Source organism: Oncorhynchus mykiss, chromosome 3 (genome assembly GCF_057628025.1).
Source record: "Oncorhynchus mykiss isolate SJ-2025 chromosome 3, ASM5762802v1, whole genome shotgun sequence".
Classification (NCBI taxonomy): domain Eukaryota; kingdom Metazoa; phylum Chordata; class Actinopteri; order Salmoniformes; family Salmonidae; genus Oncorhynchus; species Oncorhynchus mykiss.
In genome coordinates, this window is record NC_143024.1 from 29943870 (window position 1) to 30232227 (window position 288358).

At 42.8% G+C, this 288358-nt stretch overlaps 13 protein-coding genes, 1 long non-coding RNA gene and 2 pseudogenes across 87 annotated transcripts in view; 8 read left to right on the forward strand and 8 right to left on the reverse strand.

The window, feature by feature from the left end:
• The first annotated feature begins 24133 nt into the window (after window positions 1–24133).
• Window positions 24134–42626, forward strand: LOC110511593 (R-spondin-3). Its single transcript, XM_021592448.3, has 6 exons — window positions 24134–24998; window positions 31756–31947; window positions 32330–32473; window positions 32758–32904; window positions 33202–33387; window positions 41000–42626. Exons 1-6 carry the CDS (start codon window positions 24905–24907, stop codon window positions 41236–41238), a joined length of 1002 nt encoding a protein of 333 aa, XP_021448123.1. The 5' UTR covers window positions 24134–24904; the 3' UTR covers window positions 41239–42626.
• Window positions 42627–43092: 466 nt separating this feature from the next.
• Window positions 43093–56245, forward strand: LOC110511568 (E3 ubiquitin-protein ligase rnf146). 2 transcript variants are annotated; one of them, XM_021592445.3, is made up of 3 exons: window positions 43093–43171; window positions 53867–53929; window positions 54080–56245. In XM_021592445.3, the coding sequence occupies exon 3, from the start codon at window positions 54092–54094 to the stop codon at window positions 55148–55150; it is 1059 nt and encodes a 352-aa protein (XP_021448120.2). In that variant the 5' UTR covers window positions 43093–43171; window positions 53867–53929; window positions 54080–54091; the 3' UTR covers window positions 55151–56245. The 2 variants fall into 2 exon arrangements, with proteins under 2 accessions (XP_021448120.2, XP_021448119.2); XM_021592444.3 differs by lacking the exon at window positions 43093–43171 and adding an exon at window positions 50549–50706.
• Window positions 56246–59079: 2834 nt separating this feature from the next.
• On the reverse strand, window positions 59080–63679 carry LOC110503735 (matrilin-1-like; annotated as a pseudogene).
• A 1916-nt stretch (window positions 63680–65595) lies between these two features.
• On the reverse strand, window positions 65596–79524 carry laptm4b (lysosomal protein transmembrane 4 beta). The gene is made up of 7 exons (XM_021592437.3): window positions 79149–79524; window positions 78254–78365; window positions 77191–77264; window positions 76694–76816; window positions 76409–76507; window positions 71087–71182; window positions 65596–67922 (listed from the first exon to the last, which is right to left on the reverse strand). Exons 1-7 carry the CDS (start codon window positions 79239–79241, stop codon window positions 67836–67838), a joined length of 684 nt encoding a protein of 227 aa, XP_021448112.1. The 5' UTR covers window positions 79242–79524; the 3' UTR covers window positions 65596–67835.
• A 52-nt stretch (window positions 79525–79576) lies between these two features.
• On the reverse strand, window positions 79577–88318 carry LOC110511506 (protein LYRIC). Of its 5 annotated transcripts, none has more exons than XM_021592410.3 (12): window positions 87662–88318; window positions 87358–87477; window positions 86391–86472; window positions 85279–85479; window positions 84749–84817; window positions 84378–84536; window positions 83609–83671; window positions 83228–83370; window positions 82545–82661; window positions 82230–82331; window positions 81926–82043; window positions 79577–80995 (listed from the first exon to the last, which is right to left on the reverse strand). In XM_021592410.3, exons 1-12 carry the CDS (start codon window positions 87992–87994, stop codon window positions 80928–80930), a joined length of 1575 nt encoding a protein of 524 aa, XP_021448085.2. In that variant the 5' UTR covers window positions 87995–88318; the 3' UTR covers window positions 79577–80927. The 5 variants fall into 5 exon arrangements, with proteins under 5 accessions (XP_021448085.2, XP_021448099.2, XP_021448093.2 ...); XM_021592424.3 differs by having other exon boundaries at window positions 83609–83668; window positions 87662–88312; XM_021592418.3 differs by having other exon boundaries at window positions 83609–83668; window positions 84375–84536; window positions 87662–88312.
• Window positions 88319–88668: 350 nt separating this feature from the next.
• Window positions 88669–136275, reverse strand: LOC110511375 (E3 ubiquitin-protein ligase UBR5). 50 transcript variants are annotated; one of them, XM_090227409.1, is made up of 56 exons: window positions 136009–136275; window positions 132030–132074; window positions 131798–131879; window positions 131479–131555; window positions 129213–129335; window positions 128291–128582; window positions 127036–127195; window positions 126565–126714; window positions 125730–125923; window positions 125329–125445; window positions 124813–125078; window positions 124436–124553; window positions 124074–124258; window positions 123731–123840; window positions 123233–123345; window positions 122760–122921; window positions 122436–122547; window positions 122144–122298; window positions 121809–122006; window positions 119892–120102; window positions 119452–119578; window positions 118942–119189; window positions 118538–118658; window positions 118180–118277; window positions 117775–117932; window positions 117563–117654; window positions 117286–117432; window positions 117014–117132; window positions 116764–116890; window positions 116366–116495; window positions 115887–116047; window positions 115375–115614; window positions 115049–115172; window positions 114725–114845; window positions 114461–114592; window positions 112998–113255; window positions 112485–112753; window positions 112040–112251; window positions 111667–111900; window positions 105908–105981; window positions 97960–98132; window positions 96350–96484; window positions 95769–95983; window positions 95357–95477; window positions 94537–94882; window positions 94252–94339; window positions 92541–92685; window positions 92212–92342; window positions 91902–91962; window positions 91313–91491; window positions 91063–91147; window positions 90796–90951; window positions 90357–90470; window positions 89840–90023; window positions 89483–89568; window positions 88669–89376 (listed from the first exon to the last, which is right to left on the reverse strand). In XM_090227409.1, the coding sequence occupies exons 1-56, from the start codon at window positions 136068–136070 to the stop codon at window positions 89164–89166; spliced, it is 8556 nt and encodes a 2851-aa protein (XP_090083535.1). In that variant the 5' UTR covers window positions 136071–136275; the 3' UTR covers window positions 88669–89163. The 50 variants fall into 50 exon arrangements, with proteins under 50 accessions (XP_090083535.1, XP_090083578.1, XP_090083532.1 ...); XM_090227452.1 differs by having other exon boundaries at window positions 89879–90023; window positions 91313–91494; XM_090227406.1 differs by having other exon boundaries at window positions 91313–91494.
• Window positions 136276–147240: 10965 nt separating this feature from the next.
• Window positions 147241–152296, forward strand: LOC110511366 (Krueppel-like factor 10). Its single transcript, XM_021592320.3, has 4 exons — window positions 147241–147561; window positions 149741–149989; window positions 150155–150995; window positions 151305–152296. Exons 1-4 carry the CDS (start codon window positions 147520–147522, stop codon window positions 151607–151609), a joined length of 1437 nt encoding a protein of 478 aa, XP_021447995.1. The 5' UTR covers window positions 147241–147519; the 3' UTR covers window positions 151610–152296.
• Window positions 152297–154139: 1843 nt separating this feature from the next.
• Window positions 154140–154725, reverse strand: LOC149984497 (uncharacterized). The gene is made up of 2 exons (XR_016493492.1): window positions 154636–154725; window positions 154140–154305 (listed from the first exon to the last, which is right to left on the reverse strand). It is a non-coding gene; the product is annotated as an uncharacterized LOC149984497 (long non-coding RNA).
• Window positions 154726–156944: 2219 nt separating this feature from the next.
• LOC110511352 (antizyme inhibitor 1) lies at window positions 156945–166260 on the reverse strand. Of its 2 annotated transcripts, none has more exons than XM_021592313.3 (12): window positions 165932–166260; window positions 163801–163923; window positions 162049–162492; window positions 161435–161608; window positions 160895–161067; window positions 160637–160765; window positions 159702–159783; window positions 159490–159564; window positions 159077–159239; window positions 158776–158891; window positions 158316–158530; window positions 156945–158016 (listed from the first exon to the last, which is right to left on the reverse strand). In XM_021592313.3, the coding sequence occupies exons 3-12, from the start codon at window positions 162148–162150 to the stop codon at window positions 157902–157904; spliced, it is 1344 nt and encodes a 447-aa protein (XP_021447988.3). In that variant the 5' UTR covers window positions 162151–162492; window positions 163801–163923; window positions 165932–166260; the 3' UTR covers window positions 156945–157901. The 2 variants fall into 2 exon arrangements, with proteins under 2 accessions (XP_021447988.3, XP_021447980.3); XM_021592305.3 differs by lacking the exon at window positions 165932–166260 and adding an exon at window positions 164633–165186.
• A 5004-nt stretch (window positions 166261–171264) lies between these two features.
• LOC110511341 (V-type proton ATPase subunit C 1-A) lies at window positions 171265–180086 on the forward strand. The gene is made up of 13 exons (XM_021592297.3): window positions 171265–171453; window positions 171849–172037; window positions 174339–174406; window positions 175808–175893; window positions 176337–176431; window positions 176681–176772; window positions 176964–177062; window positions 177157–177225; window positions 177855–177947; window positions 178028–178121; window positions 178323–178420; window positions 178586–178712; window positions 178954–180086. The coding sequence occupies exons 2-13, from the start codon at window positions 171906–171908 to the stop codon at window positions 179047–179049; spliced, it is 1149 nt and encodes a 382-aa protein (XP_021447972.1). The 5' UTR covers window positions 171265–171453; window positions 171849–171905; the 3' UTR covers window positions 179050–180086.
• Window positions 180087–180561: 475 nt separating this feature from the next.
• On the forward strand, window positions 180562–251492 carry LOC110511301 (protein spire homolog 1). Of its 8 annotated transcripts, XM_036970942.2 has the most exons (18): window positions 180605–181184; window positions 189293–189321; window positions 209760–209996; window positions 213199–213324; window positions 217900–217974; window positions 218212–218376; window positions 218524–218610; window positions 229393–229522; window positions 230271–230312; window positions 232130–232177; window positions 233199–233362; window positions 236287–236386; window positions 237096–237238; window positions 238164–238328; window positions 247922–248059; window positions 248274–248372; window positions 248497–248807; window positions 249005–251492. In XM_036970942.2, exons 1-18 carry the CDS (start codon window positions 180830–180832, stop codon window positions 249264–249266), a joined length of 2676 nt encoding a protein of 891 aa, XP_036826837.2. In that variant the 5' UTR covers window positions 180605–180829; the 3' UTR covers window positions 249267–251492. The 8 variants fall into 8 exon arrangements, with proteins under 8 accessions (XP_090083665.1, XP_036826843.2, XP_036826854.2 ...); XM_036970948.2 differs by lacking the exon at window positions 230271–230312 and having other exon boundaries at window positions 180564–181184; XM_036970965.2 differs by lacking the exon at window positions 238164–238328.
• Window positions 251493–252266: 774 nt separating this feature from the next.
• LOC110511312 (uncharacterized) lies at window positions 252267–255622 on the reverse strand. 2 transcript variants are annotated; one of them, XM_021592284.3, is made up of 4 exons: window positions 255032–255622; window positions 254301–254570; window positions 253590–253739; window positions 252267–253325 (listed from the first exon to the last, which is right to left on the reverse strand). In XM_021592284.3, exons 1-4 carry the CDS (start codon window positions 255066–255068, stop codon window positions 253126–253128), a joined length of 657 nt encoding a protein of 218 aa, XP_021447959.3. In that variant the 5' UTR covers window positions 255069–255622; the 3' UTR covers window positions 252267–253125. The 2 variants fall into 2 exon arrangements, with proteins under 2 accessions (XP_021447959.3, XP_021447965.3); XM_021592290.3 differs by having other exon boundaries at window positions 254301–254513; window positions 255032–255249.
• A 3145-nt stretch (window positions 255623–258767) lies between these two features.
• LOC110511268 (E3 ubiquitin-protein ligase RNF144B) lies at window positions 258768–269854 on the forward strand. 5 transcript variants are annotated; one of them, XM_036971013.2, is made up of 9 exons: window positions 259177–259558; window positions 260561–260657; window positions 261945–262233; window positions 263181–263285; window positions 264502–264562; window positions 266997–267207; window positions 268188–268344; window positions 268525–268614; window positions 268824–269854. In XM_036971013.2, the coding sequence occupies exons 3-9, from the start codon at window positions 262033–262035 to the stop codon at window positions 269085–269087; spliced, it is 1089 nt and encodes a 362-aa protein (XP_036826908.2). In that variant the 5' UTR covers window positions 259177–259558; window positions 260561–260657; window positions 261945–262032; the 3' UTR covers window positions 269088–269854. The 5 variants fall into 5 exon arrangements, with proteins under 5 accessions (XP_090083713.1, XP_036826907.2, XP_036826915.2 ...); XM_090227602.1 differs by having other exon boundaries at window positions 259196–259393; XM_090227587.1 differs by lacking the exons at window positions 259177–259558; window positions 260561–260657 and adding an exon at window positions 258768–259103.
• Window positions 269855–272242: 2388 nt separating this feature from the next.
• On the forward strand, window positions 272243–274984 carry LOC149984498 (uncharacterized; annotated as a pseudogene). Its single transcript, XR_016494930.1, has 8 exons — window positions 272243–272376; window positions 272628–272810; window positions 273021–273147; window positions 273461–273506; window positions 273988–274049; window positions 274179–274359; window positions 274599–274673; window positions 274802–274984. The product of XR_016494930.1 is annotated as an uncharacterized LOC149984498 (transcript).
• Window positions 274985–275608: 624 nt separating this feature from the next.
• On the forward strand, window positions 275609–283593 carry LOC110511248 (squalene monooxygenase). The gene is made up of 11 exons (XM_021592246.3): window positions 275609–276988; window positions 277390–277645; window positions 277977–278154; window positions 278381–278477; window positions 278683–278796; window positions 279405–279576; window positions 279836–279931; window positions 280306–280448; window positions 280918–281014; window positions 281450–281537; window positions 282336–283593. Exons 1-11 carry the CDS (start codon window positions 276713–276715, stop codon window positions 282526–282528), a joined length of 1710 nt encoding a protein of 569 aa, XP_021447921.1. The 5' UTR covers window positions 275609–276712; the 3' UTR covers window positions 282529–283593.
• A 516-nt stretch (window positions 283594–284109) lies between these two features.
• The window catches only part of LOC110511207 (oxidation resistance protein 1A), a 190207-nt gene continuing 185958 nt past the window's right edge, over window positions 284110–288358 (reverse strand). For all 6 annotated transcript variants that reach the window (XM_021592227.3, XM_021592216.3, XM_021592221.3 and 3 more), the window contains 5 exons: window positions 287431–287556; window positions 286707–286859; window positions 286382–286477; window positions 286182–286255; window positions 284110–285952 (listed from right to left, as the gene is read on the reverse strand). In XM_021592227.3, the coding sequence (XP_021447902.2) occupies window positions 285817–285952; window positions 286182–286255; window positions 286382–286477; window positions 286707–286859; window positions 287431–287556 (585 nt within the window). In that variant the 3' untranslated portion in view covers window positions 284110–285816. The remainder of the gene's footprint in view (window positions 285953–286181; window positions 286256–286381; window positions 286478–286706; window positions 286860–287430; window positions 287557–288358) is intronic.

A 288358-nucleotide genomic window follows, 5' to 3' on the forward strand; every position in this document is an offset into this window, starting at 1 on the left:
AACTTTGCACATACACTGCTGTCTTGTAGTGGCCAAAATCTTAATTGCGCCTGGGCTGGAATAATACATGATGGCCTTTCTCTTGCATTTCAAAGATGACGGTACAAAAAAATACAAAATAACCGTTTTTTTAAAAGTTTTTTTAATTTTTTTTTACCAGATCTAATGTGTTATATTCTTCTACATTCATTTCACATTTCCACAAACTTCAAAGTATTTCCTTTGAAATTGTATCAGTAATATGAATATCCTTGCTTCAGGGCCTGAGCTACAGGCAGTTAGATTTGGGTATGTCATTTTAGGCGAAAATTGAAAAAAGGGGGCAGATCCTTTAAATGCAAGACACATATTTTATTACCAATGGGATAATTGCGGTGGAACATGAATTATAATAGAGTAGGTTTGATGATTCAGCTTATAGCCTTTTCCTTTGTAATGATATTTTGGGGGTATAATCAGCAGTGGTCAAAGTAAAAAGATACAGCCAGGGCCTAGATCAGTAGTGGGAGAGTTGAACCTTCCAGATCTGGTGGATCACTCAGTAATTCAGTGTTGCGTGGAGAGTTTGTGTGTGTTTGTGAATGAATAGAGGAGTTCCATTGAGGATCAAAGACCAAGTCTGAGTCCCAAATAGCACCGTAGCACCTTATATAGTGCACTACTTTCAACCAGATCCTTATGGTTCCTGGTCAAAAGTAGTGCATTCTATAGTGAATAGGGAGCCATTTAGGACAAACAGCACAAGTATGCGCAACAAGTCTCCTCGTTTCCTCTGCTCATACCAGAGATGCCTGTGTTTGATCTTTGAAGTGAAGCTCATTATGAATGGGCAGTGTGCAATTCTAAGCAAAGAGACCCTTCTGGAGTGACTCTGTCACTTTCATCTCATCCCTTGTACCTCCCCATCCCATGTTATAACCAACACACAGCAGACACCTTGCCTGCACTCTGCACAGAATGAGTCACAGAGCACAGAATGAATCTGATGCGGGAAAACAGAGCAGGAATGTCTGAGAGGAATGCAACACAGAAACAATACAAGACAGACCGACCTGAGATCAAACCTATCAATAGTACAAGCTTTAACACTCAAAAAGACAGGTTACCCCAAAAAACATATAGAGTGCCTTCAGAAAGTGTTCATACCCCTTGACTTTTTGTGGCCTACACACAATAACCCCAACACCTCAAAGTGGAATTATGTTAAAAACAAACCAAAAAAAAATAATAGTTCATTAAAAATGAAAAGCTGACAAACAAAGTCAATAAGTATTCAACCCCTTCGTTAGCTTAAATACTGTAAGTTCAGGAGTAAAAATGTGCTTAACAAGTAAAATAATGGACACTGTGTGCAATAGTGTTTAACATGATTTTTGACTGACTACCTCAACTTTGACTGTACCCCACATATACAATTATCTGTAAGGTTGTTCAGTTGAGCAGTGAATTTCAAACACAGATTCAACCACAAAGACCAGTTCATTGAATATCCCGTTGAGCATGGTGAAGTTATTAATTACACTTTGTATGGTGTATCAATACACCCAGTCACTACAAAGATACAGGTGTCCTTCCTAACTCAGTTGCCAGAGAGGAGTTTAATGAGGCCAGTTACAGAGTTTAATGGCTGTGATGGGAAAACACTGAGGGTGGATCACCACTGTAGCTACTCCACAATACTAACCTGATTGACAGAGTGAAAAGAAGAATGTCACGATCGTTGTAATATGAATCGGACCAAAATGCAGCGTGGTATGGTTCCATCCTATTTATTTGGAAATGAAACACATTGGGAAAAAAGCGCAAAACAAAGCGTGACGCAAATGTAGTGCTCGCAGGCAACTATACATAGACAAGATCCCACAAAGCATAATGGGGAAATGGCTGCCTAAATATGATCCCCAATCAGAGACAACGATAAACAGCTGCCTCTGATTGGGAACCATACCAGGCCAACATAGATATATAATAACCTAGATAACCCACCCTAGTCACACGCATCAGATTTAACCAACATAGAGAGTAAAAAGCTCTATGGTCAGGGCGTGACAAAGAAAGCCTGTATAAAATTAAAATATTCCAAAACATGCATCCTGTTTGCAACAAGGCAGTAAAGTAAGACTGTTCTGAATACAAAGTGTTAAGCTTGGGGCAAACCAATAAAACACATTACTGACTACCATTCTTCATATTTTTAAGCATAGTGGTGGCTGCATCATGTTATGGGTATGCTTGTAATTGTTAAGGACTGGGGAGTTTTTCAAGATAAAAAATAAATGGAATGAAGCTAAACACAAGCAAAATTCTAGAGTAAAACCTGGCTCAGACACTGGGAGACTAATTCACCTTTCAGAAGGACAATAACCTAAAACACAAGGCAGGCCAAATCTACACTGGAGTTGCTTACCAAGGAGACAGTGAATGTTCCTGAGTGGCCGAGTTACAGTTTTGACTTAAATCTACTTGGAAATCTATGGCAAGACCTGCAAATGGTTGTCTAGCAAAGATCAACAACAACTGTGAGAACTTGAATACGTCTTTTTAAAGAATAATGGGCAAATGTTGCACGATCCAGGTGTGGAATTTCTGTATTCATTTTCAATAAATTTGCTAAAATTTCTAAAAACATGTTTCCACTTTGTCATTTTGGGATATTGTGTGTAGATGGATGAGAAAACAAAATATTGAATCCGTTTTGAATTCACGCTGTAACACAACAAAATGTTGAATAACTCAAGCAGTATGAATACTTTCTGATGGCACTGTACATCAACATGACCTTCAACAACTTCTGCATTTTTGCATCGCAACACCCTTCCACAGGTGCACTATGTGAGGCATGGTACAGCAGTGTTGTTAAGCCATGGAAATCCCCTGGCTGTTCCACTGCTGTGAATATGGTGAGAGTCCAGACAGAGCATGCATTCCAAATAGCACCCTAATCCCTATATAGTGCACTACTTTTGACCAAGGCCCTGGTAAAACGTAGTGCACTATAAAGGGAATAGGGTCCCATTACTGACACATCCAGTCTGACCCCAGTGAAGCGTCCCAGTCTAGGGGTATGTGGCTCACACAGCTGTGGACTGTTTGGCGGGAGGGGGTGGACAGGGGGGTGGTTCAGGGGCCACTCACGCACCCCTATAGGAATGAAGCGGATTATGACACCCCCATCAAACCTCTGTCTTTATCCGAAAACGCTCTTTGCCCTCCTCCCCTAAACAGCTTAGGAGAGTAGTGACTGATCTGATCCATGTTTGGTGCCGTCCATCCAATTTTTCTCCACTGCCTCTGGTTGCACAGCACAGGTAACAGTTATAAACACAGGTAACAGTTATAAACACAGGTAACAGTTATACACACAGGTAACAGTTATACACACAGGTAACAGTTATAAACACAGGTAACAGTTATACACACAGGTAACAGTTATAAACACAGGTAACCGTTATAAACACAGGTAACAGTTATAAACACAGGTAACAGTTATAAGCACAGGTAACAGTTATAAACACAGGTAACAGTTATAAGCACAGGTAACAGTTATAAACACAGGTAACAGTTATAAACACAGGTAACAGTTATAAACACAAGTAACAGTTATAAACACAGGTAACAGACCTGTTCTACAGATGCATTTTGATGAATGAGGACAATGAGTAAGAGGCTGATATAATTGAAAGCATACTTCTGCCCTCCCGCTCCCTTGACTTACAGTAACTTTCCTAGAGCTGTCTGGAGGGGCGGCGGGCGGCAGCCATCAGGTTCAGATGATTACATTCAACATTTTAGTCATTTAGCACAATGATGATTTGAACATGAAAATATTGGTGGGGCAAACTTAATCAACAAAGCTCATATGCATCGAAATCAGTAGACTACACTGGCTACACATTAAATGCACTAATAACCAATCCCAGAAATGAGTTTTGAGCCATACACACAAATGTTATAACATTTGGGTTATGATCAGTTCATGGTTACTTCCCATAACTTTAGCTGTTATTGCACAGAAGACCAGGGGTAGTCCAGCATACTTTTATAGAGTAAACTAGCTAGGAATCGGTCTGCAATATTGTGACATTGCATGTGTCGGCTAGCCTGTTACCAATGGGCCCAGTTAACAATATGCAACATTTATAATGTTATTCCTTTGCTTCGTTTATTGCACAGTTACAGTTCCATCAAAGGTTTTTATAACTAACCCTTCTTCTGCATGTGGTTCCATGGGCATTACAGTCTGCCATCAAAAATAAGACACATAGCCTATAGGATATTGTAGCTAGCCTACCTCAAAATAGATGCTAGCCTACCTCAAAATAGATGCTAGCCTACCTCAAAATAGATGCTAGCCTACCTCAAAATAGATGCTAGCTTACCTCAAAATAGATGCTAGCCACTGCTCCATGATCCACCACTCGACTTAAATCTTCGTTTACAGCTTGCTTTATTTTAAGGGTTGGCCATATTTTAAAGTTTAGGTGGCTAATGAGCACCAATACGTTTTATCGCTACATTTCCTTCATAATTCTAAGTTTGACAATTATTTGCTCTGAGATAGCTAAGCTAGTCACCTAGTTTGAAGATGTGGTAACAGCGTGTGGTAAACAACTAGCTAGCTATGAAGTTGACACATCAGTTCAATCATAGCATAAGACGTTGGTTTATCTGTGGCCAAAGACAATGTGCCTTCTTGGGCAGGCTCTTCTACTGTAAATCAATGGAGCACAGAATAGGGGCTTTTGCAGGCTAGCTCTCCAAGCAGGTGCTGCTGTGACGTAGTGTCCCCATGAGTGACAGCACCCTGAGCCAATCACATGCAACCAGAGAAGATCAACAACACCTATGCTCTGTACTTTTTCTGTCTGCCCCTCCATCACAGAAAGCAGTGAGGCTAAAACAGCTGCATTTTGGAGCTGCCATACTCAAGGAAAATTGAACAAAACAACAATACAATGGGAAAGCAACCACATCTGCTTTATTTGATCAAGCAGTTAACATTTTGTTTAACAATTTCGCTAACTGATGTGCTATATTGTTGTGACATGAAATAACATAATTGCATGCAAATCTCCTGGATATTGGAGGGCTCGGCCCCACCTGCCCCACATGACGCATCACCACTGATTTAGCAGATGCTATTTTGATGCCCAGGTACCTGCCCATCTCTGGTCTGAACTGAAGCATGGTTCAATCAATGAATCAAATTCAAAATCATTGTCCTTTTTTTCATCAGCAGTTATCACATAATGCTTTACACTTACCCCACCCCTAAACCCCAAAGAGCAAGTCAATCAATGGTTGACTCAAAGTTTAGAGGAGTCCCTCATGGCGAAACCCAGAGAGCACGTAGCAGGATTGTGGAACTGGAAGCCATCTGTCTGTTTGTTTCCGTTTTGTGTTGAAAGGGAATCTTTCATCTCAATCTCCCTCATGGTGAGGTGTCTCGTCTTCAAACAAAGGGAAGCTGTTGAGGTTTATCTCTTGAAGATTTACACAGAGACAGACTGTTCTCCCATCCCCTAGGTTAAGTGGTTGGACCGATAAGGTCCTCAGAGATTGCTGTCTCTCTGTGGAATGTGTACATGGGGAGTGTACAGTACAATAGTCAAATAGACGTCTTCTTAACACAACTACAGGGGTCCATCTCCCTCTGCAGGTAGATGAAAACGTGTTTTAATTGTTTTAACTCGACTGAGGCAACAATCACTGTCAATTACAATTGACAGTTATAAAATACATCAAATAATATACAACATTCTTCTCTAGACTGAAATGTATTTCTCTGTGTTGTTTGGTCTGAGATGTTAGTATGGACTTAGTGTGGTGAGCAGTAAAAGCAGAGAGAGGAGGCTATCCAGAACAGAACTGTGGGCATCTTGATGTCTTTAGAGAAGCTCTCAGGTTGTCAAGTCAAAGAGCTCCATGAGAGAGAGCAAAACCAAACCACATCCAAAAGTTGTTTGTTTTCATAGTTTTGACGGCTGTGTGCATACCTGCACGACTCCTCACTCAGCCCACATGCCTTAAGTACACAATCGATGTCATTGTTCCGTCTCTCGCTCCGCTCTTATCGGCCGCAGAGTTAAATCACAGAGCAACAGCCCAGCCTCAAACCTGAGTTCAAATGCTATTTGAAATCATTTTTAAATGCTGTGTTAAATCTGTGCTTGATTGAGCTTGCCTATTGCAAGGAACCAATAGAGAAGTCTCAAAAGGGCAAACCCCTCCTACCTAGCACTCCAGGCAGGCTAGAGTAAAACCTCAGAGTATTTGAAAGATTTCGAATAGTATTTGAAGCCAGGTGTGCCCGACCTCACCTCCCTCTCCAGCAAGGAGAAATGTACACTATGTTTAGTCACCATGGAGAACCTAACCTGCCTGTTAGCTGCAGCGTGCAGCCCCTGTCCCGTCTGAAGGGAAAGAAGAGAAGGGGCTTTTCACTGTCGAGATCTGTCTGGTGTCTCAGTCAGTCGTCATCGACTTATAACAGAGCCATCGTCACCGTCAACATTGACGTCAACATGGATGTCTATGACATTATGGTCAAATATTGTTGTCATGATGATAATCAGCCTAATTATCATCATCATCATCATCACATAATAAATAGAATAATTAGAATGATATCATCTCTACGATCATCATCATCAACAACAAGTCTCTCTCCCTCTTTCTCTCTCTTTATCACACCTCTCTTTAAATGTCTCACTTTCTTTTACTCTCATTCATTTTTTATCTTTTTTTTCTGCATTTTACAACCCCACTCATTTGTCACTCAGACACTGTAATTGTCCTTGTGGCACTGCAACATGTGTGTGCGCGTGTGGGTGTATGTCTGTGTACACACGCTCATGAGTGTGTTGAATGAATGCTCTGCGGGATTGTGGTGTTTGTTTATTTATTTTCAGAGAAAGCTCTTAAAGTGTGTGAGTAAAATCCCTGCAACAGCCGTGAGGCAGACAGACACAGACAGACACACAGGAGGAGGGGAGGGAGTCCCTGGCCTGTGCTGCTGGTGTGTAAACAGAGTCTGCTGGGCTTGGCTGCTCACAACACTCCTCACATGCTGAGGTGTTTATGGGTCCCTGTGTGGGGAGCTTCCCATTGCACCCCAGGGGCATTCCACCACACACACACACACACACACACACACAAGTGGACCCACACGCAAACACACAAACGAGCGTGCCCAAAAGTACACAGACCACCACCTCCTCCACCCCCCAAGCCAAGCATGCCTATGAAGCACAAACCTCACTCCAACCACACAGAGACATGATGTCTCACTTTCCACTTCACATAGACAGTTGGCCCAAGTTGCCCCTAGACACTGACGGAAGGCCCGTTTGACATGTTTCACGTAAATATTTAAGGTTAGGATTTAGGGGACGGTATTTAGGGGGAAATCGACCTGGAGCGACTCTTGGTTTCAATCTGAAAACACATTAAATACTACAGAACACACACACAATCCCTACAGAACACACACAATCCTTACAGAACACACACAATCCTTACAGAACACACACACAATCCCTACAGAACACACACACAATCCCTACAGAACACACACAATCCTTACCGAACACACACAATCCTTACAGAACACACACACAATCCCTACAGAACACACACACAATCCCTACAGAACACACACACAATCCCTGCAGAACACGTACAATCCTTACAGAACACACACCATCACTACAGAACACACACCATCATTACAGAACACACACCATCATTACAGAACACACACCATCATTACAGAACACACACCATCACTACAGAACACACACCATCACTACAGAACACACACCATCACTACAGAGGTATCCATGTATAACAACTGTCATCACCAGGCTCGGCAGTGGTAGTGACAACAGCACCGTCAAATATTTGGCTTTGTTTATAGCCTATACATACTGTTTACCGGGTTGGGTTTCAAAGACAACATGTGTCAGTGTGTGTGTGTGTGTGTGTGTGTGCAGATGTAGTTTGTGTGTGTTTGTGAATGCCCTGTGGTGTTTTGTTAGGGGAGCACCCGTTCCCAGTGAAATAGATTGCGTATTTGTTTACTCTGTTGCTGATATAAACAGTGAGCGGTCATGTCATTATAGAACGCCCTCAGACATATTTATGGCCCTGGTTTTTCCAAAGCAGAGCTGTGTCAGTCAGCTAGGGTGAAGCTGCTTATGAGGGCCATCTAAAGGGGCTGACGGGTTTCCTTGGGATAGGTGGATGGATGGGCTAATATTCATCCTTAGAGTAGTTTGGTGCTGCAGTAAAAAGAGTGGAGAGAGAGAGGGGGCGAGTGGTGGGGGGGAGAGGGGGGAGAGAGAGAGTGAGCGTGAGAGAGATAGAAAGAGAGAGGGGGGAGTGAGGGCGAGAGAGAGAGAGGGAGAGAGAGAGAGAGAGAGAGAGAGAGAGCGAGAGAGAGAGAGAGAGAGAGAGAGAGGCTAAGTAGAGAATTAAAGAAGGAAGTGACAGAAGAGAGAGCGAGGGGAGACCATTGGTCAGTTTGAGGAGGACAGGGAGACAGTGAGGGGTTCAGTGAGTCTGTGTTTTTCCGTCCTCATGCAACACTTCACTATACAACTGTAAATCTACCCTATAACTACCTACATTAAAATGTCCCAGTTTAAATAGTCGGAAGATGACTACATGATTGATGTTAGAATGTGGCCGGTCCAGATTTTATCTGGGGTGTTAGTGAGATCTGTGAAGGCTTTCTGGGGTGTTAGTGAGATCTGTGAAGGCTTTCTGGGGTGTTAGTGAGATCTGTGAAGGCTTTCTGGGGCTTCACATTCGAAAAAGGTGACCTAACACCAAATGAAGAACATTTCCTTCTCATCGCCTTGCTGGGATGTTTTTAAGAAATGAACATTTGATTCCGTGCTTTTAATTGTCCAACCTATTGGAAATGTATGACTTAATTTATAGTATATTGGTATAAAGACACAGTATTTCCCTTTTGTCTGTTGTCACCTACTTACGTTGATCTTACGTTAAGGATATTGTGGGTATTTTGTTGCTGGTTTTATTCTATAGCCTGTGGGATGGAAGGCAGGCCACTCAGTCATGGGTCCTCTCTTCTCCACTACAGAGAGCTTGGTGAGAATGCCCCACAGAAGGAAGGTTATTCAGCTGCTACAAGTTGTCTAGTGTACATCCAGTTGTTTGACAGTGTAAAGTGAATTCAATGATGATACATTGGCTGGATCGCACTTATGAACAGAACAGTTGGTGTGTTTTAAAATACCAGTCTGTAAACCCTTCCTGTGTGTAGGAGTAACGATATAAAAACTCAAACAATATGAATAACCTGCGATGCAGAGGCCATAAATTCCCTCAGTTAGAAATCAGACTTGAGTCAGTAGAGTGAAACAGCTATTCTGCCCTGACTTGTAAAATGATTATAGTGTAATAACTTTGACTTAACTCTAATAACAAACACATGAGTCAACCAATACACTTTCCGCAAGAATCCTTTGGTAGGCCTAGTAGCCTACTTCAGCAATTTGTTTTTGTAAAGTGATAAATAGTTACACAGCAAAGTATCACTCTGTCAGGATTGGAAGGCTTGTACAGGCTGGGCTTAGCACTTATTGTTCCAGTGTTAGGCTGATAGGTGGAGAGGGGAAAACGACCTATCATTTGTTGACAGAACACTGCAGTAGTTAAACTACAGTGACCAGAGACCCTGGGAGTGAGGGAGCTGTTATTGGCTATGGAGAAACTACTAGTACAAGGTTGCAAAACTGCACTGTGAAGCATCTCATATGTGAAGTGTAAGCTGGTTTGATGTGCTCAATTGTCGAGATAGATCTACTTTTGGGGTTTGTTTGTTTCCCCACTGGTTTGATGTTGGTAGTTACCCGCTGGGTTATGTTAGGTCTATGTTATGTTGTCATCTTATGATATGTTATCACAAACTGTTTTGTCTGTCTGTTATGTTATAGTGGCGTGTGAGCGTTAGCCGTGTGGTTTCCAGCCGCCACAGCGTGTGTGGGGAGAGTGATCTGTGTTTTGGGGGTCGCAGTGTTTCCAATCATAGCAGGGTTCAGAGGGCTCGCCCAAGCCACAAAGGAAATGCCCTGGAGACAGAATCCCTAAACACACACCACAAACACACACACACCACAAACACACGCGCAATCATGGAGAATGTTTACCATGAGGGTAGAGTGTTACCACATTTGTGTTTTCTGCCATTTTGCTGCTGAGTCTTTTGGTTCATCTTTCTCTCTCTGTTTGCCACTTGCCGGTGATTAGAAAATTCCAGTAAAGTTCCAGGAATAAGAGAAATACTACTCATCTATTATGGAGGTGGCTGATTTCCCGGCTTATTCTCTCTCTCTCTCTCTCTCTCTCTCTCTCTCTCTCTCTCTCTCTCTCTCTCTCTCTCTCTCTCTCTCTCTCTCTCTCTCTCTCTCTCTCTCTCTCTCTCTCTCTCTCTCTCTCCCTCTCTCCCTCTCTCCCTCTCTCCCTCTCTCCCTCCCTCTCTCCCTCTCTCCCTCCCTCTCTCCCTCCCTCCCTCCCTCCCTCCCTCCCTCCTAATCATCTGAAGTGCTTCCTCCCTGGTGGCCATTCTGTTCAGTCCGATACACCAGTTCAATTTTTTCCACTGTCAAATAATACTGTATTATATTCAGTTTATTCTGTGTGCCTACTACATTTTGTGTTTGGAAGTCCCGGAAGTGTACAAGAGATTTGTGGTTAAGTGTAATATTGCAGCTGTGCTAAGAGTATCAGTAGGATTGTATACCAGGTGAGTAACAAGGCCAAGGGAGTAGTCCTTGTTGATGTGAAATGGTTGTCTATAACTTCAGCAATCCAACTGCAGCTATTCTAGCCAAGGCAAGGATGTGAAGAATGTCTATGCCAGAAACAAACGATCCAAACCCAACAAATCTGCTTACAAAATATCAGAATGGGATCCCTCAGCACTTTGCATATGTACTGCATTAGCCTTCCCTTCACAACCCACTCCAACTACCACCCTGCATTAGCCTTCCCTTTTTTTTATTATTTTTTTTATTTCACCTTTATTTAACCAGGTAGGCTAGTTGAGAACAAGTTCTCATTTGCAACTGCGACCTGGCCAAGATAAGGCATAGCAGTGTGAACAGACAACACAGAGTTACACATGGAGTAAACAATTAACAAGTCAATAACACAGTAGAAAAAAGGGGAGTCTATATATACATTGTGTGCAAAAGGCATGAGAAGGTAGGCAGATAATTACAATTATGCAGATTAACACTGGAGTGATAAATGATCAGATGGTTATGTAAAGGTAGAGATAGAGATATTGGTGTGCAAAAGAGCAGAAAAATAAATAAATAAAAACAGTATGGGGATGAGGTAGGTGAAAATGGGTGGGCTATTTACCAATAGACTATGTACAGCTGCAGCGATCGGTTAGCTGCTCAGATAGCAGATGTTTGAAGTTGGTGAGGGAGATAAAAGTCTCCAACTTCAGCGATTTTTGCAATTCGTTCCAATCACAGGCAGCAGAGAACTGGAACGAAAGGCGGCCAAATGAGGTGTTGGCTTTAGGGATGATCAGTGAGATACACCTGCTGGAGCGCGTGCTACGGATGAGTGTTGCCATCGTAACCAGTGAACTGAGATAAGGCGGAGCTTTACCTAGCATGGACTTGTAGATGACCTGGAGCCAGTGGGTCTGGCGACGAATATGTAGCGAGGGCCAGCCGACTAGAGCATACAAGTCGCAGAGGTGGGTGGTATAAGGTGCTTTAGTGACAAAACGGATGGCACTGTGATAAACTGCATCCAGTTTGCTGAGTAGAGTGTTGGAAGCAATTTTGTAGATGACATCGCCGAAGTCGAGGATCGGTAGGATAGTCAGTTTTACTAGGGTAAGTTTGGCGGCGTGAGTGAAGGAGGCTTTGTTGCGGAATAGAAAGCCGACTCTTGATTTGATTTTCGATTGGAGATGTTTGATATGGGTCTGGAAGGAGAGTTTAGAGTCTAGCCAGACACCTAGGTACTTATAGATGTCCACATATTCAAGGTCGGAACCATCCAGGGTGGTGATGCTGGTCAGGCGTGCGGGTGCAGGCAGCGAACGGTTGAAAAGCATGCATTTGGTTTTACTAGCGTTTAAGAGCAGTTGGAGGCCACGGAAGGAGTGCTGTATGGCATTGAAGCTCGTTTGGAGGTTAGATAGCACAGTGTCCAAGGACGGGCCGGAAGTATATAGAATGGTGTCGTCTGCGTAGAGGTGGATCAGGGAATCGCCCGCAGCATGAGAAACATCATTGATATATACAGAGAAAAGAGTCGGCCCGAGAATTGAACCCTGTGGCACCCCCATAGAGACTGCCAGAGGACCGGACAGCATGCCCTCCGAGTCTGCCGATAAGAATACGGTGATTGACAGAGTCGAAAGCCTTGGCAAGGTCTATGAAGACGGCTGCACAGTACTGTCTTTTATCGATGGCGGTTATGATATCGTTTAGTACCTTGAGCGTGGCTGAGGTACACCCGTGACCGGCTCGGAAACCAGATTGCACAGCGGAGAAGGTACGGTGGGATTCAAGATGGTCAGTGATCTGTTTGTTGACTTGGCTTTCGAAGACCTTAGATAGGCAGGGCAGGATGGATATTGGTCTGTAACAGTTTGGGTCCAGGGTGTCGCCCCCTTTGAAGAGGGGGATGACTGCGGCAGCTTTCCAATCCTTGGGGATCTCAGACGATATGAAAGAGAGGTTGAACAGGCTGGTAATAGGGGTTGCGACAATGGCGGCGGATAGTTTCAGGAATAGAGGGTCCAGATTGTCAAGCCCAGCTGATTTGTACGGGTCCAGGTTTTGCAGCTCTTTCAGAACATCTGCTATCTGGATTTGGGTAAAGGAGAACCTGGAGAGGCTTGGGCGAGTAGCTGCGGGGGGGGGGGGGGGCTGTTGGACGAGGTTGGAATAACCAGGCGGAAGGCATGGCCAGCCGTTGAGAAATGCTTGTTGAAGTTTTCGATAATCATGGATTTATCGGTGGTGACCGTGTTACCTAGCCTCAGTGCAGTGGGCAGCTGGGAGGAGGTGCTCTTGTTCTCCATGGACTTCACAGTGTCCCAGAACTTTTTGGAGTTGGAGCTACAGGATGCAAACTTCTGCCTGAAGAAGTTGGCTTTAGCTTTCCTGACTGACTGTGTGTATTGGTTCCTGACTTCCCTGAACAGTTGCATATCGCGGGGACTGTTCGATGTTAGTGCAGTCCGCCACAGGATGTTTTTGTGCTGGTCGAGGGCAGTCAGGTCTGGAGTGAACCAGGGGCTATATCTGTTCTTAGTTCTGCATTTTTTGAACGGAGCATGCTTATCTAAAATGGTGAGGAAGTTACTTTTAAAGAAAGACCAGGCATCCTCAACTGACGGGATGAGGTCAATGTCCTTCCAGGATACCCGGGCCAGGTCGATTAGAAAGGCCTGCTCACAGAAGTGTTTTAGGGAGCGTTTGACAGTGATGAGGGGTGGTCGTTTGACTGCGGCTCCATAGCGGATACAGGCAATGAGGCAGTGATCGCTGAGATCCTGGTTGAAGACAGCGGAGGTGTATTTGGAGGGCCAGTTGGTCAGGATGACGTCAATGAGGGTGCCCTTGTTTACAGAGTTAGGGTTGTACCTGGTGGGTTCCTTGATGATTTGAGTGAGATTGAGGGCATCTAGCTTAGATTGTAGGACTGCCGGGGTGTTAAGCATATCCCAGTTTAGGTCACCTAACAGAACAAACTCTGAAGCTAGATGGGGGGCGATCAATTCACAAATGGTGTCCAGGGCACAGCTGGGAGCTGAGGGGGGTCGGTAGCAGGCGGCAACAGTGAGAGACTTATTTCTGGAGAGAGTAATTTTCTAAATTAGTAGTTCGAACTGTTTGGGTATGGACCTGGAAAGTATGACATTACTTTGCAGGCTATCTCTGCAGTAGACTGCAACTCCTCCTCCTTTGGCAGTTCTATCTTGACGGAAGATGTTATAGTTGGGTATGGAAATCTCAGAATTTTTGGTGGCCTTCCTGAGCCAGGATTCAGACACGGCAAGGACATCAGGGTTAGCAGAGTGTGCTAGAGCAGTGAGTAAGACAAACTTAGGGAGGAGGCTTCTGATGTTGACATGCATGAAACCAAGGCTTTTTCGATCACAGAAGTCAACAAATGAGGGTGCCTGGGGACATGCAGGGCCTGGGTTTACCTCCACATCACCCGCGGAACAGAGAAGGAGTAGTATGAGGGTGCGGCTGAAGGCTATCAAAACTGGTCGCCTAGGGCGTTGGGGACAGAGAATAAGAGGAGCAGGTTTCTGGGCATGGTAGAATATATTCAGGGCATAATGCGCAAACAGGGGTATGGTGGGGTGCGGGTACAGCGGAGGTAAGCCCAGGCACTGGGTGATGATGAGAGAGGTATCTCTGGACATGCTGGTTGTAATGGGTGAGGTCACCGCATGTGTGGGGGGTGGGACAAAGGAGGTAACAGGGGTATAAAGAGTGGAACTAGGGGCTCCATTGTAAACTAAAACAATGATAACTAACCTGCACAACAGTATACAAGGCATATTGACATTTGAGAAAGACATACAGCGAGGCATACAGTAATCACAGGTGTTGAATTGGGAGAGCTAGCTAAAACAGTAGGTGAGACAACAGCTAATCAGCTAGCACAACAACAGCAGGTAGAATGGCGATTGATTAGGCAGAGAGGGTCGGATTAACTACACACAGAGCCTAAGTGCGGCTGGGGCCGACAGATAAAACATAAACAAGCAGAATGGATTACCGTGATTAATGGACAGTCCAGCATGCATCAGCTATGTAGCCAAGTGATCAGTGTCCAAGGGGCAGCGGTGGATGGGGCAGGGAAGCTGGACTGGCGAGTGTTATCCAGGTTAGAAAACTAACAATGACCAAATAGCTTGTAGCCAGTTAGCTGGTTAGCTTCTGGAGGTTCTTGAGTGTGTTCTAAAAATGTAAAGATAATAGCGGTTCCGTATCACATTGGGTGAGGCAGGTTACCGGAAGGTATAAACAAATTAAAAATCGAAAAGGGATAGAAAGTAAATATAGGTTCAGTGAGTGTTTGGGACGCGGCGATTCAGACGGTTAACAGGCCTGTGCTAACAAGCTAACAGTTAGTAGACGGTGCTAAACACGGTAGCAGTTAGCGGACCGGGCTAAACAAGCTAGCAGTTAGCAGGCCGAATTTGCAAGCAAGGAGATAGCAAGGGCTAGAGAGTTAGCCTTTGGGGACGTCGCGATGGGGGTATCTGTTTATTCCTCTTCATGCAGTGACATCGATGGACCGGTCGTGGGTCTGGATATTGTAGCCCAGGAGCTCAAAATGTTCCGTTTGCGATGGGAATCCGGGGATGAAAAATAAAATAAAATAATAAATAGGTCCGTTATGCTCTGGTTAGAGTCGCGTTGTTCGAACTGGCGAGAGCTTTCCGAGCTAAAGGTTAGCTGATGACCGGTTAGCTGAAGACCGCTAGCAATGTTTTGCTGAAGCTGGTAGTTCGATGGCTAGCTTCAGTTGAGGGGTTCCAAGGTCCGAAGTAAATATAAATACTTTAGGAAAAATAGCTACGTTGGGTGAGGCGGGTTGCAGGAGAGTATTTAGAAGAAGTTGAGGTTCAGCAAAAAGTTTTAAAGATATGTGAAGAAAAAAAAAACGAAAACAAACGATATATACAAGGGACACAACACGACAATACGTCCTACTGCTACGCCACCTTGGATTAGCCTTCCCTTCACAACCCACTCCAACTCCAACCCTGCATTAGCCTTCCCTTCACAACCCACTCCAACTACAACCCTGCATTAGCCTTCCCTAAACAACCCACTCCAACTACAACCCTGCATTAGCCTTCCCTTCACAACCCACTCCAACTACAACCCTGCATTAGCCTTCCCTAAACAACCCACTCCAACTACAACCCTGCATTAGCCTTCCCTTCACAACCCACTCCAACTCCAACCCTGCATTAGCCTTCCCTAAACAACCCACTCCAACTACAACCCTGCATTAGCCTTCCCTAAACAACCCACTCCAACTACAACCCTGCATTAGCCTTCCCTTCACAACTCCAACTACCACCCTGCATTAGCCTTCCCTTCACAACCCACTCCAACTACAACCCTGCATTAGCCTTCCCTAAACAACCCACTACAACCCTGCATTAGCCTTCCCTTCACAACCCACTCCAACTCCAACCCTGCATTAGCCTTCCCTAAACAACCCACTCCAACTACAACCCTGCATTAGCCTTCCCTAAACAACCCACTCCAACTACAACCCTGCATTAGCCTTCCCTAAACAACCCACTCCAACTACAACCCTGCATTAGCCTTCCCTAAACAACCCACTCCAACTACAACCCTGCATTAGCCTTCCCTAAACAACCCACTCCAACTCCAACCCTGCATTAGCCTTCCCTAAACAACCCACTCCAACTACAACCCTGCATTAGCCTTCCCTAAACAACCCACTCCAACTACAACCCTGCATTAGCCTTTCCTTCACAACCCACTCCAACTACAACCCTGCATTAGCCTTCCCTAAACAACCCACTCCAACTACAACCCTGCATTAGCCTTCCCTAAACAACCCACTCCAACTACCACCCTGCATTAGCCTTCCCTTCACAACCCACTCCAACTACAACCCTGCATTAGCCTTCCCTAAACAACCCACTACAACCCTGCATTAGCCTTCCCTTCACAACCCACTCCAACCCTGCATTAGCCTTTCCTTCACAACCCACTCCAACTACAACCCTGCATTAGCCTTTCCTTCACAACCCACTCCAACTACAACCCTGCATTAGCCTTTCCTTCACAACCCACTCCAACTACAACCCTGCATTAGCCTTTCCTTCACAACCCACTCCAACTACAACCCTGCATTAGCCTTTCCTTCACAACCCACTCCTACTACAACACTGCATTAGCCTTTCCTTCACAACCCACTCCAACTACAACCCTGCATTAACCTTCCCTTCACAACCCACTCCAACTACAACCCTGCATTAGCCTTCCCTTCACAACCCACTCCAACTACAACCCTGCATTAGCCTTTCCTTCACAACCCACTCCAACTACAACACTGCATTAGCCTTTCCTTCACAACCCACTCCAACTACAACCCTGCATTAGCCTTCCCTAAACAACCCACTCCAACTACAACCCTTCATTAGCCTTTTCTTCACAACCCACTCCAACTACAACCATGGATGTATGTTTCCGGGGTCTGACTGGGTTCATGGCTGTTTGCGACCAGGGCCAGTTAAGGGCCTGCAGCCTGGTGCCAGATCTACTTCTGCTGCCTTGCTGACTCCTATGGTCATTATGACCATACAGATGTAGGATCTTAATTTGAGTCAGTTTGCTACAACAGGAAAATAATCCTAGAGCAGCAGGAAATGTGAATTATTATGTGGATTATAATGAATGAAATGATGAGAGGCTGTATGTGCTCTTTAAAGGTCCTTTTTAACAAATAGTGTCAGCTCCAGGTGCATAGGTATCAACAATACGAACACTTAGAAAGAAGGGAACCAGCACATGTGAAAAATAGGAAAGATCCAAAACTGAGGCACCTTTTTGCACTATGTACTCTTTTGCATAAGTTATAATAATTATTATAATTCATGAATATTTGTGTAGGGGTTGATACATTTTTCATAAGGGAAAATCAAGTCTGAAATTTCAAAGTGGAAATTACAAACTTCAGACGCCCTTTTTTAACCTCAAATACACTACAAGTTTTACATTTCCTGGAAAGTTATCCTGCAACAAGATGATCAAATTAAGATCCTAACTCTGTAGGAGCATAGGAGTTGGCGAGACAGCACAAACAGATTGGGGACCTGGCTAGGGTTTAGAAAACCAGAGAGAGAGCCTGTATTGCTGGGATGGATGAATGTAGGATCCACAGGATAGCGTGCTTCTGCTCCGTCTTGTCCTACCTCTAATTAGAACAATGAAAACAAAGGAAACCCAATAAGCTCTAATGGCGGAGCGTGTCTAAAATGTGGACAGGACAGACATGCTCAGGGCCAACTGGCTAGGGTGCAAAAGGAAGGGGGATTTTTGATGGCGACTGAGATGGAAACCGTTCTTTATCAGTTCCCCTCAGTCTCAATCAATGTTAGTATGAATCCGGTGAGGACTATAGAGGCTTTTTTTTCTTGCCATTAATCTGACGTAGGTCACACTCTTGAGTGGCAAAGTGTTAGCCATCGCTATATCATTTTTCTGGGGCTACTCAGCTACAGCCTTCTAGTCCAGTAGAACTGCAGGCTGCTAAAACAGTGTCACAAAACCATAGGCACAATTAGACCAAGGTTGGTTTTATAGAGGGGCCATTATCACTCGCTATAAACAGCCAAGAGTCGCCCCACGCTCTCAGTCAGCTCCGACGCAGAATCATGTATGTTTTACAGGCTTCATGTGCTAAACACACGCTAAACACATGTGCTATTTATTTTGTGACGATCAGCTCTGCTCTGGCCCAGACTGGCTTGCTGTTATAGATGGGTCCACACCAACCAACGAGACCACTTCAGTGGTCATTAGCAGGGAAAAGCTTTGGCTTTAAACTAAACGCACACCTGAATCATACTGTTTTATGGGTCCTGAGTATTTTTTATGTGACTGGGTTTTTTTAAACAACGTTAAATGGATGTTTGTAGTCTAATCAACACCAGTTAGTTTTAGTGGTGCCTCTCAGTGGCGATGGCAGAATTCCATTTCTTTGTTAGATATGACAACTTGGCTAAAATGAAACCCATTCAAGTTTTCATCTCACTGCTGTGAGTTAGATGTGTTTTTTTAATAAGTAGCTATAGTGGACTAACGTTAAAGCAATGGAATCTAATTGAACATGCCAAGCATTCACCAAAGCTCAGTGTTTGGACGACATAGGCTAATGTTTCCATTGGAATTTGTTTATAATCACTGGTTGGCTTCCTGAAGAGATGTTCCACACTCAGGATTTAAATGTAGACTTTTGAATAAAAAAAATGAAGTGTTGAGGATAATCAGGTTTGATCAGAGTGGTTATGTCTGTCTGAATCTGTTAGAGTTCAACAGTCTTCATTCAGAGGGGTGCGTTATCCACCACTAACTTCAGAAGAACAGATGTGCCTTACACCAGCCATGTTTGGAGGGGGCAAGGGGCTAGTTTTATAGAATGGAAAAAGTCTGAATTAATTTGGGTTATAATGGTTATTTTTCACTTCATCGCGGTGCACCCAAAGTAGTACTGCCTCAACAGAAGCCAAAAGGTAAATTGTGCTTTCACAAGTGTTTCAATTCAAGAACTTTCCATTAGAAGCCCCTAGATTGAAAGGAAATTGTTCAGTAGAAAAATAAAGCTCCCTACATCTGCCTTGTGTTGAATTTACTTCAAGCACTCCCATCTTGGTTTGATAGTGAGTAGAAGAACCATCTCAGACTCTCCTGTAATACTGTGCAAAGAGTATAGGCTTTTTATTTAGCTGTATGCATCATTTAAATTAGTGTGCAAACAAAGAAAGAGTTGTTTGGGGAATAAGTAGTGTATGAGACAACATGAGCAAGAGGGTCATAGATTCTTGTGCACTGTTAAAATCTGCATGACATCTCATCCTGAGAGATGATATTGTGACTTCATCGGAAAAATGCTGACTGGCCATCCAGCATTATCTAATCCCACCAGCCAGGTGCTCTCTGTTCTAGCACGTCCATCCCTTGATAGTTTCTCACCAAACTGACGCTGTAATTTTCAGTTGTAAAAGAATGATATCTTTACTGCACCAACGGGACCCTCAGCTTGACCTACAGTTTGACTTTCAAGCACAGAGTATCTATCGCCTAACTTAGGGAGGATTTAAAACGTCTATGCGGGTCAGAAACGGCGCCCAAGTGTTCTACTGAAACATTCTACCGGTCCGTCAGTCTAAATTAAACTATTTATCTTGTCATTGAAGTTGAACTGCCAGAATTTAAGTGTCTCCATGTGTCCCTTGTCACCCTCACTCCAACCTTCCAAGAGTGGGAATAAAATTGTGTGACTTCATAAAATACCTGCTGTAATTAGTGAACAGGTGCAAATAAACAATCACAAGACACAATGTTTACCTTTTAACAACAGTAGTAGAGAAACTGCCATCCAACTCACAAGAATACACATACAGTACAGTACACATACAAACACGCAGACACACAGACTCTCACTTTCTCTCTCTCTCTCACACACATGCACACAAACTGAAGAGCTATTCCCTCCCTGCTCCCTGACTCCTGTCTCTGTAGAGCAGAGTGGTTACTGTGGGACAAAGGTTGGGGCAGACAGCACAGGCCACCTGTTAAGAAAGAAAAAAAAAGCTTAATCAAAGTGAAGGAATCTCCATGACCCCCATGCAGATGAATATAAACCCATGGTTCTTTACAGACTCAGATCCCTCCGCTCCCTCCAGAACGCCTGCATGGGGCTGCACACGTAGCCTGGCAACAACTGATGAGAATAAGGTGTTGGAACTCTTATGATTAAATCTCCTGGGGTCAGGGGGTTTGACCCCTCGGTGCCGGAGTGTTGTCGTTGTTATCCCTCCAGAAAAACCATGATGAGATTGAAGAATTTATTAGGTGGAAACTCGTCTCAGTTGTAGCTGGCTTTGTTTCCCAGATTTCTCAGAATACTTTTTTTGTAGGGGGGGGGGGGGGGGGGGGGGGGGGGGGCGGGGTTGATTTCATGATGTGTCTAAACTGACAGACAGTCACACAGGCAGCAGTCATGCACTGAGAGGAAACGGAGGAAATACATAAATTGAGGTCCTGCCAGCCACAGATCCTGGTTTCTTTTCATCTTAGGTTCAATTTATTTAAACATTTTGGTCCAACCGACAAGAGGCGCGCCTTGGAAGGAATGCGTACTTAATGTCACAATCACGCTCAAATTAGTTAGGCCTGCCGAGGGATTGCTCCGGGGTTGATTTCATCATGAAAACGACCGGAGCTCAGTGCCTGTAAAAACGTCTGACCAACGCCTGGGGAACGCTTGTGAAACGATCCCAATGCCGCAACAGGTTTTTTTCGGAGGAGCAGCAGGTGCAGGGAGGCTCAACCCAGGGCCGGACGCCTCTCTCTGTGTGTGTGTGTGTGTGTGTGTGTGTGTGTGTGTGTGTGTGTGTGTGTGTGTGTGTGTGTGTGTGTGTGTGTGTGTGTGTGTGTGTGTGTGTGTGTGTACATGCATGCGTGTCTCTATCTATGACACATGACGTGGCTCTCTCTGTCCTCTCCTCACCTAGCCGTGTTTTCACTCTGCATGGTAGGCAGCTGAACTGATCCTTGATTATCTGTCCTTAGCCAACTCCTGAATCCCCCTTACTCAGACATGATCCCACCACCAACCTCGATACAAGCATCTGTCTCATGCATGCCGCAGTGGTTTGATCTAAGCCCTCTGCCTCCAGATAGGACAATCTCATGAAGTAACGTCCATTTATTAGGAGGCTCTGACTGTGAGGGTGACATCATAGAAATAGAATTACAAGAACAGACAAAGCCCTTCAGACCAAGGTAATCTGACTGTACCAAGATAAGAATGTGGGCACAGCGCTTCACAGTGCCCTCGTGGGCACATTCAATATGGCTGACACCATACCCACTCCTCTCCCTCTCCTCATCCCATCCATGCACACTCTGGTTGCTTCATGTTCGGAGAATGTCCTGGATCATTGTGGACCTGGGATTATCATCAGGACAGAGGCTGCTAAAATGGAAAGCTGCTGCCACCTTAAAAAACATGCTTATAAGGACAGGGTGAGTGCTGTGTGTTTTCACAGGCTCTCCACGGCTCACCAACACGGCCCACTTTGAATCTCCATCTCCATTGCCATCCAGGGTAACTGAATCATAATGGTAAGACAATGAAGATGAACTACTGCACATGGGCATCATCATTGGGGAGAATGTCAGTGTCTGCCTCCTAAAAGGCACCCTATTCCCTATGTAGTGCACTACTTTTGACCAGTGCCCATAGGCTGCCATTTGGGACACAAACCTCAGTTATTGTCCAAATAATAATTCAAGCAAAGATCACAATGGATGGGATTTCAACAGACATGGGCAGACTGTGGCAGACAAATAGAAGTATCCAATAAAACATGATAATTCCTCCCAGTTCCCTGGCTCTGAGTTTGATTTGCCCTACTGCCCCATTGTCAGCTGGAGCTCACTGTTCTGTGGTTGATTCGCGCACCTGGCAGACTTCATTTAAGGGTGTTGATGGATCCCCTCGCAGACGGTCACAGGGAGTGACCAAGCGACCTTCCCCCTCACACCCCCTCTCCTGCCCTCCCAGGCAGTACCCCTCTGTATGGGACAACACTATGAGGGGGGATGGGGGGGTACAAAGAGGGGCTTGTTTCTAACCCTCCCTTATGTTCAACATCTTGGGGACCTAGCTATCATCTTCATTCCATGGATTTTGAGCACAATGTCCGCACACTATCAGTGACAAATACAATTGGAGATGTGAACATATCATGGTTGAGGTCGGTCCTTTGCATCTTAGCTGTGGTTAAAGTATTTGACATTATATCACTATAAAACAAATCCATCTGCAATACTACTGCTTGGCCTGGTTCTGTGTAGGTGCAGTTGACAATAGAGACTTTAATTCACATTCCTACAGTAAAAACAACCAACACAACGCTTACATTATATTCCACGTCAGTGTGGAAGTGAAATACTGTAGATATTAAACAAAAGTGGAATAAATGATCAGACATTAACAGTAAACATTACACTCATAAAAGTTTAAAGGGAATAGAGACATTTCAAATTTCATATTATAGCTATATACAGTGTTATAATGATGTGAAAATAGTTCCATTACAAAAGGGTAAATAATGACATATAACTCTCTCTCCCTATATCATCCCTCCCATCGCTGGTGTTGTTGTTGGGATAGAACATACAAGTACATTATTTTTGTGTTAGTGTGACCATCCTCACACAGAATGGAAGTGGATCTCTCAAGGTTTTCCTAAACAACGCTGCCCTCAAAACCTGTGTCGTTTATATGAATCACTACAGACAGACGCTTTTATGGCACTGACTCCCTCTAGAGGTGATGGGACAAACTGCGTCTCTCCTCTCATGGTATGTCTATTGTCTACCTACAGATGTTCAGTTAAGCTCCCCTTGCTAGATGCCTTCTTTAACAAGAACACCATACAATAACAAATAGGTTAAAGAAAAATGATGCCATTGTCCAAAGTGCTTTGTTACATAAACATGCGCGCTCCGTACGGCATACCCAACTGGTTACGGCGTGTAATGACAGCATATATATGCAATACAGAGACTCCTTTAGAGAGGGTCCCATGTTGAGTCCCTCGAGCAGCTCACTGATCGTCTTCTCGTATTTTATCTCTAAAGTGCACAAATTCATAAACAAACTCAAGAGCCATAATTGCCGTGGAGAATTACGTCAGTCTAAAATGGAATAGATTCAGTAGCTTCAAAAGACGCGAGTTAAGGAGGAGCCTGGCTTTTGGTTAATTGTATACCACACTTTACTCGACAGGCCCCCTCAAACCAGATTAGGCTATACTAGGAAATGTCTCCCTCTCCCTCTCACTCTCTCCCTCTCACTCTCTCTCTCTCTCTCTGTGAGAGTTACGCGACCGCAGGTCCCATCAGAGGTTCCGCTCGCTGCACACTAGACCAAGCTCGCGTGTTATATACAAGCAGAGAATGGGAGACTTGTCTCTTGAAGTTTCAAGTGATTGTACATCAAAAACGACACAAAATAAACAGCACGTCATGCAATAAGGCTTTCTAGCACAAGTGCACTTCTTTTTTGTGTTCTTGATGATTGCAATTAGTGCCATCTACAAACAATTAAAACTTTTAAAGTGTGTTTCTCTGTAGCCAAAAATAACAGTAATCAAACATAATAAAAGTGCATCATAAAATCGAAATTAAAAGGACTATTTGGCCATAAACAGTGAATATCTGAAATTCCATAGAAATACTACGTGCGTAAAACAGCGCAATTTCCCAAAGACACATTATCAACACCATGCCAAGTAAAAGTCTTCTCAACGGAGGGGTCAAACGCGAAGGAAATCTAACGTGGGGGTGCTTGCCCTCTAAATAAACTTTCGAGCGTGTAGAGGGAGACCGCAGAGGGCTGAAGTCATAAGAGAGCGAGTTGGAGTGGGGAAATGAGTATTGCACGCAAAACTGAAAAGAGCTGAAACTGCGCAGATTATTTTTGCTTTAACTGTCGAACAACGAGAAGTGCGCGACAATCAAGTTGGTTCTCACCTCGTCGAATCTTGGTACTTTATTACAGTTAGGTGCTGCTGCAGCCAGTGACGCGCGCGGCTCCCAGTTTTTGTCTACTCTGTTAGATGATGGGGATGACGCGATGACCTCCTACACGCAGGGCACAATAAAGTAGCCCTCACACCTGGACGTGCGGGGAAATTCGAGAGAGTATCAGTGGAGGATACAGGAAGACAACTGAAACTGTATCAATATGCCAGCCTCGATTATATGATCTACGCTTTCTTTCTTTGAGTATCTTATTTTTCCCGCGGTGGATGATAATCTAACGGTTTGGTTGTGGGAATATGCTCACTACGGATACCTGATTTGGTCTCGCTTTGTGGCACACATGAGGATTCTATCAAGGATGTTACTGTCTAAACGGCCCAGGTGTCATTGGGCCATCGTAAATCAGACATCACTCTCTGCGCAGAGCAGGGGATTCTGCTCTTTCCAGGAATAAGACAACACATTCCCTCTCAAAAAAGTGGAATCAAAGCTGCACTTTTCTGGAGGACATTGACATTGGCTATTCAAGTCATCATCTCCGGGTTACTATGCAATTACAACTGATCTCCTTTGTTTTGATCTTGCACTGCATGGAATACACTGATTGTCAGCAGCAACCCTCTAGGTATCGGCAACATAAACGTGAGTAAAGAGCGCCCGCGCATGCAGTGAGTTGCTCGCGCGCACACACATGCTCCTGGTCTCTGTTCCATTGAACCCTACTGTAGTGTTGTAGTGCCTATCATACCATATGACATACATCTTTTCATGTAGATGTATAAATAACATAACAATATGAGTACTGTATCAAGGTTAACCGATATGATTTGAACATCTCATACTTGACAATGACATTTACAATGAAAGATCATAGCATGGCTTTAGGAAATATGCCTAATTGGGTTGGAATGTTTTTTGGTTGAGGTGGAGATGTAATAACATAGTCCTGTGGTTCAATCTCTATTACAACATATGAAACTTCCCATAAATGAATGTGTCCAAACAATGTTGATAGGGTGGGTAGCTTATAATTTATAATATGATACCGTTTTTTAAGTACAGCCCGCATTTAGTTATAATCAAAGGCAACTCGACCAATCTAAAAAATGTGTTTTCAGATCAATAAACTTTCATTTTAATCACTAGGCAACATGCCTCTGTGGAACTCACTATATGGTGTCTACAAAAGCAATATGCGTACTTTACTCTCTGCAGCGGCCAATTTTACGCACATTTCGTCCTCAACCACATCGCAGTCAATCATTGGACTGCATGGCGTTCAACATTACATGACCCTCGGGTTTGTCATTTTTTACTGATAAAATTCAACCAGTCACTGTTCCCTGACAGTTTTCTTAGAAGTTTATTCCACAAAGCTCCGTCCGCAGTGCGCGCTGCATCCCCTAGTTCCCATCGCTCTCTAGCGGCCAGTGGCAGAGCACTTTTTACGCGGCATGTCTGCCGACAAGTATGTTATAACTTTCTGATCTAAATGATTCATTACATAGAAAGTTCATCTGAAGTGTATTATATTTGCATTTCACTGATGTTATGGAATGTCTTCAGTGCTTGTGCTTCCTCTGCAACACTGAGTAGAAGCTTTGAGCATGTGGCAGCGCGTGCCATCTAACCGCTGTTAGAGGATGCTGATACAGTTATCTTCTTGATTGTAATACATGTAGAATATAAGATTGTGCATCTAATGTGAAAATACATGAAAGCCTGGCCATGTTCATCTTTAAAGGGCGTTCTGTGTAGAATTGCCAAAGCTGTAACACATTTTTTTTGTTTACCATAACTGTGACTTTCTGTGGTGATCATTTTTTGTGGTGTTGAAAAAATGGAAGAGGGAACTCATATGTTCATATTTATTTGGCAATTCAGAATACAACAATTTTTCAGTTAGAAATTCAGAGGGGTTAGTATCTTGTATGAAATTATTTACAGTATTTCAAAGCTCTGAAGCAAAACTATCATCATATCCAAAACACAACAAAGAAGCTCAGGTAAATCAGTAGACACTTTACTCATTTTTTGTTTTGCTTCCTAGATGTTCAGAGTATCAGCAACATTGACCATGGCAGGGTTCTCCAACCCCAGTTCTGTGTGTTAGTGCTGGGCTGGAACAAAAGCCAGCACTTCCAGTAGTTCTCCAGGACCAGAGTTGGAGAACTCTGCATGAAGGTATCCGTTCAGCATCTTTCTTTAAGCCTAATAGATATCATGTTCTGTGTCAAGTAACTCCACAGGTCTCACCCTGTATCTTGTCAGTAGTACCATGGAGCTTGCTTTATTATTCTCTCTCTGCACTATATTGAAGTTCCAGATGAGCTTCCAGATGTGCTCTTCTGCCTTAGTAGAATGGTTGAGTATTGCATGCATCACCTGATGCCAGGTGGATTGTTATCTGGAAAGGTAGGCTGGTAACAAACAATAGCGGTTTTGGGGTGCGTCCCATACGCATTGCCTGAAGAAGTGTTTAACGTCTTAAGAACCACTTCTTCAACTTGATATATCATCTTCTTATCTAAACCCTACATGCCTGCGTAGAAATTGTGGGTCCACATTGGTTTGTGGGTGCATTCCAGATAGACAAACTGTGGGCCTCCCCTAGCGCATCGCAGCCTACTTAGCTGGCGCTAATTGAAGGAGGCCGACCTGACATATGACTATCTGTGATAGTCAGACAGAGAGAGCAGGGTGAATGAGCTCTCAGTCAGGGACCTGACCATGCAGTCAACTGGCCAAAAACAGTCCACTTCCTTCTGCCCTTGATGTATCCACAAATGAGAGATATGAATGCCTGCGAGAAAACACAAGATAGCATAATGATTTCTAGAATAGAGGCCAGAATGATTTCTATGTGGTCTAGAATATAGATGCCAGATGATTTCTGTGTGTTCTAGAATAGAGGCCAGAATGATTTCTGTGTGTTCTAGAATAGAGGCCAGAATGATTTCTAGTGGGTCTAAAATAGACACTAGGTGTGAATAACAGATTGGATTCCTAATAAAGGGAAAGAAGGACAGATAATGAAATTGAAGGAGGGGGAGATATGCAGAGGTTCAACACTACAGAGTTTGATTAAGAAAACATCTTGGAAAGGCAAACTTATTTTTTTTTAGGTCTGTGCCCTATGACTTGCGTGTTTGCCTTCATCATTCTGCTGTTAGCCGTTTTGTTTATATCTACACATGATGCTCAAAATAATCATGGTTGTTTTCATCTTGTGGTCAATGATTTTCATTTTACAAGTGGTTCAAGCAGTTCAGGCAATTGAACCGTCACAGTACAGACTTCACAGTACAGACCTCACAGTACAGACCTCACAGGACAAACCTCACAGGACAGACCTCACAAGACAGACCCAACAAGACAGACCTCACAGGACAGACCTCATGCAAGAACAATTTTGTTGTTTGTATGCAAGCCGCCTAATTGATGTTGGGCAATTCCATGGTAACAGAATTATGCTGAGACTCAGATTTCTTACTTTAAAATGTATACCAAACAAAAAAACATTGATTTCAAAGTTGAACAAACTATATACACAAGGACTACTTTTAACAATTTCCACTGACAATGTTACAAAAACCCATTTCCAGGAAGAACTTTGCATCTGCACCGATTTTCCAGAAAATGTAGATTTAAAAAAATGTCCTATGTAAATTGTTCAAAGAAGTCATTATGCATAGAGTTCTATCGTTTGTTAAACTTTGAAATCAATGGTTTTTTGTTTGGCATTCATTTTAAAGTGAAAAATCAGAGTCTTAGCATAATTCTGTTACCATGGGATTGCCCTGTTGTGTCAGTGCGAGCTAGGCAAGGGCAGGCAAAATTCCTCTGTGTTAAGGGTTCTGTGAATTAGGGGGCCTTGGCAGGAACACATGAGGGCAAATGGACAGCAGTTGTAAAGATTGCTAAAATATTTCAAACACAATCTCTGTGATCTATGGCAATCTGGCAGCTAACCCTGAAGTGAAGGAGGGAGAAAAGGCCAACAACTCACCCACGGCACGATATGCCAGAGAACTAGGAGGATAAAAACACCTACTGCACACACTGATATGCTCCTTGCGTAGCTCTGCAGTGGTGAATACTGAGACTAGCTCTTACCATGTGTCGCAATCCCAGAAGTTGCCCCTGAGATGTTCCCCCTAAGAACTGATATAGGATCTGCGTACATTCCCCAAACCCTTACCTTAACCATCAAGGGACATCTACTAAATGAGCTCAAAATATCTGACTCAGTGAGGTGCTCCCTGTCATTGCATCAGGTACCATGCATGCCATTCTCTGGCCAATAACCCAGCTCTTGAGTGGACAGATGTATTGCATTTTTTACCATTGTAGCATAGAAAAAAATGCAACATTTCCTCTCTGCCCCATGGAAACGTTTGTAGAATTGCTGAAAATCTGATTTAAACTGCAACACCCCCCCCCCCCCCCCCATTAACTTTAAAGCTGCAAATATTTCTCTCCGCGGCCAAGAGGGGTAACACTAAAATGTTTTGCGTGCGAAGTGGGGGGCTTAGGCCCCCCCCAAAACCTGCACACATTAAAGTCATTAGCCTTATGAACAGAAACTTGATTGCAGTTTCTATGCTACAATGGTAAAAAATGTAATACATCTGCCCACTGGGCACAGAAGTCATTTCAACGTCTAGTTTTGATTTACATTGGCTTGAGTTGCCAGCTAACATGAATTCAACGTGAAATCAACCACAACAACAAAAATCACCACATAGTTGGATTTCGGTAAACATGTGTGTAAAATAAAGTCAAAATTCACTTGCGTTGGTAACTTTTTTGCAATCGATTTTCCACGTTAATTCAAAGTCATCACATTCAATTTGACGTGGTAACAATGTTGATTCAAGTAGTTTTTGCCCAGTGGGTGGTAATCAGAATGTGTGTCAAGTTATATGGCTATGATTTGATTCATGTTTGAAGTGACATTTTATGATTACCTTCAAAAAAGCTATTATTTCACGACCCTAAAAGGGTATTGTTTACCTTGTTTTTAAATAAATCATGTACATTTGTTTGGCCCGCGGCCCACCACTCAGATTATATTTTGTCCCACCAATCCCAAAAGTTTGAGCACTCCTGGTTTAAAGTAACCCAGAGCCACCTGCTAGTACCCTTTTCACATTGTGCCAACCCAAACTATAATGTGCAGGCTCAGATATGATCTTTTCACATGTCCTTTCCTGCATGGTTCCAGCAACTAAGGAACAGTAGATGCATAACCAGGACCAATACAGCTCAGTTCAGCTTGGATCAGTAGTGTGAAATAGCAATATATATCCTCAGTCAGGTACTCACTTGCAGTTCCTGCTGGTAGTCCTAGTACATACCCAACCTCTTCTCCTCTCAACCAGTCTGTCCTCATCTCCACCATCCTCTGAGGTCAAGCTCTGTAATTCAACAAGAGTTGAGAGTTAAGCCCTTTGACATCCTGCCCTACAAATCAGTCACACATAGCTTAAATCAGCAGTGGCAGTCTGGACGCATGAGTTTTCACTTATGCCCAGTCCAAGATGACAGTTTGTGGTAATGGAGCCTCTGCTCAGTTCCCCATTTGACTGTAGACTTCTCACATACTGTGATGACACTATCCCTCTTTCAAAGACACTGTCCTACCCTGGGCATTTTATAGCCTCCTTATTATAGTAGAGACTGGACACATTTATGCAGGACTTTAACCTGGAGACCAACTCCAAAGTCTGAGTAATAACACTTTCCTGTGAACATTTTGCATACATAAAATGTTAATAATTTCAACCTGAGCAGGTGCCAACCTCCACACCAACCAACAGAGAAATATGATGTTATTCACATTCTGGCAGGGCTTTTTTCTGAGCCTATGGAAATATCTCTGACACAAGACTTGCTATCTGAGTAGAATGTATAGGCCTACAGACAGGCAGTTTTGCAATCCCTTTCTAATCCTACCATCAGTCATAATGAAAGCTCAGCCTTTCCCTGTTTATAACACAGTCGACCCTGTGAACGATGTGGGTCGACAGATAGGCTTATCTTCAACACAAAGCATAATGAAGATGAATTTGAGACATGTTGCAAAGTTATCAGTGCCAGTGCCGATTACTCATCTTACTCATTTGGCTGTGTTCGCAGTGTCATGGCCAGACAGTCAGCTGGAGGTCTGTCTGAATATTGATAATGTTGCCAAATTGTTTCGTCCTTTTAGTCATAGTACAACGAATAAACTGTACTCCTTCTGTGGAGAGAGCGAGAATAAGAAGTGCGCGGCTTCTGGCATTGCGTGCGAACCTTGGTATGCTTGACGTCTCATTTGATTATTTTTCCCTCCAAGAGAGTCCACAGGCCTGCTTGTTGCCTGTCATGTTTAGTATTGAGTTGTTCTATGGTCATTGTTCCCAGAAAAATCTGTAAATCTGTAGCATTTTGTCACCATCCAAACGCTTTGTTGGCTATTTGGTATCCTCGTTGCGGTAGTTGGATAGAAGTCATAGACTACAAACAGTTCATATAGTCTGAAGAGCTATATTTGTTTAAATGTAAGCAGTAGTCCCTCTTTATTTAATTGGCATAGAGAGAGAGAGAGAGAGAGAGAGAGAGGCGTAGTTGATTTGTGATATGTTGACGTGTGATGTGTTGAGTTGCAGTGTTGGTTAACACCATCTGTCTCACAGCCGCAGTAATATATTAAAACTATAACTTGGATTGGCATTGTCGATTCTTTTAAAAACGTAGGATATCTCCATTTCCACATTAGTTCTATTGAATGTAAATGATAGTGTAACAACATGTTGAGGGATGTTCCTCTGTTCCACCGTTGTTGGTTGGTTTAGTGTGGCTGGGTGATGATGCATCTTTTGCATATTGTTAAAGTCAGATATGCTACCATGTCAGTTTAGGGACAAGCATCACGTAGGAGTGACGCCACCTGACATAAGACAATGCCTTTTTGCAATGATCATGTCGTTGTCTCAATTACTTTAGTTGAATACACTTATGTTATTATAAAGCACTCTGGATTAAGAGTCTCTGCTTAATCAGTGCTTCTCATCTTTGGGTAGCAGTACCCTGTGAGGGTACCTGCCAACCTGGCCTGTACACAGGGTACTTGGAAAGGACCCATATGCCAAACGATCAGTTGTACAGGAGGAGTGGGGTACTTCAGGCAGATCAAAATGTGATTGGGGGGGTACAGTATCCCAAAAAGTTTGAGAAACCCTGTGCCTACTGATTGTATGGTTGCTTCCCAAATGGCAACCTATTCCTATAGTGCACTACTTCTGCAGTACACTATAAAGTCAATGTTGTGCCATTTGAGACACATACAAAGTAAAATGTCTAAACTGACTTTTGTCCTTCTGTGCCACATCATCTCCCTCCGTCTTACCTGCAGAGAACCCAGGGGTAAGCTCAGGGTGCCAGGGAGGCTGTCTGACCTGCTCTGATTATAATGGCTGTCTGTCCTGTAAGCCCCGCCTCTTTATCTTCCTGGAGAGAAATGGGATGAGGCAGATGGGGGTGTGTCTGCCCTCCTGCCCCAGTGGTTTCTACGGCACCCGCTCACCAGACAGAAACACATGCACAAGTAAGTTGCATGGCTATTACCAAAGACGTAACCTACCTCTACTTTTACACTAAGGGACGGTTTACATAGACAGATTAAGCCTAGTCCTAGACTAAAAAGCTATTTCAACTGAGAATCTGCATGCTTTTTAGTCCAGGACTAGGCTTAATCTGTGTTTTAGTGTATGTATTAAGTCTATTTGGTATCACTGCATGCCAGTCACTCCAAATGCATGATCTTCTATTATTTTGTACACTAAAATCTCATAACGAGATGTGCATCGATGTGCAGCCAATTGTCCTGTTTTAGAGTGCTGCTCATTCTAACATACTGCATGTTCAACAAATCACTTCAAGAGCAACATAATCTTGCAGGCTGTTGACTGACTGACTGGGTGTTTCAGAGTGCAGGCCGGAGTGTGATTCTTGCTTCAATAAGAACCTTTGCATGCGGTGCCGAGCGGGGTACTATCTCCACCTGGGCAAGTGCCAGGAGAGCTGCCCAGAGAGCCTGGTCTGCAGCGACACACAAAGGGAATGTGTTCCCAGTGAGTAGAATATTAGACTGTTACGTTATTGTCAAGTCCTGACGGTGTTGGTGTTAGACACGTTACAAAGAGAGGGCTAGTGTAGTGTATTAACGTTACATATTTGTTTCTATGTCTCAATCACATGATGTAAAATGTGGAGTTAAAATAGCATATCGTATTGCATTTGGTTTTCTTAGAATGGAAGAATGCAGTTAAATGTAATTGGAAAGGTCTTTGTTGTGTGTATTGATGTGATTTGATTCCAATGCAGGTGTAATATTATGTATGTGTTGGTGTTTCAGAGTGTCCTGCGGACTGTGATGCCTGTCTGATCAATGACACATGTACGAGGTGCAGACCAGGCCTGTACCTGCTGCTGGGGAAGTGTCACCACGTCTGTCCAGATGAGTTTGAACCAAACGACAAACTCATGGAGTGTTCCCTTCAAGGTGAGCTCCAGAACAAGTAGGAGAGAGTGTTTACCAGTGGAGGCTGGTGAGGAAATCTGAGGATGGGCTCATTGGGCCGGAAAGGAAAGGTATGAAACACATCAAACACATGGTGTGTTCAGTATCCAGCCAAAACAATAAGCCCAACCTCCGATTTAAAGTGGCACTAGACTCCACTGGTGTTTACTTCAAATGCTTTGCCCTTCTATATGTGAATTTTGGTTGTTAATATCTTTGGTCTATGCCTCTTGTAACATACAGTATGTGTCTCCTCCTCTTTCTTAATTATTTGTGCAGTGCACTGCGCAGTGGGTGAGTGGGGAGAGTGGAGCCCCTGCTCCCGGTCAGGGAAAACCTGTGGATTTAAATGGGGTGAGGAGACGAGGACCCGGGAAGTTGTCCAGTTCCCTACCGCCTACGGAAAACCCTGTCCCCCCATCTGGGAAAAGAAAGAGTGTGTCCTCAAGAGGAGGCGATGTCCAGGTAAATACTATAATAACTATACCGGGGATCATCAGTAGTAGGACAGGTCACTATCTCCATTGTTAGTACAGTTGCAGGCTAGAGTTCCGGAACCAACTTTGTCTCTAGACTATAATCTGAAATGACTGGTCAGTCATCTGCCACTCCTCTCCTCTCCTTAAGGGACCTGAATTGTTGACTTTAAGGATATGCATTGTGGTTAGTGGATAATGGTGAAATGCCTGTGTGTTGTTGCTCTAACTCTTCAAATCCAGACTTTACGGATTATAAAAATATGTCAAAACACTTGATTTTTCCTCGTAAACATTGATCTGATGATTTCTAATGAATTACCAAAAATATGTTTTCAACCGAAGCCAAACAGAAAGAGTGTTTGTAAGAAGGAGTTTGGGGTCATAAAAATAGATTTGCTTGTTGCTTATTATATTTGTATGTGGTTTGTTTGTCATTGGTGGCTGAGGGGAGACTGATCCTTCAGCCGGCCCTGACTGTAGTGTTAAGGGTCAGACAACAGGCCCTCAGCCCTCGAGCCCCCCAGGCCCCCAGCCCACCAGGGCTTCTAGGCAGCCTTACTTACAGCACAAACACAACCCCTCAGTAGCGATTCAGCAGAAAAGTTTACTGTGAAGCAGAAACACACAGACTCCTCAAACATCCTCCCTTGGGGAGCCATGAGGCGACGAGGGGAATCAGCATTAGTTTAGACTAATAACAGCAGCTGCCAACACACATACAGATCTGAATACACACCCACATCAACTGGTCCCTTTAAAAACCATAGGCGGTAATTTGTAAAGAGTCCTGGTTGGGTTGAATCTGTCATTTAGGCTGTGAAATGTGGCCTCTGCTCCTCCCCCAGTCTGTCGTCTTTCTCTCTTTCTCCCCTTTTTCTCCACCCTGCTGATACTCTCTTTTGCACACCCCAAAAAAACACACCACCCCTCCTTCCTCCTGAATGGGGCTCCTGTTCCCCTGTCCCGTGGTGGAGTGGGGGTCTTAGTGTGGAGTCGGTGCTGTGCTGATCGGCCTGAGCGGGGTGGAGGCAGGCCAGAGCTGTGGGTGGGTAGGTGTGTGGGTGGGTGCCGGTTACACACTGTAGGCCGAGGCCTGGTTATCACACACACACACACACACACACACACACACACACACACACACACACACACACACACACACACACACACACACACACACACACACACACACACACACACACACACACGGTTATCGACCTTGCCCCTGCGTGTGATTACCCAGCTGCTTCCCCCGGGTCGGCCGGCCGGCTCCTGGAACATCCAGTGAGCAGAGCTAATTATCTGCTCTGGCGCGTCCCCTCCGCTCCGTGTTTACGTTCCGCATACGCCACGGGGTCACTGGTCCGACCTCCGCCAGCTCGCTCTAATCCCCACCAGCCCCTCAGACACTGATACATCCTCCTCCCTCTATCCCTTCACCCCTCCATCTTCCCTCCATTGCTCCCCAAGGGCCTCCGTCCATCCCCAGACCAGGTTTATTTGTTATTTCTCCAGCCAAGTTTTGTCTTTCTCTAGAAAGAGCTCTCTCTTTTTCTCTCTCTTCTTTTCTCCCTGTCTCTTTTCTCCCCCTTTTCTCTCCCTGTCTCTTTTCTCCCCCTTTTCTCTCCCTGTCTCTTTTCTCTCCCCGTCTCTTTTCTCTCCCTGTCTCTTTTCTCTCCTTTTTCTCTCCCTGTCTCTTTTCTCTTCCCGTCTCTTTTCTCTCCCTGTCTCTTTTCTCCCCCTTTTCTCTCCCTGTCTCTTTTCTCTCCCTGTCTCTTTTCTCTCTCCGTGTCTTTTCTCCCCCTTTTCTCTCCCTGTCTCTTTTCTCCCCGTCTCTCTTGCTGTCTCCCTCCAGCTCTCCCTAATGGCTGTTGTTTTCTAACTTCTTCTCTTTTGGCTCTCTCCATCGGTCTTTTCTGTTTTTAAACAGAACGTTGTAACCTCCATGTCACCCCCAGTCCTCCCCCTCCTTATGAATCAGAGAGCAGGAACTCTCAATATGAATCAAGGAGGTTTTACGCTCCTTATCCACAAAAATGACAACAGGAGCTGGACTTTAAACAGGTCCAGTACTTAGAGAAATATGGAATGTCACAGAATGAATCACAGGGCAAGAACCCTCACTTTCACTCTTCCTCTTTAACACAACTCTGATTTGGTCGTTTCATCTCTAGTAAGCTCTGTTGAGCTACAGTAGCCAGAGGTGTCATATCTTTTCAGTGTACAGTGTCCTCCTCCCCCTCCTTCAACATGCTTGGTTGTCGTAAATGTTAACATACATGTCCTCGCCTGTCTGCCTGCTGTCTCCTTTGTGTTAACAACTGCAGCTAATTTGTCCTCCAAACCACCGTTCCCCTATCTATCTAACCCAGCTAGAAGGTAGCCCCCTCCCGTCCCCCAGCGAGGGGGAGCGGGACAGGCGTCCCGTAGCCTTCAAAGCTCCGGGCATTTCTCCTGTGGGACAGCCCAGAGCCTTTAATCCCAGCCTGGCTCCCACCAAAAGCCCCCTGGACGACAGTGTGCCTGCCATGGAGGATGTTGCCCCCTATGCGTCATTAGACTAATTATGCTCCTGCACATCCCCTCTCTGACTGCGGGCCAGACTGTTTCCCCGCATGCACACACAGGCACCCTAACACACAAACGGTCTGCACACACAGGCACCCTAACACACAAACGGTCTGCACACCAGTGAGCACTGAGCAGCATGATGTCTAGTACTTTGTGCAACCAATGCACTGTAGGGATATCAGTGTAATTGCACTGCATAGGAGTGTGTGTTGGAGGGTGATCCCGAGAAACAATTTCAGCAGTTTTCTTACACTCACTGCTCTCTCTTTCACTTTCTCTCTCTATATCTCCCCTTTTCACCCCAACTCTATGATAAAAATGGTAAATAATCAATGCCAGATGACAGTTCAATGAAAGTATCAATTCAGCTGAGATATCTAGCTAGGGCTAAGCAATGTGAAAGCCAAGCACTTGCATAAACTCTTGTGAAGTTGCAACACTTTTGAAAGCTGTCCTTAGTTACAGTAATCTTATAATCCAGCTCTGTTGATATTACTTTTATAGTCATTTTTCACAGTTCTATTTTACAGTTTATATAAACCACATGCCTGATCATACTTTACGTGGACACACGTCACATCAAAATGTTTGTTTTATAATAGCTGCCCCCCCCCCCCCCCCCCACACACACACACACACACACACAAACCATCCCAAAAAACACTGCCAGTCATCCACTGCAGTGTAGCGGTGATGACCATGCTGGTAAGAATGTGCTAAATCTCTGTTGAAAGTGTTTTAATTCAAGTGTCTCCTTCGGGTCCACTGCATCGCTGGACAGTTTATAGAATCCATAGACACAGTTCAGACAGACAAAAGCCTTCTCTGATAAACATACCCAGTAATCACCTCAACACGAGCCCAGATGAAGTTGTGCCTTGGGTTTTAGGAAACCCAGAGATTATGACTAAGCCGCTTATCTTTAAATGGTTATGACAAACAAAACAATGTGTGTAGAGGGGACTTCCTGTGTTGAAAGAGCCAGAGGTGGGGTGGGATGGGGGGGCGGAGTCAGATTCAGAATGCTGCTCATCTCTTTCTCTCTCTATCATTCTCTCTCTATCGCTCTCATTCTCTCTCTCTATCATTCTCTCTCTCCCTCATTCTCTCTCTATCACTCTCTCTATCATTCTTTCTCATTCTCTTTTTCTCTCTATCATTCTCTCTCATTCTCTTTTTCTCTCTATCATTCTCTCTCATTCTCTTTATCATTCTCTCTTTGTGTGTCTCTCTCTATCTTCCTGTCTCTCACGCTATCTCCCTGTCGCTCTCTCTATGTGTCTCTCTCTCTTTCTCTCTCTATATAAATATATATATATACATATATCCCTGTCTCTCTCTCTCTCTCTCCCTCTATAAATATATATATACATATATCCCTGTCTCTCTCTCTTTATAAATATATACAGTGCCTTGCGAAAGTATTCGGCCCCCTTGAACTTTGCGACCTTTTTCCACATTTCAGGCTTCAAACATAAAGATATAAAACTGTATTTTTTTGTGAAGAATCAACAACAAGTGGGACACAATCATGAAGTGGAACGACATTTATTGGATATTTCAAACTTTTTTAACAAATCAAAAACTGAAAACTTGGGCGTGCAAAATTATTCAGCCCCCTTAAGTTAATACTTTGTAGGGCCACCTTTTGCTGTGATTACAGCTGTAAGTCGCTTGGGGTATGTCTCTATCAGTTTTGCACATCGAGAGACTGACATTTTTCCCATTCCTCCTTGCAAAACAGCTCGAGCTCAGTGAGGTTGGATGGAGAGCATTTGTGAACAGCAGTTTTCAGTTCTTTCCACAGATTCTCGATTGGATTCAGGTCTGGACTTTGACTTGGCCATTCTAACACCTGGATATGTTTATTTTTGAACCATTCCATTGTAGATTTTGCTTTATGTTTTGGATCATTGTCTTGTTGGAAGACAAATCTCCGTCCCAGTCTCAGGTCTTTTGCAGACTCCATCAGGTTTTCTTCCAGAATGGTCCTGTATTTGGCTCCATCCATCTTCCCATCAATTTTAACCATCTTCCCTGTCCCTGCTGAAGAAAAGCAGGCCCAAACCATGATGCTGCCACCACCATGTTTGACAGTGGGGATGGTGTGTTCAGCTGTGTTGCTTTTACGCCAAACATAACGTTTTGCATTGTTGCCAAAAAGTTCAATTTTGGTTTCATCTGACCAGAGCACCTCCTTCCACATGTTTGGTGTGTCTCCCAGGTGGCTTGTGGAAAACTTTAAACGACACTTTTTATGGATATCTTTAAGAAATGGCTTTCTTCTTGCCACTCTTCCATAAAGGCCAGATTTGTGCAATATACGACTGATTGTTGTCCTATGGACAGAGTCTCCCACCTCAGCTGTAGATCTCTGCAGTTCATCCAGAGTGATCATGGGCCTCTTGGCTGCATCTCTGATCAGTCTTCTCCTTGTATGAGCTGAAAGTTTAGAGGGACGGCCAGGTCTTGGTAGATTTGCAGTGGTCTGATACTCCTTCCATTTCAATATTATCGCTTGCACAGTGCTCCTTGGGATGTTTAAAGCTTGGGAAATCGTTTTGTATCCAAATCCGGCTTTAAACTTCTTCACAACAGTATCTCGGACCTGCCTGGTGTGTTCCTTGTTCTTCATGATGCTCTCTGCGCTTTTAACGGACCTAACAGTGCAGGTGCATTTATACGGAGACTTGATTACACACAGGTGGATTGTATTTATCATCATTAGTCATTTAGGTCAACATTGGATCATTCAGAGATCCTCACTGAACTTCTGGAGAGAGTTTGCTGCACTGAAAGTAAAGGGGCTGAATAATTTTGCACGCCCAATTTTTCAGTTTTTGATTTGTTAAAAAAGTTTGAAATATCCAATAAATGTTGTTCCACTTCATGATTGTGTCCCACTTGTTGTTGATTCTTCACAAAAAAATACAGTTTTATATCTTTATGTTTGAAGCCTGAAATGTGGCAAAAGGTCGCAAAGTTCAAGGGGGCCGAATACTTTCGCAAGGCACTGTATATATTCATATATCCCTGTCTCTCTATTTCACTCTCTCTCTCTATCCCATTGTCTCTCTCTATCTCCCCGTCTTTCTCTGTGTGATTCTCTCTATCTTCCTGTCTCTCTGAGTGTCTCTCTCTGTCTCCATGTCTATCTCATTGTCTCCCTCTGTGTGTCTCTCTCTATCTCCCTGTCTCTCTGAGACTCTCTGTCTCCCTCTCTCTCTGTCTCCCAGTCTCTCTGTGCGACTCTCTCTCTATCCATGTCTCTCTCTCTCTATCTTCCTGTCTCTCAGAGTGTCTCTCTCTGTCTCCCTGTCTCTCTGTCTCTCTCTATCACCATGTCTCTCTGAGTGTCTCTCTCTCTGTCTCCCTGTCTCCGTGTGTGTCTCTCTCACTATCTCCCTGTCTCTTTCTGTCTCTCTCCATCTCCCTCTCTGTTTATCTACCTGTGTGTCTCTATCTCCCTGTCTCTCTGAGTGTCTCTGTCTGTCTCCCTGTCTATATCTCCCTGTCGCTCTGTGTGTCTCTCTCTCTATCTCCATCTCTCTGAGTGTCTCTCTCTGTCTCCCTGTCTCTCTCTTTCTCCTTGTCTCTCTCTCTATCTCCCTGTCTCTCTGTGTGTATCTCTCTGTCTCCCCCTCTCTCTCTCTGTCTCCATCATTCTTTTTCTCTCTATCATTCTCTTGCTCTCTCTCGCTGTGTCTCTGTTCCAGTCTCTCTCTCTCTCTCTCTCTCTCTCTCATTATCTAGTTATCTCACTCTCTCTTGCTCTCACTTTCTCTCTATCCCTCTCTACACCCCCAAACATTGTTTGGACCCTACACTCCTGCTGCAAGAGCAACCCACCAAAGCCCTTTCAATAATGCCTCTTTCACACTGCACTATACACACACACACACACACACACACACACACACACACACACACATATGCCATAAACACACACTGGACACACACACACACCCTACAATCTTCCTGGCCTTGTGGGATGTATGGGGGCCTCTCCTCCTCTCCTGCCCTGAGCTCAGATACAGATTACAGCTGGGGAGAGCTAGCACCAGTGCCAGCACCAGTTTTGTCTCACCTTTGAGGCTGGTGTGCTTTCATTATTCCTGCCGACCAGAGCCAGGGAAGACTAAACAGAGTTGTATGGCAGGGCCCTATATCGCACTGGCTGGACCCCAGGAATGTGTGGGTCAGCGTTGGGCTGGCGTGCGCTGCGAGCCCTTCTCTGCCTGGTCAGGATGGAGCGGAGCTCAGAGCACGGCTGGGCTGATTAATGGACACAGGCTGAAGGGGGGCCAGGGGGAGAGAGGGGCTCCATGCCTACCTCAGCAGTTTCGCAATCCTGCTGCTTTTCATTTTGTCGATCTCTCTCTCTCTCTCTCTCTCTCTCTCTCTCTCTCTCTCTCTCTCTCTCTCTCTCTCTCGGGGTGTTTTATATTAATGATGTGGGGCTTTTCAGCTTTCAGTGGTAACCTCTACAACATTCCATGAAATTGATTTGTTCATGAGATGGCGAAAGAGCAGATCAACTGAGCAGATAAACTATTTAAAGGCATTCTATTTTTGACAAAGCCTTTCAGTGGAGAATTGCAACAGCTGAAATAAACCTTGCTCACAGGGTGTGGCCACTGTCTGTGATGCAAGGCTGACCTCTAGTGGTGAATAGGGGGAACATGTTTGTGCTGTGCCATACTACAGAGTTACTCCCTGGACAGCCATCATCACACCCATTCTCTCTTCATATTCATCTTATTCTGTATATCCTCATCTGAAAGTGCAGCTCCTGCCATGACCCTCAACCAGCTCTCTGTGTAAAGTCATGTAGATCACTTGAAAATATCAGAGTGTAATCTACAACAGAAATCATTATAAAGAGACGTTAAAATTGATACATTGGACAGGCTGTGTATAGAAACAGAATTGTTTTCTTTCCTTGGTAAACTCAAAAGGCACCTTTTAACCAGATGCCAGCAGTTGACTAACAAGTGTTTTCTGTTCAATGTTTTTTCCATCTCTAGGGCAAGGCAAGGGGAGGAAGGGTGAGCGGCGGGGCGAAAGGAGAAATCGGGACAACCGCCGGGACAAGGACAGCCAGGGGGAAGGCCGGCGGGAGAGGAAGAAGGACAGAGAGAGGGAGAGGGGGGAGGCAGGTGACCGGGAGGACTCTGAGAACAGGAACAAGACAGAGCAAAGACGCCGGAGAGGCCAAAACAGAGACCCTGTTGTCTCACCTGAGGGAGGAGGTCCTACACAGTAACAGAGCCTGGAGGAGCCCTCTCACTCCACCCCCTCTTTGTCCCCCTCGCCCCCTCAACTCCTTGCTGAAGGGGTGCTGCTGCTACCTGTATTATTTAAATATATACTGTATATGCACAAGAGAGATGGGGTCACTCGATCGGGCCACTACAGACTCTAAGGACTTCTCCCCTACATACCTACCTATCTGCCCCCCTCCACCACACACCACTGAGAGGCCGCCTCCCCCTTCCCGTCCTGTCCTCTAGTTTCACCAGACCAGAGAGACCCAAGAATGCTGTTGATTGGACGGGAATGAACAAAACTGCTCTTGTGATTGGATGGGACTGTACAGAGAGGAGAGGAGTGAGACATTGAAATGTGACAGTATGGGGATGATGTGTTTGTCATTGGGAGTCGGGACAATGTAAATGCTTGTTGAATCGGTTATTTAAAAGGCTCCCGCCCAGTTAAAAACAAACTTTGCGTCTTGGTTTCGATGTAGGTTTAATTTGTGACATTATGTAGAATTGTTGTTGTTGTTGTCTTTATGTTTTTGTTTGTTGTTTTTTGCTGAGTAAATTATCATGGGATATCACTAACAGAAAGACAGACAGTCAGATGTGGTTACTGCATCCAGATGTATAGTAAACATATGAGACAAACCGACTGAATTGATTTTGTGAAAGAATGAGGACGGACCCCAGTGTTTTCCACCCAACTTATTATTGGTCATGTTTGTTCAGAAGCGTCCTGGACAAAGTGCTAGTTTGCCTGTCTGTGTAAGCAGGATCTGTGCTTTCACTAAAGCCACCTGAGCAGAAATCAAAAGCATCTGTATGTCAAATAAACTATAATGGGTTTGTACTTGTCTTTGTTTTTCATTTGTTATCTTTGGGTAATTCTATGCCTGAAAATATTTTTGGTATCTCAGATTGTTCTGGCAACTGTCACATGAAACCTTAATTCATGGGAAGGATGTTTGGCATGCTTTTTCAATTTGAATCACAAACCATTTGGGGAAAAATCATGATAAAAGTGGACAATTTCTAAAATATATATATATATTTCAGAAACAAGACACTCCATATTTTAGAGCACTCGATAAGGAGTATAATGACACCACGATGTTGTCTTTATCATGTACAGTTCATGGGTCATCTTACAGGGGACATCTATAGGTCTAAAAGGGACGAATTGGCCACTCTCCTCCCACAAAAATAGTTTGTGGTACAAATCTAAAAAACATATCAAACATCCTTACTCCCATATGAAGTTTCTATGTGAAAATAGCTAGAACATTCTGAGATAACCTAAATATTTTTGGGACACGCTAGTATGGAATCGGCCCTTTATTATTTGTCAACTACATCAATAAACACTCTCTGGAGACCTGCCTTTCTAATTTCAGATTGACTGCGTTTGCTTCGTTTTTGCAAGTATTTTGAAAATATATCCATCCTCAACACAGTTGTTTGTACGTTTATATAGGCCTTCACATAAATTGCATTAAATAGATGGTCATAGATAGTCAAAGAACTGTCAGTGACATGCTGAATCAAACCCACCACAACCTTACTTGCCCTTATTCATGACTCCAATTCCATTACATAATATTGAGCCATTAGTATGTCCCGTTTAGCCTTGTGAGGGGAATGGCCCAACGCTGGCCAAATGCTGTCTAAATGCAAATACACTTTCGGTAACATTTGGAATTTAACTTTCATATAATCGAGAAATATTCTATTATATCCAAAAGGTACACTTACTGTACGCAGTTTAGGACAGTTGCACCCAGTTGTATTTTGAGAAATACATGCGATCCAGTCGGAAATGTGGAATGAAATAGACCAATAGAATGGACCAATAGAAATGAGAGCGCAAGATGAGAGGAAGTGTGCTATCCGAGGTGGTGTGTGAAAACATCCAGGTGCAACTTTGCAAAACTGCTCACTGTAAGTGTATCTTTTTTTATTTAATAATAATACAATTGAAATAATCTTTCTCGCTTACATGAAAGTTAAGTTCCAAAGGTTTATAAAACCGTATTGCTAGAAGGATTAATAACGTTTCTTAACATTAAAACCGAGTGTTGGGATTGTAGTCGTTGATCCAGCTGTTGTCCATACATTCAATTGAGAACTCAAGGGCTGGGTACACTGTAACTAAATATGAATAATTAAGTAACTGGTTCCACAGACTTTTTTTTGGTTTACTCAACTTTTCATTTTTAGTTTTTCAACATGAGGAAAGGTAGGCAAAAATTCAGTGGGTCTTAAAATGTGTTTTCTCAATTTTGTCTCATATGTTAATTAAACTAGAAAAGTATTATTTTACCAACAGAAAAAGGCTGTAGAAACAGTTACACACACAGTGCTTTTAACATCCAATGTTTTCAACTTACATATTTGACACCTGATTACATTGTGCAAAATCACAACCTCTTGGTTCACAGCATACCAATCTTCCTGCTCTGCCACCACGTCTGTGTCAATAACATATTGGACACATGTTGACATACATGATTGCATTGTGCATGTTAATGTCTAATGTAGGGGAGAGTGAGGTATGTTGTCACACTTGTCACGCTGTCTAACATTTACTGGGAACAATACATCACAATGGTATAAATGTCATACCAAATGAAAGAAGTAAGTCTTGGGCACTTATGTTGTATTCATTACATCTTCTTATCTTATTTCAGTATGAAGTTGTAGACCGTTAAATAGAGAGTGTGCACTTGTGACAATTTACCCCATAAGCAGGTAAATTGTCACATTACGTCGGGTAAGTTGTCACATTGGATTATCAACAAATAAGAACACAAATAATTAATTGTTTGACAAATTGGGACTGATTGCTCACCTGCTGTGCAAGTCCCATAAAGCTGCCAGATGGGCAGCACACAGGGAGAGAGTGGGGGAAGAAAGGACTCTCGTATAGTTGGGGACGGTTGCGGAGGTAACAGGAGTGAGTTCAGTTTTTGATCCCCACAGGATACAGCAAGACCAGGAGCCTAGAAGACGGTATCCCCGAGAGGGTCTCTTGGGGGAGACCTATTCTTTTCTTTTGAACTATTATTAGAATAAACACCTTTGAAACTGAGCTAATCCTACTCTGTCCGTGTCTGATCTGTGTAAAGGTCTGCCACAAGTCTTAACAAATCAGACGAGGTGTTTGAACACACTAATGCACAGTTTTGTGACAGTCTATACGAGTACATCCGTATCTGACTAATCAGACTCATCTTCAGAGTCACAGTTCTGGCAAAACATAAATTGCCTGGCCTGAGGTGCAAACATCATGGGCCCATTTGTTGCATCTCACACACTTCACCCAAGTCTCCTTTGGAAGGCTGTTTGGAAATGGCTCCACACAAACGAGGCAGAATCTTCATCTGATGATGACTCTTCTACCATTTTTCTTTTTTTAGCTGCCTTGTTCAGGTCCTGCTTCCCTTTCTTCAGAAACAGCCTTTTTCTAGATTGTGCCTATTCTTTTGCATTTCTAGTACCTGCTTCCTTTGCAAGCTGGTTTTCAGGGGCCAGCTTTTTGATATAGCTGGATCTGCTCAGGAGTTGTTAGTCCGCTATCAGCAATAGTGGAATGGTGTGGCATAAGAACTGGGCTCTGAGCTCGCAATAGGCAGGGTGCTGGGGCCTGGCAGGGCTGGAATGGTGCTGGGGCCTGGCTGGAATGTTGGGTTGTGAATGGGGCGATCTGAAAGGTTGTACCCCGGCCAGCCTGAATGTTCAAGGGGCTTGCAGCCAGAGAGTAGGCAATTACAACAATTGTTAGTAGCTACTATCTTGTCTCATCGCTACAACTCTCCGATACACAACCCAACCAAGCCGCACACAGCGCGCATCCAACCCGGAAGCCAGCCGCACCAATGTGTCGGAGGAAACACCGTGCACCTGGTAATCTTGGTTAGCGAGCACTGTGCCCGGCCCGCCACAGGAGTCACTGGTGTGCGATGAGACAATATCCCTACTGGCAAAACCCTCCCTAACGCCGCTATGCCAATTGTGCGTCGCGATGGTTACGACAGAGCCTGGGCGCGAACCCAGAGTCTCTGGTGGCACAGCAGGCGCAGCGCCCTTAACCACTGCACCACCCGGGAGGCCTGGAAAAATTGACATTGTCTTCCCAGGATTGTTCCTCATCCAGGCATCACACGCGGTGTTGATGTGCATCTTTAGTGGCCCGTAGACAGACCATTGTTTTCACTGGAAATACAGATCTGATCACATAACTTTAACAAAAAATGTCAAATTGGGGTGTGGATCAGAAAAACAGCCCGTATTTATTTATTTTTATTTTATTTCACCTTTATTTAACCAGGTAGGCAAGTTGAGAACAAGTTCTCATTTACAATTGCGACCTGGCCAAGATAAAGCAAAGCAGTTCGACACATACAACGACACAGAGTTACACATGGAGTAAAACAAACATACAGTCAATAATACAGTATAAACAAGTCTATATACGATGTGAGCAAATGAGGTGAGATAAGGGAGGTAAAGGCAAAAAGGCCATGGTGGCAAAGTAGATATAATATAGCAAGTAAAACACTGGAATGGTAGATTTGCAATGGGAGAATGTGCAAAGTAGAAATAAAAATAATGGGGGTGCAAAAGAGCAAAATAAATAAATAAATAAAATACAGTAGGGAAAGAGGTAGTTGTTTGGGCTAAATTAGAGGTGGGCTATGTACAGGTGCAGTAATCTGTGAGCTGCTCTGACAGTTGGTGCTTAAAGCTAGTGAGGGAGATAAGTGTTTCCAGTTTCAGAGATTTTTGTAGTTCGTTCCAGTCATTGGCAGCAGAGAACTGGAAGGAGAGGCGGCCAAAGAAATAATTGGTTTTGGGGGTGACTAGAGAGATATACCTGCTGGAGCGTGTGCTACAGGTGGGAGATGCAATGGTGACCAGCGAGCTGAGATAAGGGGGGACTTTACCTAGCAGGGTCTTGTAGATGACATGGAGCCAGTGGGTTTGGCGACGAGTATGAAGCGAGGGCCAGCCAACGAGAGCGTACAGGTCGCAATGGTGGGTAGTATATGGGGCTTTGGTGACAAAACGGATTGCACTGTGATAGACTGCATCCAATTTGTTGAGTAGGGTATTGGAGGCTATTTTGTAAATGACATCGCCAAAGTCGAGGATTGGTAGGATGGTCAGTTTTACAAAGGTATGTTTGGCAGCATGAGTGAAGGATGCTTTGTTGCGAAATAGGAAGCCAATTCTAGATTTAACTTTGGATTGGAGATGTTTGATATGGGTCTGGAAGGAGAGTTTACAGTCTAACCAGACACCTAAGTATTTGTAGTTGTCCACGTATTCTAAGTCGGAGCCGTCCAGAGTAGTAATGTTGGACAGGCGGGTAGGTACAGGTAGCGATCGGTTGAAGAGCATGAATTTAGTTTTACTTGTATTTAAGATCAATTGGAGGCCACGGAAGGAGAGTTGTATGGCATTGAAGCTTGCCTGGAGGGTTGTTAACACAGTATCCAAAGAAGGGCCAGAAGTATACAGAATGGTGTCGTCTGCATAGAGGTGGATCAGAGACTCACCAGCAGCAAGAGCGACCTCATTGATGTATACAGAGAAGAGAGTCGGTCCAAGAATTGAACCCTGTGGCACCCCCATAGAGACTGCCAGAGGTCCTGACAGCAGACCCTCCGATTTGACACACTGAACTCTATCAGAGAAGTAGTTGGTGAACCAGGCGAGGCAATCATTTGAGAAACCAAGGCTGTCGAGTCTGCCAATGAGGATGTGGTGATTGACAGAGTCGAAAGCCTTGGCCAGATCAATGAATACGGCTGCACAGTAATGTTTCTTATCGATGGCGGTTAAGATATCATTTAGGACCTTGAGCGTGGCTGAGGTGCACCCATGACCAGCTCTGAAACCAGATTGCATAGCAGAGAAGGTATGGTGAGATTCGAAATGGTCGGTAATCTGTTTGTTGACTTGGCTTTCGAAGACCTTAGAAAGGCATGGTAGGATAGATATAGGTCTGTAGCAGTTTGGGTCAAGAGTGTCACCCTCTTTGAAGAGGGGGATGACCGCAGCTGCTTTCCAATCTTTGGGAATCTCAGACGACACGAAAGAGAGGTTGAACAGGCTAGTAATAGGGGTGGCAACACTTTTGGCAGATAATTTTAGAAAGAAAGGGTCCAGATTGTCTAGCCCGGCTGATTTGTAGGGGTCCAGATTTTGCAGCTCATTCACAACATCAGCTGAATGGATTTGGGAGAAGGAGAAATGGGGAAGGCTTGGGCGAGTTGTTGTGGGGGGTTGCAGTGCTGTTGACCGGGGTAGGAGTAGCCAGGTGGAAAGCATGGCCAGCCGTAGAAAAATGCTTATTGAAATTCTCAATTATGGTGGATTTATCAGTGGTGACAGTGTTTCCTATCTTCAGTGCAGTGGGCAGCTGGGAGGAGGGGTTCTTATTCTCCATGGACTTTACAGTGTCCCAGAACTTTTTTGAGTTAGTGTTGCAGGAAGCAAATTTCTGCTTGAAAAAGCTAGCCTTGGCTTTTCTAACTGCCTGTGTATAATGGTTTCTAGCTTCCCTGAACAGCTGCATATCACGGGGGCTGTTCGATGCTAATGCAGAACGCCATAGGATGTTTTTTTGTTGGTTAAGGGCAGTCAGGTCTGGGGAGAACCAACCGGCTATATCTATTCCTGGTTCTAAATTTCTTGAATGGGGCATGTTTATTTAAGATGGTTAGGAAGGCATTTAAAAAAAATATCCAGGCATCCTCTACTGACGGGATGAGATCAATATCCTTCCAGGATACCCCGGCCAGGTCGATTAGAAAGGCCTGCTCGCTGAAGTGTTTCAGGGAGCGTTTTACAGTGATGAGTGGAGGTCGTTTGACCGCTGACCCATTACGGATGCAGGCAATGAGGCAGTGATCGCTGAGATCTTGGTTGAAAACAGCAGAGGTGTATTTAGAGGGCAAGTTGGTTAGGATGATATCTATGAGGGTGCCCGTGTTTAAGGCTTTGGGGAGGTACCTGGTAGGTTCATTGATAATTTGTGTGAGGTTGAGGGCATCAAGTTTAGATTGTAGGATGGCTGGGGTGTTAAGCATGTTCCAATTTAGGTCGCCTAGCAGCACAAGCTCTGAAGATAGATGGGGGGCAATCAGTTCACATATGGTGTCCAGAGCACAGCTGGGGGCAGAGGGTGGTCTATAGCAGGCGGCAACGGTGAGAGACTTGTTTTTAGAGAGGTGGATTTTTAAAAGTAGAAGTTCAAATAGTTTGGGTACAGACCTGGATAGTAGGACAGAACTCTGCAGGCTATCTTTGCAGTAGATTGCAACACCGCCCCCTTTGGCAGTTCTATCTTGTCTGAAAATGTTGTAGTTTGGAATTAAAATGTCTGAATTTTTGGTGGTCTTCCTAAGCCAGGATTCAGACACAGCTAGAACATCCGGGTTGGCAGAGTGTGCTAAAGCAGTGAATAGAACAAACTTAGGGAGGAGGCTTCTAATGTTAACATGCATGAAACCAAGGCTATTACGGTTACAGAAGTCGTCAAAAGAGAGCGCCTGGGGAATAGGAGTGGAGCTAGGCACTGCAGGGCCTGGATTCACCTCTACATCGCCAGATGAACAGAGTAGTAGTAGAATAAGGGTGCGGCTAAAAGCAATAAGAATTGGTCGTTTAGAACGTCTGGAACAGAGAGTAAAAGGAGGTTTCTGGGGGCAATACAATAGCATCAAGGTATAATGTACAGACAAAGGTAAGGTAGGATGTGAATACAGTGGAGGTAAACCTAGGTATTGAGTGATGAAGAGAGAGATATTGTCTCTAGAAACATCATTGAAACCAGGAGATGTCATTGCATGTGTGGGTGGTGGAACTAATAGGTTGGATAAGGTATAATGAGCAGGACTAGAGGCTCTACAGTGAAATAAGCCAATAAACACTAACCAGAACAGCAATGGACAAGGCATATTGACATGAAGGAGAGGCATGCTCAGTCGAGTGATCAAAAGGGTCCAGTGAGTGGAAAGGTTGGTTGGGGGTCACGGCGATTTAGACAGCTAAATCGGTAGCAAGCTAGCATAGGAGCAAGCTAGCATAAGATGGAGGTCTGTTATTAGCCAACTCTTGCGTTCCGTCAGTAGATTAGTGGGTTTCCGTGTGGTAGAGGGGATGAATCCAAATCACACAACAACAACAAAAATAAAAACAATAGATATAGTTATAGAGGCCCAAGAAGAAAAATAAATCAATAAATAAAAAAAATAAAAATTGTCCGATTGTCTATTCAGATAGCAGCCGATAAGATAGCCAACGGCTAGCAGGCCGCAGATGAGCGCCCAGGCAACGTTGCGCCGGAGGAGCCAGCCGGACAGTTCCCTCGGGTAGACAACGTCGGCAGTCTAGCCGTGAAGGCCCGGTGGGGCTCCGCGTAGGCAGCAAAACGGGTCCGGATAGGTGACTGCAGCCCAGGAGTGATTGATGGAACTCTTCAGCTGGCTAGCTCCGGAACAATTGATGTTAGCTCCGGAATCGACGAAAGCCGATAGTCACACGGATAGCAGCTAGCTAGCTGCGAGATCCAGGCATGGACGTCCAGAGCCAGCGGCCGAAATCCAGGGACATGGAGAGAAAAATTGGTCCGATATGTTCCGCTCCGAGCCGCGCTGCGCTGCACCGCGCCGTACAAAACTGGCGATAGATTCTCGAGCCAAAGGACAGCCGATGACCACAAACCGTGGTCAGCTGAGTACCAACGATTAGCCAGTAAATAAGCTAACTAGCTTCTGAACTAGCCCCTGAAGCAGCTTCAGAGTAGCTTCTGGACCAGCTTCTGGCTAGCTCCCGGCTAGCTTCTGGCTAATTTCTGGCTAGCCTCTCGGAGGATCACAGATCTGAGGTAAATAATACTTTTTTATATAAATATAAATTGGTGAAACGGATTGCAGGAGAGTGTTCTGAAGATGAGTTTTTGGAAAATTAAAAATGTATGTGAAAAAAAAGTTGTAAATATATATATATATATATATATATATATATATATATATATATATATATATATATATATATATATATATACGGGACACGACAGGACGAGGACAAAAATACGTCTGAACTGCTATGCCATCTTGGGAGAGAAAGTATCTGGTGTGACCACCATTTTGGCTGGTGTAGGGTGTCATTGTAAATAAGAATGTGTTCTTAACTGGCTTGCCTAGTTAAATAAAGGTTAAAAAAAACTAAACATCTATGGACTGACCCATGGTATACACAAATGGGCGTTTTCTAATATCAAGGAATGCCCACCCTAAGAAACGCCCCGAATTGCGGTCTGCAATTACTTCATATTGCACTTCTCCGCTGATTCGAGAAAATTGTAATGTGCGTGTGCTGTGCGTGATTACGTACAATTAAGGTAGTCATCACGTTAACAGGCTAGACTTACTACGCTGCTTTTTGTGAAGGAGGAAAACAGACGGGTGAGTTTAACTTAACATTTCTCGCTATGCAGCTAATTTAGATAAATGTGTATGATTTAAGGTCAATGTAATATTTAACAATACAAGAGGCGCACAATGACCGATAAATCTAACATGCGAATTTACAGTCTCGGCTAAGAGAGAGACGTGACGAGCTCTGGCTTTCTTTGTCGACCGAGACGGCAAGCTAACGTCAGCTAGCTACGTTGTCAGTCCTAGATACTTGGATACATGTCTCGTTGTTTTTATCCTCCTGGGGGTGGGTAAAGTTAGTTCAAATCAAAGTTAGCAGACTAACTAACGTCAGTTTGTCGCCTTTTCAATGCGAATAACACCGTCACCGAAAATATCAAAATATTGTGGCCGTAGTTCGCTACGATAATGTTATGTAAAATGAGAATGCTGTCGAGTTTGCTAGCTCGGAGATTAGCCAACGTTAGTTAACGTTAAATGGCTAAATGTGGTTTATCCTCGAAGGAAGAAGGGGAAAAAAAACTGCTGTTCTCGCTTACGTTTGCTGTCTTCCGTTTTTGGTAGGACTGTATCACGATATTTTTTTCCATGACGCAAATTTTAACGAAGCAGACTCGACTCTTTGGTCCTTTTAATGACCTGCTGTATGTAAAATAGTTAGCTATAACTTGGGGAAAAAAATATGACAATGGGTAATAAGTGACACTGGATGACATGTTTTGTTTGTAACATTAGGGCTGTTTTCCAAAATAAGTTAAATCTGCATAATGTTTTGTTTCCTTGCCACGATACTTACGAGTATCGCGATACAGGTCCTGTCAGTTAGCTAGCTCACATACTGACCATACTGCTCACATCGCTTGCAAAATAAATTCAGACATGCATGTTAAGGGCCTCTTGAGTGGTGCAGTGGTCTAAAGCAGTGTTAGCTGTGCCACGAGATTCTGGGTTTAAGTCCAGGCTCTGTCGCAGCAGGCTGCGACCGGAGACCCATGGGGCGGTGAACAATGTGCCCAGCGTCGTTAGAGGCAGCGATGTACTTGTCCCATTGCACACTAGTGACTCTTGTGGTGAGCTGGGAGCAGTGCACGGTGACATGGTCGCCAGGTGTACAGTTTCAAGGAATCAGTGTGGCTTGGTTGGGTTGTGTTTCGGAGGATGCACGGCTCTCGACTTTCACGAGTTCGTACGGGAGTTTCAGCGGCGAGAAGAGATTATAACTACCAATTACTTACCACGAAATTGGGGAGGAAAAATGGTAACAAAAGCATCTGTTAATAAATCATTGCATCCACACTGCTTGCACAGGTCAATGAGTTTCTGCGTAGCCAGGCGATAAAATAGAACTTACATGCTGATCAAACCAGTTGTGTACGCGAGCTTTGCAAAATACATGTACACGTTATTCAATCATTGCACCCACACTGCTTGGGTGCACCTGCGTGACCAGACGCTAAAATAGTATAATTGGTCCTATTTGGGTGAATTGAAGATGAACTTAGGTCCAAACTTCAGTCGGTTGCAGTAATGCACCTCAAGTTGGTTGCCAACTGCCATATAAGTGCCAAAATGTAATTGTTAACCTGTCTAGGAACAGGGTTCCGCTAGCTCGCCAACAGCCAATGAAATTGCAGGGCGCAAATTCAATCAACAGAAATGTCATAATTAAAATTTCTCAAACATACAAATATTAGACACCATTTTAAAGATAAAATTCTCGGTAGTCCGATTTCAAAAAGGCTTTTCGGCGAAAGCAGAACATATCATTGTTAGGTCGGCAACTAGTCACAGAAACAGCTATTACCCAACCAAAGAGAGGAGTCACAAAAAGCAGAAATAGAGAGAAAATTAATCACTAACCTTTGATATTCTTTATCAGATGACACTCCTGGGACAACATGTTACACAATACATGTATGTTTTGTTCAATCAAGTTCATATTTATATCCGAAAACCTCAGTTTACATTTGGCTTTGCCTCCAAAACATCCCATGAATTTGCACAGAGCCACATCAATTTACAGAAATACTCATAATAAACATTGATAAAAGATACAAGTTATTCACAGAAGTAAAGATATACTTCTACTTAATGCAACCGCTGTGTCAGATTAAAAAAAAACTTTATGGAAAAAGCAAACCATGCAATAATCTGAGTACGGCGCTCAGAGACCAACACAACCCAAAAAGACATCCGCCGTGTTGAAGTCAACAAGAACAACAAGAAGTCAGAAATAGCATTATAAATATTCACTTACCTTTGATCTTCATCAGAATGCACTCCCAGGAATCCCAGTTCCACAAATGTTTGATTTGTTCGATAGTTAATATATGTCCAAATATCTCCTTTTTGTTAGCACGTTTAGCCCGGTATTCCAAATGCATGACACGCAATTACTAGGAGCAGACAAAGTCAAAAAGTTCCGTTACAGTCTGTAGAAACATGTAAAACGAAGTATAGAATCCATCTTTAGGATGTTTTTAACAAATCTTCAATAGTGTTCCAACCGGAGAATTCCTTTGTCTTCAGAAATGCAATGGAACGCAAGCTACCTTTCACATGAACACGTGTCACCAGCTCGTGGGTCTCTGGCAGACCTCTGACTCAATCCCCTCTCATTCACCCCCACTTCACAGTAGAAGCATCAAACAAAGTTCTAAAGACTAATGACATCTAGTGGAAGCCTTAGGAAGTGCAATATGACCCATAGACACTGTGTATTCAATAGGCCAAGAGTTGAAAAACTACAAACCTTAGATTTCCCACTTCCTGGTTGGATTTTCCTCAGGTTTTTTCCTACCATGTCTGAGTATAACAGCACTCACATCATTCAAACAGTTTTAGAAACTTCTGAGTTTTTTTTATCCAAATCTACTAATAATATGCATATATTAGCAACTGGGACTGGGTAGCAGGCAGTTTACTCTGGACACACTTTTCATCCAAACTTGAAAATGCTGCCTCCTAGCCCAAACAGGTTAACTAGCTAGTGTATCGGTCATTTCATGGTGACCGACATGGTGACCGATTTTTCATTTAGTTTAAAATAATCAAATATAAATAGTTTTTCAATTATCTGAAAACAATTGACTTATTGTCATTCCCATATTGTTTATTTTCCCAGAATCGTAACTTCATCTATTGATTAAAAAAAGTCTGTGCTATAACCTTGGTTTCCTTTTGGCAGTGAGACATTTGAACAACCACCAATAAGCCTAATGCTACAGCGGCAACATTAGCAGATATTACAGTAAGTAGCTACTACAGAATCTCTGCCTGTCCTGTGTGTAGCTAAATAAACTGCTTTAACTTGTTCAGTGTATTGGTTGATTTAATTTGACAACTATGATGCTCGTAGTTCACATTAACATCATTTTCTGTCTCTTTGCCCCCACCAAAGTACTTCCTAAGGATGGCTAGCTGTGGTGAGGTTGACCACACTTTGAGCTCGCTCCCATCCAGTAAGAAGGGGAGTGGTGACTCTGCCTGCTCTGTTTCCAGTGGCTCATCACCTGCCCTGCCTGTCCCAGAATGTGCCATTTGCCTGCAGAGCTGTGTTCACCCTGTCCAGCTACCCTGCCGCCATGTCTTCTGCTTCCTGTGTGTGAAAGGGGCGTCCTGGCAGAGCAAGCGCTGTGCTCTCTGTAGACAGGAGGTTCCCGAGGACTTCCTAGAGCACCCCACTCTGCTGTCCCCCGAAGAGCTTAAGACCGGAGGGTGGGGTGCCACAGGGGACAATGCCTGGTACTATGAGGGGAGGAATGGCTGGTGGCAGTATGACGAAAGGACCAGTCGTGAGCTGGAGGACGCTTTCTCCAAGGGCAAGAAGACGGCTGAGATGCTGATAGCCGGGTTCCTGTACGTGGCCGACCTGGAGAACATGGTGCAGTACCGGCGCAATGAGCACGGCCGCCGCCGCAAGATAAAACGGGACGTTGTGGACATCCCCAAGAAAGGGGTGGCAGGCCTCCGTCTGGACACCGAGGTTGGTGCGCAGGGTTCCGCTGCGCCAGGGAGAGGGAACTCTGCAGACGGGGCTGATACTTCAGCAGCCGCAGTGCAGCAGGCTGCAGCATCTCCAGCTACCTCCACAGTCCTGTCTGCTCCTGCCAGGCCTCCCACCTCTCTGGGGGGCCAGCCTGGCAGCCCGACCAGCCCCTCCCTGGAGGACACCCTGGCCCTGCTCCACATCAGTCCCACAGATGCGCCGGAGAGGGCTGAGGTTGGGGAGGGAGAGGAGGGGGAAGAAGAGGCCACTGCTACACCCTCCATGTCATCTGGTCCTAACACCTCTGTGGATGGTTCTGGGGACTGGAGCGACGACGAGGGGGATGGGGAGGCAGTGGATCCCCGGGAGCAGAGACTGCGTTTGGGGGAGAGCCCAGAGGACAGGTCCCCCCCTGGGGCTGAGGCCTCCAGCAGCAGTAGTGTGAGGTCGCGAAGGCCTGACGGCCAGTGTACTGAAGTGTGAGCTCAACTCATCTTGAACCTCTGCACTGTAGCTAACATTCTCAGTTAATATAGGACTCTGAAACCGACTCAAACCAACCCTGCATATAACTGTCTCAAGGCAAGGAGATGCTCATTATATTAGACTTTAAAGATGAAAATTACCCCCCTGAAAATTAGTGATAATCTACATTTACTGGTGGGCCTTGGGAGCAAAGTCTTTCCCCATACAACTTGTTAATTGAGCGTTGAGTTGTTTCATGTAAGTTGTTTGAACGGTCCCTTGTCTCCAGACAGTATGTTTGTGATGCAGCCGTGTTGAAAGTAGGAGACTTCTTATTTTAAGAGACATGGGGTGGCAGGTAGCCTAGTGGTTAGAGCATTGGAACAGTAACCGGAAGGTTGCAAGATCGAATCCCAGAGCTGACAAGGTACAAATCTGTCGTTCTGCCCCTGAACAAGGCAGGTTCACTGCCCACTGTTCCTGGGCAGTCATTGACAATAAGAACAAATTCTTAACTGACTTGCCTAGTTAAATAAAGGTTAAATTAAAAATGCATTTAGCTGAATTTACCAGCTAGTCAACAGTTGTTTTGATCGGATCAGTGGTTGTTTTTCTCTCTGCGGCAGCTTGGTGTGTTGCGCTCTAGGCTGCTCCAAAATGATTAACACCATGCTCCATGACCTCTCTGATCAAAGTCAGACAACATTTTAATTTAAGTTGCTGATTATTCATCTGAAATGCTAGTCTGTTTCATAATGTGTGCATGTGTTTTAAGAGAGGGGTTGGTTTCTTAAACACTACTGGTGAGGAGGAGGACTGGTGTTTTAGATTTTAGTTTGATTAACTGTTTTTCCCTCTGGTTGTAAATTCTATTGTGTGATTACTATGATGGTAAGAAAAGAGCAACGGTTGCTAAGTGGTTTGCTGGCTGTCTCCAGCAAAACCATTTGAAGTTTTAAATGTGTTTATTTCTTACCAGCTTACTGTCAATTGTCATCTGGTCAGCTCAATTTTACTGTCATTAAGAACCTTTATGTAACTATTTTTGCTTTGTAATCTTTTGTTACATGGTTTGTAATTTTAAATAAAATGTGTGTATTCATCAACCCAAAAGGTTGATATGGGAAGTATTGTTTTTGTTGAATGGAAGCAAAAGACAAGCTGGTCACATACCAACACGACTAGCGACATGCAAGAAATAAGCTCTCTTGTATCAAATCTGGTCACATTGCATTTTTTCCTGATATTTCTCATGTGACAACTCTACACTATATATACAAGTATCTGGACACCTGCTGACAGGTGTCTAAAATCGAGCACACAGCCATCTGTTCTCCATAGACAAACATTGTCATTAGAATTGCCTTACTGAAGAGCTTAGTGACTTTCAATGTGGGACTGTCATAGGGTGCCAACTGTCCAACTGTCAGTTGGTCAAATGTCTACCCTGCTAGAGCTGCCTCGGTAAACAGTAAGTGCTGTCATTGTGAAGTGGAAACATATAGGAGCAACAACGGCTCAGCCACAAAGTGGTAGGCCACACAAGCTCACGAAACCGGACACCTGAAGTGTGTAAAAATTCTGTCCTAGGTTGCAGCACTCACTAACGAGTTCTAAACTACCGCTGGACGCAATGTCAGCACTAACTGTTGGGAGCTTCATTAAATGGGTTTCTATGGCTGAGCAGCGACACAAAGGCCTACTTCCTGTTTCAGTATGACAAACTAAAGTCCATACAGAAATGGTTTGTCGAGATCGGTGTGAAAGAACTTGACTGGCCTGCACAGAGCCCTGACCTCAACTCCATCAAACACCTGTGGGAGGAATTGGAATGCTGGCTGTGAGCCAAGGCAATTCGCCCAACCTCACTAATGCTCTTGTGGCTGAACGGAAGTAAGTCCTGCAGCAATGTTCCAACATCTAGTGAAAGCCTTCCCAGAGGAGTGGAGGCTGTTACAGCAGCAAAGGGGGGACCAACACCATATTAATGCCCATGATTTTGGACGAGCAGGTGGAACATGTTGTGTACCTCACCACTTGCTAATATCATGCTCCTGCCCTGCACAGGTCCACTGTAGCGTACCTACTTCAACAGGTTCCAACCCTCTGAATTCATCTCACACCCTGGTTTGATATTCTGATCACGTATCTGTAAGCAACACCAAAGCCTGGTGTTTGGCCAGGAAACACATGGCCTTTGTAAAGGGACGGAGAGGAAGACAAAAGGCCTGGTGGTGTGCATCCAAAATAGCACTCTATTCCCTATTTAGTGCACTACCCTTGACCAGGGCCCACTATCTAGGGAATATGGTGCCATTTGGGACATGCCCCTAGCGGTGTGTTATCCAGAGACCTGACAGCCGGGTTCACAACATAGTGAAGCTTGATCTATCAGGGAGGGAAAAGGAGCGGCTGACTCTAACCTAGATCTATGCAGCAAGGCAAACAATGTTTCATTGTTAGATTATTCAGGATTCACATGCATTGAAAATTGTAGCAGTAAGACCACTATGTGTGTTTCTGTTTTATACAAAAACCTTGTCAGGTTCAATCCAAATCTAACAGATGATCTGATCTTCCAATCTTTGAAAACATTGTGACATATTGTGGTGTTCCACAAAGTACAATACAAGCAAGATCAACAGGGATTTTATTCACATCAACAGCAATAGAAAGCATTTTGCTTGAAATACAAAGTTTACATTTTACTTTGATTTGTCATAAAATGTTGTACTGTATCTTATATGAGTTATATTTGGATCTATAAATTGCAGTTATCTGCCAAATAACATTTTACTTTTAAAAATAAGTACATTTTGATACCTGAATGTAGCAAAGATATACAGTATTTTTGGCTTCACTCCAGTCCACAGCCACATGCATAAATGCGTAGTTTTGTTCAGAATATAAATAGCAGGTACAGTAGAAAATATACCATATAATGTTTCAGTGTAGCATGTTGAAATAGCTTAAAGTTATCCCTTGAAGTTTAGTGAAGCCCTTGCACCGCAGGCCAGTTGAGAAGAATCCGTTGAGGACGAACAGATGAAAGCAATGTCTTTGTCCTTCCTTCATTTGTGTCCAAGCTGATTCTCAAGGGTCTCCATCCTTTTTGACACAACATCAAGTAAGACATTAAGGAAGTTATTGATTTTTAACTAAACACATTTTTAAACATAATGATTGCATCCTAAATGGCAGACTATTTCCTTTATAGTGCACTACTTTTGACCAGGGCTGATAGGACTCTGGTCAAAAGTAGCACACCATACAGTAAATAGGGTACCATTTGTAAAGCATTCAATGTCATGGCAATATTAAAGCTCTTATCTAAAGTATGCACACCACCACAGAGCTGTAAAGGATATTATTCTGGGTCAGTCTCCTAAACTGTTCGCTGACCTGCCTCTGGAAGAGCATCATGTTCTCACACTTACACATATCTTGAGGGGAGGGTTTCTCTGTTCACAGACAGACACCGTATGGATTGTATTTTAGGAACAGACTGACACAGATCAAGTGCAATACAATTATTAATTCCCAGAGCCGCACAATATACTGTACAATGATAGGCCTCCAATTGTATGGTTGCTGTTGTACTTCATAAAATCACCTGCAGGTGGCAGAGATGTACAGCATTTTTCCCCTGAACATAAAGTACTTACCGGCTCCTCAATAAATATTTACTGAAATGCAGTGCATGAGAGAAAATCGATCTAACACACATTTTAAACTGGGTGGTTCGAGCCCTGAATGCCGATTGGCTGACAGCCGTGGTATATCAGAGGTATACCACGGGTACAACAAAACATTTGTATGTAATCCTCTAATTACATTGGTAACCAGTTTATAATAGCAATAAGTCACCTCGGGGGTTTGTGGTATATGGTCGTTATATCACGGCTAAGGGCTGTTCTTATGCACGACGCAATGCGGAGTGCATAGGAACCGCCCTTAGCCGTGGTATATTGGCCATATACCACACCCCTTCAGGGATTATTGCTTAAGTATAAAAAATTATATGGAAGTCTATAAGCACCACCATAAACAATCGGATTAGTTTTAAGACTTTAGATGGGGTTAGGGGCATTTTTTGATTTAGTATTTGTATTTATAGATTTGATAATTTATTCAAGATGAGACGATTTGTGCACTGCAGGAAAAGTGTGAGAAATAATGAATAATGTGTAGCTGTGATGGATCTTTAATAAGAAAGTTATTTTAGAGTGTGTTTTATTCATTGGGTACCTTTACATATCCGTGACTTCAATTTGTCTGTAATTTCTCCCATGTTGCTAAAATCTTCAGCATAGTACAAATGCTTATCATCTGGCTCGGAAGCAATTTCCCTGAGCTCCTCTTCGATGGCTTTACCAACACCAAGTGCATATATCGTGATACCTGGGGGCGGGGAAGCAGTTCAGAAGGAAGTGGATGAATGACTCCTTTAAGAGAAGATGGTACTCTATTAAAGGCTCTTTAAATGGCTCTGCAATCAGAACAAGTTCAGCAAACACGATGTAAGAAACCGTACCGGCATCCTTTGCCTTAGTGGCCCATTTCGACACATCATCCTGGGATCGTCCGTCGGTGAACACGATGCTGATCCGTGGCATGTCGGGCCTGGCCCCCTCCTTGGCAGAGAAGCTGTACTCAAACATGTGACGCAGGGCAGCGCCCGTCATGGATCCTCTGCCCATGTACTGCATCCGCGACACGGGCCCTGTTGATGTCCCGGCCTGAGGTATACTGACCCAGGATGAACTCTGTGCGGACCTTACTGGAGTACTGCAGCAGCCCCACGTGGGTGCCCGTGCCGGACACGTCCAGAGAGTACACAATGCTGTTCACAAACTGCTTGGCAAGGTCAAAGTTGGCCGGCCCCAGGCTCTTAGAACCATCAATTACAAATACCAGATCCATCACTCCATCTGAACACTGCCGTATTAGAGACAAATAGTGTTGAGTCGCCACGACACCCCAAATCAACTATACCATGGCAAGACAGCAGAAGAATGTACTAGCCTACATTACTTAAACAATGTCGCTGATAGGCTAATAACTGGCTCATTTTACAATAATGGCCCAACATTATGAAGACCTACCTGTGTGCAGGTCAGGGGCGCAACTTTGGTTTTAGAGTGGGGGGACATATTGTTATTTTTATCCAGTCAGATAAACACTCCAAACAGCCTACTGGCCGCTTAGAGGCGTCCACATGGTCCTAAAGCACACCGTTGCATCGTTTTGTATCACATTCCAATGATAAAACTGGGGGGGACAAAAATGCAATTTCAGAATGTGCGGGGGGACAAGTCCCCCGTCCCCAGTGAAAGTTGCACCCCTGGTGCAGGTCAAATTCAAATAGTAATAAGGATCATTCTCATTAATAATGGAAATGTGTGTTCTCTACTCTACTCCAGGCTTCATGGTACCAAATACATAGTCATTTTAATGCAACATTGGGTAATAATGTGCATGAATATCCATCTATCTACCTATCGAGGACTACTCTTACTTCCTTCATGACATGTGCCTGTCACTGTCAAACGGTATGGAATATTCCTCTTAATCCAGGAAAAGAACACCCTGGACTAGAGGGAGCATCAGGATTAACCATGACCTCATAATCACAACTCACAATTTATGTAACATATAAATACCAGGATGGAAAAACACTCAGTCACAGTCAGACCCATTACAAAAGAGGAAGTTAGGTGTATATTTGAAGGCAGTCCAACTTCACCTCAGTCACATAAGCATTAATACGTAACACATTCATTCTAACATTTCAATTCAAAGGGATGTGAATCCATTGGGCCAAAACAGCATGATGCATAGAGAAGATCCTCTTATTACTGTGCAATGTCCAAAAGATCTGTTACCACACAGCTGATAGTAAGACATGGAAGCATGTCTGAGTTTGTAGCCTTCTCGACATCTACACACAAATGAATCAATAAGCAAGACTTGCTAGTATGTTGAAATCTAAGTAAAATGTTGAATACAAATGATATTTCTACGTATTAGGTGAGACTGAGATACAGAAAAACAGAAAAATGATTTTTCAGTGTTCACACACTCATGTTCACACCTGTGGTCGCCAAGAGCACAGTGGTCAATCTCTGAGAGGTGTTAGTCACATCGGGTACAGAGATAGAAACAAGGCAGGAGAGAGAAAGGGACAACGCATGCTAATATTCTTTCAGGGAAGTAACACTTCTACACTGTTATATAGAAATATAACAGTGACTCACATATTCACTACATTCAACAGATAAATACATTACAAATGTTTTCCTCAACACTGCCCACGCAGTGAGCACAGCACTCTGTTGCTGAGTCCTCCAGTGACTGATATTTTGAATTAACAGTTTCTGATTGCTTTATTTGTTAGATTAAATATATTTTAAACCATTTTCAGAGGTGTACTGGCACTTCCATCTCAGGAGGGGGGGGGAAGTTAAGTACAGTGTTGTTAATAGCACAGTAACACAGTTCATACAACCAGAGGAGTGATGAACTTACTGCTGCAGGTCTTGCCATCGCGGTTGAGAACATAGCCCCTCGTGCATCTACAGACGTAGGACTCAGGAGAGCTGACACAGTCATGCTGACAGCCATGGTTCCCCAGGTCACTGGGGGGGGGGGAGGTAGAGACACACATAGATGGGCTTGAATTCATACATTATTCTCAGGATGTCAAAAAGAGAATAGGTGCCTTTAATTTGAAATGTTCTTTATTTCCTGTGATACCAGTTGTTTCTACCTATTTTTTTAAGCACTTACAGATTATGATTAACACATTGGGCTCTGAAATCAATATTCCAAATGTGTTAGGATTGTAATACACTCGAGAGGTGTGCTTTCTGAATTGAATTGAAATGTTTATTGTGCAATTTGCATCGGAACATACACTCTTAGAAAAAAGGTGCTATCTAGAGCCAAAAAGGTTTGTTCGGCTGTCCCCATAGGAGAACCCTTTTGGTTCCATGTAGAACCCTTTCTACAGATCAAACCAGATGGAACCCTGGCTGTCTGTTATGATTTCTTAGTATTCTGATACCATGGACACACTCCCCCATATTTCAGCAGCCAGTGAGATGATTCAAAAAGCACACTTCCTCTTGGAGATCTCCCCTATGCTACTCTGAAGTCTGAAGTTCCACTAGAGAACTAGGGGCACGTCCAAATGTGGGTGGACTTGGACTTCCACCTCCACCCTTCAACTGCTTAAAGAACTGATTGTGAACACTACAATAGTCAAGCATAGTTGCATCACTGAGCCAGTCCATGGATTGAAATGTAACCAAAAACGAAGTATTGTTTTCAGTATAATAGACCATCAGATTTGAGCAATGAAAGGACATATGAAAATCTGGAATTCAGGTTAACCTTCACAAGCAGATAAATTACTTGTTTTCAGGGTAAATTCATTATTTTTGTTCTATGTTAACTTTAGTCATAACCACAAAAAAGAAAGAAAGAAAGAACGAAAGAAGAAAAACTTAGAATCTCACTTCGGCACGTGCTCTCGTCCTCGTTGAGTTCATACCCAAGCCGGCAGCGACACTCGTAGCCGAGTACCCCTGGCATGTTGGCACAGATGTGGCACAGCCATGGTCCACCACATCACACGGGTCTTCCACTACAGAACCAGGATGACCACAAAATAGGCAAAGACAGGATTGAATACTACTGCTGTAGCTGACCCTAACCCTAACCCTGACCCTAACCCTAACCAGAACCCTAACCAGAACCCTAACCCTAACCCTAACCCTAACCAGAACCCTAACCCTAACTAGAACCCTAAACCTTCCCCTATGCTTCTGCTGCTGTTCACTCACTGCGGCAGGTCTTGCCATCAGAGTTAAGGGTGTAACCCCTTCTGCACCGGCACATGTAGGAGGCTGGGGTGCTCACACAGAGGTGATCACACTGATGGTCCATCACAGAGCATACATACACACACATACATACAAATAATACATCCTTAGAATCTCCATCAATATAATGATTAAAGCACATGAGAGTATTGAGAGATGAACAGAGAGAAAACACCTCCACACAGATTGGACTGGAAGACGGAGATGATAGAGAGAGAGAGAGAGAGAGAGAGAGAGAGAGAGAGAGACACAGAGAGACACAGAGAGAGACAGAGAGAGACACAGAGAAAGAGAGACACAGAGAAAGAGAGACACAGAGAAAGAGAGACACAGAGAAAGAGAGAGACAGAGAGAGAGACAAAGAACTTGTTCCTCAGGCTACCTTGCTGGGATAGTTGTTATGGGTTAACTTGTTCCCTTGGGCCTAGACTACCTTGCTGCTGTAGGTGTTGAGGGAGAACTCGTTCTGCACCACGCTGCCGTACTGCAGCAGCCCGACGCGCGTCGCCTCCGGCCCCACGTCCAGGAAGGCCTCGATGTTGGTGATGAAGATCTTGACCTTTTCGTAGTCGCTGGGACGCACGCTGCGGGAGCTGTCGATGATGAACACAAAATCCAGGGGCTTGCCTTTACACAGGCTCTCTGGGGAAAGACACAGGCATTACTGGAGTACAGTAGGCCAGGCATACTATATGTGATAATTACACAGGCATTACTGGAGGTACAGTAGGCCAGGCATACTATATGTGATAATTACACAGGCATTACTGGAGGTACAGTAGGCCAGGCATACTATATGTGATAATTACACATGCATTACTGGATGTACAGTAGGCCAGGCATACTATATGTGATAATTACACAGGCTCTCAGGGGGAGAACACAAAGAAAGCCTTAATGGAAGTATTGTACTGCATATAGGCTTACTGTAACTCTAATATAGTATTTACAAGGGTAGAACACAAAGAAAGCCTTAATGGAAGTATTGTACTGTATATAGGCTTACTGTAACTCTAATATAGTATTTACAAGGGGAGAACCCAAAGAAAGCCTTAATGGAAGTATTGTACTGTATATAGGCTTACTGTAACTCTAATATAGTATTTACAAGGGGAGAACCCAAAGAAAGCCTTAATGGAAGTATTGTACTGTATATAGGCTTACTGTAACTCTAATATAGTATTTACAGGGGAAGAACCCAAAGAAAGCCTTAATGGAAGTATTGTACTGTATATAGGCTTACTGTAACTCTAATATAGTATTTACAAGGGGAGAACCCAAAGACAGCCTTAATGGAAGTATTGTACTGTATATAGGCTTACTGTAACTCTAATATAGTATTTACAAGGGGAGAACCCAAAGAAAGCCTTAATGGAAGTATTGTACTGTATATAGGCTTACTGTAACTCTAGTATAGTATTTACAAGGGGAGAACACAAAGAAAGCCTTAATGGAAGTATTGTACTGTATATAGGCTTACTGTAACTCTAGTATAGTATTTACAGGGGGAGAACACAAAGAAAGCCTTAATGGAAGTATTGTACTGTATATAGGCTTACTGTAACTCTAGTATAGTATTTACAGGGGGAGAACACAAAGAAAGCCTTAATGGAAGTATTGTACTGTATATAGGCTTACTGTAACTCTAATATAGTATTTACAAGGGGAGAACACAAAGAAAGCCTTAATGGAAGTATTGTACTGTATATAGGCTTACTGTAACTCTAATATAGTATTTACAAGGGGAGAACCCAAAGAAAGCCTTAATGGAAGTATTGTACTGTATATAGGCTTACTGTAACTCTAGTATAGTATTTACAGGGGGAGAACACAAAGAAAGCCTTAATGGAAGTATTGTACTGTATATAGGCTTACTGTAACTCTAATATAGTATTTACAAGGGGAGAACCCAAAGAAAGCCTTAATGGAAGTATTGTACTGTATATAGGCTTACTGTAACTCTAGTATAGTATTTACAGGGGGAGAACACAAAGAAAGCCTTAATGGAAGTATTGTACTGTATATAGGCTTACTGTAACTCTAATATAGTATTTACAAGGGGAGAACCCAAAGAAAGCCTTAATGGAAGTATTGTACTGTATATAGGCTTACTGTAACTCTAGTATAGTATTTACAGGGGGAGAACACAAAGAAAGCCTTAATGGAAGTATTGTACTGTATATAGGCTTACTGTATGTCAATCATCCTGGAAATAGACTACCTGTCTTACAATGTTACAACGTTATGGCCCTAACCGCTTTTAAAGTCGATGGCCAAATAGTTTCCACGTTTCATAGAGAATTTCCATTATTCAGGTTTATGAGGTAAGGAAGACAGAATTAGTGCCAGTCGAAGAAAAAACGAGGCCTTTTAGTCCTTGACTTTTCATCTCATAGGCCTAACCAGCAGTGATGTAACGTAACACAATTATACTATAGTGGATTTGTCTCAAAGCCCTTTTGAAAAACAGAACCGTAGCCCCTGACCTAGAACTGATCAAGTGTATAACATTAAAATGAGATGCACAGTAAATACAACACACAGCATACTTATGGATCCAAAATAAAACAAGATCTGTCCATCAATTAAATGTGTTTTTAATAGACAAATAAATATAACTTATGTCTTTTTATGCTGCAGCAGCAGACGGTTAAATGTGACGGAGTCCTCAGAGGACATCTCCCGTCTGGGGAACAGCTTGCCAATAACTGCACCCAGTCTGCTTACATTGACTTAATTCAAAAAACAAGACCACCACTTTTTCCTTTATTCGAAACAACACAGATATAAGATCAAATGTACAAGTCATATAACTCAACCTTAAAAATAAAGAAATGTCAACTCAACACAGTCCTGTTGTAATAATTCAGGATAATGACAGTTTTCTATACACACTAAACTATAACGTACGAGTAACTTGGTGATATGACTTCTGCTCTTCGGTCATCTGTTAGATTACAGGCAAGTGCTTTAAATCTTTGGGATCCTTCCGCGCATAGCAACACTTCATACATCTCTCAGTGCACCCTAATCAGAAAGGATGTTGTTTGTAAAGGCAATCCAACAACGAACAGTGATCATGGGCAGAACAAATAAATATTTTGAGTCGAGGATACAATCCTCATTCGCCTGTTTTCAGATCTGTGTGTGCTTTAGCCAACTCCTCTGACTGTAATCGTCATGAAAACACACATACAGCTCTGGGACCAGCCTAAATCATGGGCAATAATAATAATTTTAAAAAAAAGGGGGGGGGGGGGTTGCAGTGCCTGATTTGATTTGTGTAGGTCTAGACTTTACCGTGAAATTCTTACTCACTAAGCAACAGTGCAGTTCATGAAGAAGTAAATATTTACCAAGTAGGCTACAATCAAAAGTTATAATAAAAAGTGACACAATAAGAATAACAATAACAAGGCTATATACAGGGGGCACCGGTACAGAGTCAGTGTGCAGGGGTACAGGCTAGTTGAGGTAATCTATACATGTAGGTGGGGGCAAAATGACTATGCTTAGGTAACAAACAAACAGTGAGTAGCAGCAGTGTACAAGGGGGGGGGGGGGGGGGTCAATGTAAATTGTTCAGCAGTCTAATGGTTTGGGGGTAGAAGCTGTTGAGGAGCCTTTTGGTCCTAGACTTGGAGCTCCGGTATCGCTTGTCATGCGGTAGCAGAGAAGACAGCCTATAACTTGGGGGACTGGAGTCTCTGACAATTTTATGGGCTTTCCTCTGACACCGCCTATTATATAGGTCCTGGATGGCAGGAAGTTTGGCCCTGGGCCGTTCGCACTACCCTCTGTAGTGCCTTACGGTCAGATGCTGAGCAGTTGCCATACCAGGCGGTGATGCAACGGGTCAGGATGCTCTCGATGGTGCAGCTGTAGAATCTTTTGAGGATCTGGGGGCCTATGCCAAATCTTTTCAGTCTCCTGAGGGGGAAAGGTTTTGTCGTGCCCTCTTCACAACTGTCTTGGTGTGTTTGGACAATGATAGTTCGTTGGTGATGTGGACACCAAGGAACTTGAAACTCTCGACCCGCTCCACTACAGCCCCGCCAATGTTAATGGGGGCCTCTTAGGCCCGCCTTTTGCTGTAGTCCACGATCAGCTCCTTTGTCTTGCTCACATTGAGGGAGAGGTTGTTGTCCTGGCACCACACTGCCAGTCATCTGACCTCCTCCCTATAGGCCGTCTCATCGTTGTCGGTGATCAAGTCCACCACTGTTGTGTCGTCAGCAAACTTAATGATGGTGTTGGAGTCGTGTTTGGCCACGCAGTCATGGGTGAAAAGGGAATACAGGAGGGGACACCCCTGAGGGTGTGTACTTAGACCATGAAAACACGTTTCTGGTGGGTGGCCTTTGGACTAGGACTGACAGTAGAGAACATGTAGAAGTACAGTTTAGTACAAGCAAGAAAAATATATCTGCTATTACACTCACTACTAGCGCTCATATTTTAACTCTTTCCTGCTCAATGTTTCAACTGTAGATCAGTGAAAATAAATAACTCCAAATAAACAGTATAATGTTAAACATTATCACAGTAACAGGTAAGTAAGTAAATGTGTGTAGGTTAAATGTTTTGGAAATAATCCGTAGTATTGGGGTCTGGGTCAAATTATTACAAAACATTTTTTTTTAAATTAAAATACTGCTAACACTACACACCCAGTGTGACAGTTATCAAACCAACTATAAAATGCATAATGTATTGGAAAGAAAACATCGTATTTGTTGCCCAGGTCTGTTTGGAATGTCTGGCTGCTGTAGTAACAAGGGGGTCCAGTCCGTCAGCAGAACAGCGGCCCAGGTTCTTCATGCTATGTAGGGTGCCCCATAGGGGGGAGGAGCGTTCTTGGATGATGGAATAGCCATGGTGTCATCGTATGGGGGTAACAGTACCTGGGAATACAGAATAAAGGGTGATCAAGACCAGAGTCTTCTAATGTGTGACTGACAACCGACATCAAAATGCTATTTAACTGTTTGACATGGTTTCGAATATATTGTTTTTTGTCACTGGCAAAGACTACAAGCAGTAATATAATAAATAGGCTGTGTATTGGTCTAATTCCAAACAGCAGTTGGTCAAATATACTCTTGAGGATAAAGTGAAAATAGTGTGAGCTCCCGGAAGTGACACGATGGTCATATATAGAGAGGATGACAGAGGATTTCAAAACAGATCTGTATTGATCTTCAAATAGTCTGGATGGGAGAATAGAGAAGATTAAAGAGGGACAAAGGCAGGCCATGAATGAATGTGGTACAAGTCTATTGAGAGGCCAAATCTATAGAGAAGGCCATACAGTAAATGAATGCGATCCAAGTCTATTGGAGCAGGTCCAGACTGAAATCTGTGAAGTGAAACAGTTTGGATTCCAGGCAGTGACTGTGGTTCTCAGTCAGCAAGGCAAGTCCACATTCTCATCCTATCTGACTGACATGAGTCAGGTTCAGTCAGCCAGTTCCTCTATGTATTTGATGAGGTAAAGTAGAACTCCGTCTCAGATGTGTGTGTGTGTCTCATGTCCTCTCTTCAGACTACTACACATGCTATCATGGGATGTGTGTGTGTGTGTGTGTGTGTGTGTGTGTGTGTGTGTGTGTGTCGCTCTCAGATGCATGTAACCCATCCTGGTTTTCCTACTAACACAGAGACATACTATAGGCAACATCTCTGATTCAATGCATTTTCGATGGACAACACCGGTTGGTTAGAGTATGCCAATGCCATCCTCACACACATCAGTAAGGCACTAGTTAGGGGCATAATGGCATTACAGCCCAGGCTGGAGTCCATGTCATGGTGGACCTTTCTGATCTCAGACCAGTGATTTAACACTACACATTGTGTTTGATGTCCTGAAGCTATACTTCACGGGGTGGTTTCCCGGACACAGATTAGGTCGAGTCCTGGACTAAAAAGCAACGTGTGTCTGGAAAACCGCCCCCTCGGTGGCTCTGCTCAGTCCAGACATACTGACTTATAATAATGTGGAAGACATCACATTTACAGGAGGCTATCCCCATTATTAGCACAACTCCATCTGCACTGTTTGAGGGCTTAGCGTCGTGTAGGAGTGACGCCACCTGTCGGAAGGCAACGCAGTGTCCCTGATTATAATAACCTGTCAATAATACACAGACGGCTGCAGTCTACCTTTTTCCATGAAGTGTACACAGTCAATCCCCACTATAGATTTAAAAGGAATGGACTGGTGTAGGAAACTCCCTCTAAATCACTTAATCAACATCATTTAAGTTTAGGAGGGGAGTGAGTGAGTGTACACTTCAGGAGAGAAGTAGGGAATCAGAACACTCCATTAGACTGGTGGTCTACCAGAATATGTTCTGCCCACTTGCCCACTCGAAGCCTAAATTGAAAAGCCTAGACCTACAGAAAGCATGGCAGGCAGAATGTTGTTTTTCTCGCACTTTTGACTAATGATTTGAATGGTTAAAAAGAGCAGTCTCGTCCAATCCCTTTTAAAGCTAAGGTGTTTTACACATAAGGAGCACCAGAAGGGCCTCAGCTTCTCTAGACCAAAACATCAAGTCATTCCTCTACATCAGGGTAGGCAACTATATATTTTTTATTTAAATAGGCAAGACAATTAAGTACAAATTCTTATTTACAATGACGTCCCCAGCAGTAGGCAAAATGCCAACTGCGGGACAGGTAAAAAAAATAAATGAAAGTAGGGGGGGTGGAAATACTTGAACAGATTTTAAGCTGAATTCCTGGTGCTAAAAACTTTTGGGGGTCAGAACAAAAAAAGCCACATTGTAGCTGACCTGTGCTCTACATGTTCAAAACAAATCATGAGCATCATGAGCCATTCGTAGTGGCTTTGAATTTAAGGTTTATATTCGGGGTGACAAATAAATATCCAATTTACATAAGCCTACTTCATCACTTTTGGATATCAAACTCTTGTCAATTACAACATTATGCAGTGACACATTTTACTGGTGGAACAAAAAGTCCTGATAATGGTATTGTTCTGACTCTCATCGTTGAGGTACAAACACTGTTGACAACCCCTGACTCTCCTCTCCTACACCTGCATTGTGACATCACACAGTAATCCTCTTCCCCCAGGCTAGCTGGATGAGCAGTGCTGCAATGATCTGATAGATAAACCAGATCCTCCCCTCGCTAACGCCATGTTTTCAGGCTGCATTTCTCCCCTCCCCTGGTTCAACAGTGGATAACGTGTTGTAATATCTGCGGATAAGCAGCCAGGTGGCCAAGCTTGAGCTATATGATACCAGTAGAGAGAGAGACAGACCAAGAGATTTTCATTGAGTAGGTGGCCAATGTACTATAGCCATATTAATGAGTTTGCCAGTGTGGAATTTTTTCCGGCCTCATCCACGCAAAGCCTCTTACTACAGCCCAACTTACTACAACTTTATACTTCCTTCCTACTCTGACATGATGGCTTTACTGATGGAATGTGCTCTCCCTCACCGTCTTGAGGGGAACCTAACCTACGCATAATATGAACCTGATCAGTGACCTATCACACCGAGATATGATGAATGCTTTATGATAGATGTATTATTTTTACTTTCTCCAGAATGCAAAGCACAAAGCAGAGGGAGTTAATGAGGAAGGGAGGGATGGGTAATTATAGAGTAGATGAGATGTATTCATATGATACAAAGAAATATATTATATGATAGTACAGCACTGGTAAATATCTAGATTGTTTCAACTTTGCAAGCAAAGGGTTAGAGTGAATAACAGAAACAGTGCATTTCTCAGCTGCTGGTCGAGTTGGAAATTAAAACATTATTGTAGGAGTAAAAGCAATGTCAATATTTGTGGAAAAACATAACTGTCATAAAGGTAGTTAGGATTCACAGAGGTGGTTTGTCTGGAGTATATGTCAGTTTCTTCAAACCCAACTAACTGAACAGAGGAAATTGCATAACACTGTAGTAACTACAGCAGACTAGTATAAAATACAAAAACGAACCCACCATGTCATAATGTAGGACTTGTCATTCATGTACAGTACAGCAATTTAAATAGATGCTTGTATCCTGGGACTTACCGTGGTGTCATTAGTAGTGACGTATATCAGGACTTCTGTGGTGCTTCTTGCACGCACATACCGGTAGCAGTTCCACACACACGCTATCAGGTATGCCTGCAAAGGGAAAACCATTATCAAAGACATGAAAGAAAATAACTTTATCAACAGCTGACATAATTTAAAAGGTACAGTATCTCTTCTTTTTAAGTGGGAGAACTTGCACAATTGGTGGCTGACCAAATACTTTTTTGCCCCACTGTATGTGTGTGTGTGTGTGTGTGTGTGTGTATATATATATATATATATATAGTTTAAGTCAGAAGTTTACATACACCTTAGCCAAAAACATTTAAACTCAGTTTTTCACAATTCCTGACATTTAATCTTAGTAAAAATTCCATCTTAGGTCAGTTAGGATCACCACACTATTTTAAGAATGTGAAATGTCAGAATAACAGTAGAGAGAATGATTTATTTCAGCTTTTATTTCTTTCATCACATTCCCAGTGGGTCAGAAGCTTACATACACTCAATTAGTATTTGGTAGCATTGCCTTTAAATTGTGTCAAACATTTCGGGTAGCCTTCCCAAGCTTCCTGACAGAGCTGGTGTAACTGAGTCAGGTTAATGGGCTTCCTTGCTCGCACACACTTTTTCTATTCTGCCCACAAATCTTCTATATGACTGAGGTCAGGGCTTTTTGATGGCCCCTCCAATACCTTAACTGTGTAGTCCTTAAGCCGTTTGGCAACAACTTTGGAAGTATGCTTGGGGTCAATGTCCATTTGAAAGACACATTTGCGACCAAGCTTTAACTTCCTGACTGATATCTTGAGATGTTGCTTCAATATATGCACATCATTTTCCTGGCTCATGAAGCCATCTATTTTGTGAAGTGCACAGTCCCTCCTGCAGCAAAGCACCCCCCCCCCCCCCATGATGCTGCCACCCCCGTGCTTCATGGTTGGGATGGAGTTCTTCGGCTTGCAAGCCTCCCCCTTTTTCCTCCAAACATAACGATGGTCATTATGGCCAAACAGTTCCATTTTTGTTTCATCAGACCAGAGGACATTCCTCCAAAAGTACGATCATTGTCCCCATGTGCAGTTGCAAACCATAGTCTGCCTTTTTTAATGGTGGTTTTGGAGCAGTGGCTTCTTCCTTGCTGAGCGGCTTTTCAGCTTATTTCGATATAGGACTTGTTTAACTGTGGATATAGATTTTTTACCTGTTTCCAACAGCATCTTCACAAGGTCCTTTGCTGTTGTTCTGGGATTGATTTCCACTTTTCGCACTAAAGTATGTTAATCTCTAGGAAACAGAACGCGTCTCCTTCCTGAGCAGTATGACGGCTGAGTGGTCCCATGGTGTTTATACTTGCATACTATTTTTTCTACAGATGAACGTAGCACCTTCAGGCATTTGGAAATTGCTCCCGAGGATGAACCAGACTTGTGGAGGTCTACAATTTTTTTTTCCTGAGGGCTGATTTCTTTTGATATATATATATATATATATATATATATATATATATATATATATATATATATATATATATATATATATATATATATATATATATACACACTGCTCAAAAAATAAAGGGAACACTTACACAACACAATGTAACTCCAAGTCAATCACACTTCTGTGAAATCAAACTGTCCACTTAGGAAGCAATACTGATTGACAATAAATTTCACATGCTGTTGTGCAAATGGAGTAGACAACAGGTGGAAATTCTAGGCAATTAGCGAGAGACCCCCAATAAAGGAGTGGTTCTGCAGGTGATAACCACAGACCACTTCTCAGTTCCTATGCTTCCTGGCTGATGTTTTGGTCACTTTTGAATGCTGGTTGTGCTTTCACTCTAGTGGTAGCATGAGACGGAGTCTACAACCCACACAAGTGGCTCAGGTAGTGCAGCTCATCCAGGAGGGCACATCAATGCGAGCTGTGGCAAGAAGGTTTGCTGCGTCTGTCAGCGTAGTGTCCAGAGCATGGAGGCGCTACCAGAAGACAGGCCAGTACATCAGGAGACGTGGAGGAGGCCGTAGGAGGCAAACAACCCAGCAGCAGGACCGCTACTTCTACCTTTGTGCAAGGAGGAGCAGGAGGAGCACTGCCAGAGCCCTGCAAAATGACCTCCAGCAGGCCACAAATGGGCATGTGTCTGCTCAAACGGTCAGAAACAGACTCCATGAGGGTGGTATGAGGGCCCGACGTCCACAGGTGGGGGTTGTGCTTACAGCCCAACATCGTGCAGGACGTTTGGCATTTGCCAGAGAACACCAAGATTGGCAAATTCGCCACTGACGCCCTGTGTTCTTCACAGATGAAAGCAGGTTCACACTGAGCACGTGACAGACGTGACAGTCTGGAGACGCCGTGGAGAACGTTCTGCTGCCTGCAACATCCTCCAGCATGACCGGTTTAGCGGTGGGTCAGTCATGGTGTGGGGTGGCATTTCTTTGGGGGGCCGCACAGCCCTCCATGTGCTCGCCAGAGGTAGCCTGACTGCCATTAGGTACCGAGATGAGATCCTCAGACCCCTTGTGAGACCATATGCTGGTGCGGTTGGCCCTGGGTTCCTCCTAATGCAAGACAATGCTAGACCTCATGTGGCTGGAGTGTGTCAGCAGTTCCTGCAAGAGGAAGGCATTGATGCTATAGACTGGCCCGCCCGTTTCCCAGACCTGAATCCAATTGAGCACATCTGGGACATCATGTCTCGCTCCATCCACAGACTGTCCAGGAGTTGGCGGATGCTTTAGTCCAGGTCTGGGAGGAGATCCCTCAGGAGACCATCCGCCACCTCATCAGGAACATGCCCAAGCGTTGTAGGGAGGTCATACAGGCACGTGGAGGCCACACACACTACTGAGCCTCATTTTTACTTGTTTTAAGGACATTACATCAAAGTTGGATCAGCCTGTAGTGTGGTTTTCCACTTTAATTTTGAGTGTGACTCCTAATCCAGACCTCCATGGGTTGATAAATTTGATTTCCATTGATAATTTTTGTGTGATTTTGTTGTCAGCACATTCAACTATGTAAAGAAAAAAGTATTTAATAAGAATATTTCATTCATTCATATCTAGGATGTGTTATTTTAGTGTTCCCTTTATTTTTTTGAGCAGTGTATATATATATATATATATATATATATATATATATATATATAGAACATTTACATACGTTTTCAGACCCTTAACTCAGTACTTTGTTTAAGCACCTTTGGCAGTAATTAAAGCCTTGAGTCTTCTTGGGTATGATGTCATGATCTCAAGCTCTGTCAGGTTAGATGGGGAGAGTCGCTGCACAGCTATTTTCAGGTCAGGTTCAAGTCCGGGCTCTGGCTGGGCCACTCAAGGACATTCAGAGACTTGTCCCAAAGCCACTCTCCTGCGTTGTCTTGCCTGTGTGCTTAGGGTCATTGTCCTGTTGCAAGGTGAACCTTCATCCCAGTCTGAGGTTCTGAGTGCTCTGGAGTAGGTTTTCATCAAGGATCTCTCTGTACTTTGCTCCGTTAATCTTTTCCTCGATCCTGACTAGTCGCCCGGTCCCTGCCACTGAAAAACACCCCCACAGCATGATGCTGCCACCACTATGCTTCACCGTAGCGATGGTGCCAGGTTTCCTCCAGACGTGACACTTGGCATTCAGGCCAAAGAGTTCAATCTTGGTTTCATCAGACCTGAGAATCTTGTTTCTCATGGTCAGAGATCATTAAGTGCCTTTTGGCAAACTCCAAGTGTGCTGTCATGTGCCATTTACTAAGGAGTGGTTTCCATCTGGCCACTCTACCATAAATGCCTGATTGGTGGAGTGCTGCAGAGATGGTTCTCCTTCTGGAAGGTTCTCTCATCTCAACAGAGAAACTCTGGAGCTCTTTCAGAGTGACCATCGGGTTCTTGGTGACCTCCCTGACCAAAGCCCTTCTCCCCCGATTGCTCAGTTTGGCCGGGCGGGCAGCTCTAGGAAGTGTCTTGGTGGTTCCAAACTTCTTCCAATTAAGAATGATTGAGGCCACTGTGTTCTTGGGAACCTTCAATGCTGCAGAAATGTTTTGTTACACCTCCCACAGATCTGTGCCTCGACACAATCCTGTCTCCGAGCTCTGGGGACAATTCCTTCGACCTCATGGCTTGTTTTTTTCTCTGACATGCACTGTCAACTGTGGGACCTTTTATAAACAGGTGTGTGCCTTTCCAAATGATGTCCAATCAATTGAATTTACCACAGGTGGAATCCAATCAAATAGTAGAAACATCTCAAGGATGATCAATGGAAACAGGATGCAGCTGGGCTCAATTTCTAGTCTCATAGCAAAGGGTTTGAATACTTATGTAAATAAGGTATTAATATTTTTTAAAGAAATGTGCAAACATTAAAAAAAACAAAAAAAACTTTTTGCTTTGCCATTATGGGGTATTGTGTGTAGATTGATGAGGAACATTTATTATTTAATACATTATACAATAAGGCTGTAACGTAACAAAACTTTAATGAATTCACACCTGTCACTTTTACGGGCTCTTCAACAACGTAAAGTAATGGTATATACTGTCTATAGACATTCTGTGTTTCCAAAATACATTACTCAATGTGCTAAACTCACATACAATCGTCAGTCGTCTGTGGATGATATGCTGGTAGAGGTAGCAACATCTATACAGAACAATTATCACTCACTGAGAGCAAAGCTACATATCAACCCTTACTTTTGGATTGGACCAGAAGTAATAGAAATGTGTGGTCATCCTCATTATTATAGCATGTTTGCATTAAGATGGCCTCAGTAAGGCATCTCCACAGTTTTACATGGTGACACAGAGCCTTACTGAAGTCGATCAAAATAAACCACATCCTCTTTCTCTCAATCTGTTTCTCTACTTTTGGATGGTCTATGGAGCTCTGTAGCAGCAGCCTAATAGAACAGGCAGGCCATTTAGAGGGGCTTTTACAATGCCATAAAACAGAGTTGTATAGTGTGGTGGGACATTGGTAGTTGGCATCATCTGACAGTTTGTGTCAGAGCTAATGTGAAAGCTCTCTAGCCTGAATGGGCCAAGAGCAACACTGACGAGGGCACTGCCTTAATGGCTCCCATTATAGTGTTATGAAAACAACAGCCTTGTGAAACGGCTCCTGCCAGACGTTTGAACCACTGCAGGACCCTCTGTCTGTCCCCAAGGGTTTCTGCCAAAAAAATAACCTGAATAACTTCCTCAGATGAGCACAATTTTCATCTCTCACACAGCATAAGCACTGTTTTGTCACTCATAGAGTAAGTAATGAAAATGATATGTGTGTGTGGGTCAGTTCAGTAGCAGTTACCTTGAAGGTGAGGATGCATCCGATGAAGAGGAGCACGATAAAGACCAGGCACACATTGCTCATGGCCATGATGTCCTCTTTGTAGGGGAAGTTCTCAGGCTGTGAGGGTGACACCAGATAGATGGACAAAATCAGCTGCAGTGAGATTGGGGGTAGAGTGTGGTGGCTACATCCAAAATGGCACCCAATTCCTTATATGGTGCACTATCTAGTGCATTATACAGGCAATAGAGTGTCATGTCAGGCACTTTATTAGAATAAGTTTGACTTTGGAGTCCTTCTTACCAGCTGTTGGAGGTAATCTTGTATGGTGTTGGGGTAGACCACAATACTAACAGCCACCAGGGTGTTCAGTGCACAGTCAAAGACTTGGTAGCAGAAGAATGGGATGATCCAAGCAGCATGTTGCTGAAACAGGAAAAACAGTTTGTTAGCCACGAGGGAATAGCATCTGAAGAGCTGCAGCGGCAGGAAAGGCTAATATATATCTGAAAAAACAAAGATTCAAACAAAACGGTCTGACCGATGCGTTAAACGTAAATCAATGTGTTTCTGGTGGGAGTTTTGGTGAACTTACTCTAGTGGGACGATGCCATTCAAGACCATGTCTGTAAATCTGGATTTGAACTGTTTGTTTTTTTTTAACTACATTTGGACAATAAAGTTTAAACTACATTTGGATGATCCTCCTAGTGTCTTCATCTGTATTCATTCTTATGAGAGCAGACGTAGTATACCAGTACAAGCAACAGCGGAAAGCTTTTGACATGACTTTTGCTTACCTTATACGCACCGTAGGTCGCCATCCCAGAAATTAGTATCATCAACAACGAGATTGCTGAAGCAATACACATGTCTGGAAAAGAAGGGAAATCATACTGTATACAAGGTCTGCATTAAAATAAATTAAACCGTAGCAAATGATGAAAAAAATCACTTGGTGTTTTGTCCTTGGATGGTGATTGTCTAAATCTCACAGTAATTTATAAGCTTATAATAAACTCAGCTCATTCTTAGATTTTCGCATAATCAGTGTCAATGACCCAACTTTCTCTGTGTAGATGTGACCTGATCTTGATACCATGACATTGAGTGGATTTCACAGAAAACAAAAATACTATGTCAAACTGTCAGCGTCACAGTAATCCTGTCCATCTGTGCACAGCCCAGAGAACACAGTTGTCTGCTCCAACAGAACAGAACAAAAGCCAGTCTGCTTTAGTTCTGTAACTAGCCTGAACTGAATCACTTCCTGCCTCGTAGAAATTTGCCGTTCCACCTATCATGGCACATTGACTTGAACAGGGATGGCCGTTCTAGTAATTATATTTCTATGGCCTGCCTAATGCAGGGCCAGCTGGACCAACGGCAAAAGGGATCACAGGACCGCTTAATCTGACCGGAACTGGGTCAACTCAGTCAGTGTCAATCAGCCACTACTGTACCGACAGCCAATGGCAGACATGTCAATTTGGCCAGCATATGCTGCTACAGTTCACTTCCAACCTGGGCAAGATCTAGCTGATTTAGCAAGTTTGTGGAAATACACAACACAGCTGAACATTAGACATGCGTGCCCACGGACAGAGATTTGATTTGCTTTATTGTGTAGTGAGAGAAATACTGACTATTGGCTGCTTTCAATTATTTAAAGTGATTTATAAAACCAGTAGTTTTGGCGTTGATATGTAACGCCATAGTAGTTTCCATCATTGTCATCACATACACTCAGAGGAGTTGGCTAGAGCACAAACACACTGGCCCGTCAGGCTACTAAGGAGGCGTGGGCAGGCCTATGCAACGTCACACACATCTATCCCAGACATAAAGCCATAGGCTACTTACTGGCGTCATCCATGTCATCTAAGTCGTTAGCCAGCTCAGCACTGGTCAGATGGTACTGGTCAGGATCACCCAGGGCCGTGACGAGGATGAGTAACACCACCGCATTGATCAGCTAAAGGACATTAAGACATAAGGACATTTAGACTGACAAACAAGATAGGAACACGATACACATCAACGTTAGGGAAAGGTTCAACCACAACAGGAAGGAAAGCATTTGATGGCATTAATCAGCTAATATCAAAGACATAAGGACCAGTCAGACTGACAAGAAGGATACAGATACATATTAATAGCTCAGTCTTTATAAAGGGATAACTAGTTCACCCAAATTACTTTATTATATGATTCCTTAATTAGGAACTATTTGGCTGTGTGTTCCAGGTAAGGAAACAGTAATTGTATAATTTGAGTGAACCACCTCTTTAACTCAGCAATGTAGGCTGACATTCAATTTAATGTCAACATGATGGAAAGACTCCACAAGGATAGAGAGAGTGCGTTAACTTTTAAATTATTATACATATGCCTAGGCCCTATATGCATAATGTAAAATTAATTATTGCCATAGCCTAAAGGCTTCTTTCTACCTGACACAAGACCTGTAACCTGTCCTGAAGGGCTGAGTGTACTGAAAAATTAATGAACGTTTTTTCCCCCAATGGTGTTAGGTTACGTTGACACCTTAGCGGAATAACTTGTTCATTCATAATTAACAAAACAATCCATTAAATAAATGTTATCACTTGCAGCCAATCACAATGAGACCACTTTCTACTTGATAAACATAATTTAACATGGAAAAACGTCCTACAAATAATAACATAGGCTCAACAACCAACAAAAACGCTATCTAAATAGTGGTATGTGAATAATAGCGACTGTGGATGCTCACCATATACCAAACCCCCAGGATAACAGTGCCTGTGCGGACATGACAGCACAGGCAGCATCTGGTGGAATGCCATCGGTCCCACGGGGAAATCATATTGTAGTCCGAGGAGGAGGCACTTCACAGATATCTATATGTTAATGATAAACAATCCAATAGATCGACGTGAATTTCTTCTCCGGCGCGCGCGGTGTCGTCCGCAATTCGTGATTAAAGCCTCACCGCGGCTCTAGCGATCAACTCAGGCAAGTAGCAAACATTGGAGCATGTGACCTGGGCTAGATAGGATCAAGAGCCGGTGATGTAACTCGTTTCGAGAATAGAGTTCCCATCAACCCTCACCAACGCCGGGAAATTTAAATAGTTACACTGTAGCTGCCTGCTATGTTTATTGAGATATGTTGAATAAGAATATTCACGCTTCACAATAGTGCCTTTATGATCTTTATGGTAGAAATTCACACAAAGGGCATATTTGATTCTATTGCATTTGGAACATTCTGACAATAAAGACAGAGGTAAAGGACAAGTATCAAACACATTGATTTAAATAATTCAACCTAGACATTACTATCCCCAATCAGGAAAAATGGAAGCAATTCACATGTTACATTTCCAGAGGAAGAAAGACAAGTGGAGAAAGATTCAGGGTGCAGAATAAACATGGTCCAACATAGGACACAATCAGCACATTAAAACGGTTGGTAGAGCACATGCCTACATTACCCAACCAACTAAGGCATCAAATTGTATTCCTGATTACTGCATCATTACAAATACATCATTGATTAAAGCAGTTTGAAACCATCCTGTCTACAGCAGGACTAAACACCAATCAGTTGCTCAAAAGAAAGAGAAAAATAAGAGGTAACTGATTAATAGGAAAAAACTATAGAAATATAAAAGACAAATCAAATATAGAAAAGGGCCTTTTTATTTTTTACATATGGCTTGAAGCGGTTTCATTACAAAGAGGTTACAAAAGGTTGAGGACTTTTGAATCATCAACCACGGGTGGACAGGACAACAGCCATCAATGGTAGAAGCAACTACACAGTCTGAGCACAACACTGATTATCAAAATAACAGCAAGTAACTGAAAGTATGTATTTTCCATGTACAGCAGAATAGTAGAGATACCACTAACACCACCTGCATCCAAATGCTAAACATGATTCCCTTGGGTCGTTTTCATGAGACACCAAACAGTACAAAATTGACTGAAACAGGGAGGACTACCTGGACTTGTCAGATAGCAATCGCTTATTTAGTTTTTCCCTTTCAAAACGGTTCGCTACCATGTGCCCTATTGAACACAACCTTATAGTGTTGGACTTGACCTTTTGAGCAGGAGTCACTGCACCAATATGGTTAACGATATAAACAGCAAACAAAGACTGCAGAATAAAGGCCAGTAACGTGACTTGGCTGACTCTTCCTCTATAATAATCTCAAAGCCACAACATCCCAATCACTATTAAATCAGGATTTATTATTCATTTTCTAGATGTCTAATCATCAAACATGATCGTTCGAATGATTCATTGGAATTGGAAAACAGTTCATGTGTGCCCACACTACGATATTGATCAGAATCGCAGAATTTAGCTTTACAGTTCATCTAGATCCAGTCTGCTTGACCAGGCTGTATTTTGGATATGAAGCTGGCCGGTCAGAACTTAGAAGTTTGATATTTCCGTTTTTAAAAGGGGAAGTATTTATATGTTGCATAAACAGCTGTTTTATCCAAAGTATTTTGCATATAATGTTCATGACTCCAACTCATGTTTCTCTTCTTGCCCGTTTCTTCTTCATCACTGGTTTGGAAGGCTGGCTCTCTTCAGGTTTTTCTATGGGGGAAAACACAGGGAGAATAGTCTTACAATACAATATGGGACTCCTTGTAAGACAAGACACAGGTTGAAAAAAAAGAATCATAAATATAAAACAGAAACGAAGACTTTAGAAGCAGGAAGTGTGTAGAATCCATTCCAGAATGATCACTAGGAAGTGTACATTTTTGTTCTCGCGCAGTACTACCACCTGAATCATCCAATCAATGGCTTGGATAGTAGCTGGGTTGAAACAGAAATGTGCACCCCGTGGAGGTGTGGTCCTCCAAGAGTGGATTGAGAAACAGTGCAGCTGTAGAAAAGTGTGAGTGGAGATGGAGCGAGAACTGCAGCCCTGCCTGTATACAGTCTTAAGTTTTTAGGGTTGCAACATTTGTAACTTTCCTGGACTTCCTGCTTATTCCTAAACGTATTCCAAGAATCTTCCAAATAGGATTTAAGGAAAGTTACTGAAATTCTGCAACCGTATGATTGATACATTAAAGAGAAGGACTAATGCTCTAGCTGGGATAGCCAATCAAACTGAATGGAGAGAGGGGACATCTGGTAGTAATAACCTGGCCTAGCTGCTTCCTACAAGAGCTACACTTCAGAGGAAGGTGGTATGCAGGCAGCTTAGTGGCCCAGTCAATCACACAACATGGCAGCCCTGCCCAGGAACACCACCAAGCAGCCCACTAATATGTCTAGATCTGAATGGTTTGAGGGCAAGGTAAAGCTATTCCTCCTTTAATATTAATGTGTTTCTATTGTGATCATAGTATAGCAAGAAATTAGTGGGGATATAGAATAGAGGAAAGTATAAAGTGAAGTAAGATGTATGCAGGGATCGAACCCCAGCTGCTGGCAGAGATACGTAGTCCAGGGTCTGCAGCACTACCACTAGACCAAACTCCAGTGTGATTCACATAGTTCTGATAGACTTACTATGTGTTGGAGCAGGTAGACTGTTCTGCTTGGCAGTAGGCTCCGTCTCTGCGGGTTGGGGTGGCACTTGTGTGATGGGGGCTGTGTTCTGAACCACAACTGGTTGCTCCACTCTTGCCTGCAGGAATGAGAAACCTTGGGATTAAAGAGGCTAAAGAACCTTTGTGCTCTTGGGCCAACAGGGGTCCCCTAAACGAAATTGAACTTTATAGTCCTTACAGGCCCTCGTCAAAAGTAGTACACTATTAGGGAATAGGGTGCCATTTGACACAGCCATTGAGGTCTATAGAGCAGTGTCACCAACCTTCACAGCAGCAACATTGACAGCAGGAGCAGTAGGCTCCTGGATTGGCTGCTTCTTCACCTTGGCCTCAGCAACAACCTTTTTACTTCGCTCCTCTGACTCCTGTCAATCACAGACAAACAGAACAAATATGAGCCAATCAGGAAGGCCACAGGTAGCAATGACCCAATGAAGGACTCAGCAATATAGTTCTAACGAGTGATGGTAACAGTTTAAATTAAGTTGCTCTATTCCTGTGTAATAAGACTAATCACTATAGTAACATTATAATGTTGTTAAGGAGGAATCCAGTAAGTGCTTAGTCTACGGTGTTACCTGGCCAGTAACTACATCATCTTCAGCTTGCTTCTTCTTCTTCTTCTTCTTCTTTTTCAATTTACCAGTTCCATCAGCGGCAGGCTCCGCCTTTTCTCTCTCTTCATCAGATACTTGCTGTGAAACATTCAAAGTACAAAACTAATTCAAATACTTAACCGACCTAGACTGCTCAACCTAAATCAACAACCTGACAACATTTCCCCAACTTGAACTTAAGCAGCAGATACTTTGTTTTTTTACATGAGGCTTCTGAAATTTAAAATGTGTAGTTTTGTTTGACAGAGGCTTTTAAAATGAAGCAATCACCAAATCACTACTATTACTCTGTGCAGAACCTTGTACAGGATACAGCATGGTCACTTTAGAAGTGACTGTTGCACTGCAGTCAAACTAGTTATATTCCAAGGATGTAGTGCACATTACCAGTCAGTCTATCCTCACATATGCATAGTTATATTGAGGTTTTTAAATGCAACATTTAAATTAAATCCCTGACATCTCTTCATCATGAAATGTTCTGTTTAACTCTGGAGATGGTTTCTCTCTCCTCAACTTTCCCAGATTATATTGACAGTATTTAAATATAAGGCATGTTATTTATTTAACCAGGAACAGGCCCTTGATGTTAGAAACATCTCGTGAGGGGTACCTAAAAAGTGTTTTCACAACTGGCGACTAACCTTGACCGTCTCTGGCAGGGACTCCTCGAGGACAGGGGGGGCAGCCTCTACTGGAGCAGGGAGTTCCTCATAGTTCCCCCACACCTCCGCTGGGGCATTCCAGTCAGAGCACCCGTCTGCTGCAGCAGCAGACCCATCACCATCTGAAAACACATCCAGAGGAAAGCTCTAGTTAAAACACCTCACAAAAACACAACCTTTACAACACATGTTACAGACAGAGATGATGATTTTCCAACCTACAGCAGTCTGACTACAATACAGTTGGACTGTGCAGAATCACTGATCTACAGGCCACCTTGCAACCCGTATAACTACTCATTATGCGATCTAATCCCTGCAATGACTTTTATTGCCAGTGTAAAGGTTTGTTTTACTTACTCAGACCAGACCACTCGTCTGGCTCGTCTGGCTGGCTGGGACACGGCAGCTGGGGTTCCACTGCTGGAACACACACAACGACTTGGCTTCATGGTGGACTATCAACAATATACGCAAACTAATATTGCCATATGATTTTGATTCTTTAGTAGTTTAAAAATGTTTTTTAAATGATACAATCTGATTAAATATCTATACTGCCCTACAAAGGCAAAACACAGTAACTAAGTAATTGTTTTTACTGCAACGTCTGTCTTTCTGTCTAGGCAGAGAGCAATTTTTGTTACTCCATTATATATTCTGATTAACTGGCTTGTTCTTGTGTCAGGAAGCGTATTACCACACGAATCAAATAACATACCTGGCCATTACAACAGATACAAATATTTTTGACCAAATTCATAGTTAATGCGTTTTGCCTTTGTAGGGCACTATACTTGTCTGTACTGTAAACCATGCCATCTAGAGGCCAAAAGGTGATCCTACACCAGGAGTCCACAAAGAACAGTCAGCCCCATTACCTGCAGTGCCAACTGTTAGTCTGGTTAATGAGACTAGATTCAGGTCTTTAGCCTTTATCTCTGTTATCAGGGATCCTCCTAATAAGTCCACCCTCCTAATAACACAACATTGCAATAGAAAACCTCAGTGAAAACTCCTGCCAGTAAAAATGTAATTGTACTGTGTATACTGTATTCCCTGCATATAACAAAAAGTAAGATTTGATTAATATGTACATATGCAGTATATTCGAGGGAAATATTACTACTATCATTTCTTTCAGTCTCGTGCCCCCAGACAGTGGTGTCTTGATTGCTCTCAGAAGTGGTCCAGTGCTCCTTATCAGGAACAATGGTAAGGGCTGGGGCCGTCACAGCCCGGTCAGTCCATCCTCCAGTCACTACCGGAGCCTCCTCGCTGCTGATAGCTGACACCAACACACACACATTTAACACCCTTCAAGAACATCCACACAATGGCACCACTTTAAATAGTGTGCCTAAGAAATGGACTCCAACCAAATCCTACACAAGTAAGAGCATGTAACTAATTGTTTTTCTTAAAAATGGGACATGATTTGATTTCACCCTAAGCCTTAATCAGACCCTTATTTGAATCAATATGTATATATTGTTTTACCTTGAGGTCTGCCTACGGCAACAGCAGCAACGGCACCTGCTTTCTCTGCTTTGGTTTTGGAGGATTCTCCTGGGGAAATAACACTCATGTTTAAAGGCAAGGCTGTAGCTATATTTCCATATACATTTATATTTCCTATTTGCAAATGGAGAGCAGGTCAACACACAAAGAGCAGTAGCCTGGAACGCAAACTGATATGCTCAGTTCTATTGTTTCAGTGGTGAAACGGAGCATGTCAGTTTGGCTTCCAAGCTAACAGAGCAGTTGACAAGCAGCCGAAGCTACACCGCTCTCTCTCTGGGATCGGAGTCCTCCAGGGTCTGTATTTATAGCAGGTCTGATCAACAGGGGACCAGCAGAACTCAATAACAGGAGAAGACAGAGAGTAGCAGTCTCCCTGGATGCCAAATTAGTCTGTTTACAGAAAGTTTGTGAAAGTGTAGGTGTCTAACCAAGCTCAGGCCTGCTCAGCTGCTGCCTTTTGCCAGCAGAGAGGTATACCATAAGGTGATAGACCTAGCTAGCTTTACCTTTCTTCTTCTTTTCCTTCTTCTCAGAGACAGACCCAGGGTTTGCAGCTTTGGGGCTGACTTTGGTTGACTCTGTGGGAGGAGTACTAGGCAGAGGATCCACTCCTCCAGGGCTCCCTGAGCCGTCACCGGTGGTCTTGTCTTTACGGCGCTGCTCACGCTTCTCCTTGTTACTGACCTTGGTCTCCCAGGTGCCTGATACTGATAGAAACATGGGGAAGGTTAGTGAGATCAAGTTAAATAGGCCTACATCTCATGTTCAAATCCACTGTTAGAATGTCCAGGCTCTGGGCCCAGTTTCCCAAAACAATCTCAAGATTAAGTTCATCGTTAAAGCCTTCTTAGGAACATCGTTACATCTCCGAGCTGTTTCCCAAAACAATCATTACTAAAGTTGCTCTTGAAAATGCTCATTATTTAACGACTGCCTCAGACCACTCATAGAACAGCAAAGTACGTTGTTAGATGTTTCTTGCCCTTCCGCGTCACTTTATACACAGATGTTTATCCGTCTTTCTGTGACTGCTGATTACAGAGGTTTGTAGACTGACTACAAAAACAAAGTTGCCCATTTTTTTGCATAACAAATATGCTTCAAATGAACACCGAGATGACTGTATTAAAAGACAAATACTGTATAGGCTACATACACATTTTTGAATGATATAGAAATCAATTTCATGTTAATGCAATCGAGTTTTATTTGGATATTTGTAAGCTACCGATACATTTTTGCCTCAATATATTTCATGATGTAACATTTGCACAACCTGGATTTAGTGCATTATTATAAGGTAAGCATTAGAATAAGCCGCCTCAATATTTGTAACCATAGGTGAACTCTCTAGGAGCCGATCCATCGTCAGTCTTGTGGAATAATTCTAATGTCAAGGTAAGATTGGAAAGGGAGAACGCTGATTCTAGAGCAGTGCTCCCCCCGAATCTTGGTCAGATTGCATGAATGATTGATTTAATCTTTCATAGACTAACATTAAAATATGACTAATTTCAATTTCCCTGAAATGACGTAATAATTAGCTTTAAATGTATGCCCCCACCGCGCTTTGCTAGGCACAATTGATTCAAACAGTTGGTGGTATTGTATGGCGTACCTTCCTCCGATTCCTTGCCATGAGAAGAAGCCGTCTTAGCCTCCTTTACTGCCTGTTTCTGCTTCTTCTTTGTATTCTTTACCTAAATATATAGATTTCAACATGTATGGTGGATTAATGCTACAAGGCAAAGAAAGGGAAAGTGGTAACATACAGAAGCATCGCCCCCTGCACCATTAGAACAGAAACCCCATGTTATGAAAGTCACTCAATCAAGTCAACGCAGTCAAACTAGGTAGGTAGGTCGGGGTGTGTGTGTGTGTGTGTATGTATATGTATATATATATGTATATGTATATATCTATATATATATATATATCTATCTCTCTCTCTCTCTCTCAAATCACATACACCATCCTGTTCCCCTAAATCTGTCTACCAAGAGCCTTTTGACATGTAATTTATAGGCTATACGGTCCTTACAATCCCAAAAGCTATAAACCAAACAAATCAAATAAGTATTATATTGGAAGTGTCAGCCCCTCAATGCAGATTGATTCCAAAAACAACTATAGAGAGCATTGATTGACAGACTGACAGTCAACTGGGTTGAAAGCTGTATTTGATCATGGAGGAGCTACACTTGACACTAGCTAAGTGAGGAAGCCATCCGTCCCATCCTTTAGGATTTGTTGCATCTGCAAGTTAAAATCTGGCAAACAGACATTGCCAGCTGGCCCCTGCACATTACAGGACTGTAGGAGTCCTAAGGGAGGCAGGCCTCTAGTCTAAAAGCCACATCATCACTAGGAAAACTCCACTACAAACGCCATAAGGCCGGTTCTCAATCTTGAAGGCTTGTTTTAGTGCAGAAATTGGGATATTATGTAGCTAGGTATAACCAAGCATATCTGAATTTATTTAGCATACAACGGACTTCTGTTTTGTATACAACAGATTCAACTGTTTCACTAGTCTCCTAGGCTTGCATACAATAATTTGCCTCTACAAGCAACATTAGGCCTACCTCAGAAGCCTTTTCTGTCTTGACTTGAGAATGATGTGGCACTACTGGCAGGTTGTCTTCTTCAGTCACTCTGACTTCCTCTTGTAGCTCAGCAACTAAACTACCATTTGGCTGTGATTTCTGTGGGGCAAAAGAGAACACAAGGCTTAATTTAAAAACAAATATTAGTTTGGCTCACGTGACAGGTTAATCTAGCTAGCCGAATCATGCTAACGTCGGCTACTAACGTTAGCTAGCTACTGTGACAGAGCTGTCAAAATTAGCATAGCATAATTAGCTAGTAAGCTAACATTGGAAACGTTACCTTTTCTGTAGGTTTCCTTTTCTTTTTCTTCGGTTCCTCTGCTTTTGCCGTCTTGATAGTAGCTGGTTTAGTGCTTTCCATGGCCTCAACTTCAACTATGGTCGGTCGCTTCTTGAAGAGCCCGCGACATGCGGAGGCCCACATAGCCACCATTAGCACGAGCCCAATGCACGCTGCTAAGAAGATCAACCATGGCGGAATCTCGGGCTTCACTCCAAAATCCACCCCGAGTTCTGAGTGCAAGAGGTCTAGGCCAGTGGAAAGAAGCTCATTCAGGCGACCTGCTATCAACTTGACCTGTTGACAGGTCGCGTCCTGCCAGTTCTCTGCCATTTGGGTTGATCTCGATGATTGACAGAATATGCAAAAGTTAACGTTAGCTGGCTAAAAATAACGGTTTTGACAGGGCAAACAATAAAACCACGATCATCGCTAGCTTGTCATCCACCTAGCTGCTAACGCGTTAGCTAGCTGTCAATCATGTAACATTTGAGTCGGTCGAAATAAATGACCCTCATATAGCTAGCTATTTGTCCAGCTCGTATGACTGATGAACCGGTTTCTTGCCCACTGATAAAGCAAGAAGGTTGATTTCGAGGAGCAACAGAAAAACAGGCGGTGCTTAGCAGCATCCCGCTCTACGATTGGTGCAACGTCATGGAAGAAGGAGTCCCTCTGAAATCATGACGAATTTCCTCATACAGATTAAGAATGGTGGTCCTGGACTAGAACAGATTACTTGGGGTTAGTTACCAGTATATTTTATTAAAAACTATACCCAATGATGAATCACATATCTTAAACCAAACTTTTGCTGCCCACCTCGTCAAGTAGAATTTGTGGCCTGTTTTATTGTATGCTTGGGTGTATTCCGACAAATCTAAATAATTGCAGTCTTTGTAAAATTCCTAAAACCAGGTTATCAGCATGCCTAGCATTTATTGTGAGGTCATCCATTTAAACCATATTCAGAAATACATTCTACATCAATCAAGGGACTAAAATGATAATTTGCATCCAAGTTTATTTTGAAATTCCCTACTCCCCCTATACAAGAAAAATATTGACTTTCCATCAAGGCAGCAGCGAACTGTCAGTGATAGTAAGTATTCTGTTTAGGGCAAGGAACAAAATCATAATCACAGTGTTTTTTTTTTTTAGACTAACTTTTTAAATACTTCTACTGCGGTCCTCTTTGGCTGAGCTTCGGCACAGTTTGCTGTCGAGCCAAATTCCTGGGAACTAAAGGTTTAAGCCAATAGAGCAGAGGGTTTCAACTTTACAAAGCCAATGCAGGAATGTATATTACCTTCAGAACTAAAAAAATTAAAATAAAATAAGAACAAGCCGTCTGTGTTCACAACAAACAAAATAACCGCCAGGGGAGCGACTGCATTTTTTGTATTTTCTTCGAATTCCATAAAATTGTATAGACAAAAAACAAATCTACAAAAATGTAACTAGGTAAATATTACACAACAGGTAAACATGTTTGTCAACCTTTACACAAAACCAAAGTTCTTGGTCTTAATGGCTAGTAAGAGTTTCTGTTTTAGAATCTGTTTGGAGGAGTAGAGTGGCACGTAGAGACGCGAGATGCAGGTGTTGGCCGTGGGCAGGTGTTGGTCATCCGGAGGCCTGATGGTGATGGAGGGCATGGGCTGGAAGCCTTCCTCACTGGCTGGCAGAGATGGACTGGAGGTCCAGAAGTACACCTGCAGGGAGGGAGAGGAATCCGATTGTATTGGAATTTATATTTGAGTTTCTGCAGATAAAAATCACAAACTGGGACTGCATCAGGTAGTGAAAATAATTTCTTACCAGATCTTGCCTCTCAGTCATGCTCATCTTCTCCACGATGGACCAAAACCAGCGTTTGAACTGCAACAACTTATCAGCATTTTCCCCTGTTGAGATTCAGAGTGGGATAACAAAAATAAGTGACTCAATCATGGAATAAAAACCAACTCAAACACACTTAAATCATGTAAAAGTACAAACGTATTTTTGTTACAAGACTTCTAACTGCATAACTAAAAGTATTAGGGTGAGGATCAATAACCAAAGGAAAACTAAATACATCCAGGTTTTACAGTTCTAGGATCAGGTCTCCCTGTCCATATAATCTTATTCATTGTGATCAAAAAGGCAAAACTGATCCTACATCAGCACTCATACTCTGAGATTCTTTGTGAATACGGGCCAAGGTCTTTGTACCAGATTCATCATTGAAGGAAGTGAAGCTGATGAGCATCTGCACGTTGACCTCTCCACAGCCGTTGACCAGCAGCCTGAAGTCCTCAGCTGTCAAGTCCTCCAGGGCGTTCTTAGGAAGGACATCCAACAGACCCTTCCTCATCGCCTGGAATGGACAAAACAGTATTAACATTAAATGTCAACATCTTTATATACAGTACACATCCATCCCCTTCTCATCAGCTGAGAAAGAACAAGGTATTCATCTCACATACATTTACACTCTACGATATTGTCTCTGTATACATCTAGGCTTATCCCTACTCCAGCTTTAGACTGGACTGGTGTCCGATTTGCTGTTTTGTTAACTCCTATGGCATGCCAAAAACAGATCTGGGACCAGGCTAACTTTAGACCTAACTCGATACAGAATGCCCCACTTGGTTCCCCTTATTATAGTGAATGGTAATTCACACTGCCACATGAGTGTACAACTTACATGAAGAGGTTGCTCGGCAACCACCAGCATCCTGTGTTCGGCGTACTTTCTCACATATTCGTAAACGTTGAGAGGAGTCACAGGCATGTTGACCCCACCTGACAGCAGCTCCACCTGATATAGCCATGGACAGCAGACGTCATGTTAATAATGCAATGCAATGTTTCATAACATTCTCTGTCACAATTAGACTGCAGAATAGAAGTGTTTTCAAACAGTCAACTTCTGATAAATACAAAAACCTGGCAGTTTCAAATGTTTAATGTTGCATGCACAAGTACAGTGAAATGCCAGTTGTGACAGAGTGCATTAAAACCAGAGCATGCAGTCAGGTGCAAAAATATAACGAAATGAAAAATCGGGACTGAAAATGTTTCCCAAGTGCACTTCCTGAGTTGAGTTGACTGCATGTGAAATATTCTCCCTGTGAGTTATTTACCTGTCCAGCCCCTTCCTCCTTACACAGGTCTATGGCGAAGGCCAGGTCCATAGCTGCAAACACAGCCTCCGCCTCTCCAGCCTGAGAGTGACGGATCAACTGCCGCAGGCTCTCGTACATTACCGGGTCAAAGAAGGCAAAGTCATGCCAGTTCACCTGCTCACAGACACACATACTGATGAGAACTCTATCCGTGTACAAGTCCAGATATAGTGGTTTCCATATTGCAGTGTACAACAGTGCACATATAACAGTGGAACTCATTACCTTTCTGCCGAGCAGCACCTTGATGACATGTCTGTTCAAGGTAATTGGACAGAGCTCATTCTGCAGCAGACACAGCCCTAGAATTCTGGAGATTAAAAAAAAAAAAAAACTTAAATACTTGGAAATTCTTTGAGGTAGGCTACATATAATTTAGTTGTTTTATCCCTGAATACAAGTAAATATTGTCTGCACTCCAGATTCCCTATGGGTCCCGGTTGCACTATAAAGGGAATGGGATGCTAGGACTTACCTGCCGATGTTCCTGAAGCAGTTGAGCCTGGCCTCCGTGTTCTTGCCAGGCCGGGGAGAGTAGAAGCCTCTCTTCCCGGGCTGGTAGAACAGGGGAGCGTTGTCATCTCCGTCTTCAGGGTCGTCCAGCTCCATGTCCACCACACTGCGGGTGGAGCCATGACGCTTACGGTTCTCCTGCTGCTACAACCAGGAAATTAGCAACAACTATTCGTAATTGACAAAGTTGACACATTTTTGGTTATTACGGCGTAAAATAATTAAAATCAGTGCCACCCAGTAAAATATAACTGACTGGTCTTGAGAAAGGTTGCTAAGGCTGAAATGTTGACAAACAGTCCCCTATATCCTGTTACTATTAGAGCATAATATCGGTGGGTGATCATGAGGTGAATATTTGTATTATGTTATAGTAAACCTCTAAAAACAGCCACAGTCAGAAATCTAACCAGTAAATTAATGTCATGAGGCTGAAGGCCACATTCCTTTTATTCTTCATAAAACTTTCTTTCAGACATGTCTAATGACTTGTGTTCCTGGACCACAGAGCTGGGGCATGCTGGGACCGGAGATGGAGAGCTGAAGCTTACCTGTGCTTTCTCAGGAGCCTCCAGGAGACCCAGGTCCAGTATGCTGTCAGCACCATTTTCCCTGTGGAAGGAAAGATGGGTTCTAGTCAGGTTATCCTTTATTTTTATCAAACCAGGTTGTCCTATTGAGGTAAAAGGGAGACCAGGCAAAGAGGGCATCCTTGAAATTGTGTATGGTGACGAGGCGTCCCAAATGGCACCTTTTTGCCTATATAGCATAAAGGGGCTCTGGTCAAAAGTAGTGCACTGCGAGCAGGGTGCTATTTTGAGAACAAAATGACAGAGTGGTGAATAGGACACTGTACTATACCTTCCATGTGCAATGAGCAGCTCCATGGCCTCCTCCACCCTGGCCCTGAGAGAGTCCTCACTGGCCAGGAGCAACAGCAGCTGGGCTGGGGAGAGCTCCAGCAGCATCCCTGTGATCTTACTGGCAAACGCCTGGAGAGGAAGGAACAACACCAGTCAGTCACATTATGTAGACTGTCTTGAGGTTTTCACTTATTCACCACCCATCACATACAGTATTCCTTGATTGTATATAGAGATATTATGCATTATAGATTAGATAATGAATGGATACTGCATTTATAGATAATACTTTAATTAGAATTAGATTGTTGTAAAGCTGGTAGGTACCGGCTGCATAGCGTGGACGCGGGGGTACAGCCTCTCTCCCAGGGCCTGTCTGTGGGCAGGTAGTGGGTCAGGTTCGTCACTGGGGTTCCCCTCAGAGGCTGGCCTGAAGGGCCGGGTGTCAATGGACAGCTGTCTCCTCGAGTCCCTGGAACACACACACAGAAAGGAAGGTTAGCTAGCGCCCGCAAACATTCTACACCCAAATCAAACTGGCCAGTGCAAGCCATTGTCTTACGCCAGATCAATGCTCGTCCCTCAACCGATCGGTCTTGTAGGACGTGGAACTAATCTATAAAACTAGATTTTGCTCAACACTAGTTCCTAATTCTGGCTACGACGGCAAACCATGCTCCAGCTAACAGCCTAGTACAAGCTTGTTTGAATGGCCATACGGTAGCTAGTTTAACAGCTTGTTGATTAAGTTGTACAGAACCAGGGTTACGGGACTCTCAGAAATCAGCATGTATGCAACAGACAGCTGCCATTGTGCCTCGCTACTTTGTAACATTTGGCCAACGCGATAACGTTGCAGAGAGCAGTCAGCTGTGCTGTAGAACAAGGCACACTAATCACAGCAGAACAGATATTATGAAAACTCATGTGCATTGCTAGAGCTAGAGGGAGTATTCAGCATTGAGAGTGTGAACTGGTGTTTTCATATGGATTGATTAGAAATGTTCGTACATAAAGAATTACCACCACAAAACACCTTAGCTAGATATAGAATTAGGTAGTGAAGACATCCTCATTACTCTTTTAAATATTAGCTACAGGTTCATCATTTTTGGTAAGATTAACTGACGCTTGAGGATGAACAGGGGTTCAGTAGATGATGTCACCTTGGTAAAAAAAAAATATGTTAGGACAGCATATTGTAGTCAGACTTCTTTTTAGCTATCCATGAGTGTCTGCGAGTTCAGACAGTTCAGTACAGACGGCCGCCATGTTATCCGATGTGAGACAATGCAGTGCAGGACATAAACTTTGGTGGATGCGTAACCAGGTCAGCTAGGCTCGGCTCGGCTCAGCTCAGTAGTGTAAAATGTTATTTCGGTGTAGTTGAGTAGAGATGTATAAAGTTACAACTTTCAAACTGTGTTGCATTTGAATTGCTTCGTGTGACACCACCAGCAACTGATAAGCAATTCATCTACAACGTGGTTGCATCCAGTTGCAAAATAAATAAAAAATACTTTGTGCACTAGTTGCAAGCAACAGCCAATCAAAATGACTGCGGCGCACATGATCCATTTGAAGGGTCGCAACTCTGACCCAGTTGTCAAGTCAACACAGCTGTCAGTGCTGCAGGAACCGTGATCAAGGTTGGTAGAAGAGACATTAGCCAAACGAGAGCTGTAAATAAATATTGGCATCATGGGAAGTCATGGTTAATAACTGCACTAGCTAGCTTAGTTTATTGCTAGCTTGGTCATTTTGACTAGCTGAGGTACGACTTCTCAAACCATAATGACAATAGCAACTTCAATTTGATTGGCTGTTGCACGCAATTTCAATTACGTTTGAGTTACTTCGTGTATCAGCAAAGTTGCTTGAGATGTCACTTGCAACCTCTAACTGCAACTAAATTTGCTTGAAAGTAGCTTTGTGTAACTCCAGCCTGACACATGAAGGTCAAATGTTTTCTGAAAGGCAACATGTCCTAATGACACAATACAACCACAGGGTTGGTGGGCAGGGAGGTATGTCTCACCTGTCTCGGTCTCTCCTAGAGCCGGCTCGGAGCCCTCCACTCCTCCGCTCCCTCTCCCGGTCTCTGTTCCTCAGCCGCTGCATCAGATCTACACACAGAGGGAGACTTTAGGAAAGATATATCTCTGTTCTCCTCTGAAATTCCTCTTGCTTCCCCCAGAGTGGTGGTAGCAGTAAGTTGTCAGTCACCATGTTAAACTGCCATTTGGGTTAAGTAATTAATAAATTGACGCTAGTAGTTTCATACTCAATGTCATACTTGAGTTGTAATCGTGATGACACGTACTGCTGGCCTGCATGCCCTTGCTGACGCTCTGCACACAGTCCAGGTTGGGCAGCTTGTCATTGGACAGGAAGGCCAGGGCGATGGCCGTGTAGAAGCTACGGGCCACGCCACTACCCTCGCCCGGCTCGTCCTTGAAGGTGACCTTGACGCGGTGCACAGCCATGGGTGTGGTGGTGCAGCGCCTGCCAAAGTGGGTGTTGAGCTGCCTCATGGTCTGCTGGATCAGCTGGTCACGGTCACGGTCCACCTCCAGGGCCAGGTCACGGGACTGGAGGTTACGGAGTTTCTCCATCTCCCGGCGGAACTTAGACTCCTTCACCTCAAATCCCCCCAGCTCGGTCAGGATCTGGGGACGGGATCAGACAGACAGGATTAAATGTCTGGTTAGATCGTCAACTGTTTTTAATGTTTAACAGATGTTTTTTGTCCTGATCTCATCTTGGTAATTGTACTTTTCTTTATTACATGTTTGTCTGTCAAGATCTGGGGACAGAAACTGTAGAGCTGTAGTAACTTCTACCGTTCTAAAAGCGTACATTTGGATCCGGGATGCTGATTGGTTGATAGCTGTTAGTTATTCACGATAATCCACATGGAAAAGCCTGTTAACAGTTCCATTTGAATCATCAATGCCCTGTTCAACAGTCCAGCCAGGCAATTCATAAACTTTCATCCTCTTGGTAAAGGTAATTTTTATTTATTTTGTCCATGTCTAGCTGTATATTTTTGTGGATTTCATTGTATTAATGGTTTGGGGCAGGGGAAATACTATAAATATAATACAGTATAAGTGTTTAAACCAATCCCTGAGTGTGCATACCGATCCAGGCTCTGCTCCAACATCCTCCATGAAGACGCGCCCGAACAGCTCCAGAGACAGACGCCAGCGGCCCAGCAGCATGTCATGGGAGATCACCATCCCCATGAAACTACAGTGGGGTCTGGAGAGGACAGAGAGATTATATACTTCCTGGTTAATATTACAGTGGGGTCTGGAGAACACAGGAGAAGGCACAACAATGTTACGTCCTTGTTAATACAAAAGACAGGAGAGTAAGGGGCATTTACATATGCAGTTGTATGACGCAAAGAGGGAGAACATTTTTAATTTATTTATGTAACCTAACTATATTCATTGTTTCCTTACTGAAGCAAAAAGAGATCGACCTGAGAAAGCAGACCGAGATGGGATTTTCATTTATTTACTAGCCACTAAGACACGTGTACCATACCTAAAGGAAGGGAGCGGGGGGCCATCACTCTCAGTGAGGCCTATTTCAGCCAGGAGGCTGCTCTTCAGCTGGGCAGCTAGGTCATGGGGTGAGGGGCCTGGCTTTGGAGCCACTAGCTCCTGGTCCATGGGCTGGTCCTCTCTGCCGCGTTGACTAGTCTCCATACTCATCACGTTCTTCAAGTTGGCTGAGTAGGACATCTTGGTGGGTAGGATCTGTAGGACACAACACAGCTGTGGTTGTAGTGAATGGTTTCTATAATGAATGTTTTTTATTATGACGGAAATGTACTATGAAGACTGTGGCTCTGCTCCCATAATTTGATGCATCTCTCCTTCCTATTTTTCCTTCCATGAAGTACTAATCACTGATCTAACATGGATTGGCGTTGGCAAGCTTTCCAGTTTCCATTGCTTTCGCCAATCCAGCCATGTTAGACCAGTGATTCCTTCAAGAACGGAGGGAAGGGCGGGATAAGGGAAGGATGCATGTTGATTGAAGGGATGAGGGATAAGGGAAGGATGCATGATAAGCGTATTAGAGCTGGTGTGTTGTCAGGGCACACAGTGTGTTATGTATACCTGAGAGGAGCCCATGTTAACCTCCATACAGCTGCGGTCCAGGGTGGACTCGGCCAGGCCTTTGCTTGCTGTGTACGAGGACGAGTACAGGCCCTGACTAGGCCGGCCAAACAGATCCTCCTTCCTTGCATTGGGCTGGGAGGTAGAAAAATGAAAAATAAGTTGCAGTGTCATTATTGTAACAAACTAAAAACAGAGATGAACAGCGTATTGTTAGTGGTGGATTTATTGACTTCAAGTGTATATTGCACTGCTTGCCCCATAAAGGTAGGCAAATAAGCTCTATAGCTGTGATTTAACATAATTACGGTCTGCATCAATTACACTGCATTAAGGATTATACAGAAGAGGCTGTTTGGAGAGCCCGTTAGGACTTCACCTGCACATGTCACTTTCATTTCCCTCGGATAGTTATCAATAAAATGTCACAATAAAGTGCAGAGTTTTAGATTTGCCTGGTGGGGGGCAAGGAGACCCCCAGTTCCGCTTAAACCATTGACAACTAAAATCTGTTTTCTAGGGGTTGTTAAATAAATGTTACAACTACTTGGTTGTAATATCTTAACCTCATGAAGAGCATAGTCAGAACTACACAGTTCAGATTATTCCACATTTAGCTCTATCAGAGTTAAACAACAAGTATCCATGCTTGTCATGATCAGTAAACATAAATTGGCCACGTAATTTCAGATATGTTGAGGCTACCCTGACGTCTCTCAACCTTTAGTTAGATTTGAGTGAAAAGTAAACTAACTATACCTGATAAATATGAGAGGTTTAGGTTCATTTCCCCATCCGTGTGGGCTCTGCCTGTCAAGCAGCAGAAGGCCGCATTTCCCAATGTAAGCCCATTGTTAGCTGATAATGACGTTTACTTTGCAAGCTACCGGTAGAAACGTTGTACAGTTGGCTAAACATAGTGCTAAGTAGACCTTATGTACTTTTTTTTCTCTAACCAACAGACCTACTTAGTGAAGTTAACTAACATAAGCCCTTTAAAAAACAATTGGGTGTTTAAATCGCAATTGCTGCTGAAAAAGATGATTAATGGACCACATCAAATTGGCTAGCCAATAACAGATGACATCAATATGGCTAGTTAACAAGCTAACTTTCAGGGGATAAACTAGAAGTCTATATCCAAATATTGTTTCATTTGCTTGGCATCTAGAGGTGATTACAGTAGTCCAAATGATAATTTGACGAGGACTTGCCAATGTCAAGCTCTTTCCAAAAGCCTAACCTCTGATGAAGCAAGCTAAGTAACATAGTTTGTTTAGCTAGCTAGATGCCAAATGATAGGTTACCCTCATGCATCTGAAAATCCATGATCTATTGATGTTTACTGATCATGAAAAACATGCAGTTACTTGTTGTTTAACTCTGATAGAGCTAAATGTGGAATAATCAGAACTGTGTAGTTCTGACTATGCTCTTCAAAGTGATATTAAAACCAAATAGTTAACAATCCCTTAAAAACAGCATGTACTTGTCAATGGTTTTAGTGGAGCTGGGGGTCTCCTTGCCAAATCTAACGCTCTGCACTGTATTGTGACATTTTATTGATAACGACTTATACTGGTCAGTGCAAATGAAAGAAATGCACTAACCTGCAGGAGGTGAGGCTGGTCTGCCAGGGGGATGGCCTCAGCCAGGGGGACCTCGAAGGGGTTGGGGGGGATACAGCCCAGGAAGGTCATGGAGTCAGAGCGCCGGAAGAACGGGTGATTCTGCCCCGTCTCAGCAGGGACCGGGTCATCCTCCTTATCCTGGAGCGTGGAGCCTGAGAGGGAGAGAGGTCAGCACTACTTTCCTGCATTTCTTCACACTGCAAAAGACCACAGGGAAAGACTGGCCAAAAAACAACTGTACATAGGCAGTTGTTTGAACTATCACCTACATCAGGGCTCTTCAACCCAGCTTTCTAGAAGAAAAAGAAACGCACACTTATTTAGGCGAGGTGCTGGCTAGCGGAGTAGAAAACTTGAAAATTAAAGAGAGCCGCACACTCTAGGATCATCAGAACTTTAACTAAAACATAATACTAGATAGAGAACCCGAGTTTACAAATAACCTAAATGTATACTTATTTTATTTATTTAATTAACAAAGTGATGCAACACCCAATTCCCCTGTGTGAAAAAGTAATTGCCCCTTATACTCAATAACTGGTTGTGCCACCTTTAGCTACAATGACAGCAACCAAATGCTTCCTGTAGTTGTTGAGTCGCTCAACGCTGTGGAGGAATTTTGGCCCATTCTTGCATGTAGAACTGCTTTAGCTCAGCAACATTTCTGGCTTCACGAACTGCTCAGTTCAAGTCCTACCACAACGTCGTCTCAATTAGGATTAGGTCTGGACTTTGACTAGGCCATTCCAAAACTTTAAATTTGTCACTTTCGGATCATTTTCTTGCCGCATGACCCAGATGCGCTTCAGCTTCAACTCAGACGGATGGCCTGACATTCTCCTGTAGAATTCTGATAATAGAAGGAACTGTGAATTCTGCTCTAAGGCAAGTCATTCAGGTCCTGAGGGAGCAAAGCATCCCCAAACCGTCACATTACCACCACCATGCTTGTGGTTTCTTACTGTGGAATGCAGTGTTTGGTTTTCGGCAGACATAATGGGACCCATCTCATCCAAAAAGGTGTATCAAGTTTACCAAAAAGCACCTGAAGAATTAAATTTCCATTGACAGATGAGTCAACAGTATAACAACTTTTTGGACATTAGTTTTCGGCAGGCATAATGGGACCCATGTCGTCCAAAAAGTTGTTATACTTTTGACTCATCTGTCAATGGAAATGTAATTCTTCAGGTGCTTTTTGGTGAACTTGATACACCTTTTTGGATGAGATGGGTCCCATTATGTCTGCCGAAAACCAAACACTGCATTCCAGAGTAAGAACTTTAACCAATGGTCAAGCATGTTTATTGAACCCTTATTTTACCAGGTAAGTTGACTGAGAACACATTCTCATTTACAGCAACGACCTGGGGAATAGTGCCAAAGCAACAACTACTCTTCTTGGGGTCCAGCAAAATTAAGGCAGTTTAAACAAATACAATACATTCAGATTTCACAACACACCGTGTGCCCTCAGGCCTACTCCACCACTACAACATATCTACAGTACTAAATCCATGTGTATGTATAGTGTGTATACACACACTATACATACACATGGATTTAGTACTGTCAATGCCAATGTCTGTGTTTCTTCACAGTCCCCGCTGTTCCACAAGTTTTTTTTATTTTTATCAGTTTAAAAAAAAATCTAACTTGACTGCTTGCGTCTGTTACTTGATGTGGAATAGAGTTCCATGTAGTCATGGCTCTATATAGTACTGTGTGCCTCCCATAGTCTGTTCTGGACTTGACTGTGAAGGGCCCTCTTGTGGCATGTCTTGTAGGGTAAGCATGGGTGTTCGAGCTGTGTGCCAGTAGTTTAGGCAGGCAGCTCATAAATAAAAGTAGTGATAAAGTCAATCTCTCCTCCACTTTCAGCCAGGAGAGATTGATATGCATATTATTAATATTAGCTCCTTTTTTGTGGCACCTGACCATACGACTGAACAGTAGTCAAGGTGCGACACAACTAGGGCCTGTAGGACCTGCCTTGTTGATAGTGTTGTTAAGGCAGAGCATCACTTTATTATAGACAGACTTCTCTCCATCTTAGCTACTACTGCATCAATATGTTTTGACCATGACAGTTTACAATCTAGGGTTACTCCAAGCAGTTTAGTCATCTCAACTTGCTCAATATCCACATTATTACAAGATTTAGTTGAGGATTAGGGTTTAGTGAGTGTTTTTTTCCCCAAATAAATTGCTTTTAGTTTTAGAAATATTTATGGGCAACTTATTCCTTGCCACCCACTCAAACTAACTGCAGCTCTTTGTTGAGTGTTGCAGACATTTCAGTTGCTGTAGGAGCTGACGTGTATAGTGTTGAGTCATCTGGATACATAGACACACTGGCTTTACTCAATGTCAGTGGAATGTCGTTAGTAAAAATTGAATAAAAACAAAAAGGGCTTAAACAGCTACCCTGGGGTATTCCTGATTCTAACTGGGTTATATTTGAGAGGCTTCCATTAAAAAACACCCTCTGTTCTGTTTGACAGGTAACTCTTTATCCACAATATAGCAGGGGGTGTAAAGCCATAATACAAGTTTTCCTGACAGCAGACTATGATCGATAATGTCAAAAGCTGCACTGTAGTCTAACAAGACAGCCCCCACAATCATTTTATCAATTTCTCTCAGCCAATCAGTAATTTGTTTAAGTGCTGTGCTTGTTGACTGTCCTTCCCTATAAGCATGCTGAAATTCTGTTGTCAATTTGTTGACTGTGAAATAGCATTGTATCTGGTCAAACACCATTTGGGTTGGTAACAGGCTGATTCGTTGGCTATTTTAGCAAGTAAAGGGGGATTTACTATTCTTGGGTAGCGGAATGACTTTAGCTTCTCTCCAGGCCTGAGGGCACATGCTCTCTAATAGGCTTAAATTTAAAAGATGTGTCAAGTAGGAGTTGCAATATCATCTGATATTATCCTCAGTAATTTTCCATCCAGATTGTCAGACCCTGGTGGCTTGTTATTGTTGATAGACAACAATTCTCACCTCTTCCACACTGACTTTACGGTATTCAAAAAACAATTGTTGTCTTTCATAATTTGGTCCGATATACTTGTGTAGTGTCAGCGTTTGTTGCTGGCATGTCATCCCCAAGTTTGCTTATCTTGCCAAAGAAAAAGTCATTAAAGTAGTTAGCTTTTTACTAACATTCTTTATTTGTTTCATAGTGTAGTTTAAGTTGTATTTAGTTTAGTCACATTTTGTTAATTTGCAGTACGTTTGCCAATCAGTTGGACTGCCAGACTTAAATCGCCATACCTTTTGCCTCATCCCTCTCAACCATACCATTTTTCAATTCCTCATCAATCCAAGGGGATTGAACAGTTTTTACAGTCATTTTCTTAATGGATGCGTGCTTATTAGCAACTGGAATAAGTAGTTTCATAAACGTGTCAAGTACAGCGTCTGGTTGCTCCTCAGTACACACCACAGACCAGCAAATATTCTTTACATCAACAAAACTTATTGTATGAATTCATACACTATATTAGGCCCAGCCTTTGGAACTTTGGTTTTCATAGATATTGCTATTATATTGTGATCACTACATTATATGGATTTGGATACTACTTTAAAGCACAAATCTGCAGCGTTAGTAAAGATGTGATCAATAAGATGATTTAATTCCTGTACTGTTTGTAACTACCCTGGTTGGTTGCCTGACAACCTGATTCAGGTTGAAAAAAATATATAAAAATATACTTCTCTGTTGATATCACATATATTATCAAGCATTTCACACATATTATCCAGATACTGACTTAGCACTTGGTGATCTATACACGCTTCCCACAAGAATGGGCTTTAGGTGAGGCAGATGAACCTGTAGCCATATTACTTAAATACTGTTGAACATTAAATCATCTAAGCTTTACAGGAATGTGGTTCTGAATATAGATCGCAACATCGCCTCCGTGGGCTTTTCGGTAGATGTTATAACCATGTATTGCTACCGCTGTATCAAAGTATTATCTAAGTGAGTTTCAGAGATGGATATTGAAATGCAATCTGTTACAAGCACGTCATTGACTTCATGGACCTTGTTTCTTAGGCTGCATATGTTAATATGGGCTATTTTTTAGCACTTTCCTGTGTTGCTTGATTGTTTTTAATGCTTTACTGGGAAGCTTGTCGAGGTAGACTTACTCATGTTATTTACATTGGAGCGGAGAGTGCAGGCTGAGCTGCATAAAGTGGTCTTCCTATTATTGCACACCGCCTCAGTGCTAACAGTGTAACTCTGGTTTACAGGCTCATGGTGACCGCTTACAATAGCTGTAGAATAAACAGATGTATTTGGGGCAATTAGGGGTACATAAATTACTTACATTGTTTGCCAATGCCATTAAGATCATATACACTTGATGCAGCATTATGACGACTCATTGTCACAATGGTAGGGATTAACTGAGCTGGTCTTGGTTCATTTACCAGTCATTGTTTTAACGCAGCCTTGAAATGCGTGGACAGAGTCCAGGAGCCAAGATGATTTGGATGGACTCTGTCATTCCTGAGAGTATCTTCTGCTTCCAGAAGGCGTCAAAGTTATTAATAAAATTGACTCCAGCAGAGGTACAGTAGTCTTTTAGCCAGATGTTTCACACCTGCGGCCCAACGATGGTACTGGACCTGAAATGATTGGCTGTTTTTGGGAGTCTTTTAATGCAAAAATCAGTTCTTTAAAATACATTTTTAAAATGTTCAGAGCTAGCCCTCCTGATGTCGTTTGACCACACATGGACTACGACAGTGTCAGCTCTGGGCATCTGTGGTAGAACAGACAGAAGCAGCCTTATGTCCTGTACTCGTGCTCCTGGGTAGCACAGGGTTTTAACCATGGAGCTGCCCATGATGACAGCTGGTGATGTTGAATGGGCCGGTCTCTAAGGCAGCCTCACGGTCTGGTGAGGCTGGGAGCTCCGAGGATTTGAACCCGAGGTAGAAGCCACCGGAGAGGGAGACAGAACCGAGGACGAAGACGCAGGTACCTCCAGGTTAGATCTTGATTGAAAAGCCACCAAGGACCAAGGTGCTGGAACCTCTGGATCCAGGGCGGAAAAGCTGTTTTTGGTCCGTGTCAGTTCCGGGTTCAACATCTCCATAGAGACCCTCGTTGCCAGAGGACGCCTTCTTCGATTTCCACGCCGAGTGACGTACCTCCATGGCTGGTTGGTTGGGTTGAGATCAGCTCTGTTCTCCAGGGAAGGGGGAGACCCCTTCTGGGATGGAACCCTGCCTAACACCAGCTGTGGAGAGCCGACACGGCAGCAAAACTTCCACCAGACCAGAGCGGCGTCCAGCTACTGGGGTGGAAGGAAAAAGTAGGTGTCCGTGGGTTCTCCAGTAGCTTATGTAAGTTTGCTACTTGTTTGCTAAGAGTAGCTACTTCGCTCCTGTAGTCCTCCGCAAGCAAGCAGCATTGAAAGTCAGCGCGGTCCACATTGTCCCGGAACAATGCAAAGTAAACACAGCTCCTGCAACGCTGGAAATTTTCAATGGCGACCTCTATTTGAGTCCGCCGAGCCAGCTAGGCTTCGCGTCTCTCCCCCTATACAGAATCTGTCAGGATACCGGGAGAGATAGCGGCGCTCACAAAAATGTAGCCCAACAGAGCCGCAGGCTCAAAAATAACAAAATTATTTAAAAACAGCCGGCTTTTAAACTGAGATCTTTAGTTCAGGTTTCAGCGCTCGACAACATACTAGTGCTAGTAACGTGCTGTTGCTACATGACACCCCTACTCTCACGATAAGTGCCATGGGATCTTTAATGACCACAGAGTCAGGACACATGTTTAACTTCCCATCCCGAAAGACAGCACCCTACACAGGGAAATGGCCACAATCACTGCCCTGGGGCATTGGGATATTATTATTTTTTTTAGACCAGAGGAAAGGGTACCTCCTACTGGCCTTTAACTTCTTTGGGGTAGGGGGCAGTATTGGGTAGCTTGGATGAAAAACGTGCCCAAATTAAGCTGCCTGCTACCCAGCCGTAAAAGCTAGAATATGCATATAATTAGTACATTTGGATAGAAAACACTGAAGTTTCTAAAACTGTTTGAATAATGTCTGAGTATAACAGAACTCATATGGCAGGCAAACGCCTGAAGAAATCCAACCAGGAAGTGGGAAATCTGAGGTTTGTAGTTTTTCAACTCAGCCCCCATTGAAAATAGTGGGATATGAGTTATGTTTCACTTCCCAAGGCTTCCACTAGATGTCAACAGTATTTTGTATTCTGTTTTGAGGATTCTACTCTAAAAGGAGAGAGCTCTTCGAGTGAGTGGCGCGCTCACGTGAAATGTAGCTACGTTCCACTTCATTTGTACAGACAAAGGAACGGATGGAATATTAATGAAGTTTATTTTATTTAAATTTTTACCCCTTTTTCTCCCCAATTTCGTAGTATCCAATTGTTGTAGTAGCTACTATCTTGTCTCATCGCTACAACTCCCGTACGGGCTCGGGAGAGACGAAGGTTGAAAGTCATGCGTCCTCCGATACACAACCAACCAAGCCGCTGCTTCTTTAACACAGCGCACATCCAACCCGGAAGCCAGCCGCACCAATGCGCCGGAGGAAACACCGTGCACCTGGCCACCTTGGTTAGCGTACACTGCGCCCAGCCCGCCACAGGAGTCGCTGGTGCGCGATGAGACAAGGACATCCCTACCGACCAAGCCCTCCCTAACCCGGGCGACGCTAGGCCAATTGTGCGTCGCCCCACGGACCTCCCGGTCGCGGCCAGTTACGACAGAGCCTGGGCGCGAACCCAGGGACTCTGATGGCACAGCTGGCGCTGCAGTACAGCGCCCTTAACCACTGCGCCACCCGGGAGGCCCCATATTAATGAAGTTTTATGTTAAAAACATCCTAAAGATCGATTCCATACTTAGTTTGGCATGTTTCTACGGGCTGTAACGGAACATTTTGAACTTTTTGTCCGACGTTCTGCGCGACCTGAACACGCCTTTGGATTTGTTTACCAAACGCCCTTACAAAATAAGATATTTGGACATAACTGATGGACATTATCAAACAAATCAAACATGTATTTTTTAGCTGTGAAACGAGGCTACTCAGGCGAGAAAAAAAACCTCACCCAGATGTTTAGCCCCGTTGGTAAATTAAAATGCACTGTTTGAAAATGTGAAATCACTTTTATTTGGCGTACCCCTGACGGCATTTTGCGTACCCCAGTTTGGGAATACCTGGTCTAATCTAAGTCCAGACCTAATTCCAATTGAGTTGTGGTGGCAGGACTTGAAAATAGTAGTTCATGCTTGAAAACCCACAAATGTCGCCGAGTTAAAGCAGTTCTGCATGGAAGAGTGGGCCAAAATTCCTCCACAGTGACGTGAGAGACTGATCAACAACTACAGAAGCGTTTGGTTGGAGTCATTACAGCTAATGGTGGCACGACCAGTTGTTGAGTGTAAGGTGGCAATTACTTTTTTTTGGGTTGAAGATCTGATAATTCAGTATCAAAAATATGCAGAAGTAGAGAAAATTATAAAAAGGGGCAAATACTTTTCACAGCACTGTTCACTAACAGTGACTAAAGGTGGCTGATTGAGCAAACAGTTTAAGTGTCGTTTGTCAGATTTAAGTGACTCAAAAAGGGCAAAACTGTTTGTCTAATCTGAACTTAACTGTACCTTTGGGAGCTGCCCTCTTCTTTTTGCCTCGTTTCTGCCTAACTGCCTTTCTTCTGGCTTGTCTGCCTTCCAATACCAGAAAACAACCTAACAGTGCTCCACATGTCAATGGACTAGTAACTCACTCTTAAAACGGCTATCTATCCAACTGAGGTGAAAAATAATAGATTAAGACACCTGTATGAGAACACTTCAAACAGAACACACAAATATCAAAGCATATCATTCATAATTCAATTAACTTACTTTGATTGGTGTCCTCTTCATTCTCATGTTCAGAATCTTCATTGTCCAGTCCCAGTTCCAGAATCTCTCGGCTCCTGTGGGGTAAACGAATAGAGTTAAACTTGTTGGCAGACTTGTTTTTGAGTTGCTGTGCGTTTTGTTGCCAACCTGTTTTGCTACCTGACAAATTTACGGTTTTTACTTTTTAATTACCGTTTATATTTTTGTTTTTTCCTACTCAACTTTTTCACTCCGGACGCTTTATCTGGACACGATTCGTCAGGACCTCCAACAGCCGAAGCTAAGTAGTAACATTAACATGATGCCTTCTAATTGTAGTCGCTGTACTCGCCTTACGGCGAGGATAGCTGTGCTACAAGCCCAGCTTCAGACGCAATCGCTAGGCAAGGGTAATTTCAGTGTAGGAAAGGATGAAACAGCGTCTGTGCCACCAGTAAGTACAGATAGTAGTATAAATCCCCTGGCACAGTCCCCGCAGCCGGACAACTTTCTCACGGTTTCTGGAAGGAAATGCTGTAGGAACGCTCAACCGGTGTCGCTCATTCAGCCGACAGAAACTTTCAACCGGTTTTCCCCATTAAGCAGCGGGTCGGAGTCAGAGGCCGAGTCTTCTCTGGTCTCTACTCCTCCCGTTACGGGGTCTGAGACGCCGAAGCTTCCCACCATTAGCTCTGACAAATTGAAAACTCTAGTCATTGGCGACTCCATTACCCGCAGTATTAGACTTGAGAATCATCCAGCGATCATACACTGTTTACCGGGGGGCAGGGCTACCGACGTTAAGGCTAATCTGAAGATGGTGCTGGCTAAAGCTAAAACTGGCGAGTGTAGAGAGTATAGAGATATTGTTATCCACGTCGGCACCAACGATGTTAGGATGAAACAGTCAGAGATCACCAAGCGCAACAGAGCTTCTGCGTGTAAATCAGCTAGAAAGATGTGTCGGCATCGAGTAATTGTCTCTGGCCCCCTCCCAGTTAGGGGGAGTGATGAGCTCTACAGCAGAGTCTCACAACTCAATCGCTGGTTGAAAACTGTTTTCTGCCCCTCCCAAAAGATAGAATTTGTAGATAATTGGCCCTCTTTCTGGGACTCGCCCACAAACAGGACCAAGCCTGACCTGCTGAGGAGTGACGGACTCCATCCTAGCTGGAGGGGTGCTCTCATTTTATCTACCAACATAGACAGGGCTCTAACTCCTCTAGCTCCACAATGAAATAGGGTGCAGGCCAGGCAGCAGGCTGTTAGCCAGCCTGCCAGCATAGTGGAGTCTGCCACTAGCACAGTCAGTGTAGTCAGCTCAGCTATCACCATTGAGACCGTGTCTGTGCCTCGACCTAGGTTGGGCAAAACTAAACATGGCGGTGTTCGCCTTAGCAATCTCACTAGGATAAAGACCACCTCCATTCCTGTCATTATTGAAAGAGATCATGATACCTCACATCTCAAAATAGGGCTACTTAATGTTAGATCCCTTACTTCAAAGGCAATTATAGTCAATGAACTAATCACTGATCATAATCTTGATGTGATTGGCCTGACTGAAACATGGCTTAAGCCTGATGAATTTACTGTGTTAAATGAGGCCTCACCTCCTGGCTACACTAGTGACCATATCCCCCGTGCATCCCGCAAAGGCGGAGGTGTTGCTAACATTTACGATAGCAAATTTCAATTTACAAAAAAAAAAATGACGTTTTCGTCTTTTGAGCTTCTAGTCATGAAATCTATGCAGCCTACTCAATCACTTTTTATAGCTACTGTTTACAGGCCTCCTGGGCCATATACAGCGTTCCTCACTGAGTTCCCTGAATTCCTATCGGACCTTGTAGTCATAGCGGATAATATTCTAATCTTTGGTGACTTTAATATTCACATGGAAAAGTCCACAGACCCACTCCAAAAGGCTTTCGGAGCCATCATCGACTCAGTGGGTTTTGTCCAACATGTCTCTGGACCCACTCACTGTCACAGCCATACGCTGGACCTAGTTTTGTCCCATGGAATAAATGTTGTGGATCTTAATGTTTTTCCTCATAATCCTGGACTATCGGACCACCATTTTATTACGTTTGCAATTGCAACAAATAATCTGCTCAGACCCCAACCAAGGATCATCAAAAGTCGTGCTATAAATTCACAGACAACACAAAGATTCCTTGATGTCCTTCCAGACTCCTTCTGCCTACCCAAGGACGCCAGAGGACAAAAATCAGTTAACCACCTAACTGAGGAACTCAACTTAACCTTGCGCAATACCCTAGATGCAGTTGCACCCCTAAAAACTAAAAACATTTCTCATAAGAAACTAGCTCCCTGGTACACAGAAAATACCCGAGCTCTGAAGCAAGCTTCCAGAAAATTGGAACGGAAATGGCGCCACACCAAACTGGAAGTCTTCCGACTAGCTTGGAAAGACAGTACTGTGCAGTACCGAAGAGCCCTTACTGCTGCTCGATCATCCTATTTTTCTAACTTAATTGAGGAAAATAAGAACAATCCGAAATTCCTTTTTGATACTGTCGCAAAGCTAACTAAAAAGCAGCATTCCCCAAGAGAGGATGACTTTCACTTTAGCAGTGATAAATTCATGAACTTCTTTGAGGAAAAGATTATGATTATTAGAAAGCAAATTACGGACTCTTCCTTAAATCTGCGTATTCCTTCAAAGCTCAGTTGTCCTGAGTCTGCACAACTCTGCCAGGACCTAGGATCAAGAGAGACACTCAAGTGTTTTAGTACTATATCTCTTGACACAATGATGAAAATAATCATGGCCTCTAAACCTTCAAGCTGCATACTGGACCCTATTCCAACTAAACTACTGAAAGAGCTGCTTCCTGTGCTTGGCCCTACTATGTTGAACATAATAAACGGCTCTCTATCCACCGGATGTGTACCAAACTCACTAAAAGTGGCAGTAATAAAGCCTCTCTTGAAAAAGCCAAACCTCGACCCAGAAAATATAAAAAACTATCGGCCTATATCGAATCTTCCATTCCTCTCAAAAATTTTAGAAAAGGCTGTTGCGCAACAACTCACTGCCTTCCTGAAGACAAACAATGTATACGAAATGCTTCAGTCTGGTTTTAGACCCCATCATAGCACTGAGACGGCACTTGTGAAGGTGGTAAATGACATTTTAATGGCATCGGACCGAGGCTCTGCATCTGTCCTCGTGCTCCTAGACCTTAGTGCTGCTTTTGATACCATCGATCACCACATTCTTTTGGAGAGATTGGAAACCCAAATTGGTCTACACGGACAAGTTCTGGCCTGGTTTAGATCTTATCTGTCGGAAAGATATCAGTTTGTCTCTGTGAATGGTCTGTCCTCTGACAAATCAACTGTAAATTTCGGTGTTCCTCAAGGTTCCGTTTTAGGACCACTATTGTTTTCACTATATATTTTACCTCTTGGGGATGTTATTCGAAAACATAATGTTAACTTTCACTGCTATGCAGATGACACACAGCTGTACATTTCAATTAAACATGGTGAAGCCCCAAAATTGCCCTTGCTAGAAGAATGTGTTTCAGACATAAGGAAGTGGATGGCTGCAAACTTTCTACTTTTAAACTCGGACAAAACAGAGATGCTTGTTCTAGGTCCCAAGAAACAAAGAGATCTTCTGTTGAATCTGACAATTAATCTTAATGGTTGTACAGTCGTCTCAAATAAAACTGTGAAGGACCTCGGCGTTACTCTGGACCCTGATCTCTCTTTTGAAGAACATATCAAGACCATTTCAAGGACAGCTTTTTTCCATCTACGTAACATTGCAAAAATCAGGAACTTTCTGTCCAAAAATGATGCAGAAAAATTAATCCATGCTTTTGTCACTTCCAGGTTAGACTACTGCAATGCTCTACTTTCCGGCTACCCGGATAAAGCACTAAATAAACTTCAGTTAGTGCTAAATACGGCTGCTAGAATCCTGACTAGAACCAAAAAATTTGATCATATTACTCCAGTGCTAGCCTCTCTACACTGGCTTCCTGTCAAAGCAAGGGCTGATTTCAAGGTTTTACTGCTAACCTACAAAGCATTACATGGGCTTGCTCCTATCTATCTCTCTGATTTGGTCCTGCCGTACATACCTACACGTACGCTACGGTCACAAGACGCAGGCCTCCTAATTGTCCCTAGAATTTTTAAGCAAACAGCTGGAGGCAGGGCTTTCTCCTATAGAGCTCCATTTTTATGGAACGGTCTGCCTACCCATGTCAGAGACGCAAACTCGGTCTCAACCTTTAAGTCTCTACTGAAGACTCATCTCTTCAGTGGGTCATATGATTGAGTGTAGTCTGGCCCAGGAGTGGGAGGGTGAACGGAAAGGCTCTGGAGCAACGAACCACCCTTGCTGTCTCTGCCTGGCCGGTTCCCCTCTTTCCACTGGGATTCTCTGCCTCTAACCCTATTACAGGGGCTGAGTCACTGGCTTTACTGGGGCTCTCTCATGCCGTCCCTGGAGGAGGTGCGTCACCTGAGTGGGTTGAGTCACTGATGTGGTCATCCTGTCTGGGTTGGCGCCCCCCCCGCCCCTTAAGTTGTGCCGTGGCGGAGGTCTTTGTGGGCTATACTCAGCCTTGTCTCAGGATGGTAAGTTGGTGGTTGAAGATATCCCTCTAGTGGTGTGGGGGCTGTGCTTTGGCAAAGTGGGTGGGGTTATATCCTTCCTGTTTGGCCCTGTCCGGGGGTGTCCTCGGAGTGGGCCACAGTGTCTCCTGACCCCTCCTGTCTCAGCCTCCAGTATTTATGCTGCAGTAGTTTATGTGTCGGGGGGCTAGGGTCAGTTTGTTATATCTGGAGTACTTCTCCTGTCCTATTCGGTGTCCTGTGTGAATCTAAGTGTGCGTTCTCTAATTCTCTCCTTCTCTCTTTCTCTCTCTCGGAGGACCTGAGCCCTAGGACCATGCCCCAGGACTACCTGACATGATGACTCCTTGCTGTCCCCAGTCCACCTGGCTGTGCTGCTGCTCCAGTTTCAACTGTTCTGCCTTATTATTATTCGACCATGCTGATCATTTATGAACATTTGAACATCTTGGCCATGTTCTGTTATAATCTCCACCCGGCACAGCCAGAAGAGGACTGGCCATCCCACATATGCTCTCTCTAATTCTCTCTTTCTTTCTCTCTCTCGGAGGACCTGAGCCCTAGGACCATGCCCCAGGAATACCTGACATGATGACTCCTTGCTGTCCCCAGTCCACCTGACTGTGCTGCTGCTCCAGTTTCAACTATTCTGCCTTATTATTATTCGACCATGCTGGTCATTTATGAACATTTGAACATCTTGACCATGTTTTGTTATAATCTCCACCCGGCACAGCCAGAAGAGGACTGGCCACCCCACATAGCCTGGTTCCTCTCTAGGTTTCTTCCTAGGTTTTGGCCTTTCTAGGGAGTTTTTCCTAGCCACTGTGCTTCTTCACCTGCATTGCTTGCTGTTTGGGGTTTTAGGCTGGGTTTCTGTACAGCACTTTGAGATATCAGCTGATGTACGAAGGGCTATATAAAATAAATTTGATTGATTGATTGAGTTAAATCACACTGACTATTTGACAGGAGTCAGTGAGGGGAGTCAGTGGCTCCTTCTCAATTAGGCTTTCCTTGATTCCCCACGTCCTCGCTTCCTTCTCAAAAAGCATTGCAGAAGAAGCCAAGGTCAGAGGTGAGGAACCATGGAGGAATGGAGAAAATAGTCAAGAAAGAGTCAGTGTAAACATGTCCATCCATTCCAGGGGAGTCAGTACCTCTTGCGGTCCATCTGTGTTGTGTCCAGAGTTGTCTGCTGGTTCATGGCTTTGATCCAGTAGATGAGGGCCTGGAAGACGTAGGCCACGTGTTTGAGAGAACACACATCCAGCACAGGCAGAACGTCAGAGTGCTCGTCATTATGGGAACGCATCAGAGACAGGGCGTAGTTCAGGAAGTCACCCCGGGCTGACATCATCCCCTGACGCACTGTCAGCAGAGTGGCCGCACGCCTGGGAGGAAGGAACACACACACATCAGTGACTTGAAATATAATCCATAAACAATGGCAAACTAGTGGGGGCCTATGAAACACTGCTGATTGCCAATAACACATTCTACTATTTTGGGTTACACTTATTTTACCCAGACCTCCGTCCCTCCAAGGTGCGGAGGCTGGCTTCCTCGCGGGCGGTCATGCGCTCCCTGCGGGCGGAGTGCTGCGAGGCGTGGAGGGGGTGGGATGGGTGTCCGGGGTCGCCTGCTGAGGACAGGGCCGAGCCGTAACGCAGCTGAGCCTCTGTAGAGTCCATGATGGACACCATCCAGTTCCACGTAGGGATCAGCTTCTCCTCAACAAAGTTCTGGTGGTTTAACAAACATAAGCTTGTTTCAGTCAGAACGTCAATAACACTTGTGTAGTGTAAAAGTCAATCAAATTTGCATCTACACAAAACGGTTAGAGTCACTTTATTCAGAAAGGTGTGGACAGAATAATTATCCTACAAAATACATCCAGAACCACTTTGTTGACACTAACATGTGACCATTGGTAGGTAACATAATGCAATGTGATCTGTGTGTGGGTCTGTGTCACCTGCAGGTTGACAGCGTCCTGGTAGGTGAGTTTGACTGCAGCAGGGTACTGGGAGTAGACCAGGTGGTTGTACTTGGGGATGAGGCTCATCAGGTCAGAGATCTGTCTGATGACGATGCTGTAGGCCCGGGCTAAGCTGGAGGCTGACGTCAGGTAGCTGGACGAGTTGGAGGCCTCCAGAGCTGCAGCCGCAGCGGCCGCGCTGGTGCTGATGGCACTGCTGCGCCGCAGGTTGGATGGGTCGATGTAGATCAGACCTGTGGAGCTCGCTGCTGGGCACAGAGACATGAGCGTCAGCACAGACAGACCTCACCAACATAGTCCACAGCAAAACATAACACCAAAAATGTCCCACTGACTCAGTCCAATATTCTCTTGCGATAGAATGACAGACAAAATACGTTTTAAAAAATCAATACAAGACTGTCCTAAATGCAGTCCATCTTGGATGTGTCAATATGAGTGTGCTGGTGCGTACAGCCTAGATATTGTGTGTAGTAGTTTAGTGCTGACCAGCGGGGGTGGAGGAGCTGGAGGGGGCGCTGCCCGTGGTTCTCTGGCTGGGGGTGTTGCGTACAGCCCACTGCATGGAGCGTGGCGCCTGGGCAGCACTGTTGACGTGCGAGGCAGTGGTGGTCCTCTCCAAGGGCTCATCCAATAGAAACGTCTCCTGGTCCACGTCGTCACTCTGGCTGCTGCTGCTGTCCGAGTCGCTCGAGTCGTTGGACTGGGAGTCGTCCTCTGAAAAGAAGGCAGGGACACTGCTGGCACCTTGGTGGAGAGGGATGGGAAGACGAAGGGGGATTAGGGAGAGATGGGGAAATAGAGGAGGATGGGGAAACAGAGGAGAGATGAGTGTGAGTGGCTGCTCACCTTGCCAGGTAGCAGGAGTGCAGGTTAGTATTCCACACCACTGCCATGTTATATTGAGCGGCTAAACTCAGCTTAAACAACGCTGCTTCTTGTTGTTCAAATTAGGCTAAAGTACCACAGTTTCACCAGGGTGCAGTTTTTAGAAAGTAATTTTGCCTATCGCATAGGAATAAACGCATAAAATATAATAAATAACAGAATTATTGCCTTTAATTGGGACTCCTGTTCTATTCATTCTGTTTCCAGCTATGCATTTAATCCTATCTGATGGGCTAAATCCAGATCGATCACTCTGAAAAACTGGGCTCATCATAGGTTATTTCTATTTTTGGTCTTATTGAGTGATCTTAGTAGTGTCTGACAGGAAAAGACACCATAATTATAAATATTTCCTGACTTCTCCATATCAAAAGCAATACAACCACAAACAAAGAATCAAAGGAAAAATGTAGATGGACACAAGGGAGGAACCCCACACCAGCTAGCAAGTCTAAAGAAAGTGAATAGATTGTTATTCAGGGAGTAAGATATTATTAGTTGATGAGAACCATGGTGATGTGAGATGGAGGGCAACACTGGGTGAACACCTTAGGATAAACTGTGTGCGCACCTCAAATGTCACAGCCCTGACATAATATGCATTGTAGTAAAAAGGAGCCCATACCAACATTTTGAAAATATTCTACATCCTGCAAATTAAATACATTGAGTAATGAAACCCTAGTAGTAGACTAGTTGGTCTGCAGTCTTAAGCCATGTCAATAGTGGTAAGAACAATGTGACCTAAAAAAATAAATAAATAGGGCCTCTTCCCTTTTACTAGCTGGTGTGACGGCCAGTCAAGACTGGTGATAATGAGACAGAAAAATAGTTAGTCCGCCTGAACAGCAACTGAATATTAAAGAGGGCGGTGAGGCAGAAAGCGATTTCCATTTAGCAGTCTCTGGAACTCAGGTAGAATCGTTAAATGAGGTCATTTAGATGGCTGGCTGGCCAGTGGCCACATCACAGAAGAAAATAAACCAGGGATTTAAATTTAATTAAAATGACAAGGACTTAAACTAAAATGTGAATACAAAAGATAATGGTGGGAATTATAATACCTGCTTCGGAGCCAGCAGTTGCTGCGGTGACAACACTCCTCCGCCCGCTGGCATTGTCCTGGTTGCTATGGTTACTCTCGCTGTCGCTCTCAGTCTCTGCGGCAGCCAGCAGATCCAACTCCATGTCGCTTCCTGGAGAGGAAAGGACATAACCCTCTTCAACCACCATCATCACTGTCAATAATTAGTAGAAAAGTTGTAAAATTCTACCACATTAGTGGTAAAAAAAAAAAAAAAAGGAGTCAGTCCAGTCTAGGTTCTCACCATCCTCATCATGTTCATCATGCTGTCCCTCTGCCTCAGTGTTCTCCTCTCCCTGTTCTCCCTGTTCCTCCTGGTCTTCATGGTGATCCTCCTCCCCGGCAACGCCCTCGACAACCTCCACCTGCCACAACAGAGGTAGACAGTTGCGAATCAGTACTGAGAAAGCAAATGTTATCAAGTGTTGGGTTCAATTCCATTTCAATTCAATCAATGTCAGAAGTAAACTGAAATTCTAATTAAACTGACAGCAACCCTGATTACACCCAACACTTTGATCTTTGCCCCCCCCCATTGATATGTTACTTTTCTAGTGAGACTCTTCACCTCTTCAACATCAGCAGACACAATGTCATCCTGCTCCTCGTCTCGCCCTCTGACCGGCTGGGACTGGCTGCTGCGGCGAGGCTGGGGGTTCCTGATTATGTAGGACGATGCAGTCTGACTAGAACTGACACACACAGGCAAACAAGACCATTTGAGTTAACGCCAATGTTTAAATCCAAGCCACTTTAAACCAATTTATACATATACATTTATACTTCCCTAGATTATATTTTCCCAGAGGAAAGTCACAAAGACCTCCAAATCAACAGAGCTGGGGAACACAGTCTGCATGTCTGTCTGTGTGAATGCAGAGTAAAACCACTCACTTGCTGGACTGGTCTGGGGAGGGTCTCGGTGGCAAAGGTTCCACAGAGAAGAGTTCCTCGCTGCCCTGCACGGCGTCGATGCTGGTGCTGGCCAGGGTGAAGGGGGCAGTGGGCCGGGCGATGCCCATCCTCACAGGCACGATAAGGGACTCCGCCACGTTGCACAGCTCCTCCACCGCATAGGGCAGAAGGGCCTGGAACACACGCCTGCACTTCCCAATGGGCTGGGGGATGAAGTTACTGGAAGAAACAACGAGAAAAGCGATTAGATGTCAACTGGAAGTATCAAATCAGTCCTTGCTGCTATGTTTATATTCACCTAGGAGTGGGGAGCAGTACAAGACAAATAAAATGTGTTTAAATCCACTAAAGGGCTAGTCCAGTCCTTTAGTTTAGGTGATTTTAAAGGACTAGCCCTTTAGTGGATTTAAACACATTGTATTTGTCTTGTACTGCTTCCCCAGCCCTGTACAACAGGAAAATGCAGATCAATCTGGATTTGGTACTCATACTTTTTCTTTTTGGATGAAGCCATCTCGACGCTGAGGATGACAAACACCCTGGCCACAGAGCGCAGGAACCTCCTGGTGACGACGATGGCCTCCTCTCTCCGGCCAGGAGTGTACTTGTTCTGCAGCTCCTTCACCAAGGTCCCCAGTAGGGTGTCAATAAACTACAGGAGACAACAGAGAAGATTCAGAGACAGTTAGCTAACACACAGACCAGACCACCTTCAAGGTTGACTCCACATAGTTACACCTAGAGGGATAATGTTGCACTTGCCACATAGATAGGAGGTAGTGTACCCTCTGGGCAAGTTACTCTGATCCAAATTAAATTATCCAATTAAATAGGTGGAGTCCAGGACTAGGCTTAATCTGTGTGAGAATCCGACCCTGAGAGAGGACTTGCAACAGAAGATGGGTGGTCCGTCCTGTAGGTGACTCCTGAAGCTGAGTAATTTAAGGGGGGGTAGACTGATCCGACTTACTGTTATGTCAGGGGCACACTTGACAATGAGGCAGTGTGTGAAGCAGTCCAGGCGGATGGTGCCACTCTGCTGGTTCAGGTACACCTGCTCCTCTGGAAGAAGATGGGCGATACGGCTGCTGGCACTCAGCCTGGAACACACAACCAGGACGCCAGAGTTAAAGGTGACACTACTAAGAGGACTCGTAACTGGTAAAACAGCTGCTCATCTGATAAAGTACATTTCAGGAAGAAAATGTGCTTGCTTCCGTAACTATTTTAGACAGCTGAAGTATAAATTGGAGGGATGGACAAAGAGGTAGGAGGGATGGCGGGATAAAAGAGAGGTTGGAGGAATGGACAAAGCGGTTTGAGAAGTGACGCTGAGCTGGTGAAGGCAGGCAGGGCTAGAGAACTCACGGGTCTTTATTCTCCTGGGATCCGAACATTATCATGGACTTGAGAGCATTCCAGTCCTGCAGCACCCTCTCCAGGGCCAGCTGGGCGAAGCGTGGAGGTTCCAGGTCATGGTCCGGCATGTCAGAGTCTGACACACAGGGAGGACAACATAAAAAAACTATTAAAATAGAGAATTGATGCCATCATGCTAGATTTTCAGTGTTGCTTGAAGTGAAACCAGGCCTGCCAACAGTAGTAAACCTCCACCCACCTTCAGCATTGGCAGCCTTGCGGTTCCTGTCCTCTCTGATGCGAGGGGGCCGGTATTGGCAGTGCTCCACACTCTGCCTAGCAACAGTCTGCACCAGGAACAGAAGGATATGCTCCCCCCTGTTGGCCAGCCAGAGGAGGAAAAACACATTACTAACCCCTGAAAAAACACCTTACAGATTGATTGAAGAGAACCAACATTGGATTTAAAAGCAATACATGTTAACATTGAACACAAAATACAGCCTACAGTCAGTCAGTGTGTGTGTTTACCGGCTGTTCGGACTGGTGACCAGGTTAGTGGTGGTGAGCAGTCTGTACAGCAGGTCCAGGCGAGCAGCTTTCTGTCCAGCGATCAGCGTCTTACACTTACACTTCTCCCAGCAGTCACAGTATGCAGTGGGAGAGGTCCTCTTGAGTCTGGGGAGAAAGACATTAAAGGCCTGGTGCAAATCCCCTGTATCAGATGCAGTGATGCATTATAACAGTATAAAACCGGGATGTAAGTAATAAAATCCACTAACACCAGGATGAAGAGTGAAGTACATACTTGCAGTCGTGTCCTTTGTGACACACCCTGGCGCACTCAGTGCAGCAGCAGAGAGACTCCAACAGGCCACAGGTCCGGCACTCAAAGATATCCTAGATGGGACAGAGAGTAAATGGTCAGCAAAGATTTCCATCTGTGAAAAAGCAAATCAGTGTGAACAGGTGACTAATTTGTTGTGCGTGTTGCATTGTCCTCCCAAGTGACCCACCCACCTGGTTGATGTGTTCAGCTCCTGTCCAGGTGAAGCTGCAGGTGTCGTTGCAGCAGAGGACGTAGAGAGGAGAGTCGTCAGGATTGGTTCCCGTGGGACAAATCATCTCCATGAACACAGAGTCTGCATCCACCTTCTCAGTCATGCCGGGGTCTCCCACTACACAACAGGATTTGCAACAGAACATTGAAATATAGATTTTTATTAGGTTATTAAGTTTAGGTAGTCATCTCCCCATTAAAAAAATGATACTCTCCTTATTAAACAGTACATGTATAATCACTTCATGTATAAATTAATGACTTATGTCTTTACATCAACATGTAGGCATTCATATCCATTAGTAGCACTGCCAAAGTCTCCTCTTTCTCAACCAAAGACAAATAAAGTGTAGTGAGTGATGTACCCTTGGCTATTTTCTGCGCAGCCTCCAGAACAGTAATGGCAGCTGGGTAAGCTCTCCCGCTTACTGCCAGCATGAACGGGGTCATTCCACGGGCATCCCTGTCAAATACACACACACTCTTTAGAACAGCAACAGAAAGGAGGGGGGGACAAACAATAATAATGAGAGCAATAGTTAAGTATTTTAATGAAACAAGGCATTACGGTGTTATAAAATGAAAAAGCTTGCCCAGACCCATTGGCCTTCTCAACTCTCAATCTCCCCCTCAATCACACCTGCCTCTATCACAAAGAAAATACAAAAAATGGAACTTTCCTTAAGTTTTTTAAAGAAAGATGAAAAAACAAATGAGTCTTACTTGGCAGAGAGCAGCTCGCGGAGGTGTGGCCTGAGAACCATGCTGTCACACATCAGTTTGAGGATGAGGTGGGCGTTGGCCTTGCGGTCTTTAGACTCCACCACCGAAGACTCAGAGGGGCCTGTGGCAGGAGGATGGAACATGTCAGAGACATTGGGGAGAACAACAATAGGGTAACCCTAACTAACTCCACACCTGAGCATGTATTGCGGTATAGTGAGGAAGTAGCTAGCCATTGGTTGGTTCCAAATGGAATCCTATTCCTTATATACAGGCTCTGGCCATAAGTAGTGTTCTAAACAGGGAATTAGGTGACATTTAGGTACCACACAGGCTAGGTATTTGACCTGGTATAGTGGTGGAGTAGCTAGCTAGGTGTGGTTGTATCTAGATAGGCATCTAACCTGGTATAGTGGAGGTGCTGGGGCCCTGGCTGGTCCCTGTTGAGGCTGTGGTGAGAGATCCCACTGCAGGGGCCAGGATGAAGTCTATGTCACCGTCTGGGTCCATGGGAGGGGGGTCAGGCACCCAGCTGGGAGGGGCGATGGGTGGGGACACAGGGTCCTGGTGGTCGCTGGAGGAGGGGCCGGACTCGTGACGACCAAGCCCTGCTGCTCTCAGAGAGCGCCTCATCATCTCCCTCAGACGCAGCCTGCGTCAGACAGAACACACTTAACAGGTTACATGAGTGGTGGAAAGACAATAGGACTGACATGTAAACAAACATAAATGGGCACCAAGATAGTGTTCTTGGTCTCAAGTGTCTTAAATGGCATCCTGATAGGTTTTTTTTATTTCACTTATTGTGCATTATGGAACAATCAGTTAGTATAATCCAGTTCTTCAGTGTTTTTCATCATGAACATGTTGCCTGAAAGAAAAATGGTCAACTTAAAAACGTATAAGTTAGTTACCCTCTGCTGCTAGAAGAGCCCGTCCTGTTCCCAGAGCTGTTGCTAGACACCACAGAGATTGCATTGGCGATGGCCTCCACTGCTGACAGTCTCTCTGCAAACGTATTCCTCTCAGACCGTTCAGCTTCTGGAAAACACCAGCCCAACAGTTACCACACATATACACACACAGGGAGATGAAGAAATAATGGAAGTCAAATGGGAGATGGGAAAGATAACACAGAGGATGCCTGAAAACTGACACTGTGCCTTTGGAGACTTCAGGAGTCTTGACGCTGGTGTAACCTCACAGAAATTTCAGATTGGAATATATTGTGTAGAACAGATATGATTTGTGTTTCAGGTAGAACAGGGAATCCAGTTAACTCCATTTGTTGAATTCCATCTGCAATGTTTCATCTCGCTGTATACACCACCCAGCACTCCAGCCGTGGTTTTACCTTCCTCCTCCTTGGTCTCCTTGTTGCTGACGGGGAAGCAGACTGAGACACAGGCGTGGAGGATGTTGCGGTTGCCGTCGCAGCGGTGGCCCAGAAAGGAGTGGAGAACGTGGGGACTCTGCTCCAGGAGAACAGCCTGCTCCAGGTTGACCAGGTACTGACGACAGGCCTCAAAGTCACAACGCAGCACGTGCTGCATCAACGTCTGCTTCTGGAAACACAAGTTGAACAAAGTTATTTAAAGTGCATCAGCATCTCAACATACTTTACAGCGGGAATTTAAAAAATGCAAAATACAAAAGCATTTATCAACAGAATACAATAAGGGAAGGTTTAAGGTTAAAAACATACTTTTCCTTGGCTAAAAAGCACATCCAATGTAGAGCCTAAACTCAGGAAAAAAAGAAACGTCCCTTTTTCAGGACCCTGTCTTTCAAAGATAATTCGTAAAATTCCAAATAACTTCAGATCTTCATTGTAAAGTGTTCATCGTAAACGCTGTTTCCCAAGTTTGTTCAATGATCCATAAACAATTAATGAACATGCACCTGTGAAATGGTCGTTAAGACACTAACAGCTTACAGACGGTAGGCAATTTAGGTCACGGTTATGAAAGCTTAGCACACTAAAGAGGACTTTCTACGGACTCTGAAAAACACGAAAGAAAGATGGCCAGGGTCCCTGCTCATCTGCGTGAACGTGCTTTAGGCATGCTGCAAGGCTTGAAGACTGCCGATGTGGCCAGGACAATAAATTGCAATGTCCGTACTGGGAGACACCTAAGACAGCACTACAGGGAGACAGGACAGAGAGCTGATCGTTCTCGCAGTGGCAGATCACGTGTAACACCTGCACAGGATGGCAACAACAACTGCCCGAGTTACACCAGGAACGCACTATCCCTCTATCAGTGCTCAAACTGTCCACAATAGGCTGGACTGCGGGCTTGTTGTAAGGCAGGTCCTCACCAGACATCACCAGCAACATCGTCTCCTATGGACACAAACCCACCGTCACTGAACCAGACAGGACTGGCAAAAAGTGCTCTTCTCTGTTTCGCGTTTATCAACGAAAGAATGAGCATTACACCGAGGCCTGTCCTCTGGAGCCGGATTGATTTGGAGGTGGAGGGTCTGTCATGGTCTGGGGCAGTGTGTCACAGCATCATCGGACTGAGCTTGTTGTCATTACAGGCAATCTCAACGCTGTGCATTACAAAGGAAGACATCCTCCTCCCTCATGTGGTACTCTTCCTGCAGGCTCATCCTAACATGACCCTCTAGTATGACAACGGCACTTGTCATACTGCTCATTCTGTGCGTGATTTCCTGCAAGGCAGGAATGTCAGTGTTCTGCCATGGCCAGCGAAGAGCCCGGATCTCAATCCCATTGAGCACGTCTTGGACATGTTGGATCGGAGGGTGAGGGCTAGGGCCTGAAGGCTAGGGCCATTCCCCCCAGAAATGTCTGGAAACCTGCAGGTGCCTTGGTGGAAGAGTTGGGTATCATCTCACAGCAGGAACTGGCAAATCTGGTGCAGTCCATGAGGAGATGTACTGCAGTACTTAATGCAGATGGTGGCCACACCAGATACTGACGGTTACTTTTGATTTTGACCCCCCCCCCCCTTTGTTCAGGGACACATTGTTCTATTTCTGTTAGTTACGCCTGCAGAACTTGTCAGTTGTTGAATCTTATGTTTATAAATATATTTACATGTTAAGTTTGCTGAAAATAAACGCAGTTGACAGTGAGAGGACGCTTCTTTTTTGCTGAGTTTATATTGAGCATGTTTTTTTGGTCCAGAAGTAAGCTCAATCTAGGGAAACCTGCGAAAATGACAATCCTCCCAGTAACAAATTGACCATCAACTAAATAATCCTCTTTGCGCTATAAATAATATCACATTTTGCTAACCTCCACAGCCAATATGATAATAGCAGCTTTCTTCTTGATGGTTGAGTTGGTGGGGAGGTTGGCCAGGGAGTGCACCCCCATGCCCAGGCTGGCGATGGGCGGCAGGTCCAGCCACTCAGGGTCTCGGATCCCGCCCATACAGTCTTTGGCCATTGGGTAAATTGTGCCATTTCCGTCACGAAGGATGACTGGGGAGTCCTGGAAATAAAATGGTCAAAATGTGCTTAGAAAATAGGGAAATTGTTGGATATGCAATTGCCTACACGACCTTCTCGCAATACATGAAGCATGGCTATATTAGAAAAGGTTGTATTGAGTAGCGGAGAGGTGCTGACCTGTCCGGCGGTGAAGATTGCTACATTGCGTTCACTCTGCCCCAGGAAGGCCAGGTTACTGGTGGGGAAGTTATTCTCCTGCTCTGCTTTGCCTGTGGCCAGGTCAAAGATACAGTACCTCACCCAGTTACCAGTCTTCAGCACTGCGTGGACTCCTGAAGGGGCAGAAAACACAGCAAGTCAGAAATACACAGAATTCATTCATATCCACACTTAAAACACTCAATACTACATTATCGGCATTCAACACCAACATGAATTACTTCATTGTATTGTTTTCCAGATGTCTTACCTTTGGAGTCAACATTCACAGCCAGAATCTCAGCCTTCTCTGGGATGCAGAGTTTTTTAGGTGTACGCTGGAAGCAATCTGGAACTTTTGGAGTTCCACCAGTTTTTACCACCTGTTGATTAAAAGGCACCAGCTTTTAGACAAACATTTATACAACAGATGTAATACTACAATGACAGATACTTTTATTGTAAAATTGCGCTTAGATTGATTAAATAAATTGCACAAACATTAAACCATCAATGAAAACATTTCTTTGGGAGTAATAATAACTACACTATACTGTTATAAGTATGTGAGTAAGTGAGCGTCCAATAGTCGTACCTGTAACTCGTCTATTCTGAGCAGCCTACAGTCCTGCAGCAGTGAGGAGGGGTCAGAGTCAGTGATGGGAGCTGGAGCACTAGTCTGACTCGGCTGTGTGCTCACGCTGCTGGATGTCCCTGGAAACTTCACAGCTACATACGCACCGTCCACTTTCAGCACCTGAAGTTAAAAGACGGAGCTGTTGCAAATAGGGCCGTCGTGAAGACGCCACAATAACACAACGAACAGACAATCCACAGGATACAAAACATTTTACTACGGCTTTGAGTTCTGCTCTTAGGCATTTCTTTACATCTAAATGAAAACAGAAAAAAAACTAAATCTGAAAAATAGAGTAGAAGGTTTTAGAAATAACTATCAAATGTGATAAATCTAAATATTTGAGTGTTAATAAAAACAAAACAATGGTGTCTATCCCCCAGCCTGCCAGAGAGCGTTAGGGTCTGGTCCCTTCCTGTAGCCACACCCACCTTTCCCACAGGGACATTTTTAACATCCTCCACAAACACCACTTCCCGGAGAGGCCACTGCTCCTCGTTCACCTTCTCCTCCTCTTTGGGAGCCGGGGTCGAGCGTCTTCGTTCTGTAAGGGCAGAGAACACGCTAGGATATTCATACAACAGCAGACCAGGGTTAACAAACATGCAAAATAGTCAGTGTGCTTGATTTAGCTTGTCCACTGTGCAAGGTGGGCGAGGTTTGCACTTTTAGGACTATTCTATCTGGGTTCCATTGTACTATGCAAGCTAAATCAATAGCAGCACAAGCATTTGACAGAAGTATTTAACCCAAGTCTCGTAAGCAGATACAGCAGATTTCATTATCAGATACAACAACTAGAGTCAAACTGCAAGCAAAAAAATTATTGAGACCTGCAATTGCCACACCATCTGTTTCAAAGGCAAATTAGTCATGGCAATATTAGAGCGAGAGAGGTGGTTAGTATAGTAGCTAGTAATGTGACGTACTGTAGGGCAGCGAGGCACTGCTAGCGATGGAGGAGGTGTCACTGCAGGTGGAGGCCGGGGAAGGAGGGGGGCCCATCTCAGTCTTTACCAACTCCGGCTTGCTCTCCGTTCTAAGGCGAGAATGGGTAGGATTGAGTTCATGAGTGTTGGAGACGAGTGTCTTTGATTTAGATTTGGAGTGGCTTAGAAGGGAACAAGCTGGTCTCAATTCACTCCCTACCCCTTCTCGTGGGCCTAACCCTTTGATATTTGCACATCTGCAAACAAAGAAGGGTTAGGGCCAAGGGAAAAGGGCAGGGAGCAAATTGAGATGAGCTGCTCTCTGAAATGGAAGTTAACTCACTTGATCTCCTGTGTCTTGGTGGTCTTGTCCATGTTCTTGAGGCTCTCTGGTGATCGCAGCTGGAACCTGCAGCTGTCGTTCATGTTCCAGACAGACTCAAGGAGCAGTCCCACCTTGGGGATCCCAGCGTTGACTGAAAAGGCAACGGCACCGGCGTGGTAGAGGGGGTTATTCCTCAGGCACACCTGGAGAGAGGACACAAACACCTGTTCACATTCGTTCAAAAGCAGTGTACGCAACAGACATCCAACCGGATTCACAGGTGCAGAGAACAAAAACATTTCAGGAAAAAGGAACATTTATACACAGGGTTCTAATGCTCCCATAGTCTTGGTTTTATGTTTAATGTTATGTTTTGTCACCTGCGTTCCCACGGTGATGTTGGGTATTGAGGAGATGCCGGCACTGGACTTTGGCTTCTTGTTCTTGGCTCTAGCCTTTTCAAGCATCTTTTTCCGTTGACTAAAAGGCACAACACCCCTGAGGAAACATTTCAAAACATAAACCACCAGATGAACCTTCTTGTACGCATAGACATCTCAAGGACCGAATTCTACATTTGCACTGGACATTTGAGTAGAGCGAGGGCCTCTGGCCAGCCACTGCCTGAGTTCAATACTAGTAGTATTGTTATTTTTCAAATACTTTAGCTGCACTTGATTGAGCTTGCTTGGCACAATCCCAGTGCAAACCCAGCCAATCTCTCTCTCGGCAGTGAAGATTAACTACTGTAACTCACCACCAGTACAGGCTGCTCTCCAGCTGGGCGCAGGTGTAGAGGGCACAGCAGTGCAGAGACAAGATGCGCTCCCCCTGCAGCTCAGGGTAGGCCTGGGCACTGTGTTCCAGCTTGGATGCCACGCTGCTCAGGGTGTCATCCATCCAGGTCGCCACCTTGTTGGTCTCTGTGGCCACGGTGGCTCTGATGCTGTTAGCAGACAGCAGGGTGATCTTCTCATTGGTCAGGCCCAAGAAGGACACCCGGGGGTGGCGGATAGAAGGGTTCTGATTGGAGGAGGAGTCCATTTTTTAGATATATATTTTTTTTAATGGGGTGGGTTTGCTAATAAAATGTGTATTTGAATGAAAACACCTATTTGCAAAGTAGTCCTCAGGAGGAGAGTTAGTGTTCTTAGTGTACAGCACTGGTCTCTGATATATCATTTGAATTTTATTTGATAAAGTCTGCTGCTGAATCCTTCACTTTGTTCATGCAATCAGTCCTGTTGGCTTGTTGTACAGTACTGCTGTTTACCTGTGTGTTTCTGTATGGTTCTGGTTCACTCCACTTCCACTGGTAGAGTTCCCCCTTAGAGCTCACTGCCACCAGCTCAGAGAACAAGGACCCGATGCTCACAAACTTCACACCATCCTGGACCAAAACGCCAACAGAAATATTACTTAGAAAAATGTGCTCATCTGATCTGTGCATATTAACCCAAAACAATATTGAGGATATAGACCTAGCGAAAACTTAAAACATATTGATAGAAATAAACCAAGTGGGAAATCAATTAACATGATAAATTAATGCTGTCATGTTCCCTGAACAAGCTTTATTGACATCACATCAATGAATTAACACCAAAATGAGTGGACCTTGCCATTAATCAAATTATTCCATCAACCAATCGATCAATGTCCCCATCCTCCCACCTTGTCAGGCCACCACTGCAGCTCCTCGCCCAGAGAGACAGGGCTCTGGACGGGGATGTTCTTCTTGTCCAGGCTGGGCTCCCCCTCGCGGCTGGTGGAGCCCCTCTCCGTGTCAAACGAGGCCCCATCCAGCCACCTTCGCTCCCGCAACCTCAACACAGACTCGCGCTCACGCAACAGCTCTGAGTCACGCTCTAAGGGAAGAAGGAGAACTGGTATGGCAATGGGGTCACACCAGTGGGATAAAAGTAAGCCACTCTCTGGGGAAGACCCGTCAACAAATTAAATAAATTTGTTTTTAGAATTATGCAAATAAGAGGGTTTTGGCAGTAAAAAGGTGAAAGTTAATAGTGGTGTCTGTCTGCACACTCACATGTTGAAATGTGAGGTAGGAAGACAGGTCAGGATAGATTAGAGATAGACATGCATTTACAAGGGAGAGGGTTTATCCTACAGCATATGGCTGCAGTAGAGAGTGGTGCCTGTAATGACAGGGTCTAATGGGCCTTTCTCAGAGGGCTCACTGAAGAACAGGTATTATGGCCATGCAGCACACTGAACACACATTCACAACACCACATCCACATGGGCTTTGCCGACAGATTGAAAAGGAAAGACTAGTATTGACTTAAACAATATACCTCGACTATCAGAGAACCAAAAGCATATACTATATGTGGTGAAAAGTAATCTTACATCCATTTAGGTAACGGATAAGGTAACTTGTTACTACAACTATTTAGGAAGAGAAATATGATTTCAATCTCCATCTCCTGACTACAGAAGAGGATGATGGTCCCTAGGCAGCAGCTCTGAGTGCCGTGTGGTCAGTTACCTCGCGAGGAGCCCAGACGGGACAGGGAGGAGCGTCTGAAGGAGGGGTAGCCGAAGTAGCTGATGTCCTCAGAGAACATGGCGTCAGCATCGATGATGACACTGGGGTGGGCTGAGTGGATGTCAGCATCCAGCAAGGACATCAGGTCCTCTGTAAGGTCAACACAAAAGAGAGGGATGTTAATGACATGACTATTAAGGTCCCATCAGGCAAGGGTCAAACCCATAGGTTAATAAAGACGTTTGCATTTAGAATTGTGAAAACTCCATCAGTTTCACAAATTTAGCAAATCACAAATTTAGCAAATACCATCTACATAAAGCGTTCACATAAGCCCCTTAAAACCAGACCAAACGGTTTGAGAGCCCTCTGCTCTTCATACAAAGCTGCCATGCTGAGTCTTTCTTGCAATAGATTATCATCTTAATGAGAAAGCTGTAGAATACACATCAAGGTGAAATAAAGTGGTACCTCCAGGGAGGTAGGACTCGCTGGCTGTGTCGTCGCCATCGTCACCATCCTCATCGTCTCTGCTCAGTAGGTTGTTGACAGCCAGGTTGACATCCAGGTTGGTCCTCTGGAGCTCCCGGATGATCACACTCCTAGACTTCCCCTGGAGGACCACCTGAGCCTGGGGAAGAAGAGAGGCGTTCTCTAATTCTCTCCTTCTCTCTTTCTCTCTCTCGGAGGACCTGAGCCCTAGGACCATCTGACATGATGACTCCTTGCTGTCCCCAGTCCACCTGGCCGTGCTGCTGCTCCAGTTTCAACTGTTCTGCCTTATTATTATTATTCGACCATGCTGGTCATTTATGAACATTTGAACATCTTGGCCATGTTCTGTTATAATCTCCACCTGGCACAGCCAGAAGAGGACTGACCATCCCACATATGCTCTCTCTAATTCTCTCTTTCTTTCTCTCGGAGGACCTGAGCCCTAGGACCATGCCCCAGGAATACCTGACATGATGACTCCTTGCTGTCCCCAGTCCACCTGACTGTGCTGCTGCTCCAGTTTCAACTGTTCTGCCTTATTATTATTCGACCATGTTGGTCATTTATGAACATTTGAACATCTTGGCCATGTTCTGTTATAATCTCCACCCGGCACAGCCAGAAGAGGACTGGCCACCCCACATAGCCTGGTTCCTCTCTAGGTTTCTTCCTAGGTTTTGGCCTTTCTAGAGAGTTTTTCCTAGCCACCGTGCTTCTACACCTGCATTGCTTGCTGTTTGGGGTTTTAGGCTGGGTTTCTGTACAGCACTTTGAGATATCAGCTGATGTACGAAGGGCTATATAAATAAATTTGATTTGAACATGAAGATCACCACCCAGAAATCAACCATGTGGGGAATAGGGGGGAATAAGGGGGACATCTTCCCTCTTTCTTTCTACGTGTCCTTGTTTTGTATGTCGTGTTCTGTATTATTTGTTCTGCACCCAGAACTCTGGGTCTTGTTGTTCCTGTATGCTCTTTTATGGTTAGATAAGAATTGTATACCTGTCTTGTATACCTGTACACCATTCTTGTGTGTGTTCAATGAAAAATATTTGAAACGAGAAATCAACCATGTGACGGTGGTGACTGAGCACCAGAGAGAAGTGACGGCCATGTGTTGAGGCCCTTTATGTGAGGGGCTCTGGTCAAGCAATAAAATTGTCATATGGTGGGGTCACTTCCAGAATTTAAATAAAAATGTAGTTGAGGACAGACAGTGGGTCTAACCTGGGAGATGAGTTCCTCTGGGATGACCGAGGCAGGGATGACAGGCTGGGGCTGGCTGCCCAGGAGACCAGAGCCCCGGTCCCTCCCTGTGCGGATCACCCTGGTCTGACGTCTCGAGTCCCTGGCAGCTGTAGATGACCTCCCAGAGGAGCCTCCACCACCTCCTCCACTGACAGCTCCTCCTACACCTCCTCCCCCTGCACCTCCTACACTGCTGCTGCTGCCACCGCCGCCACCACCACCACCTCCTCCTCCACCTGATCCACCATTCACCCCGGAGCTCCAGCGACTCCTGTTATAGCACAAGGCGAAGGTCAGGCACAGCAGTCAGCCACACAGCAGAAACTCAACTCAACACACTGCCTGCACACTGGATTAGCAATTAACCGTGGGACAGCTGGCTTTCACAGAGAGAGCAGAGGTCCTAGGGTATTTATGCATACCGCAATTTGGTAGAAATAGTTTGGTAGCAAATGTCTTGTCATTTTTGAGAGGTGAATTTGACTACATTAATTCTCATAATTAAGGGGCCAGTAAGGTAAGAAAAAAAAACAAGGTGGAAAAAACAATGGAGGATGGTAGATTGCTTTCACCTAGTCTCATTGAAAATCAGCCCACAGCACATTTCTATCAAAGCTCAATAGGTATTTAATGTTTATGCCTTTAACCTCAGAGATGCTGCTGCTTTGGATTGAAGCGCCCAATTTCCAGGACAACTGTGCTACAAGGTCTGATTCTGACCACGTCATCTCATTTTACATGGACAATACCTGAATCCTGGATAGTAATGACTTCAGCAGTCCTCCTGCAGCTGTCTTTGTCTAGGCCTAAGTGGCGCTAATGCACATGAAGCCATATAACGACTTTACCCGAGTGTGTCTAGGGGAGGTTTTTCCTGAGGGCCCTTACTGCCAGAACTTACCCAAGGGTGTTGCCTGCCAGTCTGCCCAGTGTGTCAGAGCCAGACAGGAACCAGGGAGGATCACTAGTCCTGCCTGGCCTGGAGCTCCTTCCTGTCCCTGAACCACTGCCACTCAACTTTGAACTGGAAACAAAAGACGGGAGATCAGATCAGTTACTACATACCTAGTAGTCCCACATGGGACCAAAGATTAAGACGACAACCTGGGAGTGGAAATCCCAGGTTGTGGCCCATGTCTTAGGGCTTTTACATTTTTATGTTTAAGGTAAAAAAAAACAGGGGAAATGGAGACTAGCATGGCAACACCCTCGGGAATCAGAATTGGCTGCAACTCGTTCCGTCGTCAAGACTTATTCCTTTTTAAAGGTTCTTGGGATTTTTTAGGGCTGCGATTGCTAACTCCTAAAATATGATCATTTGATATCATCGGAGTGTATTGTGTTAAATAAATTTGATGTCTATTGTACATGGATGTATGGATATGCTGCAGTCCACATTTAATTGCATTAGTCAATTGCATTACATACTTGCCACCAAATCATAAGCAACGCCTGAGACTGACCATAACAACAATGCCCTCTCTGAGATTCAAACCCATGACTCTTTTGTACACAGTATCTCAATATATTGTGAATTGCTTCCCAATGAAAGAATGCAGATACATTTTACGATTAGGCATTTTAGCAACACACAAAATATAGAAGTGTTTTATTTAGCAACTGAGGATAATAGGCCTAACAGTGAGTTGTGCAGACTTCTGCAGAAATAAAACACAGACCTGTAAAAATGTACATTTGTTTATCATTTATTACACAAGTATGACACTGTAAAAAAATGAAATATAGTGCAGTGTGACTGGATAGTATTCTGAGTGGAAGCTTTGTTCAGTCAGCTGTCAAAGTTACTGATTGAAAATGTGCAGTGCTTTTTCCACAGTAAGGCTTTCCAGTAAACCACAATGCGGCTGACTGCAAAGCTATTACCATCTGAAACCATCTCATTTTCTTTTCAAAAGTTCAGCTTATTTCACTGTGCCAGGCAACAAAACATATGCTCTGCAGAAAAGCTTAAAGTAAACCAGTCACATTGTTCAACAGTCATTCTCAGGCTGATTCACTTGCATGCTTTGCAACTAGAGGGCCTAGTTCACAGTTCGACGCTGTTCTGCTGGTAAGATATATATGCTATCAATGAAACTCACAAATGCATGCCGGCCACCAACACAATCCCGAGCAAAAGCTAAAAGGGCATTCTTGCTCATACAAAATAAAACAAAGAAAAGCTCATTCATAAATGCAATTGGCTGTCAGAACGCTGCCTAGATTTCCTAAATGCTAAAATACCATTGCGAGCTTTGTTTTGTCTAGTTTTTTGGGGGGACAGTAAATTGCAGAGATGGAATAAAATACCAATGACTTATCTATAAACATACATTGTCCATGATGCAAAACACCTCAACACAGTGAACACTTTCTGGTCTTTCATTTGTCATAGTGTTTTAAGTGACTAAGTACTAACATAATGAAACCGTTCAACTAGTAAGCCTAAGGACTTAGTATGAACTCAACTCGCAGGACTCACCATTGCTAGGCTTCAGCATGCAGGAGTCAAGGCAGACAAAATATCTCGCTGCGTTTTGTAAATGCAGATCTAAAAACGCTTCTATTTGTCAATTCTGCTCGGCTTCAGGCAGGGTTCGCGCCAAATCAAGAATGTAAAAGGACTGAAATCTCTGCTCTCTCATAGGATCACCAGACAGCGCTCTGACTGATATGATGTGTTCGGTACTTTCCTCCAGTGTAGTTTTTTCAGTAACAAGTTACAAAAAAAAGATTTTCATCCGGCAAAACATTAGGAAATGTAGCTGGCTACATTCTTTCGATGACAAACATTACAAATATGATGGCCACCCATCGTTTTTGCAAAAAAATACTTTGCCTTTTCATTGCAAACTAATTTACTAGCCAAATGGCATTGCACTTCTGTTGTCATCGGATGAAAACAATTTTCTGCCGAATGTGTTGCACTAATGTGTTTTGTGTGAAGGGGTGTACAACTATATAGTTCATCACTCTACTGAAGCAACAAACAAGAAAACGTTCAATATAAAGACGCAGGTGAAATGGTTTAAAACGCTGATTTTTTTTAATGGTATATGTTTTGAAACCACCAATTTCTAAAAGCTAATGCAACCCCTGGTATATACAGTTCTCTTAAACTCCATTAGGATTAAACTATTTTCCTAGTGTAAACAGTCTCGTCTCACCCATCGTTGCCATCTGGTTTGGTCAGCTCCAAACGATCAGGCTGGACAGCAAAGCTGATCCGACACACACGTCCATCCTGGAAAGAAAGAAATTACTACATATTATCAAAAAGGAAAAGGTGATGGCGTGTCACAAAAAAAAGACTGCACTAAAATATTTGTTTTATTAATAAATGGTGCTCTTATTTTTATTTTTTTTAAACTGTGCACTGTATAGGGAAATATGGTGCCATTTGGAATCACAACCTCCATCCAAAATGTAGAGGCAGTACAGCTCAAATGTTATTGATTGTAATATACATAAATCCTTCGATGTTACCTCAAGCAGAAAGCCAGCATGGTTTGGGCCAACTACACATTGTTTTAAGGAGGCCTGCTCCAGCAGGTTGAGGTGTGGATGACTGCATTGGAAACAGATAATGTAGTGAATGTTAACATGTAGAAACCGCTATATACCTGTGGAACGTGGTCCCTGCTGAAAGACATGGCTGAATAATACATTTGCTTATTATTCCACAGTTAAAATAAAATACATCATATTCAGGTCTTACCTGTTAAAGTTGTATTTGTTGAGTTTCTCCGACACTTCACGAAGTCTGTTAAGGATAAAAAATGAAATAAAAAAAACATTGACATTAGTGAGATTGTTCATTTCCGTTCACGGTATGAATCTGTGCAATTAACGGTCTGGAAATCCATGGCCTATAAGGACATTTCTACTAGTCTGTACTCTGTGTAGACTAAGGAGCAAGGCATCTGCTTGCACGACATTAACAAGAAGTCCGATGAGAATCTCAATAGTTTCAAAATTACACACCAGCTTCAATTTAAAAAAAATAAATCTAAATAGCAGTATAGCTTAAACAGTTAGAGCATGGTGTGTATAACCACATGCACTGCATTGGGACGGTTGCCTTCACTCACAGGATGCCAGCGGGCAGGTCATTCCCAAAGTCAAAAGACAGAGGGAATGTGCGGAGCTACAGTTGAAGTCAGAAGTTTACATACACCTTAGCCAAAATACATTTAAACTCAGTTTTTCACAATTCCTGAAATTTAATCAGAGTAAAAATTCCCTGTCTTAGGTCAGTTAGGATCACCACTTTATTTTATGAATGTGAAATGTCAGAATATAATTATTTATTTCTGCTTTTATTTCTTTCATCACATCCCCAGTGGGTCAGAAGTTTACATACTAATTGAGTGTATTTGGTAGCATTGTCTTTAAATTGTTTAACTTGGGCCAAACGTTTCAGGTAGCCTTCCACAAGCTTCCACAATAAATTGGGTGAATTTTGGCCCAATCCTGACAGACAGAGCTGGTGTAACCGGGTTAAGTTTATAGGCCTCCTTACTCGCACGCGCCTTTTCTGTTCTGCCCACACATTTTCTGTAGGATTGAGGTCAGGGCTTTGTGATGGCCACTCCAATACCTTGACTGTTGTCCTTAAGCCATTTTGCCACAACTTTGGAAGTATGCTTGGGTCATTGTCCATTTGGAAGACCAATTTGCGACCAAGCTTTAACTTCCTGACTGATGTCTTGAAATATTGCTACAATATATCCACATAATTGTCCTTCCTCGTGATGCCATTTATTTTGTGAAGTGCACCAGTGTCTCCAGCAGCAAAGCATCCCCACAACATGATGCTGCCTCCCCCGTGCTTCACGGTTGGGATGATGTACTTCGACTTGCAAGCCTCCCCCTTGTTCTTCCAAACATAACGATGGTCATTATGGCCAAACAGTTCTATTTTTGTTTCATCAGACCAGAGGACATCTTTGTCCCCATGTGCAGTTTCAAACCGGGGTTTGGCCGGTAGGGCTATTCTTGTCTCATCGCGCACTAGCAACTCCTGTGGCGGGCCGGGCGCAGTGCATGCTAACCAGGTTGCCAGGTGCGCGGTGTTTCGGGGGACGCATGGCTTTCGACCTTCGTCTCTCCCGCACGGCAGTTGTAGCGATGAGACAAGATAGTAACTACTAACAATTGGATACCACGAAATTGGGGAGAAAAGGGGGTAAAATTCAAATAAATAAAAACCATGTCCCGTAAAATATGGCAGGCTTACTTAACTTTTGTTTCAGCTCTAGCATCTATTTTCTCAATGAGTGAACCAGGCACATTCCTTTTGCTTGCTATGAAATGACAGGTCAAATAGGATCAACAATTGTTTAAACAGATCTTCAACTGCTATAGGCTACACTACTAAAAGCATTGATTCTAAATTCTAATGGCGTAAGTACAACAATGGTTGTTGACAGGAAACAGGTGAAGAGAACAAACATTTAATTAATCCATATGCTCAAGGGAGCAAGTCAATACACGAAGGCTGATATCATACAAAAAGTCAGCAGCAGAAAGTGGACAAATCTTGTCAAAGATGCAATATTACCTGTTGCAAAGGGGAAAGGCTATCAGACAGTTGCATGCAAGCTGTAAGGGGTGAAAATGTAAGTAATAGGCCTATGCCAAATGACATTTCCTGTCAAGCAAGCCCAGTGGACAAGCCAATGGATGGCAATGACTTATAAGGCAAGGCCCGGTGGGTTGTCCAGCGACAGGAACCAGTCCGTCAGCAGAAGATAAACAATAAGCCAGCAACACTGTCTTGATATATGAGGCACACCACCCAGAGCCATTTATAACCAACATCAACAGAACAGAAGGGCACTTTTAGTCTGCAAGAAATGTGTTTGCATATTCTCAACCTAATGTTGTCCTCCTAACCTGTACAAAAATACTGTTTTATCCATGTGGGTCAGAGAAGAATTAGTGTACTCAGCTGTGTCATGGAAAGACATCCTGAACAGTCGAGGCAAGAGCAGTCCATGAGACTGGCTTGTGAGTCACAACCCATTCTTGTAAGCAAATATATCATTTTTTGTGAGAATTATGGTAAGAAACACCTCTTTGGTAAGACAACTGCAGTTGAGCAGTAGGGGGATATATTAGCACATGGTGACCATATAGCAAATGTGAATGCATGCCATTGCCTGTGCTAGCAGCTTGTAAAAGATATGGCTTACCTGGGGATTGATTGTCATTCCACATCAGCCAATTGTCACAAGATGAGTGAACATGATTGTATTAGGCCAAAGTTAAGTCAACTGAACCATCTTGGTAAATTAGGCCCAAGCAGGTGGCCAATGGTACAGACCTGGATTACACACAAGTACAAATTCCTAGCTTCATATGTCATATCCTGGATTTTAATTAAAGGTCATTCAATATGTGCTGTTCCAACATCCCAATCTCTGTCTTAAAGTAGAATGGCCCATTAATCTGTTCAATCTCAATGGATGATATAAATAGGTTTACTATAAATCACATACAGAGCAAAATGCAGGTCACAAGACAGACAGTCAACTGTTCATAGCTGGTCCTTGTCTCTCTTAAGCTAACGTCTGTAAAATTAAAAATAAAGTAACTTAAAAAGACCAACTCCACAACTTTCAACCTCTTATTATGTCCAGCATATGTGAAAACGGCGCATTTCTGTTTTGTACTTCAAAAGAATACAAAGTTCAAACGTTCTTGCTACCAAATGATATCTTCAACAGTGATTTTAAAACAGTGTTTGAGTCGCGGTGACATGGGGGCCAAGAAAATACACCCGTGGCCTAGAAACTCGTTGCAGGTTTTGAAAATCATTATTTTTTAAATCATACCTGTAATGTCACAGAGAAGCATTTTTTTAGGACCTTAACTTTTTTAAACCACATATCATAGAAAAGCGCTGTTTTCACAAACTGTATTGGTTTGATGCTGGAGATTATGACTATGACGTTGAAAACTGGTTGATATCTTTTTTATTGATCTAGGCAAGTTCACGACGAACAATATTAGTTGGTTGACTAACGTTTGTTATTTAACTAACGTCGTTGGCTAGATAAACAAGTCGAATCAAATAAGCAATCCAATGTTATCTTACAGTTGGTTGGCTGGATAACGGTACCTAAACTAGCAAGCAAACATATTGGCACAAGTGTGGCTAGCTTAGCTAACGTTATCTAGCAGTGACTAATACATTAGCTAGCTTATTAGCCACTTAACTAGCTAGCTACATCTTCAAACGTTCCGTTGAGCTAGCCAGCTGGATAGTCGACAATAAGATATCCAAAAGGTAGCTAACATGACATACAAAGTCAAATGCAAAAAAACATTGACGGATCATTACAATGCCATAATCACTGACGTCCCCCCCATCCCCCAACCCGCATTGTCCGTCTCAACTTTGACCATCGGCCAATCATTCCAGACAGAGAACGAACGAAACAGCTCCGTTAACTGCTGCTAGCTATGGGCTAGTTAGCCACCAGGCTAGCTAACGTCGTTAGCTACGTTGAAGAGGCTTGTTCAAGATGCCGGGCCTTGCTTCAAGTACGGTAATGTGGTCGAAAATTGTTTGATTGAAATGCACATGACAATATGAATATTGCTTCGAAACAAATAGATAATCGTCGGGTGCCACACCCTACACATATATATTGATTTAAACCCCTATTTTCCACGCCCGCAACAAATACCTGTCATTGAGCTGGTCCTCAGTCCCGGGCAACGGGTGAACCACAAAGTGTATGGATGTCATGGATCCAATCCAAATGAACACACAAATGTGTCTGGGAAATGTTATTTTCTCGATATCTGTATATGTAAGGATTCATATAAATATTTTATGACAAAAAATCCCGAGCTTAGAACTACAGCCTCCTCACCCACATGCCGCCATCTTAACTCTACCAAGCTTTTTCGTTCTGTATGTTGATTAACCTTAGCACACACGAAAACTGGATGCTGGTTGGACCTTGAACAGAAACAGGGAATATGTTAAACGGAACGGGATTGGTTTAGAGAAGAAAGGCAATGAAGAGAAAGGAAATGAACATTTCTAGACGTCTAGCTCGTGCTATTTTAAAAATGTAACTGAATTGTGATAAATCTATTTGTTATTTGGGTATTTTATTAGGATCCCCATCAGCTATTGCGAAAGCAGCAGCTACTCTTCCTGGGGTCCACACCAAACATGAAACATAATACAGAATGACATAATACAGAACACCAATAGACAAGAATGTGTTGATATATGATGTCTAGGATTAGTAGACTACAGTTTAAAGGAAATTGATACTGTTTTTTATATTGGTCCTGACAGAAGAGGTAGGATAATTATGACAGTATCCTCTCCTAGAAGGAAGATTATACACAATGCCTCCAGGTGCACGATAAGGATGCACAAAGGAATGCTGCCAACAAATCCAAGGATGTTTGAGATAATCCATAATAAATTTGAAGCTCTGTGGGAATTTAGCAAACAATGATAACAGGCACTTCCTCTGACATTGACAAAACTGGATCAATAGAGCAAACAAAATCATGTCTTACATTCAGACATTTCCTTTCCACTCTGTCATTACTTTTCTGATAAATAAACATTCTCCGTTATGCAAACTGGTATGTGGATACTATAACATGGAGATTGAGGATCACTGTCCAGTATGACTTTCGTGTAGGTGTATATTAGCCAATGATTGTATCCCATTCCATGTATAATCCACATGCTCCCTCTGCTGGTTGACATCCCCACAGCTCAAGAGAGGAATTACATACTTCAATTAAATGTCTAGTTTTGAATTACATTTGGTTGAGTTGTCAACGAACATGAATTCAACGTGAAATCAACCAACATTATACCCTATCATAGGATTTAAGTTAAAAGTTGTGTGAATAAAATGCAAAATTCTCTTATATTGATGACTTTTTACAAATCCAATCCGTTTTCCATGTTGGTTCAAAGTCATCGCATTACATTTTTTGGTTGAAATTATGTGGAAACAATGTTGATTCAACCAGTGGGTATAGTGGCGTAATGAAAAAGGTCCACAGATATAGCTCTTGTCTATAGACCTTCAGTAACCACTGTCAAAATCATACATGGACTGCTTGATTCATGTTGCCCTGGATATGAGTGCTGTGCTGGCCTAATTATGACAGAACCCCCAAAAGAAGCATGGCAGCAGGAACCAAAGGTATAATTATTTTAGCCTGTTTTTCAATTTCCACACAGCAATAAAAACATGTTGGCTGGCTTTTGCTACGCATCCAGTGTTTATTAAAACATTTTGATAGACCTGGTGCAGTTTTTTAGATAACTCTATTATGTCGCAGAAGCATTGATTGCATGTACCTACTCATCTAGAAACAGCTTCAGTAGTTTAGACCTATGGTCTGTCTGGGTAATTTGAAGTTTGTTTTTTATATCAGCAGATGGCAGGCTTTGTCTTTCACTTTTTGAGAAGTGTGTTGTTGGCTGCTGATCGAGTATCCCAGAGACAGGGCCCTAATCCTACCCTTATGATACCCAATAACTCTTTGTCAAATCACAAGTATTTGACTGTTTCTTTTTTTTAAATTACTTTTTCAATAAATATTGTATTTTATGATCACAGTATCAGAGGAAGAAATCATTTATGAAGGAATTTAATTCAGAAAATAAAGATTTCTATATTTCTCAAAAAAGAAAAGATACAGTATATGCTCTGTGTTAAAAAACAACACAAATGGAAATGGATATATCTGTGTTCTCAGGGTATAAAATTATCTAAACTGTATACAACTGCTAATTTGAATGACAAAGAGAGGCACATAGGTAATGCTACAGGTTTGTCTGTTCGTCATCTCTTCTTCATCATCAGCCTATACAGTGGAAGAAATTACTAATACTCTGAAATTCGTGACTGTACAGCCCATTTGAGTATAGGAGTGTAAAAGAAGGGAATAGAGAGCTCCACTTCTCTCTGCCTGCCCCTGAGGTGAATAAGTGGAGAGAGTCTTTCATCTGACACAGAGACTCTCGCATTCCCTCAGAATCAACATAAACTGCAAAGTTCCCAGAGAGCCAGCTGCTGTGATCTGCTTCACACTCACTTGCTTTCTTCAGTAAAGTTAGATTTGGTACAGCTGGTTGACAATTCTCTCAGCGGTATTGCAAAATGTTTCTACAAAAAAAGAAAAACATGAGGGCAAATCTGGTTCATGTGGCCATTGGTCTGGTACTAGGCGTACACACAAGTAAATGTGAGGTGACCATGTTTTAGTTTCTTATGTTGTGTTATAACCTCTGTGGTCTTGGTTTATAACAGTTTTATAACAAATAATAATTGTTTGTTTTTTACTTTCTCTTCAGGTACTTTGCATTGTTGTATTCTGAATTGTCAGTGGCAAGCCACATTATATAGGGGAGGGGGGGGGGCTTAGTTTACATGATGTAATGCATTGTTAAGATGCTGTTAAAATAGTTGGATGACAGAAGAAAAAAAACACTGATTAATCAGATGATGTATACATTTAGCAGATTATGCTTGCTAATTATCTGACAAGTCATTTCCCTAAAAATATCACCTGCAAGAACATTTCCAGCAGTTAAACAGATTGTATAGCTGGTGGAACTGTCACCAAAACATGTTGCTTTTCCAGAAATCCACTGTGTGCCTCTGTGTATTCCTATCCTGAGGTGCTTGAACTCCATGCCAGTACCACTCTGTTGCCACTAAGCCTAAATGTAACATTTTATCAGAGCCAAGTCAAACAAGAACATAGAAATATCACTGTTATTTTTAGATTACGGGTCAATGTGTTATCAAATGGCCTAAAATGGGGATCAATATGGACATACTGATAATAAAACAAATAGCAGGAAACTTGCTGTGTCACTGCAATGGATACACTGCATTATACAATGCAGAAATCTAGTGCACATCCTTCAACTTTCACCTCACATTTTCACATTGGTTTTACAATTTAAATCAGATTACAACCTCTGCCATTTTCTAGCCACTTAAAGGCTTTTTTTTCACCTTTATTTAACCAGATAGGCCAGTTGAGAACAGGTTCTCATTTACAACTGTGACCTGACCAAGATAAAGCAATTTGTCCTACAAAAACAACAAAACAGAGTTACATATGGGATAAACACACGTACAGTCAATAAAACAATAGAGGAATCTATGTACAGTGTGTGCAAATGTAGTAAGATTAGGGAGGTAAAGGCAATAAATAGGCCATAGAGGCGAAATAATTACAATTTAGCATTAACACTGGAGTGATAGATGTGCAGATGATGATGTGCAAGTAGAGATACTGGGGTGCAAAAGAGCAAAAATAAATAAATAACAATATGGGGATGGGGTAGTTGGGTGTGCTATTTACAGATGGGCTCTGTACAGGTACAGTGATCGTTAAGCTGCTCTGACAGCTGATTCTGAAAGTTAGAGGGGGAGATATGAGTCTCCAGCTTCAGTGAATTTTGCAATTTGTTCCAATCATTGGCAGCAGAGAACTGGAAGGGAAGGTGGCCCAAGGAGGTTTTGGCTTTGGGGATGACCAGTGAAATGTACCTGCTGGAGCGCATGCTACGGGTGGGTGTTGCTATGGTGACCAGTGAGCTGAGATAAGGTGGGGCTTTACCTAGCAAAGACTTATAGATGACCTGGAGCCAGTGTGTTTGGCGAAGAATATGTAGCGAGGGCCAGCCAATGAGAGCATACAGGTTGCAGTGGTGGGTAGTATATGGGGCTTTGGTGACAAAACAGATGGCACTGTGATAGACTACATCCAATTTGCTGAGTAGAGTGTTGGAGGCTATTTTGTAAATGACAGTCGCCAAAGTCAAGGATCGGTAGGATAGTCAGTTTTACGAGGGTACAGTGGGGCAAAAAAGTATTTAGTCAGCCACCAATTGTGCAAGTTCTCCCACTTAAAAAGATGAGAGAGGCCTGTAATTTTCATCATAGGTACACTTCAACTATGGCAGACAAAATGAGGAAAAAAATCCAGAAAATCACATTGTAGGATTTTTAATGAATTTATTTGCAAATTATGGTGGAAAATAAGTCTTTGGTCACCTACAAACAAGCAAGATTTCTGGATCAAAGGAAAGAATGAATGGGGCCATGTATCGTGAGATTTTGAGTGAAAACCTCCTTCCATCAGCAAGGGCATTGAAGATGAAACGTGGCTGGGTTTTCAGCATGACAATGATCCCAAAAACACTGCCCGGGCAACGAAGGAGTGGCTTCGTAAGAAGCATTTCAAGGTCCTGGAGTGGCCTAGCCAGTCTCCAGATCTCAACCCCATAGAAAATCTTTGGAGGGAGTTGAAAGTCCGTGTTGCCCAGCAACAGCCCCAAAACATCACTGCTCTAGAGGAGATCTGCATGGAGGAATGGGCCAAAATACCAGCAACAGTGTGTGAAAACCTTGTGAAGACTTACAGAAAACGTTTGACCTCTGTCATTGCCAACAAAGGGTATATAACAAAGTATTGAGATACACTTTTATTATTGACCAAATACTTATTTTCCACCATAATTTGCAAATAAATTCATTAAAAATCCTACAATGTGATTTTCTGGATTTTTTTCTCTAATTTTGTCTGTCATAGTTGAAGTGTACCTATGATAAATTACAGGCCTCTCTCATGTTTTTAAGTCGGAGAACTTGCACAATTTGCCCCACTGTATGTTTGACAGCATGAGTGAAGGATGCTTTGTTGCGAAATAGGATTTGATTTTGATTTGATTTTGGATTGGAGATGCTTAATGTGAGTCTGGAAGGAGAGTTTACAGTTTAACCAGACACCTAGGTATTTGTAGTTGTCCACATATTATAAGTCAGAACCGTCCAGAGTAGTGATGCCAGTCGGGCGGGCAGGTGCGGGCAACAATCAGTTGAAGAGCATGCATTTAGTTTTACTAGCATTTAAAAGCAGTTGGAGGCCACGGAAGGAGTGTTGTATCAGTAGTCTTGTATGTCTTCCATTTCCTAATAATTGTACCCACAGTTGATTTCTTCAAACCAAGCTGCCTACCTATTGCAGATTCAGTCTTCCCAGCCTGGTGCAGGTCTACAATTTTGTTTCTGGTGTCCTTTGACAGCTCTTTGGTCTTGGCCATAGTGGAGTTTGGAGTGTGACTGTTTGAGGTTGTGGACAGGTGTCTTTTATACTGATAACAAGTTCAAACAGGTGCCATTAATACAGGCAACGAGTGGAGGACAGAGGAGCCTCTTAAAGAAGAAGTTACAGGTCTGTGAGAGCCAGAAATCTTGCTTGTTTGTAGGTGACCAAAGACTTATTTTCCACCATAATTTGCAAATAAATTCATAAAAAATCCTACAATTCTTTAATTTTTTTTCTAATTTTGTCTGTCATAGTTGAAGTGTACCTATGATGAAAATTACAGGCCTCTCTCATCTTTTTAAGTGGGAGAACTTGCACAATTGGTGGCTGACTAAATACTTTTTTGCCCCACTGTATGTACAGAAAAAAGAGTCGGCCTGAGAATTGAACCCTGTGGTACCCCCATAGAGACTGGCAGAGGTCCGGACAACAGGCCCTCCGATTTGACACACTGAACTCTATCTGAGAAGTAGTTGGTGAACCAGGCGAGGCAGCCATTTGAGAAACCAAGCCTATTGAGTCTGCCGATAAGAATGCGGTGATTGACAGAGTCGAAAGCCTTGGCCAGGTCAATAAAGACGTCTGCACAGTACTGTCTTTTATCAATGATGGTTATGATATCGTTTAGGACCTCAGCATGGCTGAGGTGCACCCATGACCAGCTCGGAAACCAGATTGCATAGTGGAGAAGGTACAGGATGTTTTTGTGCTTGTCATGGGCAGTAAAGTCTGGGGTGAACCAAGGGCTATATCTGTTCTTAGATCTACATTTTTTGAATGGGGCATGCTTATTTAAGATGGTGAGGAAAGCACTTTTAAAGAGCAACCAGGCATCCTCTACTGATGGGATGAGGGCATCTAGCTTAGAATGTAGGATGGCCAGGGTGTTAAAAATATCCCAGTATAGGTCCCCTAACAGTACGGACTCTAAAAATAGATGGGGGGCAATCAGTTCACATATGGTGTCCAGGGCACAGCTGGAGGCTGAGGGGGGTATATAACTAGCGGCAATGGTGAGAGACTTATTTCTGGAAAGGTGGATTTTTAAAAGTAGAAGCTTGAATTGTTTGGGCACAGACCTGGATAGCAACTCTGCCCCCTTGGCAGTTCTAATTTGTCGGAAAATGTTGTAGTCGGGGATGGACATTTCAGAATTTTTGGTGGCCTTCCTAAGCCAGGATTCAGACACTGCTAGCACATCGGGGTTGGCGGAGTGTGCTAAAGCAGTGAATAAAACAAACTTAGTGAGGAGGCTTCTGATGTTAACATGCATGAAACTAAGCTTTTTACGGTTACAGCGCCTGGGGAATAGGTGTGGTACTGGGGGCTACAGGGCCTGGGTTAACCTCTACATCACCAGAGGAACTGACGGGGTCAACTTGGGGTCATGATAGGGTCTGCACAAAATGTTTGATGTATTATAATAATTGATTATGCTTATGTTGTATTAATAGAAGGGGAAGGGCTATAAGACCCCTCTCCCTCCACATTTACAGGGTCCTAGACTACAGATTAACAATATATATATTCATTATAAGGTTTAATATTGTTCCGCAGTCTTTTCTAGTCTCTGCCTCTTGTAAAGAAACGGTCTGAGAGATGTGTCAGTGATTGCAATCAAAACAGGGGGTGTGTGAGAAAGCGCCTCAAAGATAAAATAGATTCATAGACACAGAACCCTGCAGGGGAGTGATAGAGATAAGAGTCTAGTCAGACATACCACTATAAATCAACTTGGGGAGTGGACATTTACTGCTGAGCCTTTAGATAACACTGAAACTATTGTTTGTATAGTTGTGTATGCATGGGCTTGGTCTCATGAGTAGAAGGTAATGACGTAGGAGGTGACATCACTAGGGGTTGACTGCAAGCATAATAAAATAACTTGGACCTTTTCCTATTTTGCAGAATTCAGGAGAGACATTTGCATGTGTGATCTTTGATCTTTGACTTCTGTCTACAGCTGTATTTAAAACAAAATTGTTATGATTTATAAGTGCACATTTGAAGTATTCCTTATTTGTTAAGTAAAAAAACGGAGCACAGAAAAATGGAACCAACAGAAAAGAGGATGAGTAGGATCAGGGTACAGCTAAAGGCTATAAGAACTGGTCGTCTAGTGCGTTGGGAACAGAGAATAAAAGGAGCAGATTTCTGGGCGTGGTAGAATAGATTCAGGGCATAATGTACAGACAATGGTATGGTAGGATGTGAGTATAGTGGAGGTAAACCTAGGCATTGAGTAACGAGGTCTCTGCATGTGTGGGGAGTGGGACAAAAGAGCTATCTAAGGAATGTTAGGCGGGGCTGGGGGCTCTACAGTGAAATAAAACAATAATAACTAACTGACACAGCAGTAGACAAGGCATATTGACATTAGGGAGAGGCATGTGTAGCCAAGTGATCATTTATTTATTTATTTTTATTTATCCGTTATTTTACCAGGTAAGTTGACTGAGAACACGTTCCCATTTGCAGAAACGACCTGGGGAATAGTTACAGGGGAGAGGAGGGGGATGAATGAGCCAATTGTAAACTGGGGATTATTAGGTGACCGTGATGGTTTGAGGGTCAGATTGGGAATTTAGCCAGGACACCGGGGTTAACAACCCTACTCTTACGATAAGTGCCATGGGATCTTTAATGACCTCAGAGAGTCAGGACACCCGTTTAACGTCCCATCCGAAAGATGGCACCCTACACAGGGCAATATCCCCAATCACTGCCCTGGGGCATTGGGATATTTTTTTTTAGACCAGAGGAAAGAGTGCCTCCTACTGGCCCTCCAACACCACTTCCAGCAGCATCTGGTCTCCCATCCAGGGACTGACCAGGACCAATCCTGCTTAGCTTCAGAAGCAATGAGGGTCCAATGAGCAGCAATAGGTGAGTCAGGGAGTCGTTCGGTAGTCGCTACAACGCTAGGCGAGCTGGAGACACGGCGATTCAGAAAGCTAGCAGGCCGGGCCTAGCAAATGGGTCTTCAGCGACCTTGCAACAGAAAAGCCTGTTGAAACCACCTCAGACGATTATGTCGGCAGACCAGTCGTGATGGATCGGCGGGGCTCTGTGTCGGCAATAAAGGTTCCAGGCTAATTGGCAAAATAGGTATTGTAGCTCAAGAATTAGCTGGTAGACCTCTTCGGCTAGCCGGGAGATGGGCCTAGCTCGAGGCTAGCTCAAGGCTAACTTGTGCTTGCTTCGAGACAGAGGCGTCAGCCAGCAGTAGCCACTCGGTTGCAGCTAACTAGCTGTGATGATCCGGTGTTATGGTCCAGAGCTTGCTGCAGGAATCCGGTGATGCGGTAGAGAAAAAGCAGTTCGATATGCTCTGGGTTGATATCACGCTGTGCAGACTGGCAGGTATTGACTGAGCTGAAGCTGGCTGGTGTCCGAGTTAACGCTGACTACTAGCTAGTAGCTAGTTAGCTGGCTAGCTTCTAATGGGTGTTCCAGTTCTAAAGTATAAAAATAGCAGACTGTACCACATTGGGTGAGGCGGGTTGCAGGAAAATATTTTCAGTCCGTAGATGGAAAGTGAGTAAAGTATATATGAAATATATATGGGAAAAAAACAAGGAAAACAACTATTTATACGGAACAAGACAAATACACGTCCGACTGCTACGCCATCTTGGGGGAAAAAAACACTGCCCCATTTGATAAGTAAATAAGCAGAGGAGTACTGTAGTTAGAGTCATATTGTGTGGGGGAGTGTTTGGAGTAAAACCCTGGTTTCCTTTACTTAAAGTAATCCACACCACACCTGGTTCCAAATTATATTAGTTTACTATGATAGACAACAAAAACTTTAGCTGCACTTGATTGAGCTTGCCTTGCACAATAGAATAGTCCCAAAAGTACAAATGTCACCCATCTGGCATTCCAGGTGGACTAATTGAAATTCTCAAAAGTATTTGAAAGAATACTTGAAACGAGGTCTCACCCATTCACACAGGGAGAAATCTCTTAGGCATCAGTAAACAGTGCCAATGTCTCAAGGATTTAAGATTGACATTTTACAATCCTCCAATGTACACTCTGAAGACCAAACGCTGAGCCTCTCTCCACTGCTATTTCACCACCACTAAACAGGCCCACATCAGCTGGGACGACACCAGCTCTCGTCACTCAGGCCAGCACAAATATGAGTTATTTCCAGCTCAGTAACAAGATAGCTCACTGAGGAGTGATGCTTCAAAATAACTCCTCTGTACTGCTAGCTGGGACTTAAAAAAAAGATTGATTTTAGGACTGGTCAGTGTGGGATAAACTGGAATAAGTCTGCGTCTAGTCTTAATGTTAATGGGGCGGCAGGTAACCTAGTGGTTAGAGCGTTGGACTAGTAACCGAAAGGTTGCACAATCGAATCCCTGAATTGACAAGGTAAAAATCTGTCATTCTGCCCCTGAACAAGGCAGTTAACCCACTGTTCCTAGGCAGTCATTGAAAATAAGAATTTGTTCTTAACTGACTTACCTAGTTAAATAAAGGTTAAAATAAAAAATGTTAGTAATCTAATATGGGTCTGTCTAGGCCTAGAGGCATGCAACCACCTCTCACTCCTCCACTCACTCCTCCACCCCCATGCATTACGATCTCACAAGCAACCCAGCTTCAGAGTTCAGCATAATGTGACTGCTGGCATTTATGTAAGAAAGGGGGAGGGATGGACACTGCTGGGCTTTTCCTGGTCTCTTCTGAGAAAAAGGGATGGATTCAGGGACTGTGCCCAGGCCCTCTTGCCACACCTCCATTCCAGCAATAATCTCAGATGAACAGCAGCAGCTCAGATAGCCTATAAGGTTCTGATCACAAGATACTGTACTGGCACAGTTTCCAGTCCCAACACTCCAGATACAACCCCATCTATTTGCATTACAACTTGAATCTAGGACACACTATTTGGCCGTGATGTACAGTACATAAACTTGGCACCCAGAGCTAGAGACCGCTGGTCGTCTAGAGACCGTGCGTTGACACTACATGATACTGTGATACAGTGAACCTGTAATGGAGTTAACTCTTTTAAGGAACACTGTACTTGATGGAAAGAGTTCAGTGAGTCATAACTTACTGGACTGAATTAAATATTTTATTATTTGATTTATAGACAGTTGTTTTAATGGAGGTATGATGTTAAATATTATCATTCAATGTCAGATAGACAGTAACACCACCCAGAGGCCTGGAGCTGCCGTGCTGCCTGGCTGTTGGGTGCATATCAAATAGCTCCCTATTTTCTATATAGTGCACTACCCTATGGGTCCTGGTCAAAAGTAGTACATTGTTAAGTGAACAGGGGGCCATTTGGGAGGCAGTCTGTGTGTATGTTTCACTATTGTCTCTGTCTGCAGCCTCCCATTGTTCCCAGTCTCTGCCCCAAAGGAGGAACATCTTGACAGCTGACACTTACCACTAACCTTTACTTACACCCCGCCCCCCAGACCTAGGCTACCTGCCGCAACCATACCAAATGTAATATATGATACAAATTTGGTATCCCGGATTTACGTTTACTACATTGTATAGTCTATGAGACCAGTCTGCTATATAATATTGGATTTTATATTTTTAAGTCAAGTCTTATAGACTTAAAAAAATAAAAATAAAAGTTTTATTTGGACTAACAATATCAGGTGTGTAAAATAATGTAATATAATATAACAATTAAAGTATCATCAGATGTAGTTCAGTAGAGAGTGAAATAACTGATATCTTTCAAAATTCGACAATTCGTCATGTTAGGGGTTTTATGTGACTCACTCAACTCGGAAAAAGAGGATTCGCAGCGGTATTTTCACACGCTGATGCTGTTGTGTACCACGCTGTTTCCACGGACCACATCAGCCCCTGATCACGCGTTGATTCTTTTCTTATTGGTTCCTGTCTAACACACCTTTGTGTCTGATTGGCTGAAAGTAGAGACTTGCCCCTCTGTATCCACTGCATTTGAAAGTATCGCTGAATGGAACTAGAAAAAGGAAAAGGGAAACATCTATTGTAACATTTACCACAAATCTGACTGTCACACACCACTTCATTAACACAGTGACGTTACATTCGATACATTGTCTCCGAATATGAGAAAATGTATGTCGTCCTTTGTCGAGCGCCACAACAATGTAAGTAGCTACAATACTCATTCTCACTGAAGTATTTTGGAAACCACTAACGTTAGTGAAGCTGGATGATTACATTTTGTTTTAAAAAAAAGTGCATGTCTCTTTGGAATAGGTTTTGAAGTAAACAACTTTTTGAGATATTTTCAGTAATAATAAGTGGATGTTGAGATTTAGTTTAACTTGTAGGACAGTAGATTTGAGTCCCATCTTTCTGCGTAGCCTGTGGGAGGGGGCGTGGGACTGTTTGTATAAGCAGCACGCCCGGTGCATCTACTGGGTAACTGTGTTAAAGGCCAAAGTGCTGGGATACACTAGCCGATCACTCTCAGTTTACAAAATTCTGAACTGTGATAGGGGGCACAAATTCTGAACTCCTCACAAAGAGCCGAAGTGGCTGGCGGGTCTGCGTACCCACATCCATACCCACACATGCAGTCAACTGATTTGTGCAGTCAATCCATTTGTGAAGTTAAATGGCTGAACTCTCTTACTATTGTAAATTTATTAAACCAGTAGCCAGGGCTGGCCCTAGCCTTTTTGGGGCCATAAGTTAGCAAAACATTTTACTTGTTTACTTGACAGCAGAGATACATTTTTTTTGTAAAGTAAATTTACGGCAATTCTATACATTTTGCCATTGCACATAGTGGCTCCTGAGTGGCACAGCGGTCAAGGCACTGCATCTCAGTGCTAGAGGCATCACTACAGACCCTGGTTTGATCCTGGGCTGTATCACAACCGGCCATGATCGGGAGGCCGATAGGGTGGTGCACAATTGGCCCAGCGTCACCATCATTGTCAAATAAGAATTTGTTCTTAACTGACTTGCCTAGTTAAATAAAAACATCCCGCCGACTCCGGGATGCTGGCTTTCTAGGCAGAGTTCCTCTGTCCAGTGTCTGTGTTTTGCCCATCTTAATCTTTTCTTTTTATTGGCCAGTCTGAGATTTGGCTTTTTCTTTGCAACTCTGCCTGGGCCAGCATCCCGGAGTCGCCTCTTCACTGTTGACTTTGAGACTGGTGTTTTGCGGGTACTATTTAATGAAGCTGCCAGTTGAGGACTTTGAGGCGGCTGTTTCTCAAACTAGACACTAATGTACTTGTCCTCTTGCTCAGTTGTGCACCGGGGCCTCCCACTCCTCTTTCTATTCTGGTTAGAGCCAGTTTGCGCTGTTCTGTGAAGGGAGTAGTACACAGCATTGTATGAGATCTTCAGTTTCTTGGCAATTTCTCACATGGAATTACCTTCATTTCTCAGAACAAGAATAGACTGACAACTTTCAGTAGAAAGTCCTTTGTTTCTGGCCATTTTGAGCCTGTAATTGAACCCACAAATGCTGATGCTCCAGATACTCCACTAGTCTAAAGAAGGACAGTTTTATTGCTTCTTTAATCAGACAACAGTTTTCAGCTGTGTTAACATAATTGCAAAATGGTTTTCTAATGATAAATTAGCCTTTTAAAATGATAACGGATTAGCTAACACAACGTGCCATTAGAACACAGGAGTGATTGGTTGCTGATAACGGGCCTCTACGCCTATGTAGATATTCCATTAAAAATCAGCCATTTCCAGCTGCAATAGTCATTTACAACATTAACAATGTTTACACTGTATTTCTGATCAATTTATGTTATTTTAATGGACATTTTTTTTGCTTCTCTTTTAAAAACAAGAACATTTCTAAGTGACCCCAAACTTTATACAGTAGTGTATATATTCCCACAGAAGTAGCGCACTGGGCCTTAATAGACCATTATCGGGGATGCTTGCCCATGTTGCCTCCAATGCTTCCCATAATTGTGTCAAGTTGGCTGGATGTCTATTAGGTGGTGGACCATTCTTGATACACACAGAAAAATGTTGTGTGAATAACCCAGCAGTGTTGTATTTCTTGAAACAAACCGGTGTGCCTGGCACTGAAATATTTTGGCTTGCCCACTTACCCTCTGAATGGCACATATGAACAAGCCATGTCTCAATTGTCTGAAGGCTTAAAAATCCTTCTTTAACCCGTCTCCTCCCCTTCATCTACACTGATTGAAGTGGATTTAACAAGTGACATCAATAAGGAATCATAGCTTTCACCTAGATTCACCAGGTCAGTCAATATCATGCAAAGAGCAGGTGTTCTTAATGTTTTGTACACTCAGTGTATATTTCTTTATCTCTTAACAGAGTGGCACAATGGAAGTTGATGAGCTGTACCATCCTGGCAGTCAGAACCATGAAGAGTCCCAGTGTCACCCTATGGCCGTGGGAGACATGGAGGCCGTGGAGGCTCTTATGTTCATGAACACCCACTGGAAAGCCAGGACTTCCAGGAGCTTCAAGCATAGACAGTTCCGACCTCTGACCCCTTCCTCTGACTTCTCAGAGGATGACTCTCGTCTCTCACTTGACCCGGCTGAGGTTCATGAGTCTCTGGTAAATTTCCTGTGTTACTTGTGTGTGTTCTCTCAAGTTCTGTCACATACATTCACTGTGATAATTCTCCATACTAAGTTAAATTTAATAAATATAACCTCACACAATGTAGAGATTATATTGTTTCGTAACCACAACCTTGTTTTTTTTACCCTCCCGTCTCAGTGTATGACCCCGCCATACAGCCCGCCAAACTTTGAGGCCATTCACAGTCATCCTGCTCCAGAGACAGTACAGACCTCCTGGTGCCAGAGCAATAATCCACAGCCAGCACAGCAGGGCTTGACACAGCCACAGATGGTCAGCCAGCCCCAATCACAAGCCACTAGTGTGATCCGTCACACTGCAGACGCACAGCACTGCAGCTGGAGCATCTGTCCAGCCGCCCCCCTGGAGCACAGACTAACCCAACCCCTGCCTCCCCAGCCCCAGCCAAGCCCAGACAGCATCAACCCCCTGGCAGATAGGCTATCTGGCAGGGACTCCAAAGGGAACATGACACCCCTTGACTCCTCTGCTGAACTGGCTGCCATCCAGGCTCCGGTTACTGTGACTCTGCCAGCCTCTGTTGGTAAATTCCACCAACCTACATCGGTGTCCCCTGTCAACTGTGGGGTTTCTCCTGTTCCAGTTTACTGCCAGATACTACCTGCTGTGCCCATTGCAGCGAACAGTCATATTCCAATGGTAGAGACCAGTCACCAACAACAGTCAGCAGCAGTTGGTCCTCCATCAGTCTTCTTCATGGGCGACCAGGTGACAAAGGGCCCTATCATCTTCTTGGTTCCCCGGCCAGTTGTCGGGATCCAGCCGTCAGTGCTGACATCTGGTGGGACCAAGCTGCCAGCCATCGCCCCAGCGCCAGGCTTCACCTCAGTGGTCCAGCGGAGCAGCCTGCAGCCTGCTGAGGTGTCCAGAGTCCGCAGCCATATCTGCCCCCACGAGGACTGTGGCAAGACCTACTTTAAGAGCTCCCACCTCAAGGCTCACATGAGGACTCACACAGGTAAGACAGGGCTTGTGGGGAGTCTGGTTTAAATGTTACAAATTCAGGTAGTGGCCTTTTTGTTTACAAGTAACACAAGCATTACATATTGTAGGAATAACAACAGAGTTTATCTCAGATTTTTTAAAAGTTGTTATTTTCTTTGGCTTCCTCTTGCTACCTACCTTATTGGTGCTGTAATTGCACTAAAGCCACAGCGTTCAAAGACCTTACATAATAACAAGATCAGGTCACCTTCTTAGCCTGTATGGCTGACTGTGTGCGTCTCTTGCTGTAACACTAGTCTTTCCTCTTATGTGTTCTGTTCAGGTGAGAAACCTTTCAAATGCAGGTGGGAAGGCTGTGAGAGATGCTTCGCTCGATCCGATGAGCTATCACGCCACCGTAGAACCCACACGGGAGAGAAGCGCTTCGCCTGCCCCATGTGCCACAGCCGCTTCATGCGTAGCGACCACCTGGCCAAGCACGCCCGTCGACACCTGGCCACCAAGAAGGTGCCCTGTTGGCAGATGGGAATCTGTCACAGCGTTGATGTTACACATGCAGTGTTTTCAGCACCATTCCTTCGTCCTCTGCCCAGAATAAACTCTTGCCTTAAAGACACTGTAGAATAAGCTGTTTCTTCATTAGATGGGAAGGAACTCATTCACTGTGCTACTGCTCACTGAAGACTTCAATGCAATTAATTAATTACATTCTTAAAAAACTAAAGTTCTTAGACATGTTTAAAGTTTCTTGACTTTTAATTTCATATTTCATTCAGGTCCACTTGAGATATTATGTTGTTATTGGCAGTTTAATGTGTGATGAATGATAGCAGGGTTTTACTCCTTTACATTAAAAGTTTGATCAGCTCTTGTTGAAGATTATACAAATATTATTGTTTACAACTGTGCTTTGAACTACTGACAAGAAGAGATCACCCTCTTGTCATTTGGTTATAGTGGTGGCGACTGTCCGCTCTTTTGGTGGCAACCTCCAAAGTGTGGAGCAAGGTCCAGAAATGTAGAAGTTAAAACTGAACAGCCAGAGCCTTAATAAATAGACTCTTCCAGAATCTGTGAGCCTACCAAATAAGTCAATTACTGTTATGGATTGCAAAACTATGCAGGACTATTAGATCTTGTGCATTTAATTGTTTTTCTACCTACTGAATGTGCTCAATACACTGTATATTTAATATTCATGAGAATTATGTTTGGCCAAAGAGAATGTTAAGAGAAAATGTATATTTAACTTGACTAAATTACATATATTTCTTATTTCGTTACAGGTGAAATAAAATGTGTAAAACTTTACTAGTTTGTTGTATTTGTGTTGAATTCAAATCAAATTGTATTTGTCACATGTGCCAAATACAACAGTGTATATATAGTGTATCTATGTTTACCTTACCATGAAATGCTCACTTATAAGCCCTTAACCAACAATGCAGTTCAAGAAATAGTTAAGAAAATATAGAAGCTGTTAAGGAGCCTTTTGGACCTAGACTTGGCGCTCCGGGTACATCTTGCTGTGCGGTAGCAGAGAGAACAGTTTATGACTTGGGTGATTGGAGTCTGACAATTTTTTGTCTCTTCCTCTGACACCGCCTAGTATATAGGTCCTGGATAGCAGGAAGCTTGGCCCCAGTGATGTACTGGGCTGTACACAATGTAGCGCCTTAGTCAGATGCAGAACAGTTGCCATACCAGGTGATGATGCAACCGGTCAGGATGCTCTCGATGGTGCAGCTGTAGAACTTTTTGAGGATCTGGGGACCCATGCCATATCTTTTCAGTCTCCTGAAGGGGGAAATTAGTTGTTGTGCCCTCTTCATGACTTTCTTGGTGTGAAAGAAGAGCCTCCACTCTTCTGGGAAGGCTTTCCAATAGATCCCTAAAACTCAACTCTCGACCTCGCAGCCACTTCCACTGGTTTCTTTTCATTATTCCCCTCTAATCAGGAACTTATTTAGATCTGAGACACCAGGTGTGTGCAATTAATTATTAGGTAAAACAGAAAACCAGCAGGCTGCGGACCTCACAGAGTAAGAGTTGAATACCAATGCACTAGATGTTGGAACATTGCTGCGGGGACTTGATTTAATTCAGCCACAAGCATTAGTGAGGTCGGGCATTGATGTTGGGCGATTAGGCCTGGCTCACAGTCAGCGTTCCAATTCATCCCAAAAGTGTTCGATGAGGTTGAAGTCAGGGCTCTGTGCAGGCCAGTCAAGTACTTCCACAATGATCTCGACAAACCATTTCTGTATGGACCTCACTTTGTGCATTGTCATTCTGAAACAGGAAAGGGCCTTCCCCAAACTGTTGCCACAATGTTGGAAGCACAGAATCGTTAAAAATTTCATTGCATGCTGTAGCGCTAAGATTTAGCCCGAACCATGAAAAACAGCCCCAGACCATTATTCCTCCTCCACAAAACTTTACAGTCGACACTATGCATTGGGGCAGGTAGTGTTCTCTGCACCCGCCAAACCTAGATTTGTCCGTTATACTGCCAGATGGTGTAGAGTGATTCATCACTACAGAGAACGTGTTTCTACTGCTTGAGTTCAATGGCAGCGAGCTTTACACCACTCCAGCCGACGCGTGGCATTGCGCATGGTGATCTTAGGCTTGGGTGAGGCTGCTCGGCCATGGAAACCCATTTCATGAAGCTCCCGACAAACATTTCTTGTGCTGATGTTTTTTGGATCTCGATAGGGAGTGTTGCAACCGAGGACAGATTATTATTTTACTCGCTACTCGCTTCAGCACCCGGCTGTCCTGTTCTGTGAGCTTGTGTGGCCTACCACTTCGCTACTGAACCGTTGTTGCTCCTAGACGTTTTCACTTCACAATAACAGCACTTACAGTTGACCAGGGCAGCTTTAGCAGTGCAGAAATTTCACAAACTGACTTGTTGGAAAGATAGCATCCTATGACTGTGCCACATTGAAAGGCACTGAGCTCTTCAGTAAGGCCATTCTATTGCCAATGTTTGTCTATGGAGATTGCATAACTGTGTGCTCGATTTTATACACCTGTCAGAAACAGGTGTGGCTGAAATAGCCGAATCCACTAATTTCAAGGGGTGTCCACATACTTTTGTATATATAGTGTATCTATGTTTAGCTTTCTTAATGAACCAGAAAATCAACTGTTATTTTTGGTTGTTTATTAAAGTTAGCTGCCCAAAGCACATTGATCCTGCTTTGTAGTATACTTCTCTTTCTGGGCACCTATCTGTGTCACTTCAAGGTGGTGTTGTGACTGAATAGTAGGTTAGAGGTCACCGGAGTCTCCTTCCATTGAGAGGCATTCACTTTCTGTGTAGAGTGAACATAAAAGCAGTTACTCAACATTGTTATCCTCAGTCGAAAATAGACAACACACCCTGTTCTAGTGGAATATACACTGTGGCCAATTTATTAGGTACATCAACACATTTTTCGATTATGGTTTGCTCCTACAGAGACTGATTCATGTGGCCTGCTATATAATGCAGGCAGACAGGCATCCAGTTACTGTTCAATTGAACGTTAGAATGGGCAAAATGAGTGACCTAAGCAACCTAACGTGTTATGATCGTCGGTGCCAGTATCTCAGAAACAGCTGGCCTCCTAGGCTTTTCACGCACGACAGTGTATAGGGTTTACCGAGAATGGTGCGACAAACAAAAAACATCCCGCCAGTGGCAGTCCTGTGGGCGAAAACTTGCTTGTTGATAAGAGGTCGAAGGACAATGGCAAGAATCGTGCAAGCTAAAAGGCAAATAGCGGCATCTCGGAACGCACAACTCGTCGGTCCTTGTCAAGAATGGGCTATTGCAGTAGACGACCACACCGGGTTCCACTCCTATCAGCTAAAAACAAGAAGAAGCGGCTCCACTGGGCATACGATCACCAACACTGGACGATTGAGGAGTGGGAAAACTTTGCCTGGTCTGACAAATCCCGGTTCCTGTTGCGTCATGCTTATGGCAGAGTCAGGATTTCGAGTAAGCAGCACGAGTATGGCTCTATCCTGCCAGGTGTTAATGGTACAGGCTGGTGGCGGAATGGAGTGGGGAATGTTTTCCTGGCACACGTTAGGTCTCTTGACCTTGCTTCCGGACAAGCTAAACACCTTCTTAGCCCACTTTGAGGATAACACAGTGCCACCGACACGGTCCGCTACCAAGGACTGTGGTTCCTCCTTCTCCATGGCTGATGTGAGTAAGACATTTAAGCGCGTTAACCCTCGCAAGGCTGCTGGCCAAGACGGCATCCCTAGCCACGTCCTCAGAGCATGTGCAGACCAGCTGACTGGTGTTTAGACATATTCAATCTCTCCCTATCCCTATCTGCTATCCCCACTTGCTTCAAGATGTCCACCATTGTTCCATGAAGTGCTTTGAGAGGCTAGTTAAGGATCATATCACCTCTACCTTACACCAAGACCCACTTCAATTTGCTTACCGCCCCAATAGGTCCACAGACGATGCAATCGCCATCGCACTGCCCTATCCCATCTGGACAAGAGGAATACCTATGTAAGAATGCTGTTCATTGACTACAGCTCAGCATTCAACACCATAGTACCCTCCAAGCTCATCATTAAGTTTGGGCCCTGGGTCTGAACCCAGCCCTGTGTAACTGGGTCCTGGACTTCAAAACAACACCTCCACTTTGCTGATCCTCAACACTGGGGCCCCACAAGGGTGTGTGCTGAGCCCCCTCCTGTACTCCTTGTTCACCAATGACTGCGTGGCCACGTATGCCTCCAACTCAATCAAGTTTGCAGACGACACAACATTAGTAGGGCTGATTACCAACAATGACAAGACAGCCTACAGGGAGGTGAGGGCCCTGGGAGAGTGGTGCCAGGAAAATAACCTCTCACTCAACATCAACAAAACCAAGGAGCTGCTATCGCCCCTATCCACATCGATGGGACCGCAGTGGAGAAGGTGGAAAGCTCCAAGTTCCTTGGTGTACTCATCACTTTTTTGACGACCTGAAATGGTCCACCCACACAAACAATGTGGTGAAGAAGGCGCAACAGCGCCTCTTCAACCTCAGGAGGTTGAAGAAATTTGGCTTGGCAACTAAGACCCTCACAAACTTTTACAGATGCACAATTGAGAGCATCAAGTCAGGCTGTATCACCGCCTGGTACGGCAACTGCTACGCCCGCAACGGTCTGCCCAACACCTCACCGGAGGCAAACTACCTGCCCTCCAGGACACCTAGAGCACCTGATGTCACAGGAAGGCCAGAAAGATCATCAATGACAACAACCACCCGAGCCACTGCCTGTTCACCCCGCCATCATCATGAAGGCGAAGTCAGTACAGGTGCATATAAGCTGGGACCAAGAGCCTGAAAAACAGCTATCTCAAGGCCATCAGACTGTTAAATAGCCATCACTAACCAGCTTCCATCCGGTTATGCAACCCTGCACCTTAGAGGCTGTTGCCCTATATACATAGACTTGGAATCACTGGCCACTTCAATAATGGAACACTAGTCACTTGAATGTTTACATACTGCTTTACTCATCTCATGTGTATATACTGTATTCTATTGTACTGTATTTTAGTCAATGCCACTCCGACATAGCTCAATCTAATATTTATATATTTCTTCATGCCATTCTTTTACTTTTAGATGTGTGTATTGTTAGATACTACCACACTGTTGGAGCTAGGAACACAAGCATTTCACTAAAGCCGCAATAACATCTGCTAAATATGCATATGTGACCAAAAGCATTTTATTTTGATATCAATTGATCAATGTTTCCATGCCCCAAAGAATTCCGGCTGTTCTAGAGGCAAAGGGGGTCCGACCCAGTATTAGGTATACCTAATAAGCTGTCCCCTGCGTATGTTTGGGTATAGTGGCTCATGTTACCAGTATAACATTGCGGTTAATAAGCGGTGGGTGAAAATGTATGTTTTACTAGCAAGAACAACATATACACATTATGATTCAGAGCTTTTATATTAATTTACTTTAGGCAAAACTGGAGACCAATTCACTGACAATTCTTTCCACAGAGACTTGTAAGAGGGATTTAAAAAAAAAACAAATGAAACATCAATGTTGCATTATGATAATAGTCTCAAGACGGTCTATATTTAGAGTGTGAGCACAAGCTCCCTATCAACGAGATGTTTGGTGAATGATATTCTGTAGTCATATTGCTTGAGTCAAATAGAGTTCCCCTTTATCTGAGGAACTGTACTGTTTTATGCATCCCAAATGACACTATTCCCTAGATAGGGATCTGGTCAAAAGTAGTGCACTGTGGGCCCTGTTCAAAAGTAGTGCAGTAAATAGGGAATAGAGTGCCATTTGGGATGCATCATTGGCTACTGTATGCCCCCTTTTAAATACTGCCTGATCATAAATGCCAGGGGATCAGATATTCATAGCACAAAAAACAAACACAAACAAAACCATAAATAAACATAAATATGTTTTAGCGAAGCATCCAAAAATGGCTTTAAAACATCAGGTTTTGTTAAAATAAGCAACTGCTCCACTTTGAGTAGGTAAACAATTGAATTTACAAGACTGGCAAAAGGAGACATAGGCAATATAATACATGTTTCATGTATAACTTTTAAATTCCATTTACTGTATGTAAACTGTAACCACATAGGATACCCACACAGGTGGGAGTTCCACCCCTACAGACTCATCCATTTTATTGCATGTGGAAAAGGAAGGAACATCTGTGCTATTCCTTGAGAGAGCCAACAACATACTGTATAGGGCTTGTCCCCCCCCCCCCCCCCCCCAAAAAAAGCTCAATTCCTTATGAAATGAATAATAAAAAGCTTTTAGCCAGCAAGCACCATTCAGTCTTTTCCTCCCATTGGAATGTTGACCAGGTGAGGTCAGCACAGCAGAGACATGGGATTGGTTCAGCTAGCCTAAGCTGGGACCGACAGGGCTTCGTCTGATTGGCTGGAGTGGAGGAAGTAGGGGACCAGAGAGAAGTTCTTCATGCTGATGTCCTGGGTGATACCAGCATCCTGCATCTCAAGCCTGTCAACAACAAAAAACAAAACTTGTTGAAAATAACTCATCTTCACTTCAATGACTACTAAAACAATATAGAACAAACTAAGTCAATGGAAGCACACAACTGTTAAAATAAAACTCAGTAGGTCCCAAATAAACAAACTGATGTAATTTAATAACACTTTTCCAGATGGTGAAAGCACTTTACATACATTAAATGAGGGAAACTCACCTCAAACAATAAATCAAATCAAATCCTCAACAGCTCCCCATTTCAAACAGTGACAGTGCCAGCCTGACCCTGACATTGGTCTGTCTCTTACCAGTCTCCAGTAGAGATGGTGTAGTAGACAGGGGGTCTGGGTGAATCTGTGAAAGTAGACGGAGGGCCCAGGCTATAGGCACCAGCGTTGTTGAAGATCAGCCAGTCTCCCACACTGAGCTCTGGCAGCAGACACTGATCCACCACCTGGTCCAGCTCATCACCCGACGGACCCCACAGACTGCTGGCAAACACTGGTTCCTCAGACACACCGCTCTGGGACATCCAGGGACACAGAGAGAGTAATTTAGAGAGACTTATGGGCCATAGTTATGAGTAAATAGGGAATAGGGTTTCCATTTGGGATGTAGCCTAATATTCACTCCAGGGTGCTTGAGACAGGAAATTGAATTGAACTGAACTTTTCTTAGTGATGAAAAAATCATGAAAATGCGGAATATTTGCCATTTCATTAGTAATTTTGTTTATTTAGATTTAGTTTACTAAAAGCCAAAACTCACCTTGGGCAGAGCTGGGGCTGGAATCACATTGTCTGCTAGCTTGCTAGTGAACGAGCCATACACCCCATCATTCATGTAGTACAGGAACTCTGGCTCATCGTTGGGAGATGGTTCATCTGTAAAGAGGTATGGCAGTCAAGAGTCATGAGACAAAAATAGTAGAAAAGGTATGTGCTGGTCTACTGGAGCATCTAGGTCTGCTGAACCACGTTTACTATAGCACTGATTTTGACCAGCCCACCACACCATGGAAGTGCATTTGACTTCATATGCTAGGTATTGAGAAGGTACTGCCCCTGACCGTGATTGCCATAAAGATCCCGGGCGCCTACTTCCTTAGCGATGATGTTGACAGCCAGGGTGAAAGAGGAGGACACGTAGTAACTGCCAGGCTCTGCCATGATGGAGACGCCAGACGATGCAGGGAAGTACAGGTCCAACAACGGCCTGACTGCACTGTTAATCTGTTACCAGAGGAAAAAAACAGTCAGCACCTTCAGCCTAACAGGCATTCTATAGTGTGTTTGTTCAAATTCAAAAGGTAAGCTGTGTGAAGGCTTTCCTTTGAAAAATACATTACTAGTACAGGCCTGACGTCAGAAAGAAGGTGAAGTTGTTTGTGACCATTGACTGACTGAGTCACATATTAATTCAGCTGAAGTAATCTATCTAAATCAGTCCAATGTATCAAGCTAACTATCATACAATAATGACCTGTTTCAGCTGAGTCTCTGAGCCGTTGAATCCACCTCCAATATCCAGGATTGTCATACTGAAGCCAATATCCTTCTGAAAACAACATTAAAGAAAAATACTTGTAAACTTAAAAACAAAAATATAATAGGAGGGTGGTTCATATTTCAGGCTGTCTCCTTCACATATTATGCACAGTCAATGTCCCATAACATAAGCACCAGCTAACTCACCCCCATGTCAAAGACACAGCGAGCGTCAGACACTGCATGGCTGTAGGCCTGAGGGTCGTCACAGGAGCTGGGAATGTGGAACCTGCATCATGGGGATAATGATGACGTCATGGGAATACCATATAATCAGGTGATTGACTGAGGAACGGAAACTGAGCAGACGGGCAAGTCGAGCCTGCTCTGAGGTCACCCAAAGTAATAACAAAATGGAATAATGAAGTGAAACAACAAAACTGCAAAAAAAATCCAGTAGGCCTAACCTAAAACTAATCTGTCTGGTTCATATCCATTGTTTAAGTGAAAGACGGTCAATTTATGGCAGCCGGGCAGCTTCATTAGGCAGGCGATAAAATAAAAAAAAAGAATTTCAGTAACCTGCTTAACTGGAAGCTTAACGTGTGGTCAGAGCGCAGCGCACTAGCTACTATGTCCTATTGATCTCGGCTGCGAGCTGCATGTTGAAATCTTGAAAATAGAATAGAAATAGAGTTCAGCTCAAGCAGCGCAAACCTCTTGGGGAGCCGGCACGCTTACACCCAGGGTTTTGTTGAAATGAATAGGAGTGTCTCACACTCTGCGGAAGTTATACGTCCAATGTTGCAGGTCCATAAAACTGATTTTTCTACTTCCTCCCTATTGTTAAGTGACCGACAAGTTACAGCAATTTGGGTGTAAACAACTATTTTCACATTTTCGGGCAAGTGACTATATTATTCAGGCAAACAAAAAAAATACTGCTGAATTGTCCAATCCCCAATGCTACAGTAAACTATTTTCTCCTCAGTGTGAAAATAGTATTGGACACAGGCACACCATTCTGCTGCACACATACAGTTGAATTTATTAGCACATAATTAAAAGACAAAAGAGAAAAACCTAGAATATAATAATGAACTCTGACTAGAGAGGAAGGGTGGCGTTGCAGAAGGACTTACCTGACCCCCACCACCTGCAGGCCCAGTTCCTTGGCGCTCTCCAGCAGGTGCCTGCAGTCCTTCAGCTTGGAGCCAAACGCCATGCCCATCTCCTCACCGGAAGCCTCTGTGGACACCTCCAGCAGCAGTCTGAGCAGAGACGAGGGAGATTATCATTTTTAGGGATTTCATATCTATAGCCATTGTAGTTTTATTGTAGAGAGTATTATATATAGACTTTTAAAACAACGGTTTAATAACAGTTACAGGGACACCTACTTGGCACGGGGATGGCAGCGAGCGATCTTGCGTAGCTCTGCCTCATTGTCACACACCAGGAAGTCGATGCCGTTCTTAGCTGCGTACTTGATCTGGGAGATCTGCTTACACACACCGCTGTAGATAATGTCTTCAGAGGGAACGCCATAGCCCTGCACAAGCTCCAACTCATACTGAAAAGACACAAAAACATCAATGTTGATATTACAGCTCTAAGTAGTGAAGGAGCCATGATCTGTGGCGAGACATTTCTCCACTAGATGGCGCTCCTTCCTATTTTCTGTGAGTAGAGGACAGTCGAATTATGAAGCAGTTATAAAGCAGTAATTGGCCCAACAAATCCTAAACAGCGCTGTGAGAAGCTGCAACTGATGTAAGCCATGAATCTATAAAATGCATTTAACTGAAAAACACATCCTAAAGCTGTGGAAAAGGACCCGTAAATTAATCTACACTAAAATGCAATTTGATCTGGACAGGTTGTCTGTTATGCTATTGCAGTGTTATGACAGTAGTAGCGGGAGAGAGCGCTGCAGGCACCTTGTTGGTGCAGATGAAGCCAGTGCCGAGAGCAGCTAGGATCTCAATGACAGCCAGGCTGCTGTTGGCTTGGACAGCGTAGAAGGGACGCATCTGGGGCATGTGGGTTCGCCAGCGAACATGTTGCCTCATAAGGACCCCCAAGTCTGCCACGAAGAACGCATTCTTCTCAGCCTGAGGGAGGAAAAACATGACACGACAGGTTTACTGGCTGTCTGGCATGCTATTATGTCATTCACCTGTATCTGTCAAGTACACAATGACTGATTATTCTTACTGTCTATCAACCAACACCATACAATTATATAAGAGAAATCCAAAACCTCATTTTTTCACTGATGTGAATTGAAAGCATATAGAGCGTGGTCACCGGGCGCAATGACTCATTAACCTGTCACTTCAACCAAGTGAGAGGAGACTGGCACACAGTTTTACAAAGCAGCATTGTATTTGTCACATCCTCAATCAATTTATTTATGTGCTGATTGCTAGAATTTATCAATCTATTTCTGGATTAGGCAATCAACTAATCTCATTTCCATGGGCACAACTTCGATACGCTATAAAGTAGCAAGTATATTAATGTACAGAGAATGTCTCTTTACAGTACTTACCAGTGTTTGTTCATAAATGTGATTCTCAACCATGTCGCTGAGGGCCGTGGCTCCCTCCAGCAGGGCGATGGAGTAGTTTGGTTCATCAGCTAGTCCCTTCATCTCAACTGTTGTCTGCTAATCTGACAGTCATAAAGAATTATGCCTGGGTGAAGTGGTCTCTCTCTGAGCCCCTGGGTGAAGTGGTCGCTCTCTGAGACCCTGGGTGAAGTGGTCGCTCTCTGAGACCCTGGGTGAAGTGGTCGCTCTCTGAGCCCCTGGGTGAAGTGGTCGCTCTCTGAGCCCCTGGGTGAAGTGGTCGCTCTCTGAGCCCCTGGGTGAAGTGGTCGCTCTCTGAGCCCCTGGGTGAAGTGGTCGCTCTCTGAGCCCCTGGGTGAAGTGGTCGCTCTCTGAGCCCCTGGGTGAAGTGGTCGCTCTCTGAGCCCTTAGATAGTATGCAGCAAACTGGAAAACACAGGAAGAGAGGCAGCGTGAAATATAGCCCTAACTATTGAAGTGGATGGGGAAAATTAGATCCATCTAATCATTACAAAAATGGGGGGGAAAGAAATAGGTAATTATTTGACAGAAAAAGGCCAAAGCAGTTGGTCTACTTTTCTCTAAATGTTACACTTAGTTTGACCAGTTAAGCCGTTAGGATGTTTTCCGGCTGTGAACCAAGATATTTCTGAGGTCAGCCAATCAGAGGTCTTGGTGGAAATCACGTTATGGGGCTGTGTATGGGAAGCCCTGGGTGTCTGGACAGCCACTGTGAAAACAAGATCTCTGGGGCATGGAGTTTGTTTACCTTACCATCAATTACTCCCGACAATTAGGATTAATCCCACTGGCAGTGACCCATAAAGGTTTCTTTTGGTGGCATTATCTGGGTACAATACCAGCGGCATGGGATGTCAGATCTCTGCATTCAATAATGTTACATAATACGTCAGTCAGTAGAGCATTGTGGGCCTGGGTCTGGCCCAGATGTGCACTGTGTGTGTGCGGTGACACAATGTCTGGTTGGTTGGCCTCAGACTGCAATGTCTGACGGCTGGACTGGACCAGAACACTGTCTGTAATCAGAGGGGTGCAGTGTCGCACAGTCAGGTTGGACTATTGTGATCATAAGGGTGCTGTGTGTCTCCCTGTCTCTGTTCTGTGGCTGGGAGCCTCGTACTGGCAATTCAAAAACACAGAGACAGCTTCATGATAGCAAGCTGGAACAGCTCTAAGAAACAGGCCAGCCGTGGCATGACTAAAACAACATCTCAGCAGTCTGTGAATACACTGAAAACAACCCACTACAATTAAGACAAAAGATCAAAGGTCACAAATTATGGTCTCTTTTTGGTTGATGGAAAAAAACATTTGTGCAACTTTGAAAAATGTTTAACTCTACAGACCACTAACTTCACTGGGGCAGATCTGGGAGGAAATAAAAGCATATCACAAATCTAACAGTATACTTACAACATGACATACACAAAGAAATCATCATATTTAGGTTAAAGGTGAAGACAGGAAACATTGTGTTACAACTATGACTCATAGCTGAGTGGCCCCTCTCTGTTACTGGATCTAACCAGTCACCAGTAAAAACAGGGACAGAGAGCATCAGATAAAAGTAGCCCAACACTATGCTATTGTTATTACAACAGTCACCACAAGGACATGGACAACTTGTCCATTGTATTTTATATTTATTATGATCTAAGAGGCTAAACTGAACCGAGAACATTACTCCTCCTATGCGACCTGATGTCTACTCACATGGACGAGTTAGGAGATGGAGGTCCCCCACTATCAGCTAGGATCCCAAGGTGGCTCTGCGTTGAAGTCGAACGGCTCTCGGCGGAGAGCCGCCCCTAAGCCGTCTGGGTAGTAATTGTACACCTGCACAGAAGACAAGATACAGTTGAGTCAAGAGGAAAGAGAGGCAAAGCTGGCTCTGAGGATTAGATGAGATCAAATTAAATATTGAATGGGAAAGCAAGACATAGGTTAATTGATCGTTAGGGACTGATGGTTTTCACAGCTATAACGGGTGTGAAATTCTCTTTAGGTTGTTATGGTTGTCATCTCAAATAATTATTTCTCCATTTTGAATGAATGCCACGTTGTACCTTATGTTGTCGAATATGTTAAATGTTGTTAACTAAGTTCTAACCTCAACTAAATAGCTATTGATTGTACCACTGTTGTTTCCAAAATAACAACACTGAAATTTCAAAACAAACCGTCCATAGCTAGCTAGCCAGCTAACTTACATTACATGCCAACTCAGCAGGCGAATATTAGCTAACGTGTGATAAATGGCTGTAAATAAGACTCCGAGTGCTAGAAACACTGATAACGTTTAAATAATCGTAAATAACGTGAATTATCTTAGCACAGTTGGCTAGCTAGCTATGATAATATATAAACTAAAATAGCTAGCTAAATCACTTTGATGAATGACGACAATAATGACAGTCAGTCGTTAGCTAGTTCGTTCATTGCCTAACCAGCTAACGTAGCTAGCTGCGGCTAACTCTAGCTACTTTCCCTCCTTAAACAGTTAACGTTAACCACTTACCAAGCTAGCTAGCTAGTAGGTACTTACGTGAGAATAAAACCCAATATTTGGGGTGGGTCGTTTTTTCCTTTTAGGTGGAATTTTCAAAGAGTGGCGGGGGCACTATAGGAAAGAAAAAATGCCATCAAAGCGGAGGTGCAGATCGAGATTTGAAGCTAAATCGAACCCTTTCGTAGCTACGCAGCGAGCAAAACTGCCGAAGTCTACAGAGAGGAAGAAACACAGATAGAACAATGAGACAGATATTTCACCGGATGTATAAATGTGAAGCATTCGCTTGGCGTTTCCACTCACTATCAAATTTGGTAGTGAGAGGAAGCCCAGTGGCGAGCAGTAGGAGAAGATGGGAGGAAGTTGATTTTTGCCGAAATTCTGCAAAGTTTCTAACCGATTAACATTTGATCCAAATACATTTTTCTTTTCACTAAACTAAAATCTGTTTTGAACAGAGTGGACTAAGTTTTATAGACTTTGCCCTTTGTAAAAATGTTAAACTTCGCGTTGTCTATAAGGAGCGCAAATGCGAGTTGAGTTATTCCATTCACGCATTTCACACAGTAGGCGTTCCATAACGGAAATATGCAGATGTAGGATAGAACAGGCAAATAGGATCTCGCTAGCTCGTGCTTGGCTCTGCCCACCTCCTTGCTTGTTCTGCCCACTATGACTAATTTGTTCCTATTGGAAACGATAGGCCGTGGTTTATCTTGGTTTGCTTATAAATATCTTTGGAAAGAAAGGGGATGACGTCAGATAGGCGGGGTTTTCGAGCTGTCAAAGCAAATGCGACTGATAGGTTGTCTGGCTTGTATTTTAATTCTAAGCATTACTGTCTTTTCCTCATGTGTGATATTGTTGTGATCATATTATTTACAATTATACATATGCTATTGATATGCTGAGAATGATGTTTAATCAATTTCATATTATTTATTTAAAAAAAAAAAAAATAACTTTTAAATATACGATCTCTACCCATCGATTATTGAAAATAACTCATAAATGCCTCATGTATCCTATCATAACCCAAAATATAGGCTTGTCGACCACATTTTTTGTAAACAATGAAACTGTAAACAAACACTGTATAGCCTCAAACGTCATTTTTTATATGGTCAGATCATTTCATCCATAGTTCTGTCTATGAATTTAATTTATTCAGTCCATTCCTCAGCTATTTACCAAAACAGTGGCGGGGTAGGTGGATTGTTATTGTTCGAAATGCAGATTGCCTCTTTAACATTATATTATATTATATTCAACTATTGCCAGAAAATACTACTACGGTTCTGAGAATGTAACGTCTCAATCAGATAGTATTGTTACCTTGGTTACGTCTTCATGCTTTTTCCCATGGCACCGCGATAACTGTAAAATGTTGTCCACAAATTGTCACTGGTACTCCTCTCTTGTATTCTGGAAACACATGCTTCAAATTCAACAGCGTGAAATTAGGTTGCATGTGTTTTTGTTTTTTTAAACAACCTCAGCCTCTTGATTTCCACGACGTTCACGTTGCCTCTTGACTTCCTCGACGTTCACGTTGCCTTGTCTGCGGAGAGTTTGTGAAGTTTTGCTTCCCTCTGAAGACACAAAGGGGTATATTTCCCACAGATGAATTTACACGCCACCCTTCTTGCCTACTGGTGGAGAAGGAGGTCTATTCCAAATTGGAAAAACTCAATTAATTTAATTTCAGACAGGGGGACTGGGTACCTGCATATTGATTTCTTTTGACAGGTTTATTTTTATTCCCCGTAGACTATTGTATCAATGATAACTTGGTTAAGTAGGTAATATCACATTTTGTTGTGATGTTTTTAAAACTTTTTTTTTTACTGACAATGGATTACTAGTGTAATTCGTTAGTGTAGTCCTCAGGGGTCTGTCTGAACAGCCAGCCAGACTATCCTGAAACGTGTGTCTCCTGCAGCCACAAACCTATGCTGCTCTCTGCTACAGAGATTGAATGCGTTTACATTGTGGTATGGGCTATGATCACCTTTAGACGTTAGTCATGGCTCCTAAGGCTTAGACACACCACCAGCATACCACACATACCGGGTTTCACAAGTGGTGTTTATCAGTTGATAGCCTAAATGCATGTGAGAATCAAAATAGCACTTCATGAAATTGTATACTCTGGGAACTGTTTTTTAATATTATATTTAGAAAATATAAAAACAGGCTACTGTACCCTTTCTTATTTTCATACAACTGTCTTACAGGAATCCATATCAGCTGTCTTGTTTTGTGGACAATGTCCATTTTCATCTACACAGTAGATGTCCACAGATGTTTCTTTGGAGGCATGGGGGGAGGGGGGGGGGCAATGAATGTTGAAATGAAATATATGGATAACTGTGCCTGTTTATGCATTACAATTCAAACATTAAATTGCAATTCAAACTGTAATAATGTACAGTGCCTTGCGAAAGTATTCGGCCCCCTTGAACTTTGCGACCTTTTGCCACATTTCAGGCTTCAAACATAAAGATATAAAACTGTATTTTTTTGTGAAGAATCAACAACAAGTGGGACACAATCATGAAGTGGAACGACATTTATTGGATATTTCAAACTTTTTTAACAAATCAAAAACTGAAAAATTGGGCGTGCAAAATTATTCAAAATTAAGAGGCCCATGATCACTCTGGATGAACTGCAGAGATCTACAGCTGAGGTGGGAGACTCTGTCCATAGGACAACAATCAGTCGTATATTGCACAAATCTGGCCTTTATGGAAGAGTGGCAAGAAGAAAGCCATTTCTTAAAGATATCCATAAAAAGTGTCGGTTAAAGTTTGCTCCAAGCCACATGGGAGACACACCAAACGTGGAAGAAGGTGCTCTGGTCAGATGAAACCAAAATGGAACTTTTTGGCAACAATGCAAAACGTTATGTTTGGCGTAAAAGCAACACACCATCCCCACTGTCAAACATGGTGGTGGCAGCATCATGGTTTGGGCCTGCTTTTCTTCAGCAGGGACAGGGAAGATGGTTAAAATTGATGGGAAGATGGATGGAGCCAATACAGGACCATTCTGGAAGAAAACCTGATGGAGTCTGCAAAAGACCTGAGACTGGGATGGAGATTTGTCTTCCAACAAGACAATGATCCAAAACATAAAGCAAAATCTACAATGGAATGGTTCGAAAATAAACATATCCAGGTGTTAGAATGGCCAAGTCAAAGTCCAGACCTGAATCCAATCGAGAATCTGTGGAAAGAACTGAAAACTGCTGTTCACAAATGCTCTCCATCCAACCTCACTGAGCTCGAGCTGTTTTGCAAGGAGGAATGGGAAAAAATTTCAGTCTCTCGATGTGCAAAACTGATAGAGACATACCCCAAGCGACTTACAGCTGTAATCTCAGCAAAAAGTGGCGCTACAAAGTATTAACTTAAGGGGGCTGAATAATTTTGCACGCCCAATTTTTCAGTTTTTGATTTGTTAAAAAAGTTTGAAATATCCAATAAATGTTGTTCCACTTCATGATTGTGTCCCACTTGTTGTTGATTCTTCACAAAAAAATACAGTTTTATATCTTTATGTTTGAAGCCTAAAATGTGGCAAAAGCCCACAAAGTTCAAGGGGGCCGAATACTTTCGCAAGGCACTGTACATCATTTTTTTTTTATAGCTAAGAACAATTATGATACGAATATTATTGGTCCCATATGATCCTCAATTGGCCCTGATCACTTTGCATTTAGCCTGCAAAGGACCAAATATGATTTAAATTCCTTATTATATAATGATGGATGGAGTAAGCTTAGGATATGCACTTAGCTCCTATGAATAGTCACCGGTACATAGCTTATGTGCAAAGTCCAAACCCACACATGTGGCCTGTTTATCTTAGATAGACGGTGGTTAGAGGAGTGTGAACTCATAATGTCAGATGAGCTATGTGTATTGGTAAGGGAAAAATACACAATGGTTGTGTTTGTTTTGCTCAAACACAAGTTTCTTGGCCAATTGTCAAGCCTTGAAAGTGAAAGTTTATCCTATGGACCACAACACAAAAGAATCTGTTCCGAGCTTTGTGTCTGTTCTCCAAGACTGTAGATTAGGGTATGCATTGAGTCTAATCATAATCACACGTAGCATCTAAAGTGGCTTCCAGAAAAACATCATGTTTCATTTCATTGTTGTGATCATAATAGCCTGGGACACTGAGCACACTTGCTGTCGTAGTGTGTACCGCCCACAGTGAGTGAAAACACTCCAGTGGCGTGCATTGTGCAACTGGAATTCTCATTTGCAAACAGGGCCAGATTACATCAAAATATCACCCCACTGAAGCCTACATTATACACACAGAGTTATTTAGTATGACAAACAGCCAGATGATTTGAACACAATTACTGTTGCATGAGCAAACACCACATATTTTACACACAATGAAAGCTCCATGTTCTTTTATCAGAGGACTCTATGGATGTATACTCTATGGACTCTATGGATGTATATTGTGGTAATAAATCATAGTGGAACTTAAAATAATCAATAAGCAATGTATGTTATTATTATTGTTCCTATAAAAGGGAAACCTATTTGTGTAATTAGTATCCATCCTATTTGCCTTTACAAATCACTACACCTCCAACAAAAATATAATAGTTACATTTGAGGACAAATTAAAGTATTCCTCACAGTTCTTAGATAGTGTTATGTTACACTGCAACAAAGCACAATGTCACAAGACTAGTGAACGTGGTGGAAAACTCAATTCTTCATTGAATAACTGGCATCACAGTGGTTGTCTAAGCACATGTCCTTTGGTAGGTGAAGTGAATCCCTCCACTCTTTGTTGTGTAGAAGAGGTATGGGGAGGTTGAAATGGCTACATCTAAATTAATACAGTCAATCATCAGTCTCTGCATTATACAATGGGTCTTGATCTAGTACTTGTTTCTAATGCTGTGAGTTACACCATGGTGTTTCAGCCTTACGCATTTGCCAAAGAATGGTGATAAGTAAAACTACCTCTACACAGACCTTTTCTCTAAGCTGAATTTTGAGCAGGGTCAAATACAAACTGTGTAAATCCAGTCAGAGAATTTGACCACAGTAAATAAAAGTTACTACATTCCGCTAATTTACTATAAAATACCAATATTCTATTCTATTTCATTCTATATATAAAACGTGTTTTACAGGTTACTCTGAACTCTGAATACACACATTCAAAAGGAACCTGTAAAAGCACTCCGGTATCCCTCTCTTCTCAAGTCTCTAACATTTTCCTGAAGTCAATGAGTCTGATTCTGGACTCGAGCCTTGGACATGTTGGCATTGTAACACTAGTATCAGAGAGGTTGACACATAGATCCAATCTCCCACTGAAACAATAATACAAAATAATGCTTATCTCACACAATTTCCCTCTTTAAAACCTTCCTCCCCCTTTCTGCCCTAGGCAGTCCATAATAATTCAGACATACTAGATCAGATTTACTGTAACGTCCCTCAGAAGGCTCAGAATAACTAGCTGGGAAAATAGAACTAACCTGAATACAGTGAACAATACTGAGGACACTATATGGATCTTGAAAGTTTGTACACAGTAGAAGGAATGTGTAGTTGTATATTTTTTTGTAATTTACAGTTTAATCATGTCATGTTTTTGTAGTAAGACGTATTGTCAGTGTCATGGTCACTCAAATTAACATGTAAAAGTTCAAACATGTGATATGTAAAGTTAAGCACGGTATACAAAGCATTAGAACTAGAGGGAGCATGTGACACATGTTTCTGTTGGTAGGACTCAACAATAAACCTGGTGCTCTATTTTTGTGTAATGCTTTGGATGTATTAAACCATGTAACTGAGATGGGAATGTTAGAGAAGGTTGACATCCATCTTTGAAATACACAAAGTTACAGCAATGACCTTCATCCATAGGCTTTTCAGAAATCTCACACTGTATGACTAACTTGTATTAGAGGCAGTTTTTGTTGAGGAAACACTCAATACCTCTCCTCACATCATCATCCCCACTCAATGACCCAGACCCAGTCTGTGTGTCTGTAGACCAAATGAGACAGTGATTACAGTGCACGTGCCCAGACATGTCCCTGTAGACTGGCCTGTGGCCAACAGTGGGCAGCCCACCCTGGTCCCTGGCCTGTTGTTTGATCTGAGGGGTTGGCTGGTCGGCTGGCTCCAGCCAGACCAGGCATTGTATCCCAAACAATGCACCCCAGACCTACTGAACTATAAACATATCCCTTTGTACGGTTTTCCTTGAATTCTGAGCAGGGAGACACCCAGAGTCAGGAAACGGCTGGACTCCTGTCCAAATTGAGAACGTCTACACCCCAAATTACAGCTGACTGGACATTTGAGATTGTCTGTGTCCCATCTCCCCTTCCCTCTCCCTCTCTCCCCTTCCCTCTTCCTCTCTAACCTTCCCTCTCTCTCCCTCTCCAGCCTGCAGCCCCACAAGAAGTACAGTACATTCTTGAGGGAATCATGGAATTCCAATTCAATGGTTAAAATTACTCATTGTAAATAAATAGCACTTCTAAATTGAAATGGATCAACTGACCCCAACCCTGATACTTTTAAAAAGTAATTGTGTAAAAACATAAATTCTACTCTGTTTTGAAATGTCCATGCTGTAGTACCTCCTCCAAACCAGCTGAGGTCGTCTGACCAACGACGTGACGCCAAAAAGTTCCCCTCCCCCACGAGAGGCCTCTCTGTTCCTCATCTGATCAGCTGACTTGAATGTGATGCTGCTGGAAAGACCTCTAGGATTAGGATTTGATTGGCAATTATGAATATTAAACCATAGGAATTGATTAGTGTTCGAATAGTTTTGTCATTAGATCTCAGGTAAGAAATGGGAAAACTGTATTTATTTTTTTATTTTTTTTACTGTAAATCTCCTCGATATCATGTGATACCAGCTAGCTAGCTATGGGTCATGTTTCAATCAACTGAGAATGTCACTTGCAGTAACGTTAGTGAGGTTTAGCTAACGTTAGCAACTTTTGATGTAAAGCAATAGAAGACAAATATCCTTTCTCTTGCATGCTAGCTAACCAGATATCAGCAGCACGTAGATAAGACAGGTTTGGGAAGACATATTGATTAAATAGCAGTCAATGTTGTCTGCTATCATTTATCAACTGATGTATCAACATGAAATAGAGAATAACGTTGCGATTGATAACACCGTACTACAAATTAAGTCCTGTTGAACAAGTACATTTTTTCTTGTCTTACAGCACCCATCTCTGTGCATTTCGTTTTGAGCCTGTAGTCATCAGTGTATAGCTGTAACCATGACAGAGTTCTGGTTGATCTCAGCTCCTGGAGAGAAGACCTGCCAGCAGACATGGGACCAGATGATGGTGGCCACCACGCGCAACAACAACCTGTCCACCAACAACAAGTTCAACATCCCAGACCTCAAGGTTAGCCTGCAGTAGTAGCCATAGATAGTAGCTACTACATTACCATACTAACTTGTAGGGCTGAGCAATGTATTTTGAATACAGGCACAGAGCCACATACCGGTATGGATTTTTACAGTACCATCTATAACAATATGTTGACAGTGCTAAATAAATAACAAGTTACCAGTTTTCTCCGAGTTTGGTTGAGTATAAAATAATCACAATGGAGAAAGCCCAATAATAACACTTAGAATTCACTTGTTGCCATCCTGCGGTCATGCACTACTCAAAAACCGACATACCATCAAAAATTAGAAAATTATTGAATGAAAATGGCCATATCGCCCAACTAACTTATACTGAACAAAAATATGAATGCAACATGTAAAGTGTTGGTCCCATGTTTCATGAGCTGAAATAAAAGATCCCAGAAATGTTCCATATGCAAAAAAGCTTATTTCTCAAATCCCTGTTAGTGAAAATTTCTCCTTTGCCAAGATTTTTTATTCATTTCACTTTTATTTAACCAGGTAGGCTAGTTGGGAACACGTTCTCATTTACAACTGCGACCTGGCATAGATAATCCATCCACCTGACAGGTGTGGCATATAATTTTTAAGTAAGAGATAAGAATAACAAATAATTAAAGAGCAGCAGTAAATAACAATAGTGGGGCTATATACAAGGGGTACCGGTACAGAGTCAATGTGCGGGGGCACCAGTGTCGAGGTAATATATAGGTAGAGTTATTAAAGTGACTATACATAAATAATAACAGAGAGTAGCAGCAGCATAGAAGGGGGGGTGGCAATGCAAATAGTATGAGTGGCCATTTGATTAACTGTTCAGGAGCCTTATGGCTTGGGGGTAGAAGCTGTTTAGAATTCTCTTGGACCTAGACTTGGTGCACTGGTACCGCATGTTGTGCGGTAGCAGAGAGAACAGTCTATAACTAGTGTGGCTGGAGTCTTTGACAATTTTTTGGGCCTTCCTCTGACACCGCCTGGTATAGAGGTCCTGGATGGCAGGAAGGTTGGCCCTGGTGATGTACTGGGCAGTTCGCACTACCCTCTGTAGTTCCTTGCGGTCAAAGGCAGAGCAGTTGCCATACCAGGCAGTGATGCAACCAGTCAGATGCTCTTGATGGTGCAGCTGTAGAATCTTTTGAGGATCTGAGGACCCATGCCCAATCTTTTCAGTCTCCTGATGGGGAATAGGTTTTGTTGTGCCCTCTTCACGACTGTCTTGGTGTGCTTGGACCATGTTAGTTTGTTGGTGATGTGGACGCCAAGGAACTTGAAGCCTTCAACCTGCTCCACTACAGCCCCGTCGTTGAGAATGGGGGCGTGCTTGGTCTTTTTTTTCCTGTAGTCCACAATCATCACCTTTGTCTTGATCACGTTGAGGGAGAGGTTGTTGTCCTTGCACCACACTGTCAGTTCTATGACCTCCTCCCAATAGGCTGTCTCATTGTTGTCGGTGATCAGGCCTACCACTGTTGTCATCAGCAAACTTAATGATGGTGTTGGAGTCATGCCTGGCTGTGCAGTCATGAGTGAACAGGGAGTACAGGACGGGACTGAGAACACACCCCTGAGGGGCCCCCGTGTTGAGGATCAGCGTGGCGGATGTGTTGGTACCTACCCTTACCACCTGGGGGCAGCCCGTTAGGAACCCATGGCTGCGCCCCTGCCCTGTCATGTGAAATCCATAGATTAGATTTTTATTTATTTATTTCAGTTGACTGATTTTCTTATATGAACTGTAACTCAGTAAAATCTTTGAAATTGTTGCATGTTGTGTTAATATTTTTGTTCATTATACTTACTAGCCCCTCTACATTCCTACGTGGAACAAGGCTTCCACGAAACATTGCCATAGTTTACTCGCAAATGATTTTGCAATACATGAAGGGGTCCCAACAAAAGTACCGCCATCCAAAGCACACAGGCCCCTGAATGTCACTTCTGGGTGACTGACTCTCAGATGTCACTGAGAAAACAACACAGGCAGGCAGCACAACCAGACCCCCTGACCTCAGGACTCTCATCCACTCTTTGCCCTAGTTTGAGTTGGCCCTAGTTTGATCAAAGGCCCTCAAAGCAACATTTAGGCCTCTGGTATTAAGCCAATGAACCGATGGGCTCACCCCATCTATAAAATGGGCTCACCCCATCTATAAAATGGGCTCACCCCATCTATAAAATGGGCTCACCCCATCTATAAAATGGGCTCACCCTGGGTATATGATGGAAGGGGAAATACTGTTTGAATTAAAGCTTTGACACATTTGGCCTTTTTTCCTTTTTACATTAACAGGTGGGGACACTAGATGTGTTAGTTGGGCTGTCAGATGACCTGGCCAAACTGGACTCCTTTATCGAAGGGTATGTTTTTTACTACACTGCAATTTCCCCTTTGAACATTAAGTATCACTTTAGGATTTACCGTACAAAATATCACATTCATTACTATGTATACAGCTTGTCCATTGTGAATGTGTTGTGATAGACATATTATTTTTGTTAAAGTGCCTGTGATGTCTTCGGTGTCCAGTCAATTCTGTAATCCCTCCGTGGCCCTAGCTTTGCTACAATAAGGAATTTCACACCAACGTGAGGCTAGCAGGCCCAGAGACTAAAGTTAGCGATTTACAGTTTGGTGACACACCGGCATCTCTTTACTCAGTCATATTTATCGCTCATGACTTGTGTGCTACTGTTGGTTTGAAGTTATTTATAATCCTTGGAAAACCTTGACGTCCAAAAATTCACACATACTAAACAAGCCCTGCTTCCTCTGTAGACACAGACTCTCAAAGAATGGCAACGGTAGAAACCCAGTTACCTCTCAGAGGGCAATATCAGCCTTGTTCTGGAACTGGTCTGTTGGACATTTGAAGATGAGAAAGCCGAAGTAACACCTTTACAGACTGATTTGGGATTCTCTTAATCTGACAGCGTTTTTAGGTGTCAGCTGTCTAGACAAACAAGCCGGAGTCTTATTGACATCGAGCATTCTGTCATTGCATAGAATTGAGTTTTTCTCCATCGTTCACTGATCGCACATCCATTGGAATGTAATCATATCAAGTATTATCCACATCATTTCGGTTCAGGGAAGGCAACTACAGTGCTAAAAAAAATTAGTGAAAAACAGAAACGGATTGTAAATTATCTGTTAATTATTAGTCAATTATCAGTTAATCAACTGATTAATTGGTTATCAAGAATTGGTTGATAACCAATGATCCTTAGTAAGCCTACAGGTCCATTTTCTATTTAAAAGGTCTTTCATCAATATACTGTATAATGTGAACAGTTGTTAGTCTGGTGCTGTAGATTATATATAGATAGATAAACACTCATACCCTGACCAATGAACAGTCTGATTAGACTTTGATGTTTTGAGCAGAGTGCTATATGAATGCATGGTATATTTAAGCAATAAGGCCCGAGGAGGTGTGGTATATAGACAATATACCACGGCTAAGGGCTGTTCTTAATCACGACACAACGCTGAATGCCTGGATATAGCCGTTAGCCATGGTATATTGGCCATATATCACAAACCCCCGAGGTGTCTTGTTGCTATTATAAATTGTTTACCAATGTAATTAGAGCAGTAAAAATAACTGTTTTGTCATACCCGTGGTATACGGTCTGATATACCATGGCTGTCATCCAATCAGCATTCAGGGCTCGAACCACCAGGTTTATAATCCCCTTTTGATGTGAGGGCTTGCTGACTGCAGCCTGACTGTGTGAATGTTTCCTGGCTGTTTACAGTGTGGTGAAGAAGGTGTCTCAGTACATGGCTGATGTGTTAGAGGACAGCCGAGACAAAGTCCAGGAGAACCTGCTGGCCAACGGAGGTACTTATCATCACATACAAGTTACTCATATGGAAACAACACAGGTAGTTATCACATACAAGATACTGGTATCAAAACAATGGAGGCAGTTAATTGAATTACTAGAACAGCCATTCCCATTCAAGTGTATCATTCTATTTCTATCATTATCATCACGTACAAGTTACTCATATGAAAACAATGGGGGACATTGGAGATTAGCTAGTTAGTTGTCACCACATACAAATGAGTCCAGGAAGTGTGCTTCTGCCTCTCCTGTGCACATTGATTGACTAAGGAATTATCCTTTTAACCTGTTAATACGAAATACTAAAGAAATACCAGCACATTTAGAAATGGTTGATTAGAGTATCTTGCAATTACCCATAAAGCCATGCATCATAATGTAAAAACGTCATTCTAACAAGTCCTTTCCTCAATAACAATGCCTTGATTCCCTCTAGTGGATCTGGTGACCTACATCACACGGTTTCAGTGGGACATGGCCAAGTACCCCATCAAGCAGTCACTGAAGAACATCTCTGATATCATATCCAAGGCAAGTCTTTCTCCTACCCTCATCTGATTCTCTTGATAATTAGCTAGACGGAGACCCCTTTTTTATAACTGTCATGTAGTCATGATTTTGATAGCGTATGAAGGTTTAGAAATATCAACAAGTAAATTATATTTCAATGGTATCAATCAACTGTATTTTTACTACCTCTTGAGTAAATCTGTTGTTAAACACTGTGCACAGTTTTTACGTGGGTCATATTCTGAGTACTTGACCTCTTCCTCTCTACAGCAAGTAAGCCAGATTGACAACGACCTGAAGGCCAGAGCCTCTGCCTACAACAACCTGAAAGGGAACCTGCAGAATCTGGAGAGGAAGAACGCGTGAGTCAAGTTTTTTTGCTCGAAGACGTGACTATATTTTCCACTGCTTGTAATCTATGCCTTCAGTGAGAATTATATTTGAACCAGTTGAGGAAAGGTCTTCCAGTGCATATTTGCTTTGTTCAATTGTTTCTTTCAACATGGTTTACATTATCATTAATATATCGTGCAATACCATGTTGTGTCTGTAGGGGGAGCCTGCTGACCAGGAGTCTGGCTGACATTGTCAAGAAGGAGGACTTTGTGATTGACTCTGAGTATCTGATCACTATGCTGGTGGTTGTACCAAAGTAAGTACAACTTTTTCCCAGTTTACAACAGTGTCGTATTGAAACTTTTTTTTATAACACCTGTTTGCTGTCTAACAATTCTGGATCCTTCTAGGACGAGTTATGCTGACTGGCAGAAGACTTATGAAACGTTGTCTGAAATGGTGGTACCCCGATCCACTAAGTAAGTATATTGGAGATTCAGAGCCCATGGTGAATGCATATTAAAATAGCTACTCCCGGGTGGAGCAGTGGTTAAGGGCGCTGTACTGCAGCGCCAGCTGTGCTACCAGAGACTCTGGGTTCGCGCCCAGGCTCTGTCGTAACCGGCCGCGACCGGGAGGTCCGTGGGGCGACGCACAATTGGCCTAGCGTTGTTCGGGTTAGGGAGGGTTTGGCCGTTAGGGATATCCTTGTCTCATCGCGCACCATTGATTCATGTGGCGGGCCGGGTGCAGTGTGCGCGCTAACCATTGGTGCGACCATTGGTGCGACACATTCCAGGTTGGATGCGCGCTGTGTTAAAAAGCAGTGCGGCTTGGTTGGGTTGTGTATCAGAGGACGCATGACTTTCAACCTTCGTCTCTCCCGAGCCCATACGGGAGTTGTAGCGATGAGACAATTAACAATTGGATACCACGAAAATGGGGAGAAAAAAAACATTTTTTTTTTTTATTTAAAAAAAATAAAATTAAATAACTACTTCAGCACATTGTCTCTTCAATCCATATCTTACTATTTTCTGCTCATGAAGTGATTTCATTGTGAGTCCATCATGCCTGTCTGACTGTTCTGTTTGTCCCGTTATTACAGCCTGCTGTTTGAGGACCATGACAGTGGTCTGTTCAGCGTCACCCTATTCAGGAAGGCCATTGATGACTTCAGACACAAGGCCAGAGAGAACAAGTAAGACACACACACACACACACACACACACACACACACACACTCTTCTCCATATGTAATTATCTTGCTGTTTCTATCAGGTACACAGTCAGGGACTTCCAGTACAACGAGCAGGAGATGAATGCGGACAAAGAGGAGATGACACGTCTCTCCACAGACAAGAAGAAGCAGTTTGTAAGTCATATGACTGGGAATATGATGCCTGACCAAGGTATATGTGACTGAAACGTTGCACTGTAAATAAATGTTTCATTGCAAGTACACTTCGTGTTCGGACATCCCTGCAACCATTCTGGGATGGGTTGGGTGGGTGAAACTATTGGACAGTGGGGTGGATGGAGCCTCTAACCCTAAGCCTTATTTTCCCTCTGTCAGGGGCCACTGGTGCGATGGCTGAAAGTGAACTTCAGTGAGGCCTTCATCGCATGGATTCACATCAAGGCTCTGAGGGTCTTTGTGGAGTCTGTCTTAAGGTATGACGATCACACTGTACTAACAGTCGTCCAATTGTTAGATGTTTGTAGTGAATGACAAGATGCTTGTGACAAGAAGTCAACCTGAATGCAAATAAAATATCTAACTGACTGCGTGCTGTGCCTGCTGTTAGTGATTTAACTGCTCTGTCCATGCTCCCACAGATATGGGCTGCCTGTGAACTTCCAGGCCATGCTACTCCAGCCCAACAAGAAGAACATGAAGAAACTGAGGGAGGTTCTCAATGACCTATACAAACACCTGGACAGCAGCGCTGCAGCTGTCATCGATGTGAGTAATTAGACGTGATATATATACCCGTTGTGTCCAGATGAATACTTGTTCTATCTTTGTAGTAATGGGGCATTGCGATGCCAAACACATGTTGTATATTATAAATTCTGGCACATTAGCTAAATGAGATTTGATATGGTCTGGTTCAGCAGACCTGTTAAACAACCACATTATCCCTGTTGTGTTAATGTTCTTTACCACGAAAGCTAATGGTTTCTGTTTCTTTATTCCCTTGTAGTCTGCCATGGATATCCCTGGTCTGAACCTGAGCCAGCAGGAGTACTACCCTTATGTTTACTACAAGATAGACTGCAACCTGCTGGACTTTAAATAGATTTTCACTGTACCTGACCCCTCTGTTCTGTCTTTATGCTGAGTACCCACTAACTTGTGTTTTCCTGTAAATCTTTCTCCCAGTCTTGCTCTTTTCTCCGTTCTCTGCTCTGCTATTTCCTCTCCTCTCTAATCGTCCTCTCCTTTGCTCTCCTCATGTCTGGGTGATGCTGTTTATCCTTGCTCTCCTCAGATGTGCATGCTCATTCCTTGTGGTTTAAAGCACTTAGTGACCCCCTCCATCTGTACAAACTGAGGACAAACAATGGCTTGATGTTTATTTTGTTGGTTTTGTTTACATATTTCTTGTAAAACAGCATAATCAAAGTACACTGTATTTAAAGGCCCAGTGCAGTCAAAACTGATTTTTCTGTGTTTGATTTTCCTGTGTTTTATATATATTTCCACACTGAGGTTGGAATAAGGCCATTTTAGCCTGTTTTGGTGTGACTGGTGACAAATTAATGAATAAACCAATATGAGAGTGTTCCAAACCTCTCTGCCAATAACAGCTAGTTTTTAGTTTTTCCATCCCCAATCCAAAACAGTCCTAGTCATATTCTTGCTTGAGAAATTGCTCTTGCTAAAACGCTATTTCTTTTGTTACTTTTTGAACATTTTAATTGAAAAAACTCACCGTATTTAATTGTTACCCAGAAAGGATTTGATGTTGCAATAAACCGGCTGCATTGGGCCTTTATGTGCTGAAACGAATAAGATCTCTAGATATTTATTTCGGGTAGTTTATGTATTTTCAATCATTCCACGTCTGTGTTGTGCATATTGATAGCTACATCTTTGAGTGGCACTATTCATAGATACTTGTGTAAGTGACCAATTTGTTATTTTACCTGCACATCTAAGCATATCTGGTACATGTTCATGAGGTATTGGTTCACCTTGGCAACAAATAGTGTTACAAAGATGCTATATTTGTGTGTTATCTCATGTTGTGTATATTTGATGTTAAAAGAGATATATATATATATATATGTGTGTAAGCATTATGTATGCTATGAATAGATAAAACAGTCAATATGAAGAAAATGGTCTGTTTTGTCTGTGATTGGGGGTTAGCGTTTGTCTGTCTTGGTAGGCTATATCGGTAGGTAAGGTTGTAAACATTACATATTGACAACATATTACAATGAATGGCCAGGCCCTGCAGGAATCGTCCAAGTTTACAGTTGTGTGAGAGAAAGAGAGTGAGTCATGCTTGGCCTCTGCAGAACTAAGGGAAGGGTAGTTAGAGGAAGTTCCTCCATAGAGATGTAGGAATGTACATAACCCTTAAGAAATCCCTGCCTTCAAACAATATGAGGAATTCAATATGAATAGAAATGTGCTCCCAAATCCATCATTGAGAAATAGTATTTGTTTGAGAGCATAACATCATTGCCAGAGTAGCCTACACATTGCCTAGATGTAGTCACATACACGCTGTGGTCTATCAAATTGGACAGCAGATGGCACAAAATAACAGGGAAAGTGGGAAATAAAGTCCTCTAGCTGCGCATGTCACCTATGTATGCATTCCTCTGAAGTCGCCGAAACCTGACAGGCGTTCAGACCATGCAAACAATCCGTCATATGACTGGTACCCATACGAAAACACTGCAAGGAGGGGGAAATAATAATCACTGTCGGTGGTGGTGCTGCTGTTGCGAGGGAGAGGGAACCGCATCTCCCGATGTCTTCAGGCTGCCCGGATCGTTTGTTTATCTGCGGCTCCCGGTTTATTCGTGTCAACCCCGGCCTTTCTCGGTCGATAGAATGAAAGGATGGCCAAGCGGCGAGATGCGGACGAGGAGAACGGAGAGCTGATCGGCCCTGCTGCGGTCCAGCGAGATGCGACGCTGTATCCCGGGATGGCAAAAATGGACGGAATGGAGGAAAGAGGGGGAAGTGAACTGTCTTTGGAGGAGATTTTAATGCTCTACAGCCAACCGATAAATGAAGAGCAGGCTTGGGCAGTGTGTTACCAATGCTGCGTAAACCTGGCGCAGGGACATAGGAGGAATTCTGGCCCAGCTGCCGGTGCATCAGTGGTGGATACTGCGAAGAGAATTGAGGGACCACAGGATGTGAGGATTCAGAAAGACGGAGCTGTCAAATTACAATATGAAGGCTGTGATGGTAGGTACAATAATTATGTAATGATGATGTTTGCAATGCGTTCATGATTTTTTTCTGGCAGTTTTATTTTCATTTCGCCAACACATTGGTAATATTACCTATTCCTAGAATGAGAAAATATGTAATAATGTTGAATTAATGTAGAACCTAGGTCAACAAGGCAGCTGGATACCGACTGATAGATTCATATGTCATGCTTTCCAATTGTTGGGCTATTGCATTTAGTGAGCTGGCTCAGACGTTGTTGTTTTTTCCCCTTCGCACATCACATGTTCATGTTCATCATCCACACTCCATGAAATAGCTTACTGGGATAAAAAACAAGAGCATATTTCCATGGCACAATTTGTTGCTGCCCGGAGTGACATACAGTGCATTCGGGAAAGTATTCAGACCCCTTCACCTTTTCCACATTTCGTTACGTTAGAGCCTTATTTTAAAATTGATTAAATAAATACATGTCCTCATCAATCTACACATAATACCCCATAATGAAAAAGTGAAAACAGGTTTTTAGAAATGTTTGCAAATGTATTACAAATGAAAAACAGAAATACCTTATTTACATAAGTATTCAGACCATTTGCTATGAGACTCGAAATTGAGCTCAGGATCATCCTGTTTCCATTGATCGTCCTTGAGATGTTTCTACAACTTGATTGGAGTCCACCTGTGGTAAATTAAATTGATTTGACATGATTTGGAAAGGCACACACCTATCTATATAAGGTCCCACAGTTGACAGTGCATGTCAGAGAAAAAAACCAAGCCATGAGGTTGAAGGAATTGTCCTTAGAGCCCCGAGACAGGATTGTGTTGAGGCACAGATCTGGGGAAGGGTATCAAACCAATTTATGTAGCATTGAAGACCACCCAAGAACACAGTTTCCAACCATAATTCTTAAATGGAAGAAGTTTGGAACCACCAAGACTCTTTCTAGAGCTGGCTGCCTGGCCAAACTGAGCAATAGGGGGAGAAGGGCCTTGGTCAGGGAGGTGACCAAGAACCCGATGGTCACTCTGACAGGGCTCCAGCGTTCCTCTGTGAAGATGAGAGAACCTTCCAGAAGGACAACCATCTCTGCAGCACTTCAATCAGGCCTTTATGGCAGAGTGGCCAGACTGAAGCCACTTCTCAGTAAAAGGCACATGACAGCCCACTTGGAGTTTGCCAAAAGGCACCTAAAGGACTCTCAGACCATGAGAAACAAGATTGTCTGGTCTGATGAAACCAAGATTGATCTCTTTGGCCTGAATGCCAAGCATCACATCTGGAAGAAACCTGGCACCATCCCTTACAGTGAAGCATGATGGTGGCAGCATCATACTGTGGGGATGTTTTTTAGGGGCAGGGACTGGGAGACTAGTCAGGATCGAGAGAAAGATGAACGGAATAAATTACAGAGAGATCCTTGATGAAAACCTGCTCCAGAGTGCACAGGACCTCAGACTGGGGCGAAGGTTCACCTTCCAACACGACAATGACCCTAAGCACACAGCCAAGACAACGTAGGAATGGCGTCGTGACAGCTCTCCATCCAACCTGACAGAGCTTGAGAGGATCTGCATAGAAGAATGAGAGAAAGACCCTCAACCAATGGTATGACTGCATGATGGCCCCAAGCCACATCATCATCATCATCATCATCATCATCATCATCATCATCATCATCATCATCATCATCACTGTAGTCATCAATGGACTTATGCCTTAACAGCTGGGGCCTAGCTAAACTGTTGACATTGTCTTGTGTTACACCTGATATGACACAGCAAAAATGTGTGTAGTCTGGGTGTGCCTTTGAAACTGCTTGAATACCCATTCTCCTTGCTCCAGCCAAACGCTACGCCACACCCACGGGCATTAGTTTCTTCTCCGCAGTGAGTCTGGATCTGAGTCCCGACCCGTCACCTAGCCTCTGTCGAGAACCCAACAACAGGAAGTTCCGGTTTTCAGGGGAAACGGAAAGAGAGGCTGTGACGTTAACAAGGCAACATCATCTTAACTCCTCCACATTTACTGGATTGGTTGAACAGTGCAGAAAATAACCTCCCGACAGTTTTTATCCCTTTTTCTCTCAAGTTCAGTATGTAAGGGATCTAGTTTCAGGTGTTCATTTTACGCCTGCTACGTTAGGTTATGCGAATGCAAACACATTCGGGGGCCGTCTGATTGGTCCAGAACCAATGAGTTGGGCCAAAGCCAGAACAAACATGGGTAAAACTGTGGCTTAAAAATTTGTCATTGGCTTTCATAGTCTGATAGGGCAGTGGGTAGCTTAGCGGTTAAGACTGGTTGCCCACGTGCCCTTGAGCAAGGCACGTAACCCTAATTGCTCCTGTAAGTCGCTCTGGATAAGAGCGTCTGCTAAATGACTAAAATGTAAAATGTAATTGGTTAAAGATGATCCAATCGCTGATGACTTTGTTTTGTACAACGCCCCTCGTCACCACAAACAATTTCAATGATGACAGTCTCAGACTAAAGTATGTAGCAAACAACAGAGCAAAAAAATAATTTACTGTGAGTCATCAGGCTACCTGTAAAAGTGACTAGGAATTACAAGTAATGTGTCTTGTCTTGCATGTGGAGAGTTCTTGTCGGTCTTCCTCCTCGCTAGTATCCTGTAATCAGATTCCCAGATACAGACTCTATTTCACCCAATATGTCTTTGTTTATTTACCCATGGTGTCACAGGGAAGCTGTACCCTAGCTCTTACTCAGTTACACACCTTGAGTCAATGTGTGCTGAGTCAATTTGATGGCTTATTGGCTTTGGACTCAATGTACTCCATGCTTAATCAGCTTTTTTACATTTACATTTGAGTCATTTAGCAGACACTCTTATCCAGAGTGACTTAATGTGTGTGTGCATACATTTTCCTACTTTTTCCTACTGGTCCCCGGTGGGAATGAAAACCCACATCTCTGGCGTTGATAGCACCATCCTCTACCAGCTGAGACACACGGGACCTTTTTGGCATTAATGAACGGACTGTGCATAGCAAGGGTGGAATATGTGGTGTACTGTATTTTATTTGACGTGCCTGGCAGTGTGTTAGTAACTCAGTAATAGTAATTGGGGATGGGAGGTTTTGCATGGTTTGCTACTGGTCTGAGGATGGCTACTCTACAGGCAATGCTGTTATTAAATGTGGTATCATCATGTGTGTTATTACACGTTATTCATCTGTGATTATTACATTAATATGACTAAAGCTAATCATCTGTTGAGTTAATGTAGATAGGCTAACTTTATTCTTGCGACGCCTTTCTTTTTCTAGTGCCTTATTATAATATCTTTCTACGCTGATTTGTTACGTGATTTCCATATTTGATGTATTCTCATAAGGACTGAGCACTCTGATGTCTGGTTAACTGTGCTAAAGTTCAAGGGGTCTCCCCCAAGGCATATCAGCCATGCCAGTTGTGTTCAGAGACAGACAGACAGGCATGCAGAAAGAAAAACTGAGAGAGAGCCTTCTTCCAACCAATTTGTCACTGACCCACAGTTTCATGATTGATTGCATTTATCATAATGTTTACTGTGGCCTCGCTGTTGTTTAGATTGTCTCGCCGTACCTCCCTGATGAGAGAGAGAGAGAGAGAGAGAGAGAGAGAGAGAGAGAGAGAGAGAGAGAGAGTGCTTGCGCAGTGGAAAGGGAAAGTGATTTCCTCCTCTCTCTGTGTGTCTGAGGCCTTGTTTTGATCATCTTCCAGGTCTCTGTATCAGATTTCTTTCCCTCATTGATGAAGCCAGTTTGTGTGAGAATAACAGGATTTGTCCGTTGTCTGTTTCCAGCATGGCAGTAACAAAAGCAAGTTGTTTTGTCTTACTTTGAGTGTCAAAATAAGCCTGGTTCCTCTAGGTTTCTTCCTAGTTTCCTGCCGTTCTAGGGAGTTTTTCCTAGCCACTGCTTCTTTCTGTATCTGCATTGCTTCCTCTTTGGGGTTTTAGTCTGGGTATCTGTATAGCACTTTGTGGCAACTGCTGATGTAAAACGGGCTTTATAAAATAAATTGGATTTGAAAATAAGGACCATTGGTTTAGTCACTGATTCAAGGACAATGGTTGTGAGTAGTTCTGTTGGGCTGTTGACGTCCTGAAATATTAGACCTCCATCTTGTTTTTTCTCATCAATGAATGGGGCAGTCACAAGCAAATGATTTGAACATGTTGTTTTGCAGGATGTTACAATAGAGCTTGTCATTGTGTATGTGGAGAGGGTCATCAAAAAAGAATCTGCTTGGTCACGTTATTGAAGTTAATAAACATTTCATGACAATGACATGGTGGCTTGGAGGAACATTTAGGCCTAACCCAGAGGCTTCTTGAATTAAATGTATTGATTCATTTTAGCTGTGTGTATGCAGGCAAAGGCAGAGACAGGGCCAGTGACTGACTGGCAGAGGTAGAGGCCGAGGCAGTGACTGACTGGCAGAGACAGTAACAGAGACTGACTGGCAGAGGCAGTAACAGAGACTGACTGGTAGAGGCCGAGGCAGTGACTGACTGGCAGAGGCAGTAACAGAGACTGACTGGCAGAGGCAGTAACAGAGACTGACTGGCAGAGGTAGAGGCAGAGGCAATGACAGAGACTAACTGGCAGAGATAGAAGCAGAGGTAGAAGCAGAGGCAGTAACAGAAACTGACTGGCAGAGGTAGAGGCCGAGGCAGTGACTGACTGGCAGAGGCAGTAACAGAGACTGACTGGCAGAGGTAGAGGCCGAGGCAGTGACTGACTGGCAGAGGCAGTAACAGAGACCGACTGGCAGAGGTAGAGGCCGAGGCAGTGACTGACTGGCAGAGGCAGTAACAGAGACTGACTGGAAGAGTTAGGGGCCGAGGCAGTGGCTGACTGTCAGAGGCAGTAACAGAGGCTGACTGGCAGAGGTAGGGGCCGAGGCAGTGACTGACTGGCAGAGGCAGTAACAGAGACTGACTGGCAGAGGTAGAGGCCGAGGCAATGACTGACTGGCAGAGGCAGTAACAGAGACTGACTGGCAGAGGCAGTAACAGAGACTGACTGGCAGAGGTAGAGGCAGAGGCAGTGACAGAGACTAACTGGCAGAGATAGAAGCAGAGGTAGAAGCTGAGGCAGTGAGAGAGACTGACTGGTAGAGGCAGAGGCAGTGACAGAGACTGACTGGCAGAGGTAGAAGCAGAGGCAGTGAGAGAGACTGTCTGGCAGAGACAGTGACAGAGACTGACTGGCAGAGACAGTGACAGAGACCGACTGGCAGAGGTAGAGGCAGAGGCAGTGACAGAGACTGACTGGCAGAGGTAGAAGCAGAGGCAGTGAGAGAGACTGTCTGGCAGAGGTAGAAGCAGAGACAGTGAGAGAGACTGTCTGGCAGAGACAATGACAGAGACCGACTGGCAGAGACAGTGACAGAGACCGACTGGCAGAGGTAGAAGCAGAGGCAGTGAGAGAGACTGACTGGCAGAGGCAGTGAGAGAGACTGACTGGCAGAGGCAGAGGCAGAGGCAGTGAGAGAGACAGAGACAGGGTGTCATCAGTAGTAGCCACCAACCAAGTGGTGAGAATGAACTACTGCTTTCATTGACTGTGACCCAGTTAATGATGTTGTCTTAAAGACACATTCCTATATCTTCTTCTTGTTCTTCTTCCTTGGACTCTGTTTTTTCTGGTCAGGTTTACGATCCTATAAAGAATTCTGGCCCTATTATCTACTGTGCTACAGCATATAGGCAAGGTTAGCCCTCATGGTAGTCAATTTATGTTATAATGCACTTGTGTTGTACTTTACCTATTTTGGTCAAGATGGTGGTTCTGCCTCACTTGATTAAACAGCTTTCATTTTATGACAGTCTGATAATAATAACCTTGTTTGACTGAGCAGATTATCTTCATGGCTGATGGCCAGTTAGTGACTCCATCACGGAGTCACCGTTTGACCCTTTGTTGCTCGTCGACCTTTTGACTCGGGCTGATCGGCGTTTGAGTTACCAGAGAGTTGCCATGGCAACTGCAGTCAGCCGCCCAGGGGTGGTTCATGTGCGAGACCTAAATGCATACAGTCGTGGCCAAAAGTTTTGAAAATGACACAAATATTAATTTGCACAAAGTTTGCTGCTTCAGTGTCTTTAGATATTTTTGTCAGATGTTACTATGGAATACTGAAGTGTAATTACATGCATTTCATATATGTCAAAATATGTCAATATTTACAGTGTTCTTTTTCTTTTTCAAGACTTCTGCAATCTGCCCTGACATGCTGTCAATTAACTTCTGGGCCACATCCTGACTGATGGCGGCCCATTCTTGCATAATCAATGCTTGGAGTTTGTCTGAATTTGTGGGGTTTTGTTTGTCCACCCACCTCTTGAGGATTGACCACAAGTTGTCAATGGGATTAAGGTCTGGGGAGTTTCCTGGCCATGGACCCAAAATATCGATGTTTTGTTCCCTGAGCCACTTAGTTATCACTTTTGCCTTATGGCAAGGTGCTCCATCATGCTGGAGAAGGCATTGTTCGTCACCAAACTGTTCCTGGATGGTTGGGAGAAGTTGCTCTCGTAGGATGTGTTGGTACCATTCTTTATTCATGGCTGTGTTCTTAGGCAAAATTGTGAGTGAGCCCATTCCCTTGGCTGAGAAGCAACCCTACACATGAATGGTCTCAGGATGCTTTACTGTTGGCATGACACAGGACTGATGGTAGTGCTCACCTTGTTTTCTCCGAACAAGCATTTTTCCGGATGCAATCCGGAAAGGGGATTCATCAGCAATCGGAAAGGGGATTCATCAGAGAAAATGACTTTACCCCAGTCCTCAGCAGTCCAATCCCTGTACCTTTTGCAGAACATCAGTCTGTCCCTGATGTTTTTCCTGGAATTAAGTGTCTTCTTTGCTGCCCTTCTTGACACCAGGCCATCCTCCAAAAGTCTTCACCTCACTGTGCGTGCAGATGCACTCACACCTGCCTGCTGCCATTCCTGAGCAAGCTCTGTACTGGTGGTACCCCGATCCCGTAGCTGAATCAACTTTAGGAGATGATCCTGGCGCTTGCTGGACTTTCTTGGGCGCCCTGGAGCCTTCTTCACAACAATTGAGCCGCTCTCCTTGAAGTTCTTGATGATCCGATAAATGGTTGATTTAGGTGCAATCTTACTGGCAGCAATATCCTTGCCTTTGAAGCCCTTTTTGTGCAAAGCAATGATGACGGCATGTGTTTCCTTGCAGGTAACCATGGTTGACAGAAGATGAACAATGATTCCAAGCACCACCCTCCTTTTGAAGCTTCTAGTCTGTTATTTGAACTCAATCAGCATGACAGAGTGATCTCCAGCCTTGTCCTCGTCCACACTCACACCTGTGTTAACGAGAGAATCACTGACATGATGTCAGCTGGTCCTTTTGTGGCAAGGCTGAAATGCAGTGGAAACGTTTTTTGGGGATTCAGGATTTGCATGGCAAAGAGGGACTTTGCAATTACTTGCAATTCATCTGATCACTCTTCATAACATTCTGAAGTATATGCAAATTGCCATCATACAAACTGAGGCAGCAGACTTTGTGAAAATTAATATTCGTGTCATTCTCAAAACTTTTGGCCACGACTGTACAGTATCTCATAACATATTAGGCCCAGTTGAAATCAATAATAGGGGGAAAACACACTGCAGGTTCAGTAAGAATGTTCAGGCTGAATCTGTGGTGATCCTGTTAACCATGTTAAAACTGACACCTTACATGCTGTTTCCTCTGCAGACATTGTCATATTGGATTATCGACACATAAATACATCTGTCTTTCAGATACAGTGTACAGAAACATTGACCCAGCGGCATGATTTTCACATTTTAATTGACCTGCAATTGATTGAATTGTGGCCTCTGTTTTAGTTACAGTAAAGGTTTAGTATAAAACAATACATGCTCTCTTTTGACCTGAAAGGCTGAGTTGGTTGGGCCAGTTGTTAACGTCTTATTGTAGCTCTGAGAGTTCATCATGTTTGCATAAGCCCTTCTCAGTCACAGATAGTTTCACATCCAGGTCATAACCAAGCCAATGTATTTTAAGATGCTTTGCTTTAGTCATAAATTCCCTGTTGATCACAAGTTTCCTCTGTCTCCCCACAGGTAAATCCATCCCAGCCACATCAACAGAGGTGAGTGGGATGTTTCTGACTTCCTTGTTTCTGGGAAGATATCTGTAATAATACGAAATAAATATGTTGAGCAGGAGGGCCGACCGTGTTCCAATGGAATTCTACCTGGCGAAACCGGGCCGGCAACAGTCATAGTGGTGGATGGATACTATCTGTACAAGCATAGGGTGTGTTAATCCTGCTTGATGACATGCCTGACACTCAACCTGCTGCCAGGGACATTGTGGTGGTGGTTTCATTAGTGCTTTACCATACTGTCTGTGCAGTGCACACCTCATTCACAGCATCTAGCTCAGAGGTTAGACTAGAGAGAATGGATATGACCACACCTACACTATGTGTAACATGGGACTGTCATTGACAGTGAGGCAATTTCAAATACACTAGCAGTCATTAACTAAAACAAGAACATCTGAAAAAATATATATCATAACACCTAGAACGAAGTCCTAACAGGAGCGATGATGGAGTCTATTTGGAGATCAGTGATAGATAGACCTTCACTACAGACTCTCTAGGCTCTCAGCTGGTCTGACTGACTGGGCTGGCGAAATGAATGTCACCATGCGAGCTCTCCCCTTTGATGTTGGCTCTGGGTGACATCTAAAGGGCTAATTAGAGCGCTATATTGTAATTTACCTTCCCAGCAACCTCTTCTCAGCCTCTTCCTCCAGCTGATATGGTGATGGGAATAGTTCAATTCCATTCAATACAATTTTATTTATCCTCTCAGGGGCAAACAGCAGTGCTGTTCAAGTAGTCTCGCGCACAGCCTGGGGAGGAGGTTACTGCTCAAGTGGAGCAATAGCTATTGTTCTCTGTGTATCAGGTGATGTGTCTAGCTAGCATATTTTTGTGTTAGTACGTCATCATCATTACCACGAGGCTAGTAGTATTAGAGAACATGATATGAGGAAACTACAGTGCCTTGCGAAAGTATTCGGCCCCCTTGAACTTTGCGACCTTTTGCCACATTTCAGGCTTCAAACATAAAGATATAAAACTGTATTTTTTTGTGAAGAATCAACAACAAGTGGGACACAATCATGAAGTGGAACGACATTTATTGGATATTTCTAACTTTTTTAACAAATCAAAAACTGAAAAATTGGGTGTGCAAAATTATTCAGCCCCCTTAAGTTAATACTTTGTAGCGCCACCTTTTGCTGCGATTACAGCTGTAAGTCACTTGGGGTATGTCTCTATCAGTTTTGCACATCGAGAGACTGACATTTTTTCCCATTCCTCCTTGCAAAACAGCTCGAGCTCAGTGAGGTTGGATGGAGAGCATTTGTGAACAGCAGTTTTCAGTTCTTTCCACAGATTCTCGATTGGATTCAGGTCTGGACTTTGACTTGGCCATTCTAACACCTGGATATGTTTATTATTGAACCATTCCATTGTAGATTTTGCTTAATGTTTTGGATCATTGTCTTGTTGGAAGACAAATCTCCGTCCCAGTCTCAGGTCTTTTACAGACTCCATCAGGTTTTCTTCCAGAATGATCCTGTATTTGGCTCCATCCATCTTCCCATCAATTTTAACCATCTTCCCTGTCCCTGCTGAAGAAAAGCAGGCCCAAACCATGATGCTGCCACCACCAGTTTGACTGTGTTGCTTTTACGCCAAACATAACGTTTTGCATTGTTGCCAAAAAGTTCAATTTTGGTTTCATCTGACCAGAGCACCTTCTTCCACATGTTTGGTGTTTCTCCCAGGTGGCTTGTGGCAAACTTTAAACGACACTTTTTATGGATATCTTTAAGAAATGGCTTTCTTCTTGCCACTCTTCCATAAAGGCCAGATTTGTGCAATAAACGACTGATTGTTGTCCTATGGACAGAGTCTCCCACCTCAGCTGTAGATCTCTGCAGTTCATCCAGAGTGATCATGGGCCTCTTGGCTGCATCTCTGATCCGTCTTCTCCTTGTATGAGCTGAAAGTTTAGAGGGACGGCCAGGTCTTGGTAGATTTGCAGTGGTCTGATACTCCTTCCATTTCAATATTATCGCTTGCACAGTGCTCCTTGGGATGTTTAAAGCTTGGGAAATCTTTTTGTATCCAAATCCGGCTTTAAACTTCTTCACAACAGTATCTCTGACCTGCCTGGTGTGTTCCTTGTTCTTCATGATGCTCTCTGCGCTTTTAACGGACCTCTGAGACTATCACAGTGCAGGTGCATTTATACGGAGACTTGATTACACACAGGTGGATTGTATTTATCATCATTAGTCATTTAGGTCAACATTGGATCATTCAGAGATCCTCACTGAACTTCTGGAGAGAGTTTGCTGCACTGAAAGTAAAGGGGCTGAATAATTTTGCACGCCCAATTTTTCAGTTTTTGATTTGTTAAAAAAGTTTGAAATATCCAATAAATGTCGTTCCACTTCCTGATTGTGTCCCACTTGTTGTTGATTCTTCACAAAAAAATACAGTTTTATATCTTTATGTTTGAAGCCTGAAATGTGGCGAAAGGTCGCAAAGTTCAAGGGGGCCGAATACTTTCGCAAGGCACTGTATTTCCCATCAATGTCCTACATGACTGCAGTTTACTCTGTGTCTTGCATGTATTCAGGGTGGGCTAAATGTATTGTTGAACACCAATAATCTGTCTTTAGTCGGGTGGAACTTTGGGAGTCCTGAAAATGGCGCCGGAGGAGATGGCCGCCGTTTTATGGTCTCCTAACCAATTGTGCTATTATGTGTGTTTTTTTCGCGATATTTGTAAATTATTTTGTACATAATGTTTCTGCAACCGTATCTTACGGCAGAAAAGAGCTTCTAGATATCAGGACAGCGATCACTCACCTCGGATTAGACTAAGAGCTTCTAGATATCAGGACAGCGATCACTCACCTCGGATTAGACTAAGAGCTTCTAGATATCAGGACAGCGATCACTCACCTCGGATTAGACAAATATTGTTTCTACAACAACAACAACAGCAGCAAGCAGGACTCACACAATATTCTCCAAACACCCCACAGGACAGACATCCAAATTATTTGCAAGAGGAAGCGACGCAGAGGAAGAAGAGCCGGATGCCTCGTCCGGACCCGCAGAAGGCGAGAAGGAAAGCTGCCGTTACCGTCAATATTACTCGCCAACATGCAATCATTGGACAATAAACTAGACGAGTTACGATCACGAATATCCTACCAACGGGACATCAAAAACTGTAATATCCTATGCTTCACGGAATTATGGCTGAATGACAACATGGATTTTCAGCTAGCGGGATATACGCTGCACCGGAAGAACAGAACAGCACAGACGATGGGGGGCGGTCTGCGCATATTTGTAAACAACAGCTGGTGCACGAAATCTAAGGAAGTCTCTAGATTTTGCTTGTCTGAAGTAGAGTATATTATGATAAATTGCAGGCCACACTGCTTGCCTAGAGAGTTCTCAGCTATACTTTTCGTGGCTGTTTATTTACCACCACAGACAGATGCTGGCACTAAGACCGTACTCAGCCAGCTGTAAAAGGAAATAAGCAAACAGGAAACCACTCACCCAAAGGCGGCGCTCCAAGTGGCCGGAGACTTTATTGCAGGGAAACTTAAATCAGTTCTACCAAATCTCTATCAACATGTAAAATGTGCAACCAGAGGGAAAAAAATTCTAGATAACCTGTACTCCAGACACAGAGATGCGTACAGAGCTCTCCCTCGTCCTCCATTTGGTAAATCCGACCACAACTCTATCCTCCTGATTCCTGCTTACAAGCATAAATTAAAGCAGGAAGCACCAGTGACTCGGACTATAAAAAAAATGGTCAGATGAAGCAGATGCTAAACTACAGGACTGCTTTGCTATCACAGACTGGAACATGTTCCGGGATTCTTCCGATGACATTGAGGAATACACCACATCAGTCACTGGCTTTATCAGTAAGTGCATTGAGGACGTCGTCCCCACAGTGACTGTACGTACATACCCCAACCAGAAGCCATGGATTACAGGCAACATTTGCACTGAGCTAAAGGGTAGAGCTGCCACTTTCAAGGTGTGGGACTCTAACCTGAAAGCTTACAAGAAATCCCACTATGCCCTGCGACAAACCATCATACAGGCAAAGCGTCAATACAGGGCTAAGATTGAATCATACTACGCCGGCTCCGACGCTCGTCGGATGTGGCAGGGCTTGCAAACCATTACAGACTACAAAGAGAAGCACAGCCATGAGCTGCCCAGTGACACGAGCCTACCAGACGAGCTAAATCACTTCTATGCTCGCTTCGAGGCAAGCAACACGGAGGCATGCCCGAGAGTATCAGCTGTTCCAGACGACTGTGTGATCACGCTCTCCGTAGCCGACGTGAGTAAGACCTTTAAACAGGTCAACATTCACAAGACTGATCCAGATGGATTACCAGGACGTGTGCTCTGGGCATGTGCTGACCAACTGGCAGGTGTCTTCACTGACATTTTCAACATGTCCCTGATTGAGTCTGTAATACCAACATGCTTCAAGCAGAACACCATAGTCCCTATGCCCAAGACAAAGGCAATCTGCCTAAATGACTACAGACCCGTGGCACTCACGTCCGTAGCCATGAAGTGCTTTGAAAGGCTGGTAATGGCTCACATCAACACCATCATCCCAGAAACCCTAGACCCACTTCAATTTGAATACCGCCTAAATAGATCCACAGATGATGCAATCTCTATTGCACTCCACACTGCCCTTTCCCACCTGGACAAAAGGAACACCTATGTGAGAATGCTATTCATTGACTACAGCTCAGCGTTCAACACCAAAGTACCCTCAAAGCTCATCGCTAAGCTAAGGAACCTGGGACTAAACACCTCCCTCTGCAACTGGATCCTGGACTTCTTGACGGGCTGCCCCCAGGTGGTGAGGGTAGGTAGCAACACATCTGCCACTCTGATCCTCAACACTGGAGCTCCCCAGGGGTGCGTGCTCAGTCCCCTCCTGTACTCCCTGTTCACCCACGACTGCATGGCCAGGCACGACTCCAACACCATCATTAAGTTTGCTGATGACACAACAGTGGTAGGCCTGATCACAGACAATGATGAGACAGCCTATAGGGAGGAGGTCAATGACCTCCTGGTGCCAGAATAACAACCTATCCCTCAACGTAACCAAGACTAAGGAGATGATTGTGGACTACAGGAAAAGGAGCACCGAGCACGTCCCCATTCTCATCGACTGGGCTGTAGTGGAGCAGGTTGAGAGCTTGAAATTCCTTGGTGTCCACATTAACAACAAAATCGAATGTTCCAAACACACCAAGACAGTTGTGAAGAGGGCACGACAAAGCCTATTCCCCCTCAGGAAAATAAAAAGATTTGGCATGGGTCCTGAGATCCTCAAAAGCTACAGCTGCAACATCGGGAACATTGGTTGCATCACTGCCTGATACGGCAATTACTCGGCAAGGCACTTCAGATGGTAGTGCGTACGGCCCAGTACATAACTGGGGCAAAGCTGCCTGCCATCCAGGACCTCTACACCAGGCTGTGTCAGAGGAAGGCCCTGAAAATGGTCAAAGACCCCAGCCACCTCAGTCATAGACTGTTCTCTCTACTACCACATGGCAAGCGGTACCGGAGTGCCAAGTCTAGGACAAAAAGGCTTCTCAACAGTTTTTACCCCCCAAGCCATAAGACTCCTGAACAGCTTTCCAATGGTTACCTGGACTATTTGCATTGTGTGCCCCCCCAACCCCTCTTTTATGCTGCTACTACTCTCTGTTTATCTTATATGCAAAGTCACTTTAACTATACATTAATGTACATACTACCTCAATTGGCCCGACCAACCAGTGCTCCTGCACATTGGCTAACCGGGCTATCTGCATTTTGTCCCACCACCCACCAAACCCTCTTTTTACGCTTCTGATACTCTCTGTTCATCATATATGCATAGTCACTTTAACCATATCTACATGTACATACTACCTCAATAAGCCTGACTAACTGGTGTAGGTATATAGCCTTGCTACTCTTATTTTCAAATGTATTTTTACTGTTGTTTTATGTCTTTACTTACCTACACACACACACACACATACTTTTTTTTCTCCGCACTATTAGTTAGAGCCTGTAAGTAAGCATTTCACTGTAAGGTCTACTACACCTGTTGTATTCGGCAAACGTGACAAATAAACTTTGATTTGATTTGATTTGTGGGATTGCCTGGTAATGGATCTCTGGTAGCAGGTGGAGAGAGAATAGAACACACACACACTGAGACTCTCTCTCCCTCTCTCCTATCTCCCTCTCTCTGCGACTGTGAGTGAGAATGTGCAGTGAAACTGCGTCAACAAAATCCCTACTAAGCTGCTTTATGGCAGCGATGGGTTCTCCTAGTGCAGTCAGTCAGTGTCTGATGTTATGTGTGAGAGCCTGGCTGAGGAAAAGGAAATACTAGAAAGTCTTTCCTCATTCCAACACCCTCTTCTGACTGTCACTGCAGATCCAGCAGTCAAATTACATTACTGTGTGTGTGTGTGTGTGTGTGTGTGTGTGTGTGTGTGTGTGTGTGTGTGTGTGTGTGTGTGTGTGTGGACAATTTAGTTCAGGAACATTGGTCGTGATTGGATCACACCACTTCCCCCACACTGTCACTGACGTGATTCAATCTCTACTATGTTGCTGTATGACACTGAACTATATGAAACCTGTGTTGTTGTGGCACAATTTACTACCATGAAGACAGACAGAGACGGCTGAGCCCCTATCCCTTGGTCCAGACACTGAGAGTGCAATGGAGGTACAGTAGAACCACATAAATGTAGCAGATGATAAGTAGGTATCTAACAGTGCAGTGACGTCACCCTCCATGAGAACTAAAATAAAGTTGCTTTTGGCTAGCTAGCAGATAGCACGCTGCTTTGTGTGTAGATTAGTGTTAGTCATGGGTTCACTTCCCTGGTATTCAGTACAGGGGTAGAACACGTCACATAAAGGGGAAACAACCCCTGTGTGACTCCTGAAGAATGCTAGTCTTCTTGGTAACACTGCTGTTAATGCCTCCAGCGTTTCTCAAACCTTTCTGGTCTCGTGATCTTGCTACTCTTACTGCTTCTTACTGCTGGGTTATGTTTCATACTTTCATTATGTCCCAGGCAGGCTGGTCCTCTCCTCTCTGTTATAATTCAGCAGGATTTTTAAGAGTAAGCCTTTGAAGTTTGGAGGAGGATGATTATGACAGTTAACATAGTAATAACTTGTCAGACAGCATGGTGTTGAATGTAAACAAGAACTCTATTGGAAATAGTCTGGCTGGACTGATTAACTACACGATCAAAGGAAAAGCTGTCTTCTCTGATCAGCTTCTGAATAGTATAATTGAATTTTGTCCCAAAAAATATGAACATTCCCATTCATTCCTTCTTGAAAATTGTTTGATGGGTTTAGTTTAATGTGTGTTAAAGTGGGTGTGTGGTTGTACGCCGGGGGATCGGGGGGGGGTGTCGGCTGAACCCTCAGGCGGCGCTGAACGTCAGTCATATGATTCAGAGGTCATGGTGTTGAGCACAACGTCTCTCCTCTTGCCTTCTCTCAAATCACCACTTTGACTCTAAAGCAAGGCCCTCTACTTTACCTATAAACTCTGTTATGAAATGATCGTGAAAACTATTCTAAAACCCTTATCTGGTGACGTTAAAGAACATGGAAGGGTTTCCTGCCTTCCCTCCTCTGCTATCAATCCCTTCTCTTTTTCGTTGTTGATATAGTTAGTCATTAAGTTTTTTCCCCCAGTTTTCATATTTCATATTTCAAGTTATTACACATTTCAGGATTTACCATTTCAGATTGCTTCATACAGTTACATGAACATACATTTAGATAGGTCAGAGGGTCAGGTACATTCAAGGTCATGGACATTTTGACATTGTTCAAAGGCAGTGCTTCTCACTCCTGGTTCCAGGGACCCAAAGGGATGCACATTCCCACTACCCGGCCCCTATACACCCACTCCCAATGAGAGGCTTGATGGCCCCAGGCCCGGAACCTAGAAACACATCTCAAAGGTATATAGACAGGTATGGTCACAGATTCTCAGCAGAGCCAGGCCAGCCACACACAATGGAGGCAAATCAGATATTTAAAAATAAATAATAACAATAAAAGCAACATTAATCCATTGTTGACTGCCTCAAACCAAGTTCAGACATTAGGGGTGAAGTCATTCATCAATTATGTATTGAATAGATTGATTTCTTGCAAAGGAGACACTTTATCAGTTTCACAACTGAATGCATTCATCCGAAATGTGTCTTCCCCTCTCTGAATCAGAGAGGCGCGGGGGGGCTTCCCTAATCAACGTCCACGTCATCGGCGGCCGAGGACTAGTTGTTGTTTTTCCACCTTGCCAGCTCGAGGATTCGAATCAGGGACCTTTTGGTTACTGGCTCAATGCTCTTGCAGTTCTCTATCAAATGACAACCCTATAAAACGATCACATTGTGAGAGATGGAGGCAGATCTTCTGATGTCGTTCAAAGGCTCCATTGTTTAGGCAGCCCCTCCATGTGAGGTTGTGTGCTTTTTATTAAATCTTATTTCAGAAAGTCTGGAAGATGGCTCTCCCTGATTTCTCTCCCTAAGGAAGAAGATACATTTTTTATGTAAGGTAAGCGTTCAGTTATTGGGTTAAAACTATTGTAATTAAGAGGAGAGGGGAGGGGTGCAGAGTAGATGAGATGAGAGGAGAGAAGAGAAGAACAGAGGAGAACATAGGAGAACAGAGGAGAGGAGAGCTAACTAGTTTACATAATCCCAACTGTAATCAGCCGAGTTAGCAGTTCAGTTCAGAGCTCTGCAGGTGGCTGGAAGTTTTTTCTGTGTTTGAAGTCACCTGCAGTGTTTCTGCTGTCTTTACAAAAGTATTGCACTACATAGGGAATAGTGTGCTATTTGGGACACATCCTACTGTCTCTCTGTAACATTTACGCAAATAAAGGTGGACAAAATAACACACATGGATCAGTTATAGGTGTTGAAGCATTTTTACAATGGGTCACATTATGTGATGATGGTTTTAGTATTACTGTTGATACACTACATGGCCAAAAGTATGTGGACACCCCTTCAAATGAGTGGATTCAGTTGTTTTAGCCACACCCGTTGCTGACAGGTGTATAAAATCGAGCACACAGCCATGCAATCTCCATAGACAGACATTGGCAGTAGAATGGGCTGTACTGAAGAGCTCAGTGACTTTCACCGTGGCACTGTCATAAGATGCCACTTTTTCAACATGCTCCGTTCAACTGTAAGTGCTGTTATTGTGAAATGGAAACTGACAGAACGGGACCGCCAGGTGCTGAAGCAAGTCGTACATAAAAATTATCTGCCCTCGGTTGCAACACTCACTAACGAGTTCCAAACTGCCTCTGGAAGCAACGTCAGCACAATAACTGTTTGTGGGGAGCTTCATGAAATGGATTTCCATGGCCAAGCAGCCGCACACAAGCCTAAGATCACCATGCGCAATGCCAAGCTCCATATTAATGCCCATGATTTTGGAATGAGATGTTCGACGAGCAGGTGTCCACATACTTTTGGCCATGTAGTGTATCTCTTGGAACCCAGAACCCAATATTATGTGCTCCGGCTAGGTACTATGTTAGATTTTTATTGTAACATTCTATTAGGAGAGACTACTGTTGATGGTATGTAAAAACCGCTCAGACCAGAAACGCATGGTCTGACAGTGGCTTCCTGTTAGGTTTCTGCCAGCCAAAGGACTTCATGTTTACTGGGGCTGCTGTGCAGTCTGATTTATTTCCTGTGACAGGACTAATGAGGAGGTATAATTGCAAACTCTTCATTCCCCAAATTATAATTTTCTCCAATCGTTTAATTATCTAAAACCTAGCGCTGATTCAAACTAATAGCAAAGGCTATACACGCGGTTAGCGTCTGAAATGGCACCCTATAGTGCACTACTCTCTACCACTCTCTGGAAAAAAAGTAGTGCCAGAGTGTAGGGATTGGAAGTAGGGTGCCATTTCATATTTGCACTTGGTCACACACCCCTGTAGTGTAGGACTAGGGTTGCAAAAGTAGTAAACTACCGGTAATTTACCAAAGTTACTGGAATCATTCGTGTCTTGTCTTTGGTATATCTTTGGTACCAAAGTTACCAGTTTGACACAAATATTTATAACAAAAAGATATTGACATAGTAAAATAAATAAGTGTTAAAAAAAAGGATATTTCATGCTGAAACGCTCATATTAAACACCATTTGTAACGGCCGTTGGCGGTGGAAGAAGGTGAGGACCAATGCGTAGCGTGGTAAGTGTCCATATTTTTAATAATGTAATAGAACACTGAACAAAAACAACAAAGTGAACAAACGAAACCAAAACAGTCCTGTCTGGTGACATACACAAAGACAGAAAACAATCACCCACACCACACAGGTGGGAAAAGGCTACCTAAGTATGATTCTCAATCAGAGACAACTAACGACACCTGCCTCTGATTGAGAACCATACCAGGCCAAACTCAAAAACACCACATAGAAAAAGGAACATAGACAACTCACCCAACTCACACCCTGACCATACTAAAACAAAGACATAACAAAAGAACTAAGGTCAGAACGAGACACCAATGGTATTCACTAAATTGACAGCTTATATTTAGAATAATGTTTTACAGCTTTGCCATTCTATTTTTTTAATCTTAAAATCATCTTATTTGATTATTTTATATTTTACATGTGATACTTGTGTTATTTTTAACAAAAATTGTAATTTAATTTGTTATTTATTTTTTTAGCAAATATTTTCTTACTTCCTTTTTAAAAAATGCTGCATTTTTGGTTAAGGGCTTGTTTGTAGTAAGCATTTCACAGTACATGTGGCAAAAAAAAAGTCATTTAATTTGATAAGGCCACACAGAGGGCCTTTGACATAGTCAAAGACTCCAACCACCCTAGTCATAGACTGTTGTCTCTGCTACCGCACGGCTAGCGGTACCGCAGTGCCAAGTCTAGGTCCAAGAGGCTTCTAAACAGCTTCTACCCCCAAGCCATAAGACTCCTGAACATCTAATCAAATGGATACCCAGACTATTAGCATTGCCCCCCCCCCTTCTATGCTGCTGCTACTCTCTGTTATTATCATTTTAATAACTCTATCTACATGTACATATTACCTTGACTAACGTGTGTCCCCTACATTGACTCTGTACCTCTACCCCCTGTGTATAGCCTCGCTATTGTTTTTTTTTACTGCTGCTCTTTCATTATTTGTTACCATTATTTCTAACTTTTTTAAGGTATTTTCTTAAAACTGAATTGTTGGTTAAGGGCTTGTAAGTAAGCGTTTCACTGTAATACACCTGTTGTATTCGGCGCATGTGACAAATACAATTTGATTTGATATAATTACAGATGCCTGTGATAATCTGAAATACCCGAAATGGCCACTAGATGTCTTGTGATAGATTACATAAAATCCTTGAACGTTACAGATATTCTGGTATTTTAATGGTAAATTTTGAAAGTTTCCAGTAATATAACCTCCAGTGAAGGCTTCTGAGGGGAGATCGGCTCATAATAATGACTGAAAACGTAGCAAATGGAATGGCATCAAACACCTGGGAACCTTGTGTTTGATGTATTTGATACCATTCCACCTATTCCGCTCCAGTGATTACCACGACCCTGTCCTCCCCAATTAATGTACCACCAAACCTCCTATCATACCCTCCTTTTGCAACCCTATGAAGGACTCCTTCCCAGCTTTCCTTGTTGTGAGGCAAACTATGTGACCTATCATAGCCTTCTGAGAGAGGGCAGTGGAACTCTCATCTGTGTCCCAAATAACATCACATTTAGGGCACTACACAGGAAATAGGGTGCCATTTGGGAAGCAAAGTTAATTCTCAGAGGCCAGTGGAGCAGAGACAAGCTGAGAACAACCTATCATGAGGAGTGTTTTTACTCCTTCACTCTCCTGTCAGAACCCTGGGCTTGATATGGGAAGACAAGGTTAAATATTCCTCTCCCAACTGGAGTGGTTTGTTAAGCCTTCAGTTATTCATTGTTTATACCTGAGGTCTTGTACTATGAAATGTGATCTTGAATGTATTAAGTCCCACTGACCATAACCACTCCATGGTTTAATGATTTATATTGTTGTTGTTTTATTACCATTTTCATTATTTTATTTCACTTAGTCCTGCGTGTTGGAGCTCAAAGCCTAAGATTTTCACGGTACCCTGCAATCACACCTGGAACCCTGTGACTATTAAACACTCTGAATCTGAAGACACCTTGACACAATATGCTAGTTTACACAGGTAAACTGAAGCCAGACGTTATGGCACTGGGTTATGTAAAATAAAAATCCATTGTCCCACAGAAATCATTGTAGCCCTCCTCAAGAATCAAAAGTAAGAGATGGAATGGGATTTGGCCCTGAATGTAAACCATATTCGTGAATTTGTATGAGGCTGAATGATGCTGAGCCAACAGTTTTATGACTATGGAAGATAGTATTTGTGGTTGTTGATGCACAAGAGTGGCCATGTTGACATAACTGCTAGCCTCAAATAGTCACATTGCTACTGAAAATATACATATTTCATATAGGCCGAGCACGTTGCTGTTTAAAATTGACAATAATTATCTATTCAATTCTAGTCACAATCATTGGTATTCATTCACCTTCAGGTTGTGTAAAGGAAACAGGTTGAGCCCATTGCAGAGGTCTAGGCAGAGGCTTGAGGGAGAAGTCTCCATGGTCAAAAAAGGTGCAGTTAAAAATGGGATTTCCTATTTTTTATTATATTTACACACGAGGTTGAAATAACACTGAAATTTTGAAAAATTATTATAATGCCTTTTCGTGTAGGAGCATTTCAAGGGTCAAAAGAGGGTCAGGGAAATAAATGATAAAAAAAAATATTTATATATATATTATATAAAAATATATATTACATAAACACACAGTGATATAAATGACATACAGTGATTTGAAAATAAGACTGCATAGGGGCTTTAATGACAGAAAGCTACACAGAGGCATTCTAACACAGTGGTTCTATCTATCTGGTCTATTTAAAACCTCTAACCTTGGTAGGGTGTGGTATGTTAAGATATTCATGTTGACCTCAGGAGGGTGTGGTACTGGTATGGTATTTACAGGGAAAGGTTGGATTGCGTGTGAAGAAAACATGTATGCGTGTGGCAGAACCATTCCCTGCCCCGTGATCAGCTCACTCTCTCACTCTTTCGCTCTCTCTTTTGCTCTCTTTCTCTAGTCATCTCTGTGATCGCCATGTGAGGAACGCAGACAGTCTGTTTGATGTTGTTTTACCTGCTCATGGCTGCGCTTCATTGTACAGTTCAAATCCACAATCTCTTGACACCCACTCCTTCCTCCCCAATCCTTCCTCCTTCCATTCCTTCACTTAGTTTAGTTCAGTCCCAAGTCTGTGAAGAAAGGAGAGTGTGATGAATCATTAGAACAGTCATGTTTGTGTTGGCTTTCCTCCTGACTGAGGGAATAAATAGCACTTATTGATGTTAAAACCACCCTGTCTCCTACCTACTTAAACCATGCTATAGCTATCAATTAACAAGCTGCACATTCAATGTTTAGGCATCTACCTACAGTTTAGGCTACCTCCCATGCATACGTCTTTTTCTGAAAACGGTAAGAATTTAACTGTGAGTTATTATTGTTCATGTTCTAGAAGTTTCCCTACATGTTTATTAGGCGCATCATTCTTCTGAGGGATTCTTCTCAGTGTTCTGATTCCTTTGTTCTGTCTTCGCTCTTCAGACTGAATGCAATGCATAGTTCACACTTTGACCTTCGATTAGCAAGGAACAATGTCAGCGCTTGAAGTTCCTCTTGCCTTACCTCGGCTTGCCTAGTGTCTGTCGGGCCTATCACAGCTAGGTTCACTTTGGTTTGTTCTACAATGCAGTCTGGATGAAAGCTGCTTAGAGTTTATAGGCGGACTTTAGTATTTTGGATTTGAGAGTGACTGGTCTCATAGCACAGGGGAGAAATGGTGTTGTTGTGTGTCTCTGGCGGGGTGTGTAACAGCAGAGAGTGGAGTGTGAGGTGGGATGTAACATCAGAGGGGAGGTAGGGAAGAGCAGGGCAGGGTGGGGTGTAGCCAGACAAAGAGGGCTTATCCTCGTCAGGGTGCAGAGTTCCCCAGGTTCCCACTGAGCCAGAGTAGTGTTCTGTGTTCTAGAGGAGGTCAGGACAGATCCACTCACATGAATCCTCCTGGTTGACTATTGATCTGAACAGGGTCCTGTGACCTTGCCCATGAAGTCTGACCTACAAAACACACCAAACCCCTCCCTCTTTTCTCTTACTTTCTTGCTCTCTTTTTCTCTCTCTTCCTTTCTCTCACTTCATTTTCTTTCCTTGTCTCTCCCTCCCTATTTCTATCTATCTTTATTCTATCTATCTTTATTACTCTATAATGACAAAGCGAAAACAGTTTAAGAAAAAACATTTGTGCAAATGTCCCTCCATCGCTTTTACTCTCTCCTCCCCTCCCATTCCCCCTTCTCTTCACTTTCTCTATATCTCCTTCGCTCGCTCTCTCTTTCTCTCTCCCCCTCTTTCTCTTTTTCTCTCTCTCCTTTCTCACTGTTCATCAGCAGCATTCAGGTTTGCAGTGTAATCCGGTGTGATTTCTCTGTCAGTCTTTTGTCTCGGGCTTGGCACGCTAGGCCAGCTCTGGCCTCATTCTCCATGATCTGCCATTCAGAGGCCAGATTCACCTGATTAACAAAGGGAAGCCGCTTCACTGCATTGACTGGGACTGCTAACGTTTTTCTCACACACCTACTAGATTTGGACTTAAGCAGTGCTTAATTTGTACATGGGGAGGTCCAGGAACAAAAAGTGAGCGTGAGAGAGGGGTGACATGGGGAGCTCTGAGGAAAGCATGAGAGAGAAAAAAAAATCACCTTTATAATAAAGCATTGTATGCTTATCATCACATTGGCGTTGTGACATAGAGCAGTAGAGTAGAGGCACTTACAGAAGTTGCACACATGGGATTTGTTTTTTGTGACCTATGGTCCCTGACATTGTTGGCCTTTTATAAACACATTTCATGCAATTCTATGTCATTTTACATGACTGGGGACTTTGGTATAATATTTTTTAATGCCACGTTCAAAACATCTGGGAACTCGGAACTGGGTTAGACTTCAGTGCGTTCAAGACATTTGGGAAATCTGGGAAAAAAACTAGTGGGAACCACTGGGAAAATTTGTTTTAAATGGTCATCCTATTCAGAATTCCAAGTGGGGAACTCTGGCCTCTTTCTAGAGCTCTGAGTTTCCTACCTGATGTAACGGTTGTCTGTGGTGGAAGAAGGTGAGGACCAATGCGCAGCGTGGTAAGTGTTCATATTCTTTAATAGAATTCAGAACACTAAAATACAAAACCAGCAAGAGAACGAAATGAAACCGAAACAGATCTGTCTGGTACAGATACGAAACAGAAAATAATCACCCACAACTCAAGGGTGAAAACAGGCTGCCTAAGTATGGTTCTCAATCAGGGACAACGATTGACAGCTGACTCTGATGGAGAACCATACCAGGCCAAACACAGAAATCCTTAATCATAGAAAAAAGAACATAGACAACCCACCCAACTCACGCCCTGACCATACTAAAACAAAGACATAACAAAATAACTAAGGTCAGAACGTGACAGTACCACCCCCAAAGGTGCGGACTCCGGCCGCAAAACCTGAACCTAAAGGGGAGGGTCTGGGTGAGTGTCTGTCTGCGGTGATGGTGGCGGCACGGGACGTGGAGCCCACTCCACCATAGTCTTTCTCAGCCTCTTAACCCGCCTCCATGGCGCCTTTCGAGCGGCGACCCTCGCCACCGACCTCGGACTGGGGACCCTAGCAACGGTCCCGAATGGACCTCTGGAGTGAAGGGTGTCATGATTCGACCTCTTTTTTTCTTCCGAGTCGCATTTGTCTTGAAAGCACCCTAATACCAAACAAATGATCGAAATGACAGGCTAACTGACAAACTGAGAATCTGAGATCAATAAAAATGACCCTGTCTTGAATCCATCAATAGCCTACGCCTAGATGTGTGCAGACACATATTGTTTACTATAATATGAGGAAGAAATGATAGTCCTAAACATGCTTTCTAGTTTCACTGACTCACCCAATGTTGCGTAGCTCACTTGCTGGTGATGGCCTATGCGCTCGTACCAAAAGCCTCTCTCTCTTGTTTTACTTTGAATTTGGAAAATATTCAGACCCCTTTACTTTTTCCACATTTTGTTATGTTATAACTCTAAAATGGATTAAATAAAAAAAAACTTCATCAATCTACACACAATACCCCATAAGGACAAAGAGAAAACTTTTTAAAAAAACATTTTTGCAAATGTATTAAAATAAAAAACAGAAATACCTTATTTACATAAGTATTCAGACCCTTTGCTATGAGACTCGAAATTGAGCTCAGGTGCATCCTGTTTCCATTGATCATCCTTGAGATGTTTCTACAACTTTATGGTAGAGTGGCCAGACAGAAGCCACTCCTCAGTAAAAGGCACATGACAGCCCACTTGGAGTTTGCCAAAAGGCAAAAAAAAAAGGCACATGTATACTTCTGTGTATTGATTTTAAGAAAGGCATTGATGTTTATGGTTAGGTACACATTGGCACAACGACAGTCCTTTTTCACGAATGCGCACCGCATCGATTATATGCAACGCAGGACACGCTAGATAAACTAGTAATATCATCAACCATGTGTAGTTAACTAGTGATTGTGATTGATTGATAGTTTTTTTATTAGATAAGTTTAATGCTAGTGTAACAGTATAACTTTAGACCGTCCCCTCGCCCATACCCGGGCGCGAACCAGGGACCCTCTGCACACATCAAAAGCCGCGGCCCTTGCAGAGCAAGGGGAACTACTACTTCAAGGTCTCAGAGCAAGTGACGTCACCGATTGAAACGCTATTTAGCGCGCACCACCGCTAACTAAGCTAGCTATGTCACATCCGTTACACTAGCTAGCAACTTACCTTGGCTTACTGTATTCGCGTAACAGGCAGGCTCCTCGTTGAGTGCAATGTAATCAGGTGGTTAGAGCGTTGGACTAGTTAACTGTAAGGTTGCAAGATTGAATCCCCGAGCTGACAAGGTGAAAATCTGTCGTTCTGCCCCTGGACAAGGCAGCTAACCCACCGTTCCTAGGCCGTCACTGACTTGCCTAGTTAAATAAAGATTAAATAAAGAAAATAAAAAAATAAAAATTGGGGGAAAACTTTAAATTGGCCCTAATTAATTGGCCATTCCGATTAATTGGTCGACCTCTAGTAGAAACACTGTGGCTTCTACCCCAGAACCCTAGGCCAGAACCCTAGGAAGAAACCTAGAGAGGAACCAGGCCATGAGGGGTGGCCAGTCCTCTTCTGGCTGTGCCGGGTGGAGATTATAACAGAACATGGCCAAGATGTTAAAATGTTCATAGATGACCAGCAGGGCCAAATAATAATAAGTCTCTGAATGTCCTTGAGTGGCCCAGGCAAAGCCCGGACAGGCAGAGCATCTCTGGAGAGACCTGAAAATAGCTGTGCAGCGACATTTCCCATCTAACCTGACAGAGTTTGAGAAGATCTGCAGACAAGAATGGGAGAAACTCACAAAATACAGGTGTGCCAAGCCTGTAGCATCATACCCAAGAAGACTCGAGGCTGTAATCACTGCCAAAGGTGCTTCAACAAAGTACTGAGTAAAGGGTCTGAATACTTTTTTTTAACAAATTAATGAATTTGCAAACATTTTTTTTTGCTTGTCATTATGGGAGTTGTGAATAGTTTGATTTACCTTTATTTAACTAGGCAAGTCAGTTAAGAACAAATTCTTATTTTCAATGACAGCCACTAAGAACAGTGAGTTCTGCCTGTTCAGGGGCAGAATGACAGATTTGTACCTTGTCAGCTCAGGGATTTGAACTTGCAACCTTTCGGTTACCAGTCCAACGCTCTAACCACTAGGCTACCCTGCCGCGGGTAGGGGGAAAGGGGGAAGAAACAATTTAATCCATTTTAGAATACAGTTGTACAGTAACTGAATGCAATGTATATTGATAGCCTGCAGCTGACATATTAGAGTCTTCTCTGTTCAGCAGGAGACATTTGCTTTCCAACCAGTGTTTTCCTGTGATTGTAGGCTATTTTAAATATTGCGAAAGGCCAGTTTTGTCTGCATGTTGTTCACTGACAGATTTGCAGCGAGTACCCGACGGTTGGCTGTGCCTTGGTATTGGGCTACACTCCACAGCTAGGCTATTTTTTAAATAAGCTATTTATCCTCTGTGGCAACGTTTTGGGCTTTGTCATGGTGTAGTAGGCTATTCTGAATTATTTCATTTCCTCCTGAACAGACAGGAGTAACTTTATAACTTTGGCACATTTATGTCAATTTATCAGGCTTGCTGCAGCTCCTCCAGAATCCTGTGCGCTGCTGTGATTCTATAAGGAAATACACGATGAAGTGCGAGGGGGGAGAGGTGCAAATTAAGCACTGGACTTAAGCATAAAACAATATAGATATTCTTGATTTAGTAAATGTATGTATAAGATTTAAATCACTCCTCTGAAGCTCCTGAATATTTGTTATTTTTATCATCTTAAATATATATTGCATACGGTATTTATGTGTCATTATTATTAAGCAATAAGGCCAGAGGGGGAGTGGTATATGGCCAATATACCACAGCTAAGGGCTGTTCTTATGCACAACGCAACGCTGAGTTCCTGGACACAGCCCTTAGCCGTGGTATATTGGCCATATATCACAAACCCAGAGGTGCCTTATATAAACTGGTTACCAACGTAATTAGAGCAGTAAAAATAAGTGTTTTGTCATCTGACATACCACGGCTGTCAGCCAATCAGCATTCAGGGCTTCAACCACCCAGTTTATAATGTCCAGTATTCTCCGCTGGCTCAGTCAAGTCACGTTATTACTGACTAATCTGTTAAAAGTCTGCCTTACTTTTAAAGGTTGGGTCGTTCACTTGAATGAAAGGGTAATGTGTTTGTGTAGCATGCTACAGCTGAAAGCATGGGACAATGAGGGCATGAAAGGAGATTATATATATATTACATAGCTGGGAACGAAGACACAAACCCATATTTACTGTTGTTTTCCAGGAGACAGCCGAATAACACAAATCAAGACAAATTATTTAAAATCTGTTTATTCAAAACATGAAGACATTGTTGTTTTGGCATGATTCTTGGATGCCAATGATGAACGTACAGTGCCTTTGGAAAGTATTCAGACCCCTTGACTTATTCCACATTTTGTTACGTTACAGACTTATTCTACAAAATGTACGCGTTTTTTCCCCCTCATCAATCTACACACAATACCCCATAATGACAATGCGTCGCTGCACAGCTATTTTCAGTTCTCTCCAGTGATGTTAAATTGGGTTCGAGTGGCTGGGCCACTCAAGGACATTCAGAGACTTGTCCCGAAGCCACTCCTGCGTTGTCTTGGCTGTGTGCTTAGGTTCGTTGTCCTGTTGGAAGGTGAACCTTCGCCCCTAGTCTGAGGTCCTGAGTGCTCTGGAGCAGGTTTTCATCAAGGATCTCTCTGTACTTTGCTCAGTTCCATCTTTCCCTCCCAACTAGTCACCCAGTCCCTGTCACTGAAAAACATCCCCACAGCATGATGCTGCCACCACCATGCTGCACCGTAAGGATGGTGCCAGGTTTCCTCCAGACGTGACGCTTGGTATTCAGGCCAAAGAGTTCCATCTTGGTTTCATCAGAACAGAGAATCTTGTTTCTCATGGTCTGAGAGTCTTTAGGTGTCTTTTGGCAAACTCCAAGCGAGGTGTCATGTGCCTTTTTACTGAGGATTGGCTTCCATCTGGCCACTTTACCATAAAGGCCTAATTGGTGGAGTGCTGCAGAGATGGTTGTCCTTCTCAAAGTTTCTCCCATCTCCACAGACAAAGTCTAGAGTTCTGTCAGAGTGACCATTGGGTTCTTGGTCACTTCCCTGACCAAGGCCCTTCTCCCCAGATTACTTCGTTTGGCCAGGTGGCCAGCTCTAGGAAGAGCCTTGCTGGTTCTAAACTTCTTCTATTTAAGAATGATGGAGGCCACTGTGTTATTGGGGACCTTCAATGATGCAGACATATTTTTGGTACCCTTCCCCAGATCTGTGCCTCAACACAATCCTGTCTCGGGATGTCAAAAAACTGTTTTTGCTTTGTCATTGTATTGTGTGTAGATTGCTGTGGATTTGTATTTATTTAATAATTTTTAGAATAATGCTGTAACATAACAAAGTGTGGAAAAAGTGAAGGGGTCTGAATACTTTCCGAAGGCACCGTATATGGATGGCAATATAATGATACCCAGTGTGTGTTGTTGCTTGTGTCCTGTCCTTCAGGTGATTGAGTCTCTGGGCATCATGATCTACAAGGCGTTGGACTACGGACTGAAGGAGAGCGAGGAGCGGGAGCTGAGCCCACCCCTGGAGCAGCTCATAGACCTCATGACCAACATGGGCGATGCTGAGAGAGACGCCTGCCCTGACGAAGGTTACGAGGCCACCGAAGAAGAAGAGGAGGCCGAAGACGACTCCATCAACATCTGTAATGTCCGTGGCTACAGGGACATCCTGAGGGTAGGCAGCTGTTGTTTGGGGGAGGGTGGTGGTTGATGATTAAAAGCCAAAATGTCACTACATGGGTGAATGACAGGGTTAATAAGGAAATAGTAGGTTTTCTGCTGTCAAGCCATCAAGTGCAGTCAACTACAAAATGGTGGTGATCAGGTCAGGGTCATGGTACTGGAGCCTGCAGTTGTTGTATATGTGTCTTTCCTCCAGTAGTGTTGTGAGTATCATCTATACTAGATCCACCCACCATCTCCAGTAGTGTTGAGATGATTATCTATACTAGATCCACCCACCATGTCCAGTAGTGTTGAGATTATTATCTATACTAGATCCACCCACCATGTCCAGTAGTGTTGAAATTATTATCTATACTAGATCCACCCACCATGTACAGTAGTGGAGACTATAATCTATACTAGATCCTCTCAGCATGTACAGTAGTGTTGAGAGTATTATCTATACTAGATCCACCCAGCATGTCCAGTAGTGTTGAGAGAACAGGCATCATACTAGATCCACCCAGCATGTCCAGTAGTGCTGAGAGAACAGACATCATACTTGATCCACCCAGTAGTGTTGAGAGAACAGACATCATACTAGATCCACCCAGCATGTCCAGTAGTAATGAGAGAACAGACATCATACTAGATCCACCCAGTAGTGTTGAGAGAACAGACATCATACTAGATCCACCCAGTGAGTCCTTAGATGCCCCAATGGTGTTTACATAACCATAGCAGTGGCAGGAGGACCATTTTTTTCATGAACATGGCCTTATTTCTATTAGAGCATATTGGATGACTGCAATTCATATTCCATTCACCCAGTTCAATTTAACATCGATAGGTTTAGGCTACTACATGATACTTGAATTTTCCATATACCCATCATGAGGTTGCTACAACCTAGCCTATGAATGAAAGTTTACAACGTAGGTGCACATAGGTCGAGAGAAAAAGTTGAGGTGACAGAAAGTGACATTCAATACCACCTTGCACTCTCTTGCCCGCATCTAGCTGATCTAGGGTGTAATCATTAGTCCAACAGTTTCAAACGAGAGTTTCTGTTGGACAAATTAATGTATGTTTATCCCCGTTTCATTCCATTTAAGAAACAATTTTCGTAATGAATACACCCCTGATTAAATGTAAACACAGTTCACTTTCATAGCAGCCATGTTTTGTTCCTTCTCGCATCTATGCGTTTTCCTCTTCTCACCTTTTTCCTTCACTTGTGGACTTCAATGCATAACACATCAGCTGTAGGAGACCAGGTAAAAAACACTTTCCAAGCCAAACCATATCATAACCACTACACACAGCCTACATTGGTGTCACCATATTAGCTAAAGTAACATCCTAGTCAACATAGCTAATAGAACGCATTAGTAAACCCGCTACAGTCATGCAGTAACATTACAGTCTACAGTCAGTCAGTAAGTAGTTACACCGGCGGGCCCTGGTGACAATAAATTAGTAAAAACAAAAGCTTACCTTGACTTGGAAGAGTTTCAGTGTTGTGTTGGATAGTCATAGCCAGCTAGCTAACATAGCATCCCTCTGTTTGAGCAGGGTGTTTGAGTAGGCTAAACTAGCTAGCTGCATTTTCTAGCTGTGAGTGAAACTGACAGTGAAAAAAATTAAGAAATCACTCTCTTTTGCTTCTCCTTCATTTTTAGCGTATGCTTTCAGTACTAGATTCATTATCTGGTGAGAACCATGAGCCACCTAGGTTTTGTATTGAAGTCGCTGTAACCAGAGGAGGACAGAAGCTAGCTGTTCTCCGACTACACATGGTGCTACTCTACAGAGTGCCGCTGAGGCTACTGTAGACCTTCATTGCAAAATAGTGTTTACATTTTTGACCCATTTTTTTGTGGTATCCAATTGTTAGTAGTTACTATCTTGTCCCATCGCTACAACTCCCGTACGGGCTCGGGAGAGACGAAGGTCGAAAGCCATGCGCCCTCCAAAACACAACCCAACCAAGCCGCACTGCTGCTTAACACAGCGCGCATCCAACCCCGAAGCCAGCCGACCTGGTCAGCGTGCACTGCGTCCGGCCCGCCACAGGATGCGCTAGTGCGCGATATCCCTACCGGCCAAACCCTCCCTAACCTGGACGACACTAGGCCAGTTGTACGTTGCCCCATGGACCTCCCGGTCTCAGCCGGCTGCGACAGAGCCTGGACTCGAACACAGAGCATCTGGTGGCACAGCTAGCACTGCGATGCAGTGCCTTAGACCACTGCACCACCCGGGAGGCCCCTCATAGTAGTGTTTTAATCAATTGTTTGGTGATATATGAATATATTTAGTATAGTTTTATCTAAAAAGGAGAACCTTTTAAATGTAATTATTTATTCTTTTTTAAATGAAATTCACTGAGGAGGATGGTCCTCCCCTTCCTCCTCTGAGGAGCCTCTACTGAACCATAGTCTTCAGCCTTGCATCCGGCCCAAGGACAGACATGACAGCGGGGAAGTAATGATTCTAGAGACAGGGCCCAGGGGATGGAACCAGGTCTCCATAGCGACTGTTCGTAAGGTTATCTGCGGCTGTGGACATCTGAGCTGCCTGGATGACAGTGTAGCTGTCATCCTCTCTATCCTCCAGTCCACCCCTCGTCTCTCTCTCTCTGTCTGATGTAAATACAGAACCTTGCTCTAAAGGAACTGCCTGCCTCTCTCTCTCTCTAACTGCCTTCTAGGTGTTTCACAACATTTCAGATGTATGTTCCTGTGTGATTTGCAATCAGGGATATTCTCCTATATAAGCATGACTCTATTAAAAATGACTGGGTCAGGGAATATTGAGATGATGATGCTACTGGGGAAAGACTCGTTTACACCTAATTCTCAATTTCTGCTCCAGGCTTCCTCCTCTACACAGCAGCACCATTTATCTCATGGAAATGTTGACATTTCAGGGAATTTACTTGGTGGGCAAGATTGCAGATGAGACGGCCAACCATTTTCTGTTAGAATTTGAGAAGCTATATGGGATGGGAAATGCAGTGGACTACTGGTGCCAAGATCATGCCAAGAGAACCTTCTGTTTCAGACCTTCTGTCTCAGAGAAACAAGGACAAACAGTATTTTGTCATCTGCTGTCACAAGGATACGTTCTGTCATCTGCTGAATTACCATATTTACATTTTACTTACAGTACTACTTTGTCTGTCTGTCTGTCTGTCTGTCTGTCTATAGATGTGTGTGTCTCACCTCCCCAGCCCTGGCGATGCCCCCAGCCACTACCAGGCTGTGTGCCGTGCTCTCTACGCTGAGACCAGGGAGCTACGCTCCTTCCTGGAGAAGATCAAGAGTGCCAAAGAGGTGAGGCTACCTACACATCAATGCGTGACCAACTGGGTTCAAACCCTCTGTCTCCTGGGTGCGACAATACTGTGCTAGTCCACTGAGCTAAGGTTAGGAATTAGCTTGGGCAGGTAAAGAAAGTCTTCAGGTCTCAGGAAAGGTTACTCATCATGTGACCATGGTTCACCAAACCACCTCCATTTACCAATGCTCACAACACACTACACAGTACCTGACTACATCGGCCCTCAGCTTGCTTACATAGTGGTTCTGTTCCATTGTCTATACTAGCATACTACTTAGCATGTATTCCCAATACATTGCTTTATCCTATGTGGTATGCTAACCAGTGTGGATATTGGAACAGCTCCGGTCTGTTTCTGGGACCTGATTGACATCTCATTCTCAGGCTCCAGTGCACATAGGACCACTAAAAGGTGAATCTGAATGGTCATTGGCATTCACCACTAGACAACCTTGTACTGTTAATCAGACAGACATGTAGACCCGGGACATATGTTCAGAGGTCATGTGACTGGAGAGACATTCATTCAGGAAATTAAGCAACATGACATTAAGGTGTTTCACATGCTTCAGAGAACTGATCAACATGGCACACTACGTACATGTCCTGTAATGGATCCTACTGTATATCAGCCTTGAGTCGGGTGTGTGTGTTACAGAGGAGAAGGAATGCAGGTTACTCTGTGTGTGTGTGTTTGTGTGTGTGTGTGTGTGTGTGTGTGTGTGTGTGTGTGTGTGTGTGTGTGTGTGTGTGTGTGTGTGTGTGTGTGTGTGCGTGTGTGTTACAGAGAAGGAATGCAGATTACTCTGTGTGTGTGTGTGTTTTCTAGTGAAACTGTCTATTACTCTGCTAAAATCAAGCAATTTGCTAAAAAAAAGTAACACACACAACATAACCAGTCTGTTGGCATGGATACTTGGATTGATGTTGTACTCTAAAGCTAGAGCCACAGCTGTTGTTTGTAAAACATATCCACAGCAGGGAGTCAGGATGAGACTCAGGCAGCAGTGTTATCTGCCTCTGTACTTCGCACCAAGCCGCACGCATGGATTATATTTAGCATCTCATATTTCAGTACATCCCTAACCATGTCTGCCACAGGTCATCACAGTGATGTTTACTGTGGGCTAGAATGTAATAGGGATAGACTGGGGACTGAGAGAGCGGAACAACACTACATGCTGTGTGTGTGTGTGTGTGTGTATATATATATATGTGTGTGTGTGCGTGTTCGTACGCGTGCGTGCTTGTAGACATGCTATCCCAACACAGCATATGAAATGTTAAAGTAGGCTAGTAATGAGCATTGATGGGAGTGATCTGTCTACCTCAGGGGAAGCTGCCTTGTAATAGCTGTAGGTTTTGTTGTCAAATATTATGCTCAGTCTTTCACCTAGCTGGGGAGCAGAGTCCACTTCTGTCTGTACAGTTCTGGAGTACAGTATTATAGGGCTTAGCTCTGTGGTGGTACAGATGTAGGATCTTAATTTGATCACCTTGTTGCAGGAGAACTTCTGAAGTTTGTATTTTCCACTTTGAAATTTCTGACTTTTCACATTTTTATCAAACCCTATACAAATGTCAATTCATTATAATCCACATAATAATTCAGATTTCCTGTTGCGGCAATATTATTTTCCTGCTGTAGCAAACTGGCTCAAATTAAGATCCTACATCTGTACATAGGTAAACCCGTAATGCTGTTGTGAACATGTCTGCATACCTAAATGCTTAGTTTAATGTCCCACAATGCAATTGATTAATTGATTAGGCCAATTGATTAATTGTTCAGCAGTCTTATGGCTTGGGGGTAGAAGCTGTTAAGGAGCCTTTTGGTCCTAGACTTGACGCTCAGGTACCACTTGCCGTGCGGTAGCAGAGAGAATAGTCTATGACTGTGGTGACTGGAGTCTTTGACACCGCCTAGGTCCTGGATGGCAGGAAGCCTGATGCACTGGGCAATAGTTATTCCTATTGCTCAACATGACACAGAAGAAAATACATGTATGTAGACCCACCAAGCCCCCATAGTCTCAGTTGTCATTTATAACCTGTGAACCCCAAAAATATGCATCATTGAGGTCATACATTTTTCTGCAGGGTTTGCCATAGGAAAAATCTATGTGCTCAGCAAATGGAATGGTCCGCATGAACCACAGACTGGGTGCTACTCCCCAGGGACCCATCCAGCCAAGCAGCACTCCCCCTCCACAGTATAGTACGTCTGAAAGGAGCGAAGGAATTGGACAGTTATATAAGTCACTGTTACAAAAGATAATGGAGAGTCTTATTATGAGGAGAGGGTTAGAAGCTTAGCTATGAAGAAGGGAAGACAAGTGTCAAGCTCTGTGGTTCAGGGGTCTATAGACAGACAGTACATCCAGTTTAGTTAGCCTATCTGGTGTATGCAACCAGATGTGAATAGGCCAGGATGTAGTCTAGTCTACTGTATGTGGAGGCAGAGACATCTAGAACTATTGCAGTAGGGATGGGACTAAGGATCTGCTGGACAGTGCAATCTCTGGTCAAGATGCTTGGCTGTTCAATGTGGGACGTTTATATAGGTTACGTTTATGTTACATTTATTTATATATGTGCGTGCGTGCGTGTGTGTGTGTGCGTTTGTGTGTGCGTGCGCGTGTGTTTGTGTGTGTGCGTGTGTGTGTGATACCAGGAGAAATACGATGTGCTTTTGGCCCTGCATCATTCCCCTCCCCCGCTTGTCCTTCTCTGTCTGGCAGTGAGGCATAGACGTGTTGTCCCATAAGGGATCTAGCTAGCTAAGGACAGCAGGCAGAGAGAGAGACCCTTTCTTTCATAACAAAGAGCTCTATAACAGGACTGAGGGACACTATTAAAAGCATAGTTGTAGCTGAAACACCAAAGCCACTTCTGTTCCTATTTGCTCAGGGTTAAATACTACAAGTTAGGAAAGGGATAGTATTGTGTTGGTCGTACAAATGAGCACCGGGTGTTAAATCCAATATCATCTCACCCTGGGCTCCTCTGCTCATAAATGATGTCCTTTTTTAAAATGTTTGTCAACAATCATGTCGTTATTCAAGGACCATGGGAAAGCTTTCTGTTTTATGTTATTCCATGAAAAGGGAATATGTACCAAACTGTTAATGGTAGACAAGGCAGACACCTTAGCAAATGCCCTTGCAGTGCAGTGTGAGTTATGGCTCTGTATATCCAGTGAGAGGAGAGGCCCTGTAGTAAATCTCCTGTGAGGGGCTGTAGCAGAGAGACTCCCATGATTGCTCTATCAAACACCGGTGGGATGCAGGGTGACGCCCACTCTCTTACCACAAATAACAGGGAGAGAGAGGAGAGAGAGGAGGAGGAGGCTTTCTAGCCTGCTGCAGAACAGATCCCTCAGTGTCCTGTCCTCTAATGAACTCCTGAATCAGGAAGAGAAGGGATGCAGGTTGCTCACTGCTTCATTGGTTGCATCCCAATGCTCTCAAAGTACACTTGCTCACTCCTTCCCACACATTTAAAAGCAGTGGATTGGTGTTAGCATGGGATAGCTAAGGGAGTTCCCACTCTATATTTCATACAGTCATCTTGACCATGGCTAAAAGCTGTAATCTCTGCTATGCATACACTGGTAGAACCATGCTTTATTCCCCATGGCTACAATGATGATTTTCAATCACGGATGAAAATGGACTGGGCATGAGTGTGGTGGGAATGTGTGAGTGTACCATCATGATGCTAGTTGATAGGACTTGGCAGGTTGTCAGGCTGCGAAGGCTCTTGTTAACTGTCATTGATAATCGAATAGGTATTGATTTGTAATTGTGACTGATAGCAGGGCTAGCTGCCTGTCCTAATGCTGTGGTAGTCAATGAACTTGATTAACATCTCATTTCAACATGAAAGGATGAAATATGTGGCTTTGAGGTCAGTTACTTAATTCAACGTACTAAGCCATTTCTATCTCAATATCAAATCATTTCTGGGTAACAATTAAGTACCTTACTTTTATTGTTTTCAATTAAAATGGTCAAAAATAAACATAAATTGTTTATTCGCAAAAAACAATAACTCTGTCAGTTGGGAAGGAAGAACTGAAAAGTAGCTGTTATTGCCAGAGAGGTTTCGGAGCTATCTTTTGATGTCACCAGGCAGGCCAAAATTCATTCACACAAAAACAGACTGACATTTCTAACACTATTATCATTATTTTCCCAATTACACAGTATTATTCCAACCTCATAGTGTGGATATATATATAAAACACAGGAAAATCACGATGTTTGACTGTACTGGGCCTTTAAACTCACATTAAGCTCTGAGTGCTCATCTCTTTCTCACTCTGATCCCCCATCTCTCTCTCTCTCTCTCTCTCTCTCTCTTTCTCTCTCTCTCTCTGTCTCTCCCTCTCTCTCTCTCTCTCTCTCTCTCTCTCTCTCTCTCTCTCTCTCTCTCTCTCTCTGCTCTCTCTCTCTCTCTCTCTCTGTCTCTCTCTCTCTCTCTCTCTCTCTCTCTGTCTCTCTCTCTTTCTCTCTCTCTCTCTCTCTCTCTCTCTCTCTCTCTCTCTCTCTCTCTCTCTCTCATAGAATCTCCGGAAGATGGGTGGCGAGCCGTCTGAGGATCCCAGCAGAGACCTAAATGAGCTCCAGAATGCAGACTGGGTAGGTGACCAGCTCCTTATCACAAGCCTCACACAGCCCCTTTTACCTGGCAACACCCTTCTCTGACTCCCTTATGTGACACCCTTAGGACAGGTTTCCCAGACTCATATTTAACCTACTCTTTGTAGCCCAGGGGTATCTAGGCTTCATCTGGGTCTGGAAATTGGCTCTATAAGTGTTAAATCATTGGATGAGTACTGTGTTGCTATGTGATTTCTGTCCCCTTGCACCCCCCAGGCTAAGTTCTGGATGCAGGTGATGGGAGACCTGCGGAACGGGGTGAAGCTGAAGAAGGTCCAGGAGCGCCAGTACAACCCTCTGGCCATCGAGTTCCAGCTCACGCCCTACGAGATGCTCATGGATGACATCCGCTCCAAACGCTACAAACTACGCAAGGTCATGGTAAGACTGTCAGGTGTCTTAAAAGCATGGTTTGTTTCTTATATGTAGTTATGGTCTCTCTTAATCTGTGTGTGTGTGTGTGTGTGTGTGTGTGTGTGTGTGTGTGTGTGTGTGTGTGTGTGTGTGTGTCTCCCCTTACACCTCCAGGTAAACAACGACATACCACCAAGGTTGAAGAAGAGCGCCCATGAGGTCATCCTAGACTTCATCCGGTCCAGACCTCCTCTTAACCCTGTGAGTGCACAGCCTATAGAAACAACAGATATACTTTACATCGACTAGCAACCTCTTTGGTGTTGGCATGGTGGTGGGCTGAACCATAGAGATACAACTCTGTTCTGTCTCTTTGGACTGAACATAGTACCATAGAATGAAATAAAAATACAAATATTAGCTATGTATGTAAAGTATATCTCTTATCTATGTGGGCTGTACAGTCATAGGGTTTAGAGAGGAGAACATGGGGCATTTTCTCTCCTAATCCTGTTAATGTACAGTACTGTATAATACATGTACTATATACTATACGATAGTACATTCTATGGTACCTGCCCCACTTTCCTCTCATTCTGGTGTCTTCTAGTCTTGCCATGCCATCCTTCCATGTCTCGTTCATCACTGGAGGAAGCCTGGGAATTGGTGCTAGAGGTCTCCACTTTCCATTTAAACCTCAAGCCACTGAACCCATCTTTAGTCAAAGAAAGAGTTCTTAATATCCCAAAAGAAATACAGGTAGTTCAGGTTTTGGGGTTCTGGGGTATGATTATACTGATTGGAATGATGATTGATAGATAATCAGATCATCTGCTACTGGAGCTGTACATCAATGCTCACTGCCCCAGCCTCACTGAAGTGCCTGCCTCAGTAATGAGAGGAGAGGTACTGACAGTCAAGAGTTATTGTTACAAAGTGACAGTGAAATTAACAGTACAGTGACAGTGATATTAACAGTACAGTGATATTAACAGTGACAGTGATATTACCGCTACAGTGATATTAACAGTACAGTGATATTAACAGTGACAGTGATATTAACAGTACAGTGATATTAACAGTACATTGCTATTAACAGTACAGTGATATTAACAGTACAGTGACAGTGATATTAACAGTACAGTGATACTAATAGTACAGTGACATTAACGGTACAGTGACAGTGGTATTACCAGTACAGTGATATTAACAGTACAGTACAGTGATATTAACAGTACAGTGATATTAACAGTACAGTGCAGTGATATTAACAGTACAGTGATAATAACAGTACAGTACAGTGATATTAACAGTACATTGACAGTGATATTAACAGTACAGTGATATTAACAGTACAGTACAGTGATATTAACAGTACAGTACAGTGATATTAACAGTGATATTAACAGTACAGTACAGTGATATTAACAGTACAGTGATATTAACAGTGATATTAACAGTACAGTGATATTAACAGTACTGTGATATTAACAGTACAGTGACAGTGATATTAACAGTACAGTGACAGTGAAATTAACAGTACAGTGATATTAACGGTACAGTGATATTAACAGTACATTGACAGTGATATTAACAGTACAGTGATATTAACAGTGACAGTGATATTAACAGTACAGTGATATTAACAGTACAGTGATATTAACAGTACATTGACAGTGACATTAACAGTACAGTGACAGTGATATTAACAGTACAGTGATATTAACAGTACAGTGACAGTGATATTAACAGTAAAGTGACAGTGATATTAACAGTACAGTGATATTAACAGTACAGTGATATTAACAGTACAGTGATATTAACAGTACAGTACAGTGATATTAACAGTGACAGTGATATTAACAGTACAGTACAGTGATATTAACAGTACAGTACAGTGCTATTAACAGTACAGTGATATTAACAGTGATATTAACAGTACAGTGATATTAACAGTACTGTGATATTAACAGTGAAATTAACAGTACAGTGATATTAACAGTACAGTGATATTAACAGTGATATTAACAGTACAGTGATATTAACAGGACAGTACAGTGATATTAACAGTACAGTACAGTGATATTAACAGTACAGTGATATTAACAGTACAGTGATATTAACAGTACAGTGATATTAATAGTACAGTGATAATAAAAGTGACAGTGATATTAACAGTACAGTGATATTAACAGTACAGTGATATTAACAGTACAGTGATATTAACAGTACAGTGATATTAATAGTACAGTGATAATAAAAGTGACAGTGATATTAACAGTACAGTGATATTAACAGTACAGTGATATTAACAGTACAGCGACATTAACGGTACAGTGACTGTGATATTACAGGTACAGTGATATTAACAGTGACTGTGATATTAATGGTACAGTGATATTAACAGTACAGTGATATTAACAGTACATTGACAGTGACATTAACAGTACAGTGACAGTGATATTAACAGTACAGTGATATTAACAGTACAGTGACAGTGATATTAACAGTACATTGACAGTGATATTAACAGTACAGTGATATTAACAGTACATTGACAGTGATATTAACAGTACAGTGACAGTGGTATTAACAGTACAGTGATATTAACAATACAGTGATATTAACAGTACAGTGATATTAACAGTACAGTGACAGTGATATTAACAGTACAGTGACAGTGATATTAACAGTACAGTGATATTAACGGTACAGTGATATTAACAGTACATTGACAGTGATATTAACAGTACAGTGATATTAACAGTACATTGACAGTGATATTAACAGTACAGTGCAGTGATATTAACAGTACAGTGATATTAACAGTACAGTACAGTGATATTAACAGTACAGTACAGTGATATTAACAGTGATATTAACAGTACAGTACAGTGATATTAACAGTACAGTGATATTAACAGTGATATTAACAGTACAGTGATATTAACAGTACTGTGATATTAACAGTACAGTGACAGTGATATTAACAGTACAGTGACAGTGAAATTAACAGTACAGTGATATTAACGGTACAGTGATATTAACAGTACATTGACAGTGATATTAACAGTACAGTGATATTAACAGTGACAGTGATATTAACAGTACAGTGATATTAACAGTACAGTGATATTAACAGTACATTGACAGTGACATTAACAGTACAGTGACAGTGATATTAACAGTACAGTGATATTAACAGTACAGTGACAGTGATATTAACAGTAAAGTGACAGTGATATTAACAGTACAGTGATATTAACAGTACAGTGATATTAACAGTACAGTGATATTAACAGTACAGTACAGTGATATTAACAGTGACAGTGATATTAACAGTACAGTACAGTGATATTAACAGTACAGTACAGTGCTATTAACAGTACAGTGATATTAACAGTGATATTAACAGTACAGTGATATTAACAGTACTGTGATATTAACAGTGAAATTAACAGTACAGTGATATTAACAGTACAGTGATATTAACAGTGATATTAACAGTACAGTGATATTAACAGGACAGTACAGTGATATTAACAGTACAGTACAGTGATATTAACAGTACAGTGATATTAACAGTACAGTGATATTAATAGTACAGTGATAATAAAAGTGACAGTGATATTAACAGTACAGTGATATTAACAGTACAGTGATATTAACAGTACAGTGATATTAACAGTACAGTGATATTAATAGTACAGTGATAATAAAAGTGACAGTGATATTAACAGTACAGTGATATTAACAGTACAGTGATATTAACAGTACAGCGACATTAACGGTACAGTGACTGTGATATTACAGGTACAGTGATATTAACAGTGACTGTGATATTAATGGTACAGTGATATTAACAGTACAGTGATATTAACAGTACATTGACAGTGACATTAACAGTACAGTGACAGTGATATTAACAGTACAGTGATATTAACAGTACAGTGACAGTGATATTAACAGTACATTGACAGTGATATTAACAGTACAGTGATATTAACAGTACATTGACAGTGATATTAACAGTACAGTGACAGTGGTATTAACAGTACAGTGATATTAACAATACAGTGATATTAACAGTACAGTGATATTAACAGTACAGTGACAGTGATATTAACAGTACAGTGACAGTGATATTAACAGTACAGTGATATTAACGGTACAGTGATATTAACAGTACATTGACAGTGATATTAACAGTACAGTGATATTAACAGTACATTGACAGTGATATTAACAGTACAGTGCAGTGATATTAACAGTACAGTGATATTAACAGTACAGTACAGTGATATTAACAGTACAGTACAGTGATATTAACAGTGATATTAACAGTACAGTACAGTGATATTAACAGTACAGTGATATTAACAGTGATATTAACAGTACAGTGATATTAACAGTACTGTGATATTAACAGTACAGTGACAGTGATATTAACAGTACAGTGACAGTGAAATTAACAGTACAGTGATATTAACGGTACAGTGATATTAACAGTACATTGACAGTGATATTAACAGTACAGTGATATTAACAGTGACAGTGATATTAACAGTACAGTGATATTAACAGTACAGTGATATTAACAGTACATTGACAGTGACATTAACAGTACAGTGACAGTGATATTAACAGTACAGTGATATTAACAGTACAGTGACAGTGATATTAACAGTAAAGTGACAGTGATATTAACAGTACAGTGATATTAACAGTACAGTGATATTAACAGTACAGTACAGTGATATTAACAGTGACAGTGATATTAACAGTACAGTACAGTGATATTAACAGTACAGTACAGTGCTATTAACAGTACAGTGATATTAACAGTGATATTAACAGTACAGTGATATTAACAGTACTGTGATATTAACAGTGAAATTAACAGTACAGTGATATTAACAGTACAGTGATATTAACAGTGATATTAACAGTACAGTGATATTAACAGGACAGTACAGTGATATTAACAGTACAGTACAGTGATATTAACAGTACAGTGATATTAACAGTACAGTGATATTAACAGTACAGTGATATTAATAGTACAGTGATAATAAAAGTGACAGTGATATTAACAGTACAGTGATATTAACAGTACAGTGATATTAACAGTACAGTGATATTAACAGTACAGTGATATTAATAGTACAGTGATAATAAAAGTGACAGTGATATTAACAGTACAGTGATATTAACAGTACAGTGATATTAACAGTACAGCGACATTAACGGTACAGTGACTGTGATATTACAGGTACAGTGATATTAACAGTGACTGTGATATTAATGGTACAGTGATATTAACAGTACAGTGATATTAACAGTACATTGACAGTGACATTAACAGTACAGTGACAGTGATATTAACAGTACAGTGATATTAACAGTACAGTGACAGTGATATTAACAGTACATTGACAGTGATATTAACAGTACAGTGATATTAACAGTACATTGACAGTGATATTAACAGTACAGTGACAGTGGTATTAACAGTACAGTGATATTAACAATACAGTGATATTAACAGTACAGTGATATTAACAGTACAGTGACAGTGATATTAACAGTACAGTGACAGTGATATTAACAGTACAGTGATATTAACGGTACAGTGATATTAACAGTACATTGACAGTGATATTAACAGTACAGTGATATTAACAGTACATTGACAGTGATATTAACAGTACAGTGACAGTGATATTAACAGTACAGTGATATTAACAGTGCAGTGACAGTGATATTAACAGTACAGTGACAGTGATATTAACAGTACAGTGATATTAACGGTACAGTGATATTAACAGTACAGTGATATTAACGGTACAGTGATATTAACGGTACAGTGATATTAACAGTACAGTGATATTAACAGTACAGTGATATTAACAGTACAGTGACAGTGATATTAACGGTACAGTGATATTAACAGTACAGTGATATTAACAGTACAGTGACAGTGATATTAACAGTACAGTGACAGTGATATTAACGGTACAGTGATATTAACAGTACAGTGACAGTGATATTAACAGTACAGTGACAGTGATATTAACAGTACAGTGATATTAACGGTACAGTGATATTAACAGTACAGTGATATTAACGGTACAGTGATATTAACGGTACAGTGATATTAACAGTACAGTGATATTAACAGTACAGTGATATTAACAGTACAGTGACAGTGATATTAACAGTACAGTGATATTAACAGTACAGTGACAGTGATATTAACAGTACAGTGACAGTGATATTAACGGTACAGTGATATTAACAGTACAGTGATATTAACGGTACAGTGATATTAACGGTACAGTGATATTAACAGTACAGTGATATTAACAGTACAGTGATATTAACAGTACAGTGACAGTGATATTAACAGTACAGTGACAGTGATATTAACGGTACAGTGATATTAACAGTACAGTGATATTAACAGTACAGTGACAGTGATATTAACGGTACAGTGAAATTAACAGTACAGTGATATTAACAGTACATTGACAGTGATATTAACAGTACAGTGACAGTGATATTAACAGTACAGTGATATTAACAGTACAGTGATATTAACAGTACATTGACAGTGATATTAACAGTACAGTGACAGTGATATTAACAGTGACAGTGATATTAACAGTACAGTGATATTAACAGTACAGTGATATTAACAGTACAGTGACAGTGATATTAACGGTACAGTGAAATTAACAGTGCAGTGATATTAACAGTACAGTGACAGTGATATTAACAGTACAGTGATATTAACAGTACATTGACAGTGATATTAACAGTACAGTGATATTAACAGTACATTGACAGTGATATTAACAGTACAGTGACAGTGATATTAACAGTACAGTGATATTAACAGTACAGTGACAGTGATATTAACAGTACAGTGACAGTGATATTAACAGTACAGTGACAGTGATATTAACGGTACAGTGATATTAACAGTACAGTGATATTAACAGTACAGTGACAGTGATATTAACGGTACAGTGAAATTAACAGTACAGTGATATTAACAGTACATTGACAGTGATATTAACAGTACAGTGACAGTGATATTAACAGTACAGTGATATTAACAGTACAGTGATATTAACAGTACATTGACAGTGATATTAACAGTACAGTGACAGTGATATTAACAGTGACAGTGATATTAACAGTACAGTGATATTAACAGTACAGTGACAGTGATATTAACAGTACAGTGATATTAACAGTACAGTGACAGTGATATTAACGGTACAGTGAAATTAACAGTGCAGTGATATTAACAGTACATTGACAGTGATATTAACAGTACAGTGATATTAACAGTACATTGACAGTGATATTAACAGTACAGTGACAGTGGTATTAACAGTACAGTGATATTAACAATACAGTGATATTAACAGTACAGTGATATTAACAGTACAGTGACAGTGATATTAACAGTACAGTGACAGTGATATTAACAGTACAGTGATATTAACGGTACAGTGATATTAACAGTACATTGACAGTGATATTAACAGTACAGTGATATTAACAGTACATTGACAGTGATATTAACAGTACAGTGCAGTGATATTAACAGTACAGTGATATTAACAGTACAGTACAGTGATATTAACAGTACAGTACAGTGATATTAACAGTGATATTAACAGTACAGTACAGTGATATTAACAGTACAGTGATATTAACAGTGATATTAACAGTACAGTGATATTAACAGTACTGTGATATTAACAGTACAGTGACAGTGATATTAACAGTACAGTGACAGTGAAATTAACAGTACAGTGATATTAACGGTACAGTGATATTAACAGTACATTGACAGTGATATTAACAGTACAGTGATATTAACAGTGACAGTGATATTAACAGTACAGTGATATTAACAGTACAGTGATATTAACAGTACATTGACAGTGACATTAACAGTACAGTGACAGTGATATTAACAGTACAGTGATATTAACAGTACAGTGACAGTGATATTAACAGTAAAGTGACAGTGATATTAACAGTACAGTGATATTAACAGTACAGTGATATTAACAGTACAGTGATATTAACAGTACAGTACAGTGATATTAACAGTGACAGTGATATTAACAGTACAGTACAGTGATATTAACAGTACAGTACAGTGCTATTAACAGTACAGTGATATTAACAGTGATATTAACAGTACAGTGATATTAACAGTACTGTGATATTAACAGTGAAATTAACAGTACAGTGATATTAACAGTACAGTGATATTAACAGTGATATTAACAGTACAGTGATATTAACAGGACAGTACAGTGATATTAACAGTACAGTACAGTGATATTAACAGTACAGTGATATTAACAGTACAGTGATATTAACAGTACAGTGATATTAATAGTACAGTGATAATAAAAGTGACAGTGATATTAACAGTACAGTGATATTAACAGTACAGTGATATTAACAGTACAGTGATATTAACAGTACAGTGATATTAATAGTACAGTGATAATAAAAGTGACAGTGATATTAACAGTACAGTGATATTAACAGTACAGTGATATTAACAGTACAGCGACATTAACGGTACAGTGACTGTGATATTACAGGTACAGTGATATTAACAGTGACTGTGATATTAATGGTACAGTGATATTAACAGTACAGTGATATTAACAGTACATTGACAGTGACATTAACAGTACAGTGACAGTGATATTAACAGTACAGTGATATTAACAGTACAGTGACAGTGATATTAACAGTACATTGACAGTGATATTAACAGTACAGTGATATTAACAGTACATTGACAGTGATATTAACAGTACAGTGACAGTGGTATTAACAGTACAGTGATATTAACAATACAGTGATATTAACAGTACAGTGATATTAACAGTACAGTGACAGTGATATTAACAGTACAGTGACAGTGATATTAACAGTACAGTGATATTAACGGTACAGTGATATTAACAGTACATTGACAGTGATATTAACAGTACAGTGATATTAACAGTACATTGACAGTGATATTAACAGTACAGTGACAGTGATATTAACAGTACAGTGATATTAACAGTGCAGTGACAGTGATATTAACAGTACAGTGACAGTGATATTAACAGTACAGTGATATTAACGGTACAGTGATATTAACAGTACAGTGATATTAACGGTACAGTGATATTAACGGTACAGTGATATTAACAGTACAGTGATATTAACAGTACAGTGATATTAACAGTACAGTGACAGTGATATTAACGGTACAGTGATATTAACAGTACAGTGATATTAACAGTACAGTGACAGTGATATTAACAGTACAGTGACAGTGATATTAACGGTACAGTGATATTAACAGTACAGTGACAGTGATATTAACAGTACAGTGACAGTGATATTAACAGTACAGTGATATTAACGGTACAGTGATATTAACAGTACAGTGATATTAACGGTACAGTGATATTAACGGTACAGTGATATTAACAGTACAGTGATATTAACAGTACAGTGATATTAACAGTACAGTGACAGTGATATTAACAGTACAGTGATATTAACAGTACAGTGACAGTGATATTAACAGTACAGTGACAGTGATATTAACGGTACAGTGATATTAACAGTACAGTGATATTAACGGTACAGTGATATTAACGGTACAGTGATATTAACAGTACAGTGATATTAACAGTACAGTGATATTAACAGTACAGTGACAGTGATATTAACAGTACAGTGACAGTGATATTAACGGTACAGTGATATTAACAGTACAGTGATATTAACAGTACAGTGACAGTGATATTAACGGTACAGTGAAATTAACAGTACAGTGATATTAACAGTACATTGACAGTGATATTAACAGTACAGTGACAGTGATATTAACAGTACAGTGATATTAACAGTACAGTGATATTAACAGTACATTGACAGTGATATTAACAGTACAGTGACAGTGATATTAACAGTGACAGTGATATTAACAGTACAGTGATATTAACAGTACAGTGATATTAACAGTACAGTGACAGTGATATTAACGGTACAGTGAAATTAACAGTGCAGTGATATTAACAGTACAGTGACAGTGATATTAACAGTACAGTGATATTAACAGTACATTGACAGTGATATTAACAGTACAGTGATATTAACAGTACATTGACAGTGATATTAACAGTACAGTGACAGTGATATTAACAGTACAGTGATATTAACAGTACAGTGACAGTGATATTAACAGTACAGTGACAGTGATATTAACAGTACAGTGACAGTGATATTAACGGTACAGTGATATTAACAGTACAGTGATATTAACAGTACAGTGACAGTGATATTAACGGTACAGTGAAATTAACAGTACAGTGATATTAACAGTACATTGACAGTGATATTAACAGTACAGTGACAGTGATATTAACAGTACAGTGATATTAACAGTACAGTGATATTAACAGTACATTGACAGTGATATTAACAGTACAGTGACAGTGATATTAACAGTGACAGTGATATTAACAGTACAGTGATATTAACAGTACAGTGACAGTGATATTAACAGTACAGTGATATTAACAGTACAGTGACAGTGATATTAACGGTACAGTGAAATTAACAGTGCAGTGATATTAACAGTACATTGACAGTGATATTAACAGTACAGTGACAGTGATATTAACAGTACAGTGATATTAACAGTACAGTGACAGTGATATTAACAGTACAGTGATATTAACAGTACAGTGACAGTGATATTAACGGTAAAGTGACAGTGATATTAACAGTACAGTGACAGTGATATTAACAGTACAGTGATATTAACAGTACAGTGACAGTGATATTAACGGTAAAGTGACAGTGTACTTAAGGTTTATTAGGCAGCGGTGAAAGGCCTGAAGTCCATAACTCTGATGCCCATAACTCAGTGTGAGTGCATGTATGTATCTGCGTGTGTGTGCATGTGTGTGTGCGTGCTTGCGTTTGTGTGTGTAGGCAGCAGCCAGGAAGCTGAATCCCCAGCCCCAGGTTCCCCCCACCTTGCACGAGAGGATCCTGGATGAGATCAAATCTGAGAGGAAACTGAGACCTGTCTCTCCTGATGTGATCCGCAGGAGCAGGCTGGGTGAGTGACACCTCTCTATGTCTTTCTCTCTCTCTCTCTCTCTCTCTCTCTCTCTCTCTCTCTTTCTCTGTCTCGGTCTCTCTCTCTCTCTCTCTCGCTCTCTCTCTCATTCTTACATTCTTACTCTCCCTCTCTCTCTCTCTCACACACACACACACACACACACACACACACACACACACACACACACACACACACACACACACACACACACACACACTCCACACACACACACACACACACACTCATTGTGAGAAGTTGAAGTATGTTGTGATATGCACTTTCACGGGTGCTGGGCATTGGCATGAATGAAAGACACAAGTTGAATCATACTTTCTTTCATTGGTTTGAACAATGTTTCCACCCAGCCAAGTTACTGTTCTTGGATGCCTGTGCTGTTTGGCGTTACAGCTCTGCTTGTAATACAGCTTAAACATACATCTTGTCTGGTGTTATGCTAAGTACCTGTATTGACTATAACCAAACCAAACCTTAGAATCGGAAAAGAGAATGTATTTTATTTAGTTATTATGCTAATGATTTCTCACCATTGGCTATGCACTTTCTACTGACTACGTTCATCATTGTACATTTTCTAACATACAGTACTGTCCTGCACTACGGACAGCTGCCAGACATGTCGGCAGATGATGTCTTTCTTCTTGCTAACTTAATATATATCTTCCGTCCGTATTCCTCCTACGGACAGCTTAATAACTCTGTAACACCATCATTGTTTCTCTTGCAGTAATTCGGCCTCTTAGCATGTCTCAAAGTTTTGACTTGTCAGGTAAAGATCTGTCCGGTTACCTGGCTGTTTCTTTACATCTCTATCTATCGTGGTTGTTGTCCATCTGCCCAAGCTACAGCACGCACATTAATGCTCTCATCTCATGCTTCTTCATGCTTCCGTGGTGGTGTTGATGGTTGGCTTGGTTGGCTCTGCACCGCAGCAGTGGGCTCTCTGGTTGTGATGTCAGGATGTCAGACACTGGTCAGGATGAGAACTGTCAAGCGCAGAAGGGAGGTTGATGGCTTCCTTCACATCAGCAACTCCCTCTTAGACAACCTCAGCGTATCTTTCAATCATTCTGAACCTTAGTTAAATTATTATGACACTTGTTTTTGAATCTCCACATGGAATGTGGAAGGGCTTAATGATCTACTCAGACTAAGCCCCGGGATAATGTAAAGTTAGATGTAGCCTTACATACCATAGACAGTTGTGAAAAAGACTAAGGTAGATGTGACTCAAACAGGCCAACGTGTTTATTCACTGCCTGTCACTACAGTACATTTCTGATAATGAACTATTTCTCGAAGGCACACTTGCTGACGTCAAAAGCAGCTGTTTTTCTGCATCTCCACACAGCTGGTGCTCATTGTTCTCAGTCCCTCAGGAGGAATTGTAAAACAGTATTTTCCTTGTCTAAATGCTTGAGTAATGCTCACTTCAAATGTTAAAAAATTCTGGGATTAGTTTAAACTAATTAGATCTTCCTACATTTTTCTCTAGTCTATTGTTGCGCTTGGAATGAAACCTACAGTACGTTAAAAACATATTTGATATTGATAAGTCAGTAGCATATAGCCAGTAGAGACAACAGAGCTCCTGCCTTTCAAACTCCCACTGAATAATCTATTAATAGAATTCTGCATCTGGGCCTTTTTCTTTTCCATACTAAAATAAATCAGAGAAAGAGTTGCCTTAGCTAAAGAACTCCATTACTCAGAAATTCACATTACAAACAACCAAGACGTGCATAACTACCTTCCTCGGTTTTCTAGAAAATGACGGTCCTCCTCACACGAAGCAGTTGTTAATCTTGGAAAGTGAGTCTGCAGAATTTAATCAGAGGTGGGATCAGAGAGCAGCGTAGACAGGAGCTGTCGTCACACACACACACATACACACACACGCACGCACACATGCAGAACACACACACACACCTGTCGGCTCCCAGCTCTATTCAACACAAAAAAGCACATTCTCACAAAGACATCAGTGTATCTCCAACATCGCCTGCATTGGTCATTTAGCACTTCTGATTAACTTACAGTATATGGCTGTTTTTAAAACAGATAAGAAGAGGATGCCTTCTGTTTTATAAGGTTGTACTGCAGTGGTTACCCAAAAATGTCATCACATCCTCTAGTGAGATAGATAGCCAATGAATTTACATTGGTGACACTGAAAATAATTTATAATAATCTACACTCTTACTCTTGTATGTGTCAACGCTTCCTGTTGTGGGCAGAGTATCTGAACTTTCAGATTGGCTGTGCTTGACATTTCTCCCACTGATCCCAGCGTCTTTCATCACATCAGAGGCAATTTTACCCTTTGCTCAACTAGTTGGTTCAATTTATTGTTGTGTAGCTTTAATGTGTGTGTGTGTGTGTTATGTGTATGTGTTTGTGCGTGCGTGCGTTTGTGAGTGTGTATGTGATGGTTGGCTATCTGAACTTCATTGCAGCTGGGTACTTATCCCCTTACTTTGTGGCCAGATTCTCCAATACCAGTCAAATGACAGGCTATGTTTGGGGATAGGGATAAACTATTAGTACAATCTGTCCTATCATATTTAAGGAAGTGTTCCCTTTTAGGTGGAGGCATATACTACAGCACTCCACAGTTGATCCTTACACGTCAAGGTAAAGTATGTGGAGTGGTTTGGCTCTGTTTATGTGACTAGCAACTTGTGTGCTGCAACACATAATGTTAGCCCTGTTTCATTTGTCTGCCTATTTGGCTGTATCCTAACACTACTGCTTATGCCTCGACTAAAATAGACTGAATTATACTATATCGACAAATATAGTTTACAGAAACCAGTGCTTTACAATGTTTTTACTTTTGACTGACACTGAGCATAGTGCCAGAAATGGTGGATGTTTAATCTGCTCTAGTTTAAACCTGGATCCTAGGACCAGTCAGTCTTCTCCCAGGCAGGCAGGTTTAGAAGCTCCAGGACAGCAGTACAGGAGGAGGGCCTTGGCCTCCCACTGAGGTAATGAGGTCATATTTGAGACTTTTTCCAAAAGAGGTATTCACATTCTCTCCTTTTCACAGAGAGGGAGAGAAAGTGAGAGAGCGAGAGAAGGAGAGAGAAAGAAAGAGAGGGAGACGGAGAGAGAGAGAGAGCCTGGCAAGGCCTCAATGCACCCATAGATCAGAGCTGCCTCTGCTACTGATCTGCTGTTATCTGCTGTTTCCAGCACTCTCTTCTCCATCCCTTCCTCTGTCACGCCTCCTTCCCTATTTTATTTGTCTTTTTCTTAGGGGGAGAAGTTGTCAATGAGGCTAGGAGGGAGGGAGTCAGCTAGGGTTAGGGTTTCATTAGAATCCTGCTCAGTCCAGGTCTTAAAGGGTAGTGAAAGTAGAATCCATGTTGTGTGTATAACACCAGGCTGCTTCTCCATCTCTCCTCAACTCACACTCCCTCCTCCCTACCGCTGGTGTGTTCCCCTCGGGTCTGTTCAGGACTGTGCAACGTTACCGAACACTAAAATAGAAATGTATCACATAGAATAGATATGTTTGTCTGTCCTGTGGAGCTGGTAATTCTGTTCCCAGCTCTATTCATGACATTTCTATCTGCAGCGTTCAGTATAGTTAGGGTATTTGAGCTGTCCTCTGTCTGATCAGTCTTCTTGTGACAACCTCTCTGTCCAGATGTGTCCAGCCCTGATGGCCGCAGGAAGACTACCAGCACCATGACCCTCAGCAGTCTGTCCAATGGGAGGCCAGGGACACCAGAGGGTGGAGCCCAGGCCTTATGTCAGAGGAAGAGGCTGAAAGCGCCTACCCTGTCAGAACTGGACAGCTCCGACTCTGACGTAAGTGTGTGTGTATAAGTGTGTGTATGTGTGTGTGTTTTGTGCTCGCATGTGCATTTGTCTGTGTGTGTGTGTGAGTGTCTTCTGGTAGTTGACATCAGTATACAGTTGAAGTCGGAGGTTTACATAACCTTAGGTTGGAGTCATTAAAACTAATTTTTCAACCACTCCACAAATCTCTTGTTGACAAACTATAGTTTTGGCAATTCGGTTAGGACATCTACATTGTGCATGACACAAGTAATTTTTCCAAAAACTGTTTACAGACCGATTATTTCACTTATAATTCACTGTATCACAATTCCAATGGGTCAGAAGTTTACATGCACTAAGTTGACTCTGCCTTTAAACAGCTTGGAAAATTCCAGAAAATTATGTCATGGCTTTAGAAGCTTCTGTTAGGCTAATTGACATAGTTTGAGTCAATTGGAGGTGTACCTGTGGATGTATTTCAAGGCCTACCTTCAAACTCAGTGCCTCTTTGCTTGACATCAAAAAATCAAAATAAATCAGCCAAGACCTCAGAAAAAAATTGTAGACATCCACAAGTCTGGTTCATCCTTGGGAGCATTTCCAAATGCCTGAAGGTGCCACGCTCATCTGTACAAACAATAGTAAGCAAGTATAAACACCATGGGACCATGCAGTCGTCATACCACTCAGGAAGGAGACGCGTTCTGTCTCCAAGAGATTAATGTACTTTGGTGTGAAAGGTGCAAATCAATCCCAGAACAACAGCAAAAGACCTTGTGATGCTGGAGGAAACAGGTACAAAAGTATCTATATCCACAGTAAAATGAGTCCTATATCGACATAACCTGAAAGGCCGCTTTGCTGCAGGAGGGACTGGTGCACTTCACAAAATAGATGGCATCATGAGATAGGAAAATTATGTGGATATATTGAAGCAACATCTCAAGTCATCAGTCAGGAAGTTAAAGCTTGGTCACAAATAGGTATTCCAAATGGACAATGAACCCAAGCATACTGTTGTGATAAGACATGCTATTCTATAAAATAATTTATCCGTAATTAATATTACCTGATTGAGCTAATCATGTAAATGTAATTAACTAGAGAGTCGGGGCACCACGAAATAATATTTATAGAGCTGTTATCTTCCGAATAAACTCTTAAAGACCTAGCAATATTTTACATCAATAGCAGTCAATATTAATTATCATCATAATTCAGTCTCATCTGAAAGTTGTAAATTCTTGGTTATCTGCACGAACCCTGGCTAACAAGTTAAATCAGCAATGCAAAATTGGGTTTAATTATTTATTTACTAAATACCTAACTAATCTCACAGAATTACACATACACATAATTAAATCATAACTTGATTACAAATGACGTCATAAAGGAAAATGTCCCTGGCGGGAGGAACAGATTTGACAGCTGGTTACACAAAAGAAAAAGGGCTGGGTTTGAGTGAAAGAGCGGGAAGACTGAGGAACAAAGGGCGAAGCTGTGCTATCGTAAATACAGAATCTTATGCATTCTAAATTACCGCCCGTTTGGAAAAGGAAAATGCAATAAATATTTACTCTGAGCTGCGCTTCGGTAGGTTGGTGGTAGATGGAAGGCCGTGTTGCCCAACCGAGTCCTTTGTCCTTTGAAGAATGTCTCTGGTTGTCAACTGGACACGTTGTAGTAACGTCGTTGTGTGATAGACGGGATACTCAGTCTGTTCCTTCCTAACCCTCGTTTGCAGCGGCTGTTGCTAACTCAACGGCTAGGAGGTATCACTTCTGTAGTGAATAAGAGTTCAAAGTTCATACCATTCGCAACCAAAGCTCACGCTGATGTTGGCTTCGTTCTGTAGTTATTATCTGAACCATTCTGACATCGGACCGTCGTCCTCACATCCTCGGAACAGGAGGTTATATTGTCGTCAAGGGCTTATATAGGAAGGGAGAGGAGGTCGTGTTTGAAAGGTTTTATAGCCCATGTCCCTTCACAGGGGCGGGCCACTGATTGAGCAGAGCCTTATGAAAACCCAAATCTCACATTTTAGAATCTAAAATCACATTTCATCCCATCACGAATAATTTCATATTCAAACATTTAAATTGAACAACAATTCCATGTGAAGCCGATAACTCTGATGTGTAGACTTTCCACTGTCATCTTATCATCGATGAGAATGTCTCAGATGACAACCGAACTGACATCATATTCATTAAGTACCACCGCATATGTTCAATTGGTCGGATTACCATAGTTCATTCCCCCCCACCTTCTGATGTTCCCAGAATCTCTATGTTAACCAAGGGTTTTCCCAATGTATCATCAGTAGGGTAGAGAGAAGAAAAAGGGGGAAAGAGGTATTTATGACTGTCATAAACCTACCCCCAGACCAACGTCATGACAATACTTCCAAAGTTGTGGCAAAATGGCTTAAGGACAACAAAGTCAAATATTGGAGTGGCCATCACAAAGCCCTGACCGCAATCCTATAGAACATTTGTGGGCAGAATTGACAAAGCGTGTGTAAGCAATGAGCCCACAAACCTGACCCAGTTACAGGTCTCCTAGCTCTGCCAGGAGGAATGGGCCAATATTCACCCAACTTATTGTGGAAAGCTTGTGGAAGGCTACCCGAAACGTTTGACCCATGTTAACGATTTAAAGGCAACGCTACCAAATACTAATTGAGTGTATGTAAACTTCTGACCCACTGGGAATGTGATGAAAGAAATAAAAGCTGAAATAAATCATTCTCTCTACAATTATTCTGACATTTCACATTCTTAAAATAAAATGGTGATCCTAACTGACCCAAGACAGGGAATTTTTACTAGGATTAAATGTCAGGATTTATGAAAAACTGAGTTTAAATGCATTTGGCTAAGGTGTATGTAAACCTCCGACTTCAACTGTACATCCTACAGCACTGCTCTCTGTTGTTCCCCCTACAGGATGACATCACCATTGGGGGTCGAAGGTCAGCCAGCAGCTCCAGTGTCTCTACATCGGTGGTAGATGACACATCTCCAGAGTCTGTACTGGGCAGGAAGAGTGAGTTGACCAGAAGGCCAGAGTTAGGGTTGGGGTTAGAGTTCAAACAGGGTATGGACATGAAGCTAGGGTTTATTTATTTTGTGGTATCCAATTGGTAGTTACAGTCTTGTCTCATCGCTGCAACTCTTGTACGGACTCGGGAGAGGCGAAAGTCGAGAGCCATGCGTCCTCCGAAACACAACCCAGCCAAACCTCACTGCTTCTTGACACAATGCCGGCTTAACCTGGAAGCCAGCCTCACCAATGTGTTGGAGGATCACCTGGCGGCCGTGACAGCGTGCATTGCGCCCGGCCCGCCACAGGAGTCGCTAGTGCCCGATGGGACAAAAACATCCCTGCCGGCCAAACCAGGATGACGATGGGCCAATTGTGTGCCGCCCCATGGGTCTCCCCATCGCGGCCGCCTGCGACAGAGCCTGGACTCAAACCAGGATCTCTAGTGGCACAGCTAACACTGGGATGCAGTGCCTTAGACCACTGCACCACTCGGGAGGCGATGAAGCTATTGTTAAAGTTATCATGGAGATCCTAGAATTCTATATGTAATTCTATGCTTTCACAGCTCTTAGCTGTTCACCTGACAGCTCTTCTATGCTGAGACTAATGCTGTCAAAGAGAGTGTTCTCAGTCAACTTAACTGGTAATATAAGGGTTACAGTACTATGTAAAAGTATATCACACATATCCTCTCTCCCCCCACCCCCAGCTCCACCCATGTTCCTGCCCATCTCCTCCACCCCCCAGCCTGAGAGAAGGCAGGCCCCCCAGAGGAGACACTCCATTGAGAAGGAAACACCCACCAATGTACGGCAGTTCATACCCCCATCCAGACAGAGCTCCAAGTCTCTGGTGAGTAACAGAAGAGAACAAGGAAAAGAGAAGAGTTTATCAATCTGGAGAAAATGAGCACATTGGACATTTTGGTTCCTGAATAGTGTGTCAGTTTGTCTTGTGTTCATCAGCCTCCTTCTTCTTTCTGTTCGGTGATGTAAGATGCTCCTAACACCCCACCTCCAATCCCCCCACCTCTTCTCCCCCACACACCCCTGGCCTCCCCCTCTTCATACACCTCTATAACCCCTGTCCTCCCCCTCCTCCATACACCTCTATAACCCCTGTCCTCCCCCTCCCCCTCCTCCATACACCTCTATAACCCCTGTCCTCCCCCTCCTCCATACACCTCTATAACCCCTGTCCTCCCCCTCTTCATACACCTCTATAACCCCTGTCCTCCCCCTCCTCCATACACCTCTATAACCCCTGTCCTCCCCCTCCCCCTCCTCCATACACCTCTATAACCCCTGTCCTCCCCCTCCTCCATACACCTCTATAACCCCTGTCCTCCCCCTCCCCCCCTCCTCCATACACCTCTATAACCCCTGTCCTCCCCCTCCTCCATACACCTCTATAACCCCTGTCCTCCCCCTCTCCATATACCTCTATAACCCCTGTCCTCACCCTCTTCCATACACCTCTATAACCCCTGACCTCCCCCTCTTCCATTTACCTCTATAACCCCTGTCCTCCCCCTCTTCCATCCACCTCTATAACCCCTGTCCTCGCCTCCTCCATACACCTCTATAACCCCTGTCCTCCCCCTCCTCCATACACCTCTATAACCCCTGTCCTCGCCTCCTCCATACACCTCTATAACCCCTGTCCTCTCCCTCCTCCATACACCTCTATAACCCCTGTCCTCCCCCTCTTCCATACACCTCTATAACCCCTGTTCTCCCCCTCCTCCATCCCCCTCTATAACCCTTGTCCTTCTCAGGTCGGGAGGATAGCCCATCATCTGTTCCCCTGGACCCCCCTCCTCCTCCACTCCCCTCCCTCCACCCTCCACCCCTTACGGAGCTCCTACCCTGTCGAGGTGTTTGTCTTGGGCATGGTGTGGTCTGCCCTGTCTGCTCTGTGCAGGGGAAGAAAGCCTGTCAAGGTTTGCCAGTCGCCCCTTATGTCCCTGCTGGCGCATCGTAGTTCATCATCATCTCTTCTAATGCTTCCTGCTTTCCTAGAGACCCATCCCTCAGCCCAGGACTGTTGCTGTTTTCATAGAAAGCTCTTCAGTTTAGGTGTGATTGTCATTATGCATTTTGACAGTCAACAGCATCCCTCGCTGGCGCACCAATCATTTCATCATACTCAGCTTTCCTCCATTTAACCATAGTTATAGTTGTTGTGCTTGCAAGCATCATGTAGCCTAGCGAGCCACTGCCAATTAAAACAATGCTCTAGATAAATTAAGTCCTTCATTTTGTGTATACTGTATATAACCTACTGTTGTTCAGTAGCAAGTATAAACTCCCTGTTTTTTGTTATTGTTGATACTCCCTAGGCTCTCCCCTCCCTCCCTGTCTCTGGGCCAGAGACAATGCAGCCCACTGTATCTCTGTGTGTCATAAGATCAGCAGCAGGAGCCGCAGCAGCATTAGAATCACAGTATGTTAATGGTTCTTCTGGGAATGAGAAACATTAGATGGGTACAATTTTTTAAAACTTTGAATAGAGACACATTATTCAGAAACATTATTGGAACAACACCAGGATGACCAGTAATTGCAGCAGCAGCAATAGACCTGGGGTACTGTTGAATATACAGTTGAAGTCGGAAGTTTGCATACACCTTAGCCAAATACATTTAAACTCAGTTTTCACAATTCCTGACATTTAATCCTAGTAAAGATTCCCTGTCTTAGGTCAGTTAGGATCACCACTTTATTTTAAGAATGTGAAATGTCAGAATAATAGTAGAGAGAATTATTTATTTCAGCTTTTATTTCTTTCATCACATTCCCAGTGGGTCAGAAGTTTGCATACACTCAATTCGTTTTTGGGAGCATTGCCTTTAAATTGTTAACTTGGGTCAAACATTTCGGGTAGCCTTCCACAAGCTTCCCACAATAAGTTGGGTGAATTTTGGCCCATTCCTCCTGACAGAGCTGGTGTAACTGAGTCAGGTTTGTGGGCCTCCTTGCTCGCACACACTTTTTCAGTTCTGCCTACAAATGTTCTATAGGATTGAGGTCAGGGCTTTGCCACTCCAATACCTTGACTTTGTTGTCCTTAAGCCATTTTCCACAACTTTGGAAGTCATTGGGGTCATTGTCCATTTGGAAGACCCATTTGCGACCAAGCTTGAACTTCCTGACAGATGTTTTGAGATGTTGCTTCAATATATCCACATAATTTCCCTTCCCTACCTCATGATGCAGTCCCTCCTGCAGCAAAGCACCCCCGCAACATGATGCTGCCTCCCCCGTGCTTCACGGTTGGGATGATGTTCTTCGGCTTGCAAGCCTCCCCCCTTTTCTTCCAAACATAATGATGGTCATTATGGCCAAACAGTTCTATTTTAGTTTCTTCAGACCAGAGGACATTTCTCCAAAAAGTATGATCTTTGTCCCCATGTGCAGTTGCAAACCGTATTCTAGATTTTTTATTGCGTTTTTTGAGCAGTTGCTTCTTCCTTGCTTAGCGGCCTTTCAGGTCATGTCGATATAGGGTTCGTTTTACTGTGGATATAGATCATTTTGTACCTGTTTCCACCAGCATCTTCACAAGGTCCTTTTCTTTTGTTCCCAAGGATGAACCAGACTTGTGGAGGTCTACAATTTTTTTCTGAGGTCTCTGAGTTCGTGCTTCTACACCTGCATTGCTTGCTGTTTGGGGTTTTAGGCTGGGTTTCTGTACAGCACTTTGAGATTTCAGCTGATGTACGAAGGGCTATATAAATAAATTTGATTTGATATGATTTGGCTGATTTCTTTTGATTTTCCCATGATGTCAAGCAAAGAGGTACTGAGTTTGAAGGTAGGCCTTGAAATACATCCACAGGTACACCTCCAATTGACTCAAATTATGTCAATTAGCCTATCAGAAGCTTCTAAAGCCATGACATCATTTTCTTTCAACTTAGTGTATGTAAACGTCTGATCCACTGGAATTGTGATACAGTGAATTTCAGTAAACAATTGTTGGAAAAATTACTTGTGTCATGTACGAAGTAGATGTCCTAACCGACTTGCTAAAACTGTAGTTTGTTAACAAGAAATTTGTGGAGTGGTTGTAAAACAAGTTTTAATGACTCCAACCTAAGTGTATGTAAACTTCCGACTTCAACTGTAGCATCTCCGTGGTCTCACTGCAGGCTTATTTATTGAAGTCAGAAACAGGCAGAAAGAAGCAGAAAACCAACCGCAACCCCAGCTACAGAGCAGAGGGGCCTTGTCTATTTTTAGGTTGTCAAGACCTTTAAGTGAATCAGAACTAAGTAGAGGATTTAAGATGGCGCCGTAGAGGGCCTCCCGGGTGGCGCATTGGTCTAGGGCACGGCATCGCAGCGCTAGCTGTGCCACCAGAGACTCTGCGTTTGCGCCCAGGCTCTGTCGCAGCCGGCCACGACCGGGAGGTCCGTGGGGCGACGCACAATTGGTCTAGCGTCGCCCGGGTTACGGAGGGTTTGGCCGGTAGGGATATCCCTGTCTCATCGCGCACCAGCGACTCCTGTGGCGGGCCGGGCGCAGTGCACGCTAACCAAGGTAGCCAGGTGCACGGTGTCTTCTCCGACACATTGGTGCGGCTGGCTTCCGGGTTGGAGGCTCGCTGTGTTAAGAAGCAGTGCGGCTTGGTTGGGTTGTGTTTTGGAGGACGCATGGCTTTCGACCTTCGTCTATCACAGGCCCGTACGGGAGTTGTAGAGATGAGACAATATAGTAATTACTAACAATTGGATACCACGAAATTGGGGAGAAAAAGGGGGGTAAAATAAAAAAAATAATTAAAAAAAGATGTCGCCGGAGCAGAAGGCAGACGTTTTACGTGCCCCCAACTGATTGTATTTTTTGGTTTGTTTATCTACGTTGTTTGTAACTTGTTTTTTGACTCTTTTTGTACATAATGTTGCCGCTACCATCTCTTATGACCGAAAATAACTTCTAGACATCAGGACTGCAATTACTCACCATGGACTAGCAGAATACTTTTTCTTCTTTCACAACTCTGACGAGCCCGAGGCGGAGGATATATGGCTCCCTCAGGACAGGCCCTGACCCCAGTGATCTGCGTGAAGAGGAGGCGGAGAAAGAGAGGCCGGAGGGCGGGCTGCCTTCTGAGAAATCGGAGACAATTAAATAAACCCCCACTCCCCTCAATTCTGCAAGCAAACATGCAATCTTTGGACAATAAAATGGACGAGTTATTGGGAAGATTAAAGTACCAACAGGACATTAAAAACTGTAACATCTTATGCTTCACGGAGTCGTGTCTGAACAACGACAATATCAACATACATCTGGCTGGTTATACTATGTACCGGCAGGATAGAACAGCAGCATCTGGTAAGACAAGGGGCGGCAGTCTATGTATTTTTGTAAACAACAGCTGGTGCACGATATCTAAGGAAGTTTCAAGCTATTGCTCGCCTGAGGTAGAGTTTTTCATAATTATTCAAGCGAATTCTACATAAAAAATTCTAACTTATTTGATATATGGAGGATCTTGAACCCTACGGGTAGGGAATACTCCTTTTACTCTTATGTTCACAAAGTTTATTGTGAGGTTGAATCCTCAGCTCCTCACAGAACCAGGCTGCCAGGAGTAGGCAAAACAGAGGAAAATTGGTAGAACTGGAGGGACAAATTCACCTACTGGATAGGGAGAATGCTAGCCATCCATCTATGGAGAAACATTAAAAGATTACCTCTTTAAAAGTTGTATATAATAAGATTCTCTCAGCTAAAATTGCTAAATCTTTTCTATATGCCAAGCAAAAATATTTTGAGTTTGGTGACAAACCACACAAATCACTCGCCAGACAACTTCGAAAAAATGTGAATGGCCGAATGATTCACAAAGTTAAATCTGCATCTCGGGAATTACTCTCTTCCCCCAAAGACATCAATGACAGATTCTGTCAGTTTTATGAGACTCTATATACATCTAAAGCGGATCCTAACCCCTTAATTATGCAAAACTTTTTGGAGGACTGTAATCTTCCTGCCCTGTACCAGGAAGATTCTAACTTCCTGAATAAGGAAATATCTCTTGAAGAAATTTGAGAAATAATTATATCTCTAAAGAGTGGCAAGACCCCGGGCCCAGATGGATACCCTGGTGAATTCTATAAAACATTCAGCGACATGCTCTCTCCCTACCTGCACAAAATGTTGGTTCAGGCCAATGAGGATGGAGCTCTCCCACCTACTTTGGATGAGGCGTTCATTACAGTTATTCATAAGAAGGGTAAAGATCCGGAAGAGGTAGGGTCATACAGGCCAATATCTCTGCTTAATACAGACCAAAAGATTTTAGCAAAAACTCTGGCTAACAGGCTTAGCACTTTAATTGGCAAATTGGTCCATTCGGACCAGACCGGCTTTATCCCTAACAGAAACTCATTCTTCAATCTCAGGCGCCTCTTCAATATTATGTATTCTCAGAGGTTACTCAACGTGGACCTTGCCGTTATATCTCTTGACGCTGAAAAGACCTTTGACCAAGTTGAGTGGTCCCATCTATTCAAGGCCCTACAGAAATGTAATATTGGAGATGGGTTCATAAATTCGGATCCAGCTTTTATATAGGAACCCCTGTGCGAGAATACTCACTAACCAATCATTGTCTCCCCGATTTAACCTTTACAGAGGGACAAAGCAGGATTGTGCGCTGTCGCCTATGCTCTTCGCCCTAATTATTGAACCTCTCGCTCAGGCGATCAGATCTCATGCAGGAATACACGGCAATAATACTAAAGATACTCTAAATAAGATTTACCTATACGCAGATGACATCCTCCTCTATGTAACAGATACCCAAGATAGTATTCCAGCCATTCTTGATGTGATTCATTTGTTCTCGGGATACAGAATAAATTGGAACAAGAGCGAATTAATGCCCATACGGTTGCAAAACACCTCTTGGCTAGAACATCTTCCAGTTAGGTACATTTTTCTGAAGATAACTTACCTAGGAATTGTAGTTACCAAACAATACTCCTCACTATTTAAAGAGAATTTCCCCTCTCTGATGCAAAAACTCAAGGCAAACATACAATTTTGGAGAACTCTCCCAATTTCTCTGCTCAAAAGAATTAATGCCATTAAAATGGTCTTCCTCCCATAACTGCTCTATCTATACCAGAACATCCCAGTATTTATACATAAATCCGTTCGTAAACAACTGGACTCAATTATCCATTCATCTGTGATTATAAAACACACAGGATAGGTAAAAAAACACCTCTGTAAATCCAAGATGGAAGGAAGGAGGATTGTCTCTTCCAAATGTTATATTTTATTACTGGGCCGCTAACCTCCGCACTGTTGCGTTTCTGCTGGATGACGCACTTCCGTCATCCAGCTGGCTTAGTATGGAGCGTGAGGATTGTCACCCCTTTTCTATTGGCGCTGTGATTCTGTCATCCAGCTGGTTTAGTATGGAGCGGGAGGAGTGTCACCCCTTCTCTATTGGTGCTGTGAATCTGTCTCCTGTCAATCTGGAGATGTCACTTTATCGTAACAATCCTATTATATATACTGTAGCACAGTCCGAATCTGGAAGCAAATTAAAGTCCACTTTAAGCTTAGACCAATGTCATTCATGTTCCCTATTGCCAGGAATCCCTCCTTTGCCCCCTCTTAGCTTGATAACACCTTTGAGTGATGGGGAGAGTTAGGGATAAGTACAGTACAGGATTTATATATAGAAGGGACCTTTGCTTCCTTTGAGTTGCTGGGGGGAAACTTATAATCTTCCCAGAAGTAACGTTTTCAGATACCTGCAAATTAGAGACTATGTTAGAAAACACCTCCCAACATTTGGGAATGCTAAACCTTCCATGTTTGACGGATGCATAAAAATATGCCCCACCTCAGACAAACTGATATCTCGTCTATATGATGCTTTTCAATCTGTTAGCACACCTTCTACTGATGCCATTAAGGCAACATGGGAGGAAGAAGTAGGGACTTACATTTCTCTGGCAGACTGGGAAGATAGCTTGGAGTATATCCACACATGCTCCATTAACTCCAGACATCGTCTCATACAATTCAAGGTATTACACTATTCCAAAACTAAACTGCATAGGATATTCCCTGATACATCCCCTATGTGTGACAAATGTCAGGCTGCGCAGGGTACACTACTCCACTGCTTTGCCCTATGCTATAGCTTGTATGGTTATTGGTGTGGAGTTTTTAGGATCCTCTCTGAAGTTCTGGAGACTTCAATAGACCCAGACCCGCTTCTGATAATCCTGGGAGTGTCTGATTCCCTAAACGGATTAACCAACTCCCCAAAAGCAACTAATCTCTTACGGTCTCATTTCTCAAAAAAATGATCTTGTTGTTTTGGAAAAGGAGGGAAGCTCCCTCTTTCAAATTATGTCTCAGTGAATTGACAAACACTGTACACTTAGAAAGAATTAGATATATGCTGAACAATACATTTTCAACATTTGATCAAATCTGGCAGCCTTTCCTCTCTGGACCAGTTGGCGTTGTGAATTTGTACATTTTAACGCAAAGACTCAATTGTAGTATTTTAATCTACCTTTGGGCAGCATGTACTGGCCCTGCCACCCGCGCAATCGGGAGGGGGGGGGGGGGTGACATCTACCCTCTTTCTTTCTACATGTTCTTGGTCTGTATGTCGTGTTTTGTATTATTTGTTTTGTACCCAGAACTCTGGGTCTTGTTGTTCCTGTCTGCTCTTTGATGTTTAGATAAGAATTGTATACTTGTCTTTTATACACCATTCTTGTGTGTGTTCAATAAAAAATATTTGAACAGAGTTTCTCATAATAAGCTGCAGACCACATTACCTACAGAGAGCGTTTTCATCTATATTATTTGTAGCTGTTTACATACCACCACAGTCAGAGGCTGGAACTATGATAGCATTGAATGAGCTGTATTCCGCCATAAGCAAACAAGAAAACGCTCACCCAGAGGCAGCGTAAAGAAATGACCAAATTCCTTTCAGCATGTTAAATGTGCAACCAGAGGGAAAATAACTCTGGACCACCTATACTCCACACGCAGAGATGCATACAAAGCTCTCCTTCACCCTCCATTTGGCAATCTGACCATTATTCCATCCTTCTGATTCCTGCTTACAACCAAAAATTAAAGCAGGAAGCACCAGTGACTAAATCAATACAAAAGTGGTCAGATGAAGCAGATGCTAAGCTACAGGACTGTTTTGCTAAGCTACAGGACTGGAATAGGTTCCCAGGATTCCTCCAATAGCATTGAGGAGTACACCACATCTGTCAAGTGCATCGATGAGGTCTTCCCCACAGTGACCGTACGTACATACCCCAACCCGAAGCCATGGATTACAGGCAGCATCCGCACTGAGCTAAAGGCTAGAGCTGCCGCTTTCATGGAGCGGGACTTTAACCCGGAAATTTTATAAGAAATCCCGCTATGCCCTCTGACGAACCATCAAACAGGCAAAGCGTCAATACAGGACTAAGATCGAGTTGTACTACACCGGCTCTGATGCTCGTCGGATGTGGCAGGGCCTGCAAACGATTACAGACTACAAAGCGAAGCACAGCCGAGAGCTGCCCGGTGACACAAGCCTACCGGACGAGCTAAACTTCTTCTATGCTCGCTTTGAGGCAAATAATACTGAAATATGCATGAGAGCACCAGCTGTACCGGAAGTCGGTGTGATCACGCTCTCTGCAGCCGATGTGAGTAAGACCTTTAGACGGTTCAACATTCACAAGGCCAGACGGATTACCAGGACGTGTACTGCGAGCTTGCACCAACCAACTAGCAAGTGTCTTCACTGACATTTTCAACCTCTCCCTGTCCGAGTCTGTAATACCAACATGTTTTAAGCAGACCACCATAGTGCCTGTGTCCAAAAACACTAAGGTAATCTAAAAACACTAAGGTAATCTGCCTAAATGACTACTGACCCGTAGCACTCACGTCTGTAGCCATGAAGTGCTTTGAAAGGCTGGTCATGGCTCACATCAACACCATCATCCCAGAAACCCTAGACCCACTCCAATTTGAATACCACCGCAACAGATCCACAGATGATGCAGTCTCTATTGCACTCCACACTGCCCTTTCCCACCTGGACAAAAGGAACACCTATGTGAGAATACTATTCATTGACTACAGCTCAGCGTTCAACACCATAGTGCCCTCAAAGCTCATCAATAAGCTAAGGACACCTTAGCCTCCATCTGCAACTGGATCCTGGACTTCCTGACTGGCCACACCCAGGTGGTAAGGGTAGGTAACAACACATTTGCCACGCTGATCCTCAACACAGGGGCCCCTTAGGGGTGCGTGCTCAGCCCCCTCCTGTACTCCCTGTTCACTCATGACAGCACGGCCAGGCACGACTCCAACACCATCATTAAATTTGCTGATGACACAACAGTGGTAGGCCTGATCACCAACAACGACGAGACAGCCTATAGGGAGGAGGTCAGAGACCTGGCCGTGTGTTGCCAGGACAACAACCTCTCCCTCAATGTGGACTACAGGAAAAAGAGGACCAAGCACGCCCCCATTCTCATCAACAGGGCTGCAGTGGAGCAGGTTGAGAGCTTCAAGTTCCTTGGTGTCCACATCACCAACAAACTAACATGGTCCAAGCACACCATGACAGTCGTTAAGCGGGCACAACAAAACCTATTCCCCCTCAGGAGACTGAAAAGATTTGGCATGGGTCCTCAGATCCTCAAATGGTTCTACAGCTGCACCATCGAGAGCATCCTGACTGGTTGCATCACTGCCTGGTATGGCAACTGCTCAGCCATGCTCTCGATGTTGCAGCTGTAGAACCATTTGAGTATCTGAGGACCCATGCCAGAGGGTACTGCGAACGGCCCAGTACATCACTGGGGCCAAGCTTCCTGCCATCCAGGACCTCTATGCCAGGCGGTGTCAGAGGAAGGCCTTAAGAATTGTAAAAGACTCCTGCCACCCTAGTCATAGACTGTTCTCTCTGCTACCACACGGCAAGCGGTACCGGAGCGCCAAGTCTGAGTCCAAGAGGCTTCTAAACAGCTTCTACCACCAAGCCATAAGACTCCTGAATATCTAGTTAAATCTAGTCAAATGGCTACCCACACCACTGCCACTCTCTGTTGTCATCTATTCATAGTCACTTTAATTAACTCTACCTACATGTACATACTACTTTACTAACCGCACATTGACTCTGTACTGGCACCCCCTGTATATAATGATATTTTATTTTTTACTGCTGGTTTTGGATTTGATTAATTTGATTTGATTTCTGGAATTTTCAGGAATATTGACATTATTTGTCATCACTCAAGTTGTTTACTCGTACCTTGCCCTTTGTGCTTTGTTTGTCCCCTCGTCTTGCCAAGAGACTTTTTTTGCCCAAACTAGTCTGAACTCGGACAGAGTGCACCGAGAGGTGCTGGTGTGTGTGGACTGAATGGTAACAAGGGCAGTTAGTGTGGTTGTCATAGTAACCCGGCTGGTACTCTGTGTGTGTGTGTGTGTGTGTGTGTGTGTGTGTTTTCAGGAGGAGTTCTGTTTCCCGGTAGAGTGCTTGTCCCTGACGGTGGAAGAGGTGATGCACATCAGACAGGTGCTGGTCAAAGCAGACCTGGAGAAGTTCCAACAGTACAAGGACGTGTACAACGCTATGAAGAAGGGAAAGGTCAGTTTACCGCTGTTCATTTTCACCCAGCTGAAGTACAAGTCTCTCGGACTAAACATCACAGTACCTATTGTTGGGAAAAATCATCTTACACGTTCCTTTCAAAATCTTTGTGCTCACTGGATTTGATCACACACTGTTTTTTGAATGATTTGATTGCTTTTGTCTTAAACTTTTAAACTTAAACCTTATCTGAATTAATTATTTGTTACAGCTTTGCTTCTGTTGCCGATCCAAAAGGTTTTCCTTGTTCACCTGGTCCTACACCTGCCAGTTCTGCAAAAGGCCTGTGTGTTCACAGTGCTGTCAAAAAGTATGTCATATCTATTCTCCCACACTGATAGAAAGTCAGCCCATAATATTGACAGTCCTATACTGTACCTCCAGTGTCTTTATGAGTGTGTTCATACTCTGCTCTATGTCTGTCTCTCTGTTAGATGAGGCTGCCCTCCAAGCCCTATGCCAACCTGCCCATATATTCCCTGGGCTCTACCACCACTCTACCCAGGGACCGGGTAGCAGCCCTGGGGAAAGCTGCCAGTATAGCAGGTCCATCAGCCACCCCAACAGCAGCAGCAATTTCAGCAGGAAAAGGAAAAGCAACAGTTAAAGCAGCAGCCTCAGCAGCAGCAACAGGACCAAGCAGAGCAGCAGCAGCAGCAGGACCAAGCAGAGCAGCAGCAGCCCTCAAGCCTGAGAAACCCTCTACCAGCCACCACCGCCTCAGCCTTCAGAAGACCATGTCCAAGTAGACACCACTCTACCTCTTCTCAAGATCATAACTCTTTTTTAAATGTGCCCCTGTCTTAGATTTACAAGACTTATTCTCAATTGAAGTTATGTTCTATTTTAAGAGCAACTGTAACCGACTGAGCCCAGTGAGGGACAGGGACGGAACCTCTGTTACACAACTTAGTGTTAACCTCTCCTCCCTCCTTCTCTCAGGTTGTCTAAACACAGTAGTCTGGAGAAGTCCCAGTCCCGTGATGAGGTGGAGCTCCCAGCGGAGCTGACGGAGGACTGGAGCACCATGGAAGTGTGCGTGGACTGCAAGAAGTTCATCCACGACATCATCTCCTCCAGCAAGCACAGCCTCTCCCTGGCCACCAAGCGGGCACGCTTAAAACGCAAGACCCAGTCCTTCTACATGTCGTCTCCGAAGGGAGCTGATTACCGACCCTCGGAAAGAACAATCAACGAGGTCTAGACTCTCCCCTCGTCCTTGTCTACCTTCTCCACTGTCTTCTAGCTGCTCCCAGAACTTATGGCACAATACAGAACTCTGATTGACTGGGTTTTGATCTGGATGACCTATACCAGTAGATGTGTCTAGTTTAGTCTGTCTGTCGATGCTGTCAGAGCGGGCTGTGGACCTTTACTTTTCCTTGGAGGAATGTGGACTGTGTAGTCAGTGCTTGTTGCCATGTCCTCTGATCGTTGCATAGAGTACCAGTACTTTCAGACAAAAGGATACTAGTCCATTTTATACAATATTTTGTTCAGTAATGTAAATGTTCCCGTAATGTTCTGCCATAGAGAGGTGGTTAAGGACACTGAATGATCAAATGTAAAGGATGAGGTAGTGTAAAGATTCAAAGCGGTATGGCCTTAATCACCCCCTATACTGTGGTAGGAGCTACTCACCCACAGAAAAATCAATGAGCACAAGGCAAAATAACGCTCCATGTTTGAATTCCTCAGGCTGTGGTATTCTATTGTAAGAGAGTAGGTGTGATGCTAACAACACAAGTCCCATACTGAGAGCTGTGAACACCTTAAAGTGGAGACAATATGAGACAAAAGCAACAAACGATTGGATGATGACTTAAAAATATATGGAACTGTAATGTTTTTTTTTTACAAGTTATCATTTTCTACGTTATGGTATACATGTGTACATATGATTCGGCTTAGAGTCAGGTGGTTTGTGATGAAAAGTTGTCTCCCCTTTTTACTCTTCTTGACATGTTCAGGTTCTTTTTAGCTGACGGTACAATAATGAGTTATGCTCATTGATGTTCTCTGGGTTCTGAGCGGTCTTGATGAAGCATCATTTTTACCATAAAGAAAACAGGTAAACAAACAGCGTGTCACTTTGCTCAAAGTTGGATCATACCCATGAAGGTAGCCCAAACCTCTCACCTGTCTCTCCTTAGGCGTAGGGTCTACAGGACTGTCAGGTGTCAGCTTTAGTGCCAAAAGGATTCCCTTCTGTCTAAACCATAATATAAAACCCAAATAAGTATTTTTCTCTGGTGTAAATATTCATTGACCTTGCTATAGATAGCCATCGCAGCCCCCGATTAGAGCATGCTTCTGCAAAAGACGTCAGACTACTGAATATACTAACCATAGAAATAGAATGGTTAGTATGTTGACAATTACCATTGTTACATAATATTATGGGATATTAGAATCCCGTTGTCTTAACCTTTGGCATCTTCAATTTAGACCCATGCCAGGAAGTAAAAGCAGGATGTGTACCCTTCATTCTGTGCTGTGATGTTTTGTTGATTCAACTCAACTGACATGACTAAACTAAAACTCAACTGACTAAATATGTTGCATTGCATGAGCCACATCAGTTAGCATCATTTGAATGAACAGTCTTCATTACCATGGCAATCCAGCATCAGTTGATAGAACATTCCAAATAACCATGGACATTATTTCATTGCATTACCATGGAGCCATTGTGAGTGTACAGATGAGTTTACCAGTCAAATGTCCAGGGTTAGAGCTTCCAACCCTGTTCAATTCATTCTATTTCTATGATACTAACACTATGACATGATGAAGGAACAATATTAACACAGTATTTGTCACTGGTAGTTGAACACGCGTGATATCATTGAGCAGGTACAGTAATTGTGCTAGATAATCATAACAAAATCAGACACAAACAGTAGGAATCCCTTTTTGTCAAGACTTTATATAGCCTGTGCCCCCAAAAATCATCTAGTCTGTTACAGTAACAAGCATGCGCCCCCAGAAATATATTCATATTTTGTGAAAGAAATCTATACCTACTGTTATGTTGATTTTACTTATTGATGTAAGTTTGACGTGGCTTTTTCTTTGGTTTTGAATGGAATATTTCATATTGTGCAGATAAACACCCATATTCAACAACAGTACAACAATACATGAAATGATCTCAAATGGTCTTTCTTTGCTTTACAATAGTTATGGTATGATTTAACATGCTTAAAACCACCCTCTGTTTTATTGTATAGGCCGCAAAGTATGGTATTACACGCTACTCTCATGTTCAACTCAAAGCCTCAAAATGATGCCTTCATGAATTTGTATATCAGTTGTGTGTGACTGTGGTGTGTCTTAACCATACAGTTTGTCTCTAAACTCGAAGCAGAAGCATATTTCGGGAGCCAGGAATCAGGATGTATGTATATTAAAGTGACTATTACAAATCCAGTCTTGTTCCTTATATTTCTGCCTTCTTCTCTCATCATTAACATATTATTGTTGTGACAGATTGAATCCACAGTGACTCAGCATACTGTATGTAAATATTATTTATAGTGATGTCCGTCCATAGAGCAGGTCTGTGTTTCCTTGACAACTTACATCACGACTAAAATCATTTAGACTTGAGGCTATTAACTTAGCCTAGATCCAAACTAAATTGCTCTGTTTGGTAAAGTTAAACAGAACTATTCAGGTAGGATCCAGGCTACTATTAACTAGCTTAGAGATTGTTTCTCACAAAACAAGTCATTGCAGGACAGAATATGGACTACAGTAAGTAGAGGTGATCTACTGTGTGCTACATAAAAGAAAGGCCCATATGTGACAGCAACATGCATGTACTACTGTGTAGCTTGTATCTTTAATCTGTTCAAACCTTCCAGATGTAACTCCCTCCAGGAGAGCTCAAGAAATGATGACAAAGAATAATAAAAATGTAATGCAATACCTTTATAATGTTGTATGGATATTTCATTAGGTGACATGCCAGCTTTTCAGGCAAAAAAATATATTGAGAAGCAAAAAAATATTGTTCATTGACAGATAAAACAATAACAATTTCTGTACCTTAAAATAAACTTTTTTTTTCTAAAGAAATAACCTATTTCAACAAATGTTGATAACTTACAATACACAGTGAATACGTACAGTATCATTTTCAGTAAAGATATGCAGTATGCCACAACACATGCATTCAAATGAAGAAATTACGAATACATTCAAAGTAAAACAGCACCTTTTTATTTGTTACAGCATTAAATACTTAAAACAAATGAAATGCACTTTATCAATAGCGGTGGTCAGTGCGGTCATTATACATTGGGTTCACAGAACGTAATGTATGTACTGTAAGATTCAATACTTACTCCATAAGTCCACGGACCAAAAATAGGGTTCATTCTTTGATTATGTAGGGTTAAGTTATACTATCCAAACAATACACAGCCATTTACAATACATATACATTCCCCAGAAATCAAGTTCATCGACACAGCAAGGAACATTACAATTTAACCAATGGCCATACATTTTGTCCCCATATCACTTATGGGGATTGAGAGCCACGGTCGCCCGTGGTGCAGTCACTTGCTCAAGGGCACAACAGCAGGAGATGGCATCTAGGATAGAAGAGCCATATATGTATGGCTCTGTCGGATACTGATGCAGTGCCACACAACAACTAGCTTAGACATTAAAGTTTAGGCATTAACTCCACATTTTTTAGGTTAAAGTTAATTTAGGCTTTAACTCTGAGATCTTAAGGTGAGGCATTAACTCTAAATGGTTAAGGTAAGGGTTAAGGTTTGGGATAGGCTTAAAACAAAAATCTCAAAAACAACTTTCTATCACCTGATTTGAACATGTAACATTTGGCTCCAGAGGCAGGTAGCCTAGCAGTTAAGAGCGCTGGGCCAGTAACCGAAAGGCACCTAACACTAATTGCTCCTGTAAGTCACTCTGGATAAAAGAGTCTGCTAAATGATTTAAATTGAAACTAGTTGGTGGTGTATGAGGGGAGTTTCCCCAATACAATGTAAACCACATTGAGCATCTGGAAAAGCACTACACAAATCCAATCAGTTACTTTTATTAATGAGTTCTTCTTCTTCCCCTTCTTCCTCTTCCGGTATGTATTCAGCCTGCAGGTTGTTGTTGTCCCCGATGATGACATACTGTAGTTGGGACCCATAGACCTGGACACTCCTCTGGAGCTCTGGATCTGGACAGGCCTGTACTGCTCTCTGGTGATCACTGGTGACGTTGCCTCCCATTGTCTCTGCAATAGAGTCATCAATGGAATGCAGTACAGTACATGAAAGTTATGAATATAATGGCTTCTTTGAACTCAGTAAAGAAAGGTAAAGTGAAGGGTAAATTAAAATGCTTAATAAGGTCCGAGTGCCAATGGTGCAGGTCAAAAAGAGAAGTGAATTATTATAATAAAAATATGTACATATGCGCTTGTATCTATGAATGTGCTTGAATCTTGTATCTCACTATTTTAAATATAAGAATTGATGAGAATTTGACTGTAACTTACCATGCCTAGCATCCTCTGAACCCATGCTCTGAGGTTGTTGTATACACGTTGTCACACCTTGAAAGTTGCCATCTCCAATGATGCAGTTACTCAAATTGGAATGGCTGATGTTGATGACGTAAGTTGGGGCAGTGTTGGTCCTCCTCCTCTCTGTTGTTTGGGGTGTGAGAAAAAAGGGAAGAGGTTGAAAAATGGGAAATTGTTGTTGACAACAGTATCCCGGTGATTCCCGTTGCGTCATGATGATGACATACTGTAAAAACCTCTATGAGCTTTAGTTTTGGACACGTGGAGAAACCATTTAGATTTAAGCCTACACTTTATCTTTAAAAAAAAATGGAGGAATGGCACATTCTTGGGCCTCACCTGCATCGGACACCAAATGGTGCTGGGTTTCCAGTGCTTCCAAAAGGTAAAGTGGGGTAGAATGTGGCTTACCATATACATAACATATAACATACTACAGAGAAAACGTGCTGCAATATAGGCCAAGTTAGCCTACCTCTCTAAATGTCACATAACATTATTTTCATTTTTCATTTGATTTAACCTTTATTTACTTTAGAATCACAAAATCACCGTAAGCCAAAGACTAATCATAACCATATTTAAATGTTGATGAAAACGACATGAAAACTATAGACATGTAGGCGAAAGTAATTTACTTGCAATTAATCAAATGAAAAAATGTACACTTTTGAAGAGACTCACCTGGGAGGCCGGTGACTCTTTCGAACTGTGGGGGGCACTGGCAACACTTTTCTAGTGAGTCGAAAAAGAGCAGACAGGCGTTGTGACCCTTCTTCAGCACCACCTGGAGCAGTTTGGCAGCCTTCTCCATGTCTGTTCTCTGGGACCAGATCACCTGGCTCTCATACTCTGTGATGGTCCTGGAGCTCAACAAGTACACGCACAGCCTTTCCACTGCACAGCATGACATAGATTTGCTAAGAGCGTGTAAATGAAGTTGCAAGCTCCTTTCTTGGATGAGAGAGCATTAAAAAATAACAGAAATATTTCAGTGTTGTTATAACATGATAGTAATATGGCATTTGCTTAATTCATGCAAAATAAAATATGATGGAAAGATGAAAGAAGTGTAGTGTAGGCTAATGCAAAAATATCACTTTCACACCGACCCTGTTATTCTCACGGGTTATTCCCCATCTAAACCACTTTCTGACTGTAAACATAACATCATCTCGTGCCTGCCTGTCCTACATTCCATTACATTTTAGATCTTAACATTAATTAACACCTAACTGTATAGTTTATAGTGTAGGCCTAAATACAGAGTTTTCTTGTTTTTCATCAATTGCTTCCATACATATCATAGGCCTATCACTTTTTGTTTAGATCAGACCCATTGTAATCTCGGTTAACACAGAACTAAAATTGTTAATTGTCAATCCACGAAAAATTTGAAGAAAGTGATTTCTTACCAGGTAAAATCTCGCGTGTTTCGTTACATAGTAACATAATTGTTAATTTGACAGAACGATATAGACTACATTACAACAGTGCATAACTTTGTGTGTATCATTTCGACTGAGAATGAGAAATGGGCTGCAATCGTTTGTCGGTAATTTTTATAGGCTGCGGTAGCAAAACTTAAAATAAATAAAAGTCCCTAATGGTGGGGGCATGCGCAGACTGTTTTGGGAGTTTCCATCCGCTTCAACCCTCATAATAAATTCACCAACTGCGCTTGTGTTGTCAAGAAGAACAGAATAATACATTACAAGAATTGCAACAAAATGGCCATGATATAAAGTATTGTTAACGTTATAAATGCATTTGAATTATTCGAATCTTATAGGATAGCTGGAGTATCCTATGCTTAAACCAATAATTGCAAAAGCCATTTGAGCAGCACTGAAGGTTTATCAACACAGTACATTTGGTTTCAGTTTGTATATTGGTTTGATATTCAGAGGTCAATACCTCATAGATAGAAGGTCCTAGGATGATTCAGGTGATATATCTAGAATCAGACGAGGATAAGGATCAATGTACAGGTTTCCCCCCCATTCATTTCCTTTGGAAAAAAAGTTACTTTATGTTGGTTTCAATAGGCGAATATTATGAAATCACTGCTGAGGGACCATCTTAAAAATGCAATCAGCTGTACCTGGTGTTTACAGAAACGTTTTAAATTATTAAATCATCGAAAGATCTTAAACCAACTGTTAAACCAACTGTTAAACCAACTGTTTACTCAATAATTACATTCAAAAATTGTATCTTGTTTATTTTTAATGGATTTTATGTAACAATATGAGCTCAAAAAACATAAATAGGTCTATGATCTTTCTCACTCATATGCAACCTACTGTAGCCTACTTGCATGACCTAGAGAGCTAAAATCACTTGTGGCAAAGTCACTATTGCCTCTAATCCATGATGCACACATTAGAATTCCCATTTTAAAGTTCCCTGATTTATAAATGAATATTTCATAATTATTCTTTTTAAAGGCTTCCGCTCCACATGTGAAAGAGATCTACAGACAAGTACAGTGTGTTCCCTGACCTCTATTATCACAGTGAATTACTTTTTACAGCTGTGGTTATTAATTAATGTACAGATCTAATTTTCAATAGCTTCCAGTCCAAATTACATACACATCTAAAACCACTTGAGTTTATATTGTTGATCTCCCTTGTCCATAGTACACCCATTAGAATTGCCATTTTATATTGCATTGATATTCATACGAATATTTCCTGTGATAAGTCTCCTTTTCAATAGCTCACTGTCAATATGAGCTATAGATATACAGACAAGTGTGATGAGTTCCTGGACCTCTATTATCAAAGTTACACATTTTCTTGTTTCAAAATTCATCCCCTTTGATTTTCTACAAATATTTCTCTTATTTTAGCTGTGTTTATTAATTTGCGCACAGATCTAATTTTCAATTGCTTCCAGTCCAAATGACATATACAGTGCATATTCACCTTGACTTTTTCCACATTTTGTTGTGTTACAAAGTGGGATTAAAATGGATTTAATTGTATTTTTTTGTCAACGATATACACAAAATACTATGTAATGTCAAAGTGGAAGAAAAATTCTAATATTTGTAAAATAAAATAAAATAAAATAAAATAAAAATACATATCATTGGTGTACTAGGGAGGAGGGTTTTAGATATGTAGTACCGTCAAAGGTTTGAACACACCTACTCATTCCAGTGTTAATCTTTATTTTTATATTGTAGAATAGTGGACATCAAAATTATAAAATAACACATATGGAATCATGTAGTAACCAAAAAAGTGTTAAACAAACCCAAATATATTTTATATGTGAGATTCGTCAAAGTAGCCACCCTTTGCCTTGATGACAGCTTTGCACACTCTTGGCATTCTCTCAACCAGCTTCACCTGGAATGCTTTTCCAACAGTCTTGAAGGAATTCCCACATATGCTGAGCACTTATTGGCTGAAGAATCTCAAATAGAAAATATATGTTGATTTGTTTCACACTTTTTTGGTTACTACATGATTCCATATGTGTTATTTCATAGTTTTGATGTCTTCGCTAGTATTCTACAATGTAGAAAACAGTAAAATAAAGAAAAACCCTTGAATTTGGAGGTATGTCCAAACTTTTGACTGGTATTGAAAAGCTATTGAAAATGAGGTTTGTACGTGAATTAATAACCAGAGCTGTAATAGGATAAATATTTGTAGAAAATCAAAGGGGAGAAATAAAAAAATAAAAGTGTACCTTTTATAAGTGAGGTCACGGAACCCACCTCACTTGTCTGTAGACCTGTAGCTCATATAGATAGGAAGATATTGGAAGTAGACGTATCACAGGACATATTCATGTAAAATCAGTGCAATGAAAAATAGCAATTCTAATGTGTTTACTAGGGAGTAGAGAGGTCGGTGAGCTAACATCGCAAAGAAGGATATCTACTGGAAGATGGGTAAACAAATGGAATATCCCTTTGAGCAGGTGAAGTTATTAATTGCACTTTGGATGGTGTATCAATACACCCAGTCACTACAAATAAACAGGCATCCTTCCTAACTTGCCAGAGAGGAAGGAAACTGCTCAGATATTTCACTATGAGGCCAACGGTGACTTTAAAACAGTTACAGAGTTTAATTGCTGCGATAGGAGAAAACTGAGGAAGGATAAACAATATTATAGTTACTCCCCGATAGTAACCTAAATTAAAGAGTGAATAGAAGGAAGCCTGTGCAGAATACAAATATTCCAAAACATGCATCATGTTTGCAATAAGGCACTAAAGTAAACTGCAAAAAGTGTCAAAGAAATTAACTTTATGTCCTGAATACAAAGTGTTGTGTTTGAGGCAAATCCAACGTAACATACTCACTGATGTGTTATGTTGGATTTGCCTCAAATTAGATCTGTACATGAATTGATAACCACAGCTGTAATTGGTGATACATTTTTAGAAAATCAAAGGTGAGCCATTTTGAATAAAATATGAAGGTGTACATTTGATGAAAGGTACACCTTCATATTGAACCCATTGAACCCAACACACTTGTATGTTGGTCTGTAACTCATATGGACAGTGAACTATTGAAAATTAGACCTATCACATGATATATTTATGTAATATCAGTAAATCAAAATTGCAATTCTAATGTGTGTATACTACTATGGACGAGGGTGGTCAGAGCCATAACCTCATGTGGTTTTTAAATTGATATGTTATGTAGATAGGAAGCTATTGAATTAACATCTAAAGCTGTACTAAGAAAAATATTTCTAGAGAATCAAAGGGGAGGAATTACATTTTTTTTAATAAAAGATCTTTGATAGAGCTTTGATAAGAGAGGTGAAGGAACTCATCACCATTGTCTGTAGATCTGTAGCTCGTATGGATAGGAAGGTATTGAAGGTCAGAACTATCACAAGAAATATACCTATAAAATCAGAACTAATTAATGTAGCATGGATGAGTGGGCAGTTACTTCACATGATGTGGTTTTACATCTCCATTTCACCTAGATAGGAGGCTTTTAAAAAGTATCCTTGTAAATGGGTCAAAAGCCCTTAGTAGTTAGAGGTAACTAATAAAATGCTTGGCCCCTTAGTGACTGGAGTCCCTATGCAGTGTGTGTAATCTTCATATAGGGCTAACCCTCCTGAATTGGAATGTAAAAACATGTATTTTTGTTCACATGCAATCACCGGTATTGCACTTTTACGATGGTCCTCAAACCACCCGAGCACCAGGAAACAGTATATTGCCTCCTTCTCGGCTCTGTGAAGGGAAGAGTTTGACTATCGGTAAAAACATAGTGTGTACTTTGCTCTCTACCGTCATCCAATTCTATATTTGTCACTCTCATCATCCTAGCACCTTCCGTCGGAGAGCTATTGACGAGCAAACCCCGATTATCAAAAGTAAAAATACATTTACTGTGATATTCTACCCGACCAGGAGATTTCACAAGAGAAGCTTATGTGGATTTGTAACAATAACATTCATTATGTAGTCAAAAAGGACGAACTCCTGAGGTGAGGGAAGATGCTTGTAGGTTTTTGCTTTTGCTTTTATTCTATGCAAGCCGCCAGGGGCAGGCTAGAGGACATTCCACCAATAGCCTACCACTTCCTGGTCAAGCAAGCAGCAGGCAGGGCAGCAAGAACATCGTTTGCGGAACAATAATACACACACACACACACACACACACACACACACACACACGTCCATCTGGAAACACGGGACTGACTGCATGCCAACACTGATTGCGTTGGTGACTGTAGGCCAGGCAGCGAGGTGTGTCTAGTGCAGTTGGAAGGAAGAGGTAAATGGGTGGTGCTTGTGTGAATATCGTGGCGCCCGAGTGGAGGTGTTTTGTAGGTGACTGTGTATCAACAGATGCGTCTGTGTCCTAGTAAAAGCACTGCGGATGTTAATCTAGACAGAAGCAGCTCGTAGGCTACACGCAGTAGGCGACCTGACCGTGGAGGTAGGTCTCTCTTTCTCTCCCCCCCTCTCTGTCTTTTTTTCTAGTGTTTCCGTATTTATTGTGACATCTGTGTGGCATTTAAATGTTATTTTCAGTGTAAGGAATGGTTTAATGTGCGTATGTTGCAGAATTTCAATGTGGACCTATGTCAGTATAGCTACAACATTGGAAGGTGAAATTGTGTCAGTCAAGCTCATCTTGTGTTCTTCTGCTGTCTACTACATGCGAACAATGAGTATATTTCAGATTATTCCTCTATGAATTCTGGATGAAGAATATACTTTATTAGGGGCATACCCTCATAAAGAGGTTGTCACTCCCATTTACTGTAGTTTGTACAACAACATAAATACAGTGTTTGGTAGTAACACAGTAATAAAAAAATGATGGTTTTGTTTGTTTCTTTGATTCAATTAAACAGCAGTTTCATAGGAATTGGAGTAGAAACAATTTGACATTTAGACCCGCATTAACTGCAGCAAGATGAATGTCTTTCTTTCTCTCTCTCTCTCTCTCTCTCTCTCTCACTCACACACACACACACACACACACACACACACAGAGGATTGTAAGTATGGGAGCATAGGCCCAGGCCCATCTGCCTCCTTCCAACAGAACACAGCCAGTCACTCTGTATGTATGGCAACTATTCACCGAGCTGAGCTGGTTTTCCGTTTCTGCTTGTGTGCTGGACAATGAGGCTTTGATCCCTGGCAGGCATTCAACCTAGATTTTGATCCATGGAGAATGCCTACAGTATGGTTAGAAACAGAACTCACTATAATGTGAAAGCTGCTGTTAGTCAAAGCAAAGGCCTTATGGTTAGTTAATAAAAGCTTCTCTACATCATGATGATGATATAAAACGTTTGTTGTTGTTGTATGCTACAAGCTAGCGGTTCTCTCCAGCTGACCCCCATACTCCTGATTGCGGTGTCAATGGCTGGATCCAAACACTCCAGTGACATTGGTGATTCTTTCCTTCATTTGTATCACTTTGCAGGTTGCAATATTTCATCAAGACAACAAAAGGGTGAGGAACTTTCCAGGCGGAGAGATAGAGGAAACTGATAAAGCACCATTGATCTTTAGCACCACAGGTCTGTTTGCTACTGCTACCTTCCTGTTATGGTTGTGCAGAACTGACAGGCAGGCAGACTGACAGACTGACTCTGACGAACAGACAGACTGACAGAAGTAGGCAGCATTGTCAGATGTCTTCACCCTGCTCTCCAGTTTCCACCACAATACAGAAGTGCTTCACTCCTATGGGACAGAGAGAAAGAATGACAGTGCAGAAATAAAATGTGCACATTGAAGTGCAAGTATCAGTGTTTTGCATGTGTGCCATAAATCAATGTTAGATAGAGGAGCACAGTAAATTTAGGACAGTGATGTTGGCTCTATTGATTTGGCTGGTTTAAATTTGCCTGCCAATTTAAACAGCAACTGCACTTTGTGTGGAGAATGAGAAACTGTAGAGAGACAAATGCATAATCAACAGCTTTTTAGCCACTCATTCTGTAGTGCTAAATCTATTTTACTAATTAATTCTTTATTTTTCCTCATTGGATTTGAGGGCAGAGATATTGGCTCTGGGTTTGTACTCTTTCACAGGGCCCAACACCAGATGACCTGAGCTACAGTTAGACCTCTTAGGTAGACTTTGTCCTGTTCTCTAGCCTGGATTAGTCCAGAACATGTGAAATGGGTCAAATGGCAACAGCACCCCGAGTTTCCTGCTCTTCAATGAATTCTGAAATTAATATTTTCCTTCTGGCGAAACCTGAAAGACACATTTTATTGGTAAAAGGGATACCACCTCTTCTCTTGTTCGTCTATTGCAAAGATGCAAAGATATTACCCATGATTTTGTGTTGCGCTGTAGAAGTGTTGCACCGTAGATACCAATGTAAAACCAACGGCTACACGCACTAATACTGCTGGAAGGAGGGGGAGTAATGGCTCCTCTGTTCATTAATAGGAAGTGATAATCATATGTCCGGGGCCTGGTTAAAAGTAGTGCACTATTTGGGAAGCAACCTGGAATTAGTCTCTAATCCTCTCAGCTGTTTTAAACACCATTATATGATGTGGGGACCGGCGAGGCTATCAGCTGTTTTAAACACCATTAGATGATGTGGAGACTGGCGAGGCTATCAGCTGTTTTAAACACCATTATATGATGTGGAGACTGGCGAGGCTATCAGCTGTTTTAAACACCATTATATGATGTGGAGACTGGCGAGGCTATCAGCTGTTTTAAACACCATTATATGATGTGGAGACTGGCGAGGCTATCATCTGTTTTAAACACAACTACATGATGTGGGGACTGGGGAGGTTATCGGCTGACTGCTTGTCTTCTGTTCTCCACCATCCACCAGATCATGGAGCACAGCCCTCCACACTTCCTCCAGCAGAAGCGCTAAGAGAAGCTTCCAGGCAGTGCTGACTGACCGCTCTGCTCCCCCCATGGCCAACAACAGCAGTCCAGACCAGGGTCAGGGCCCCATAGCCAACAGCAGTTCAGCTCAGCCTCTGGGCCAGGCCGGGGCTGTAGTGGCCTCCTCCACCCAGCCTGATTTGGTGGTCTACTGCAAGCTGTGCCTTAGTGAGCACCCCTCAGCAGCAACCAGCACGCTGCACACCTGTGACTGTGTCTTCTGCACCCCGGTAGGTAGACAACACAAACCTGTCGTAACTTCTCTTCTAATATCTGATACTGGGCAGGGAAATGCCTGTATTTTCTATTCTCCCTTTGTTTTCATTCAACAAGACTAAGCATTCAAACAACAGGACATATCTATCTGCCGAATCAAAAATATATATTTAATCACCGTTTTCCTGAAAGCATTTAGTTTCTCTTTCACTTTTATCTCTGGCAGGCAGTACTGTAGCTGACTTTCTATTGATTGGTGTTCAGTCAGCCTGTATCCATCCGCACTGAGGTGGAGGTGACGTGCCTTGATACGGAGAGTGAGATATCCTGGCGTGGGGTTGGCTGGCAGGTGCTAATCTCTGCCTGGCTGCTGGCGTAGCTCGGAGCAGCAGTCTGAGTTGCTAGGCCAAGGTCAAACATAGGGTGCATCCCATGGGGCCTGGAAAGTCGTGCACTATATAGGGAATACGATGCCATTTGGGACACAGCCATAGAGAGATACTGTCAACACAACAATAAACCCCATGCATTCTGCATTCTGCTGTTGCTACAGTAGCTGGGTGAGCCTTGGTGTGACTCTTCTGACAAACAAAACGGCAGGTTTTTGCATGAACAGACTCGCAGGACTGCATTTTATGGCTGCTTTGTCTTTAGCATCAAATCTTTTGTTAGAGACGAGTCTAGTTCAAGTGCTAGTTACTGTATATCTCAGATACTGTCAACATCAACATCAATCCAGGGCCACTTTTAGTAGGTGAACGTTGTGGAATGTTGTAGATAAAAATGTAATGATCAGAACTGACGTGATTCCTTACTCTACATGGCTACAGAGAGGCATGTTTGTTTGGGAAAATGTCACAACGTTGTGCGCTGCTGAACATGGCCCTCCTCTCTGGTTTTGTCGATAGACATACATATTATTCACATCTGTGTTTATGTCATTGGTTGTCTGTCCCCTCAGTGTCTGCAGCAGTATGTTCAGCTGGCCATCCGGGAGGGTGGGGGCAGCCCGGTCACATGTCCAGACATGGCTTGTCTGAGGACAGGAGTCCTACTCCACTCAGAGGTACTAGGCTTATACTGGATGTTCTATTGTGTCTGCTACTCAAATGACACCCTATTCCCTTTATAGTGCACTACTTTTGACCAGGGCCCATAGGGAATTATATAGGGAATAGGGTGCCATTTTGGACACATTCAAAGAACCACTGGTTCACATCAATGTTTAGACCATTTGACTATTACACTGCTACTTTGCTATTGTAACAGTATAGCTTCCTTCCCTCTCCTCGCCCCAACCTGGGCTCGAACCAGGGACCCTCTGCACACATCAACAGTCACCCTCGAAGCATCGTTACCCATCGCTCCACAAAAGCTGCGGGGGGAACAACAAAAAAGCCGCAAGGGGAACCACTACTTCAGGTCTCAGAGCGAGTTCAGTCACCGATTGAAACGCTATTTAGCGCGTACCACCATTATCTAGCTAGCTATTTCACATCCGTTACACTCACTCCCCTTTTGACCTCCTCCTTTTCCGCAGCAACCAGTGATCGGGGTCAACAGCATCAATGTAACAGTATAGCTTCCGTCCCTCTCCTCACCCCAACCTGGGCTCAAACCAGGGACCCTCTGCACACATCAACAGTCACCCTCGAAGCATCGTTACCCATCGCTCCACAAAAGCCACGGCCCTTGCAGAGCAAGGGGAACCACTACTTCAGGTCTCAGAGCGAGTGACGTCACCGATTGAAACGCTATTAGCGCGCACCACCGCTAATTGGCTAGCCATTTCACATCGGTTACACTATTACACTCATATGTATTTGCCTGTTACCACTAGTAGGGTTGGGTAAGATGAATCATGTCACCACACCTTGAAACTCTGAATGTCATTGTCAGGTGTAAATGGTAAATGGCCTACAGCACAGGCCAATGTAGTGTTGCAGTCAGGTCAGGGAGTTTGGTAATCAACACCTCTTCTCTTGAAATTATTATCCCTGCGTTCATTTCTGCATTTCTGTAGAATGCAATACATTTAATTTCTGTGGAATGCATTACATTTAATTTCTGTGGAACGCAATACATTTAATTTCTGTAGAATGCAATACATTTAATTTCTGTGGAATGCATTACATTGAAGCCTGGTCTCAGATCTGTTTGTAACAACGACCATAGAAGTTGGCTATGCAACACAACTGATCTGGGACCATGATGGTCGTCCTTTGATTTTAAGACATAATCACAGACGTGATCAATTCTGTTTCATTTGTGTTGTTTTGCAGATAGCCTGTTTTGCCCCTGCGGATCAGGTTGAGCTGTACCAGCGGCTGGAGTTTGAACGAGGTACGGTACCGTTCATTAGCATTAACATGCTGGGGAGGTGACTGGTGACGGCTGTCATGGCAACCAGGCTATTTCAGGTCTCCCTCTAGTCCTTATCTTGACTCCCTCCCACCCCGTCCCAGTCCAGCTGAAAGGTTCTTGTAACTTTAGTAACTACTAGACGGTTCGTCAAGCTACCAGAATACCATAAGGCGATTTATAAATAGCAGTTTAAGAATTACTGGAAATAATGAAGTTGTTATTGCTCTGTCTGTCCGCAGTTTTTGTTGGTGAAGAAATATGGTTTGTTGTTGTTGGCTTTAGTTTAGAGACAAAAGTAATTTCTAAGAGCTTGAAGAGAAGAAAACAGTGTAGAAAAGGTCCCGGCTGGTTTAACAAATTGGAATCTGAGGTTGGTTGGTTTGCCTTGTGGCAACAACACACTGAAACCAATATTAGTCACCGTTCAGTCATAAATCAAATACCATAAAAATTGGATCTAGGAACAAAGTGCACAAAAACATGTTCTCATGGTGCTACCCTGATAAAGGATAACATGGAATGTGCCTTTGTTACGAAAACAGTTAGAAACCCCACTGAAAACCCTGCCCTGGTACATCTAGGATAGGATACATCTAGGATAGGATACATCTAGGATAGGATACATCTAGGATAGGATACATCTAGGATACTTTCCTTCAGAAAGTATTCACACCCCTTGACTTTTTACAAGGTGGGATTAAAATGGATTTAATTGTAATTTTTGTCAACGATCTACACAAAATACTCTGTAATGTCAAAGTGGAAGAAACATTCTAACATTTGTAAAAAATCAAATAAAAAACACTAATATATCCTGATTTCATAAGTATTTAACCCCCTGACTCAGTACATGTTAGAATCGCCTTTGGCATCGATTACACCTGTGAGTCTTTCTGGGTAGGTCTCTAAGAGCTTTGCACACCTGGATTGTACAATATTTGCACATTATTCTTTTTAAAATTCTTCAATCTCTGTCAAGTTGGTTGTGATCATTGCTAGACAACCATTTTCAAGTCTTGTGATAGATTGTCAAGACGATTTGAGTCAAAACTGTAAATAGGCCATTCAGGAACATCCAATGTTGTGTATATTTGTATATTTGGCCTTATGTTTTAGGTTATTGTCCTGCTGAAAGATGAATTTGTCTCTCAGTGTCTGTTGGAAAGCAGACTGAACCAGGTTTTTCTCTAAGATTTTGCCTGTGCTTAGCTCTATTCCGTTTATTGTTATCCTAAAAAACTCCCTAGTCCTTGCCGATGACAAGCATACCCATAACATGATGCAGCCACCACCATTGAAAATATGAAGAGTGGTATTCAGTGATGTGTTGTGTTGGATTTGCCCTTAACATAATGCTTTGTATTCAGGAGATAAAGTTATTTTCTTTGCCACATTTAGTGCCTTATTGCGAACAGGATGCATGTTTTGGAATATTTGTATTCTATACAGGCTACAATGTTGTTGATGCATCTTCAGTTTTCTCCTATCACAACAATTAAACTGTAACTGTTTTAAAGTCATCATTGGCCTCATGGTAAAATACCTGAGCGGTTTCCTTCCTCTCCGGCAACTGAGTTAGGAAGGAGCCTGTATCTTTGTAGATCTGGGTGTATTGATGCACCATCGAAAGTGTAATTAATAACTTCACCATGCTCAAAGTGATATTCAATGTCAGATTTTTTTAAACACATTTTTTTACCAATTCACTGCTCGACAGAGGGACCTTACAGATAATTGTATGTGTAGGATACAGAGATGAGGTAGTCATTCAAAAACCATGTTAAACACTATTATTGCACACAGAGTGAGTCCATGCAACTTATTATGTGACTTATTAAGCACATTTTTACTCCTGAACTCATTTAGGCTTGCCATAACAAATGGGTTGAATACTTATTGATGCAAGACATTTCAGCTTTTCATTTTTTATTAATTTGTACAATTTTTTTTGTATTTTTTATAATATACTTTGGGGTGTGGAGGCCAGTGACACAAAATCTCAATTTAACTAATTTTAAATGCAGGCAGTAACACAACAAAAGGTAGAACAAGTCAAGGGGTGTGAATACTTTCTGAAGGCACCCGTATCTAGGATCCTCTACCCTCTATATCTAATACCTTGCTTTGGGTATCATTCTGTTAGGTTCTTATTTTTCAGAGAAAAGAATCCTTTCAGACCCCTCTTTCAAAGTCACTGAGATCTCTTCGAGCCATGGTAACCAAAATAATGGTCAACTGGGCATGATGGAATGTTACGAGCTTAATTAACTCAGGAACCACACCTGCGTGGAACAACCTGCTTTCAATATACTTTATATCCCTCATTTACTAGTGTTTCCTTTATTTTGTCAGTTACCTGTATATATGTACATACATATGTGTTTATGTTCATCATTGGTTTGTTATGTTTCAGGGGTGCAGCTGGACCCTAGTAGAGCATGGTGCCCGGTGCTGGAGTGCCAGGCTGTCTGCAGCGTCGGGCCCAGCTCAGAGGGCCAGCCTACGTCCGTTCCCTGTCCAGCCTGCCACACCGTCTTCTGCTCTGGCTGTAGAGGGCCATGGCAGGACGGGCACGCCTGCCCCGAGCACCAGCCTATGACATCATCATCTGCCTCAGAGAGCAGGTCAGTCAGTCACAGTCAGAGCGCCTTGGTGGAAATAATATTGTCACAGAAAAACTGATGAATGCTGATTGAAGCAGTAGTTGACAGTTGTCTTGGCCTTTTGGCCATTTCTGGTGTGCCACAGACAGTGTGCTCAGTGTGTTCCTCAGAAATTCCGTTGGTGTCTCTCTCTCTATGCTGCATACAGTATTCCACCCCTTCCACTCTTCAATGTGTGTGTGTGTGTGTGTGTGTGTGTGTGTGTGTGTGTGTGTGTGTGTGTGTGTGTGTGTGTGTGTGTGTGTGTGTGTGTGTGTGTGTGTGTGTGTGTGTGTGTGTGTGTGTGTGTGTGTGTGTGTGTGTGTGTGTGTGTGTGTGTGTGTGTGTGTGTGTGTGTGTGTGTGTTTGTTATTGGAAGGTGTGGAGTAAAGCTTAATGGAATGCCATTGTGTCCCTGCCAAAGGGGAGGAGTAGGGGAGTCAGTCAGTGAATCCATTTCTGTTGCTTTGACAACGCGAAGTGCCTCGTACTGGAGAAAATGTCCTTGAGTCGATGGATTTAATAAACTAAAGTATAACAACAGACAAGACCAGAAAGTATTCTAAAATCTTAGATTTGAGCCCCAAAGAATGAGAGACAGAATGCCAGTTTGATGTTGTTGTGGGGGATTAACACTATTGGTCCATTTAGTAATACAATGCAGTTAATTCAATCCCTTCTTACCATGGTATTCAGTCAACTGGTTCCCTCATAGTTTCTTCTCCCATATAAATTAAGTTAAGCCGCCAATTAACATTAGTGCTAAATATAGAGGCCAGTATGTGCCTCAGCTCCCATGGTTTAACCCTGCTAACACCATATAATTACATTTACACTATAATATATATAGACATTATTAACATTCTTATTCTAATTCTCTATCTGAACCCACTCTCCCTCACCTCCCCCACCACCTCTCAACCTCGCCCCCACCTCTCCACCCCTCATCCACCTGTCCCCAGCCTTCATGCTGGGGGCCGGTCATGCAGTGACTCTGATATGCCCATCAAGCAGTGCCCCATGTGTGGTGTGTACATCGAGAGGAACCAAGGCTGTGCCCAGATGCTGTGTAAGAGCTGCAAACACACCTTCTGTTGGTACTGTCTGCAGAACCTGGATGTAAGTCCACATACAGTTATAAATGCTTCAATAAGTCTGAACCTACATGTTGTATGTTAATGGTGATACTGTATTCCTCTATGTTAAGGTGATATATTTCTGAGCTACTATGATAACTGTTGTTATATGTTAAGGTGATATATTTCTGAGGCACTATGATAACTGTTGTTATATGTTTAGGGTGATATATTTCTGAGGCACTATGATAAGGGGCCATGCAGGAACAAGCTGGGCCACTCCCGAGCCTCCGTCATGTGGAACAGAACACAGGTGAGGTGACTCTTCTCATTTTACACTCCAGTAAACCAGGAAATCTGTGTTTTGCTATATCAAGTTTTCTTGTATGCCTGAAACAACAGTAATTGGCCTGCCATTAAGTATGTGACATTCACATTTATTGGCCTCCTGCTAAACACCCTGTGTGTGTGTGTGTGTGTGCATTTGTGCATGCGTGTGTGTGAACCCTGTCCTCTTGGCAGGTGGTGGGCATCCTGGTTGGCGTCAGTGTCATCGTGCTGGTGGCCTCTCCTCTCCTCCTGCTGGCTTCACCCTGCGTCCTGTGCTGCCTGTGCAAGCCCTGCCGAGGCAAAAAGAAGAGGAGGAAGAAGAAAGAGCTCACACAGACAGACATACAGCCAGAACTCAGTCCCACCAAGTCACAAAGAAAGACTGCTCCTTCTTCTCACCACGGTCTGGGAATGGATCCATTGTCAATTCAGGAACTGATTTTAATTAATGAATGAAAACACTTAATTGAAAAGAATGGGGTAATTTCCAAATCATCGAATTTTAAATAATGTTATTGAATTGACAGAATTGAAAACTGACTAGTACCCAGATTCCCAACATCTCACACACACATACAGTACAGGACCACTGTCTACCACCTTCATGTGCCAAATGTCACAATGCCAAACCAGTCTTGTTACAGTAGGTGCACAAGTGCCTCCATCCTACAGTGCCTGGTATTTGTTTTGCCTTCCATTATATTATGCAAAAATGTGTGTTGTTAATGAAAAGAACGACTGTATGTAACATAGGAAAATATCCTTAACCAATGCAAAACATTGTTTCATAATGTGCTGTGGAAGCATTGTGCTGTGGAAACTGCATTGTGCACTGTATTAGATACTGGGAGAAAAATGTGTACATCCAAAATGGCACCCTATTCCCTACATAGTATGCTACTTTTGACCAGTCCCTGGTCAAAGGTGTGCACTATAATGGGAATAGGGTGCCATTTTGGAAGTACCCAATGATATAGGGCTTCAAAGGTGCACATAGAAATATTTTCTGCTGCTGACAGATAGTTTCCACCTGGAATTCCAGACCAAATTTCTGTTGGATTCTATATACTACTACTACTACTATACTGTATGTAAATACGTATTTATGGAATTTTGTATATGGTGGCTCCTGTCTTTTCTACTTTTTTTTCGTTGATGTTTCTGCATCAGATATTTTGTAAAAGATCCATTGTAATTGAAATAAACATCAGATATTGAACATGCCCTGGCTGCATAATAGTATGGCCCACTTAAATGTTTGTTTGCACATTGTTATATAATCTTGTTTACCCTGATTTATAACATGCCCTTTCGAGATTCACCCAGTCATAGGCCTGGTTGTCTTCATAATCTTGCTACTGAAGACTAGAACTATAGTAAATTGGGCCCTAAAGAGGTCGTACAATGTGAATGACTGCAATAATGTTGCAATGTATAGATTAGACTATCAGATCCAAAGTCTACCACGGAGTTTGGGAATGACATTTATCGTTGACCAAAGAAGACGGTGATAGAGCTGACTAGTTTGTAGGTTTTGAAAGGCGGTTTGATGCTGTCAAACGGGACCATAAATGACTATTTTGATAAAAATCTAAAACGGTTAGTGTTCTGCTGGAAACCAGAGACACCTTGTGGTAGATGTGAAGATTGTGTTTCATATTTTAGATCAAGACGAAGTGGAACTTCAAGGGGAAAACTCAGAGATGATCTGAAGTTCTTAAACGTATTTGACATGGCTACGGAAACATAATTATTTGCTGGTAATCATTCTTTGCTTCAATTATTGCACACTTCTTCCTCAATATAGGCTTTAAGTCAGTGGCAATTGACCACTAAGAACCCTGCAAACAAGAGCTGAGATTGGAAGTTCCATTCATTCACAAAACAAGAACTGAAATTGTTTTTCGTCGTGCATTGCAGTTAGATACTTTATAAATGTGAAGTTTCTGCAATATTAGCAGGGGAACCCGATTTTCCAAGGCAATGTTTTATTTTTGCTTGATTTTAACTTAAATAGGTGACGGTATTGTGCATAACATCTCCCCCTTCGCGTGAACGCACACACACTCAATTCTTCATTGCTGCGACTTGCTTGCTAGTTGAGATTTCTGCTCTTCACTCCGTTGTCAGTTTAGCCTACATTTCACTGATATTAGTAGCAGAAAGCATGTTTTATTTGTGTTCTTCAAGGAAGCTCTCAATGATCACGTTAGGCTGCGTTTCATTTAAATATTTTATGGCGGTTTGATCGCGGGGGAGGCACTTGTAATGTCTTCAGTTTTCCAGTTTGGCTATTTGTTTAGTATATTAGTTAATAAATACATCTCTGTCAAAATTCGTAATCTCTCCCATTATTTGACTAGTAGTTGTTGTGAAATGTTTATTGCTTGCCTACATTTTACTTCCTCCTCTATGTATAATATAACACATACATTAATTGTTCATTTCGATTGCCTGACGTGAAGTTTGTTCTCTAGAAAGTATTTGACTCTAGCCACATCATTAAGGAAATTATAAGGGGGGAAGGGTTTCGGCAACGCTATTTTCTTGCCTGCCTAAATTCTCCCTGCCCCCCTTCTATCCTGGGACTGCAAGGCTTGGCACACTTCAGAATCGTTCTGGTTGCTCATGTTGACCAGTAGTGTGTGCCACAGAAAGTATTTGATTCTAGCCACAAAATGAAGGAAATTAGAAGGGGAGGGAGAATTTCGGTAGGCAAGAAAATAGCCCCCCCCCCTTCTAATTTCCTTAATTTTTTGGCTAGAGTCAAATACTTTCTGTGGAGGGAGTAAAATGTAGGCAAGCAATAAACATTTCAGAACAACTACTATTTGAATAAGACATGGGAGAGATGATGAATTTGAAACAAATAGCCAAACCGAAAACTGCAGACATTACAAGTGCCCCCCCCGACATAAAAATGTAAATTAAATGCAGCCTATGTGATCAGAAATCTCAACTAGCAAGCAAGTCGCAGCAATGAAGATTTGAGCGTGTTCACTGGAAGGGGGGGGGGGCTCCTTCCCAAATCAAGCACTGTTCGAGTTAGTTCTGGGTTAACCGAGATTAATGTAACACACAGGTATTCCGAAGATTCCATATGTACCCAATGCTGGAGCTCGAGACGTCTTGTGTTTCCAACACTACAATGCAGAAGAAGTAGGTGTGGCTAACTTGAAAGAAGGGCTGTGTGTGTCAGGTGTCATGGAAGTGTCTGTTGTCTTCCTGTTGCACAGTGAGACTCTACCTCCTTTACCTCCATGCAGCCTTTGAGTTCTTCACCAAACTTGGTGTGAGTGAGCTTCCACCCAAATACTGTACCTTTAAAACTTTGTATTTTAGAATGTACAGCTTTTAAAAAATATACAGAAACCATATTTATTCATGTGTATGTTCTTTTCAGGTGAAGTACTACACTTTTCATGACAGGTATTGTCACATTGTTCCTACAGTATCAAATCAATTCCTCTTCTTGGTTGTTGGTAGAGACATGGATAGAGTGGCCATTTATGCCTTAAAGAAGTAGCACCTGTCCAAGATGTTTGTTCTCTCACCCATGGTCATTGTATACTAACTGATCTCTGTTACCCTCCATCCTGTTGTATAGGGACATGTCCCCTGAGGGAAGCACTCTGGAGGACTCCAACAGCAACCTGGATGAGATGACAGACCTGGCCCTGCAGCTGCAGAATAGGACTGGGGTGAAGGTGCTGTGGGTCACCTGCAATCTGTTCGCTCACTCAAAGTCAGCTTTCCTCACCAACCTTAGTCATTTTTACACTCCAAAGGTTATTTTCACTCTTCAAATTGGAAGAGATGATAATCTGTTGTAGACTGTATAATAGAGAATATATGGTATATTATTGGCTATATGCATTGTTTTTCACAATATGTATGTCTAATTGTCCAGATTTCACGATGACGCCATCTCTATGCCATTCGACTTAGAGCCTACATTTATTTTTTATGAATTTTTATTTATTGCCAATACCATAGGTACATGAATGGAGCAGCGGCCAACCCTGACTGCCATGTTTTTGAAGAAAGGATTGGATGTAGCCAAGATGATAACCTGATTGTGTTATTGTATGTCAGAGTACAAGGAGAAGATAGGGTTGAAGTGCCAGTTCCTCATTGAACCCAAGCCTAAAGAGCCATGCAAACATCAGTACGACTATGGTAAGGTTTTTAGGTGTATAACACAACATTAACATAATGTACACATTGTAAGGTTCTACTATGTGGTTACTGTTGAACTATGGAGGCCCTCAAGAGTCAGTTTATCTGCAATACTAACCACATCTAACAATTAGATGCTAGAAAATCTCTGATGCCTTTAATTTCCATCTTAGATCTCTTTGTACATGTTGCCGTTTCACCTTTTTATAGATGCAATGAGTGTCATAGGCTTCCTGAAGCATTATGACCTGGACAGCCATTTCAAACTGAACATCGAACCCAACCACACCACTCTGGCTGGGCATTCCTATGAACACGACGTCGTCATGGCCTCTGTGTAAGTCGCCATGTTGACTTTCACGTTTCCCAAACCGACCCCCTATCACCTGCTCTCTACCTCGATGGACTTGTGTAGGTCTGGAGAGATTGGATAGGTCGAATCAATATGTTAATGCGCCACCTTGCCCTCTGATAGGGTAGATGTAATGATAGGGGAGTTATAATTTTCACCATATTTTTTTTACACCTTTCAGAAGTGCATAGGGGGTAGGGCCTAGTGGTCTTTTTTGGACTTGGTGGTTGACGTCATTTCTGGTAATCTGGATGTTCCAGTCCAGTTAACCTAATAAGCCTGTTGTTCTGGTGTGTAGGTTTGGCATGCTGGGCTTTGTGGACTCCAACACAGGTTTTTTATTTATTTATTTATTATTTCACCTTTATTTAACCAGGTAGGCTAGTTGAGAACAAGTTCTCATTTACAACTGCGACCTGGCCAAGATAAAGCAAAGCAGTTTGACACATTTAACAACAGAGTTACACATGGAGTAAAACAAACATACAGTAGAAAAATAAGTCTATATACAATGTGAGCACATAAGGTGAGATAAGGGAGGTAAAGGCAATAAATAGGCCATGGTGGGGAAGTAAATGCAATATAGCAATTAAAACACTGGAATGGTATATTTGACAGTAGATGAGTGTGCAAAGTAGAAATACTGGGGTGCAAAGGAGCAAAATCAATAAATACAGTAGGGGAAGAGGTAGTTGTTTGGGCTATGTACAGGTGCAGTGATCTGTGAGCTACTCTGACAGCTGGTGAGGGAGATAAGTGTTTCCAGTTTCAGATATTTTGTAGTTCGTTCCAGTCATTGGCAGCAGAGAACTGGGTTCTCCTGACCTGGGCTGGGACACAGACCAGTTCCCCATGGACATCAGGAACACCACCATGATCATGAAGATGACATAGGAGATAATGTATGCACACACACACAATTACTAATAAACAGTTATTTTATGATGATACCTATCATATATCAGGACGTCAGAAGAAAGAGCATATTAAAATGCATTGTTTTATCCTCCCCAGACTGTGATAGAACAGGGTGGTCTGCAGCCGGGGGGTCTGAACTTCGATGCTAAGGTGCGTAGGGAGTCCACGGACTTGGAGGACCTGTTCATAGCCCACGTCGGAGCCATGGACGCCTTCGCACGCGGCCTGAGGAACGCGGTCAGGATCATAGAGGAAGGAGTTATCACCAGCATGGTCAAGGTAATGAGGAATCATTTTCATTGATTAATTCGTTCACGTATTCACTTAATCTCTGGGATGGTCAAGGTACTAAGACAATATGTAAATTAATTTATTCATGGACTTAACCTTCTTTTACCAGGTATGTTGGCATTGCAAGGAGACAAAATGTACTATCTGTGCTAAAGAATGTTTACGTATTAGCTAGCTATGCTCAAACTATATAAGCTTTCCCACACAACATCACTGTCTTCTGACAGGAGCGCTACATGAGCTTCAGCCATGGGATTGGTCAGAAAGTAGAGGATGTCAGCGCCTCATTGGAGGAGTTGGAGGTGAGGTCACTAGTGGAATAACAATGTAGTACCATCTCTACAGCACTCATGTGTTTGTAACAACACTGTTGATTCAATGCTACCAAATCAGTATAATGTTAATGGCAATTTTTGTTGTTTATTCTCAGGACTTTGTCAAGCAAAATGAGCAGCCCAAAGTCACATCAGGATAAATTTGAAACAGTCTTTAACCACTACCTGTGAAGACATGTGGTGAAGTCTTGTTTGACCATGACACCCCTTGTCCTGAGAGTTATAGTGTCCATCCAGACCTTTCATAATCGTATTCATACACAGTGTTATAGTTTCATGTGACTAACTACTATTACAGTTATAGTATAAATAATTAATCAGTGGATGAGTCTTGTGAATGTGGACTATTTTAATGCACACTCCTGTAATGTTGACATGATTCGATTGTGAGGCCATCAATGGTAAAAACCAGAAATATGAATTTAATGGAGAATAAATTATATGGCATTTCAAATATTGAATTAATGAAGGAATTAATTAATTGATCACTGATCGATTGGTAGAGTTTTTCATACTGGAGTTGAATACAAAGAAGCAAACCCTATTGTGTCAGTGCTTAGCATTACTATTATAGTTATTAACATAAATATATATATATAGTGTTGCTACTTAGCTTCTAATGTTAGAGTAACATTAAAAATGTCCTAGTAGGGGTCTTGGCAAAAAAAGACTTTCAAAAAAACGTTATGCAATATTTAATAAGGCTCCCCAACATAAACTAGGATGCCCTCAGAAATAAAATACATGTTTGTATTGATATCCTCACAATCCAATTTATCTACATAATCACCCCAAGGCAAAATACCGGTATGTAACACAATCCATAACAGCGTTATTTCCTATGTCTGGCAAAGAGTCCTGACTGCGAACCGGTTTGGTAACTTCCTCCGTAGTGTAACATTGTAGACCGATAGACCCCTTTCCAGCATATGACACACTGACAGTAAGAAAGGCATCGCCATCTCTGCGCGCATTCAACATAGCCAACATTTACGTTTGTATTACTTATAAATAAAATAACCTTTTGGGGTTCTCATACGCTTACAACGAAGTTTTGATTCTTGCTTGAACAGTCGCTAAGATTATTTGGTTGTGATCTTTGTAAAATAACTATTTTGGATGCAGATGTTGTTAGCTAGAATGCTAACGCTCGTTGACATAGGCTGTAGCAAAAGCTAGCCATAGAGCCATTTTACTGGTTGAAGTTGAAGTGTTTTTTTTAAGTATAATGTAGTTGATTTGCAATGATGACACAAGCAAGACATTCATACAAGGCTTAAAATCAAATTATAGCAAAAAGTAGTATGAAATGCACTCATAAGCAACATGTAAATATAGGCTCTTTCCCCTGTGTCCTATAAGAACTTCCCCTTGTTCTGCCTTCAATTTACGCGCTTCGCCCTCGTGTGGCAATGTGTGCAAACACAGAAAAGGGTCTATAGACACCTTTCCAGTGACATCATATCATACTATCCTCTCTCAGCCAGCGCTCCAACCAGCAGCCGAGGATTGGCCAATGGCCTGATAGCGTGAGCTCTGCTCACCGATGTGTTGTTCTTGATTGGACGGTTCAGATACAGAGAGGGCGGGACACCAAACCTGCGAACCGGAGTTTGTACCTATCTCATTATCATAAAATATTTAGCATCCCTTGAAACCATCTGACATGTCGGGTGGAATAATTGTCATGGTTTTGAATACTTTTCTTTTGGATTAACGGATATTTATATATATTAAATATTACTGGGGCGACGATCTGCTAAAGTAGATGAAATAGGATGCTCAGTCTACGCCAGTAAATATAATATTTGTTCTTTTTGAAATAATAATTGCTGAACTGTGATGAGATTTTATTGGACAATTGATTCTATTTCATGATCTTGGCTACTTTTTGTTTTTGCAATTTAGTTTCAGGTTATAGGTTAGGAAACATTCTGAACAGTGGTAATTTATTGAATGAGTTAGCCTGTTCAGTTCAAGTAGCCTAGTATAATAATAGAATAAAGATGTGGACTTTTCTTGGAATTGCAAGTTTCACCTACATTTATAAGAAATGCGACGCAGTTTTGGAGTATGCTCACAAAGAGATAATCCTGGCGGCTGTAGTGTTCTTGGCAGTGGGGATGCTGCTATCCTATGTCAGGTACCACGGACATACATTCAAGGTACCCCAAATTCTACAATTACCGCTGGAACTTTTATTATCCCTACCGGTCATCAATACATTTATACCGAAACCCTCAGCTGTCAGTCACAGGAGTGGCGAGAGCGCTTCAAAGAAGGTGAGTAATGATAACTATAATCTGTTGAAGAACAAAAACAAGAAATAAGCAAGATTAATACGTTTATTATTCTCACCCGTTGGCCTACTTCAGTATACACTATACACAATAAAATAGTGTCCAATTATAGTGCAAAGACACTTGTTAAGTTTTTTTTTTTTAACCTTCTATGGGTAAGTACAACTGAGACCTGCAGATCTATGTATTTATTTCAATCTCAAACAATTAATTGAATGTTCATCAATGTTTGAGATTTAGCAGAACAGCTCTAATGAAGCCTTTTTGTTATAGCAAACCATATGCATTTTCAAACACCATGAAAATGTACCATGAAAATGCCAATTTAATGATTTTAATTTCTTTCTCTCTCTCCCCACCCTCCTCGCTTTCTCTCCAAACAGGGAGGTGGCAGGAGGAAAATAGTGTGTTCCTCAGGCATGGAGAGCCCCCCAGCAGCAGGGGACTCTCCTGCATCTCAGGAGCCGGATGTGATCATAGTAGGAGCGGGAGTCCTGGGGTCAGCCATGGCTGCAGTGCTGGCCCGGGATGGCCGGAGGGTCACTGTGATAGAGAGGGACCTGAAGGAGCCTGACAGGATAGTGGGAGAGCTGCTGCAGCCTGGTGGATACAGGGCCCTGCGAGAACTGGGAATGGAGGGTGAGTAGTCTCTGCAGCATGAACTAGAGATCTTTTAGTGTGGGGTCTACGTGTAAAAAGGTGATAGCGTGGGACAAATGACCAATGAGCTGACTCGCAACAAGCCCTTGCATTGAATGGGGGCTGTGCTCAACGAGCAAGGCTCACTGCAGGACCTATATAGAGCTTAAAAGTTGTTTGTTTAAAGTGGGACCAAACAAACTGTAGCAAAGACACCTAAGTCCCTATGTAATGTAAAGACATTCCTTTTTGCCACAGACTAAAGACCTGAGTTGAAGGAATAATGAAAAGTGTTTCATCACCCTTGCCTAACCCTGGGCTCTCCTCTCAGGTTCAGTGGAGGGGCTGGATGCCCACGTGGTGAACGGCTATGTGATTCATGACATCGAGAGCAGCACAGAGGTGGAGATCCCATATCCCCAGGCAGACAGCAGTATCCAGTGTGGCAGGGCCTTTCACCACGGACGCTTTATCATGGGTCTGCGCAGAGCCGCCCTCGCTGAGCCAAAGTAAGGCTGGGAGAGAACCTTCACTATACCTGTTGGACATGTCATTACTATCACTAGGGCCACACGTTTTTTCCTGACCACATGACCAGGACCAACTCCAGGGTTTAGTTGTTATAGCCTGATTATGTTTTTCCTGGTCTGGTCATGTGATCAGAAGAACCTGTCTCTATTAATACTATCACTATAACTACTGTTTCTTAATAACTGGTACTTTGCTCTCCCCTAGTGTTACGCTCATAGAAGGCACTGTGTCCAGCCTGGAGGAAGAGGATGGCTGTGTGACAGGAGTGCAGTACAGGGACAAGGAGACAGGAGACACAAAGGTCACCTCTAAGCTTGCGATGCAGTTTATACTCTGGTTCTCCTTAGATAGCCGTTGCTGTGTAAAATAGCCCCATGCTGATACTTACAATTACACTTGACAGTATTTACACCTATTGATTAGCAGTTCACCAGGATCCATTGATAAGACAAGCAGTGTAACAGATGTGTTTTTAACTGTTGTAATTGTGTTAACCTGTCCCATAGGAGGTCCATGCAGCAGTAACTGTAGTAGCCGACGGCTGTTTCTCAAAGTTCAGGAAGAGCCTGGTAGCCGGGAAGGCCCAGACCTCCTCTCACTTTGTTGGATGTATCATGAAGGTTTGTTCCAAGTATTATGTTGAATGAATGAATGAATAAGCAAATCAATGAATCGACTGACCAATTTAGCAGACACTTTTCAATATTTTATATATATATTTTTTTCTCCCCAATTTCGTGGTATCCAATTGGTAGTTAGTCTTGTCTCATCGCTGCAACTCCCATACTGACTCAGGAGAGGTGAAGGTCGAGAGGCATGCGTCCACCGAAACACGACCCAACCAAGCCACACTACTTCTTGACACAATGCCTGCTTAACCCGGAAGCTAGCCACACCAATGTGTCGTAGGAAGCACCTACTGTCCGTGTCAGCGCTTGGCCCCCCACAGGAGTTGCTACAGCGCGATGGAACAAGGACATCCCTGCAGGCCAAACCCTCCATTAACCCGGGCGACACGGGGCCAATTGTGCACTGCCCCATGGGTCTCCCGGTCGCGGCCAGCTGCAACAGAGTCTGGACTCGAACCAGGATCTCTAGTGACACTGCCTTAGACCACTGCGCCACTTGGGAGGCTAGCAGACATGTTTCACCAACCAACCAAACAAACTATTGATAGAATGCAGTCAGACTAATGTATTTCCTTTCTGTCCTCTCCTGTCGTGGACAGAACTCTCCCCAGTTCAAACCCCATCATGCTGAGCTGGTCCTGGCCAACCCCAGCCCTGTCCTCATCTACCAGATCTCCTCCTCAGACACCAGGGTGCTGGTGGACATCAGGGGAGAGATGCCCAGGAACCTCACCGAGTACATGGCTGAGAAAATACACCCACAACTACCAGGTAAGGGATTTAGGGTATACAGTATAGAGATTTAAACAGTATGGCCTCGGGCCTCGTGAGACTTAAGGGCAAACTAACCATATCCACCACCAATGTAAAGCACCCACATGAATATGTGCTTGAGAGCTTCAACACACGAAGAGTAAAATACGGCATTATAGGTTGACATTCACTCTGTGTTGATTTCAATTCTTTATCCACCCATCTTTGTGGTGATGAATGTGTGACCTCTGACCTGACTCTGTTGTCTCTTCTCTAGAACACCTAAAAGAGCCGTTCATGGTGGCTCTGCAGAATGACCGGCTGAGGTCTATGCCAGCAAGCTTCCTGCCTCCGTCCCCAGTCAACAAGCCAGGTAGGACACTAGTACTGACCACAGTGTTGGGAGCTGTGTCCCCAAGGGCAAATGGAATAGGGTCCCAGTTGGAACGCATCCTTGGAGAGTTTAATGTTGGCTGTGTGGAGTCTATCACACCATTATAGTATGGTAGATCAATGTTCTATTTTAAAACAGCAATAAACCTTGAAACCCTCAAAATAAATATTAGACCAACTGCATTGCTCCATTTGTTATGATCATTAACAGTATATTATTTTATCTTTAGGTAAGTAGATTGAAAGCCTGACCAGATAAGATATTTTGCTGAAAAAGATGATCCCTAGCAGTGTAAATGTGTTATGTTAGTGAGGTGTGGACTGGGGCTAACATGGGCCTTTGTCCTGTTCCAGGTGTGCTCCTGCTGGGTGACGCCTACAACATGAGACACCCTCTGACCGGAGGAGGGATGAGTGTGGCCCTCAACGACGTCCTGATCTGGAGGAGCCTGATGAAGAACATCCCTGACCTGTACGACAACACAGCCATGCTCCAGGTAAACTCACATCCCTAATCTCATCCCCCTTTCTTATGATTATTACATTTCCATGACATTTTGGTCATCTTATCCAGAGTGACTTACAGTCAGTATTATGTTAATGATTGGACAGTGGGTATTACAGAGAAGGGATAGACAGTAGAGGGGTTCAGACAGAATGGCCGACCAGGGGGATATCTGATCCTGAGTCAGCTTCCACCAGACCAGACTCCGCCACACACATTATCACTGTCTGAATGGCCTTGGTTGGAATGTGTGTTGTTGTTTTGTGGAATGTGGGTCCATATTGCATTGCAATCACCTGCTACCACAGAACATTAGGGAGTTTTATATGTGGCACAGGGCATATTGTTTCTGTAATCCACAGTGTTGTAGTAGTCAAATGAATAGTTACAGAGCAATGTTAGGATATATTGTAGAAGGCTGAAATGTAAAACATGTTTATTTTTTATTTTTTTCATAACAGGCAAAGAAAAAATTCCACTGGGAACGCAAGTCATCACATTCCTTTGTGGTGAATGTGTTGGCTCAAGCCCTGTACGAGTTGTTTGCTGCAACAGACAGTGAGTCTCCTTCTCTGTCCTTTTTACTATCCCCTGCCAACACATAGAATAGAATAAGGTCATACATGGTTATGCCAAGTGATTTGGTTCATTATAACAACATTATAATGCACTTTACCTGTAGGATTGAATTAAATTGTTGCCAATGTCTCTACTTCAATCATTTGTTTTCTAACGGTCCAGTACTTCTTCTCAGTACATGTCGTATACCTTAAATTACTGACACTAAACACTTAGCTAGGGCGATTATAGCAAACAGAGAGGCACATTTAGAAGATATTCAGCATAAATCATTTGTGCTGAAATAATTTTTAGTGTTAAGCTGTGGATTTTACCAGCAGGGTACTACACTGAGATATACTGTACCATTTAGCATAATCTCCTTCATGACTGACATGCATATTCATATGAGCTGTTTGGTTTTGTGTCTTTCAGATTCTCTCCACCAGCTGAGAAAGGCATGCTTCCTTTACTTCAAGCTGGGTGGGGAGTGCGTCAACGGTCCCATTGGTCTTCTCTCAGTGTGAGTCTCACTAATGTGTTCGACACACTTCAAAACTGTTACAGTTGATCCTTGACTGTGTATGTCAATGCAATATTCCCCATTCAAAAAATAGCCAAAAATATGTGTGTAAAATATTCATAGTGTGTACAAAACATTAGGAACACATTCCTTTTATTGAGTTGCACCCCCTTTTGCTCTCAGAACAGCCTCAATTCATCGGGGCATGGGCTCTACAATGTGTCGAATGCATTCCACAGGGATGCTGGCCCATGTTGACTCCAATGTTTCCCACAGTTGTGTGAAGTTGGCTGGATGTCCTTTGGGTGGTGGACCTTTCTTGATACACAGGGGAAACTGTTGAGCGTGAAAAACCCAGCAGCGTTGCAATACACACTCAAACCAGTGCGCCTGGAACCTACTACCATACCCCGTTCAAAGGCACTTTAAATATTTTGTTTTGCCCATTCACCCTCTGAATGGCACACACACACAATCAATGTCTCAGTTGTCTCAAGGCTTTAACATCATTCTTTAACCTGTCTCCTCACCTTCATCTACACTGATCCCCTTCATCTACACAATACGGGATCATAGTTTTTACCTGGATTCACCTGGTCAGTTTATGTCATGGAAAGAGCAGGTGTTTCTAATGTTTTGTACACTCAGTGTATACTATATTGTATACTGTATATGCACCTGTATTGACATTAGAGGACCGCAATGGAAATAATGGGCACTCCTACTATTATTAATGATCAAATTCAATCAATCAATTGTCTATGGTTTTAATTGGCTCTCAATCCATTCTATTCCCAGGTTGACGCCCAGTCCGATGACTCTAATTGGACACTTCTTTGCCGTGGCCTTGTACGCCATCTACTACAGCTTCAAGTCTGAGTCGTGGTTCACCAAACCCAGAGCCTTATTCACGAGTGGAGCTATCCTGTACCGCGCCTGTACCGTCATGTTTCCCCTCATCTACTCTGAGTTCAAGTACCTGGTGTACTGAGAAGTGCTCTAATCTGAGCCTTAACCCAGTGGAACGCACACCAGCCTTAGACAACAGTGCACAAACATAGCAAAATATTTTGCAATGGAATACGAAGAAGTTCAGGTTCTCTCCTACACTGTTTCTGCCTGTTTTCTTCCATTTAGTTTCTAGTGAATACGTTTACTGAGCAGTGCCATCACTGACCCCTGGTGGAGAACACACACACACCTTATGACATACAAACAGTATAGTGACCTAAAGATGCACTATGAAAGTGTAGTTAACTGTCAAGTCATTTTGGCTGTATGTATGATTTATATGAAACCACTTAGTTTTAGGCCAACAATTTATGCTTTTACTCGTTGGGTGTGGGGAGGCATGCCACTTTCTGGACAATGTTTCTATCCATTTAGGCCAGGGATCCCTTTTGTCTCAAGCGCACCCCTAGAGGCAAAAGATCTGTATAGCCTCTTTAATATTACACCATCCTATATTCACTATCAACAGGGATGCCGTACAGGTCTCTAATGTGACCATTATTCAGTGCTGAAGCCTTTGACCTTGATCATATGCCTTTCTTTATTGCAGCCTAAAGGCCTGCTCAATAAGACGTCTTCTGAGGACGAGGTCTAAATTGACCTGACAGTTATTTAGTAATGCCTTGTATATTCAGAATTTACATCACAACCATGCATTTACGTAGTGTAACAGACAATGTGTAATAAGAGGTTTGCGTTAGCAACTCTTAATTGCAAATTTGACCAAATAACCAGCTGAATATACAGTAGAACTGACTACAGGTGTCTGTCTAACCACTTTGCTGCTAATTGAACAGAACAAAAAGTGTCCGTCCTGCTTGTAAACTACTGTGGTTGTCTTCTATTTCTCTTCATGCCAATGACTTCTTTCAACACTTACACAGTTGGTTCCCCCACACGAAGGGGAGTGTGAATGACGGCTCAAAAAACACAGATGTTTGTCTACCCTTATTCCAAACGGTGTCCTTATTTTGTTCTGAAAACATATGTATCCTTGTACATTTACAATCAAATGATAATGTATTAAACTGTTTTATTGGTTCAAGTCAGATCGCCTGTCCTTAACTTTTGCCAAGTTATAGATTTCCTGCCTCCAAGGATTTTTACACATTGTGACAAGGGATTTCCCCCCACATCTCTAGTACTTGATTAAACATTCACCCTTCTGTGTGCCTGGAGGAGGGGAGGGTTGCAACACAAACAAAGAGCACAATGAGATGGGAGCTGATTCAGTTGACTGTAGCTCAGCCACAACAAATCCCTGACCAATGGTCCACTGCGCCATCCATCGCTTCAGCATTTAGGAAGGAATTCATGACAGAATTTCACACTGTGTTGGTGAGAATATTTACTTGTAATTGTATTTTGTTTAATAAATGAGCAATTATGTTTTATCTTTACAATCAACCCACTTTTTTTATTCAATAAAACTAGATTAATATGACCGATAGTCCTGAAAAGCACTAATACATATCCACTAGGTGGCGCTCAATACACAATCAAAAAGTTTGCGCAAATGCTGGAAGGAGGGGATTGAAAGCAATACGAACACAGACATGTCCCAGGTTACAACAATTTTATTGTTATTTATACATCAATAAGACATTGTATCCCTGTAAAATAATTAGGACTTATCCATGTTATTCTTTGTGACTCCATAGATACAAATACTGGTGTGGAAGACCAGAAAGGGGAAGGAAAGCTGCTGTGAAGTTAAATGTACATATTTTCTCTTAGTTCACAGTCTTAAACAGTCAGTCTACCAACTAATGAAGACTCACCACTCAACAGAACTTGTGATGAAAGTTAAATTCTTCTTCGACATTCAGCCTCCTCACTCCTGGACAACAACACTCTCCTTTAGTTACACAGAGCATTAGTTTAGCTTTACCCTTAATATTATAGCAGCAAGCTTTCTACCAACAGTTAACATGTTTTTAGATTCGAAACAAAAATTACTGTACAGCTACTAGAAGTCTAAGAACCTGGTGTATAACGCTTTTAGACCGGATTCAAGTGCTAGAAGCAACCCACCAATCATATATGTGTTTCCATTTAGGAACAAATCTATTTTAACATGAATTTACAGGGTAATATACAATATATTTGTAACAGCTGAAATATCAGCACAAAAAGATCACTGTCACACAACAGCAACATATAATTAATTATATATATATAAATAATATACAATTGTCATATGCATGTAAAACAGTTAACCATGTCTCAGGCTTTTCAAATTATACCCAGAAAAGCAATTGTGGATCAAGACATGAAAGCTTTACAAGTCCTCTCTGATAATGAGCCACGGACAGGCGAGGAAAAGCGCCAACCTGGATTATTTGAGGTCACATGACAGTAATTTGCATATTCCACAAATCTATTGCAACACATTACTGTCTACGAACAGTACACACGACTCCTGAGGGGCGCCGGTGGTAGCTGAACTCACACGTAGTACACCCACTGAACAGAACATTATTAGTACAACGATGGGTAATATTCTGATTCTAGCTATGTGCTGTGATGGTGAACAATAGGACTACAATACACAACACTATACGTAGTTCTTGCCTCAGAAGTAAACCAATGTAAAATACTTTCCTCCCCTCATAATATAGTGTCCTCATCATCCTCACATTCTGCTGAGATTATTCCTTCAGTTTTTGAACACCAACCAGAACTATGTTAGGTTCAACCGTCTCCTCTGAGAACAAAGGAACGCATGTTGTTAATTTTATTACTGGATCTCTCCACTAAAGGCCTGTAACAACACATATAGTAACATCCTACTGACTGACGTCAACCAAGTTCTGAGGGGCGGGGTTCCTTGAGTGTCTCAAAATTCAGATAATCTGGACTACGGCAGTTTCTCTCTCAATCACAAACCTGAGCCGACATCATCTCCTGCAAAGGTCAGAGAGAGCGATCTGATTGCTCCTCCTCGGTTCTGCAACAAGGCGTCCCTACGGTCTCTTAACAAACCCACACATCCTCTGATGCCTCACAGTATAGTACAGGACAGTACACCTCCTCAAAGACGCTGCACACAGCTGTAACAAGATACACACAAGGTCATTCACAAAGAAAAGCTCTGTTATAACTGCAGTAGTAACGTATGAACGCACAACACGCATCCTTCAGCTGGCTCCGTCCTGGGAGCCCCAGACAGTGGGTTGGAGCAGGGTGGTGATGTGCAGTTAGGTTTGAGGCAACATTGCCATTGTAGGGATGTTTAGTCCTTCTCTTTTTCCCGTGGTGGGTTTTGTTATTCAAAAGCCCAGATCTCAATGTCCTGTATATAGAAATCCTCCTTCTTGGAGAGCATGGGGTTGCCAAAGGTTTTACAGGAGTGACTCCTGCCGTGGTACAGGTCTCCATCCAGCCACAGGCCAAACTCACCACTGAAACACATCACAGCATCTTCAGAGACTCAATCCAGACAGCAAGGACATCACATGCATGCTGTGAGTGTTCTGACATTCTAGCGTTGGTCTGATAAACTTAAGACTATGGGTGCCATTTTACTCTTCTGAACACACTGAGCAGTGACTGTGCAATGTTGACTAACCACAACATCTTAACTGACAACCCAGTTTCAAAGTTTAATGCCAAAGAATAGCAGGTACGTACCTTCCACCACCAAAAGCTAAGGAGTCCATATCTCCTTTCATAAAGAACATATTGTCACCTGTCCATTTGTACACCTGTCAACACAGAACAGAGCATGCCACCATCTGTGTAGATATATCATTACAAACCCTCATCCCATCTTACATAAGCTTCTTATTGTCAAGAGAATCACCAATCAGAGAGGTCAGAGGTCAACCTACCTCAAACTCTGGACAGAAGGTGAAGAGGAAGGTCTCTCCCGTGCCATAGAATCCCTCGCTGATTTTGAAGGGTTCGGACGCCAACGCACCAAACACCTGCAGCAACACAACCAACCAGAACACACCAGGTCAGGAAACAGACAGTACGGAACCATGGTAATGTACTACAGCTCAAAGGCCCAATCCTAACTTCAGATGAGCGTGCTTGTCTCACACTTTTACATAAACTACACATTGAAGTTAATGGAGGACTTTCACACAAATTTGAATTACATGCACAGGTCTGGACTCAGGCCTAATAGAGAAGTGTTGTTGTCCCACTCACCCCACCATCACTGTCCCTGATGACCAACAGCACAGGGGTGTCCTGCCCCTGCATGGCCCGGTACAGGCTCTTGATGCTCATGCCATGCTTGGTGGTGCCATAGGCCAAGGTCCAGGGGTACCCAATGGTACGGGGAGGGAGGTTCTTGGCCAGCTGGAGAAAAGAGGCAGACACCGGGGGGGGGATAAACAGTGAAAGAGAGAAAAGGCCACAGACATCAATGGTCCATTACAGCTGCAGTGACCTTTTCCCACAGCTGGTTGTTAGAGAGTAACTGAGCTCCACACACCCAGAACACAACAGTCTCAGGAGAACAGGCTTTAAGAGTCGACCACAGAGAGACCTACAATAAGAGCCCAGCAGGCTAGTCACACACATTCTATGGCTCCTTCCTTCGTTGCATGTCTTAACAAGAATTCCCCCAACAGCTATAGGCCTACATGCAAATATGCCTTTTTTCTGAAGACTAACCCCACCTCATCCATGTTAAAACCCTAACAGACCTGATCTGAAAACCCCAACCATCCCAGTATTGTAATTCATAGAGATTCTCTGATGAGGCTAAAGAACCTGCTGTCACTAAACAGATAGCTCCCCAAGGAGGGCCAGCACTCCTCTGGCTGAAGGTCAAGCATGACGATTCTTTAGGAAGCAGCCTATTGACAATCAGTGTCAGTGCATCAATATGCCAACGGGTATGGATCTTGCCATTGTGCGTTATTACCTTCTCTATCTGCTGTGCCTCCAGCAGCTCGCTAGGCTCACTGAGGTTGGGTCTGAAGGTCTCAGGCTCCAGCTCCATCTTGATAGAGGTGGCATGCTTAGAATTCACCTCCTCCTTGGTGGTGATCTGAAAACACAGACAACAGTCAGGAGGGGTGGGCTTAACTAGTAAGGGCAATGGGGTGTCTATCGCTTTAAGCTATGTCCCAAATGGCATCCTATCCCCTATAGTGCACTACTTGGCCCTGGTGAAAAGTGGTGCCCTTTATAGTGAATAGGGTGCCATTTGGGACAGACTGGGATGAACACGGTGTTAGATGTTTTCTATAGGCTAATAAACCAATACCACATAACTTACTGGGAGTGGGGGTGTGTCATATGATTTCTAAGCAGGTGGTTTTAAAGATATGAATAAAGTCTCATATCAGCAGATGCAGGATTATTTACAGGCTAATATGAGCCCTAAAAAACAAATATACAAGATAGGCCTACTTAATATAACAAATTAAGTCAGCTGTGAAAAGCATCAATTTGGGAGCAATGGGTTTAGGGAGACCATAGACCAGACTCCTTTATGTCAGTAACACATAGTAAAAGGTAAGGAGCCAGTCTTGGCTTATGAGAGCCTAAATGGCTCATAAAAACACATAGGCTTCTCCAGAATTGTAATAACACTTGGAAATGTGCATTATATCCATACACAGAGGGTAAATCAGGAGGCTAAATTGTACAATGTCTGAGTCTGGATATGTCTATACTTAGCACAATAGGAAAGTTGGCTGGAGAAAATGCAAAACACAGTAAATAATGAGTGGCCCTGAAGGTCTATTTGTGATTGAGCTGGACACACGGTGTTGGACTGTTTGAGTTCCAGCGGGGGTTGTTTATCTTCCTCCATAACAGGCCTGTTGTAGACAGCCTAGCTACTG

What these genes read in the sequence shown, in the direction of transcription:
- LOC110511593 (XM_021592448.3), top strand. Translation starts at nt 24,905, where the DNA reads ATGCAATTACAACTGATCTCCTTTGTTTTGATCTTGCACTGCATGGAA. An exon ending in TAGGTATCGGCAACATAAAC is followed by an intron (nt 24,999 to 31,755) that starts GTGAGTAAAGAG and finishes TCTTACCTGCAG; the next exon opens with AGAACCCAGGGGTAAGCTCA. An exon ending in ACAAAGGGAATGTGTTCCCA is followed by an intron (nt 32,474 to 32,757) that starts GTGAGTAGAATA and finishes TTGGTGTTTCAG; the next exon opens with AGTGTCCTGCGGACTGTGAT.
- LOC110511568 (XM_021592445.3), top strand. Translation starts at nt 54,092, where the DNA reads ATGGCTAGCTGTGGTGAGGTTGACCACACTTTGAGCTCGCTCCCATCC.
- LOC110511301 (XM_036970942.2), top strand. Translation starts at nt 180,830, where the DNA reads ATGGCCAAGCGGCGAGATGCGGACGAGGAGAACGGAGAGCTGATCGGC. An exon ending in AGCTCCAGAATGCAGACTGG is followed by an intron (nt 217,975 to 218,211) that starts GTAGGTGACCAG and finishes TGCACCCCCCAG; the next exon opens with GCTAAGTTCTGGATGCAGGT. An exon ending in CCAGACCTCCTCTTAACCCT is followed by an intron (nt 218,611 to 229,392) that starts GTGAGTGCACAG and finishes TTGTGTGTGTAG; the next exon opens with GCAGCAGCCAGGAAGCTGAA.
- LOC110511352 (XM_021592313.3), bottom strand. Translation starts at nt 162,150, where the DNA reads ATGAAGGGACTAGCTGATGAACCAAACTACTCCATCGCCCTGCTGGAG. An exon ending in GCTGTGTCTTTGACATGGGG is followed by an intron (nt 159,565 to 159,701) that starts GTGAGTTAGCTG and finishes TGTTGTTTTCAG; the next exon opens with AAGGATATTGGCTTCAGTAT. An exon ending in CAGAGACTCAGCTGAAACAG is followed by an intron (nt 159,240 to 159,489) that starts GTCATTATTGTA and finishes CTCTGGTAACAG; the next exon opens with ATTAACAGTGCAGTCAGGCC.
- LOC110511248 (XM_021592246.3), top strand. Translation starts at nt 276,713, where the DNA reads ATGTGGACTTTTCTTGGAATTGCAAGTTTCACCTACATTTATAAGAAA. An exon ending in ACAACACAGCCATGCTCCAG is followed by an intron (nt 280,449 to 280,917) that starts GTAAACTCACAT and finishes TTTTCATAACAG; the next exon opens with GCAAAGAAAAAATTCCACTG. An exon ending in GTTGTTTGCTGCAACAGACA is followed by an intron (nt 281,015 to 281,449) that starts GTGAGTCTCCTT and finishes TGTGTCTTTCAG; the next exon opens with ATTCTCTCCACCAGCTGAGA.
- LOC110511341 (XM_021592297.3), top strand. Translation starts at nt 171,906, where the DNA reads ATGACAGAGTTCTGGTTGATCTCAGCTCCTGGAGAGAAGACCTGCCAG. An exon ending in CACAAGGCCAGAGAGAACAA is followed by an intron (nt 177,948 to 178,027) that starts GTAAGACACACA and finishes TGTTTCTATCAG; the next exon opens with GTACACAGTCAGGGACTTCC. An exon ending in TTTGTGGAGTCTGTCTTAAG is followed by an intron (nt 178,421 to 178,585) that starts GTATGACGATCA and finishes ATGCTCCCACAG; the next exon opens with ATATGGGCTGCCTGTGAACT.
- LOC110511268 (XM_090227587.1), top strand. Translation starts at nt 259,048, where the DNA reads ATGTGGATTTGTAACAATAACATTCATTATGTAGTCAAAAAGGACGAA. An exon ending in GAGTCCTACTCCACTCAGAG is followed by an intron (nt 263,286 to 264,501) that starts GTACTAGGCTTA and finishes GTTGTTTTGCAG; the next exon opens with ATAGCCTGTTTTGCCCCTGC. An exon ending in ACTGTCTGCAGAACCTGGAT is followed by an intron (nt 268,345 to 268,524) that starts GTAAGTCCACAT and finishes TTATATGTTTAG; the next exon opens with GGTGATATATTTCTGAGGCA.
- LOC110511375 (XM_090227355.1), bottom strand. Translation starts at nt 136,070, where the DNA reads ATGACATCCATACACTTTGTGGTTCACCCGTTGCCCGGGACTGAGGAC. An exon ending in CACAAAGGACACGACTGCAA is followed by an intron (nt 117,433 to 117,562) that starts GTATGTACTTCA and finishes CTTTCTCCCCAG; the next exon opens with ACTCAAGAGGACCTCTCCCA. An exon ending in TGACTGAGAGGCAAGATCTG is followed by an intron (nt 89,377 to 89,482) that starts GTAAGAAATTAT and finishes CCCTCCCTGCAG; the next exon opens with GTGTACTTCTGGACCTCCAG.
- LOC110511506 (XM_021592405.3), bottom strand. Translation starts at nt 87,994, where the DNA reads ATGGCAGAGAACTGGCAGGACGCGACCTGTCAACAGGTCAAGTTGATA. An exon ending in AAAGGAAACCTACAGAAAAG is followed by an intron (nt 87,478 to 87,661) that starts GTAACGTTTCCA and finishes TTTGCCCCACAG; the next exon opens with AAATCACAGCCAAATGGTAG. An exon ending in TCAATGTTGCTGCTGTGAAG is followed by an intron (nt 82,044 to 82,229) that starts GTTGGTGACACT and finishes TCATTCCTGCAG; the next exon opens with GCAAGAGTGGAGCAACCAGT.
- LOC110511312 (XM_021592284.3), bottom strand. Translation starts at nt 255,068, where the DNA reads ATGTTACTATGTAACGAAACACGCGAGATTTTACCTG. An exon ending in AAGAGTCACCGGCCTCCCAG is followed by an intron (nt 253,740 to 254,300) that starts GTGAGTCTCTTC and finishes CCCAAACAACAG; the next exon opens with AGAGGAGGAGGACCAACACT. An exon ending in TTCAGAGGATGCTAGGCATG is followed by an intron (nt 253,326 to 253,589) that starts GTAAGTTACAGT and finishes ACTCTATTGCAG; the next exon opens with AGACAATGGGAGGCAACGTC.
- laptm4b (XM_021592437.3), bottom strand. Translation starts at nt 79,241, where the DNA reads ATGATTTCCCCGTGGGACCGATGGCATTCCACCAGATGCTGCCTGTGC. An exon ending in CGACCTACGGTGCGTATAAG is followed by an intron (nt 76,817 to 77,190) that starts GTAAGCAAAAGT and finishes TTCCTGTTTCAG; the next exon opens with CAACATGCTGCTTGGATCAT. An exon ending in TCACTACTAATGACACCACG is followed by an intron (nt 67,923 to 71,086) that starts GTAAGTCCCAGG and finishes CTGTATTCCCAG; the next exon opens with GTACTGTTACCCCCATACGA.
- LOC110511366 (XM_021592320.3), top strand. Translation starts at nt 147,520, where the DNA reads ATGAGAAAATGTATGTCGTCCTTTGTCGAGCGCCACAACAAT. An exon ending in TTGTCGAGCGCCACAACAAT is followed by an intron (nt 147,562 to 149,740) that starts GTAAGTAGCTAC and finishes ATCTCTTAACAG; the next exon opens with AGTGGCACAATGGAAGTTGA. An exon ending in CTGAGGTTCATGAGTCTCTG is followed by an intron (nt 149,990 to 150,154) that starts GTAAATTTCCTG and finishes CTCCCGTCTCAG; the next exon opens with TGTATGACCCCGCCATACAG.